The following is a 288,358-nucleotide window of genomic DNA, read 5'->3' on the forward strand; positions in this document are numbered from 1 at the left end:
TGTAAAACATTAAAAATGGCAAGCTACAAATAGTTTATGAATTCTAATTCCTGCAGGGCAAAGGAGCCTTTTGTAACAAGTTAAATCACAATATACAGAAATACTTTTAAGTGTATTCACCTGGCTTTGAGATTTTCCCCCAGTTTCAAGTTAGAATGCTATAAGGCTTTGGTTTATTTAATTTAGATACTGTATTTGCCACTGGACATTATCTGATCAAAGAATCATTTTTGTGCTTCTCCAACCAGACTTCTCCAACACTGATCCACCAGAGAAAAATGTAACAATTTACAAAGAAATAAAAATCAGCAACTGCCCTCCGACAAAATACCAGAATTATTTAAAAAATCTGAAACTGAGTTTGGAGAATCACTGTGCCCATGGTAAAGATTTACTAACAATCTGAAAATTCACATTCCATGGAGTGTAAGAAGTTATTCATGAATCTTATTTTTAGTAAAATTTTAATAAAAGTGATGCTTTTCACATTCTGAAGAGCTAAAAATACAGAAACTTATTTACATTTTATAACAACAAAAATGTACAAATTACTATACAAAATGCAGTACCATGTCATGAAAAACAAATTTTTTGAAAGTTCTAGGAGTTAGGACATGACTAAGTCTGTATTTTCTGAAGAGAAACCACTTTAAAGACTAAGTATCCGTAACTGAACAGAGATTTTCTTCAGATTAATAAAAAATGCTTTCATGACAATTATGACTGTCATTACTTTTAATTTTGGCTGATATAAATATAACCTCATAAAAAAAGCTGCTGAATTTATAACAAGTCAAACCCAATATATACTCCTTCCCTTGAGGTTTTTGCCACAGAAATTTTCAAAATGAGAAAAGTATAGAAACTTCCTTTTAAGGAAATAAGCCTGGCAAGAAGTTACCCTTTTATAAACCCCTATATTTGTACACAATCAGACAGTGCAGATGTTAACAGTTATTTCAAAATTACACATATGGCAGTTACTGTATGCTATCTGATACACATTTTAGAGTGGAAATAATTCAGCACAAGCTGAACACACAGAATGGCAAATTTCAAGTCACATTTCTAGTTGAAACACACAAGCACATTCTGATACACAAAAGGAAATCTGACACACTTTTATTTTAGAAAAATATGGGACATCATATTGTACAGATGAAAAACGTAACAGATCAGCTCAGTCAGACCCTTAACTACTGCTTAAATCATTGGAAATAGTTACATCTGTGAGTTTGGGTGCCTGAGTTGTAAAAAGATGCTGATTCACCAGTTTTGAGTATGGATGAATAGGATTCTACCAGCACTTCAGATTGGGTGATCACTGCAATACCTGGAGTATAACTTAAATCGTATATTGGGTGTAATTCTGATAAAATGCATTTTATTTGATGTATTGAGACTAATGCAAGCCCCTACATTACACCATGACCTCCAAAAGCTGATAGCTATTTACTGATTTGAAAGCCACCCAAAGGAAGACATCAGTTCACAAAGTATTCTGACATCAATGTATCTACAGTGGCTGTACTTGACTTTCAACATCATTGAAAAATTCTTTGATTTGAACGCTGACAGCTTCTACCACATTCTCCAGGATCATTCAGTTACTCTTAAATGGCAACTATTTCTAATCAAAAGGGAAAAAAACCCCACAACAATCAGTTCAAAGTAATGTAAAGGAAAACTACTGAAGTGCCCAAACTGTTCTAATACTCATTTGAACCCATGACTCTGAAAAGGGGAAGTATCCTGTTCTCAAACATGTATGGTCTGTGCATCTCATGTGAAATCTTTTGTTACTTTCACCCATGAGTGTACTGTATGATTAGTAGAAAATCTTTAGCAGACACAAAAAAAATGAAAGATGAAACTTGCAGCAAGAGAGCATGGCAAACCTGAGAGATCTATTAGTGCATAAATCTGCTTAAAAACTAAAAAGATAGAAAGAGAGAGCTAACAAACTACAATAAAAGTTATGTCTTTAAAGCAGTAAGTTATAACAGGGTGGGAAATGTTTAATTTGCACATATGCCTGCAAAGGGGTCTCTATCTGAAAATAAAAGAGTTAATATTTTTCACAGCATCAAATTTATGGTAAAAAGCCATACATAGTAGTTTTTAATATTATGCTTTTCCCACCCTGGCAGAGAATAAACATGAATTTGGAAGCACAGTAGAAGTGAAAAACAAAGAAGAGGAGAGATAGAAAGCAGCAGAGAAAGACAGAAAAGGTGAATACAGAGCTACAGAAGTGTTTATTGAGCATGCTACAGAGGTAAGCAGAGTACACACAAAATGAAATTAAACAACCATCAAACCTCCCAACTTTGTTAGAAAATTAATTTTTAATTGTGCCACTTCCAAACTATACTGAATTTTACAATTCTAGAGATGTAAAAACTCAACTAATAGAAAATATACATGACCTTTTTTTTTTCTACATAGATAACAGAATCTATGAATCTTGAAACTAAGTACATCAATTTCAAAAAGTATTGGTCATTTAAACAGAATCAAGGTAACAGTTCAGACTGTCAATGAACTGCTTTCAAATTAACTGGATCTGCAGATTCTGAGCCATGTTTATAGTAAAGTCAGATCAATTTTTAAATACAAAATATTTTGAAGAGATTTATTAAAACTGAATATTACAATGCAAGGTAAATTAAGACTAAAGGCACATAAACTTTGGTCCCACCTGGTTGTCAGTTTTAGAAAACTGCCACAAAATTTCCTGCAAGCATTTGCAGCAAACCTTCTTCATCATTGAAAAATACATGCACCATTTCCTGAACTAGCTTGACCAGTCTGTACATGCTCAGAAATCCACAACCATATTCCATATCTTAATTACAAACTAAAGATGGCAATATATATTGAAATGCACGTAAGTCATGTCAACTTCAAAAACATCTACGAAAAATATTCAGCCACAAACAAGACATTACTTAGTGCTGACATTTATATGATACATCCCACAAGAGTGTGTATAAAAGGTTAAGATTCCACAATGCTTTTCACATAGGGCTCAAAGTCACAGAAGTCACTTTTTGTCCTTTAAGAAATTAATATTCTGTACCTTGTTAATTTTAACTAATGCCTACATTCATAACTGAATCTAGACCAGAACAATGAAAAACAAAAGGCCCTTTTTAGAAAGGAATACAACAAAAGTAGTAAAAATCAAATAAAATAATTTTACTCTTTCAGCATAATGCATCTTATCCAATTAAAAAGAAAAATAAGTGACAAGCCAGCAAGTAAAGAAATCTATCAAGCAGGAGAAAACAAAAACTTAACCTTTTTACACACCCCTGCCTAAACATATTTAAATTATCATGTAACAATGTGCCCCAGACAACCAAATTTGCTTTTTACTACTTATGCAATTCCAGCAGTACTAATTTTCCTTTTTAAGGCACGTACGTCAACTAAGTTGAAAAAATGTGGTAATAACTTGAAATCTTTTAAACAAAACAATGGTTTATCTAAACAACGGTTGAATAGTTGAAAAGCAGTTATTATCACTGCCTTTTTTTTTTTTTTTTCTTTTTTTATTATTCTTTTTTAAAACAATCAAGGAATGATAACAGCATGAAAAAAATTAAAAAAAAAACAGAAGACAAACTCTGGTCCCCACTTTCCTGATCAGTCAAAAGGTGACAACACCAAACAATGCAATACACCTTCATTCTCTATCTGCCTTTTTAAATAGTTGACTTAGAGAAAGAAACTCTCAGATGGTGACTTTCTCCCAGATTGTAATTGTGAAGATCAATCAAAGCCTGAATAGCTTCTTCTACTGTTGACATCTGAAGAAGTGCCATCTTGTGATCTCTTCTGAAACAAAATAATGGAATTAGGAACTTGAACACTACAGGGGTTGCTCCTGATGCTTGCTATCTGATATGTACTTTTTCTTAATATGTGCTGCAAAACTCTTTGTTTAGAGCTATGTGCAGAAAAGCTACTTACTGAAAAAATTTAAATGCTTTCACAGTGCCTCCAGTGTTAGCAAACAATGTGCGTAGATCCTCTTCTGCTACTGATGGCCTACAGACAGGAAGAAAATAAGCACAAGCAGGAAATCATTAGTCAGTTCAGTGTGCTGTGACTCACATAATTATTATCAGCTTACTGGCAGTGAACACTTACGGAATATTGGACAGATGAAGTGTTGCAGAAGGAGGGAATATATTTTGAAAGTTTTTTGAACCAGGTTTCTTGAAACGGTGCAAAGGTGAATTACCAAAATCTTTAGTCAGCCCTTGGTCATCAAGTCCCTCTCGAGGTAGTTGAACTGTCTGATGTTTAGAAAGGGTAACCCGAATAATCTTTCCATACATTTTTTGTCCATTAAGATGGCTCATGGCTGAAAAAGACAAGTTTACTCAATTGAGTGCTACTTTGCAACAGCTTGTGGTACATCACACAGGCATGGAAGAAAAACACTCAGCAAATCAAAGGGGCAGTGTGCTAAAGGACCGGAATCAAGAACTAGGTCTGCAGACTCTTTGTCAATATTTAATTTTATTTAGGGATGATCATGTTTGATTCAGCTGTTGAATTCATTTAGGGTATTCATTTAGGTGCAGACCTTCCGGAACACAAGTGAGTGCAAAAAGATTCTGGATGTGGTAGATAACCGGGATAAGAGACAGACTGACAAATATAAGACATTTATTTCACCTGATCTTACACAGCCTAATTTCAAAGTACTTGGACTAATGGGAATATAAACAGAAAACTAATCTTACCCAGCTGTGACTGGTTTCCATCAGCCATCTGTATAAGAGCACTATCTTTCTTATTGTATAAAATCTTCACACGCTGCACATCACCATAAACACCTTTTTAAAGTCAAAAGTAACCCAAAAGAAAAAGTTCATTTTAAAGCCAGACACCTAAGTGAAGTATTTTGACATATCAATGGAACATTCAGACAGCAACAAGATCACTCACTCAAACTCAACACACTCACAAATGAATAAAGGAGATAAAGATTTTGAATAGTGAATTTTGAAAAGAATAATTTCTGATAAACCCTCAAAGCTATGTGAATGATATAAAATTAAAGATCATGCAAAATATATTAGCATGCATTAAAAGAAAATCTGTGTCCATGGAGAGATTTAAACAGCAAAAGAAAAATAGCAAAAGATTTACTATTCAACTTTAAGCCAAAGTGCTAGCTACAAATAAGAATTAAGGTGAAACAAAAAAAACCAAAAAAAAACAACTAAACAAAAACCATAAAAACAAAATCAAATCAATAATAAAAGTATAGTGCTAACAATAACATACCGAAGAGGGTAAACAGACTTTGGGGCGTAACCATCTTTAGAAGGAGAGAAGAGCAAGCAGCGTAAGACAAGAAGAGAGAAGAGTCGAGGAAGAGCGGAGATGAACAGATCATCCATAACGAAGGGTGGTTCCCGCAGAATGGTGAGGTGGTCATGGATCATGGTTTCAAGGCGGTTAATTGGGGCAAGTTGGTCCGAGGAACATTTTGTTCAAGCACAAAAGCATGAACATAGGGAATGAAGACAGGGAACGTAGACAAAGACGAGGAGAAGGGCAAGACAGGGAAGGGCATGGGAATTTGGGTAAAGACAAGGAAAGGGAAGTTGAACACACAGGGAAAAGGATGAAATGGGGGAGGGAATACAGCAATGCAGAAGAAAAAAAAAATAAGGAAGTGGGGAACAAAAAAAAAATAAAATATAGGTCAGTACATAGGAAATGCAGGAATTTGGTCAGAAAATGGTTGGTTTATGTACTGTACGAGAAAAACTGAGTAAAATGTAGTCACCCAAGACAAATATGGGTAAAGTACATTCATATCAAGAGTAAACTACATAATTTCATCTCAACATGAAAATAAATTAAAAAAAGCATGCAATAGAAATTTTAAAATTTAAACTTTAACTGCGTAAGCATGGCTGGTTATGAAATGCAGGCAAAATATCTTTCAAAATGGCACTCTGGTCTAAAACATTTTAACATGCAGGACTGTGGATAACAAAATAGTACTAGATGATAAAAAAAAAGCTTAATGATTTACAGTGACAGAGGCCAGTTAAAAATGGAACAGCTAGACTGATACAAACTTCCCACATTTCATACCAGCTTTCACAGCCATCAAAATAAATGTAAAGGACAGTAAAAATGAAGAACTAAATTAATCCCTTTAGATTTCAGAGTTAGCAAGAAAGATACAGTTAAGGTGAAAATGCTTTGCCACCACTTTTTTTTTAAGACAAATGAGTAACTGCAAAGAAAAAAAATTACTAAGAGAGACTGGAAGAGTGCCTCGTCAAGATCTTTGGGAGAACCTTCAAAGAAAAATGTGTTAGAGTAGTTCACATAAATTAAGACTCAAAAATGTGAGATACAAGCATGAAATGAAACAGCAAACAATTAGAAACAAAACAGAAATTCTAGCTTACATGATTACAGTTACAAATGAAAGAGTAATTGGTATTCAAACATGTAGTAGTTACCAAATTTTTCTTAGAAAAAATAGGTAGCTGACTGTCAAAGGATATTTTAAGTTGTTAGCTACCTAGGAAAAAAAATGTATTTAACAATGGCTTTAAAATAAGTTTTGGGGATTATTAAAAAACAGCAAAAATACTTTGAGCTTAAAATCCAAATATAAGAGGCCAAATGCAAAGAAATTATAAAATACTAACAAATGAAGTGTGACTAAAGAGGGGGGGGGAATAAAAGTAAAATTGTTTCACTTACCTCTTCATTTAAATTGCTAACCAGGAGGACTGTATTGCCACCAGCTGAAACTCCAGGCATTCCCACACGGCCAGCAGCAGCAGCTGCAGCTGCAGCAGCAGCATTTGGAATAGCCAAAGGACTCAGAGCTCCTGGAACAGCTGCAACAGGAAGCCCTAATTTTAAAATAAAGCATATTTTACGAAACACACACAAGTCGTTTAAAAAAAAAAGTTCCTATATCAGTATTAGTGCTGCATACACCACTCTACACAGCAGACAATCCCACTGTAAAGTCATCCAAAGGGTTGTGAAATGGGTTAGTATATTAAAGTAAAAGAAATGTAGAATTTTTTTTTCAGATCAAGTCTGCAAAGTTATGAGGTGTAAAGAGTATTTTCTATTCAAATAACCATTATTGTGCAGCAGAACTGTTTCCACTGCACTCCAAAATGCTTAAAGTGTCTAGCTTATCAAGATGGTCTAAAGTAAATGTTGATTAAATCAGTAAGAATAAACACTAATTGTGCTCTCTGCATAATTACATCCTTATTTCCCATCATCATTTCAGATACATTCCTCATTTCAACTTGGTGCTTGACTAAATACCCAACAGTGCAGTAGGTCACGTGAAGAGGTTTACGCATCTCTCACACCTTAGCATGAGGTGGGAAGGCAACCCTCTAAATTCAAGATTCAACATGCTCTGTGGCTTTAGCAATCCAGTTCTCTGAAGAAACATGTTACCCTCAGCTAAAGCTTCAGCTGTGCTTTCATGTTTTCTTCTTGAAGGAAACTCAGACCCCGCAGTGAAACGTTGGTTTTGTCTGCTCAGGTCACTGGGGTATGAGTTGAGTGTGCTACTCCCAGGATTCATGAAAGGTTCTTGTGATACATATGCACCATCCATAGTTTATATAGGAACAGCTTTATTTTTTTTTTTTATTTGATCAACACTGTATTTGCACGTCATGCAGGGTTCAGTAAAAGAGCACTGATACATCAAAATACTTTTCAAGGACAGTACAGCATGACAGATCCCCACCTGAATGAAATACAACTTATTTTATACTAGGTCAATAGCAATCGCTTAAGTTTTAGAAAATGTCAAGCTACTAGGTCTTACTAGAGCATATCCAGTCCTCTAGCATCGCTAGACATCTCTCCCTAACCTTAGAAGCTTTAAGCCAGTCCAGCATTCTTTGGAATAAAGGAATCTAAAGAAGACTAATGAAGTTTTTATAGTTCTTTCCATAGGTAGGCAGAGCACAGCCAAGTAACTCATACTTTAAAAGGCATCAGACTTCATAGCATCAGACTCTCCCAGGGCCATTCTTTGGTCCCACTGAAGAAGTTAAAAAAACAATGATTAATTAACACCATTCCTATAAAAGTCTTTTCAATTATTATACTTCAAAATTGTCAGCAAGAGTCTCAAAAAGGGGCATTAGCAGAAAGTGCTAACAAAGAATGCCAGCAATGACAGCAAGGGATAAAGCTGTGCAAGCCCTAAGCAGAACAATGCATTTCCAGCTGTAACATTAAACAAATATCTAAATTGTGAGTAACATGTATCAGTGTTTGCTATTTTAAGTAGTTTTTATATAAAATATTATGATTGTTGTGCTTCAGAAAAATACAGCTGTTGCTTATCCAGAGTTTTTTTTTCCTGTGACATCTGTAGCTTTTTTGGGGTCAGAAGAGGAGGGAGATTATATCTACTGTTTCATATGTGAGGTAAAAAACAAGGAAAAAAAATTGCCTCTAATAATTCATTTGAAACCAGCTCATTTCACACACTAGTAATTTTCTCCTTCTTTCAAAAAACATTAACACTCATTGAATACTGCCCAGTTTATAGTCTCAAAGATTTCCAAAACCTTATTTTATCACAGGTGAGGATGTAATAGATGAATGACTGACAATGCATGCAGGCTAGGTCATCTATTTGATTGATATGTTTTTAACTGATTACTTAGCACACACAGGTCTTATTTTTTTGAAAGGTCAGACAATTACAAAGCCACAGCAAGTATCTGTGGAACAGAACTCCTGGTCTACAGTCTCCACTGCACTTTGATTCGCCATTCTGATTAAAGCAATTAAAAGTTTTCTAACAAACAAAAATAAGAGCTTCTATTATAAGTAAGTTACCATGTAATACACTGTTTAGGACTTGTATGAAACTATTTAGAAATGTTAGCTACTTTGTCAACATGATCAACTAGCATTAGAAGTCTTTGTCACTAGCTTTATTCTAGCTTTCAACAACTACAGATAACAAGTTCTTGTTTTTTTCAGGATATTAATAAAAACATACAAATATTACATACCTTCTTTCTAGGCTTTTGAGGCCTTTCCCTCAATGAGGTTATAATACAACATGTCACATTATTTATTTCTTCCCATCTTATTCTTTTGTGTGACTTCCAAAATACAAATTGCTAATGCCATTTTCTTAGTAGGCAAATTGAAGCAATACTAAAAATATATTATGAACTTCTGTGAAAACCACAGGCACTAGTAATCATCTTAATGCAGGTAAGCAAAACTGACCGAGAACCGGGTTTTTGAACCCGTTATGAACCTTTTTCGTGGCTCTGTGTCAAGTAATCACCATCTACTTGTACTGACTAGTTCCCATGCTGCTTCCTACGGTTTTGGGGAAGTCAGCAGTTTAATGTCTCTGCTTAACAGCTTACAAAGCTACAAGAGGTAAATCATAAAGTTACTTCAACTGAAGTGGAGCGTTAACTTCATCCAAAAGGAAATTGAGATATGTCTGGTTTAGAATTAGTACAGATTTAACCACTAAGACTGACAAGAGTTACATCCTGTCACTAAAACTTACACCACAAAATTGTGTTGAACCTAAATCTCACTTTTGACATATGGATTACAGTATACTCTTAGAAAGCCAACAACAAAAACTGCACGCAAGTTTTGTACAAGTTTGCAGCATACAGAAGTGTAACTTAAGTAAAAGGAAGAAGGGAGTCCTTACTGCATTTTCTGTCAGCAATCTCATGATATACACATAAAAGATCGGCTATAGCAAGAATATTTACAAGAATGCCATAGGTCCATCTCATGGTTTTCTTTCTGAGCATGCAAAAGAACTGGAAGAACAGCATACTAAACTCAAAAGGAAGTTCCACTCTTTCATGGGGAAATATGCCCTCTGAGAATCACATGTGAATAAGGCACAGCAGACACTCAGCATATGCTGAAGACATCTTTATCAACATTACAGAAAGAAATTCAGTATCAATCAGAAGGAAATAAACATTAAGACTGAAAAAATTAGGAAGTTGTTGTTATCATTCTGCCATATTTAACACATCAGTTTGCCAACCTCCATGACTCTCTGAACTTTTAAGTCTTCCCACACTCCTCCTTTTGAGTATCTGAATAAATGCAGCTATAAATTGTATGCATAAGCATCCACTCTGGTTTTTGGTATTTTTCTATCCTTTGTCATCTCATTTACATCATTTATATTTTGTGTGTTTTTACACAGTCAGCAGCCCAGAATGAGAATCCTATTCTTCCATATTCTAATAACCACCATTCCCATTCTGACAATTATCCTAATGACTAAGGTCCCAACAGTACCATGGGGTCTTTTTGTAAAAATTTTCAGATGTAGAACTCAAATTCTGTAAAAATCAAAAAAATCAACTAGAAAAAAATGAACAATAACAGCAAAAAAAAATAAATCCCTGTACTAACTCTCCCCATTTGACAGAGGATGAAGAGTTAACAATATACCAAGCTCACCCCACTGACCATGAGCAGAGTTAGAAAATGTACCCAGCTCCCTTAAGTCTCTTTTGAAACAATGATTGTTTTTACACAAGAAAAAACCAACATGATATAAAATCTTCACTGCTCATCAAAATAAACAGGACTGACTTCACCAATGCTCTGAAAATGTTTCACAGTAGCAATGAAAGTCACTCGGGTTGTGTACCTTATATTTTTCTACTGCTTGGGAAAAAAGTGCACATATGGAGGTCCACCCAAGGAGTATAAATTAAAATATTTAACTAGTCATTGTGACCGTCATATTCATAAGTTTTTTTAGAAATTATTTTTAATATACACGAAATAATGAGTGATTAAAATCAAAATGCTAGAAAGCTGTAGTTTTGCAGACAAAAACCAAAATTATCTAAATGACTTTCAGGTCTAAAGCAGTAGATCATAAAGTCCACTAAAGTCACTTGGATAACTGCAGAAAGTAAACATAGTTAAATATATCCACAGTAATGCAATGATCCAAGCATCCACAGAGTATGATTTCACCATGCCAAGCAAATTAAACCTATTAATTTGATGCATACTGTAAATATTATATACAAGGAAATACACTAGTAAGCCTAAGACTAGAAATCAACTTCTCAGGATTCAGGAAAATGTCAGAACTAGTGTTACTGAAGCAACCGCATTTGGCACTGTTTCATAACTCGTGAATCTTTACTCTCTCCTCTCCTAAGTGCCTAATATTGTGGGTCTCGTTAATAAGCAGCTTTACTTTGCTTTTGTCTACTTACTACTCATACTGCAGCCCCAATGTCTACTTTCTAGTCATTACAGGCTGACAAAAGAATTACTAATTGCCTCAAGGGTGTTCCTACAGCACTCATCTCTGTGGTGTCAAACTTCTACATGAACACTCATCCACCCTCCCAATCGAAGCATGAAATGAGAGATTTCAATTTTTAAATTATGGGGAGTTAAAGGAGAAAAAAAGAAAATATACTTTAGCTATTTTTTTTCTGAGATTTTAGATTCTTACAGTATTTTTTACTTCTCAAAACATTTGCTGTAGCTGCACATGATAATGGAAATATAAAGTCAAGCTCTCTGGAATTTGGGGGAATTGGCTTTGTGTGTACTTTACAACTAGATATGAAATGTATCCTTCAAGTAACCTGATTTCAGAAAAGGGGCAAATACAGTGCAACATTCAGTAGCCCTAGCTACAATATTTACCTCTTCCTGGACTCACATCATTCACTAAGTGCCTTCTATCTTTTGCAACAGTGAGCAGAGGCCTCTCTTTCCTACATGAACTCAAACTTATTTCAGCTTGGCCCAGACTGTAAAAGGAACTATGAAATCTATGTTGTTCTTGTGTTTTCTTCAGAATAAAAATTGGAAATCATGAAAGAAAAAAACGTAAGAAAGACTAAGTGGGAAGAACAATGTTCACAACATAATAAATCAGCTTTTATAAAAGTAATGATTCTGAGTGCTATTACATTTTGAAGAGTGAAAGGTGTTCTCACCAAAAAACAATTTGACAGGAGTAGGAGTATGCATTGATTATTTTGGTAATAGTCAGAAGATAGATATATCTGTACCTTTCTCAGGCATTTAATCAACTTCTGATGAACTCAAAGGCTGACAGGATATATAGAACTCATATAACATAGCGCTAGAAGTACAACTACAGATTTTTTTTCTTTTATTCACAGAAATTTCAGGTAGCATCACAGGGTTTGGGTATTTTAAGCAAAGAGCTTAAATCTTTCCTCTTTGAAGGAAACCAGCAAAATGTTAGTTTTGTAATCTGATATTATAAGTAACTATTAGCATAAAGAAATCCTGCAAATCATGTTAAGTCTCTCCTACAAACTAGGCGGGAAAGTGGGCAAGGTGGCCACAGACAGGAACACATGAAAGAGGGAAGGACAGATTCTGGGATACAAGTTGAACTAACTTGACTTATTATAATACTTTGTGCATTTGTCATTTTGTCATGCAAGTTTTCATTCTTTTTTTGCACTTCTAAAGACAATATAATTATGTCACTACAATTCAGACCACAATATAGAATGAACTCTTAATGGGCCTTTGGACTCTATTATAATTGAAGTTGTTAGAAGGATTAATGAATATTTTCATGAAGTGCCTTTGCAATACAGAAGAATATCAACATCATACCTAGAAGAGAGGTCTCCTTAGCAAATGCTGCCGCAATAGCTGGGTCCAGCGTTGGCTGTCCATCGCCAGAAGGAAGGTCAGGACGAGTGTAGTCCCTGCTCTTATCGTTGTTGTACTTGACATTCAAATTCACCAATTTGGAAAAATCAATTCTTAGGGTACAGCAAGCATTATAGATATTTTGACCATCTAAGGCCTGAAAAAAAAAATAAATCACAATTTTTTTAGAAGACACAATACCAGTTGGTTGCACAAGGTTGGGGTTTTTGGTCATTTTATTTTTTACAAGGTCAGTGTATAGATCTGTCTTACTGTCTAGCTTAAAACCAATTAAAATGCATTAATCTCTCAACACAATTTCAGGAAGCTCAATGTTCCCTTCTTACCTAAAACTGTTTTTATGCACCAAAGTGGCAAGGGACATTTTAACACTGTCAAACTTAAATTTTGTCTGTTGAATATAGCTAATTAACCTGCATTCCACAGCACAGCTTAAATTCTTAAATTCAGACATACTGCCAAATAGATTTCTCAAAGAAAAAAAAAAAAATATCAAGAGTCTTACATGGAAAATCGACTGATTGACTGAGGAAAAAAGAAAAATCTAGACTTAACTACTATGTTAGACAGCCATCTGTTAAGGCATAAAATATACATTATTCCTGCATGTTTTCCTTCTCCACTTAAAGGTAATTAGTGCCAAAACTGAGAGAAAACCAACTCTAAGTGCTAACCTGATGTTACCAATACTCTTTTTTAGAAATCCCATTTTCACAATTAATTGGTACTTCTGAAAGAATGCCTACTAACATGACACGTAGTACTCCACGGAAACACTTTTTAAAAAATCTAACATATACATAACACACACACACACATATATATATTGACTGACAGGCAAGTCAATTCCTGGATTTGAGTCCGCTTACATTTTGGACATATCTTCCTTTCACTGGAAGCACTACCAGTTAAATATGAGAGACTTAAGAATACTGAAACTTTTGTAACAAAGTCAACTTCTTAGGGAATGCTAGGAAGTGATGATGCAGCTCATCTTAAAAATCAGCAGTCAATCAAATCATTATGTTAAATATAAAGGTCCTGGATATAGATACAGATATATGCTAGAAAAAGCAAATAATGTTTGGACTCAATGTTGGACTGAAATGTACCACCTCTGGACCTGAGCTAGCTCTTGCAGTTAGCTGGGTTAGCTGCAGTGAATTTGCCGACACATTCAGGTTTCCGGCATGGCTTACTATTCTGAGCTAAGCACTGCACAAACCTCGTGTGCCTGCTATTTTCATACAGTGATGCATCTGGAATCTGAACATCTTGCAGAAACCCCTCTGCTAGGCCTGGGCCAGCAAGGCTGTCCCCACAAAACATATTATCATACCTGACATCTCCAGGGCTCGCTTAAAAGAACTACCATTAGCAGTCAATATAAAAGAATTTTTAAATCAATATAATTATTTTGCCATAGCTTGTAAGTGCTAAAAACATATAGGACAAAAAACCTATAGAAACTATAAAATCTAAGCATTGCATCAACAAACAGCAATTAAAGAGAAACTCCTAAGCTTGAAATTCAGCTTATAAAATGCTTTATACAATACTGCAGAAGCAAAATTTACTGTCCTTATTCATAGAACACAAGCTTAATTAATTAATTCTGTATTGCTGGGGTGGTGGTGGGCACCACCATTACAGCATACACCATTTGGTAGCTCTGTTATACACGGTGACAAAGCAGAATCCAAGACTTCTGTTGGTACTTGGGAAAAGAATATCACTTGAACACACCTAAAAAAGTTTTTATAATGAGAATCTGCCATCACTTCTAGAAAACTTCCTACCTTCTAAAATCCATTAAAATATGGATTAGAGGAAGGTCCAAACTATCTGACCAGAGTTTACTTACTGTCAAATACAATGCCACTGCCCAGCAAGGGCACACCCATTCCCATAATGAAGAAAACAGATGTGAACAAGACAGGCTGTATTTTTAGCTTTGTCACAATCACAGGACCCATCAAGATTCATACTTTACCTCTATGTGGAATCTGCAGAAATACTGACTTGTGGCTGGCAGAAAGTAGCTAAGTTAACGGAAGTATTTTAGACTTAAAATGTAGCAAACCAAGATATATCTGTATTTGTAGTTTCTGGAATAGTTAATGTTTAAAGGGAGCTATATAAGTAACTAAGATTTCTACTGAAACAGCAAAAACTCCTTTCTGCCAAACAGAAATACATATAAAAGGTACTGCACAAGAGAAATCCCTTGTAGCTGGGACACAGATGGCCTGAAAGAACATCCCAAACCAGAAAGGAAGGAGATGCACTCTTAGTAAATGTAGTTAATCTGTTACTGTAGTCAAACTTTAGGGAAGCATTCAAGCACCAGAACCAAAAAAAACCCTCACCCCAACCATCTCTAACAATGCAAGTAAGATTGTCACCAACCAGCATTTTTTTTCAATATTAATTGTTCAGATCTGAAGTCACAAATGTGAATGTGTGTCCTCTGCTCTTACTTGTATAGCAAAGGAATGTGCAACAAACCCTCAAACACTGTTCCTCTCAGACATCCTGAAATAAAAGACACCAGCCATTCACTGCTAGTTAATGTACATACAAGCATCATCTCCAAGAACTGTAGTAACTGCTAAGAAACTTCTCTTTTGAGTATTTATTTCACATGTGATACCATACCACATCACACATAGGCCAAATCAAGGAGATCAAGAATCATGAGACCTTCTATAAATGTACCATTCTTCATCTTGTCTATGTCAGAAAACACAAAAACCTAACCCAAAGGTTTTTAGAAGGACATAAGAGCTAAAGGCATAAAAAACCTCCAAACCCAAGGTAACAACACTAACAAAACATACTTCAGCTCAAGTAAGTACCTCAAAGATCATATGGTAAGTACCTCTTGGGAGAGATATGTCCCAAATGTATCCTACAGATAGGCATCTGAATGAATGTAATTTCTTTTGAGACAAGTGTCTTAGATACAAGAAGTTTCTGTGGCTAAAAGGTGTATGTAAATACATTCTGTTCTCAAAGATTAACATATTTTATGTGCAAAGGAACTGTTGCTGCACTTCCTGGACTTTCTGATACAACACAATCCAGCACTCTCCTGTTTACCTGAGCAATACTTACCATTTCTGAGCGTAAGTTGTGCTCCTTAGAACTAAATATGTTCCAAAAAGCCTAATACAGTAATAGCAGATAATAGCCCTGCAGCTCCTATCTGGAGATGACTGCAATGACTCCCTGAAGTTCCTATTACATATTTTAGGGCAATGCAGATTAGTAGAGATCTTTTGCAGACTGCTACCAGCACAGAGCTACCCTGGAGTTACGAGGAAAACAACTGGAAAGATGACATGTACAGTCAAACCCCACTGGAATCCTTGAACCACCTGCAGGCCAAGGAAGGATCAGTTGGCCAACTGTTAACATAATCTCTAGTTATATTTTTAACCCATGCTGGGTCAAGATGACCGGCATGCTCTACGCATGAGCCTCAGTTAATTGTCTATAGATGAGTCATTAATAATTTTAATATCCAATATTTGAAAAGAATACTTCCAGTACATTCCTACAAAGGCAACGCTCTGAATTGGCCATCTCCTCAGGCAGAAACACCAGCACTCTAATCTCTCCATGGTATACCAAACCACTGGTGTTCCAATATTTAAGTCTGCTGCTTATGCTAAGAGTACTCACCATTTACGATGAAAATGGGCTATTTTTAATGCTTAGAAGATCTCCATATGCATACAGGTATCTCCAGACAAAACCTTTATTAGTAGAAGCACAGCACTTCAATGTGCTCTACTCTTGCCCAGCCTCAGTTGTGGTCTCCACCCCTGGCTAGACTGCTGCACTATACAGAACCTGAAGTTCCCAATCTTCACCCAAAGAACCTGTAATGATCCAACCTGAGGGTGATGATGAAGAAAGTATTGGTGGAGCCACTATCTACTTTTACAGGAAATTAATTTCTTACAAAACAAGTGGAGTAAAAATGAGGTTTTTCACTAGTTGCTCATTCAAATTGCAAGAGATCCCACAGGAATAGCGGCTTCATACTGCGCATTCTTGTCAGTGTCACTGTTTTCTCAGAACTTTGAAATGCATAGCATCTCTCCTTGGTACTTACATCACTTGAATTTTTCAAATTGCTCTTTAACTTCCTTAATAAGTCTTCAATTTCTATTAAGGCCACATTCTGATTTCCTGTGAAGAGGGCGGCCAGAAAATTAAATTTCCCTATTATCTTCTACAGTAACTCGGATGGAAAACAAATTGAAAACTTTTACTCTTTTACCATGTGTTTGATCTTGACTCCAATGCAATTTAATTGTAGCCACCATATCATCCTGCTTCTACTTCCAAATATATTTAAACTGAAGGGTTTTTTTCCTATCACCTGACTGCTTCTTTAAGTGTTTTTGTTCTGGTGACACTTCACGTTTTATCACAGTGGCTTAACCATAAGAACTGTATTTTACTCTAGTTCACGAGGGTAGTGGGGGAATCAAACCTTCCTTCCAATTTAGCATCCGTCAGTAACTGCAGCTGGTACCACTCTTAACATTTTCTGTATTTACACACAGATTGGTTAAAATACGAAACTATAAACGTAAGACCATTTAAATTTGACAATCAGGCCTTAACAACACTCTGACAATGACTGTACATACAAGAGACGCTTGTTCAATGAAGTTTAGTCATTCACACACAAGATACTACATGTGAACAGGTACCCTAATCAAAACATGCGAAACTAGAGAAACAAACATATGCTGGGATTTTTTTTAATACCAATAGAATCCTAAAAGTTTGTCTGAAGTTAGTAACAGCAAGAGATTCTTAGACTCCTTTCACACTTCTACATACCTCATCCTTTCATTTTTAACTTTTTTATAATAAATTCCTGGAATTATACTGATAACTTTCATATCACTACAGTCCATTTTGCAGACGTCATTTTTCCATTAAATTGCCTGATAATACACATGATTCAAAAAACTAGGTCAAAAGATTTAACACTTGATGTCATACTTTGCATCAGAAAAGCACTTCAAAAGCAGCAGTAACATCTACTACTGAAAAATGTCTTTCCAAAGACAAGTCAAACCTGAACTACAACCTTTTGTAACAAACACTTATAGCATCCAACTATTTATCAAATATTTCAAATATAAATCAAAATATCTACAATTGATTTCTACAGAACTTGTAGGTTAAGACCTAGTTTCTGTACCACTGTTTTAAACTTGCAGGGTCCATACCATCCATACAAATTCTTAGATAGTACAGTGATATATCTGCATCTCTCTCTAGTCTGAAGCATAATCCAATATTTGATATTGTTTCAACTCTGGAAAGGACATCCCTAATTTAAATTGTGTTCCATATCTACATATATTTCCAAACTGCTTTCCAGGAGTAGATTATCTTAAAGTGGACCACCATAAATCAAGCTCCAAATAGTCTCTTTTCTCTTGTTTTTCTCAATAGCATAAAAGCTTACACTCTGCTTTTTGAAAACATGCTTAATTTTTTGTGATTCCCTGTCTTGACCATCTTGCAGTTCTTTACTCAATGCCCAGTATTTCGTTCGGTGATAGGGACAAAAATGATCACCCTCCACCATTTAAAAAAGTCTTTATTTCAACATAGTCCTCATTCCTTACAACAGAAAGTTAAGCCCATTTTTATCTTTCCTCTACTAAGAGGAAAATTTTCCAACTTAGCCTGAGGTGTGAGCTTTTCACTTTTGTGAAGTTCTCAGCTAGTCTGTCATCTACAGGCAATAAGCACTTGCTATGCTGCCAAGCAACACTTAACCAGCACATCAATTTTAATCAGCCTTCCTCAGACTCAAGACTGCATGTGAAGGTTTGAAAATATAAACTTATTCCATTAATCTCTTGAAAATTATAATAATAATAGAAATCTCACCTTCCCCTTTGGTTCAACTTTTCTACTGCCACAAATGTGAACATATCCCATTCAATTAATTCAAACCATCTGGTCTAGATGACATGCTGCTGATCTTTGCCGTAATTTATCCACAGGCTCTCTCCTGCTATAATGAATAAAACCAGCTACCTGCTCTTGCCTCTCCTACCCAGGATAGGAGAGTTTCCTATAAAACAAAAGCAAGATCCTGCTCACCCATCACTGCTGCAAAGCTTCTGTTCACGAGTAAATTGCACTCTCTCTTCTGGGCATTTATGATTACAAATAAGTTAATATTTTTTTTAAGGATACTATACCTAAATACTTTCATAAATCTGTAACTAATCCACAAATCACATCTTTGTATGAATGCTTAAAAGTACCTGCCAGCAACAATCCAATGGGGTTACTAAATTTACTGCTTACAGTGAATTAATTATGCATCACCTTGACATCCTACATTCTCACTTCTGGTTGACATTTTCACTATTGAAGTCTCACATATTATTTCATCTCTGTGCATTCTTACTAAAAATATTTGTTTGTACAAATGTCTAAAATAGCTTAGACACAGCATCCATAAATGTACTATCATTGAACACTGGTTTCACATGGTATAAAAACATACTATATAGTAACTTCCACTTATTTTTTTTGATCTCAAAAAATTCACACGTGGTGGAGGAGTATGACGCATTATTATGGCAGTACTCTGTCAGATCAACATTTTACAAATGTTGAGAGTACAGGAAGATCTCTAGCATTAAAAAAGAACTATACTTACTTGTTTTGCTTGCTGTGCATTTACTGGATCACCAAACTGAAGTAAAGCTTGAAACTGGTTATTCTTTGTGAATGTGATAATCTTCAATACAGCACCAAATTTAGAGAATATCTGTCAAAAACATGGTACAGTTTTACACAGCTGTTTCTCCCAATCATAGCACAAGCTAAAGTGAAATTTCACTTACTTGATGAAGAACATCCAGGGTTACTGGATAGTACATGTTGTCAATAATTATTCTGAGTACTGGACTCTGAGCTGGAGTCACTGCACTCTCACTAACAGTGGTCCCACTGATGGGAGCGTTTGATGCCTGCACAGCCGTCACTGCCTGAAGAACAGCTTGGGCCCTCTTAAAAAAAATATGACAGAAGAGAGATTTTCTTAACATTTCAAGATAATAGCTTGAAATTAATTAGAAATATTAATAAACTCCAAAAGCACAAAACAGTCCACTTATTTAAAACTCAGAGCTACAAACATAACACAACATTAAGTGCAATGCAGTCTGACTCTGTGGAAGAGCCAACAAAAATGAAAATATCAATGCTTATGTCACATTAATGAGGGGCTTCGATATCAATCTTTCTAGTAGAAAGCTTATTGTTCTACTAGTAAGGATAAAGAAAGTGAGGATTTTGTAGGTTTTAAGATTCTTTCCTTTACAGGAAAGAAAACTAAAACCCACAAATCACCACCAAGGAAAAGCCCCAATCCTACAGAAAGCAGAGGTACTAATCCTACATTCAAAAGGTTGTATCTCAGCTAACATTTCACTGCTACTTTAATTACGTAGAAGGCTCTAATCGGAAGGGAAAATTTTAAATACCTCCCAACTTCTCAGTTTTAACACAATGAAATAATACACAAGACTAACAGATGCCAAAAACTAGTATCCAGAGAGGTAAACAAACTGGTGTCTCTTATCCACCCTCTGTTCTAAAAAGAAAAACAAAATCCTCTGCATATATGGGGATTTTTTTTGTTGTTTTTAAACACAAGCAAGGGGGTGGGGGTGGGGGGGAGGGGGGGGGACAGGAAAGACCTGGTGAACATCAGTTGGGAAAACAAAATTTACCACCACATTTAACATTAATTACTGTAATTGTGTAAAATGTCTTTTGATTATACTTCTTTTGCCTAATGTATGAAACACACAACTTTCAAAGATGGCTAGATACTTGGCTGAGTTGCATAATCATTTCCTACTCTTTCTATAAGCACATATCAATTAAACATCAGTCCTTACAGTGACTGGAAAAGTTTAAACTGTATAACCCAATGAACTACAACTTGTGAAGTCAATTTTAATGTATGACCCTTGTCTGCACTATCTGTACTTACACATCATACTTTGTTCCATTAAAATTAATGTGAATACATGAAGGAATACAGGATTAAACAAAGGTAAATATTAAAATTCTCAACAGTATTTTGTCAAACAAGTTCAAAATAACATCTAGCATCATATTTAAATAGCCAATTTGAAGATATTTAAGTAGTTTGTAACACTTTTTTCTTATTTTTGAAAAACTGAAACTAACTTCAAAAGATCAGATACACCACCCAAAGTACACTTATTTCTAAATGTTGCAGTATCTGTGCAGAAAGACTAAAGCCATGCATTTATGACAGGCTAATGATTAAAAAGAAGCACAGTTAGAAGTCATTCTAGTCTCAATTCTCCTGTGTCTTGATAATGCAGTTGTAAGAGATACTTGTTGTGTATCAGAGTTTAAATGCTCACCTCCATGTTCTGATGTCTCAAAGGAAAAGAATTTTCATAGAATTATAAAACTGAAATGAAAATTAAAAATAGTCCCTTTCCAAACTGTTTATTCAGAACCAGCTCATTCTGAGCATATAAGCAAAAATAATCTTTGAAGCTACTATCACTGAGCAGCTCACAGTGACACAGCTTAACAGAACCTTTCCAGCCAAGGCCTGGGTGCTTAAAGTAGCCCTTTGTTAAGTAATTTTTTTCCTGTGTTCTTTTTAACTAAGATACTTGCACATTTCTCTTATTTTTTTATTCTATCTTTCCAGTTATACATACTAACATTCCAACATCTTCACATCTTCCTGCCTGAATATCCAGAAGACAATTTCAAATCAATTTGGGTCGATGAGAAAATATTTTAATCTGATTTGAACGCTAAGTATTGAGTATCCAAAAAAATGCTACACTACAAGCAATACCTTGCACTATCTTTATTTTTTCTTACAGAAAAAATAATGTCCAACCATCTTTATTTTATAGAATGCTTCATGAAATAGTAGCTCCAGAATGCTTACTAACAACCATTTCTATTATTTAATTCTAATTAAAACTTAAATTAAGTCCTGGAAGACTTGGAATATAGGCCTAGGAATATAGGCTAAGACTTGGAATATAGGGGTAGTAATATGCACAGTAGCATAAAAGCTGCTGAAAAGTCAGCACATCCTATAGGTTGAAAAGGTGGGCATATGAAGCACCAGATGAATATCAGCAGAGAAACCAGAGGACAACATAAAACAACATTTCTTAAGGAAGTATGTCCATCCACTATAAGTGAAGACAGAATTCATCCCCTACTCTATCAAAGGTAAATTAAGGAGTTTATTTTTCTTTGTAACTGATATTTGGGGGGGGGGGGGTGGGGTGGGGAATCTCTATTACAAAAAAAAAAATTAAACATTCTAAGGAACAAGACCATTTAGAAAGACCAACAGGAAATTCAACACTATACTTGATCTAAACCAAAATGTGTTTCAATAGATTACCCTGAAATTGCTTTCAAAGGCAACAGCTATAACTTCATTATTTACATGTCCTAATAGAAGACACAATTAATAGTAACTAATTTGGCACTGATGCTGGTTTTGAATCATCAAAAATGCAACTTAAGAAATTAATCTTAAAATAACCATCAGACTTCTGGTAGGTTTGAGTCTCTTATCTCTATAGTTTTATAAACTGATCACGTTACTTTTGCTAATTCTCCTATTCTACTAAAAACAGACACATGGTTCTGTATTTATTGTGGAATAAATCTTGCTTGGAGAGGCAAGAGCAAAACAGAGAGCAAAATGATGTTTTGTTATTACATACATTTGTCTCTAGAGTGATCATTATGGTATTCTCCAGAAAAAGCAGATCACAAGCTGAGGTTACCAGTGATACTAGAGTGATCATCCAAAGCGCTGACACTTAGGCACTGGCATCAGCCATTACCTCTAGGGGAATTCAAACTGCCACTGGTATCTCCAGTGTCAGAACAAGAAAGTTAATTCTACCCTCCTACAGTCTGTAAACTAAGACAAAAACCTTAAAGTTCTTTAGAACTTTTAAATAACTATTAAAAACACACTTCAGAACCTTTGCCTTTTGACGTTAAGGAAACATTAAGAAAATTTATTGTAAAGGAAAGATGACACAGAAAGCAAATCCCTTTCAGTGTCACAAAATGGAACAATCACAGGTAAGACTACAGGAGTATTAGAATGTGGACAAAACCAAATGATTCAAACATATGGCAAATGAGCAAAGAACACATGCCATGCCTCTTCTACTACCTGCATTTGTAATACCACTGAAAGTAAATATACCTGGTTAAGTGTGTTATCAGTCTTTAGCTCTTTATGATTGGAATACTGGATATAAATGGGTTGGTTACGAAGATGAGGTGTCACAGCAGAGTAGTAATTAACCATAGTGATAGCTGCTTCTTCTGTGGCAAGTTCCAAAAATGCCTGTAATTATAAGAGGTCATTTTCAGTATTTACAAAGCAGATAAACTTCATATTAGCCAAACATAAAAAACCCAAGGATTTGAGAACACATTTTAACAAATATCAGTCTTCAGAAAATTTCATTTTACACAACCTTATTTACTAAGCTACTGCAAAAATTCATCTGTGAAGATGCAGGAAAAAATATACATCTTCCAGCTAACTTTTTGCTTTACGTAGCTGCTAACCCTCTCCCATTTCCCCCAAAAATCTACTAAAAGATTGCCTAAATTCATTAAAAAAATAAAGGAACATAACCTCTTTTTTTCTTTAATACTTACTGTTTTATGACTTACATCAATAGCATTTTAACAATATATTTTGAAATCAGACAAAGTATATTAAAAAATGGAAAGCAACTAATTACCTGGTTTTTCCCTTTCAGCATCAGGATGTTGGTTACTTTACCAAAAGGTAAACCTAAAGCAATAACTTCTGTTTCTGTCACTTCCCCAGGCAATTTCCTGATATGAAGAACACGAGAAGGAGCCCCATCCATTTTATCATCACCTTTGAATTTCTTGTTGTCATTACCATTGGCTGAAAGACATATTCAGACTCTATTTGAAAAGTTTACTGATATTAATAATGCTTTATTAAAAAATGCTTTTAATTATAAACATGAAATTAATTTCAAATGATCCTCCTCATTTGGTTTACGTGAAATTCAAGGGTTCAGAACAAATTCTCCAGAGACAAACGCTAGTTTCATGAAAAGCAGTGTTCAAGACTTAGTCCTCTGACAAAGACCACAGAAAATCCTTTACACCTCACTTTCAATGAAGCATCTCATATAAAAACATGGAATAACATATTAATGATGTCTAGCAAGGGCTCACGTAAGAACTCCAATATACATTAAAGTAAAAACAGTTAGTGGCTACCAAGAATTTTTTTGAAAGAGATAAAATGGTGGTGAACCATTAATAGATCCTGAATTTTTTTTAAGAACTGCTTGCACCAAGTAACTGGACACAAAAAAAATATAGAAGTAACAAAGCAAGACAGGAAGCATCATTAACATTGGGGAAGATCAGAGCAGAGAAAGGGGATGACCCAGGGGACTGACATCACAAAAAGCTGATGAAACCAACAAAGGAAAGTAGGAAAATGTCCAGTATGAATGATGAGCTCACTCATAGAAAAGGAAAAACCAACTAATAAACACAATGTAGCCAACACAGACGGGGTTGGGGGAAGATCCAGATAAACTTCCCTAATAGAACTGGTGAAGCATTAGCATCACTGTACAAAACACCAGGAAGACTATTTAGAATATTCTCCAGAATTCTTGTAAAGAATTACAGCAAAATTCCAGCTTGAGTTCCTTTTGCTTGATATGCAGCTAGCCAGTTGGATGGAAGAAATCTTGCTTTTGAAAGAAGGCCAGAAAAAAATTATTTAATTTGGTTAAAAATATTTCAGTAGAGTAAACATCAGGGTCAAGAGCTAAAGAACAACACTGTGATAAGACATGATATTAATGAATTAATCAGTGCTGGAAATCAGCATGCATTTAGATATTAGTGAAATAAGTGATAAGACTTTCCTTTCTTCTACCAAATAAGCAAGATATATAGATTTATCTAAATACAAAATTTGAAATCTCCTAATAATTAAAATCAGGATGACTTAGAGGCACGTCATGCAGTAACTCTATACCCACACCCCGTACCACCCCTATCAACCCTCCTCCAAAAAAATTTCCACAACTAAGTTTTTAAAAAGTTCTTGCATTGAAGAACACTAAGTGTTTTCCACCTTACTGCAGCAAACAAAACAACAAAAAACTAACAACATTCAAGACTGGTCAAAATTCAGCTAGCATTGTCTCCAACTGACAATGCTAGAATCCATGCAACAGTAGATATTTTATTTTGGTCTGCTGCAGAGAAAGAAAATTTTGGTGGAACACAGAAGAGTAAAATTTGAAAAATACACACTGAATTAGCATCTGAAGTCTATACAAGACTCTAACCTGTACCATTTCAGAAAACATGGTGAGATTGAGCTTCCAGGTAGCCAGATTTCACCTGTTCAAAATGATACATTATAACACTATTTCAAAGCTTGTGAAAAAGTATTTTTACTTTTCCCCTGAAGCTCATCGCACAATAGTCTTCCCTAGTTCTCAATTTATATCTCTACAAAAATAATAATAAAAAAATAAACCAAAATCAGAAGAAACAAGATGAAGTGTGATAGGCTGGACAATGCATTACAAACAAAAAGCTATAACCAAACTTGCAAAGGACAAAAGAATTACAGTGATACTGAAACTACATGTCCAATACAATGAATAATTTCAATTCATTACAAGTTTCAAAAAAAATGAAACATTACCCATCAAAAAGGAGAATGTGAAAAAGTTTTCAAACTAAATGTTTTTCTGAAATTAAGAAACCTCTTGCTATTTTACATCACCAGAAAAATATTCAACATGATTGCTCAAATCAGTACTGACAGAGCTGTTCTGTATTTTGTGTGGTTTTCAATAGACAATTTTGACATATTAACCTTTCCACAGCATAATGTCCAAGAATTTACTTTTTGTTACACTAAAGCTCTTATTTAAAATAGTCTTTAGGTAATCCCAACTTTTCTAGTAAAAGTATCACTGGCCTGTATATGTGTGTGTGTGTATACATATATATATTTTTTAAATCTTCCTTTAATAATTAACACAACAATTTAGTAATTACTGTATAACCCAGTTGATTTTGCATATATTAGCACTGCTACCTAATACTGGCATTTTACAGTTTTTCAACTTCTGTTCCAGTAAGTTAAAAGAACAAGCTTTAAAAAAGTATTTTGCTATACTAAATACATGTATCTTTTCCTATACAGCAATTAAGAGCTTTAACTTAATTCACATATACATACAGTTTTGTTTTTTACACTGTCTTAAACCTCAACTACACTGTACTTTCAACTTTACTTTCTGTAAAAAAATCTACATAGACAAGTGACTGTGTAAAAACATTTATGTAAAAAATCACATAAATATATTACAGTAATATATACAAAAAATAAAGAATTAGGCACGAAAGAACATATGGCAATCAGAAAAGAGGAGGTGGGAGGGAAAGGATGGGGGGACTGGCAACAAGCATTCTCAATGCTCTGGAATTGTCTAAAAGAATTTTTTAGCAGTAAGGCAAGTAACCACAACAAAAGCTGTTTATTAGTTATTGGCAAAAGCATCTCTTGTACAAGGAGAGCTGAACTGGTACCATTCATTAAAAAAAATGAAGCTCACCTTCTTAAAGTAAAATTTCCGCCAAAAGATTTAAAAATGGGTTTTGGAAGACAGAAGAAACGAACACATTAGCTGCTGAATGCCAAGAGTCTGTACTTCTTCTACTTTTGGTTATCCATTCAGCATCGCCTAACAGTAATTTCCTGTTCCAGTACATCATACACCAAATATGCATGCACATACACAAGTGAACTTTGAGACATTTGAGGAACAAATTAAATTTAGCTTTTAGGAGAGTTATTGAGAGATTCCAGCACTGAACGAAACCTCTCTAACTGCAGTCTCTTATTTGTCATTATATATGGTACTCCTCAGCTGAAGACGCATCATTAAATTGCATTTGGGAATAGAAAACCACATTTACAACATAGGAACACAACTTGTCCAGAGCCACTGAAAGGCGAATTTAACTACTGTTAGAACAATCTCATTCTCTAACAAATTTTATTAGCAGAATCAGTGTCCATACCGGTTAAAACCTAAGTCAAGGGAAGCAAAGTACTAGAGGAATAACAACGTCTTTTGGTAGAAATAGAGTCTATGCCTAAGCAGCAACAACCTGAAAGATCCTTCCCTATACAGCACTTAAAATTTTTGAGTTTTGTTTTTTTTTTTTTTTTTCAGAAAACTGGGGGGGGGCGGGGAGACCAAGGGATGATGGAGGAGATCTCACAAGCTGACTATTAACTACTGCTGAAACTCCTGTTAAACTTGAGACTTACTGGCAAGTAACTGTTTCATGAGGGAGCTGACCTTCACTGGATTTGAAAATCCTGATGCAATTCAAACATTTTGCTGCTAATGCTTTAACAAATGGATATATGCACTGAAAATAGCAGGCTACAATATTTACGTTGGGGGAAAAAGTTCTAAAAATCGCTGGGAGAATGACTAAAACACAGTGTTAGTTCATTTGCAAATCAAGTTATAGCTGCAAATATGTAGTTTAAAAAAATATATAAACCCCCAAAAATTAGAAACCTAGCCCTGAATCATAGAAACATTTAAGTTGGAGAAGAACTTTAAGACTGAGTCCAACCATTAACCCTGCACTGCCAAGTTCCACTGAACACAGGAATGGTTATATTCAATTCAGACTACCATAAAAACTCATGTTCTATAGCAACCCATAGAACTGATCTAAGTCCTCTGCATCTCTCCACCACGGAGATGAAAAATTCAGTTTCCATGTGACATCAGACAACTATTTCTAAATGAGATCTCATCTTTATTAATGCTATTCAAAGCATTATTCTCACATCCAAATAGGATACTACAATTTAAATATAATTGATACATAAGCCACTTCCCTGCTGCACAGAGTTCCTTCAATTCAGCATAAATCAACTTGTTGAAATTGAGTGCTTACAGGTTGACCAACCCTTTAAATGGCCATAATCTGAACAACTCAAGTCCTGGCATTTTCTGTTAGAAACTCCTATTTTATTAAACAAAGAAATAGGAAAAAAATATACCAAAAAAAGCAACAAAATTAACTGCTGTTTACACAAGGTATATTGTAAGTCCAAGCCATTCAATCATTCAAGCTATGAATATTCAATGCAACCAAGCAGTTTTTGCAGAAAAAAAATGTTCAAGTTCAGCATAACTCCTAGCATAGAATGAACAGCTTACTTCCTGATAAAAAATGGTTTTGAAAACATATTTTAATAAAATTTCAACCTAAAGGAGCTTTTTTCTGCACATTTTTTTGAGAAATAAATAAATATGACCAAAGAGTTCTGAGACCTTTATTTCAGATGCATAATTTTTCTGTACAATAAACTTTTTTCATAAGCACACAATCGCCTAATACAGAAATGTAACTATGTGGGTACAGACAAAAAAACTTGGATACAATATAAAACTGCTTTCACCCATTAGTTCCTAAAAAGAAGAGGGAAAAAAAATGTAAAAATGACAACAGGATACTAGCTATATATCCCTGCATATCTGCACTAGTGAAATAATATACAAATAAACATCCTTTCTGCAGAAATCACTGTTTCACAACTGCCATTACATACCAACAACCAACTTAAAAAAAAAAAAAAAAAAAAGCAACTTTCAGTTTGTGCATACTGAAGACAAGAAGCCCAACAGTATTCAGCGCTGTTCAATGCAGAAAGCACTTCCACCATTTTACCTTGGCTAAACATATGTAATTTAATGTTACCAGCTAGTAGAACATGTATCCAGACAGGAAATTAGTGACTAAGGGAAAGGCAATGCAACTGAAGATACCTAGTTTACAGTTGTGGATTATGACCAGACAGAAATATTAAAATGTTGCACTGGCTACTGAACACTACCAGCTGCCTCAACCAACCACCAACAAACTGCAGACAATCACAAATTGTATAACAGAGACCACTGTGGTTTCATTTCTGGAAAGTTCTAACCTTAGAGAAAGTTTCCCTGTATGTACCCTACCCTGATAAAAGATGGAATGCAGGAAGAGAGATGTTGTCTGATCCAGTGACCTCTCCCAGGCTTCCAAATGCAAATGAACAGGACATTTGCTTTAGTATGTAAAGCTTCAAAAGTTCAACTTTAAGATAAAATCTGGAATTCAAAATGTTTGAAGGAACAAGAAAAGGACATACTACACTCAAAAATACAATAAAAACATACATAGAATATGAAGTTGTCTGAAGCCCACATTTGTTAACCTTGAAGGTTAGGCTACGTGGTCAGTGTTAATTACATTTTTGTTAATAAGGTTTTTTTCTGTTTATCCAGACATGGGCCAGGTGCACATGAAAATCCTGACCAACCAATATTAAAACTATCATACAATACAAAGACTATTGCTTAAGAGGAATTTGACCTTAAATACGTAAAACACAGTGAAGCAAAGAAAACTTAACTACGGCTTTTAACAGGTTCATCTGCACATAGGCTGCACCTGTTTAAAAATGCACTGAGCACTGAGTTTTCTAATCAACTGTGATAACACATTTACAGTATGGTATAGTGGCTCTTCAGTGTTGCATCCAAAAACCAATGTACTTCAATTTAGTCCTTAAAAATCTGTAAAAATACCACAGGCTAGAGTGAAATCCAACTGATTTCAGAACAATGAGTTACCACAGCATAGCAATGCAAAATTTACCTATATAATAACAGCCACATAATTCTCCCATCCCAAGATTTTTTTTATTTTTGTAAGTTTCTAAATCTGCCTACCTGTAGAAGTATGTAAAGTATACAGTATTATTAAATTACTATACTTTCCAATCACATGTAACATACTTGTTAAAAATCTTCCCAATTATTATTAATTGTAATCAATTTGCAAACTTCAGAAGTAAATTACCTATGGTTAGGCATCATTAATTTTAACTAATAATCAATTTTACTTAATGCACTAGCAAAAATGGCACATCTACGGCACATACATGTTTATTGCCCAAGTTAAATATAGCACTTGAAATATTACTAGCTTGCATGCCAGTGCTAATTACTCTGTTAATACAATGAATAACCTACCAAAGTCACTCCTAACATTTCCTGCTAATTAAGTAAAAACAAGATCAAGAGTATCATTCAAAGCTCCAGGAGTTTGGTGAGCTCAGCTGCAAAATGATTTTGGAATGCTTCTACTGATCTACTTTAAACATACAAATATGAATAATGAAATTGACAGCAGTTGTAGCGAGAAAACCTTCCAATTCTTCTTGTCTTTGACAAGCCAATTTTCATAAAACTTTCATCAACATCTTTCACTTTTTATCTACATCCCTTAAAAATTTTACTTTTTTGTGTGTGGATTTCAGCAATGGAGTTCATGGCACAAGCAACTCCACACAGGTAACTCGTCCTATAACTTCCATTAAGCAATCCTCCACCTTGAACAGCAAAAGCCTCGCACAAAGTTCAGAGTAAGAGTAACCCCTTTACAGAGGAAATACTTGTACCAGTTTTTAAAGATAAGGGAGTTTTTTCTTGCATTTAAAATCTGCAGAATAAACAATTGCAGCTATGTATTCACTGAACATAGAGCACTGAAAGGTAAAAAAAATATTTATGTATCATCATTTGCAATCTGCCTTTCTAATGTCTTCAAAAACATTAGCAATGTCAGAATCAGCAATATTTATTTAAAGATCCTGGTTTGAGCTCTGGTTTCTCAGAATCTTGTTACCAAATCATATTTCAGCCTATCTGAAGAGCCTTTCTAGTCATTGTGCACCAACACAAAAAAAAAAAAATTAGCTCACAGACCTTTACGAGAAGATGCTCTCCAAAGAAATCGGAATCAAGCAAGATGATGGCAGAAAATAAGAACAGACTTGGACAATATTTTCAAAAAAGCTAAAGGAAAGCTACTAGTAGTTTAAGCAGTAGTAAAAGGCCTGTGGTCCTGACAACACAACTTCAATATACTCATGTCAGCTGGTGTTAAAAACATCAGAAACTTACACATGTAACATAAAAAAACAACTTAAAAAAGCTTAGATACTTGCTGATCATGTACTTTATAAGCTGTTTTCCCTTGCTACAAGTTCTAAACCAGTGGAGGGGATCCCTCCCTTAATGCTTATAGAATAATGTTCTGCCATACTGTCCAACCTAGCTCAGGAACAAAAGTAAATCTTGTATATTTAAATACAAATGCTTAACTGAAATGAAATTCCTCAACAATGACAGTAATCAATTTTTTCCAAAACATGGTTTAGAATTAAGAGGTAAAAATCTTAATCCAAGTCTAGGTTTCTGTTAAGACTGCCCTTTTACAAAAGACACAGAAAGTACCTAAAACAATAACTACACCTGTAGTGACTGTTAAGGTAACATGCCATCACCTACAGAGTCTGGAGGATTGATACAAATGACAAAACTGTTTAGAAAACCATCCAAGGATCAGACCTAGTATTTTGAGCCATGAACAACATGGCAGCCTTTTTTAGAGAATTACTAGCGGTTAAAATTATCAGTAAGAATGCAAATCAAACATTTGTTCACCAACTTCACAAGTTTCTTTCATAAAAAAATAGGAAAAGATTCATCTGCAAAACTCCCTATAGGGCAGAGAAACCATTCCTCTTTCATGCATTTCACTAGGAGAGAAGATTAGAGCAAGAGTATTCATAAAAGCATTAAAGTACTACAGTATTCTCACTGAATGGCAGCTGAACACAAAAAAACCAGAAACCACTAATGGAACAGTTTTCATGATAAAAAGGTAGGATGTTCATTTTTAAAAAATCATCTTCAGTCTCACCCATAGTGACACAGCCCTTAGTTCCACCAAAACCCCTCCCCTTCCAAGAAAAGGTAGTTTTTTTGACCACTTACACATTTTGGTTTAGGTTAGTATTTCAATAGGAGAGAAAGAAATGAGGCTGTGATTGAGAAGATTTTGTTCAAAGTTTCGGCCTGCTAAGGCACTGCTATTGACAAATGTTTTTTTGACTGTGTACACTTTCACCAATAAAAGGCTCAGAGGACTGATTACAAAAACCATCTCATTCTTCTGTTCTCCTAGCTATCTACTTAGAAAAATATCACAGAAGCAGAAACTGGAAATATCACAGTCAAAAGCAGAATAGGTTTCTATATTGTCCAGAAAACAATGGCCAAGTCTCATAATATCATGACACTTCCCAACTCTAAGAATGAAAGGGCAAGAACAAGTATTAGTTCCAGAGAGGCAGATATTTACAACACGTGTCATTTAAAAGGGACTTAATAAATGATCACAGGTTCCCTGAAGCCCTAGAAAATTTGGGATAGACTCATCCCTACTATATCCTGGCTATAGCAAAATAAAAAAAAAATAAAAATAAAAATAATTAATTTACTAAAGTTTTAAATTCTTCTGGAGAGAAAAAGTAATAGCAGAACTGCAGCAAAAGAAGAACATCAGACAGAAAGAAAACTTGACCTCATCTGGTTTCAGGAGATGGTTACAGAAAAATTAACACACAGGTTTCCATTTCACATGTAACTACTTCTGAGTTTACAATCAAAACTTTTGAACCGTGCAAGTCTGGAAAAAATAATCCCGGGTCCACAGTAAAAAAGACAGCTATGGGAGGATATATTCAGAAGCTGAACAGTGGATTTATCCTACTCTACAGCGGTTTCTGTGCTACTTAAACAAGGCAGGTGGAATGAAATTTGAATACAATACCAAGAAAATGTTTAAAAAATAGAATACCCAAACAAACTAGCCCCCTTTTCACTGACTGCTATAGAGAATGACTTGAATTACAGATGCAGATTGTTTTTGGGATGTTTTTGTTTGCTTGGGATTATCTTTCCACCAACCTTCTTTACATTTTACAGAATTTATGTGAAACTTTTAATAACAGGCATCTGATACTACAGGAATCAAACCACTGCTCTGACTACTGCTGCTAATGAGATCATTTCTTGAGCAGTCATTTATGGTTATGGATGTCAAAAAAACCAAGCAGAAAACCCCCACCCACACTAAAAATCCTCCCACACACAACAAAAAAACTCCCAAGAGTAAAACCCAAACCCTAATCAGCTTTAAGAGGGTGGAAATAAAAACAAAATGGAAAGCAACAATTCTGTTAAATTCATCAAGCTTCCATCCCATACATAAACCTAATGGGATCAAAACACACTTTTCCATTTTCAGAATTTTTCAGGAAGGATTTCTATGTAAGCACTGCTTAGACAAGGTTCTATACTTTATCTTCTGCAACCTCAAAATTATAATTCTTATTTCATTTTTTTTTCTTTACCTCTTTTTGATAAATTAACTTGCATTTAATTTCCTGGAACTAGAAGTTTATCTAATAATATATATGGAAAATTTGGTAACATTTAGGACTTGGTCCTGTCTTAATGTCCACTGCCCACACCCAAACCCTCATGCACACAACTCCTTTCCATAGCAGTTTCTTGTTTAAGTAAACTGATGAAGCGCTAATTAATATCCAGGATCAAAGAGGACATCAAGAAAATGAAAACAAGAGGGACCTCTTTCAGAACCAGAAGGAAGTAAGAAAAACAGGGAATAGAGACCAATGTTCTGGGGGACCAAAATGGCTCTGAATGCACTACACTGCATTTCTGACTTACTCCAAAGTATGACCACCCCTTCACTTTTGTTTACAGAACTGCCAGTGGAACTGGTTATCTTCTGCTGCCACACTCCTCCACTCAAGACTGCACTTGTATACAACTGTGCAATCACATGACTGATCAGTAATTTGCTCCAAGGAAAAACTATTTTGTTAGAATACTTTAATGCTGCATTAAGTTATTCTGCAAGTGAATGAGCACTCCAACAGAAGAGAGTGTAGTAGAAACATGGATTTGGAGGTTTTTCTTCTTGTGCTAAAGATGTAGGATAAGAAAGCACAGAGCTACCCATTCTGGCAAGAGCTGTCACCACAGCATCCTAATTGTAACATGAAATTGCATCCTGAATCCCAATCTCTTACTAATAAATTACAATGGAAAGAGTCTGCTATTAATATCAGTGATTACACTGCTGACCCCATGAATACAGAAAATCAGGCACAGTAGAACAGTGAACCAGGCAACTGACTGGAAAGTGCAGCAACCCTCTGATGCCATCAATCAACTCCTTCACAACTCTAAGGCAAAAGAGAAAAGAAAAAACCCACAAAAAATTAATGGTATGGTAGGAAAAGAAAAAAGAGAAAAAGCAACACCTCTGAAATGAGCCTTCCAAGGGAACTCAATGCACATTCAACATACAGAAGCATCAGCTGCAACAGAATGCATTTTAGTGTGTGCCAATTAATGAAAAACCTTTCTATCTAGCATCACCAGACTGATTCAAGAATAGACACAGCCACTTTGCACTGATATTCTGAGATTCTACCAGGGTGATCTCAAACTGAAGGAGCAAAGTGAAGCTTCCTGCTTTAGCAGTGAATCAGAACTCTCTTTTCTTTAATCCATACTGTATTATGAAACTGGCACCGTGGTCTTCCCTGTAATGCCCAGACTCACAGATGTCCATGTGTAAAGAAGTTGAAGTCACACAGGAATTGGGCTGTTTACCTTTGCCTGGCAGTTGAGATTCCTTACTTTAAAGGTAGCTGTACAAGACAACTGTAATTTTGCATCCCATCACCCACCAACAATTTAGTGTGCAGACATCTGAAAGTTGCCTGTCGTTTTGTGGGATTATTCTCCTCAGACACCCAAGATTTGTAGGAAATACAAAGTCACTATATTCTAATACAAGCCAACAGTTTATCCCTCTATAGCACAACGGATTCTTGTTTCGGTGTTCTCCCCTTGTAAACAGGAAATGAGTCCAAGTATAAATTATAGATTTCTCCTTTGAAAGGGCATCACTTACCAGTAACTACCATGCTGCTCATGTTAGAGTTCGGGCTACTGAGTACACTGCCTGAAAGAAGTTCGTCAGATCCTCTCTAAAAAGAAAGAGACAGTAAGAGATTTTTTTTCCTCTATTTTGTGATTTTTAAAGATGATACTTCCTCTTTTCAGATAAGTGCAACAATTTGAAATCTAAGTAAAGCGGAATATTTACATGGCAATTTGAAATGAGAGCAGCTTAAGCACAGTTGTTTAACCCACCACTGAAATGAAGCCATCTCTGGAAACAACGAGAACTGCTGAACAATAATTTTGTCCAGCATTTCAAATTAAAATATAATTAAGTATATTTATTCTACTTCAATAACATTTAAATTAATTTAAGTTTTAATATTTTAATATTTTAATACACATATATATTAAACTATTATATCTAGCTGAAACTACAAGGGAAATCTAAGCAAATAGAAATATGAGTTTAGCTCAATTTTAACACCCCTATTTAAAAAAAAAATATTTAATGTTCACAGGAAATGAAATCAGTTTTAATTTTGGGGACATCCATTTGTTCAGCAAAACACAATTTAGGGCAGGGAATTACGTCTTCATTGTAGTTCTTAAAACATAACAAATAACAATTAATGAATGACTTAAAAGTGGGCTGCAAAAATCAGAGGAGGGCTTATATTGAAACCATACAAGGTAACCCTTTCCACAGATTGTTTGTAAGATGGGCATTTGACACAGCTGAAGAGGCGCTTCTTCTCACACCTTGTTTTTTGTTTTTTTTTCTTTTATGCCCCAACCCTCTTCACCCTCAAGACTTCTTCTCTACAAAATCTTTATATGCTCTTTCAATAAACAAAATATTTAAACTGTCCTTTGAATACTATCTTCAATTTCTTATAGGTTCTTTCCCACTTCAAAAGTATTTCTGCAGCACCCTTAAGAGTAATCCAGGTCACTGCTAAAATGGTAATGAGGAAAAAAAACCAGCTTCTACTCATCCTAATTAAAATAAATAGGTTTAATTCTGTTGTGGACACTACAAGAGAATCAAGAATAGTTATAAATATGTTTTACAGGGCACTTCATAATAAATTCATCTGAGACTATCATCTTCACAGACAGCACAGTTGAAAGACTTAAAAAAATCAAACCTTTACCTTTTTCTCATACTGTACTCTGTGTCCACACAGAGGATAGTATGTTAAAATTTATATATGTGTACGCACAAATAGAGCCATTAAAGTTAACTTGGTTTTCAACATCAGTTCCGAAGAATCTCTGTACAGTTTATTGAATGCTCTAAGCTTGTAAGGGTACACAGCAAGCAACAAAGCTGTGTCTATCAAATCAGCAAGAGTTCCCTTAAGATTGCATCACGCCTAATACCAAGATCAGGTAGAACCATGAGAAGGACCATGTCTTATCCTTTTCAATGTAAGGAAGCATTTCTAATCAGATATAACTAAGAAAAATTTAGCTAGATAGAACTGAGAAACAGCATAGCTAAGGTATAGAAAGTCTCTGTTATTCTAACCACATTGCTTTCTACTACTGATGTCATACAGAGGTACTCGGTATAACTTGAAACATAAACATTCTTTCTCTTACATGTTCTATTTTTTCTAACATAATATTGACAAGTGTAGAATACTGCAAAGTCAAAGATTACTAGCAGCATTAGGTTACTCAGTGGTAAGTGCAGTTTTCCCTGCTTGCAGTACCCATCTAGCTTTGCTTGGGAGCCCTGTCTGCAGCCTGGCCAGCTCAATTGAATAGGCAGAAGTAGCTGCAGACACTGACTGTTCACAGTTCAGCTGATTAAGATCATTCAGCAGCATTTTTCCCCCCTTAATATGATTGGCATCAATTTGCAATGGTACAGCAACTACTTCAAAAATATCTGAAGCAACCACAGTATCAAATGAATGCTTTTCCCAAAACCTGTAGGAGCTTTACAATTCTGAAATATCTCAAATTTGAGTTGCCTTCAGCTTCAGGAAGTTACTTACAACAGCAACTGCTGAATGAAAGAGTGCAAGAATGATTATATAAACTTCTGGTTCCTAGTAAATCAGGCTTTCATAAAAGCTGTTAATTTCTTAATCCGCAGCAGAAAAATCCCAAAGAAGACCAAATTACTCAACAGAGTGGATATTCAGTTCTTGTATTTGTGTTTCATAAACAGTTCTCTCTTCATTTACGAACATATCATTTTACATTTCATGAATATCTTCACAGTCGATCACAAGATTTTGTCATTGCACTTGAAAGTTCTAACATTTTTGCTTCAGAAGAACAATTAAATGTGAATTTCTTGCACTGGCCTGTATCATGAGGTCTACATTTGCCTTAGCTGCATAAATCAGTGTTCAGAAGTCTGATTCACAGATGTACAGGTTCATACAAGGAATGTTCTTCCAATTTCCCCACCAAATCCCAAATGTATAGCAAACCTCTACTAACTCACTCCCATACATATTTCCCAAGCTTCTGGTCAAAGACAAAGATCTCTCTTACTGTGTGAGTAATGATCTTAGTAGATATACATGGTTATTTTTTCTAGTTAGTTCATAGTCAGCCTAGACCCTTCTGTACTTCAATTCCACATATAACTTTAAAACCAGCTCTGCAGCAACAGACATGATGGACTTGAACACAGAGTGGTTAAATTACAAAACCAAAAGCAGTACCTGCCTGGTTATTGAGATTTACTTCAAAAGGGTTATCTGAAGATCTTGGTTGTCTAGTAAAACAATTTCATGTAAGCATCTCAAGTAAGCCAGTATGTGCTCTTAGACTGACATTACTGTGTAACACAATCCCTCCCGAATTACACAGACATAAACATTTATTTTACTTACATTTATTCAGCAGAAATAAGGCTTTATTCAATTTGTGGTTTGGGGTGCTTGGTTTTGGTCTTATGTGCATTTTCTTTTAGAGGGCGCTAAGCCAAAAAGGACTAACACTATGCTCCACAAGCAAAGCTTTTCATGACTCTGCTATGTCACACATGAATTTCAAAATCATAACCAATTTTCCAAGCATCTTGAATATTTAATTAGTCTCAAGCACAGAAGTACCGCTAGTCGAAAGATACAAACCTTTAAACCAAATTAGCTAATTGTATCAAGTGTTTCAGAGCTAAGGAAACCAAACTCAGATCTTTGAAAAGCACAGAGAACCAGACTCAAGGAAGATCCAAGAGCAACGTTCACTTAACTCTCCTCCCTGTCTGTGCAAACTGCTATCTTCTAAAGAATCAAAGCAAGTTTGAGATTGTATAACAATACTGAAGATCAGAAATACAGAGATGGCAAAACTGTTTACATCTAAGTCAAAATAACAAACAAATAAAAAACCACAACTACTATATTTCACCATAAAAAGTTACTGTTACAGCAACATGGTAGAGACTAATTGAATATCCATTTTAGCAGGAGGCAGAGATATTATTAAGAACAAAGTAAGTACAAACTGCTATTTTACTATTAATAGGTCATCTTCTGACATCTAGTCCTCAACAGCACAAGTTTTCAATGCCATATTTGTATTCCTACCGATGTCAAGGAGATTAAGCAACATTAATCTTCCACAGAAATTAACCACTCAGATCAGAGCAATCTAGACCATTTCTTTATGAAACCAGCGTGTACCAAAATACAAGTATATAAAACAAACAAGGGAATTGCCAAGCTAACATAGTGCAATGAATGAACCCTGAATTTGTCAGAGTCAATACCGCCCTTTCACTGAAGCCCATGTTATCACCCCCATGACCCCATGAGAGCATTTCCATGCATGGTCAGAAAACATCATGTTTAATGCATGGCTTCAATCAATGGATTTATGTAAAACTCACATGTAGGGCCTGACATTTTTGTCCAAAACAAAGACAAAAAATTATACCAAGTCAAACTTTTAGTGAATATTTAAGTGAAAATTCAAATTATATATACAAAAATTATTTTATATACTGTAAAGACAACATTTTGATATTTTAGCTAATTTCCTAAAGTGAATACTTAGTTCATCTACTGCTACTTGTAAAATTTACAAAATCAATTAAACAAAGAAAAAGAAGAAGCCCCCAGCTCAGCAAATTCATGTCCTAGGTCCTTGCTTTAAGTTAAAGCTAACTCAAAATCCCTCACCATACAAGCTGGATTTACATAGCAGAATTTTAGATTTTTCCCTCCATAAAAGACTGCTATAAAGCTTCATGCTATCACAGGTTATATTATGCAGCTATGTAATTTCAGGAAATCAAAAATGTACTATTTAGAAGTCTTTGTCTACTATTTTCCTCACATTCCAGATCAGGCTTTAAATACTTCACACATTCCCCAGATTTTATTACATCCAAGGGTTAGTCTTTTATGCATCAAAATACTTTTTGACAACTGTTTACATCAAAGACACATCAGCTTTTTTCCCCAATAATTCAGGGCTATGGAGATTCTGATCAGAAGTTATGGCTAAACCTAACCTAACAGTGTATTACAGAGAGCTCTTTAGAAGCATGTGTAGAAGCACTACAGTACTCCTAGAAACAGTAAACAGGTGACTCCTAGAAACAGTTAACTTGTTGAAAAGTCAACAGTATCATCTAAAAAAAAACCCTCAAACTCCCACTACAAAACAAAGATGACACTCAAAGATATTGAAAAATACATTTTTTACTAATACTCTAATTTGTGGTATTAATATTTGTTGATATTACAAACCTCTCCCAAAAACAGGATGCTCCTGCCCTTCCCATTTCCCTCTCCCCGCCAAATGAAAGATGAGTAAGAGAACTTCAGCTGCACTGCACATTTACCAGTCATTCTCAGCCTAGAGGCACGAGTTTCCCAAGGGGCATGACAAGCCAGGAGACGGATCTCATGATTTATGGAAATCCAACAGCATTGTAAAACACTATTTCTAACATCTGGGAACAATTTAAAAGAGCCAGAAACCTGATGGTATGGGAGGGGAATAACCACATGAGTTTGAACACATCTAACAATTACACATTGTAAATACACTGCTTCAATATCTGAAGTAACTTTGGGGACTGGATGTTTGAAACAGAACAACACATTTTTAAACCCCAAACATAGTATTTATAAAACTTTGTTTAGTTTACATGTGATTGATTAGAATTCAAAGGATGCCTCATTTTTAACATGATAAATTTTTATATGAAACACTGCATAAATATACCCTCACATAATCTTTTGTGAAGAAAAAAACCTTGATTTTTCTTATGCTCTGATTACACACACAACTGTCAAAACACATAATCCAAACTACCCTAAGGAATTTGTTACATCTCTCATATCTACAGGATCACAGAAGGCCCATTCAGGACAGGACAAGCCAAGTCTATATATTCTATTCAAAAGAAACTTTATGCAGGTTCATAAGTATTTTACAAAGCATACAGTTTAACTATAAGCTTGCTATTACTTCACCAGAACCTTATATGCATGGAGTTCACCCACTTGAATTATTTTAAAGAATACACCATTTAACTATATTGGCATGAAATCAGTTAAGGTTGTGAACTCCATGGGTGCTTAGTAACTCACTTATACCATCACTTGCTTTTCATTCAGTATTAACTGTGTACAATATGACCACCTTTACATACTTACTCTCTATGTTATTTTTTACCTTCAATTATTTTCATATTCTCCTCAGCCAAGCATATATTGTTTCTGTAGCCTAAAAACTATATCATTTTAACACTCTCAATTTTTCAATAAGAAAGGAGCTAGGAGAAAATTAATAAAACATTAATAAAAACACAAACTTTGTAGAAATGGAGAGAGAGCAATCAAGGGAATTTAAAAAGTCTAAGATTGACAGGAGACAAAATTCAACATCCTTGAAAAATCTCCAGGTTTCCAAAACACAGTGTCTAAAAGAAACAAATTTCTCAAAGCACCAGAAGATCAAGATGGACTATTAAACCAAAAAGCCAAAGGGTAAAGAATTAAATCTCAACTTACAGCATGTCACACAGCCTCATTCGGAAACTTCCAAACTTTCAATTGCAATGAAAGACCGCAGGCAAGAATCTCTCCTAATATAAGTCAATGCTTCAAACATCCAAGAGAAGTACACCAACAAAAAATATTCCAGCATTTCAGACTTTCAATTCCACTTTTAGCAGGAAAGAAAGTACTACTCTCAAATCGCTGTACATGACTGGTAGCAAATCAGAATAGGTTAGAACAACTCACTAGAGCTGCCATCTGGATGCATCCTTTGCCTTTGAGACAGATAACCACTGTAGCTGGATGTACAGATATGGTCCTTCAGTAGCAGTTTCAACACCTTAAAATGCGATCCACATGGAAGGTATTTTCTACTCAATTGTCTCCTACCTTTCACTAATAAATTAAAAGCGTTAATGCTATTTTATCTAGAATTCAATACTTGTGTTATGCATTCACAGAAAAACTGATTTTACGAAAAGCTAAACACGGCTACGTGCACTCGCAGCTGTAAAAAAATACCCAAACCCCTAAATCTAACATCACAGTCCCATTAACAGCTTGTGAAACCACAACCTCATTTGGACCAACTACCATCAAAAGCAAGAATCCTACCTTCTCCCTGACCCCAGCAACCTGTTTCTACTCTGTCCTCCTTATTCCGTATTGTTACAAGCACTTATGCAACCACACGCTTTGGTACAAATCTGAGTAAAAAGATGTAGCTCACTGTTGCGTCAGCTTAGCTTTATCCTGTTTAAGTTCCCTTGAAAGGTTTGTGAATTGGCAACCTCAATATCTGTTGCACAAGTACTACAGTGACAGAAAAATGGAATGCAGCTTGATTTGCTTGTGAAAACATGGCCAGAAGCTCTAGGAAATGCGAAGGGTATTTTCATACTGGTATTAATACATGTTTTCATAGATGGTGCAGGTGATTGCATTTCGCTTTGTATAAACCCCTCAACTAAGATGCAAACCTAAGTGTTCTGCTACAAATGAAAACTATGTGATTTCAAATTAGTGAAAGATATCAAAACCTACCAAACAGGTATACGAAAGCTTCCTTATACTGCTGCATACTTACTACAGAGAACAAATTAAGTTTCAACATGCTTCCTTTCTTTCCATTTTCAGCTTTCCTTGCTTTTTCACATATATTACAGTGATAGAATGAGCATTACAAAAAACCCCAAAAGTACAAAGAAAAAATAACTGCAGTCAGGTGTTCTGAGAAAAAATATGAAAGGCATTTCAAACAGGGTCAATTTATAGAAGCTACTGTTATCAGGTATCTTTACCGTTAAAGACATCTTTCGTAAGATTTTTTTTTTTATAACTATGGACATGTTTCCCTTACCACTGCTGGAAAGACAAATCCAGATGCCACTTCTAAACTTTTGCATATTGTCAGACTTCAGCCTTACTTCACTGCTGTAATGCTCCACACATCTTTTTTGTTGCTTAGTGCTGTTAGCACAACTAAGTATTATTGAATACAAAGGTTGCTTAAAAATATTACAGCTAATACAAGATTAAAACACCTCTAATTCACAAACAACCCATTTTTCTCATATCACTGTCTTTGTCTAATCTACTAGCAATTGTATTAGACATACAAGGTTAGCCCAAAACTAATTCTAACATTTTAAATACAACAGACCATCACACAGCATTTGTCTGTATGAAAAAATAAATTTTTTATCCTACTATTCCCTTCTTTTTAAGTAGCCAAAATTACAACAGTGAAGGCAAAAAAAAAATGAGTGTAAAAACCAGAAAGGAACAGGCTTGTGGAATAAGTTCAGACTAAATTTTAGACATGGGAAAATTTATCTTCTGACAACTTGCTAGACTCTTTCAATTCTATTTTCATTATACAGTGTTCAGTTGAAAAAAAAAAGTCACATCACATCTACAGTATCTACTTGTTTCCATCATGAAAAAAATCTCAGTCATTACTAGCAAAAAAGGTTCAGAGTATAATTTTGTAAGAGAAGACTACACCTCAGATCATGAGTTAAAAAACCAAAGGGGACAATGCTTCAGGAGTACTTACAGATTGCTACTTTGTGCTCTCCCCCCTTTCTCCACCAGCTCCTGTCTCTGTCAGTTTTTAGATATTGTCCTCCTCCCATACTACTATATTCCTCCATGTTAAGTTTCAGCAACCAGGAAAAAGGGGAACTAGGCAATACTTTCCTGTTTGGGAAACTTAGAAAGTACTAGGACAGTGTTTGTTAGCATCTTCTACCCATCCCAAACATAAACAACTAAATACACACCACCAATTCCCTTTTCTCTTAGGTGCACTGCAAAGGCTGAAGCTGACTTTGGGGGGCAGAAGGTCATCCCCACATCTTTCAACATTACAAAACTGTTTACAGGAATGAGTTTTCCCTCCTAGCTATAACTGGGGCAGTCCATGCTTGGCAGCTGAAGTTTGGTTTTTGGCCAGTATCCAAAGCACCATCAAAAAGGTCAAAAAAATTCCCAAATGCTGTGTACCAAAGAAATGACTGGTTCCTTCTCCTGTCAGATAGAACACCTGAGCCATTGTGAAACACAATGCACATACACAAAATGAGTCACTCAATTGTTCAAGCCCCATTTACTGCACAGCTACCCATACCATCTAGGAGAAAGATTATCCATTAGACTGAAGTGGCACATACTGAATTCAACACAATAGAACAGATCATCCTCAACATGCATCCGAAGTTCACCTGAGTTACTCCCTACACCTACCTGTGTGACATATATTCCTTACACCATGTTTTATATCCCTCCAAAGATCCTTTTCATTACTCCAGAGGAAAGACACATTATATACTTCATACATCCAACAGCTGAAAAAGGCTCTCACACCAAGTGCCAGATTAGTTGTCAAGATTAAAGCATTATAATGTAAAGAGAACACAAGAGAGCAATTCAAAGTACAGTTATTAGATGCTGATACTCAAAACTATATAACCACAGAGTAACTAAGGACCTGATGTAGTAAGAACAGAGCAACTCCAATGTACTTTTCTAAAAAGAAAAAGAGAACATTTAATATAATGTGATAATTTTTTGAAATTACTACACACCAAGAAATCTATAAAATATACAGACTTTCTCCAAGGAACTGTTTTGTTTTTTTTTAATTGATGAACTATGTAAATATTACCATTACTGGAATCTTTAACTCTCCTTTATTCAAGTATACTTTATACAACCTGCTTATATACAATGCAAGTTCACAAATCAGCAGAGAGCCAAAGCTAATTCCTTTTTGCATTATTTTGCAATATGTAATGCAAGGGGTGAACTGTGTGCAGTGACATTTCCCTGCCTCCATGAGTTCTACATAAGCAAAACAAGACATTACAGACCAAATCAAGTATGAGTTATTTAATTTGTACTTAAAAGATGACTGGGTTGTGACATGTTCTAATGCTTTCAGAAATTAAAGCATACTGCTCTTCTGACAGATTTGAGCTAGGAAGCGTATTCCCACTGCATATTTTGAGTTGTACAAATCCCCAGATTTACTCTTTGTAAACCAAGTTTTCAAGTTGTAGTCATAATTTTTTCCACCTCCATTTTAAGTTTTATGTTTTGTATTGGCTTCTGGTGTTAATTTCTGGTGACTCAATATGTAAATCAAATGATGACTGAACATCAGATGAACAAAAATGTTTTAAATTAAATCAAGTATATAATACAAATAAATGGTAATAGTTTCAAATGTATCCCTCATTTGTAGAGAACTCCAATTATAAAACTTAATAAAAATTAATTAATTTAATTAAAAAACTTAATAAAGCATTATAAGGAAGGATTCCTTTTACTTTACACTTTCCTTGACCACATGCAGTCCCCACAGCTAAAAAGCCCTCCTTTAATTGAAAAACACCCAAACTGCAGTAATTCACTTATTCTTTTTATGAATGGGTTTAAAAATATAGTATGTCCACTTTTCTGTTTAAGAGAACAACCAGTAAGAAAACAGTTAATAAAACCTTTAAATTTGTATTGACATGACTGATGATGATAAAATGAAGCAAATTTTCCAAACAGAAGAGTCATACGTCACCATCCATTCCTCCAAGTTTAATTGAATATATCACAGACAAGTTTTGCAGGTGATCAGCACATACACTCCAAGTGAAAAATCTCAGAAAGCATCAAGTAAAAAATATCCTGGATAAGGTGACTTCTCACAGGTAAATCCCTGCCCGTATCCACTATCCAGTCACAACAAAAGCAGTGTTGGAAGAGTATTAAAACTGCTAATGCAAATCCTTGGATTCAAAACTTACTCCTTACACATTCCCACGGCACCCCATGAAAAGGAAAACTTCCAATGGAAGGCCACATGACTGATCCCAGTTGTTTATATACACTGGATAGGCAAAGCATTCCTCAACTTGAAAACATCAGTCCATCAAGAGCAATGAACAGTCATCATAAGGACAAATGTTTCACATGCCTTTCCACAAAACATGAGTGAAGCTGGCATTACATCTCTATGCACTGTATACCTCAGTTAGGCAGAAATCCCATTTTCCACTCTTACCAGTATATTGAGATAAGAAGCTCCAGAATACAATCCAGTTTATTCCTCCCATATTTAACAACTTTCTTCAGGACATCATCATCCTTATCTATTTGCACTACTTCCATGCACAGACTCTTTTCTTTTAAAAACCAGACAGCAAATCCATGTTTACAAGCAAGAAGCACAACTTTTTGATACTTCTGAGCCTTTCCTTGTATTTTTTAATCACGGCCTCAAATACACCTGTCTTGTCTTCTTTCTTATATTTATAATATAGCTTCTACAATCAACACAAGAAAGCAGTTACATCATCTGACACATCTTTATCTCATGGTCTGGCTAGCATCTTAAAATTTGGTTCCAAAACTGCACTACCCACTAAGGACATATTTTTAACACTCAAATTCTCATAGACTGAAGTTGCTTACAGTAAAGAGCGAAATGGATTCTGAATCCATTTACTTCTGAAGTGAGAAAAGTCAGAATTTAAGATCCAGGTAAAACATGGTCTACCTGAAACTATTTCTTCACTAGAAAGAAGAAAAATTACTAAGGGTAATTTATGACTTTATATTTTTTGTCCTGAAGCTGTGCACATGGAGCACAGTTTGCTGCTGAAAGACTTGGAACATCATCAGGCATCCCTCCAAACTACTAAATACATTGCTAAGTTTTAATGAGTTAACACTTTGTCCTCCCAGGCAACAGATAAATAATCATGTCAGTTTGTATTTCTATTGTAATTTGCTCCCACAAAAGTACCTTAATAACTACACTTAACTCACGATTCAGAGAATGATTTTAAGCTTGTCTCCAATACTGCATGAACATATGGAGCTGGATGGGTCCAGAATCTATGTAACTGACTTCTCACAGCTCTCCCTAGAAGCAAGCTTACCCAGAAACATTATACAGGTACATCTGACAGAACAGCTGCTGTATCTACATGCTGGCTGTATTATATAAGAACTAGTCCAAATCCAGCAGGACCAATACTGAATCTGAGCAACTGGGCCTCACTAGACACAGTTGGGCTTAGCAGTTAACACTGATCAGCTTCAGGTGAAAAAGCAGGTACATAGCACAAGCTACAAAGTCCCTGAACAAATGTGAAGAGTTAACTGTACACACTAGAAAATTTCTGGTTTTACCACGGAAATACAATTGCTAACACACATTCATTAAAGTTCTCTTGTCCCATATTCCTTTGCATTAATATTATTTCCCACTCTGCTACTATAGAGTGCCGATCTAATTCCTGTGACAGATTTGAATAAAAAAAGCAAAATAAATAGTAAATTAACATCTATTTGGAAGCCCTTCCTTGTTATAAAAATATGATAAATTCTTAACTGAACTTGAGAAATAAAAAGTACAGCAAAGCAAACACCCACTTCTGTGTCTACATAACAAATTTTAGCTCCCATATTTTGGCCTATTACAGATAATCACTTATTTTCTAACTTCAGTGGGAACAGCTTTGAAAAAAGGAGGTGGAGGGACAGAAGAATGTATGACTTTTACAGGCCCCATGCAACAATGCAGGAGTGTTGTTTCGAAAAAAGTATGATAAATCAAGTTTTAAGGTAAGAAGCTAACACCACTACATTAATCCAGAACCACTGTTTACAGTTCAGTGTAGAAAAGTCTTTTGTGTAAAGGCTCCAATTTACCTCTAGGGATTTTTGTTTAATAAAGCATATACAGCTGACTAGGCATGAGCTCACAATGACCAGTTAAAATCTTCCAACATGCAACTACTGATGCACAAAGTACTTAATTTTTTATCTGCATTTTACCCCCTTATTTGTTAAGTGTACATCCTACCTTCACACCAACTGCAACATCAGTGACAATGCTGTAAAAAAAGAAAAAAAAAGTAAGAACATAAGTCAACCAATTTATCCTCATAAACCCAGATTTTCAATGTATTGCAATGTCAGAATAATGAGAAAGTTAGCAGGAAACAACTTCTCCGAGCAAGAAACTTTGTTCAAAGAACATAGAGGTTTGTTATACAAAATAAACTCTAAAAAGCCACTGAGCTCCCATAGCTTATAGGCCTTTCCAAAGAGTACAAAGTTTCAAGTAAATGTCACTACAATGCAGCACTACCAGGCAATTTATTTATGAAACTCATGTTTCTGGACTGAGATTATAGGATAGAAAGAGAGTAATTTAAAGGAAAGTAAAAAATTTCTCACACACCTCTATTAACTAAACAGCCAGTTCAGCAAAATAGCTGAACCTTTGACCTACTCTTTGAACAGCAGAAAGCAATTTTTTTTTTTTTTTTAATTAGCTTGGGAAAAATCCTCAATGCATTGGCAGCTACACCTATATGAAATTTAATGAGGTACACCTATGAAAAATGCTGCAACAGGTATGTCAAGGTGCATCTTTTCCTTAGAGGTTGTGACATCATCACTTAAGTCTATACCACAATCCTAAAAGAAACCTTAGTCCACACACACACACACACACACACAAAAGAATATGGGAGAGCATTCCACAGTGTAGTACTCATTAGTGACAGTAGTTCTCAGACAGGATTTGTAACTCCTACCATTATAATCACAACCATAAAAAGCCTTTGGAACTCTCACAGTTGAAAGGTTCTATGCTTAAAGCATACCAAAGAGACGGCTTCTCTGTTTGAAACAGAGTAAACAATCTAACAGGAGATGTGGAAGCTGAAAATTGTTGTATTTACACTGGCTACAGCCAGCAGCCCCATTTTACAGGACCAACAAAAAGCAGGCCTGGCGTGTAGTGCCTGCCCATCCTAGCCCTTACTGTCCCATACGGCCGACTCCTTCCAATGTTCCCTTCTTTGGTTTTTACAGCCAGTCCACTGCATATACAAAGGAATCTTTCCACCTGGGGAGGGGGGGTAAGCCGAAGGGCTTATTAGGCAGTTTCTGAAAACAAAAGAGCTCGACATCTGGCTCCTGCTGGCATCGCTCCTCCCCTCCAGCCAGCTCCAAAACAAACCCGAGCCCTGCAGCGCGCCCCTCCTCAGCCCCTGGCCAGGCGAGAGATGCCAAAGGCGGGGGAGATGGAGGGAGCGACAGGCTCTGGGGGACAAGGATGGGAGTAGATCGCGCTCCTTCTTTACATCGAGACGCGGCGTCTCCGGCACTACACCTAAACAGGGGGCGGCCCAAGGCCCTCAGCAATTTAAACAGGAGACCCTACAGAGGGGCCCGCGTTACGGAGAGACTGAGCCCCCTCCTGCCCCGCTCCCAGCCTATGTGGGGCCTCAGGCTTCAGCTGTCCCGGGGCGGGAAGCTCATCGCTCCCCACACCCTCGGAGACGCCCGCCGACAGTCAGCGAGCGCCCGGCGCCGGGACAGGTCCCACCACCGACCGGCAGCACAAGGCACGGCAGTGCGCTCGCTCCCAGCGCCCCGGTGCCCACTCACCCGTCCATCGCCGAGCAGGACAGAGCGCGGGCAGCGGGACAGGAGCCGCGCACGGGGAGGCTGAGAGAAAATGGCGGCCTGGCCTGCACGGAAACCGCCGAGCGTTGCCGAGTGCCGGGCTCCGCTCCGCGTCCCCCTCCGCTACCGCGCAGGCGCGGGCCGAACGCGCATGCGCCGTGAGTCCCGGTGAAGCTGTTGCCCTCAACTGCCCGGCCCGAGCCGGCCCCTGAGGCGGTGCGAGGCTGCCCCGCCCGGGGCGGGAGCGGCGGCGACATCCCCACCCCCGGTCCCGCCACCTTCCTGACCCGGCGCCGCTCCGGGAGCACGCTGGGGGCGGCTACGGGACAGGCCCGAGGCAGCTGGGGGCGGCGGGGCATCCTGAGCCCGTGGGCATTTCCTGTTGCCCCGCCCGGGCCGCGGCTGAGCCGCCAGACCCCACCTGTTGAAGGGAGAGAGTTTCCGCGCTTGGTCCCGGCGCCGGCAGCCCGGCCCTTCCCTGGGGAGATGTTCAAAGGGACCCGGGCACCCCTGCGCCCCCCGCCCGCCCCGGGGATCCAGCCCCACACGGAGCCCTGTCCCATCGCTCGCTGCCCTCGGCTACGCATCGCTTCCCAGAAAATAGCCTGTTGACTGTATAAATGATCGCTAACGCTACATAAAAATAATAAAGAGGAACGTACAAAGGAACTACTGCAGTGAATTGGGTTGTTGCTTCACAGAAATCAGTGTCCCCGTGGTTCTCTGTAAACTGTTAGTCAGGGTACAAAGTACGTGGCTATTACGAAATATATATTATCTCATTATTTTTTGCCTGATCTCAGTATTTCATCACAAATCTTCAAATGCTGGATAGAAAATTTTCTAAAGACTCAGCTGTGCACGAGAAAACCCTGGATTGCATTCAAACAAAATAAATAAAGCCAATGATTTTATTCCTATTAAAGAAAATTTGATATTGCGACCCAAAAGATCCCAATTTCAGAAGATCCCAAACCCAGAAGAATGTTTAAAAGTATTCAAAACGTCTTCTGTAATTTCTGAATTTTGATCTAGTAAAAATATGGTTAGAGCAGGTAGACAATTACTTGATTGCACTTGAATTTTTTTCAGGTTAGTGTAAATTCCTTGGAGTCCATCATCAAAACTATTGCAATGAAGCCTGATAAAGAATCTAGGAACCAAAAAACTATACATACATCCATAACTAGAAAAATTTCAGTATGCTTTAATACTTCACTATCCTTGTCCTCTGACACCCCAAATAGCTCAGTAACTGGATTAACAATTGGGATTGTGTAGAAATTCTCGTTCTACTCTGCAACTTTTTGTTGTTCTGTTCTGGAAAAGTCACTTTGATTCTCTGAAGCAGTTTACTGATAATGCTTCTCCTAAATGCCATTATCACTTGGATACCTGCAACTACTTCTGTTTGCAGAAATTGTCTTCAGTACCCATCACTGACCACTAGACTTAGTTACTTATTATCCACTGTCTTAGAAAATCCTCCTTACATATTTGATTTGCTTAGATTGTATATAAAGCTCATCATACCAAATGCTATGTTTTAAGGGTTTTGCCTTCTACATTGTTATGTTTTGTTTGTTTGTTTTTTAAGCCTGTGGTTGTGGCACTCTTTACTGATTACACATAATAAAGTACTATGATCATGACTGAAAGTAAATTTGAAGACATCAGAGACATAGAAGTGCATACAACAATCTCCATAATTCCAGGGCATATTTATATTTTTTCTTTCTCTCTCTCTGTATAATCCCTGTATATTCTTGCATACTTAGTAGGCTTTGCACCACTGGAGGTTGGGTTAATAGCTGCTTTCTCTCATTTTCCATTGCCTTCAGTCCTGTTTGTTGCTACATTGTACTAGGAATATTTTTGTCTTTTTTTCCCCCCTTATAAATCTAAATACATCTTATGCATTTTTGTATTGGTAAAAATACTAATCCTTCCACTTCTTAGCAATCAGTGGAAAATCTGTTTTCCATCTCATTTCTCCAACTGCCTAATTTGCTTACCTTCTTTGCCTTTATAGTAATGCCATCTTCAAACCTATTTTTGTCTTCTGCAATATTTATTTTTTCTCCTTCTTTCATGACACCTACCAAAATCTATCTAAGTAAGTGAGCTAATACTCATTCAGTTTATCCTCTGAGTTAGAAGCTCATTCATATAAAGGAGGCTGAGGAGTACCTGTTGAGTATAGCAGAAAAGACACTAGAACTGAGTCTGCAAATCTGGTTGAAATAATGATGTGACATTTTACAGCAAAACTCTGGTCTCGCACAATTCATCAGTAAAAGTGATAATCAATCAAGATTTTACCTAGAGCATTTAATATTAGAAGGGATAAAAAAGGTATGAGCTTTCAGTGCATTTCTAATAAAATTCCATGGTAGCTTCTTGATCAGTTGTTCATACAGTGTGGTATTCCACTTTCCTGTTCATGTAGTTTTGCCTTTTTATACTATTAGGTCATGTTTAGTACACTTCTGAATGCCTTGCAAAATGTCTGTCATATCTGGAATACTGTGATAGCATCATCTGTTTATCTGGTCATCTGTTTTCTTTGTTGCTGGAATGTGGTTTTGCTTTGTCTTATGTTTTAGAAAGTCAGAAAAAAAATTGTTGCCAAAAAACAGTCTTGTCCTTGGGAACTGTCAACTTCCTGCTGAAATCCTGCATCAGATTTTTCAGAAGGCAGCTGAAATGTCCAGTAAGAGACAGCCATTAAGCAAAATACCTTGAGCAAAGCCCTCTATATTCAGCTGTTGCATTACAAAGCACACAGGCTAACATCCTCTATCCATTTTATTCTATTTAAAATTTAAGTGCAGATACTATTGTCAGCTGTTCAAAAGTTCCATACTCTTAAAATCACAGTAATCTTACTGCTGCAACAATATTTTGTTTTCCTAAACAATTTCTTTTGATCATTGATACAATTAGATGTTTTGCTTTGATTAGTTGTTTTATTTCAAGAACAGCTAATAAATAACCATCTATGTAGTTCGGTGGCAGTATGAGTAGTTAACAACGTTTGCTTCATGGACAATTGTAGGAATTAGAAAGCACACAAAGATATTTTCTGCTGTACATTGTCCCAGACCGAGTCTCTGGAGCTGCTGGAGCTAACACAGCGTCCGCACTCTCAGAGAACAGCTTGTCCAAGAATTTGCCTGAGCACTTTTTGACATCCACAGCATTGTAGAGCAACAGGTCTTGTGATTTAGGAAATCACTGTCTGAAAAATATTTTCTTTTGGTTGTGTCAAGCTCACTGCCTGATAATTTTCTTTGATGTCCACTAGTACAGGGTTGGTTTTTTTTTAAATAGATGGATTATTTTTCCTGTGTACCTATACTTGCTGTTCTTGAACGTATATACCTCCATCATACTGTCTTCACTTCTCTTTCAGGAGTTCCAGCAAATTTCATGTTTCCTCTATTAGAAGTCATTCCCTGCTTTCAATGATTTGTTTTGGTTTTTTTATACCTTTCATAATCCTATTCTAGAAGACCATAAAGGTTCTCATTATTCAAGTTATACACTCAATGGCTTTATATCGGTTCATAATAAATGCTTTCTGGCTTTATATTATATTTCTTTCATCTAATACCAATCTCATTTGCATGTTTGAATCCTACTGAGCCTTGAGCTGGTGTTTTCACAGAGCCCCCCACAACTCAAGCACTCTTTGCTTGAGAAAGCCATTTATTTAGATTCCAGTATTTTGCATGTATATTTTGGCTTGTTTTCTCTCTCACATATTACTTCCATTATTCAGCACAGAATTTAACTTTCCATTTTATCATTCAGTCACACAGTATCATGAGAGCTTTCCACAATTCTTCACGGTCAGCTTTTGTTTTTATTACCATGAATAATTCAGCATCATCAGCAAACTTGGTCGCTTCGATAATCACTCTTTTTTCCAGATCATTTAAGAATATGCTGAACAACACAGGTCCCTGTGGTACACTACCAATGACCTCCCTGTAGTGTAACAAAATAGAGCATTTTTTTGTCCTTCATTTAATATATTTTATTAATATAGAATTAATCACTAATAATTAGCAATCTATTAATATATCAAAGAATGTACATGTTAATCTTGTGTCAGCTTAGTTTCTCTCAAGAGCTTCGGGCAGAGAATTTCAACAAATTTGTTTTTTTAAGGAAACCTTATCATATTGTTTCAATGAGACTATGCTAAAATTCAGTGACTCTTCAAAGAATATGATGCTTCTTGATGTTAAAGGCACTTATACAATAACAACTCTTCGTTTGTCCTTATCTCCAAACAGCCCCATCCTTCAGTTTCCCCAAATTGTTAATGGTAGTGTCATTGAATGGTGTGGCTTAGAACAACAGATCCTCAGGATATTGTGGGAAAGGTTGATCATTTGGTTTACCAGTCTTTGTTATATTAAACTGCATTATTCTATCTTAAGCCAGTCCTTATCATCTTCATAAATTCCCCAGTGCCTTTGAGCGAAGTCCCAACATTTATTAGTAGCTATTCATCTTTTTGTGTTCCTGTAAACAATGTCCTTAATCAACATTTCTTCCCAGCAGTCTATGTTGATTTACTTTGTTTTCTTAAACTAAGTTTTAAAGCTATTGTGTAGTTTTTACAAGCACAGTGCCCTGAATAAATGTTTCTTTCTCAAGTTCAGGTCAGAACTTGTCTTGCTGGTCTGAATCCCACAGGCTGCTCTCCAGCACTTTATTTCTAGCATCCTTGCTAGAAAGACAGCTTTTCCTGGGTAGGCTGGCAGTGTGCTCTCTACCATTTCAAACACTGAAACATGTGGCATAGCTCATCCTGTACTTAACATATATATGGGTCCAAAGTCTGCTCACGACAACCAGATTATCTGTCTGCCCATTCTCCCTCTCTTGCTTCTAGTATATCCACCTGGAAATTTATTTTCCACAGCAAATTCAAATCTTTTCTATCACTGTGATTAAAAACTCGTACAATTACTTGCTTCAGGACTAGAGATGAGTTTTACCTTTTATTACAAACAATACATGCCAGTAGTGATTGCAAATGTCTTTCATTCCATAGGCCTTCCTTGGTTTTGTCTTGGAGAGGTGATGGAGTAAAGATCATGTTATGGGTCATGTACAGCCATGGCTGCAGCTGTTTTCTGTCAGGGAAAAGAAGTGAAATGAATATTTTTTTTATTATTATTTTTTATTTTTTTAATGCAAAAGTGTCTGTTGATGTTGTAAAACAATGGCTAGAACTTCCCTCTTCTTGATCTAAAACAATGTAACAATTTTTCTATTGTCACAAGCAGCCGCCTAAGTGCTGGCCTGGCCCTGTACAAAACACAGGTGAATTATTCCAACACCAAAACTGTGACTGTTCTCCAAGTACACTAGTAAAGTAATTTAGTCAATGGGCAGTGAAACTTAGCTTTTCCCTGAGTGTAATGTGGCTGCCCAGTTCTGATGAGGACTGCTCCCTTCATGGTGGTGCTTTTACCAGCCTAGATCTTTACATTGCAGGCAGCCGGACTGTCCCACCTTCCAGGCAGTCACAACGCCCAGGAACAAATCTCTAAGCACAGTACTTTCAAAAATCAATATTTAATGTTTATTTTCATGAGTGGGTTACATAAAAAAACCCATAATCAAAAAAACCCTGGCTTTGGCTCTTAGCGAGTCCTTCATTACTACAAGAGCTTTTGCCAGTCAGTATTCAGGTAACAAAGGTTCTCCATCGGAGGATCAGACAAGCAATAAATTTAGAGACTTCAAGATGATTTTTACTTTTGTTCTGAAGTGAAGCTGCTTAAATTTTGGCTATTGATACACATATAAAGGTATGACTAGCTTAATAGAGCTGAAGTATTTAGTCTAGTGATGCCCTGGCGATCTGTTGCTTTGTGCAAAGGGGAGCCCAGCCTGTCCCAGCATGTGGTGACTGGTGTCTGAGCAGTGGGTTAAACATTAACCCATCCCATAAGCCTGCCTTGGTGGGGGGGACTTTCCTCTGTTCCTCTGCCAAATCAAGCAGATCCACTGCTGCAGGTGATCTAAACTCTTCTGTTGACTTTGAAGAGATCTAGACAGACCCAGAGTAATTTTTGTCAGAGGAAACCCCCAAGGCCTTAGCCCTTCTGCCTCCAGCTGCTCATTTGCAGCCCAGGACCTTTTCCTGCTCTATGCCCTGCAGACAGAAGCACAGGCCAGAGGTTTCAGCCACATCTTGAGTAATTGTCCCCAAACTAGGCTTAGATGCAAACTTAAGGGTGTATTAAGTTTGACTTGCCCTCTATCTAACTCACAGACCAACATCAGACAGAAGGCTTTATGTAATATACATAATGAGCCCAGTCTTCTACAAGCTCTGAGGTTGCTTAGTTTTGCAGATATGATAATTAAGATTTCTAAAATGGTGACCAAAAAAGTAATTGAGAACACATTTTTTTAAAAAAAATCAACACCAGCAAGGAAAATATTCCAACTCTCCAATAATATGGTAGTAAATTAAAGCAATACCTTCTCAAACAAAGGATTAACACTCAGAGCAATTTCAAAGAATATTCTTTGCACAGCTGGACTGAAATGGGACTTTTGCTATTGATTTTGAGAATACCAGAACTTGAACTCTGAACTCAGATAATTTAAAAGGAGTAAAAAATGTCTCACAGTAATTTTTAAAAGACCATATAAGTGACAGATGAGCTCACCTTTCCACTTTACCCTTTGATGTTAGAAAATGGAATTATTTTTGTACATTTTTTACAAAACTGTGCTCTCATAACATCCTATCCTAAGTTCTTCCACATGCTTTTGCACCTTATGTTGGAACAGCATTATGTTCCTGGGCTTTTTTGATAGGGATTATTTTATGGACTCCTACAAGACTGTATAAATTATCAAAAAGAATATCGCAGAGGAAAAATATTTTCAAGTGGATGCTGTCCATGGTGGCAAAAGATATTTAAAATGGAAACCTTTTAAGTGATACAGAAAACGTCTTCAAAGAGGACACCCCAGAAATGTGACTGTTTTTTAAGAAATGAAAATCTTCAAAGCAGACACCTCTTTCTGTGAGGAAATCCTCAAAGGGGCATTCCTCCAGAGTGAGAATCTTTGAAAAATGAAATCTCTTAAATGATCTGAAAACTTTGAAAGCAGTAAAACATTCCTAAAACTGAAAGCAGTATTTCCTTGCGAGAGTATGGGGTGTTCCCGAAGAGAGAAATAACTGCACCATTGTTAACTATAGAGGTGATCAATGCCTCTTCTCTTACAAGAGGAATAAGTATTATTTAAAATCCTTATCAAATTCACAAAGTTATTAAAATACATTATTACAATATTGTAATAAATATATAATATTGGTGGCAGGCAGTTGCTGGCTAAAAAATAAATTCTTCATTTTTGAAGATGTAAGAACGTCCATGGAGTGAAGCCTGTTGGAAATATTTCTGTGAATGATATTCCCATGGAATTCCCTTTTTTTTCTTAAAAGACAAGAAGTAGCAGCTTTGCAGTATATTTTTCCAGTTAAGAATTGTAAGATTTTTGGAATCTGGACTATTTCTACCGGGTGGCAAATCCATATTCAGATTTTTTCCAACTTGCACATTCCATGGAGTGCTTGCTGGTCAAAAGCTTTACAGGGAAGTGCTATAGATGCAGAGTTGTGACAAGCAAAGTAAGTAGCCTCTATGTAGCTTAGAAAGGAAAGAACGAAAAGACAATTTGTTCATTTTGACACACTGAAACGTCACGGCCTTGGAGATGACTGCTGTTGAAGCGTTTCCCTGAGCAGTCAGGGAGGGGGATCTATAGTGCCATTTAAAGAGGCTGACTGCTGGGGCGCTAGACAAGCTGTCGGACTGTGAGCGAGCTGCAGCTGACCCAAAGCCAACAGCAAGACAGAATTATTTGCCGGGCAAGGCACTGGAGTTTAAAGCATCCTGGGGTGACGCAGTCTTTTTTTAATTAAGAAATTCAGAAATTAGCAGATAAAATGCATATTTTCTTGCCTGAGTGGCCACTTTGTCTCTTACCCCCGAAACTCACGGAAGCAATGTTCTAGTCATCTTCTAGTCCTGGTTGAATGAATCTACAATAGTAACACCACCTTCATACTGTTCCTACACTCAAAAACACTCAACAACATAGTGTCTCCTCCACTCTCCCTTATTATATTTTCATGCTGTCCTCACACACTCCTCACTTCAGGATTTGGGTACCATAAGCACCCCTAGGAAAATGTAGCTAAGGGGATGCATTGTGACACTGTTTTTTAATTGCTTTACTGTACGTACTTTTCCCACTGGTCTGTTTGTCTAGCAGCAAATTTAACTGAGATCACTTAAGCATCTTTCTGTATTAAATGTTATAGATAACATTACTCTCTCAGATCTACTCAGCTGAAATAGTTTTTAGCATATCAATTTCACAGACCTGTGATTTCTGTGGTGTGCAGTACTGGGAGGTTCAATATGTGACACAGGAGGCAAATTTGACCCAACTGACACAGCCTGTACAACAAAGTTCTTCAATAATAGCTTATAGCTGGGACATGGGTTTGCATTTTAGAAAAAAATAAAAAGATGATCACAAAAAGTAGGAGTTACTTTCATGCTAAAAGATAGATGTGAATAGTGGTTTTGCTTATAGCAGAAAAGAAATCCAGGTTGCAAGGACAAATTACCATGTTCAGTTGCTATTACAGTCTTTTCACTCACTGAACACAGCAGTCAATGCAGCTGGCAATGCTCAGGGAATTTAAGTAAAAGATACAAATACCTTGTGAGACCACGATCTGCCCAAATAGCTGGACATAAAAACCTTTCTGTAGCACTGCCTCTCAAAACTGAAAGTCCTGAGCCAGGCTGCAGGCATCCCCTGCCAGCCACAAAGCGGAGCAGATGCAGGGCCCAGCCCCACGGACACTGAAGCAGAGCAGCCCACACTGGGGCCACTCAGGGTTCTGCCTTCTGCCACCCCTGCAGCCAGCACACAGCCCCCAGAGCCGCCTTAGGCTGGCACCTGAATTGCACTGGTCAGCTTTTCTGCAGCTAAAACTCTCTCAGCAGTGTAGCCAGAGCCTCACATCAATCCTTGAGAAAGTACCAAAGCCCCTTCCCAGGCTCTGCTTGAGCTGGGACTGGTACATGTACTCCCATGCTCCAAATGAGATTTTTGGAGAGATGCATACCCCTGCAGCTCTGATGTGGCACATAAGTGCCTGAATAATCAGAAACTGAGACATCACTATCAATAGTAGAATTAGTGACTTCTGTCATGCCTTAGGCTGCAAGGTTAAAAAAGTACCAGAAAGCAATCCATAAATTAATGTTTTGCAGGTTTCTTTTTCTGTTCCTCATGCTCCACAGGAACTTCACGAAATGTTAGCTGTAATTTAAAGTTGACCTGCTGCAGCAAACAAAAACCTGACTCTGGTGGAGTAGGGGCAATGGATCAAGGCACCTCAGTAATCTTCTTTGTCAACCTAACTCTTGTCTTTTTAATTTGGAAAGAATAGAATGTTTCTGAGGTTCCAAATATTTTTGTCCAGATTAAATGATGTTTTCCATTTAAAAATTGTAAGTTGCTCTATCAACCATGTGAAGCAGATACAGTTTTCTTTCATATGTAGGATAAACAGTTACAGAAATATTAAGTGGTAAAAGGCACATCAACACACTGTAAATTTGAAAATGGGTGCTGAGTAGAAGAGCAACAGATATGAGATGGAAGTCAGAAATAATTCTGTTCCATTCATTATGTATCCAGGGTGGATATTATTAAAAAAAAAAAAAAAATCAGTTTGCCATCCCCAAAACTAATTTACTTTATAATTTCAAGAGTAATCTTCTGTGTAGTCTACTGTCCTTTAGGAGTGCTGATGTAGCTGGAGAACAAGAGCAGCTTGTCACACTGCATTACAAACTGTCTGCTTGCAAATTTCAGAGAATTTCTGGCCACTTGTGACATAATATCTCATTAACCTTTTGCAATAACTGAACCCAACAAAGATATCTGCATTTTCAGAATAAACAGCAGCTATCTTCTCAACTTCCACCATGAATAGCAGCAACTTTTAACAAATACCATCAGCAGTATGAGATGCAGTCCAGTGATACGCTGATTCCTCATGGCTTGGACTATAGCAATCATCTTTGTGTCAAATTTACATGTCTATATTTCTTTACTCATTTCTTAGTTCAACTATCAGTCCAAAATTGTACTTGCTGTCTATTGTAGTGACTTAGCAATGTAAAATATTCTTTTAGAAAGGCGAAATTGATAGCTTACAACCGCTGTAGGTACAGAGTATGGAAAGTAGAAGTCATCATACTGTGATAAGTAATCAAAATACTGCTGCAGTGGTGGTGGTGCAAGTTTTCTAGGGGATTGGAGTCAGGGTAGTCATATCCCTTCTGTTTTCTGCACAAGGGCAGGCAGAGTTAAGCCTTGGCCTCAGGGCACAGGAACTCACAGACAGGAGTGAGAAGGGATCAAGGCCACTGACACATACAAGTGCTAGTCAGGATGAACAGGGTATTTGGAGGCACAAAAGATCTCCCAGCTCCAACCCAACCTGAGGCAATGCAGCTCACTCGATTAAAGACATGCCTTGCTGAACAAAACATGTCTCTGCACAACACATGGTTCTAAAAGCTGTAGAGACTCTGCTTACCTATTTCTACACTCCTTTCTTCAGCTCTGTCTTATTATTTTAGTTCAGGCAGGAATTGCCCTGCACTGATTTTCACCCCTAGTTGCATTCAAAATGTTGCTGAGATAATCTCAGACTTCAAGCTCAGGGACCACCAGGCCTAAACCCTAAAAACTCTGGATTTTGATTGTCTAACACTGCTAAAGGCAAGTTCTTAATAGGAGGGAGGCAGCAGTCACTCCTGCTCAGTTAAAGGAAAAATTTTAGTACACAACAGTCCTTATTCAGACACCACATATTTTTATTACCAGTAAACAGTGAAACACCAGGCTGTCATTATAGCATCCAAGATATGTCTACTCCTCAGCTTGTTTCTACTTGCATCATGTTTCCCCAGTGCCCTGTCGAAACCATACTCAGCTGGACAGTGCATTGAGATTGTGCAGGTTAAAACTAACAAATAGGCAAAGCCAACAAATACTTCAGGACTGATTTTCACAGCCTCTGTTTTCTTTTTGTTCCATTTTTCTCTTTAAGGACACAAGCAAACAAGCAGGTTTGACTGAAGCACTATTTTGGAGAGGTTTGCAACAAGATGTGAAGTTTTATTAACACATAACCTTTCATCCAAAGATCACAAATACCATACCAGCATAAATTAAGTTTAACTTGTCCTCTGTAAGACATATAATAATAATAATAATTATTATTATTTTATATTCTTATTGTTGGACAAACTGATTCTTGCAAGTCATGAGAACAGCAGTGAAGTTGCTGAGGAAGAAAAAGAGCTTTAGGGTTGAGTCCAAAAATGCCAACATAACCACAATGTTACCTTCCAAACCATAATACACACAGTGGAAGTCTTTGGTTACTGGACAGTCAAGCACTTGAATTTCTTGCCTGCAACAATAAAATGCCCCGTTCAAAAAATGAATTATGGGACTTAAAAATATTGTATTTTGAATTGCCAAGTATTCAAGAAAACTCTGATCAGCTACAGGCTCCTTCCCTTGTGGTGATTTTACACTTTATGTGATCAGTTTTCAGTAAATAATAAAATGATCTCAATGGTCATGGTCAGAAAGATAACTTTTAAACCATTTCAGTCCTGGAGGTACAGCCAGTCTGATGTATTAAGCTGTCTAAGGTGTGTGAGCCGGCTTACTAAACTGATCTCAAACATCAACTTAGCCATCAAGACAAGTACCAAGATTTTTAACTGATTTAGAGACTATCAGAGTATCTCTAAAACAGAGGACATGAAATGAAACACCCCAAATCTATCACCATCCTAAAGTGATCCAAAAATCAATTTATCACGCATGGTGCTTATCAAGGGTCAGCAATAAGCCACGAGCATTAATCTCCATTATAGGTTTGTATAAAGTACGACACATGTATAGGTTCAGTGCAGATTTGGACACTGTCTTACCACAAATGTAAATCACTTCTCAGTGCCCAATGAGTTTCAAGTTGCCTCATTAAGTACAGGGGATTTTGGTACCAAGTCTGCCAAAGGGAAGTAGACATCTCCAAAATAGTAGGGGCTTTTGATCACCCAGAACAACTTTGAAATTGCCTCCTAAATTAGCTAAGAATCAATGACATGTGAGGCAGAGAGAGATGTGAGTTTGAGTGACCCACTGAGCAATCCACCAGAGAGGGAAGAGGCCAGAAAAGGAAGCTGGCTGGCGGGTGTCAGCTGGTGGCTCTGCAGCCCCAGGTCTGAGGGAAGGCATTGCCTTACAGCATGGATTCATTAGCCACCCACAGCCTGTCAGCTGCATACAGAGAGGAAGGATAAGCAATTAAATTTGATTTTCAGGCAACTGTACTTCTCTTTCTGTATTTGCCATCATAACTTGTTCTATTTTGGATTTTATAAATAAATGCTTCACTTGAACAGGGTTTCCATTAAGGGCAAGATTTCAAGGTTAGTGGATAAATTCACACCATTCCATGTCTGTAGCTGTAATGATCCATAAATCCAGTTTACTGGAACCCTTTTGGAATGCCTGCTCTCCATTTCTCTAGGTATTGAAAGCATTAAGCATCTGGTATTGTATTAGCTGCACAATTTAGGCAATGGTGATGCAAGAAGTTCCCTGTGATGACCTGAATGAGCTATGTAGACAGCAGAACATGCAGAAAGGAGAGAGTGCCAGAAAAAAACTACATTCTCATCTAGTCTCTACATTTGCAATTGTCAATTAATAAAAGCAGGCAGATTTTAATTGAGCTGGAAGTGATATAGAAGTTTCAGCAAAGCAGCACTGACTCCACAGATCTGGCTGCAGAATGTAAGCTGTTTTTAATTCTGGATTTATAGGACTTTTATTAAACATCACAAGAGTAAATGTAGCCTGAAGATGGGGAGAGCTGCTCCTACGTCCAGGTTTTTACCTAATGTAAATGTAATTAATCTATGAGGAATTCTAACACAACTTCTAACTGAAAAACATTAAACACTGTATTAATTCATCCTTGATTAAAATTTTAATGAAAACGAGAAAACTGCACTCTTGAAAAGACCAAGAAGAAAAGCAGCAATGAAGCCTCTCTACGAATCTGTTACATTTATGCAATGGAATTTCTGATCTGAAGAGAGGAAGAGCTGAGGAACAGAAACTTTCCGCAGTATTTCTTTCACAACCGGGTAGAGCTGCCAGAAGAAATTCCTGGCGGGTGTCATGCTGACCACAGTGGTGCAGGCAGCTTTTAGTTACATACTTGCTCCCTGAGTCACAGGGCCTGCCTGCCCTGCCTCAGCCCACATCCATATAAAGGAAGAAGCAGTACTTAAACACATCATCAGTAGCAGCATGACATTCAGAGGGTCAGTCCCTTGCTTGTTGTGCATCACATTCCTCCCAGACCACAACAGGTCTTACTTTTCATCTGAGCAACCTTCATTTATTGTAATATAAATAGAAAAAAATAGCTTGTATATTTGAATTTATAAGTGTGCATGGATGAGGACATAGGCAAAAAGCTAAATATTTTGCTTTTTTAATTCCTAGTTTTAAATCCATCAGTGCTGTAGCCAGGATATTAGAAGTCAAGGTCTAGAACATGATTTTTATCTGAGGAAGAAATTTCAAAGTCAAACAGGGCAGTTAGTGACCTGCAAAAAATTAAAATATTTCCAAATAAGCGTGGGTCAGGGCTGCATATCAGCCATCTTTGCACAGAGGCAGGAGCTGACCCTGCAGTGGCAGTGCTGTGTGCAGCCAGGCTCACTCATGGGCTCCTCGGCACAGGACAGAACCGGCCGGGCTGGAGAGCGCAGTGACCCGGCAAGCGACAGCACAGCCAGGACTGGAGCCCTGTGGTGGCACGGCTCTGAGGACAGGGTGTCTGGCTAGGAGTAAACAAGCATTCATTAGTGTTTTCCCCAAACAGAGGAGAACCTCCCTGCAGCTGCTGTGAGAGGCAGCCCGGGCCTGGGAGGCGCTGCCTTCCCTGCTGCTGCTGTTCCTGCTCTGGCACCCAGGGTTTGCACACCGAGCCATCTTCTTTTAGGATTATTTCAGCCTTCTGCCAAGAGAGATTCCCATATTTCTCAACAGGCTTGAACAAGGCATATTACAAGTTTTGAAAATGCAGGAACTGTGATTTACTGGTAGCATGTGCCAGGCTATGGTGCATTTCTTTAAGCATTGTTTATCCCAGCTTCCATGATACCAGAAAATAAACAATTAATATTTTCCTGTTAACCAACTTAAAGGATGTTAAAATTTTAATGGCTGTTGGGATGAGCACTTCATTACCAAACCTACAGCCATTTCACTGAGTACATAGCTTTGTTTGAAGCTTGCTGGAGCTGTGCTGCAGTGCTTGCATTGAGAGATGAAGCTTGCAGACAACTGCTCCGTCCTTTAAGTAGCAGTAACTTTCTCATCTGCCTGAAGCAATTCTTTGGGATGTCACACATCAAAACACAGATTTTGTTCGTTCATCCTAATAGATAGCAAAGAGTTCAGAGTTTTTAGGTTCAGAAGCTGATGTAGTCTTGTTTTGACCTTTCTCAACATGCTGAATGCCCTCCAGTGTTCTGCACTGGAGTGTGGCAAGCACAGCAGAATCCCCATCAATCTCATGAAGGGAGGCAGAACAGCTGAGCTACACCACAGTCTGAGAGCATTGGCCCTATATAAAAATGTGATGTTGCAGCCCATTTGCTGCAATGGTAGGTGCCTCAATAGCTGCACTTAACCTTGCTGAGTATTCAGCAGCGGCTCTGTGTTTCTCAGCACTATCAATTCACTGACACCATTTAATATCTTTTAATTAAGAGTGAGTGGCAATAACCATATACCTTAACCAAACATTATCAATAAAAAAAATTATTTTATTTTCTTTTTTGTTTGGAATGAGATTGCCATTATCATTCCTATGGCACAAAGTATCCCTTCTAGCTATTTTATTCTCTGGGTAGGATGTAGATCTTGCCAGAGTGACTGACACATAATGTTACACTTCCAAGCCTGCATAGCCAGTAGCTCCTCGGTTCCCCAGGGTATGAAACTTCAGCTAATGCCAGGTGCTAAATCTGTGTAATGGAGCACTACACTGCTTTGTTTTTATTTATAATGCCGCTGTTCTCCAAGCACTTGACAGAGGTACATATCATTAACATCATTTGGTGGCTCAAGGAGTTGAAACAGGATAAACTATTGTGACTGGCCCAGCAAAGGGTGTTGGAGAAATGGAGATTTTCTCATACCATCTCAAGCTTCTTGAAGCCAAAGTCAAAATCAAGACAAAACATGTTATATTTCCAACTCACTGGGAGATTTTTCAGTGACCTGCCACTTTGAGATATGACAAACCTCAGACAGGAGAACAAAATGTAAGCAGGCAAATGAAGAGTATATGAAGTGAAGCAAAACGTAGGCAACAAAGAGAATGCTACCATAGACTTTTAAATTACTTGGGAGACTTCTAAGAAAGATACTTATGTATCTGTTTTATCTGCTTTAGGCAACTTCTGACAAATTAAGTATGATGAGGATTGTTTCATTCATCTACTTATCCAAGTGTATCCAAGTGTTACCTGAACACTGGAGCACTCGCTATGCCCTCATCCACCAGGTAAAGAGAAATTTTCACCATTATGGGGAAGATAATTTGGTCATATGACAAGACATACTCAAAGTCCTAGTTACGTGACCAGGCATGAGATCATCATGCAGTAACACATGGCTTTTTTTGCCAGCAGCAAAGAGAGCAGCAGCTCACAAGGAAGATTTTAGTTGCTCTGGAGAACTCTGAGGTAGCTTTTCCCTGAGCAGGGAAACCCCTGCTTTTTAAAAGTTAGGAGCATAAGTTTCCTATAAAACCAGTAGATGGTAATGAAAGGACAATCTAACTTGCACATGTAATGTCAGACACTTCAGTATTAACTACAGAATGCAAAACTCTGACTTACTGCTCGCTGTGTAATCCCCTATCTCATTCTGATTTACAAAGAAGGTAAATCAAACTTAAGATTTACAAGGTGCATGGTGCCCTGGCCATCCACACAAAAAAGTGGGGGTTCACTTCTAGTTTTGCTTTCAAGGAATCTCAGCTACAAGCAGAGGAATGAAAATGTGACTCTCCAAGATTCCACTGGCCAGAGAGCAGATCTCAGCTGGGCTTCAACAGATCAGGCTGTGGTGCCACTGGGCTGCTTTCATTTGTGCCTTGCAGCAAAGAGCACAGGGCCTGAGAACCAGCCCAGAATGAGCAGCTGGATGACTCTGGCAGGGCTCAGGTATCCTAGCCACAGAAAATCCTGCTAAACAGTCAACAAAACACAATTTGCTGTTAGTTACTACTGCAGAGCTGTATATTGTTGCATGAAGAGAAGCTAAACTTTATGATAAAGTTAATGATGTACAGTGCGTAAGTTAGTTATGTCAACACCTGAAGCACTTCTACACAACTTAATATTCAAACTCATTAAAAATCTTATTATATAAACCACTTACAGGCTTTATAAACACATTTTAATATCATTAGGAAAAGATCTTGATAAAAAATAATTTGAATGCAAAATGCACATGTAGACTAAGTGGCTTATAGTAAAACTAGCTAAATGAAATTTGCTGTCAGCAAACCTCGTGACAACGAGTAACTCCTGAGTTAGAAACAGACTGTTCTTTTGTGTACTGAGACCTTTTTCTAAGAGAAAGAGTGGGCCAGAGAATTCAAGCAATGTAGATCATAGTACAAGCATTGGCCATAATCCCCACTCTGAGGACCAAAACACTCTGGATCAGACTGTACAATTGGTTATAATAAGTGATGGAACTCACATCTCTATACATTTCTCTCTCAAGCTATAACAACTATTTAATATTGAAAATGAGAAATTATACTGGCTCTTAAGACAAGGCTCTACTGTAGTTCTGGTGGAAATGAAGTTTTGATATACACATTTTTAATGTTTAGATACTACATAATTGAGTTGTTTTTATTTTAATTGATTATAACACTGTGACATCATATGGTGATATACCAGTGAAATTACTCATTAAAAGAATGACCTGAAAGTGAACATGATTCAACTACCTAACTGATTTTTAAATGAGGCAATAGACTTACAGTGACTGGTGTATGATTTATTGTTAGTATAGAAGCCAGTGAAGGTTTACCTCACCTGTATTCTTCACTGACATTATTTGGAGTTGCTATTCAGAGCATGTACATTTTAGAAGCCTATAATATTTGAATCTTATATGACATTTTTATGCTTGTGTTTTAAATCATGTGCTCAAAGAGGTTCAAGTAGGTAGAATTTTAAATCTTTATAAATAACAAAATTTGTTGTTTTCAGTAACACTTAAAACATTAATCTGCAGATCCCTGTTTTAGCAAATTTGTAGTGTTTTCTATGTACAAAATAAATGCAAAAGGTCAGCTTATTATTCCCCAAAACTACTGTGAAGTCATCAGAGAATTAATTTTGTTATTCTGCTGAAGCTGCATGCAATCACCAAGGTTCATATGGGTGAAGTATTATTAAGTTCTGCTCACTGACACATACCGCAATACACAAAATAAGAGCTAAGAAGTGCAGACCACTGAAATTACTCCTACTTGCAATCAGATTGGTTTTTAAAGCAAGCCTTTCAGATACTTTGGCAGCAGCCCTGTAGGTGCAGCTAATCATCCATTGCTGCTCCCATTTTTTTCCTAGTCCCCCTGTCCAGAGGTGCCCCTGGAGTGGAGCAGCACAGACCCACTCAGCCCATGGGCAGCCCTGAGCACTGGGCTCCGCTCCGGGGCTCCACGCTGGGCTGGGAACACCTGCGGGGCCTCAGACAGGGAAGGTGAACCTGCTCCATCTGCATGGCAGCCAGACCTGGTGGGAAAGGATGGGAAGGGATGGGGAGCCAGAGCTTCAGGCCCCAGGGAAGGGCAGGCTGGGAGATACATGGTTAGTGACACATTGCTGATTATGAAAATACCGTCCCAGACAGCAAAACCCGCAGAGCTGCCCAGGGCAGTGCGATGTGTGCCTTCCCCTTGGTAAACCCTGGGCAAAGCCAGACTGGGCTGGACCGGCTGCCTTGATTTTAAAGAAACTTTGAAAAGCCAGTATTGTATTCCATACAGCTGTGCTATTTCATCCTCCTCTAGTGCATTGGCTCATGACCCTTTCATTTATCACAGCAATAGGTCTCACATTTACAAGTATGGAGGACTTAAAAAGAAACAGGGTTTTTTTTTGTTCTTTTCAATATCTGTTCCATTGATGCTGCCCTTGTGGGCTTTCTGCTGCTGTACCTCACTCCCAATGCAAATGTCATCATCAGGTAAAAATAAACTTTAAGACTACCTAGCAAAGTAGTTTTGTTTGCCTTTAGCAATTTAATATAGCTTCAACATAAAAGTTTGCCCACATGTGGATGAAAAAGCTTCAGTGCATCTGTGTGCACTCTGGAGCTGACTTTTCTCTCCTCTGGGCCTATGGGCTGAACTGATTTAAAGGTGCCAGCTCATCTTTTAAGTACATAGCCACAAAGTTCAGCTGAGGCTTTGTGGTTAAATCTTAGCTCAAAAGCCAGAAATCTGAAGTGGCAGCACTGAGCCTACAACCAAAGTGCCTTTAGCAATTCCTTTGTATGGAGACTGTTGACACAGAGTCCTAGAAAAGATGACAGAGAAAATGTAGTTATAATGTAATTATGACTGTGCTCCCATGCTTTTTGTAGATGTCTGATATTTAAGTAAAATAACAAATATTCATTTATTGACAGGACTTACTGATATAAGCCAAAGGCAGATTGAAGTGTTGAGGGTTTTTCAAGCCACAGTTGTTAGGTTATCTCAGGAAAACAACAGCAGGTTCTGAGACACAGTGCGGAACTTTTCCACTGTATCTGCTGTTCCATCAAATAGCCTGTCGTGACCCCAGTTCTTACTGTGATGTGCCAACAAAACTGGTTTTATATCACTTCTGAGGATTCCATAGCAGGATGTTACTCACTGCTAATGTATTTTGGTTCATATAAATGCAGAAAGAGTCTGTGGCAGGTCACAGTGTATCATCCTGTTATTTTTAGTCCAAGTACATAATTTACCTTATTCATTGATACAGGAGCTCCACGACTGATTCAGAGCTGTGATAGAGGCTTAAATGAAGCTAGAAAAAAAGCTTCAGCTTTTCAATCTGTACAAAGTAGGAATAAAAAAACTCAGATTCAATTTAGGGGGTGTGAGTTGGACTGGAGATACTTCACCTGCTTCTAATAATGCCATGACTGCTATGCAACCAAATTTGTTAGGTCAGGATTTCCTGGTTTAATGGTGAGCATAAATAAAGAAGAACAGTGCCCTGATGATGAAAATTGCATGCTTTTGTTAAAATATTTGAGCTACAATGATCTAACATAGTGTCTTGAGATACTTTAAAGATACTGTTTTCATGTAACTTGGCAGGATCTCTCAAATCAGTGAGATGAGAAAGAGCTGGCAAATGATCAGAAAACCTTTTGCCTGTTAAAATTCAAAGCTTCCATTTCTCAGTCTTCTGAAAACAAAGGGTGGGCAGATGGGTTCTGTTTGCTCCTCCTTTAATTCTATCAGTTAAATAGCTAACCAGCAGACTTACAGTTACCACATCTTGACATGACAGTTAATCTTTACTTCTTTCATGACAGTCGTATATTAAATATTTGGGATCAGGTTTTATTTACTGCTCTCACTTTCTGTAATCCAATAAAACGAGTCTTCCCAGCTGCCCTCAAAGCAAAGTAAATCTTCTTTTCTAAACCATTCGCAAACAAATCCTCAGTGCTCCTTGTCAGATCTAAGCTAGGAGATATTTTGTATGACCACAAGCAGATCACTATCAACAGAAGAATCAGATGCTGCATCCCAAAATACTTAAAAGTGTATTTCCATGGACTGGGATACATGAACACAATATATTTTGAAGCAGAGAAATCGTAGCATAAAGTCCTACCATCCAGTCCTACCATCCAGTCCGTGTAGTGTATTCCATGTATGTGGATGAAATTATGTGCTAGGAAGCTATAATATGTAATTAATAATTACCATATTTGTCTCCTCCTCAATCATGTTCTTTTCCATGAAATCAGACTTATTTCCTGATCAAGGTACTGTTCTGATTGAAAAAAATAAAGTGTAAACAGTATTGTATTGTAAACAGCAAAGTCTTGGTAAAGTATTGTAAAGTGAAAGTCTTGGTTTGCCTATGTGTAAAGCTCTGAGTTAAAAAAGATCTCAGATCATGCTTCATAAACTTTAATTGAGCTGCCTATATCATGCCTATGACATAGGAAAAGATTACTTCCTGTGTTTTATAGCTAAATGATAGCAAGACGAATACAAATGCAAATCTTGCCCTCAAGCAAATGGTCACAGTCTCCTCACTGCCTCACCAACACAATACTACTGCGCAAGCAGCGCTCTGGATTTATTGTATACGTAAGAAACAAAAGGAAGATGCTCTAGCTTTCACTGCTAAAAACCCAGGATCTTCTCCAAGGTACCCATAGGAAACAAACAGGAGTCTGCTAAAGCGGGAGGCAGAGTTCTGCAGCTGTCCTCCCCTGCACTGTACTTGTTCTCATTGCTGTTTTTGAGGCATCTCCTGGTGAGACCTGAAGCCCTGCTGCACAGCCCCTGTCACTGCAAGTGTGCAGGAGACACTGAAACACAGCTACTGCAAGTGGAGACCTCATTTACACAAAAGAAGTAGGTAGCACAGTTAGCTGCTGGCAGAGGGGAACCTCTCAAATGCACATGGAAGTAGAAACCCACTGTCTGTAGTGTAGCTGGGTTCTGGTCTTAGCTGGGTTCTTTCAGTGGTCACCCTTCTCACTGATGCCCCTGACACTGCTATCAAACAAGCCCTATCTTCACCTTATGAATACTCTTGCTGTTGCCAGGAGCACAGCACAAGGCTGATATGAAACAGGATGCCCAAATCATCACTTATTATTCAAATTCCATTACCACAAAAGCCAAGATGAGCAAAGTACAAACAAAGGAATGATTTTACTCTGCAGGATGGCATTAAGTGGTCATAAGAAACAAGTAACAGCCTCACTGAGACAACAGCATTGTTCTCTTTAAGCCAAAGAATAAGTTTCAAACAGGTATAATCAGGAGTAACAAGACAAATGTGACAAACAGCAGGGCACAAAGCATTTTACTGGGGAAGAGAAGGGCATGATTTGATTAGTGGTAATTTTCAAGACAAATGACTGTCAGTGCATTTAGCTGCCTCTCATAAGAAAGCATTTAAAAATATTTTTACTACATCAACATTAGTTTTGTTTCCTAGTAAATGTTCTATTTTGTGTTCTGTTTCCAAACAAGCAGGGCAACATCCCTGATTCTCCAGCAAATCCTAGTTTCCTCTTGGTTAAGCTACAAAGAAACAAAAGGTTCCAATCCCACTAGGAGGAATCACTTGCCTTTGCTGTTCAGCTCACCACAAAGCCAACAAGTTCAGGCACTTGTTCCAGACAGGGAAATAACTAATGCAACTGCATTATTTTGAGCCTTTTTGCAGATGTTCCTCAAGCTCTGGTGTTCAACCCTGCCAAGCCACCAACTGGATTTCTAGGATTCTTGTTCAGCTGTTTATTCTGCCATTTTTGGACATGAATACATCTTCACCAGGAATATTTCTTTGAATGGCCAGAGGAATTTTTAAACTCCAGATAAATAACCTGGAATTTCAGCTTGTCCTGTATTCTCCAAAGTTCTCCAAGGTCACATACTGTCAGGTTGGAGCAGTATCTCTGACTGAATCTGTCTGAAAAAGGAGGAGGCAGGGCACTGAACCTGTCCGAAAAAGTAGATTAGGTGTTGTGTCCAAGTCAGTCCCGTTCATTATGGCAGAAGGATTTCTGACCTGGGGAAACAAGCATTTCTTGTTGCTGCTGAGCTCATTTTCTCGGCATGTGCATGATAAGCAGGAAAGCAGATGAACACTTAAGAAACAAAGATACTTTTTTAATGCAAATGTTTCCAGTAACTCAGAATAAGGATAGGGAAATATGGAAAATATAGGCTATATAAGCTGAATTGTTCTTACACAAAGAAACATTTAGTGAGACTTTCCATAAGGCAGCTGCAGCCCTGTGAAGTCAGCAGAATTGTAAAATGACAACATTCAGTGTTTATTGTTTATAATTAGTGACTTATCTCTCCACTTCGACTTCAGTGGCCATATTACTATGTAGGAGACCAGCTCAATTATCCTCATTTGTGGATATTTTGAAAACTATCTTCTCCTAGACATTATAATTCAAAATTGCTTTATGTATGTCTATGTATATTTAAAGGTGGCAATATTAAGAGTAGGATATATAAAATTTAACAATAACAGCCATTTCCTAAAGGTGTACCTAAACTTTTCCTGGAACAAAAGTTTCTTGTGGTTTATATTTTTAAAGAATATATTACATAGCTTCTCAGTGACGTAAAATGCAGAACTGAGCATGAAACCTTCTGATGGGCTCCAGTAGAAAGCCAAGTTAGACTGGGAAATAAAGGCTACACATGATGAAACATCTGGACCTCTTTGGCAGCAAGAAGGAGCTCAGAGAGTGCTCATGGTTATGGGAAAAACAGGCATGTTAGAGTGTGACACCTTGTCAAGCTGAGATGGCTCAGCCCCAGAGCCAGGGGCACAATGTGAGACACCTCTGCAGGTCCCATCCCAAGCTGGGAAGCCCAGCTGTGAGAAAGGTCTGACACTGCTGCCAGGAGAATACTCAGAAAAACAGCTTTGTTTTATACAAAGCTTTGCTTATGAGTCTTTAATATTTTTCACTTCAGAATGCTTTAAACCCTAAAATTTAAAAATTCCCTATGAAATGAAACAGCTGAGAAAAAATGCTTTGCAACATGAGCAAGGTGTTTATCTCAATAAAAACAAGCTTTATAACCTCTTGTCATAGGAAACCATACCACACTGAGGAAAAAACCTTCATAGCTAAAAAGATAATTAATTTCTCCTCTGAACTATCAAAACTGGTTGGGGATGGGAGGTTTGGTTCTTCTCACTTTTTTTTAATCCATCCAGCAGGTCAGGTACTGACCATTAGGAAATCCTTTCTGGTGTGCTGACAAGTGGGGCTGGGGCTGGAAGGATTTGCTGGCTGGATGCCCCTGCCTGGGTGGTGGGACTTGCTCCCATGCACCGTGCAGACCTCCCCAGCTGACACTGAACATCATGGAACAGTTCTGCTCCTTTTTGCCTGGGCTTAGTTAGGAAACATCTGAGATGGTGTGTGATGAAAGGCCATGATCTTGTGATAGATAGATCATTATTGCAGAGACTAATTACCCTTTGCTGATTCCTGAACAATGAGATTAGCATCAATGAGGCTGGGGAAATCTATCTGAATGGAAAGGGACACAAAAGACAAACAATGGAAATGAAATCCCTTGGTTAAACAGAGCAATGAGCCACTCCTTCCCAGGCAGAGTGAAGCCAGAGTGCTTCCCCTGCCTCTCTGCTGCAGGAAGAGGTGGGGAGGAAAGAGTGACAAACTACAGCCCCTGTGGCAGGGGGTACTGTAGAGGCAGGACCCATCACAGCTGCCCAGACTGGGCTGAGCTGCATGTGCTGTACCCTGGCCACAGACGTGACTTGGGAACAGCCGGGCAGCTCCGTCTGGGACAGACCTTCCCTGGAAGGAATAACCACGCTGGAATAACCGGCCTGGCGCCTGGGCACCAGCACCTTGCTGACAGCAGTGTCCCTTGGGCTCCTGCAGCTACAAGAATTTGAGCATATATGCTTAAAGATGATTATGTGCCTACAAATTCAGGTCTGAAGGCAGAAAAGTGGGGTGACATTTATAGAAGCGCTCAGCAGTGATAAACTTCGCTTGTATTGAGGTCAATGGGATTTCTTTCTACGTGTCTTAAGTGGGAGCTGAATTAGGTCAGTGCCGAAGTGCTTTTGTAAATCAGACCTGTGTGGTAAGCAGAGAGGTGCAATGTTTTCCTTGACTTTAACGGCAGCTTTGGGACATCTCCTCCAATGCAGTGCAGGATGAAGTCCCCCTTCAGGACAAAGGCGCTATTATGTCTGAACCCCCAAGGTAACTGTGTATTTGTGTTCAAAAAAACCCTTTTCTATGAAGTGTCCTTAATAGCTTACAAAATTATGTATTTGAAATTTTGGGAAATTATAGAATGTATCTATTTCAATCTCCCATTTAGAAATTCCCTGCCTAATTAGGAAAAGAGTACACTAAGACCAAGAATAAAAAGCCATCTTTCAAGAGAGCAGTCCATTTGCAGTGGAGAACTATCAACCAGTAAAAAGTCAAGAAGGCTTGGAATAGAAGAGTTTTCAAATCCTTACCTCAAGCAAGAGTGTCCCAGTAAAGCTACATCAGAGTAAAGGATAGAAAACAAGAAAAATCATCAGAAAAAAAATGATTTATGGAAAGATTAGACACACAAGTGTGTGTTGAATATGCATGCACAATTGCATGCTTAATTTGCACACCCAATTATTGCCATTGTGCATAAAATTGAATAATTACCCATGAAAATAAATGATTATGGTTATTTACTTCCATAATTACTTGATTTGCACATACAATCATGGTAATTAGGCACACAAATTAGTCATCACACAATTGCATGCCTAACCTTATTAAGAATCAGAATCAATGCATTTATTTTAAATTGCCTTTGTCCAATTTGTATTATTTTTTTCTCGTAGCTGGGTTTGGAACGGATGTATGTACCAGGGCCAAGCTTCCCAGTGTGCCTCTGTCCTGATGCCACCCTTCAGGCATCAGCAGAGCCCTCAGAATGCTCCCATGGCACAATGCTCCCTTCGTGAACAAATCATACAGGAAATGCTATAAAAAGGGAAAAAACATCAAACCTTGACAAGAAATTTGGAATAAAACACTTTTCAGGTTGTTACTTTCAATTCAGGAATGCAGTCACTAAAAAAAAAAAAAAATCTCAGACATTTCTGAGGAAGAAATGGGTCGTGTTATAAAGTAATCAAAACTTTATTGATTTTTTTGGCATTAAAACTTTAAAAAATATAAGTACTATAATTAGTTAGCATAATGTTTCTGAAAATCTAGGAAAACTATTACATTCATTTTATAGGCAAAGCCAGTTAAGCGTAGAGATGTTGAATGCTCAAGCCTGCATCAGTTCTTTGCTGTACTCACAGAAATAAAATCCAATTTCAGCTTCCAGATTTGTGATTTCACTTATTAGTCTGAATGTCTGCCCCTTGTAGATGTCCTGTCTCCAGGTGCAGTAGGTGAGGATACCTTTATTAACTTTCCTATAAATCACATTTTGCTAGGAAACATAATAAAAGCCTGGGGAATTAGTCAATAAAATAGTGCTGCTTCTCTATCACTTAATAAATGCCTGGGTCCTGTGGTTGGAACTTGGTATGCTCTCTAATTAAAAAGAACAAATATGAGAAAAATACTGGCAACTTGAAATATTGAGCTGTTTCATGTTTGTTATTGGAGCCTTCTTGAGTACAATTTTCTAATAATTGGACCAGATGGACAAGGAAAAAAATTAGCATGACAGTTTAAACTGAGTCTATTACTATATAGAAAGGATCATGCCTGACAGATCTGTGAATCTCCCTTCATAAATCAGTAAAAGCCCTACTGTGTCTGCATAGAATCTATATTTTTTCTCTACCACTTTTGAGTTAATGCCAAGGTAGTTAATGCAAGAAGAAATATAGGGGTTAAAACATTTTGTCCTTAATGTATCTTCCTTTTTTTTCCTTTTTGGTTGTTAATTATGTGTCTTAATTTAGTTCTTGCTTAATGCACTTTAGAATGAATTGTATTTCATGTAATTGCTTTATTATTACTTGACATTAGACCTTATGTTAAGCAATCAAAATGGTATGGTAGAAAGAGAAGGAGGGGAAATGATCAAGATACAGTGAAGATGAGTTTACATCTTTATAGCAATCACACAGTCTCCAGCTGCCAGAAATGTTACAGGATTAGCATTATACTTTATCTAGGGAAGGGAAGGGAAGGGAAGGGAAGGGAAGGGAAGGGAAGGGAAGGGAAGGGAAGGGAAGGGAAGGGAAGGGAAGGGAAGGGAAGGGAAGGGAAGGGAAGGGAAGGGAAGGGAAGGGAAGGGAAGGGAAGGGAAGGGAAGGGAAGGGAAGGGAAGGGAAGGGAAGGGAAGGGAAGGGAAGGGAAGGGAAGGGAAGGGAAGGGAAGGGAGAAGGAAGGAATGGCTGTGGGTCAACAGGCTCACAGGGAGATGCAAAAGCCCTGTGCTGCTGCATGTGACTGTCTGAAGCACCCTCAGAAGTCAGTAGCAAAAATGCCTTAATAAAACAGGTTAATGCCATTAGACAAGAGCTCTCTTCAAATCCCTTGAAATATTAGGTGTCAAAACATGCCAGAAAAATATAGTGCCTTTGCAACACAGGCCCATTAGTATTTTATAGGTAGTAAGAGCCTTAAGACTCCCCTATCTTAAATCCTAGGGAAAGCCATTTAATAGAAATAACTCAGGACTTCCAAAGTAAATGTTAACACCTCTTGCTAGTTTAATTCTTTCACAAGGCTATTTTTATATATCACAAGTAAATGATGGTTTAGAGTGTCATTGCAACCAGCCTGAAGTTAAGTCATGAAGAGAAACCCAACCCCAAGAGGTGTTTTAACTTTAAACCATTCATTCTGCAGCTCATGGTCCTGCTGAAGCCTGACAGCATACTAATTTGATGTGCTGATCAAGTGCTAGTCCCATGCAGAAAAAAAGTATTTATTTACATGCATAAGACTACTTAAAAAAAAAAAAATCTGTATATTTCATGCTGCTAAGGGGGTATTTGTTTAGTTGATGTAATATTTTCCATAATGATTTCTGATTGCCAAAATGCATAGTACAAATGGTAATCAGTGCCCCTTTCAAAGCAAATGCTGCTGCTGAGTACCTCCTATGAGTTTAATCACAGTGTGCAATTCACACCGTAATGTGTTATAATTGCCCCCTAGAAAGTTGGTCCTGTTTCATTTTAATATCACTGGACTAACTGCTGAAACTCAACATGAGTTCCTCAAATGCTGCATTCTTCATTGAGAATTTTACATACATAATTAATCTCAAATAAGGGTACCATAAAAAAGGTGAGGATTTTTAAAGAAATGCCCTTGGGTTTTAATAGCTGTAAAATTAGAGGTGGTAGTTTGAAAAGTTCACCCTGTTGGACACTGTACTCTGAGATCCAGTCTGATTGCCATTTCCTTCAGATAATTTTACCTGTTCTTTTGACAGGTAAAAAATACATACTGATGTAGAGTTTATCCTTGTTTTCATGCAGAAGACATGATGCTGCACAGCATTTTGAGCCTAAGAATCTAAAAGAGCAACTGGAGATGGAGCATGCAAGTCACCTGCTGTCAAGTATGTGCAATCCACCTCTGATTGCTATAGCAATAGCCTTATTTGCATGGTCATGCAGCAAATGAAATAATTCATTTTTACTACCTTTTTGGCTATTTTTACATATTTGTGAGCAAGTCTTTGGACTTTCCTAGGTAACTTTTGTGCTATTTAGGATATCTGAGCATTTCCTTAATGGTTTAAGTTGGTCAAAGTGCAAATCAACTACCTTCTCTGCCTGCCCAGCACCTGAGACACATTTGGGGCAGCCAGGGGAGCCCCACTTTGTCCCAGCCCAAAGGGAGCTCCTGGCAGGAGCTTCCATGGCCTCCAGGGCCTGTCCTGGGGAGGACTGATGTGGTTTGATGAGAGCCAGGTGTAGGACAGGTCAGAGCCATCATAACCTTCCTGCTGTTTTCAACTGGTGTTGTGCTTTCTTTCACTGGGTGAGTCAAAGCTATAACCTGAGGCGGAGGAAATGACAGTGTCCCCATGAAGGTGGGTCACTGGAGCACAACATGCCCCCTGTGTGAGAGGCTTTGTGCTGAAACCCAGCGAGCAGAGCCTCGGCAGCCTCCAGCAGCTGAGCTCAGGCAGCCAGAGGCAGCACAAGGCACAGGTCAGCCCTGCTGGAAACGCCTCCTGTCCCGCTGACACCAGGCCTGCTGCAAGTGATACAACCACTTTAATTACTCCAATTGCATCAAGCAGAGCTGCTGCTGAAATCATCCACGGCCTGGGACTGAAACATCATTTAATAACACCGACAAAGTGTTCCCTTACTTTATGTGTGACCCTGACCTCCCAAAGGGAATTACCAGCACCACGGACACGCTGCCGAGCCAGGAGCTCCCACCACCTCATTAACTGCAGCTCCTGTTGCTGCTCCCCTAATGAGAGCTTGCTCAGGAGCCTGCCAGCCCCAGCTCACCACTGCCAGGAATCCAACATCAGGCATGAACAGAGTGCTTCCAGCCTCTCTCGGCTTCTGGAACCAGAATTTGGTCCTTTTTTATTGAACACAATGCACAACGGTAACCTAGCATGTGCAGAGAGAACAGGCACAAAACCCCAAAAAACTTTTTAGTAACTAATGTTAACAGTGTGTGGCTGCTGACTTGTTTGTCCACAATGCTTAGTGGTGGTTAGAAAGGATAGCACATGAGAAGATCAAGTGTTATTTTTTGTTTGCCTGCTCCATCACTTCCCAAACCCTACAACCTACACCATCAGGCATTTCTCTGAGCCTTCATTGTTCAGTTACTAAGAGGCAAAGTGACCAGATGGTGGTGACTGACGGTACCCAAAAGCAGTCTGACCCCAAAGCCAGCCTACGAGGTGTGAGTGAGTCCCTGCTACTTGTTCTGCCCCTTGTGCTATTTTCCTTCCATCAGCTTATGTCTCTTCTCATTTCCTTCTGTCCTTTATAGCCACATCTCCTGGTCTCCTCATCCTGCAACACAGAGGAACCAAAAAGGGCAATCAGAAGCAAAAATCTCAACAGTCCAACACTAATACATTTTTCCTGGGTTAGAAACTAGTGCTAAAATTGCATGCAGCATCTGGCCGTTTTTCTTTCTCTCCCTGCACCAGATTTACCCAGGAGACAACATATTCTTTTTAATATTTTCTGTTTCCTCCCTATCTTCTTTCTGGACTTCTGTTGTGTAACACAAAAAAAACCCCCAACCCTCTGCTCCAAACCGTTTCATTCAGTTAATGCCAACTTAAAAAGAACTTGCTAATGTCAAATCCAACTGAAAACACTCCATGCAGCACAATGAATATGAAACAAGGTAACAATCTATTTTAAAAGTTAAAAATTAATCTTATATGTAAAATACTGTGTACTTTTTCTAACCTTTAACATGAGATGGAAATAATAGCATTTATCAAAAAGGAAATGTGGCACTGCTAAAGGTCACAACTGCCCTTGACAGTACCATGTTGTAGCATTAATTGCTAGCAGGTTTTTTTCCTGGCTGAACCCCAGCCCTTCATTGTGCCAGCACACCACATCCCATCCTGGTGTAAAAGCAGAATTTTGACTTTTCCTCTTTGGTGAAAGCCACGTTGGTGTTTCTGGTGTGCTCAGGGTAGAGGGGCTGTGAGGGACAGAGCAGCACACCAAACACATGCAAGGAAAAGGCATGAAGACAATGTTTACATGAGCACTGTGACTTTTTATTATCATTGAACTCTCTAATAATCTGGAACCACTCACAAACATACCAATTTTCTGTATTTAAAAAATTATTGATACATAACTGTACAAATTTAAGACCCAAGGACTATTTCAAATGTGAACTTTATAATAGATTTTTCCAAAGCTATTGTTACCATTGTCAGGGAGCATTCATGTTTTCAGAAGTAATTAAGAAGTAATTAAGGCAGAAATTCTTGAGTATACCTTGCCAAGGTTTTCTGAAGCTTATTCCCTGAGCTGCGTTGTTTGAAAGGGGGCAAAAAAAAAAAAAAAAGAAACAAAAAAACAGCAGTGTGAATTGTAATTACTCAAAAGCAGTGCAGAATAAAGCTTCAGTAAATGCCTTCACAGTTGAACTCAACTGTTTAACAAATGAAAACTCTAATTGACAATTCTGTACCAAAGTGTAAATTTGTCAGGGAAGGATACGCAACAAGTTTTTTGGGCTTTGTTTCTTTTTCTCCTTGTACATCATAGTGAGTGCTGTTGTGATTTGGATCTATTACTTCTGAATATTGCATGAAGCTGACAAGCACTTGTCATTTAAAGACCACATGGAGGCATTTAGTTTTCCATTTAGACATAATAACACATTATGCAAATAAGCTTGCCAAGGAAAGCTGGAGGCTTACATGAAATAAACTGTCAAACACCAGTTGCTAATAAATGAACATTTCTTTATAGATTGTCTTAATTTGGGCAACTGGAAAATAAGCGTGACTGCATGGATAAACTATCTTTCAATATGAAATTCTGTTGATCTTGCAGAGCAGAAATATTCCCAGAAAATTGATGTTCCTTGCCTTGATTCAGTTAAGCAAACACAAAGAACTTTAAGCAACCCTGTTAAATATTTACACTATATTGCACAAAACAATGGAGGTTTTGAAATTGGCTCCCCACGTTGCAGATGCTGAGGGGAGCTTGGCCATGCCTGGGGCGAGAGCAGAGTGTGTCCATTCAGGCTCACCCCATGGCTACTGGGCACTTCCCTGGCTGCTGGCACTGCCTGGCACATCCTGCTGGCAGATCCTGCTGGCACATCCTGCTGGCACATCCTGCTGGCACATCCTCCTGCTCACCCCAAAGGGAGCCCTCGCAGCCCCCAGCACTGACCAGGGCATTTCAAGGGGCACGGCTTCCCCGCTTTCTCGGTGCCATATGCTGGACTCACAAATGATTGCAAGGAGATCTCAGGCTAACTTGGTCCTGGGCCAGCTAAGTAGAGTGTTTAAAATAAACCAAACCCCAGGCAGCTGGGAGAAGTGAGGGTCCCAGGCTAGCACAGGCAGCTAACTGTGTAAGTGGGCAGCCCAGAGATGCTCACATGCATGGGCAGCACAGCTAAACACAGGCCTCCCAAAACAGTTCTCAGCAACAAACAGACCACCATGACAGCAAGCCAAAATAATACCAAAAAAATAGAGGTTACCAAGGTCAAATAAGGGGTTTTGTTCAAGTGAACTGTTTCTTAAAATGGAACAGTAAAAAACAACCCAACCAATCAATGCATCACCAAACAAACCAAAATACATCAGTGTTCTACTTGTGCAAATTAAAAGTTTGATGGAGGATCTTGATTTACCAAATCACTCCATGTAAAAATACCCTAATTGCTCTATATATTTTTTATTACTTTGAAGGGAAACTCAAGCCAATGTGTAATTCCAATGGTTAACTTACTGTCATTCCTCGTTTCTATTTTTTATTAACAAGAGTAACATACAGTTGTTTCTAAATTGGCAACTTTTCATCCTTAAGGAAACTACACCCTAAAGTAATATTCTGTCAGAAATCTGCTCTTAATTGGACTAATCAAGTAGTATTTCCACATTAGGAGGGAAGGATTATAGTTTCATTTACTGAGAAGTTCATATGACAGTTGCAGACATTTATATTTGAGTAGCTGGTTTGGGATCTGTCCAAATCTTTCTCTTTTTGCTTCTTTTTAATTAATATTTCAGGCATACAGGATAGCTTCTTCTTTTTGGAAACTGAATTGAAGGATTTGATTTGCACTGGGCATTTTGCCATTGGGGGAAAAAATAAAAAATAAATCAAAAACCTAAGAAAGAAGTCATGAAGTTGTGCTTTGTAACTAATGCAAAGTTTTTCTGCATAAGGGAAACTTAACTGATGAAGCCACACTGTTCCTCTGCCACATAGCTTGGCTGAAGAGACAGCTGACTTGCCCGTTATTTTAAGACAAAATTCATAAGTTGATGCTTTGTGTGGTCTGAGCAATCGTCCCTAAAATGACCAAAAGAACCTATATTCAGAGTCATTTGAAATGGAACATTTACATGTAATTTAAGAGCCTTTGCAAAACTTCTGCCTGTTCAAAACCTGATGGCTCAAAACCTCCCTGTCTGCCAGGAGCCTGTGCAAACCTTGCTCTACCTTCACTCTCCACAGATCTGTAAGATTTAAATTTAGTTTTTAATAAAGCCTGTCTACTGCTTGTGAATGGAAAAAGTGCAAAGCAGCATCCTGGTTTTAGTCAGAATTCATCCCTGTGGTGTGAGAATGAGGAGGTATCTGGTGGAATATGAATAATTCACAAGAGGTGAGAGAAAGCTCTTCCTTACACAGGGAGCAGCAAGCCTGTGGGAGGTGCTGCCACAGGAACCCAGAGGAGGACCATGCCAGCAGATGCAAGAAGTGTTCAAACACATTCATGGACAACAAGGTCCCTAAACAGCTGTGTCAGAACCCAGACAGAAGGTTGTAGCTCACAGAGCGTGTAGATAATCAGAAATTAACCAAGCTGCCAATTGGAGTGAGGAGCATTCCAGCCTCCTCCTCTGAGCCCCAAGATTTGCTGTGTCAGGGTGTTGCTTCCACACCCATTGGCAGGGCCTGGAGCCCCAACACACAGCAGGGGCAGCACTGCCTGTCCAAGCACAAAGCAGAAGGTGTTGACATCAAAGCAACTTGTGAGAGAAGCGAACAGCGCTGTTGGGGCTAGGAGTGAAAACAAAACCTAAACCCAAAGTAAACCACTTCTCTAGCATGTATTCCCCTGCTCATTTGATCCATGTGACAGCTGATTTCAGACTAGCACCAGTGGCTCCAAGAGCCCTAATCCTCTGTATTGTGTAAATACTGCAGCATTGCCACAGGCTTAGAGGCAGAGCAGCACAACGTTATCAACACTGATCAGCTGGCAGGAACACGATCCCAATAGCGGGACTGTTTTGGTACAGTCTTAGCACTACTGAACAAAACTGCTTTTGAATTTGGGAATTAGCTGATGCAATGTGGTAAAAAGACAGAACTACTGACTCTCCTACTGGGATCAGACAAGGGCATCAGGGTAGAATATTATTAGGTTATTATTTCCTTGCTCTCTTCTTGACACAGTCAATCTTTCTTGCAGGGTTTACATTAATAAATAATTACCTATGGCAAGGGACTGAGATGCACAAAAAGGCCTTACAAGTGCTCCCATACAGCAGGCAGCCTTTTCAAAAACAAAGATGGAATTGAAAAGTTTCACTAATCCAAGCCTTGTCATCTACAATGCTGTTGAAATAACCCCCTAAAGCACTGTTAAAAGGCACAAGAGCAACGCATCAAGCAAGATTTGGTCGACTGGTAGATGATACTGTCTCGACTACAAGGGCATCCCTTTGTAGCAAAGATTAAAGGAAGAGTGCCTTTTCCTGTATGCTGTTGACTTAAACAACTACCATTTAGCAGTTTGACTTTCTTTTTGTGCTCGGGAATGTATTATTAATGTGCAGTCCTTTAAAGAATGTGCTAAATTCCTCCTGCGTTTAGCACTTACAAAACATACAGAGGGGGAAACAAACCCGCCCGTGGTTTTCACAGTCTAAACAATAACAAAGTGCCTCCAGGATTCATTTTAATGAGAAACGCCAGTGTCGCACTGTGGAAATCTGGAGACGGACCACGCACACCAGCAGATTAATTATCATTTAGGAGGCAGGAACTGTGTGGATTTTGTAGCACGGCTTGTAGAAAATAAAAATTCTGTTAATCACTGCGAGATTTGTATTTCCTCAAAGGTACCATTAACCTATAAATATATGTGCCACATACATTCAGAAGGAATAGGAAATGAAGGAGCCCTTCCTCTCTCCCCTTCACAACACTACAAGCTAGGAAATTTTCTTCCCTTACAGATAGCAGTGGCTTTTTGATTTCTGTTTTGGATCGGTTTTGTTTGTCTGGGAGGTTTGGTTTTGTTTTGTTTTTTTAGGTTAAGTACAAGTTTTTGTGAGCTTAACAGAGACTTCAGCAAGCAAACAGCATGACACCCACTAGTCCTCCACACATCTGCAGGACGGATTTATCACCACTGGCATTCCATGTAAATGATGGCTTCAATCCCTGATGGAGCAGTCATTGACTTTCATAAAGGTTTTATGGATCACCGAGTCCAGGGGCGTCTCCTGATACCTTTTCTGGACTCGTGGATAACATTTGCAAGTCAAAGCCCTCATGCAGAAATTCTCTGCTGGAGAAGGCACTTCCCTGACTCCAGCAAACCCAGTTGGCAGCTGACACTCAATGGCTTCAGCCTTCAAAACAGGAGGCGATAAGAAATGGGAATTTTAACAATGCAGTGACTTGAGTCATAACCTCACTGAGCATATTTGATAACTCCAGTCTAATTTCTGGTTGTAATTCAGAGGAGGAGCGCATTGTTTTACAAGATAAATGTATTAATCCCTATTCTTCTGTGGTGGGTATCTAGGAGATTAACTACATTGCTGAATGTGTGAATTTGTCTGTGACCAAAACCTGACATGAATACAAACTATATGAATGATTTCTAAGACTCTTTTGTTAAGGCATAATCTCCAGACAGATGTCCATGATAGCTGAGCTGTCAGTCCCACGCTGTATCATTTATCTGGAATTTGTATCCCAAATAAAACTGACTTTACTATAACCTGATTAATTTCTAACTTCCAAATATTTTAGCCAGTTTTATGTTCTAGCCTTCCCTGATTCACAGCATTTGGAAGGCTCAAGCTCACATTCAGGCCTTTTGAAAACTACACGCATGATGAAATAGGTTTGGTTCGGTCCTGTGAAGGAGATAGTTTATTTAAAGTAATACTTTTATAGCTTCCTTCAGAAAAACAGCTCTTGTGGAATGGAAACATTTTCCATGTACCAGTCGCAAAAGTGCAGGAATGTACTTTTACTATTTCAAATCCTGACAATGCCACTGAAATCTTAATCTTGACCTCCAGTGGTGACTGTCTCACTCTTGCATGATCCAGTTGCATGCAGATTCAGAGTGCCCAGCTGCTCACTTCTGGCTGAGCAGGACTTTGGCAGGGGTACGTGGGCAGGAGCTGCTGGCACAGAGAAACCTCTCTACCTTGTTGTCATTGCTTTGTGACCCAGATATTAATGATAATTAATTAATATTAACACCAATAAGAGTAGGGCTGGTTGTGTTGCATACATATCAGCTGCAGTGTCTACACTGAGCAAGTGTTCTCAATATTCCAGTATTACATACAAGGTGACAGTGTCTTTTTTTCCTGGGACTAGAAATACGTGATGCTACTGGAGAGTCATTAATTCTTCCTCAAATTATATTTTGCAACTTCTGCATTTTTCATGTATGAGGGCTGATTCTGGTTCCCCTGAACAGATTAGTTACTTATAAATGTTCAGGTAATCCATGCAAATAGATTGTGGTAAGGTTGTTTATTATATTTTTTTCCTCCCGCAATGGGTACAGAATGTGATTTCTCATCTCTGAACAAGTTTTACAAGCAAGTGGAAAAAGTGTATAACAATAAGTAATGCATATTTAAATTAAATTTTTGAATCCATGTTAAAATTTGTGAACCTTTTAGAATAAATAAGCATCCCCCTGACTACTTTCAGAGAATGAACTCTCTCTGCATTTATAATTCAAAGTGCCCTAACCGTCTCCCAGAGTGGGGTACAGAAAACATTGCATATAGATAACATCTTCAGAGAAGCTGAATATTATTCTCTTCTGAAAAATGAGGGGAACAAAGCCTGCATCCCAAGGTGTCCCTTCCAGGTGGCTGTAGTTGCAGTGATGCAGAGGTGAAGGTAGAGCAGGGCTGCTGTGGGCAGTCACACCGAGTGCCCGCGCACTCCAAGATGCAGCAGCTGCATCTCTCTGCCCAGCCCTGTGCTGGGACAGTGGCAGCCTGGCTCCCCATCTCCAGCTGTCCAGGCAGAGGAGGCAGGTGTCTCATCACGTCTGAGGCCCGTGGCTCACAGGCCCTTGGCTCCCTGAAGAATTTTCCCTCACTTGTTTATGCCTACAGCCAACTCCGTGGAGAGGAGTGCCCTGAACAGGCAGCAGCACTTATCCATCCCCTTCTTGTACCTGTGTGTGCACAGAGAGCTGCAGCTGCAGGAGCCCAGGATAAGGCTCACCCACACAGGAACGTCCTCCTCACACCCAGGAACTGGTGCTCATGCCAAGGTACAGAGCCAGCATGGAAATCTGTATAACCCAAAGCCTTTTGTGACACGGGGGGCCCTGCTGCAATCCCTGCTCTTGAGCAGTGATTTGAACTGCAGCTTCTGTGCCCTGACTGCACTGGGACCAGGCTATTAGAAGAAAGCTCCCTCCTCTTTCAGCTACTTGACTTTGTAGAACTTCAAATTACTGTAATAAAGCCACAGACATACTTCCCATTCTAGGGAAGTGACCTAAATACTGAACATCCCAGCCTGTCTCCATCTCGGAGTAATTTACCAAAGGCACAGCTACAGCGGTGGAGAACACACCAAGTATGTCAGACTGGCAGCCAGGTTGTCCTCTCCAGACAGGAGTGGCAGGGCTTCATGTCCCTTCTCCTGAGCACCTGCAATGTTTCATGCATGTGCACAAGGTGCCAAGATGTCTTTTGGAAGAACCAGCAGGACTGAGGACCCTGAGCTGCTTTCCATATCCACAGCAGAGTAACTACCTTCACCACAGAGCATTTCAGCCAGAAATATTAAAAGCTGCTCTGTTAGAATGAGGAGAACTTAAACAATTGCTATTATTAATTTTAAAATAATTAAGTGAAAATCTGTAAGGCTATCATTTTCTCAGCAGGACCACAAAATCTTTCAGTTCTCTGAAATGTTTTACTATGCCCATATGTTTGGCTACAGCTGAGTCTGACTATAAAAGTATGACATCTTTTAATTACATCTTAATGAAAGCTGTAACTAATCCAATAGCTCATTTCTTAGTATCTTGTGGGAGAAAGAAAAGCTCAAGAACAATCTCAGAGTTCTTGGTTTTGGAGTCTATAGAAAGACACACGACAATGGTTATGCCAAGTTCCCAGTAACAGCTCACAGCATTAGAGTTTGCTGGCCAACGACCACAAAGAACATCGACATTTAAACAGGTCTGTGTTTTAGTGTGTCTCAGTACTGCTTTTCTCCATTTGTCAGTCTTCTCAAACACTGAAGGAAGTGGTGAGATGTACAAGGGGCACACAGTCCAGGAGCATGTCTGGCTTGAAAGACTGTCCAGTGATTTCACTGAGCTTTGAATCAGATCTTTAGTGAGCCGTCTCCTGTTGAGCTCTTTCACAATGCCTTCTTCAGCACAGGAGCAGGATCATTTCAGCTACTACACACATTGAAAAAATTGGATTTGAGCCTTCAATAGACATAATTTCCCCCATCTCTGAAAACTGACATCTCTTTTATGTCTGTCATCAATGGACTGACTTTTATATCTTGCCTGCCTGCCCTATAGACAAATACAGCCATAATATTCATAATTGCTGCACATTTTTCTAGAACAAGTGAACTGTATCTTGTGGATTCAGGGTGAGACTTGGAGAGCTCAAGGACAGTCTGGAATTGAATACATCAAGTAGTGGGCTCGGAAAAAAAAAAAAAGCAGAAAAAGCATGCAATTTCAACTGCTAGTGAAGAAATGTGCTTCAGAAAGGAAATCGAGCCTTTGGTGGGCATAGTTTGGCCCCTAGTGGATAGCAATTCTCATTGTCACATTGAATTGGTAGCCTTTGCTTAAGCAAAAGCCGGGACAGAATAACCCTGGAAACTAAATCACCTCCCAGCTTTGGAGATGAAACTTGCTTCAAGCCAGACTTGGGATGAATTTGCAGTCTAGTGACAGGACTGAAAACTAAACGTTTGCCTCCTCAGCAGGACTGCCATTACATTTAAAATTCACATCCAGAAAATGAATTGTTCTCTTTAGTTTCAAAATATTCATCTGAATGGAAAGGTCAGCGAACATTTTTCTCTTCCCTTGCTAATTGAGAGGTAAGTCATATGCTTAATTTGCCAAGAAACTAGGACCTTGTACTTCTCATGTTGAGCAGAAGGCTCCAACAAATACACTTGATGGACCCATGTCCATGGCATCTCTGGATAGCTGCCATCATTCACCTCCATGAAAATGATGCAGTTTGCTCGCGATTATAGACTCCTATTGATTTCCAATTTTCACCAGACATGCTCAAATCCCTTGTGATCTAAGCATTTGTAGATCCCTATCAGTCTTGCAGTGCAGAAACAAAAGTGGCAACATAATTGGCACAGTGGAGCAAAAAGACTCTCCCATTCTGCTTTCAATTTAGGCCCTTACTGCAATTTCTTGACAGTAGATTTCTTCTTAGTGCTAATGGCTTCATATATAAGATTCTCAAGGACAAGATTAAACTTTAAAAAGAAGTACATGTATTTGGGCTTTTTGAACTTAATAACCACACTCCTAATAGGAATGCTATCTCCAGAGTTGACTGTGCTACATAATGTTGGCTTTGTTTGGTTTTGTTTTTCGCTAACAATATCAGCTAATGCTTTGTGTGTTCCTGTGCTGCTCAGTCACGATATCTAGTGAACATTTGATCAAAGCAGTTCATGGCAGTAAAGCATGCTTGTAACAATTGCATATTTGTAGTATTTAAATCTGGCATACACAGCCTCAAGTTGTTGCAAAAGGGATACTTGCACAGCCTATAGTAAACCCAAGGTGATGCATGTACAATCTCCCCCTGTAAGGTGAAAAGGGAAGGTGCATCAGCACTATTTCTGTTTAGAACTGCTCTTTCAGCACAGAATTTATTCCGGCCCTCCTCTGTAATACCTGTGCTTCAATCTGAAAATTCTAACTGCTAACACAGAATAGAAAGCTTAAAAGGTGCTGAAATACAGAACAAAGCATTTACAAAGGGAAATCAAAGCAAGTACCTTTCTATTTGCAGGCAGAAAGTGGCATAGCATTTCTTGTTGATGATGTAGGCTCCCCTGCATGCAGGGGATAGGTGGGTGGAACAGCACCGGGTGTGCCTGCAGGAAGCAAAGCTGTACTATTTTAACATCTGCAGAGCAACACCATTTCTGATGTGACAGAGCTCCATCAGGAAGTGAGACTGATTTTATCAAGGCACAAGACAAATAAATACTCATTCAGCTGAGAGGACTTGAGGTTTAGTGTCCCAGAAAAGCCTCTGAGGCACAATCCCTACAGCAGGAATGTCCAAACTGGGGGTGTCATACCTTGCTGTTTAACCAGGGAGCATCAGAACCTGATCACAACCTAAAGCAACTGTGTTTGATCAAATCATGTTTTCTTATAAAGCAAACCCATCCAAGCAGACATGCGGGAGATAATTCTTATCTGTTAGAGATGAAGGGAACACAGGTACCCCTGGAGCTTGCATGGCTTTCCAACAGATATTTCCCTTAGTGGACAGGAAGACATTTAAAACAAGCATCCAATGTGGATTCCTGGAGACAGATGATTATAAACTCCTCAGAACTGCATTTAAGTGTTTGGAAATACTTACCACCTGTTGTGGGCGCTGCTAGAACTGAAACAAACTTAAAGTGTATAAATCTATCTGTGGCAATGAGAATCCTTAAGTATAATGATCTTAAGATGAAGGAAAAACAAGTCTTATAAGTTGAAATAATATCCTATCCTAGACATGGGAATACAGGGAGAAAAGGAGTTTTACACATACAAATCTTTCTACAGACAAAAAATTCTTCAAAGCTTGCTTTCTTTTTGAAACAATATATCTCCTCATGAACCTCATGTAGCTTAAATGTGACTGAACACGTGAAAAAAAAGCTAGTCCAAAAAGAGTTGCAAGGTTCTTACTATATTGAACAAGAAGAAAATAGTAGGTAAGCTCATTCAAAATTACCAGGATGCTGAGAAAGAGTTGCAAGAGGAATATGTTCCTCGATTCTTTTATATTTAAATAAAGTTTAATTGAAAAATTACAGGTACAGAAACCTCATTACAGTCACCTTAAAAAGGCATATTTTTAATGACAACCTGATTTACTGCCTTTTTTCTTTTTTAAGCACTAACATCAGTAATATAAGGATTGAGGAGGTCTTGATGGCTTCCTAAGCAAGAGCCCTGTGCAGCCCACTGAAATCTACAGCAGGAATTTTCTCCCAGTGAAGTCCACCAAGAGCAAAACAAGACTTAAAGGAAAAGGATTTACTAAGAATAAAGAAGAAAGGGCTAATGTTTGAGTCTCTCTCTCTCTTTTTTTTTCTTAAAAAAAAAAAAGAATTACTCAGAAATAATTCCAGCCAAAAATACTGAGACTAGAAGTAATGACATCCTGAGATAATACCTGGCACCCTGGGTCCTTGAATGGCAGAGAAGTTCAGATTCAGGACTGATAGCAGTAGCTGGTATGTTTAGCAAAGAGAGTAAGAAGCACAGCATGAAAACCTGAGGAAGATGTATGTTTTCTCAATAAAAAGGAGCAAGTCCTTCACTCAAAGCAAGAGAAAAAAGAAGACACAGAACCATAGAAAACACATGCAGAAATATAAGCTCACAAAGACTACAGTGTGCCATCAATTGGGAGACTAAAGGGAGCAGTTACAGGCTGCTCATCCTGGCTCAGTTATGTTGAAATGGTTGAACTGATGTAAAAGCCACTCCAGTTTCAAACAACTGATGAATTAGCAATTTTGTAAAGACCTCATTTGAATGATTAGCTGGAAACCCTCTAAAAAGTAGTCTCTTGAAGGCTGTATGTAGAACATCATCCAAGTCAAAAAACACTCAAAGGCTCAGGGATCAAAGGTAATTTGATCAAAATATTAAATGGTCAGGTGAAGGCACAATGAAACTTGCTTATTACAAAGAGAAGCTACAAAAGATTACAGAAAGCAGCTAACTTAACCATGGTAAGATTTTAAGAAAATAAATGCTTAGGGACTACACCAAAGAACAAGTCTTTGACCTATCCTAAAAAACAAACCAGTTTCACAGGCCCTCAGTCTTCACAGAGAAGAGCACCCAGAATACATCACCTGCTGACTTCATTGTCAGGGTCTCATCACACAGAAAACCTCAAAAGCTCAGCAACACCTCTTAGTGATGGATCAAAGATCATTAGGCAAACTAAATCATAGAAATAAAACCTTGATAAAAATCAAGCAATCCTGGATTTTGTATTTAAGTGAAGTGAGCCCTTTTAGCTCCTCCCTGCTACAGGCAAGAGAGAGGAAGGCACTTCCAGCAGAGGAGTAACAGCAACCCTTGATTTCATCAAGTAACCACTGCCTTAGCAAATGCAGGTAGTAGACACAAATGTTATTTTAAAACTAACTCTGTGATCACAACACAGCAAAATCAGTAAAGTGCTTGTGTTAAGTGAGGACAATGCCCTACCTAGGAGATGGACTCAGGTTCAAAACTCTTAAAAAGAAAAAAAAGAGACTGAATAACCTACCACGATGCGAGTCATGCCAAATTAGCGACAGCCGTGACACAGCAGTGGAGCCAGCAGCTCACATATCAAATTGAGATGAAAAATCACTGTGATGAATCAGATGGTGGGTAAAGGCTCAGCATGGAGATAGAGCAGGACCTGGGCAATGGCACTGCCTGACATTCAGAGAGGAAAAGCCACAGGAGTTCAGATGAAGCAAAAGGCTAGACACAGGTAGCAGCAGATTTGCTTTGTCTGCCATTATTCATCTCTCTGAAAAATAAAGAATGATAGTTTCACCTTAAGAAATCCTAGCTACCAGAATAGTCTGTTAGGGCACAACTGTGCCTTAATACTGTAACTTATGTTTTGGGTCAACTTCGTTTGAAGCCAAACCTGGAATGAGAATGGAGGATGCTGCAGGATTTGCAGCAAGTATCATAAGCTACAACACAGGCTGAGATCTCTCTGTTTTTACCTGTCTGCATTTCCCTGCACACATTTCTCCATTTTGTTCTCAGACAGGATTCTAATCTGGAAACTTGTGTGTTCAGGTTCCTGCAGCTGGTCATTTTCTCTCATAAGTATAGCTAAGCAGTATTGAATATTTATTTCGAGAAGCATGACACGATCAACCCCTTTGGTCAAGAGCTCATCCAACCTCATGCTAAGTGTCTGTAATTGCATAACTGTGTCAATTATCCCACAAGGAGCACTTTGAGCCCTGCTGCAGAAAGGCCAACGCTGCTCTTGTCTCACCACAACCTCGCCTCACCCACGCCTTCGTTAGCAGGGGCAAAAGGGGACAAGAGGAAGGGCTGCTTCCCCCTGCCTGGGAGCAATGAGCAAGGCAGGGGTTCACAGGCTCTTCCCAACAGACCCACTGAGCCCAACAAACCCACTGGGCTTCCATTTGAACACACCCTAGCCCTTCATCATAAAGACTGCCCTGTCTTGTAATTTTCTAGAAGATGAAACCCTTTTTAAAATATACTCAATTTTCTTCAACGCTCAGCATACACAGACTGAGCTATTCTTGTTGCATTAATGCTTGTGCAAAGGGAAAGAGATGCAGCGCTTGTTTGAGACTGGCGATAGGCAAAGTGCAACAGAATTCCAGGTTATAATTCTAGGCATAACAGTATAGGACACTGTCAACCTGAAATCTGATTTAAGAAAAAATCCAATTTAAAGCATTTCTAGGTGTTGTGCCTGACTGACTTCAAATGAACTCTAAAAAATCATTTTACAGTCATATTTTCCTCTTCTAAAGATGTTTTCCTGCTCTACTGAGTTAGTACACACACAGGGAAAAAAACCTGCTTAGTTATAAGGATGCTGTTGTCACTGCACAAAGCACATACATTTTAAGAAGCAGAAGCTAAACACCTTCTAATCTCTTTCAATTACATTTGTATCAGAAATCATCTACAATGTATTTCAGATGGAAGCCAATTTAACATTGTTTACCCAACCTCTTACATATATTAATGTGTATATTAACATATATATAAGGTGTGTATATACATATAAATACACACACACACTGAACTTGCATGGAAAAACCACACTGTGAGGTGTGTGCTGTATGCTCTTGCTGATATAACCTAAACTTCTGCTCAATAACAGCAAAGCTCACAGCATTTCATCCTCATTAAAAAAAAAAAAAAATAAAAAAAAATCAGGTAATCTTTCATATCCTTAAATCGTCTTACTTGAGGTTTAACTTTCAAAACTCAGTAAAATAAATAATGTGCTATAGGAATCAATTCCTACATTTGCTCTCAATTTTGCTTGCCTGTGACAGTCTTCTATTAAAAAGTCTCAGTAGAAGCATTTTAATAAAGCAAAGTTATATGAATTTGGATTGAGATCTTTATGAAGTATAAAAATGATCTCTATGAGAATTTTATCATTCTAAAGATAGTGGAAGTAAAATTATGGAAATACCTGAAATGCAGTAGATCAGTTATTTCCCACCCCCCTCTACCTTACTAACTAGTATAGGTAGTCAAGACCTTCTCTTTACAAAAGGTTTTGCCATAAATGTTTCAATTTGGTATTTCAAATCTCTCTTATGCAGAGATGACTCCCCTGAAATTAACTCCTTTCTGTTCACTGCTGCCGTGACAACTCCGGTAATTGCTTTCATGGGGTAAGCAATACTGAGAAAGCAGGAATATTCCTTTGTGAAATTTAGCAATTACACGTAACTAACCGGGCACCTTGTGGCACGCGGTCAGCAGGGGACGGGCAGTGCCAGGAGCCCTTGGGCAGCACCCTGCGCATGGAGGGGCTGGCAGGCAGCCTGCCCACCGAGGAAAACATCTTCCCCTTGGCCCAAGTCGAGCAAGGAGCTCGGCACAGAGCTGCTGCAGGGATCATGGGGCTCTCCAGCTCAGCACACCTGGCTGTGGAGGTCCAGCTGGTGTCTTGGCTGCCCCAGCCCCGTCCCACCTGCAGAACAAACCTCGTGTATCACAACGAGCAAATGCCCTGACAGCGATGCGAGAGGAGACAATGGCCTTGGTAGCACATGCAACAGGTGACCTGGTATACCCTCCAGATATAAAAAGAATGGATTTACAGCAATGTATTAAAAACACCTTTTGAAAATTAGAACTGTTTTAATGCCTCCAAAAAGGAAAAAAATAAAAGGTAATGCTGCCTCCAATGTCTCTCCAAATACAGCAATGCTTGGATCATCTTAAAATTAAATATACCTTGATATTTGAACTGCTCAGGCTTCAGAGCCTCAGCCTCTGGCATTTCATAATACTTAGATAATAAACGAACAATCTTCTTTTATAAAAAAAAAGAAGGGGGGGATGGGGGTGGGAAGGAGAATGCAGAGGAAATAGTAGCTGTGAAATGGAATCCACAGTTTCAGACACCAGGTCTCATTAATCTTGCTGATGAATAGGACCTTTATAAAAGGAGACCCTGCAGCCGAGAGAATTGAAAGGAAATAGTATGGAAAGTGAAGCAGCAGTTTCTTGTACAAGTTCTTATACGTTTTAAATTAAGTGGCTTTTGTGGAGGCTTGAGTCAGAAAAACAAATCCAAGTAATTCCTTCTTTATAAGAGAAATGCATGTGGATGACACTGATGCTCCTTTTGCTGCAAGCCTTTTCTGGCAAAGAGATTAGATCAAGAATACAGCCAAAAAAGGAATGGAAATGCACTGTTTGGCGATTAGTTTATGACATTCTACCCTATATATAGTGCCTATTTGGCAAACCCTCCTGCAGTTCTGTGTTTTTCATTGCAAGTGGCTTATATCAGTACTGACATCTTGCAGATGTTAGTAGCTTTGATTTTTTTCCCCCATGTTGCAAATGAGTTGGCATGGAAACAACTCTTTTCTGGCAACATGACATATGATTCAAGGCAAAATGCATTTAACACAGATGAATAGTTCAGGAATATGCCTATAACAAAAAGTCATCTTGAAAGCTGCTTTGCATTTGTTGGTGTTTATGACAACTGTTTCAAGACATTCTCAAAAAAAAAAAAAATCAACTGTTTAAGACTAGGTACCAATGATTAATTTCTCACTGCTTGATGCTACATACTCTACTTCATCCTAGATATATTTGTTTTAATAACAAGAAGAGAACATTAAGAAAAGAAAAACAATTTGAGAGGTTATTTTCTTACTCTCTTAAATGACCTTTGTTGTGTTGATTTTTACATTTAGAGACAGTTGTGTAAGCCCCAAATTAACTCTGGACCTGCCAGAGCATTGAGAGTGTGCTGCTGCTTCCAGGGACTCATCATTTCTTGGAGGACCAGTAATGGTGGGAGCACAGCAGTGACTCAGCTTCACTGGCCCCAGGCGTTTCCCATGCCCACCCCCATGCCCACAGTGCCACATGCCCACAGTGACACTGGTAGTCAGGCCAGTCCAGCCAGGGGCAGGAGTGGGGAGAGGGCAGCTTCTGGAGGCTGCTCATGGCAGCATCAGCTTGGCCCCACCAGGTTCCTCCCCTGCCACTGCCCACACTGCAACTGAAGCGTCAGGAAGAAGCCGCAAGTTCCCTCCAGACCTGTCCCTAACAGCTCCAAACTGATCTTGAGCCTTGGTAAAGGTCTGATTATCCTTTTGATCTTCTAAAAGTATCTTTGGAGAAGAGGTGGGAGAAGCTGTCCTTCCAAGAGCAGAACCTGTGCTTCAGGTGGCCAGAGCCCAGGAAGGAAAGGCCAGGGGAGAAAGCATGCCACCACCTCCTCCCTCCAGCAGACATGCAGGCATCACTTTCTTCACTGAACAGAAAACCACACTTTGCAAGTCTCCAGCACAGTCACGAGCCTCCACAGATACCTGCACAAGGGAGCTAAATGCTGTGTGACACACACAGGGTAACCACGGGGTGCCATCAACTGCACCGAAATGCAGTTCTCAGGCAAAAAGTTATAGTCAGCAAACTATAAAAACAACTATGAAGGGTGGTACACCTCTCAATCAACACATGTAGTACATATACATCAGACAGATTTTATTTGGGGGGGGAAAAAAGGGCAGTCTTTAAATTGTAAGCAAGAGAGTTTGAAAGCAGGAGACAAAGAAGCAGAGCCTGCAGCAGGATAGAAGAGATGTTGCACAGGAAGCAAGGCACCAGAATCCTCATGGTTTGCAGTCAATGTTGGACACACAAACAGACCTTCTAGTGTTTGTCCAAACCTAATCTGAGCTCCAAACTGTTCGAAATATTAATATTACTGGAGGACTCTGACAAGAACTCACCTCTGTGATTTAGAGGAGTCTGAATTCAATAAAATTAGCATTTAAATGAACCCAATTAAGAAATGCTTTAAAACTGAGTATGCAAGAAGGGAGCATGGGCAACTTGTCTGTTATAAAGCTCTGAAGGGATACTCCAGTATGAAAAGCAAAACCCTTTTGGGTCACTATAATCAGGGCAGAAAACACCAGGTTCTGTGGGTGGAATGCACTACCTGATAGCATAGATAGGTACTTTTTACTTAATTTTCACAAAAAAAACCAAGCAAACAAACAAAAAAAATAAATCTTGCCTCGTTTTAAAAAATTAAGATTAATTGGCAAAGGTGATGTATAAGAAGATGGTGACTGCTGCTACACAATATTCATCTGACTTGCTATTTCTGAGCATTCAGATTAGTTTGCAAAAAGTACACAATAAACATAAATGTCTGCCATGTAACAAATGTTTGTTGAAGCATCGTTTATGTACTTGGCCTCCATAGTGTGGAACAGCCAAATCATGAGAATAAGAAATCTGAATAGACTCCATTTATTTTACTGGCATTTGAATGCAACTTTTCGTCTAATAAATGCATCTGTTTTGGATGATAAATTGTCCATTAGAGGAAATTCAGGTGGGTTTATTTTGTGTTCCGTGTTTTGAATAAGCTGCCATTAACATGGCGTTACATTTACTATTTTATCATTGTTTCTGCCTTCAGCTGAGCAGTACCGAAATAAAATGACAGAGTGAGCTTATGATCACAAGTATTTTAATTTATTAAATAAATAGCCTAATTGCTTGCCTGAGATCTATTTTTCTTCTTTCTCTTGACCCTATTGAGAGTTAATCAGTTTCTTGGTGCTAATTAGATGTCAGCATTAGTAGCCTGCTAATACATAAGAGATAATGACACCATCGTGCAAGACACGGTGTCCAACACATGACCCTGTTTCCTTAAATTATGCCCGAAGGATTCATCTGGAAGTCTAAAGGCTATGTGGTTTTACAGCAGCAGTTCCTTCTTCTGCTGGTGGATAGTGGTACAAGTTTGACAGGCAAGTGGAGAATTAGACAGGAGATATATCTTACCAAGCAGGGTGAGGTTTTAACAGGAATGCTACTGACTGTTCTTGTCCCACCTTGTAATTTTAGTGTGCAGTATTTGCTCAGTGTGAAAACAATCATATAAAGAAGGCTTAAATAACAATTCTGTATTTCACTTCTATAGACTAACAAACTGCTGGCAGGTAATTAAGACATACATCTTCCCTTTACAACTCTGTAATCCAACCTGTGCACTCCAGTACGCTGAGGGAGTAGCAGAGAGCATTTTGTGCAAACATATCTTCATCTGCAGCTCCAGGAGATGCCAGCACAGCAAAGTGAGGTTTCACAGGGGCTTTTGCATCAGCCTGTCTGTGCCCAGCAGATGCAAAAGATGAATGGCTGGGGAAAGGAGGTTCTTCACATTCAGATGATAGCTTAAACTTGTGACAAAGTTTATCACAGCACTGCTGAGCTGGAAGATAACTCCTCATTTACATACAATCATCCAGCTCTTGGAGCAGGGGCTGGTGCATCTTCAGTTTCACAGGCTGCTCCCCTCAGATTGCTGCTCCCCTCAGCTCAGGATGACCCACATCCTCTCCCAGGTGGGTAGAAATAACTCGGAGCTGCAGCAAGGCCACATGCTTAAGACATGCACTCAGCCTCAGTGCAGAAGTGCAACAGAAATGTCTTTCAGGAGTGCCTGGGACAAAAACCTTCCAGAGACCAGCAAGGAAACAGTGCCTGCAAGGGCTGAGTGAGGGAGCACAGGGAGGCCACCTCAGCAATGGCCTGGCATGGCTGCTCAGGTGATGGATGGCAGGAGAGCCATGGCTGAGCCTCCCCCCACACATGGGGAGCGTGAGCAGGGCAGAGGCTCAGCCATTGGAACAGAGGGCCAGCTCACAGGCTAGCTCCAGGAGAAAGGAAAGGAAAGGAAAGGAAAGGAAAGGAAAGGAAAGGAAAGGAAAGGAAAGGAAAGGAAAGGAAAGGAAAGGAAAGGAAAGGAAAGGAAAGGAAAGGAAAGGAAAGGAAAGGAAAGGAAAGGAAAGGAAAGGAAAGGAAAGGAAAGGAAAGGAAAGGAAAGGAAAGGAAAGGAAAGGAAAGGAAAGGAAAGGAAAGGAAAGGAAAGGAAAGGAAAGGAAAGGAAAGGAAAGGAAAGGAAAGGAAAGGAAAGGAAAGGAAAGGAAAGGAAAGGAAAGGAAAGGAAAGGAAAGGAAAGGAAAGGAAAGGAAAGGAAAGGAAAGGAAAGGAAAGGAAAGGAAAGGAAAGGAAAGGAAAGGAAAGGAAAGGAAAGGAAAGGAAAGGAAAGGAAAGGAAAGGAAAGGAAAGGAAAGGAAAGGAAAGGAAAGGAAAGGAAAGGAAAGGAAAGGAAAGGAAAGGAAAGGAAAGGAAAGGAAAGGAAAGGAAAGGAAAGGAAAGGAAAGGAAAGGAAAGGAAAGGAAAGGAAAGGAAAGGAAAGGAAAGGAAAGGAAAGGAAAGGAAAGGAAAGGAAAGGAAAGGAAAGGAAAGGAAAGGAAAGGAAAGGAAAGGAAAGGAAAGGAAAGGAAAGAGAAAAGACTCAACCACTCTGTTTTATAAGAGAACATAATCCAGGTTGCAGTCAATGCCAAAGGCCCAGAACAAGGCCTGCAGCATAACCAGGCTTTCTGGAAAAGTTCGTGTCAGAAGAAACAACCTCACAGAATTTTGGACAGCTGGTTTTTTCAGGTCTTCACCTCCACAAAGCCATGTTTGGAACTTGAATCCTAGTCCAAGGCAGCAAAGCCCTGCCAGGAAAAGCCTGCTATCCTCTGAAATATTTTTCATCATTCAACAACCACATACATTATTTAAACAGGCTCCTCTGTCTCTGAAAGTAGACTGAGGGTGAGCAGTAACTTTTCTAGTAAAACATCTACAAATCGTACTATCTGCTTGGTCAGGGTTCCACTGCCCATCCAGCTGGGGCATTCAGCATCATGTGGGAAAGCAACTGATCTTAATCCAGTCTGTTGGTGTCGGAGGAAAAAATTACCTCCTCCACCACTTTATCCTTTCAGACAGGGACTAGGACCTCAAACCTTTCTGATATAAATTCAATGAATAAGCCAGCAATAACATCTGCCAGTACAGAACTGTTAATCAGAACTGAAGTTTAGAAATAAAGTTTCTGGATCAACATGAGTTCTTGAAGTGTTAAGCACTTACACAGAAGTTACCTGCCACCTGGCAGATACATGATGGCAAAAACCTTGCTGTGAAGAGTTGACCTTAAATGTAAATACTTGTAGGGCAGGAAGCAGAGTAGGGGAGAGGCAATGAAATTGCAATCTTTTCATGATGGCTTGCTCTCAAAACACCGTGACCAGCTCTGCACCTGTAAGTCACTAAATGCATTTTCTGTTTGATATTTTTAAGTGCTGTTGTGCCTGGGAGGTGTTAATGGCTCATCCATTAGTTGTGACCCAGACTTCACAACTTCACCCTGGCTTCATTAGAGCAATTGTGGGGGTTAATGCACTCTACTTTTATCTGGCAGTTAAACCTCTGCGGTTCATTTGTATCAAAGCTGCCATACAAAGGAAAGGTCTTCTTTGAAGGCCCATGGACCTACAGAGGAGTCTTTGAACTAGGGACAATTCCCGAGGGGAAGGCTGGAGTAGGAAGGGAAGGCTGGAGTAGGAAGGGAAGCCTCGTTTGGCTTGCAGACAGCAACAGAAACTCCAGAAAGTCACAGCACCTGGCAGCGATCACGGCTGGGAGGAGAGAAATGGTGCCTTACCAGCCTTCTGCAAGAGGCCTTCTGAAAAGTTTTATTTGTCTATGTTTCACTAACAAATAACTGAAATGCTGTCTAACTGAGTAGTGAAATGTTGTCCCCCTGCCTCCTGCCTTGGAGGAGAAAGTACCGTGTCAGCCTCAGTGCAGGGGGCTGGAAGGACTGTGGAGCGGCAGCTCCAGGCACCGTGCAGCTCTCAACGCTCAGAGCTGATGGCATGGGGACACGGGACTGGCCAACACATCCACCAGCAGACTGCTAACTTTGGGAGAGACTCCCTGCACCTGATTGCTCAGGTGAAAATGCTTTACAAATCACAGCATGATCCTTGGGGAGCAGAATCCTGAGCTTATCCACCTTGTGAGGCCCAAATTGGGAGGGAAAGAAAATCAATTACATGTCCTGGCTCACTCGTGGACATCCAGGGGGTTTTTGTGCCTACACAAAAAAAACAAAACACTGCAACAAACCTTCTGCACAACTGGAGAGAAAAATAGTGTTGTTGATTACAGGCATTAAGCATGACTAATGTAGCAGTTACCACTTAAAACGTACCCAGATCCTACCACCCAGCTCCACAGCTATTCTCATGGGGCACCACAACAACAGAAGAGAGCGGGAAGCAGCAATCCAGCCCTTCAGAATGCATCTGGATCCCCAGCACCTCCTGGGTGTAGACAGATATGGGCACAAATCCCAGACCCAAACAAAGCAAAATTGGAGAAGAGAAAAATAAGGAAGAAAGTGTGTTTTTTTCAAACTCTGAACATATGAAAACATGTACCCTCAAACTGGATTTGCTGTAGCTCCTGGAGAAACACATGTGAAATTCATCATGTGAGGGAAAGCACCTTTATGGAGAAAAATTGAATTGTTGAACACACTGTCCCCAAATAGGCAACACTGAGAGTTCTTGCATTTAAAGAAAACAGAGTTATGATACCCCAGAGTCCAACAGCAAGTTCAGCAATTAAAGAAATTGAAGCACAAAGGAACGAAAAGGGAAGGATGAGGAATGAAAGGCAGAAAGTGCAGGTGACCCTGCTCTGCCTTGGAGCATTTCCCTGCTGGCAGCAGGGGTAAGGCTGGCTCCTGAGCAGCACCCAGGGGCATCACTAGCCAAGCCCCACTGCAGAGGTGGGCTGTGTCCTTGGGAGGCAGAGAGGAGGGGCACCCGTGGGGGTGGCTCACTGGAGGAGCAAACAGAGCAAGACATCCCCTGTCACAGGACCAGAGCCACATCTCCACCCAGGGACAAGCACATGGCCACAGCACTGCGGGCTGTCGGGGGGTGGGTGTCACATTTCAGCCCTGGATCTCTTCTCACTTCATTCTTACCATGTGTACAACTGTCAAGAGACCTGGATATAACCACATCAAGCTTTACTACTAAAGTATACAAGGGACTGATTTACACATTGCAGCAGTGTAAATATTTGTACAACTTACAGAACAATCTAAAGACTTTAATTCCACTTGTAAGAATAAAGCTGGGTGGACAAGAATTAGATTGTGGCTTAAAGCTGAACATCCCTCCAGAGAGAGAGACAATAAAAAAATCCACACACTCTGTCATCTAGCAGATGACATTGAACAATATCAACAGTTTTGGGGGTTTAGTGAAAGGCTACTCCCCAAAGGACCTTCATTCATGGTAACTCAAGGTTCTTTGCTTAGGGGAGATTTCCTTGAGACTGGGAGTTCTGGTCCTACTCCAAACAGCTTCCTGGGTACTTTTGTCAGGCACATACTGCTCCACTACACCTGGCAAGGGACTCTCTGTAGCAAAATGAGGGATGGGGTATGAAACATAAACCTGTTCATACTTAGGGACAAAGTCTGTAACTGCACATGGAAACTTGCTGTTTGATATTGCTAGCAAGATGCCCAAAATGCAGCATTACCCCTGAGTGCATCACAGTATTCAGGACCATGTGCAGCTCTGCTATGAATTATTCTCTGTAAATATCTACTATATTTAACCAAAAGGAGAACCTGAAATAAAAAGAGAACCAGGCAATATTTTCCAAAAGCCATAGGAAAAATGGAACCACAAATTATTAAAAAAAAATTTAAAAAATAACCTAGAGTCAAATAATAATGCATCACTAATTAGCAAGCTCTTGTGCTTATTTACCAAATAGGTGATAAGTTAACCAATATATGCCTGACCTTTTAAAGTCATACTTCTAGCCAGGGAAGTCATGGCTATTAACTGCTACCAGGGTGCCATGGGATTCGTGTTCAGAGGCTTCTTTTTCACTTTGTTGTTGTAGCCTCTCATCTTTTACTGACATTACACACCACTCATCACGATCAGTGTCAGAAGCTATAACAGCATCTGTTGCAATGGCAGCTTCTGCAGGATGAAGAGTCTCCCCCTTTACCTTAAAGAATGTCAATCATTCCTCATTCTCAGCATTCAGACTTGCTCATCAGTTAGTAACAACACTTTCAGCTACATCAAACATGATTTTTGAATAAGCACTGGACTGAGATCATTGGAAATGATTGACAGCTTATAAATCATACTTTTCAGAAACCAGTAAGGAAGGGAAAAAACCCTATCCTTTCCTATTTTTAATGTTTCACTGTCATTTGAAACATCTTCTACCTGAAGGGGCATAGGACAAAAAGCTTGATTTGTGACATGTGAAGGCCTTACGGGAAGCTTTCTGTAGGATACTTTGCCCTGTCTCCTTTCTGCTAGTAGCCCTATTGGAGAGGAAGGGGAAGTTAATTAAGAAAAATTAAGATCATTTAACTATCAGACTGGGTGCCTAAGTAGCCAGTTAAGTTTTCCCTCTGGAACAGCTGATATTCATTATTCTTAGCATAACTACCCCCTTACAATCTTTCTGTGGAGTGTTCCCTACAGTATGAGGCCAAGAGGTGCCTGAGCAACCACAGAACCCTGCCCTGGCCTGCCCTTCCTTGGCTGCTGAGGAGTGACAAGCAGGGACCCAAGGGTTAGAAGCTGCATGCATAAAATGTTATTTCTAAAACCAAACCAAGTGGAACAGATCAATATGGACAAGAACAGAACAAAGAGAACAAGAATCTATAGAAGAGAAAAATGGTGGCAAACCATTTCCAGGGAGGTATAACTTTCCTCTGTGGGAAGGTGCCTATTACTCCACACAAGAAGCAGGTGCTTTGCTCCATCTTGCAGGTTTGCCTGCTGCTCCCATGCCGTCATGTTACCCTAGATATGGGCAATGTTTGGGGCTGCTGTCCCCCCAGTCCTCGGGAACATAAGCACAGCTCAGCTCCTGCCCGGGGCCAAGGCCCAGCTGTGGTGCTGGGGCTTTCTCTTAGGAGAGACTGTGAACATATCAATCACAGCTCAAAAAAAAAAGAAAAAATTCAAGTAATCGAGTAAGGAGGAAGACAAACTATCTGCATTTCTCTGCCTCTTGCGTCTGAACTTTTCACTCAAAAGCTTAGCATTGCTTTTCCAGGTTTTCCTTCAGCTTTATTGGATGTCAAGAACTGTTGACTCACAAGCAAGCCTGAAGAAAGACACACTTTCCTAAAGTTGTGTTACATTTAGAGGCTTCATACACCCTCTTTTGCTCCAATATGGATTAGTCAGACACTTCCTCAGCAGCTGCCTTTTCCTTCCATTAATTAGCAGCTCATCATGCCATCCTGAAGCATATGCTGACACCACCTCGCACCCTGGCAAGGAGGGTCTTGCTCACGGCTCAGCGCCAGCCCAGCGAGGGGAGGAACAGTTCCAAGGAGCCTGCAGGAGCTGGAGCTTTCAGGACAAGGCTTCTTGCTTGGTGTCATTCATTCCCTTTGGTGATCAGGACCCAAGTAGCCAGTTCAGGCCAAGAAGTGCCCAGCCCAACATCCACAATCCCAGTGCCGGCAGGCTTCGATGTCACTTCAAGTACAGGAGCTGCACTTTAGAAATTGCCTCTGCCAGACCTTAGCAGTAAGGCAACAAAGCAGATAAGAGAACATTTTTGCATGTTCTTAAGAGAAATGTACTTTACCATGATGTTTCCTGTAATAGCCAATTTTTGAAAGCTTCCTGTGCTATGCTCAATGCTTCTTTTCCCTTTTTTAGTATTGAGCTTGTCAAGAACTCTTAGGAGCTATCTTTCTTAAATAAAAAAACCTGCTTTTTTTTCTTTTATTTGTAACAAAGTATAGGCCTCTTTCAAAATAGAGAGGACTAGAAATCTCCAGAAACAATTTCTTACATCATCTCCCTCAAGCAAGGCTTCTCTGTGATTCCTTTGCAAACCAGAGGACCATGGCTTACCAGTGCAGAATTGTCTTCACTGGAGGTCAGACCCTCTCCAGCTTCTCCTGCATTCCATATGCTTCAAAACACAGAGCAGAGATTTACCCCAGGTTTTCAGACAGGCTTAGATGGCAATGATTTGGAATGTTTTTGATGGGAAAGAAGTGGATGTTTCTCACAGAGATACTTCTCTATTTCAGCAGAAGCTTTTGAGAATAAAAACCAACGATCCTTTTTTTTTTTCTGCAGTAAGACTGTTTTACCTTTCATTTGCTAAGTACACATAGCTAACTACAGTACTTGCACAGCTAAAAAATATAAATATCAGCCCTTAACACAAAGTACTTCCTTACTCCCTGGGCAGGTACAGCTGCTCCTTCTCAACTCTCTCAGCTCAGAAGCAGCTGCCTGAATTAAAAATCATGTCTTCAAAAAAGTAACCAAACACTTTCCTTGACCTTTTTCACCAGAAGAGAGTTTATCTCCTCCCCAAATAACAGCATGGGGGGAAGAGGAGGAAGAGGAGAAAAGGGAGAAGAAGGGGTGGGGCAGTAGTTCATTATCTCACATGCTCCAGCTATGCATAATCTTTTGCTCTTCCTACATAGATGGTTTCTGGAAACTTTCTCCTCCCCCTTCCACCTTCCTTTTAACAGAGGTCCTAAAATATCTTATTAAGAGTCTGATCACATCTATTGTGATCACATCTATTGTACCCTTTCCAGCAAGGGTAAACTTTATTTCTCTTCCCCTGCTTCCAAAAGCCCTTGGGAGGTCTAAGGTCTGAAGAGAGATGAAGAGAGGGATAGAAGGAAAGCCTTATTTAAAGTTCTCCTCTTCTGCTTTACAAAAGTCAGAGTTGACACAATAGGAAGAACTTTAATCCATAAAATGGATGAAAAAAGCTCCATGTCAAAGCCAACAGATACCATGCAACCTACTGCTCCTTCTTGTCACTTCAGGAAAAAATCAAGTGCAGAAAAGGCCCAAGTATCCCCAGACTGAAGTTGAAGTCAATGCAAGGCTAGATTTTGCTGATAGGTGGATTTGGTGGGTGTTTTCTGTTTTCAAAGCAAAAGGTCTGCATTTTAAAATGCTTCTGCTTTTCAGTGACAACTCAATACGCTGTAAAGGGCTCTGAATGTCAGATGTGGGGTGGGCTGAAATCTGTGAAATTAATTAAAGTGGATGGAAATTCCAAATTATTCCTTTTCAGTTATGGGTTGAAAGGAGAATTTGGACACTAGGACTTGTCTTCAGGGCTATGACCCAAATTCAGAGTGTCTGGACCTTTGCATTAGTTACCTATTGATCTTTACTGAGCTCTCAAAACTACAAATGCAAACACTCAGTTTCTCCCATAGAAGTTGCCAAGGAGCAAACTAACCCTCAGCAGCCTTTCCACAAAATTCACCCAGTCCCACCACTGTGGCTTGTCATGGTTTGTTTGCCTGCATAATGCAGAGTGTTTCCAGCTGAGCCTACAACTGCATGTGCAAAAGTGATGAACATCCCTGTTTCTTCAAGTTTAGCACTGTAATTTTGAAAATCACTGCATATAGAAGTGCTGCTTATAGAGTCTTAATGGCAAGATTGGGGCTGATACAGACAAGGCTGGCAGAGAGCAACTGATGTTATCAGTACCTGTGATTTGTTGAATCTCCTAACTAAGCAATTTTGAGAGATGTGAAAAGTGGTGTTGCTTGAAACAAGTGGTATAGAAAATGATGAAAATACTCAAATGTGAGATAATCTTAAAATAAAAATGGAAAGCAAACTCAAAACCAGTGTAGAATGACAATATATTTTATGAACAAAGAAAAGCATGAGGTAGTCAGTTCTGGGTTGTCTTTTTGTTTGTTTGTTTGTTTTGGTTGGTTTGTTTGTTTGGATTTCTTTAACTTTCTGCATACCAATACATCAATTTACACTTCCAATTCAGAATTCTGGGATAACATTTTCACAAATGGAATTTACTTCATGAAGGTTTTCCTTTGTCTATTTTCTATTTATGTATTACCAATATTGTAAAATATAAAGTAAGTATTTTAGGATAGATTAAACTGCCACCAGAAAAACATATTCAAAGCAAAAAATAAAATTGGCAAAATTAGTCATTTTCAGTGAAACAGCTTTCCAGGTCAAAGATTACTTGCTGAAGAAACACTAGCTGAAGATGCAGCATTATAAATGGTTTTCTCTCAGCCACTTTTACCAGTGGTCAAATAATTCATTTCTTAGTAAGAAATATGATGGTCTATTAACAGAAAGAAAGATTAGGTGCACATTAATCAAACATTTCAGAGATGTATAAACATGCATATAGCATCTAGGAATGTCCCATTACCCTATTTCAGAAGATACATGTAATCAATATTTCAAATATATCTAGTTAGTTTCATATCATTGACTTTTAAGTATTCTCCCCCTCCCCCCTTTATAAAATAGGCAGAGCTTTCAAAGGCAGCATTCAGTAATTCAGTAATTTTCTGAAGTACTGCTTGACCAAAATAACTATTTAAGCTGGGCTTTCTGTGCTACTCAAGCAAACCAGTCTGAAGACAAACTCAAACTGATCTCCCATAAACAGGCAAAACCAAAAAGATTAACTAACTACTGTTATCAGACTTCTTTTGGCAGAGCATTGACTTGAAATAGCAATAATTGCTCACCTTTATCTGGCAGAGGGGAGCTTCTAAAACATCAACTTTTCCCCCTGCCCCCATTCTAACCATTAAAAAACCAGTAAAATATTTTGGTGGAAACCACTCTATTAGAGGCAAAATTTGTTGTTTGTATTGTGGCATTTGCAAGCATCAGTCTTTTCAATACTGGTTGCATCAAGTAAATATGTTTTGATTTGATAGCTGCTTGTTTCTAAAAAGAGGTCTAGGGAAAGGGAGAGTCCTTTGGCCCATGGCAACATTTACCTGCTACTCTGCTGACAGCCCCTCTTATCATTCCATGCTTCTTGCAGGAGGACTGATTTAAAATAGAAGACTTCCTCATCTCTGGACATCAATTAATACAATCCCGGTAGTCTCTGAGCTCCAGGATGCACTACAGTCTTTCAATAAAAAACATAACCTGAAACTTAATTTTTTTGTTGTTTTTGTATGGTGTTTTTTGTTTGTTTTTTGTTTGTTTTTTGAAAACTCACAAGAAAGGATGCATCTTTTAAGAAAGGCAGTGGAAGGATGAGGTAGGGAAAAACCCTTCCAAACTGATACCCTCAAACCATATCTGATAGCTAGCAGCTGCAAATTTAAAGTTATTCTCCCAGTATGGAACTGTCTCACCAGAGTAACAGGCTGTTACTTAGTTACTTATTAGTAAATATGGAATCAGAGTTTTCAGAGACATGAAAAAAGTGAAGAAATCCAAATGCTATTTCATGTTGTACTCTAAAAGTCTGGAGTATGCAGCATTCCTTTCATTAGTTCTGTACATTCCCTCAGGCTTATACAACTTGCACTTCACAACACCTTTAATATGGTGGCTCTGTGTGGAGGAGCACATTTCCGAGTTCAGTCTGGAAAATGTTTCTAGGCATTTGTATTGGGCTTATTCATAGAAGGATATCTGTGAGATTTGACTTTGCTCCATGCAGCCGAAGAAAGGACACAGCGATGAGTCACCTAATTGCCTTGAAGCAAATGTAGATCCCTCCTGACAGCACTTAGATGCTTAAGCTCAGAGTTTACCAATGGGCAGCTTGTGTTTACACAAAAATAGAAAAACAGAGAAGCAGCTACTTTAGAGGTGGTGAAAATGTTGTAGGTCTCATTGAGAAAGCGACATGAGCTCTGGGACCTTCCTGTACTTTCTGGGAATGACAGGACCCTTTGCTGGTGTGGGCTCCCTAAAACAGGCAGGAGAATCTGCCACAGGGCTGGCAGGTTTTGAAAGATGCCAGAGAAAAGTGGGGAGTGTTTTTTTTCCTGTGTATTTTCAGGGTCTTAGAGCACTATGCAATGTGTGAAGGCAACTGCACAGGGAGCCCACAACCATGGATTGTCAGAGAAAAGGAGACTTTCTGGAAGCCTTCCTGAAGAAACAGACAGAGCTTCTATTAGGACTGATGTATGTGTAGATGCTCCTGTGACAGCCTTTGGATCTAGATGAAGGACAGCTTGGAGAAATCAGGCAATCCAATTACATCTCTTAGATGCCCTCAGTAACAAAATTACCTGAATGAGGGACAGGGCATCACTCTAGTGTGAAAACCATGCAGAAGTTCTAGAAGACTATAAAAAGTAGTCTAGAGCTGCCACGATCCATTACAGCAGAGCTGGAGAGAGTTTCATTCTTGGACTTTGAGTCAAGGAACACACATCAGGAAGCAAGGGTTCAGCCAAGAATGTTGTTTTGATAAGCACTATAAAAGCTAAATCAAAAGAATGAAACATGAACATAATGTTTGCACTTGAACAACATCATCCCCTTGCATTGAACCAGCTCCTTTTGCAGTGTTTACTCAGTACCCAGTGAGCCCATCTGCACTTCCCTCTTTAGGCCCTTCCAGGGGAGCACGGAGCTGTCGGCACAGCTTCCCTCACAGCACAGCAGCCACGGCTGCAGGGCCACCACGGCCGGCCGGCCACGGGCCCACGCTGCACAGGGCTGTGTCACCGAGCTCCAGCTGCCACCTTACACTCAGCGTGGGACTTGTGAGGCTGCTGCCAACAGCCAGCACACCCAGAGAGGCACCCACATGCCCTGCTTAGAGAAACAGCCTGGGCATCTCTTCCTCTGCAGAGCCACGAGTTTTCTGAGAAGAAACAAAGGTGAATTGCAGAATCAAGGGTTCTATCTGCACTCTGCTTTCCAAAAGCCAGATTCCCTCCTTCCTTGCACATTGAGCAGTCGTGTGTGCCCACAAAGCAAAGTGTTGTATGTGGACACTTATGCCACTATGTAAAATTCAGCTGGGTGACATGTACAGTCAGTATATGTAGTGCGGCTGTTGGGCTGGTGTTCCAAAGAACGCCTTTCTGACTTGTGGGAAACAGGCAACCTTTTGGGATTAAAGGAGATTTTTGGCCCTTGCAGGTGCAGTCAGTTAATGGATGCTGTATTTTGCCCGTGCATGATCGTTACTGCTCATATTAGCTCTGAAAGGGCCAATAAACAAGGAAGAATAATCTGAGACTTTCCAGTTGCTAAGGCAATGAATTAATCAGCATGTATGTGTTCAGCAGATTCACATGATCCTGCCAAGGCCTGCAGCTTTAGGTCTCCTGCTATATTTTTGCCAGCATGAGAGAAGGGAGCAGAGGAATTGGCAGGGAATGAAGTGTCAATGGTTAGGACTGTAATAAAAATTTTGGAAGGAGAAAGCAGCACCTACCACTACACATTCATGTATTATGTTATGTTATAACATGCCAACAAAATGAGGCTCTTTGCCACCATTCTATGCAACAGCTTCATTTAGCATAATTATTGGGTATAAAATCCCCTTGTCCAGTAAGAGCTGATTTCTCCTCCCAGAGTTGTGAATCCAAGCTGAACCATATTCAGTACATTTGATCATATTTACAGACCCTGAACCAACTCTTCAGCTGACAAGACATTGCTTCACTTAAATCATTAAATTTCTGTCTGTCTCAGGAGCTGAGTTCTTTAAAAGCTTCTTGGAGTAAGATGCAAACCAACCAAGCAGCACCAACACCATTTCCAAACCCAAGAGCGTCAATGCATGCTCTGAGGGCTGAGGACAGCACAGCATAGTTGATATGCTTAGGTGAACCTAAGGTTTGTAAATGCTTTTGATGCTGATCAGGCAGTCCAACACAGTGGCTATAAATTAAGCACTATGATCCCATCTGACACATGCAATTAACCAGGGAGAAAAAAAAAATAAAATAAAGAAAAACAAACCAAGTTGGCTTTTTTCAGTTAGGAAGATCAAATGAAGGGGTTTGGGTTCAGGATGAATTCCCATTTACTCACCTAAATACCAGAGATGAGGCCTTTCTTACAGTCCTTTACCATAAGTCAGGAGTTAGCCAATAAATCCTACCCCTGTCACTTTCCTCTAGGCCATAGTCATGGGAATATTTAGTTGACAACACTTGCACAGTTCCCTCCCTGAGCTGCTGTGCTGCTTCTTTTTCTCTTTTATAGACAGAAGCATCGCTGTGCATATGTACCTAGAAGATAATTTCTGAATAATTTTACACATGCAGTTATTGCAGCTGGTGATCCATGACTCCTTTCCAGTTTAGAGCCCCTTCGGTTTCCTAAGGAAATTTTACCTGCTCTGTTATCTCAAATGAAGCGTAGCCTTTAGCTAGGGCCAATACAACCCCCCACATGCAGTGAGGTTTAGCCAAAGCTGAAACAAAAAGGTGCCTGTAATAAGGGAATCCAAGCCTGACCTTCAGGGTCACTCTGGGGTGAGACAGATCCATTTGAGCTACCACTGTAAGCAGGCAGCTGGTTATTGCCACATCTGGAGCTCTGAGCCCAGTCCTTATCCCAGATCTTCCAGTCTGGCTTTGTGTGGATGTAAATCTTCTTATCAGTGAAGTGAAGATAATGCTACTTCAGCACACTACACACTGTAGGAGAGTTAAATGGATAAAGTTTATAAAATGTTTTATATGTCAGATGGAGCATATATAAGACCTAAACATTCTTACTGAAAGCTTCAATAGCTGAATATCAGAAAACTAATAGGGAGAAAGGCATTAGAGACCTGGTTGAGAGACTAGGCCTGATCTTTGGCACTAGTGCTTGTGGAAAATCAATTTAATCTCAGAGGAAAGCAGCCTTGGAAGAAGGTGTAGGTAGAGGAGGCGTTACCTCAGCACCCCTCACTACACACTTGAGACTGACCCTGCTCATCCCTGAATCAACCACAGGAGAAGACCACATGTTGTGGGAATCTAATCAAAACCCACTTGCAGTTAATTATGCAGTCATGGATAGCATGCAGGCTTGGGCTGCGCTCACAGGCACTGTTGGGGCAACAGAATGGCATTGGGGACACCAGAGTTGTGCAGCCAGCCCCGTGTGCCTCCATCCACAAGGGTGAGGAGATGCTGCTGCTGCCCTCACTGTTACTGGGCTCCAGGAACATGTGGATGGGCATGAGGGTGCTTCCATAAAGCATTCAGTGCTAATGAGTTCAGTGCCAGTGGTTGCTGTGAGCTGGCAGCAGAGCAGCAGTGGGGCTGTGCTGGCACACAGCTGATCCTGCAGCTCTCTCTGCAGGCTCCGTGGGCACTGGCTGCGCATGGGCACCATGGCTGGGTGTTCATGGGCACCATGGCTGGGTGTTCATGGGCACCACGGCGGGGTGTTCATGGGCACCACAGTTGGGTGTTCATGGCCACCACGGCTGGGTGTTCATGGGCACCACGGCTGGGTGTTCATGGGCACCACGGCTGGGTGTTCATGGGCACCACAGCTGGGTGTTCATGGGCACCACAGCTGGGTGTTCATGGGCACCATGGCTGGGTGTTCATGGGCATCACAGCTGGGTGTTCATGGGCACCATGGCTGGGTGTTCATGGGCACCACAGCTGGGTGTTCATGGGCACCATGGCTGGGTGTTCATGGGCACCACGGCTGGGTGTTCATGGGCACCACAGTTGGGTGTTCATGGGCACCATGGCTGGGTGCTCATGGGCACCATGGCTGGGTGTTCATGGGCACCACAGCTGGGCGTTCATGGGCACCATGGCTGGGTGCTCATGGGCACCATGGCTGGGTGTTCATGGGCACCACAGTTGGGTGTTCATGGGCAACACAGCTGGGTGTTCATGGGCACCATGGCTGAGGCACACAGCCACCCCAGCAGGGAGCACAGTCGGGGTTGGATTGTCCTTGCTGTGGCCAGGGTGGCTGCAGCCCCCATGGCTGGGCACGAGGCCCCAGGGAGCCCAGCCGCAGCCAAGGGCATGGCCTGGGAGCTCCAGACAGAAGGGCTCGAGCCTGTCCCCACATCCCAAGCACACCCATGCACAGAGCTGCTCCTCGAGCCCTGGGCCACCCCTCCCAGGGCACAGAGCTGCACAGGAGCCCTCCTGTCCTGCGGGCAACCCGTGGGGGTTTCAGAGTCTCCTTCGAGCCCCGGGGGATGCAGCCATGCAGTGGAGACGTAACTGCTCCAAACATTCCTTTGATTTGAGGCTAATTTTGCTTTTCCTAATAATTTCTTGATAATAATATAATTAGATGAGTCCTTAAGGCCATTTCATGTACTAGATTTATTGGGAATATTACCTGCATATTTAGAGTTAAGAGGGACAAATATTTTATTTCCTTTTTTTATTGTCCCATTATTTATAGAGTTCTCTTTGAATCTTGTAAATACATTTTTTCATTTCCCTTCAGAGTTTGTCTTTCTCTTTGGCAAACATTGATTTTTTTTTTCATGTTTTTTCCAGTGAACCTTGAAATTAAAATGTCTTTTTTTGTTTAATTTCTTTTTTTGTACACTGGACTCATTGTCAGCACAGCAAGAGCAAGGTGTTTTGTTAGATTACTGCTGCTTCAAAGCTGCTGAAAGGAAGAGTTGACCACATTTTATTATTTGTGTGTAGTTCCTTCATAGGTTACCATTATCCTCTTTCACACACAAAGCCAATCCCAAGTTCTCAGCATTTGAAGGGAGCATTTAAATTTTTTTAGTATTTCAGAATCAAATTTGAAGGAAGCATTTTAATTTTTTTGTATTTCATAATCAACTTTTATTAATCAACTTTATGCAAGTTTCAAGAATTGTAGAATTATTTGTCCTCTTAGTGGACAAATCATATGCACAGAAACAGCTATATACAAAAATAGCAAGGTTTACGGGCAGAGAGAGTATCTTTTATTAGAGCAGCTGATACAGTTGGGGAAAAAAAAAAGGAAAAGCTCTCAGTCACACAAGCCCTCTGAAAGCATTTCTGCTTTTTTTGTCTGTATCAACTGTTCTAAATAAAAAATACTACTTCTCTCTGCAAACCTTTTATCTCTCCTACCCTTTTACCATTGCAGCTACAGCCACACTATTTCTAGCAAAAAAAAAAAAAAATTGTATTTATATAGCAAAGAAACCATATCACCATTTTTTCAAGTGTTTTTCATCAAAACTACTGACTGTTCCCTTTCCTACAATAGAGATTTTATTTTTAATGTAGAATATTTTTAGAAAATAATAATTTTTATGATAATTACTTAGTCATTGTAATTTTATCTGCTATAGCAGAAGAATTCTCTATTACAGAGTCTTGACTAAGAATTCTTTTTTTCATTTACTAAGTAGCCAGGGCACCATAGGTTATGAAATTAAAAGCTTAAATTATAGTAGGGTAAAGTGGTTGGACCTAGGAACACAGATACATTTGTATCCTTGGTCAGCCTGAATGCCATCAGAAAGTTAGGAAATTCTTCAAAATATTCAGCTACAATGAAATCCTCCATAAATTAAAAAGATTTTCTTTAGCTTTGTGACCTAGGGTTATACATTATGCTAAACAAGTATAACAGTCTATGTTCAAAGGCTAAAGAGCAGGTAATAAGTGTAGCGAGAGTCCTGTTTAAAAAAAAAAAGTATTTAAAAGTGGATTGTTCTAGGCTATAATAAACTATGAATTGTAAAAGGTTAATTGACAAAATGATACTCATCTAACACCATCTCAGCAATAGCAATCATTGCTGAATTCATAATTCAGAGGTCTTGCTATACTGACAATCACATTTCCTCAAAAAGACTCCAGTTATTTCCTCAGTCTGTTTAACCTGTGGTAGTTAATTATAGATTTACAAGCGGTACACGGGCAGACACAGGTACCTGTGACCACTGTGCTGCCGGCAGGAAAGACAAACGCCAGTCTGCAGCCCGGGGCAGCCCAGGTACCCGCGTGGAGATTCTGCCAGGAGCTGACCTTTGCCTCGCTCGCCGTCCGATCCCGAGCGCTGGCGTGGGCGATGGTAATTACCCTCACTGCACATCTGGCATTCAAGGAAGGACAGCCTTGCCTCAAGGTTGCTGCGCTTAGGTTCAAATCCCATTTTTGCAGAGCCTCTGACCTGCAAATCTGATCTGTTTTCCTCCAAAGTGTATTTCTTATTCAATGAGATACAATATGTTAGCAGTGAACAAAATACTAAGATTTTACAAATAGCAACAAGCATTCAGCCAAACTCTTTCGATGGGTGCATTGTCAGAGTGGCAGAGATACCCTCCTCATAACAGAAAAGATTCCTTTTTAACTTATTTTTTTTCCTCTAAGATATGCCAAATGAGAACTATTTTGTTTGTTTACCTGATTTTGTAAAAAGCAGCAGTTCCTCAGTGGAAGGACAAATGTAGTCACTGCAATTGCTGTTTTGCACAAAGGACTTCCTAGGCAGTGGCTGCATCAGTGGCTTTTGTGATCAGAGTGAAGTGCCACACAATCACTTCTATCCATGCCTGCCACAAGCTGTAACCAAGAAAATGGCACAGGCTTGCTAAGAAGTGGCTATTCTAATGTCTCCTTAATTACGACTCATTACTTCTTTTTTAACAGTACAAACTTGTCAGCTATAACAAAAGATGTTTAAGAAACAACCCTTGTCAAAATAAATGAATTAGGAGCATTCATCCTTTTTCAGAGTGTGAAGAAGTTCGTAAGGTGATAATGAATTCCACAATGCATTAGCCACACTTCTTAAAATGTGTGTACCACTTACTCCAGAACTTGTAAAAGTTTTGTCCTCCTCACTGAATCTCCAGTTATGGGCACAAATTAGCAAGATTTGATTGCAATTGGACTTTGAGAAATTCAGCTATTATTCTGCCATGTGCAAGATGTTTTCTGTGTGCAGAAGCCTGTTAAAGTAGCATGAAATCCACATGAAATCCAAAGGAATGTTACCAGTGCCTTTGCCCTTACTTGGCAGAGCCTTGTGCTGCAGAAGGTGTAGAGCATCTTCTGCCTGCCAGGATCCTGCTAGGACATGGGCTGTCCCCCTGCACTGGCAGGGGAATCCTGTCTCAGGAGCTGGGCTTAAACCTGATCCCAGGTCAGTGTAAGCCTTCCCTAGGAGATCACCAAAAGCAGGGCAAGGCCATGATTTGGGCTGTGCTTCCAGTGACAATTTTGAGTCTGCTTTCCCAAGCCATTGCTTTCTTTACATGTATGGACCCTCTTCCACAGTGCCAAGAAATTCTGTCCAGGCATGATGGAATGTGGGCCCAGCAGTGTCACTTAGCCCACCCACATCCACACCGATCTGCAGATGCAGCTCCCTCCTGGCTTTAGTCCATTTATGACCTGAGCACTGGCACAATCTTGCCACTCCTCTACGAGTCTAACCTTCCAGCTTATGGACCGTTTTCAGGAGCATCTCAACATCTGCCTAAGACCCATGCCATATCCATGACTTTGTCCCCTCACTGTTACATTCATGACTTTTCACAAGTTTATGGTTCTCTCTATCACTGTACTGATCTTGGTGCTCTTTTCAAATACTAGAGCTGCTGTAGAGAGTTACTGTTCTGAGAAATTTCTGTGTGCAGTAAATGAGCACCCAGAACTTCCTCAATGTAATGAAATCTTTCCAGCAGTGACATGGCATAGCTCATTTAACATTTCATCAGATGAGCACTCATAATACTTGCCACAAAAAAATAGATTATTCTGATGATTTCTACTTATCTAAACCAAATGCTCTGAAGAGCTGCTCAGATTCTTGAAACCTCCTAAGATTGTGGCTTTTGTTTTCCAAAAGCCAAAGGCAGCATCTGCAGACTCACCATTTTTACCCCTTGGAGCACAGTGACACTACTGTCATGTTTGCCTGCCTGGGGTGGCAGAGCTCACTCTCACCATCCTTCTGGGTGCTGGGAAGAGAGGCAGTCTACTACCTCATCACTACACCATCTCCCTCCTGCTGCACCTTGGATAGAGGCACTAATATCACACTGGATCCAGGCTTCTCCAGCTCCTGGGGACCTCAGCTCACAGTCCCAGCCTAAAAGCTCAGGTTGAGGCCTGCCTTGGTGGCTGAATGCACACTTGTTTGAGAAGAGCTCTGGAAAACAAGACAAGTTTGCTGTCTTCACCATGATAAACTCAAATGAATTTTTAAGGAGCTGGGCTGTTTTCAATCCAGCTCACACACAGCTACAGATATCTTCAACCCATGTACTTTCTGATTCTGATAGAAATTCTCCCTCCTGCTATCTAGAAACAGACACAGGCACAAGGAGGTCAATACTACTGAGGGTCTGGCTTTAGATTTTTGGTATCAGAAACATGAATGAACAGGGAAACAAGGACTATAGGAGATGTATGGTAGAGATTTATCAGAGGTATGGAAGAAAAGACGTTGGGCAGATATCCAGGGGAATAGTCTGGGATGTTGGTCCTTGCCCTGGTCTCTCAGTGATCCCTGGCAAGATGAAGGAGCAAAGCACACACATGAAGAGTTTTTTCCTAGAGCAATACAACTCAGTTATCACTGGAGTGTGTCTGCATCCCAGGAAAATGTACAGAGATTCAGGCTACCCAAAAAGAAGGGAAATCTGTAGATCTGATGGCTCTTTGAAAGCCTTACTGGGCTATTCCTGATGCCCTACTGCAATGTACTATGCAGATGTGTCTCACTCACCTGCAGTGGGACCAAAACTTGCAGCAGCAAGGAGAAGTCTGCAGTCCTCAGTTATGGGGGACGATAGGAAGCAGAGAGCTGTGGAATACTGAAATAGCAAAAGGCATTTGGGAGCCGCTAACTTATACGGCAACCATTGCTATCCCCCACAGCAGCCAAATGCAAGCAAGTGCAAAAACAGAATCTCACCAGTCTTATTCATTCACAGGGAGCAGAAACAAAATCTAAGCTTGAAATTCTTGATTAAAATAGGGTTTTAGAGTGGCAAGTAGACATGAAGACTTGTGCCCAGAAAACAGTAGGCTGTTTGAATACCAGTCTCTGTGGGAGATCCAATATGCCTGAAAGAGCTGTTCATGAATGTCAAAAATAATGCCAGCACTGAAACAGTCCACTCTGCAATAATGTTTTCTATTAGAGATTTCACTCCAACAGCCAGAATTTTAATAAGCATATGGCAATTTTTAGTTAATAATGGAAAAGGCATTTCCTAAAATTGGGATACGCCATACCTGTTGACTGGCAAACAGCTCACAGGCAGCAGTTTACCTCATGGGCAGAGGAAATTGCATCTCTCCAGAATGGGAGCTTCGTTTTCTGTAGCCTGGCAGGTGCCACCAGCAAGGACAGGTGGGACATCAGCCAGGAACATACCCTCCATAGTGCTCAGACCAAGCCCCCGTGGCAGTGACTGCAAACCACCTGTGGGCGCCATCCCTGGTGATTGTTTGTGCCCCAAGACCAGGATTGGCCTTCTGTGTGTGCAGGAGCACAGATTTTTCCTTCCTGGGCACAGGGAGTCATCATCTCACTCACTTTTCCAGCAAAATATGGTGATCTTCACTAGGAACAGTTATTTCCAGCTCTCCACAACGTTTGATGGTAATTGTAGGAGTAAATGTTTGGAGGTTAAGGTGTCTTTTCTAAATGTCCAATATTTATAGCTATGGAAAAATTCATGAATTGTCAAATGATTCGTGGTTATAACTGCAGAAGAGCTTCCACATGAAAAATTAGGACATACTGACCCATATAAACAAATTCAGTAAGCCACAACAATCTGCTTGAATCTATTTAAAATACTACTTTGGAAACACTGCAAAAAAATACTGACTGTTTAGTTAACTTAGGGTCCATTTCCTATCTATCTATATATCTATATATCTGTAAAAAATACTCTGGTAATAAGCACATTTTTATTTGCTAGTGTAGAGATGGAATGTGTTGCTACTGTGGTTCATCCACAAAAAAAAATCCATTGCTTTTAGTATGAATTAAATGAATACTGAAGTGTCTCTACTGCTCTCAGAGGAAAATTCTCTTCTACCTCCTTTACAAATAAATGTGAGGTCTGGTATTCAACTTATCAGAAAAATACAGCACAGAAAAAACCCCAAAAAACAAGCAGCTCTCTAACGTGTTATTTGTACACTTTATATACTGACTACAGGAAGAACTGGAATTATTTTTACTAGCAACATATGTGTAATTTAATATCACCGATGAAAAGCAGGAGCTGAACTGGCCAGGATAAACTTCAAGCACTTGTAATTTTTCCAGTTTTGAACACAAAAATGTGAGTTAAGCAGAACTCTCTTCATCTCTGCAGTGATTACAGCAGTATTTTCTGGAGGAAAGGATAGAAAACAAAAACTGTGCATGAAGAAAAAAATGAACAGAGAGATAACAAACACTCCCCCACTACCCTACCATCAAACTTCTCTTGAATGGATCCATTGCTCAAGCCAGTCATGAAGCAAGCAGCCATGTGCGTAACACATCTGCCAAGGGTTACAGGATACAGTTCAGATTTCTTTGCCTACTCTTGCTCTGCATAATGCTGTTCCTGCGATTTTACTCCCCATCAGCTCCTTCTCTGCTCTGAACAAGGTCATAATGCACTGACCTTGTATCCTGCAAAACCAAAAGCATCCCCTAGCTTGCTGCTGTATTTTTTTCCTTGAAATCTCCAGACTAGGTGAAAGTACTGAGAGCGTGTGACTCCTGATGACCTTTAAAGAAACTTCGCCCACATCGCTGCCTCTTGCACTGAAACCAGAGTCGTTCTTCCCACCTGATTGATGTTTCCCATGGCAGACACAGCAGATGCATCCCAGACTGCTGAAGAAAGGATAGGTCTGACGAGCACAATAAACTTTCAAGACATGGCATACATGGGCTCAGAAGGGCTCATCTCTCTGAGCCTGGCAGGCAGGGTACAGCATGCCAGCATACTCACATACTTTTTGGAAAGCAAAGGAAACAGTAATTCAGCCTTGATTTCACTGCATCTCCTATTCTGAATTCACATCTCAGTGAGAAGGAAACTAATGGATTTGTGAAGGGGTCCCCTGCTAAAATTTCTCCTATCGGTCATGCAGCAGCACGGTTTGGTTGAGGGTCATCAGTGCTGCATGGAATCAGACACAAATGCAGGATGCCAGAGAGAGAGGAAAGACCTGCAGCATAGGCCAAGAGATGCTAGAGAGCAGCAAGAAAAGAACGAGGTGATGGTAATTTAGACCATAAATCAGTGACTAACTCAGAGCACAGTTCACCTGCTTCCTGTGCCAGCACAGCCACTCCCTCTTTTCCCAGGCACAAGGATGGGCAAGGCTGTCTGTTTCAGCTGCTCCTCATGGGGTCTTAAAGGCTGAGTTAATTCTCACTAGTTCATCATACAGCCCTCTACTTTTCTAGAGTCATGGGATCTGGTTTGCCAGCAATACATCTGCATAAAACAAAGTTCAGCACTGCTTGTGGTAATAACTACCTTGCAATCACACCATAGCACCAAATGCTGGGCAAGTGAAAGGATAATTCCATAAAAGCCTGCAAGTTAAACATATATTTTCTCATTAGCATTTAACTATTAATCTCAGATCTTAACAAGAAGAAGCCAATGCAGGTGGACCAGAGTGGCATTAGTGCAGTGGCCCTGTGCTGGGCAGGGTCTTGTTGCTCAGGTATCTCAGTACGTCACAGAGAGCTCCCTGAGACAGCCCATTTGGAAAGGTGAGCTGTGCACCCCTGCTCCTGGAACACTTCTTAGACACCACCTTTGCCATGTTAACTGAGAAATGTGGCTACTCAATCTGATGCTCTGTGTGACATAAGCACACTGGGTCAAGTGATAAGCCAGATATTTCAGTCACAGCCCATCTCCATTAAAAAAAAAAAATCCTGTTCATGACTTTACATTCATAAATACTCTCACAATGTCAAGGGATGGGGGGTTTTCATCAATTCATTAGATCTGCTCCCATGAATTATTTATATTCAGTGCTAAAAATGGTTCCGAAACATTACAAGAATTCAATATCAGTTTTCACAGTGGGATTTCATCATTTTAGCACTGTAGCATAATAGCCTAATGCAATACTAATACTAATACGATATGGTGCTAATAGGGTACAATGAGAGTTCTCTCTAATATGCAAACATTTCCATGTTGCATTATTATTTCTTTTAAGTTAATATGATATGGTGATAATATGATGAAATGAATTAGTTTCATATCATTGTTTGCATGAGTTGCGCATATTAAAAGAATATTTTCCCCCCTCCCTTTGAATTCACTTGGAATGAGCTTGAAAATTTACCCTGTAGTTATTCTTATGCTAATGAGGCTGTTTAGTAGGAAACACTCCCGCTGTTGCTTAGCCAGCTGAAGAAAGAATAGGCGCATGCCACCTCTTGCTGGAATAAGAATTTTCCTGGCCTGTTTTGAAAGCCTCTGTCCTAAATATGTTTGCTTTAACATTTCCCACTAGCTCATAGATTCATTGCATATTGATGCTAAATTCTCTGATCAATATTTATCAGGAGCACTTCCACATAAGCGGACACGGCTCCCAGCGCAGCTGCCATGAGGGGAAAGGCACGGGGAGTCACACACCAGCACCTGGGGAGGTGACCACAGAGACAGAGCCATCATGGTTGGTGTGGCCCAGGTCTGGCAAGTGCTGGAAACAGAGAGATGGCAAGGCCATGCCCAGGCTCCAGGGTCCATCACAGTACTCTCCTCCAGGTCTTGTCATGTTTTGCCAAAGCTTGTGCTGTGTATTCATTGATGCAAAAAAGCCAAGCTGGTGTAAGGGTTTTTCCCTCTGCCCCACAAAGCAGAATATCTACCAGCCTTGGAGAGAAATCTTGTCTGCCCTTCCCAGAAATGAGCTCTGTTCCCTGGCACATCACACTGATGGAAGGGCCCCTTCATTTCCCAGCTCTGGTAGCAGACCCATGGAAAGCACCCTACAGATGCTTTGGCATTCTGTGTTGGACACAACCTGCAGGGCTTGAAGCCTTGTTCTGATTGTTTGCCTTTTGTGCTACAACACTTAAATGTGCAAACTGGAATGGCTGTAATGGGACTTTATTTGGCCCTTTTCAGAGGGACTCACTGGGATAACAGTGCTTGTTAATAAATAAGTACTGAAATTTTGAGGACTTCTCTTTGGGGGTGTTGTGGGGCTCCAGTACAGGATGATAGAGAAGGACATTCCTAAGTAATTCAGCTAACATGAGCCTCTGGTTATTTTCTTCCTGACTCTCCTATGGAGACAGAGGACATCCCACAAGGTGGCTGAGAACAACATCCTGATCTGCCCATACCCCAGCTTTAACTTCATGTAGATCCAGTAACTGCCTTCAAATCCCAGTGCATCCAGCTTGACGGAATCCGAATGTAGACTCTATGACCATTAATTCACACAAAGTTATGCAAGAAAATTTTACACGCGAGGTTAACAGCACATGTACGACACAGAAAACTTCCCCAAATGTTACAGGGGTTTAAAATGTCATAAATAAAAGATTCCAAAGTTTTTTTAATTATTAGATTTCCAAAGCTGTTTTACATAATTCCCTGTATAATCCAATCTTAAACTCAGAAGACACTCATGCAGATGACATTTCCTCTCTGTTTTGAATAGGGATTATTTTTTAAGAGGATACAGAACCTGGAAGTATTTCAATAGGTCTGATATTTAAAGCATATTTAATGGCATTTATGTTTTAATCTTCTTACCTACTAAACTTTAAAGAGAGCTGCAAGGAATTCAACAGTGAAAAAAATAATTAGACATTAGTTAAAATGCATAGGCAATGGGTCAGCTGATTCATGAACAGGACGTGAACAGGACATAAACAGGAATGGCTGTCAGGGCAACACTGCCTACCATGCTTTCCACCCTCCAACAGTCACACTGCTCACATCCTCTTAACATCCTGAAAGTGTCCAACTGCTCACAGACTTCGGCTACACTGCTGGCAACAGGATGATCTGAAAGCAATGACCCAAATTCACCAGGTTCCTTATAGATGAGCAGATCAGAGGAATCTTTGCCAGCAAGAGAGGACAGGGGCAAATGAATAATTCTCGTAAGTCATTTTGCGTTTTCCAGCCAACACAGCACCATCTGAGACCTCTCGTGGGAAGACTACTCACCTTAAGCAAATCTCACAGAAAATTATACAAAGAAAACCTTTGTTGATTTTCTGAACTTTAGAGTTTTAGAAACAAAGTCTTATTTTGATCATACACATTCAGCTCTGCTGCCTTAAGGCTGTTACAAGTTGAGTGGCAATGAGTTACACCTTGTGCTGATGCTTGTCTCCCTAAAATTCACACATACTCATTTGCTGTTTCAGACCTGGAAGAGCCTGCAGACAACTGCCTGCTTGTTTTTCTTCTCACACTCTGCCTAACCCCAGGAGCAAGGAGCTACTTCATTAGGAGTAAAGGTATTAATTAGCAGTGAACCTGTTTAACCCACATGCTCTTTCATGCGGCTTCATAACGAATTCCAAACAACCCTGAGTTGTAACATGACTACTATTTTCTCATATTAGAGCAGATATTCATTCTCTTGAAATCAGAGGCAGAGGTCTAGCAAACACCTCTTTCCAAGGGGCCCATAGATTGGAGTCTGCTGAAGTTTCCTCACGGCAGAATGGGTGTATTCACACATGAGAGTGACTAGGTATGGCACTCCTGCAGCATTCTTTCAGCTTTCTGACACTGTGCCCTAAGCCAGCTTCAAAAGGTGAAAGGAGTAAAGGAGTAGTGATAAACTGTGAATAAACACTGTTTACTTTGTTTCCAGTTTCTCATAAAGAATCACTTACATGAGTGAGTCTTGTTAAATTCAGAAGTTTCTAGAGCCACCGCCCAACACGTGTTCCCTCCATGCAGAGTGTTGTGCCTGCCGGTGGCTGGGTGCACAGTGCCGGTGGCAGTGCTGATGGCAGTGCAGTGCCGGTGGCAGTGCTGGTGGCAGTGAGTGGCATGGCTGGTTAGGAGGCCCAGGAAGATCTTTGTTGAGTTGCAGCTTTTTAATCCCTGTAGTATCAGCCATGGCTGATTAGTTACTTATTTCACTGAGCAGGACCCAGCATGGTCGTAGTGGGCACCAGCTTTAATCTCTCTAGTTAAGGATCAGAACTCACGTGTGGTTGTCTGAGGAGTCACCTCAGGCCAACAATCATAAAACACACATTAGAAAAGACACATTTCAAAGATTTGGATGCATAGTTATTTCTACATTAAAAGAACCAATTTTGCAAAACCTCCCTGTGTGGCCCAGACAAATTGATGTGATTACTTTCAGCTATCAGTGGGAACAAATAGGTCTTATGCAACTTAAGCACAATAAGCCTGGCCATTATTCTATTCTGAAAAATCAAAGATTTCTTGGTGTTACCATTACTATTGCTCTGCTACTTGTGAAAAACAATTCCAACTATCAGGAAATAATTATGAACAAAGTCCAGTTAATTATACAAGACATCTAAGCTGCCCTAATTAAGGATTGGTTCAATACTGTTCACTTGGTAATTTTTTTTTTAATTGTGAATAGATTTAGTAGAAGCCTGGCTGATAAACAAATAATGAGATTGGTGGTCCAGAAGGAATTTGATTAATAAAATTATTCACAAATTATTTATTTCCTCTGGTTTATATTGTTCTTTCTTCTACCTTAGAACAGGAATAGAAGGAGAGGGATTGCACTTACTGGTTTCAATGCCTATGCTCCTTCCTGTCAGAAACACCCTACAATCCTGAGCCTGAGGATTAAAGCTTTATTCATGCAACCATGATAAAACAGGGTAAGAATTCAAAGCCACGTTAAGTCCGTGATGGAGTCACATTCAGGGAGATTCCTGGATCCATAGAAGCCTTATGGACTTTGCTGCAAGTACTCACCTTGCATAAATACAATGTCTATGGAATTTGTGCTCAACCATGAGAAAATGATCAGGGCTGGTAAAAACCAAAATCAACAAGCAATAGATCTGGTTCCACAGTTGATATTTGCCCACCATTTCTTCGGGAGAATTTACATAACTCCTGTTGACCTCCAAGTGTAGTGTCCCAAATCCAGAAATAGGCCACAAACAGGTGAAATCGAGCCCAGCTGCTGCAGCTGCAGAGATCAGACCCTGAAGGTGCCCAGAGCAAGGAGTGGGCTCATGGGCCAGTCAGGCAGGCAGGGCTGGAGGGGGCATGGGAAGGGCACTGGGGGAAGGAGAAAGAGCTTCTGGGTTGAATGTCTGTGGCTGAGTTCCAGCAAATCCTCGTGTATAACCACCACACCAACGATGGATGACTGCATTTTAACAGGAAAACAACTTTACATATGTTTTAAACTACAGTCTGCTAGCCTCGTATTTTAATATGAAACTGAAGCAATTTACTTCCTTTTTAATGGATTACAGAAGGAGCTCAAGCATAATGCCTCTACCCTTGTATGATCAATACTTTTAACACATTCATAAATTATTAATATTCTGCTCACAAAATTAACTACCTCTAAGATGCACAATTGCTCAATACTCAAAAGAAAAAACATTTAAGGAAGTAAAATGTTTCTTTGCATTTTTAGAGGTCTCTAGTAGCTTACTATATAGCAGGAAAGCTACACTGTTTATTATTCAATGTGGTATATTAATTCTAATTTATTTTACTAGTTTTTCTTCCTTCTGTGGCACCACAAAGGGACTGGGCATACGACTGTTTAATCAGTCAAAAGCCCATACCATGAAGACTGTCTCATTGCATTCTTCCTAGAAATGAATCTGTTTTCTAGATGGGAAGGCTTTGGGTAAGAGGAAGGGGCTGAGCTGATTTAGGAGTTGGCATGAGTCAATACTATTCAGGATTAGCCCATGCAACATTAAATAATATCCCAATGCTATCATCACAGTGCTCCTGCTGACATCTCTTCACCAATGCTGTTGATAAGTATCCTAAAGAGGACATGCATCTTCCTGTTAATTAATACCATGTGCTCTATTCACTTAGCTGCATTTCATTAGCTGAATTATAAAATTAGAAAATAATCTTCCAAAATGTGTCTCATTTTTAAAATTCATGTCTCACTTTCTCAATGAAGAGCAAATACAGAGATCTCAAGTCTCTGCCTAGGGATCACAAAATTTTCTTTTTCCAAGTGCTACTCTTTGTTTTCTAGTAAGTCTGACTTAGAATATCTTAGCTAAAAATGGACAATTAGTATCAAACTCTAAAGGCTAAAAATGTCTTTAAACGTTCCAACTAAGGGAGAGCAAATGTGCTCCCATAGAGGGATCAGTGGCTCAGAGCATTGCTTTGTGTCTCGGGGGCTTAAGGAATACTGCAGGCAGTGGAAGGATTACAGGGCTCTCCATCTTGTAGCTCTCTGGGAGCTATACTCATACCCCATTATCCTCAACATCATGAAATTGAATTAGTTTGATAAATGTATTTTAATCTAAAGAAGATGTGAATTATTTGATCAAATATATTCAAGGCAAAGTTTTTATAACAATGCTTAATAAACATGAAATAGCATAGATCATTGTTGGTAAAAAAAACCCCAGAAAACTCCAATTGGTGTTTTACACAGCTGTTCCCAGCCTGAGCAGACTCCTGGCTGATACCAGTGTCTGAGATGTGTTCATAAGCTGTTTGCACTGCATGAGCAGCAACTTCATTTCCATCTTCATCAAGATGTTAACACCTCTGCTGCAGTTACCCTCATTGTAAAGTTTAAAGGAAATTCCTTAGGTATGATGTACAAACTTTCAGCTCTGGAAATAATCCCTCCCATCAAGGCCTATGGCCATGGGAGAGGTACCATTGCTGTGAAGAGAGCTTTCAGTCCATAGGTGTTCCAGCCCAATGCACTGCCTTTAAGGGGGGTGGGTGGGTTTTGTTTGGGTCTTGTTTTCTTTTGGTGGTGAATTTTTCAACCAGAAGTACCAAAAAGCTCTGAAACTATGAGACCACAGAAACACTTATGAGACCACAAAAGAACTTCCAGATTTTTCCATTACCAACTATAAACCAGCCTTAAGGAGATTCCTTGTTTACCTTTCATGGATCCTTTGAGCTTACCCTTATTTGCTTAGCTTGTGACAATGCTGGGGAATCTTTGAGCAACATCATTTCAAAGGTTCTCTGGCTCTTTACAATCATTTCTGTAAAAAGTATGAATGTATATCTGAAAACAAACGCTGGATTTCAGCAACCTCTTGTGTAGCACAGTAAAATAGCAGGAAGAATAACGTAATTAACCAGACTGACTTCTCCAACTCAAATATGTTACAACCTTCATCACTACAAATTTCAATAGATATTGTGATGTTACAGTGTTTAAACCATATGCATTTCTTTATTCAAAGTCTAGAGGCAGAATAAATAGCTGCCAACACAGCCAGAAAGTCCCGGCAGACTTACAAGCAAGAAATTCTTATCACTAGTGTGAATGCTAAGGAAGTAGCTGTCTTTATACAATTAAAGTTCAAGGTTGCATCTATAATAGGCTTTTCAGCTGTATTTGGAAGTAATTTAAACTGTTACTCACCCATAACCTTGTTAGAGATTCATGGTGTTGAGTATGTAAAGCTGAAGAGACTGAAAGGGTTATAATACATTTACTAAAGGAAGAGAGGCTTGTAGCTAGAGAGAATATTGTGCAGGGAAGCTACAGGGGTTTGGAAAAGCTGCTTTTTGTGAGAGTACATTTCTCTTACAGCATCTGAATTATTCTTAGGAGACAATTTTTTGGAGAGGTATTCATCGTCATTTACCAGTTTTGTAAAGGTATTTCTCTGCCATCCAGACAAGAAATTAAGTAATTTAGATGTGGTTAGTATTGGAATGGGTCTTTCTGTTTTGATCCAACTCTGGTAAGGATATGGGAAAAGATTTTCCTTCAGTAACTCCCATAGGTCTTAAAAAAAAAAGAGAAAAAAAAAAAAAAAAAAAAAAAAGCTGTGATTACCATCTGGTGTTCTCCATAACAGCCTCTGGGGCCAGAAATGCAACAAATTCTTCCAAGCATCTTCAGGAGTTCCTGTGGAACAGTGATATGATTGGAGTTGTTTTCACTTTGATTACTGGATGTTTCTCACACTGTTCATCCAATACAAAGTGATGTGGGAGCTCTATGCATCAAGATCCCACTCCATTTCAGAAATTACAGAAAAGGAGGTAGAAAACAGAAAAATCAGAAAGAAAAAGGGAAATGCCAGCAGGCTAGCCTAGTCATTTAGAGTGACACAAAGGAAACAAGAAAAGAGAAAGAGGGCATTGAATGGGTAATATTAAGTAATGGTATGATGTCCAAATATTTGCAATGCTGGCTCCCATGCACATGGGCAAGTCATGCTTCCCATTACAGAATAATGGCAGGGCACAACCCCATGATTCAGCTGCACTTCATTCTGGCTCTTTTCACCACTGAAATACTTCTGTGGCTATTCTGCAAATTCTACTGTCCAAGTTTTCACACTTCCAGGAGGGGCTGAAATGGCATCCCTTGAAATTTACAAAATGTCATTTATAAAGTACACCTCACCCTATGCTGCTCTTTTCATTTAGAGAGTCTGAAAAGGGATGGAGTTATTTAAATTCTTAAAGGGATATTCACACAACATTTTCAAGAAAGTCAAGAATTTCAAAAATCCTGCTACACCCATGTAGGCTTTTCACTGTACCCATCATATGGCTTTTAAGCACTTCCAAAGATCTTGAGTACTTTGTGACTGAGCACAAGGCTCAGTAAGCTTCCTGTATACTTATCTTTTGAAAATAGGAGGTCAAACCTTTTGAGAGTTGATTCTTGGTAAAGAAGCTTCTGTCGCACAAATCATAGACCTGACATAGCCTGTCAGATGCAGGTTCACCAAATAGCCCTTGGGGCTGTGTTCACACTAGTGATATACAATGTTATGAGCACAACTTGGTATTTGATTGCAGCCCTTATTGGCCTGTGAATTTCACCACAAATAGTTGTTTCCATTGTTGGTTTTGTTTTTTTTTTAATAGATATGTATGAGGCTACAGGTTCCTGAATTCATAAATTGTAAACTATATTAAATACACTGAAAATTGACTGATGATGACTGCTACTCTTCTAGGCTAATTTCTCTTCTAAACCATGATATGAAAATTCTGGCTAATGGGCTCGTGACAAGACTAAACAGGGGTAATAGCAGACTTAATCAAGAAAACAAATGGGATTCATTAAAAGCTGGCACTCAGCGGATAATCTTTGGAGAGTTCTAACCTCAATCTACGTGTCCCATCAAAAATGAAGGAAAAAAATCATCAGCTGACTTTATCTTGGGCTGTTGAGCCAATTCAGTGGAAATTCATAATGGAAAAATATTAGACATGTTTCTCTTTTTATTCTCTATCACAGAACTCACAGTAAAACATTAACTAGAATTTTCTTCATGCAGTTGAGAAGACAAATTAGATATAGTTTTCACAACTACCTCTAACAGGTAATTTAAGATAACGTTGCAGTACTATAACCATTTCTTGGCAAATACTAAGATTTTATATATTACATTATATATATATATAAAATACACCTACATATCTTCCATATATATGTATGATATACAAAGCCTATATAGCCTTTATATTTATATGTTACTACAAAACATCCACACACCTACCCTGCATTGTACACTTTTATAAGCTAAAAGGCTAGAGATGGAAGCCAAATGCTACTCCTAGTTTCAGAAATATTCTCTCTACAATAAACAAAGTCAGTTCCCTAAGTATAACCATCTTCAAAATTCAGTTTTAATTCTGCAGTTCAGCCACCCATAAAAAGGGAGAAAACTTTAAAATTGATTATTACTCCCCTCCAATAGCTTCTATCTTGTTAAAATATGCACAAAATTACCAGATAAACAGCTAACTCTCCTAAGTAAATATCTAAATATTTCTTTAGCCAATATGATATTATCAAAAAAGAAGTAGTAAAATTACTCTTGAATTGCAAGAAATACATGTCCAGCTATGATCTACTTTGAATTTAAGAGCAAGAAAAAAATAAATATGTTTCCGATTTACTTTTTATTCACTTCTCTTAGAAGTGCAAATGCATGGAAACTACTGTCTGACATCTATGTAACCTACCTGAGCTCTCTAGGGGCCAAATGAAAACCTTACTGATGCATCAAAGACTTTTGATGGTTGGGGATTGTTTGTAATTGGTATATGTATTCAATCTGTTTTGTAATTCCCCCACTTTGCAAACACAGTTTATTTGCTCTCATTTGGTTCACTAACACTAAGTTCTGCAAAAGCTTATTTACTCTCAGTACCACCTCCTAATTACTTTAGGGAAGTCATATTGTTTTGTCATTAAGCTATTCTAGCTCTGTTTTGTGCAGGACATATTTTCTGTTAAAGTGTCCAAATTCTTTTCAGGTGGCTGCAGCCTTGCAGCATGTGGCCTTACACTGTGTCTAAACTTGCTAAGGCAATTTGAGCATTATCAGTCTGCTAATTAATGTCCTATAATAATTCTGACCTTTAAAAATTGTCTTCTAGCACTGCTGTTTCACAGGCCTGCTGTGTATATACTTTTCCCTTTTTTTCTTGTGAAATTTTTCCACCGACATCATCTGCTCCCAGAGACATCCCAGCTCACTTAAGCATTGCTGACAGAACTTGGAAATAGTCCTGGCTAAAATTTTGAGGTTTGGTTTGAGGGTTGTTTTTTTTTCCTCCGTTTGCTTTGAAGGCTTGATTATCTCAGCTATTCTTGCAGCAAACACTCAGAAAGAGGAGCTTTTGTATTGTGAGACCATGCTGCAAGCTGGCTCCTTGGTGAGCCACATGCACACACAAGCCCTTCCCCAAGTCAGGGGATCCAGATCAAGGGCAAAAAAGGGAATGAACACCTGAAAGCTGTGGGTGAGCAACAGAGAATCCATGCTTGAGTTCATTTTGTGCACAAGAACTGCTACTAATACCCCCAACTTTCAGGGATGGCCTTGATGCACAGATTCAGGAGACATTTATGGGACACAGAGAGTGCTCCAGCTCTAATAGACAACTCTTCTGCTTCTGCAACCATACATGCAACCCTTCTGTGGATTCTGCTATTGACTGTCTAGCCTTCCCTGATGAATATTAACAATATGGGGGTGGCTGCAAAAGATTCATTACTTAAGAACATAATGAGAAACTTTCTTTGCAGTAGAGTCATTTGGAGGGATACAGATGTGCATGCCACAGGTCATGCTCCTGTAATTACAAAGATATCTGATAACACAACCAGCCTTATTAGAAACCTTTTAATATTTTTGGGATTAATCCAGGAAAGGGAAACAGTGTGCCAAGTCAGAAACCACAGCAACAGTGCTCACTGTGATCCCAGCAGAGGAAAGGCTGTGCTTACACTTCACTTTCCCTTCTCAACAATCATGCTGAAGAAGAGGGTCCAGAATAATAAGCTGCCTTTCTTGGTAGGTTTGTAGGCAGCCTGGGGAAACACATGGACTAGAAGAGTGAAGGGACTTACTGAGGCTGGGAAGAGCTCGTGTCTTGGAGCTGAGGGGTGGCAGCAGACATCAATGCCACTGTGTCAGGGCTGTGCCCTGCGGCACACCCAGAAAGGACCCTGGCCTGTCCCAGCAGGGTAGCAGCAGTGCTGCCCACTGACCAGGAATCTGCCAGCAGCCATCAGGTCCCTTTTGTGCCCATTAAACAACATTTCTCTCTATAATCACCAGCTGTGTTCAGGTCTTTCCAAACAACAGAACAGCTGGAGCCAATGCTTTCACATAGTGCAAAAAAAGAAGCAGGGGAGACTGGCATAAGGGACAAGGATATATCTGCAGGGGAAAATGAATGTTTAAGAAAAAAATATACAAAAACTATATCATCCCAGTTGATGAAGTTTTGTATGCATTTATGTTGTCAAGCTCATGAACTTGAAAAGAGATGCAAACTTTGTTACAGATATAATAGCAGAGGTGTTTTTTTAAAACCTCCAAAACCACAGTGAGGATTTTCTCAAAGTCCTGCAAAGCCATTCTTTATGAACCCAACATCAGGAGTTTCCTGTTACACAGTTACAAAAGCAGTGAGGATTTTTAAGGGTTCTGCTTGTCACACCACCAGGACTCAGTGAATTGTCTGAGACATGTTTTGCAGCTGTCAGATATCTGTATCTCTATGACACAGCACAAAACAGAGAAGAGCTGTCCATAAGAGAGATCTACAACTGTATTCACCTGAGAACAGAGAGGGCATGTGAACAGAAAGAGAAATATTCCAAAACATGTCACTGGAAAAGACAGCAAAGGATATTGACCCTTTCTGTAGTCTCACTAAGGATGTCAGCATGTTATCAAAGCTTAAGGAACAGAAACAGTCCTGACGTACTCCCAAGATATTTCTATGCTTTTGTTACCCATCATGAACACACTTATCTAAAACCACAATGAATGGGAACATGCATACATGTGTCACACATCAAACTTTACCTGAACAGGTTTCCTGGGGGGTTGTAAAGACTTTCTTGAAAATTCTTTGGTACAGGTGGCAAGGTGCTTCTATCTGGACAGTCAATAAACCTCATTATCAAGATACTGGGTAAGCAAAAAAAAAAACTCATCACAGAAACATCAAAATATGAAAGATGGTACTGACTCAGAGACACTGCATTGGCAAAACTACCTTGGGCTGATTCCAGGGGATACACAAGAGGTATTTTACCCAGTTCCATCTATACACAGCGCAGCATACTCAAGAGGAGGAACAGAGAGCACTGACTGTAACACTTGCCCACTGAATGGAATCAGACCTCTGATAATCAGACACTTGTTCTGTTCATTGGCTACAGGAGAAAAAGTAAACAAATATGTGAAACCCAAATAACAGAAAAGGTAAAACCAATATGAGAAACACCAGGAACAGAGAAGACAAAAATGTTGAAGTTCTGACCTTGACCAGTGTGTCTCTCACCATGGGCTGTATGTTCTAATGAATGGAAAGTGACTCTGCAGTCACAAGTCCCAGACCTTCATCAGACACTCAGATTCTCTGGTTTCCAGGATATTGCTGTTTTAATCAGTTTGCACTGCAAAGCTGCATGGCCAGTTGTGAGCCGTTGCTAGCACTCACAACAAGGTGCCAGAATGATCAACCATGTGAAGGAACTCTACAGTTGCACAAAGCCTCTGAGTAGGAATGACAAAGAGCACACTCAGCTTTCAGCTCCTTATCTAAGGTGCAAGAGGGACACGGGTCAAAAAGAGCACTGCACAGTACAGAATGTGTCCAGCTTTGGACTGCTGGCTTCATGGAAGTAAGATGAAGGTTTTCTATATCCCAGCCAAAAGCAGCACACAAGGCCAAGACTGCAGCTAGGTTTGATCATAATTGCTGCTGCTGGTTCTCCATCCTACAAACAGACCACAGATTATTAATGACACAGATGGTTAATGACAAACACCTAGACTATTCTGGAGAATGGATGCTGATCTCAGAAGCACAAAGACTTTCTTCCTTGCTGCTTTGGAGAAATGTGGGGTATAACATAAAACTGATCCTGCAAAGACTCTTCTGTGAGCAGCTTTGATATCCTGCATAGAGGTCTACCACGTACATTAATAGGTGCATTCACAAATACTAGCAGTTATCAAACACTAAAAACCCCAAAACATCTAAATGTAGCAAGAAGGAAAAAAAAGAAAAAAAAACCACTATTTGAATCTGAATCTTTCAGTTGGTCTGCAGTGCCTTGGTTTTGGATCACAAAGACACTAAGACACCACTAAGACAGAAGTCAGTGCAGTAAATACATTGGGGTTTGTTGGGGTCACAAAGTGAAGGTTCAGCCACATTTTTTCCAGACCAAGGGAATTCAGCAGAGTGCTGAAACCATAAGAAAAGGGGACTGAAGCCAACAGGTTGTTATCCTGAAGCCAGGGGTAATCTCCCCGTGTTCCTGTGCCCCTGTGGCAGCAGGGTCCCTGGCTGCTGCTCCCCTCCAGACAGGAGGTGCCTCTTGGCCTCTTTGCTCAGTTGTCCTACGGGTAACAGTGGCAGGTGTTCTCCAGCAAAGCTTTAGTAAATTATTAATTTCCTCTGGCTTCAGTTTTCTACCTTCGGACACCTTGATAGCTTAAATAAGTACATCCCAAAGCTCTCTGGAGAGAGGAGAGAGGCTGGAGGGAAGCAGGCTTCTGCCTGTCTGACAGCTTTGCAAACGTTTCCCTGGTTTTCCTGCCTGTAGTAAGGGTGGGGGATGAAGAAGGAGAAAGAGATGAAGTTGTCCTTTGACATTTTACATCCACGCCTTACTGAGATAACCTTTACGGATAATTTTTCCCAGCAGGTGTTAGATATTTCTTGTGAGCATTTAACAGTGAAACATCATTAAGTAATGACTGGCAATAGAAATTTGTTACAAATTTTTTTGGAGGGGTGGAACCAAGACAAATTAACCTTAGGATTTTAAATATGAAGACAAGTTCTCTTTGTACTAATCCTATTACTGTGGATGTCCTTACTAGCATACTTGAAAGCAGATTCACTTTGGCTGAACTTATTGTAATGCATTCAAGATGCCCTTTCTCCAACTTTTAAAGAGAAGCAACTGCAAGCAATTACAACTAAAAATATTTTAAGGGTATTGAAACCATTCCTTCCTATTTCAAATATGTTTTTCCAGCAAGATTAAATGATTTTTTTTATTTTTTAAAAAATTCCAATAAAATAATAGAGCTAATTTCATAAATTCTAGCATCATGAAGAACAAATATAACCTCTTTATTTTAACTGTTTACTTGTTGATCTCAGAACATTTCCGACTCAAAAAGTGGGGGGGGGGGGGGGGGGGGGGGAGGTGTTGTTTTGGAGCTTTTGTCAAAAAACAGTTGTCGCTAAAGAGTCAAATTTGCACACATGTGGAGCGGCTGAAGAGCAGGGTGGTGGCCCAGGCCCGCCCTCCTTGCGGCAGCCTGCGAGCAGAGCAGCTCTCACAGCGTTACCAGCGGTTTGCGAGGGAAACCCGTGCTCTAACAGCGGCAGATTTTCATTTTCTGGAGGGAAAGGCCCACCCTTGCTCCCCACCGGCCCTACCTGCTCACCCTTCCCTACCCAGCTTTTTTCCCTTTCTCTCCTCTCTGGGCTGCGCTGGTGCCTTCTCGCGGCGCCCGTCCCATGCGTGTGTCGCCCCCGGGCAGGCCGTGTGGGGCCCGCTCCCGCTGCCCTCAGAGCCGGGGCGGCGCTGCCAAGCGGGGCGGCCTCACGGCCCGGCTCTCACCGCGGCCCGCCCGCTCTGGTGCCACGGAAGTCTGTCAGCGCCCTGTGGAGTTCCTGAGTTGCTGCTGTACAGTATTTTGTTTTATAATGGCTCCATTTCACACTCCAATGCAGCTGACTTACCCTACTGTATTTCACTCTTCTTAATTAGATTTTGCTCGTTATTCCTGAGCCCCTCCACAGCCAAAGCAGCGCAGAGCCATGGCTGCTCTCTGTGCTAAAGCAGCCCCAGGGGCTGCACCCACACACACTGGAAGAGAGAAATGTATGTTTTGTGCCAACGTGAAGGTGGACAGCCAAGGAGCCCGGTCAGGCAGCAGCCAGGGGCGCCGGCAGAGGCAAGAGCCTGCTCAGGTGGCGCACCCGTGTGTCCCTTGGTGTCCGTGCTCGCCCCACACACCACGGAGCCCATTCCTGCCCTGCTCCGGGCACACCTCCTCCCATCTTCCCCCTTCCTGCTCTCCCCTCACTCTGAATATAGGGGAGTGTTTTCTAGAGGAGTGAATTATCTGATAGTTATCTCTCACTCCAAAGGCTCTCGGTGCAATATACAGCTCCTGACGCCCCTGGACTTGTAGGAATTTATAGCAGTAGATTGACAGGAAGTTTTTTTCTGCAGGTTGTTTATATTATTGTAAGCTGCTTAGGAGGAAAGCTTTAACAGAACGCTAGATAAAAAGAAAATGGGTTTTAAAACCTCCAGTCACTCTTCTTTCTTAACTTGTTCTTGAACAAATAAATGTGAGCCCTGGGAAGATACCTGAAGGCACTTTCACAAGAAAAAAGCGTGGAACACAGCAGAATGCGATGGGCAAAACATTGTCTGCTCAGCGTTTGGCAACAAAAAACCCCACTGAAAACCTGGGGGAAGAGCAGGACCTGGGCAGTGAGGTCAGACTATGAATGAAGGCACTCGGGTATGTGAATAAATAAATGGTCCTTGCTTTTTCTACCAGTAGGATCCCATATCCTGCAGTATCAGGTATCTTAATAGCTATTGATTTTTTTCTATATTCTGCCCACAGCTAGAGCAAAATTTCATTCAAATGAAAAACTCATGAACATGCTGGCAGTTATCCTGGGTGAAGGAAAGACAAAGGATTGGGAAACAGAACATTAAACAGAATATTTATTTTAGCATTACACAGAGGTCCCATTCAGCAAAGAAGGACCTTCAGCAATCCCAATGAAAATTATTTCAGACTAAGGACAGAAATAGAAAGTTTCCTCTCATCTGCAGCAATACTGAAGTGACACCTTTTGGGAGACAATTGCATGTCTTTCAGTCACTTAATACATCCTTATCTGCCCCAAGGGCTTGCCCTGTTGAGAGAGCAGCACAAAAAGTAATATAAAATCTCCCAGGTGGTGCCATGTGGGCAGCCTTCCCCCATCATCCCGAGCAGAGAGAGGAGCTCAGAGCCAGGGGAAAAGTCTCTCTGACTGTCAGTCCATGAAGTCCAATGGAAACATGGGGAGTGCTGTCAGGACAAAACCAGGATCATTGCTTGGGATTCATGGCAATCCAAGGGAGCTGAAACCTTCACATAAAGAGAAATGAGAATCAAGTAGTGACTCAGCCTGTCCCATTGGATGATGCCGAAAAATAAAGCAGTCTGAAAAAACAGTCTCAATCCTATGGTTCTCAAGTGCTGAACACAGGGGAAAAGCAATTTTCTCTGTCAGCACTGCTGGTTAATAGGGGCAGACCAAACAGGTTTACTTTTAAGTGCCTGTCTTCAGTCTGGAGGACAAAGGTTTTCTCCAGGCAGGGAGAAGATATCAGTTGGTCTAAGTGAAGTCTCAGCAGGAAGTTTCCCTGCAAAATACAGAATTTAAATCATTTATTTGCATTTCTTGTATTTGAACAGGATACTAAGAGAGAGAAAGAAAGAGAAACCTGCTAAGAGCAGTCAGCTTCCTTGGAATGGGAACTACAGACACAACAGTGAAAGGGCAGCTCAGTTCCTGTGCAAAACACGGTATAAAGCCTAGCAATTCTCAATGGTAAAAATAACTCAGAGCAAATTCACAACTCAGAGCAAACTGAGCAGCAACAATTCACAGTTTACTCAGTAAAAAAGTACATTTCTGTAGTATATTCTCTAATATTTTAGCATATTCGTTACTGTGTAGCAGGAGCACAAAATGTACGATGGAGATGGAGATGCAGGGAGTCAAAGAGGGACTTGGACTTGGACTTGGAAGGGAAAGCTATTGCAAACTCAAGAGAAAACAAAGCTTTTTGTCCTGTTATGCTACCTTGCTCAACTGGAGAATTAGAGGTTTAGTATCTGTGGTATTAAAGCATGTTTTTAGGTAGAGGCAGAAGTGGGCTAAGGAACCACAAGAAAAGGGAATGGATCCTGTGTTGCTGGAGCTCAAGTCTGTAGAATGCAGCCCACAAATACAGAATTGGAGGTTGGGATTATAGTTCCATGATGATGAAGTTAGCAGGGATAGTTGAACAGAGGGGTAAACTGCAAAGGTTTTGATCTCTGTGGAAGAGGTTAAGTAACTCTCAAAGAGTCATTGATCCCTATCATACTTTCACCCATCCACTTCAGCTCCACCTATCAGTCTGGCTGTCAGTGCATGGGAAAGAGTTCCCTCCCTTCAAAGCGACAACACAGAAAGTGAATCTGCTTCTGGGCAGGTGGGAGGTGAATTGTTTGTGTCCTGGGATGAGTATCTTCTCAGGCACCCTGCTGCCTCTAGGATCAAACAGGAGCCATCAGGGGAGTCAGTGGCTTCTTTCCCTGGCTTTGCCCTTTGTGCTGTGTGCAAGAACAAACTTCTGACACCTATATGGGTACAGATGGCTCCATGCTTTCTTCAGCAGTAGCCCTAAAGAAGTACCTGAAAATAGACTGACCTTTTGATTATACACAGGCAACTTGCCTGCTCTTTTAGCTGATGCTGTTGAGTTTTCCCAAGCAATCTCTATACATAAAATAGGAGCCATTTTAAAAGAAAATGGGTTCATCAGGTCAGTGGTAGTGTAATTCTGGAAAGGGTATGAAAGTGAGGAAGTAATGATAATGCATGAATTGAAGGACTGATATAATTTGCCATAGCTGCACTGAGGTAAGGAATTGTAAATAAAACTTCCTGTCTGTCTGGAACATAATGAGTTCCCTACCTTTTAACAGTGACTGCAAAATAAATTAAAAGAAAACACATACTGCCTTCCTTCACTTGCAGATAGTATCTATTTATTAAGGTAAAAGGAACAGTGACAGAGAATACTGCTTCTGCACAACAATACTTGCATTAACTCCAAAGTCCTGGCCACTGCTTAGATGAAGAAAGTAGGGGGAATGATACTGGTATGGGAATAAAGTGATCTGAAATTTCCACTGACAGTAAGATAGGGAGAGTAATGGGCAGTGGAGGCTTGTCCCTAACCTTCATGTAGCTTTTCTTGTGCTGGAAGGAACAGTGATTCCTCCCAGCGATTTTAGGGAAGGAGAGGATGTTTGAAGGCAATGACTTTCTCTGTGAGAGAAGTATTATTAGTGGTGGTTAACTGCAGCCACTGCTTTTATAACTTTTTAGTGCTTCAGTACAGACACTGTCCTTACTGCTCTGAAATTTCAGACTGGACTTGCAAGTGCAGGAAGCCCAAGAACAGAAAGGGAACAGTAGTGCAAAAAGAGTGATGTGAGTAGAACTCCCAATAAAATGTCCATAGCCAGAATGGACTATGGTGGAGCTGAACAAGCTCACTAAAGGGCACACAACAGCTGAGTTTCTGAAATGCACAATCAATAGACAATACTTCTTATAGAACTGTGTGAAGATATCCTTTTACCTAGCTGGTGATTCAGATGTCCCACCAAGTTGCTGTGAATAGAGATATGGCTAAAAGCAAGCAAACAAGGAGAGAAAAAAATGGAGGAGGAAAGAAAAGACTGATTTTTACCTACACACAACAGGACTCTGTATAGTTACTTCTCATTCCCTTAAACCTCACCACAGGCAGGGACCCTATGTCAACCGACTGATCGAGGCCTCTGTGAACTATACATTTCCATTTCTTATCTGGAGAACAAAATGGAAACTATGGTAACAGAGACAGACCTGATGAAGTCCATCAAAGCCTGAGAAGGAAACTCAGTCTACCTCTGCCTAGAGCCTGTGACCTCTCTGCTAAGGCTCCCAACCAGAGGGGCGCTCCTCGTGACAGTATGATGGTGATATAAATAACTCTTACATAGACATAACCCACTGCACAATTGCGACTGATTTTCACCCGTGCTGTGCTTGGTCTCCTGGTTGGAAGCCATGTGCATCCCTCATTTCAGGGTATACCTCTTAAAAGGATATATCACTTAAGCTGTTATCCAGAAACTGAATAATCAAAAACATTGGAATTTGGATTGGTAATTTTAGCTGAACCTGCTACATTTGTCTTAATCTATATTTATATAAAACACATCTGGAAATTGTGCCACGGTTGTAATTTGTAGCTTCATGTAAAATATATATAAAATACAAAGAACATTTCTGAATATACTGCTTTTATAGACAAACATAATTTCAAATTTTGCAGGTTTTCCGTCTTCTGAAGAAACAGATAGAAATTTAAAATATAGAATAGGAAACTTTTCTCCTAGGAAGTATAACAGTTTTTTATAATGCACTCAAAGGCAATTTACTGTGACACGTCTTAAAAAGTGAAGCTCATTTTTACAGTGTATGGGGAGTTTTTGCAGCATGGTAGAATTCCTGTATGCCTGTCAGCACAAAGAATAGTGTGTGAAGTACCATGTGGATTTAAAATGACCAAAAGCAGAGGCTAGTTTATAATTATCATTGCTATAGAACACAAAGTCTTTTTGGGGAGGCCTGGAGCAGGGTGTTTTGAGCCCCAGAAGAGAAAATAGGTCATTTATGTCAATGAGAAAAGGATGCATCTTGGCTCACTTTGCTTTCCCCCAGCTAGTAACAAACTGCATCCTGAGCTTAAAAGCAGAAAACCTGGTGAGGTCAGCTGTATTTGTGCCATTTTTCTTTCCAGGCTGATTTTTAACTCAGCCTTCAAGTGCTACAAGGAGATTCTTATTGTTACAAAAAAAAAAAAAATTAAAAAAAAAAAATAAAATAAAATAAATACAGTTTGCCCTTCTTCCTAGAGGCACAGACTGGGCTGTTGCCCACACTGCCTGTGGATTCATCTGGATCCTGGCTCCTGGGGAAATCATGAGGAGCAAGCCTGGGACAAAGCCTGTGCCCCCAAGGTTGCAAAAGGCTGCTTCATGAACAGTTTGCCCAGTAACAGGGGCTGTAAGACAGAGCCAAGCTGTAAGCACTCATGTTTACACATTTGGGTTTTTTTTTAAACGAAAAGGAGAGTTGGTAGTATTGGACAGACTGAATAGCAGCAATTGGCACACCCTGTTGTTGTTAATCCATTAGGTGGATGTAAAAGGGAACCCAGGTGAAGATACAGAAGCTACTATACTGTTGCCACTAGATTTGGGAACCTCTAGTGCTCTTACACTCCCCTTTGCACTGTCAAGGTACCTGGCCTTGCAGCCACTCAGCCTGTGTTCAGCACTTTGCTTAAGGTGCATCACATAAATACCTTCTGGCTCATGGTGATTTAGGAGCATTTGCACTGGAAAAATAGGAAAGAAAGTAGTGCTTGAATTGTCTACATAAACATGCTTAAAAACATACTCCCTTTTTGGTATCAGTTTGGCATATGTGATGAAGACTGAGAGATACAACTTTCAGCACAAAACTAGCATCATCTCTTGGAATATATACATAAGTGACAGACTCTGAAATGGAAGAAAAAAGGGAACATCAAAATTATTTAAGAGAAGCAAACAAAATCATAAATAGTGGTTTTGTCATGCATTTGCTGTATAGCCACAGCTCTGAAATTTTAAGTGCTAGTGTTGGAGAAAGAAAGCATTTGGCCAGGTGCAATCTGAATTCTAGTTCCAAATTATTCCAGAATCTGTCAAACAACTAATACACTAATAGATGTCTTTATCACAGCAGGAGCACAATCAGCTTTTGGCCAGATTTTTTCTTAGAAACTGTCACAGAATTAGTTTTATTCTAGAGTTACCAGTATCCTGTGAATTCTGGACCTCAGAGGATTTCTGAAACCATCATGCAAAATGAACATATGGATTAATTGCAGAAAGAATAGATACTATCACTTACCTCTGAAAAATAATCAATATTGCAGAAAAGGCTTGTAAGCAGAATTAAAAGGAGAGGTAATTTTCTTTAATCAGTGTTGAGCTATTATGCATTACCAATTTTCATTAGTACTTTTTGTCTGCCTGGAACAGACATATAAGAGGAGAAAGGGATGTATATAAAACTAGCTCAGAAAGTTCTATCACTTTTTATATGCTGTTCCTTGCCTGCCATTTAAAATTTTTTGTGTGTGTATACTTTTCAGCTTTCACACATTTTAAAATGATACAGTAGTATATCAATTATAATTGAGTGGCAATAAAAAATATTATTTCTCTCTTTGCTAGATGTATGGTGTGCGTGAGCCAAAGCAAAGATTTGTAGGCTGTGGAGAGATAATTTAAAAGTGTAATGGCTGCTAGTGCTTGCTTATGTTACTAACTTTGTTTTCTTTTCCCTTTTTTATATTTGTCATATAATTTTTACTGTGTCTTTTTCTCCTCTGAAAGCATTTCAAAAGACATTATAATCTACCACCTTGTCTTTTAGAAGGTCATTAGTCACACAAATTGTCATTTAAGCTGAACTTTAAATTTGATGAATTTTCTGTTTCAGCCTGTAAGAAATGAGACTGAAACTGGAAACAATCTTTATCCCAGACCAAGGCAAATTATGAGGGACACTGCAATGCCTGCCCAGCTGAAAGGATGTTCATGCACATGGGTTGAGGGAGAAGTGTGCATCTCAGCCAGGCCATTGCTACACCCTCCACATCTAACCTTTGAAAGGCTCCAGTGCCTCATAAAAGCCTATTTAAAACAACAACAGAACATTTTGAAAAATGAAGATTAAGACCTGGAGTGTAAAAGGACAATCTAAGCCTGCAAGAGTAGTGCAGGGACCTTCCACAGTGCACTGTTGCCTCGATATGCCACTCAACATAGTTAATGATACTTGGATTTTAGAAAACTGAACGGTACACCTGCAACTTTCAACCATTATGATATTTTGTAAGAAGGACCTTTCCTACTTTTCTAAAGTAACTGCTACAGGCACAGACCTAAAATGCAGAGAAGTCAGGATGCATTATTTCCAGATGTATTATTAACACCTTAAGTGCAATCCCAACCTTACCAACAAAAGTTTCAACTGACAGATTTAGGGGTTGAACAGTCCTTTCACTTTTCCCTTTCTCCTCATCTGACATCACACTGGCCAGCCCATACAGAGCAGCAGAGAGGGAAGGGGCAGCATCAGGCACATACTGCTGGTGGTTGCCACTTGCTGCCCACACTCCCCAGGGCACTCCTCACGATCACAGCCACATTCTGCACACAGGTTTGGTGCTGCAACATTATTCTCCATCTACAGAGCTCTGCTGCATGCAGTCTGATCTTCATTCATACTTTGTTACTGCAGTTTTCCATATTTGAAGGCTCACTCTAGGACAGAGCCATTTTTTGTGGCTGGAATCCTCCATTTCACTCAGATTTGTTTCACATTGTATACAAATCATTATAAAAAATGTTTGGTGGAAAAGTAATTTATAAACAATAAATAGAACTATTTAGTGTCTGTTTTTATCAGTGCAGACCAACACAGCTCTTAATTGCAAGACTGAACTGGTCCCAAAGCAAAGGCCAGCTGTGTCTAATCATCCAGGGGATGGACCAGAACACACCGAATAAAGGAAATGGAAAGTAACGCCAAAATGTTTTAAGATGTAAAATGACACAACGTTCAATGAACACTTGCCAACATCATCTCTAATTACTGCAGTGATTAAGTAGTAAAGAATTTGGTCCCAAAGGGTTTGCAGTTCTGAAGGAAATACAGTGCCATGTGTTACAGAATTTTTTCTTGCAAATCATTATGGAAATCCTGCTTCCTCTGGTTCTCCTAACAAACTCCTTCTTTGCAAAACCATGCTTTATTTGGGAAGTGCAGAGGGAGTGTAACTTGCCTGCTTCTGAAGATTTATGTCTTTATTGCCATGTATTCAACTTGCCTTTTTTAAAAAATCCTTTTATGTCTCTAAAGAAAGAAGCATAGAAAGCATTATGTATTTGCATACTGTAAGGGTTCCTCTCATCCTTGCTGAAGAACAAACAGGGAATAGGGGAGGGCTAGATAAAAGCATCAAGACCTTAACGCAGCATGGCAATGGCCTAACAAACAGCCAGAGAAACTGCAATTAATGCAAGTCCAGTTTAAAATCATAGTCCCAGGGGACACCTTAGAAGACCTTGTTTAGAATATTTTCTTCTTTTTCATAATTCTATTAACCATGAGATCAAAATTTTTCCAGCTTAAAAAAACCAGGAAGCACAACAAAAAAAAACTCAGGTTGAATAACAAAAGCATTTGAATTTATTTTAATTTACGGGTTTAAACTTTCTGTAACTCTGGATCAAATTGTCTATTGTACAAGCAAAATATGTCTCTCACCATAGCATTCTCATGTTTATTGTGTTTTATTCTCTCAGCAGGTGTCCCTAGATGTATGCTGTGTTGTCGTCTTTTCATTCAGCAAAGGAAATGGAAAAAAATCCTTATCCTCTTGAAGATCTAGAATAGAAGACAAAGGACAGCACGGGAATAACCATGGACCTCCTTCTCTGTTTTGTCCTGATTTTTTTTTCATCAGATCCCTGTCTCTGCTGTTTTCCTACCCTTTGCTATACAAAGCTTCCAAACATGCCATGGCATGTTCCACAAAGAAATATTTAGCTCTCACAAGGCACTTTTATCAGCACACCAAAGCAACACAATTATCCCCACTTCACTGGTGCAAACACCAAGACTCAGACATGGTCTGGAATATGTGTGGAATTTGCACAGCAGGGAGATAATGCTGTGTGTTCCCAGGCCATGAGCGCCATAGATATCCATCGGAAATGGGGCCCTTCTGCCCGCCGTGCGCAGAGAGGTCAAGGGAGAGGAGAAGGAAAGAGAGGCACTAGAGTATAACACCTTGGGGCTTAAGCTTTCTGTTGTCCTGAGGAACATACAGAACCAGTCAAATTCTATACAAACAAATAAAAGCAAGATCAAGTGATTTCAGACATAGCTTTTAGAGAAAAATCTAACACATGGTTAAATGTGAGTGTGAAATGACAACGTGGGCAGCCCCCGGCTGTCAGCTGTGCCCCAATAGCCTGGCTGTGCCTGCTGCTGGGATGTGGTCAAATGTATGAGCAGAATGAAAAACAAAACCAGCTACAGTAGTAAATTAAAATGCTTTCTCTTGCTTCTTAGTAGAGAGGAGGTTTAGCTGGAAAGGCAACAGATGCTCTGAATTTCAGTGTTTAAAATGAGACATTGAGACTCTTCCTTTTTAGCCAAGTTGTTACGAGTATGGGAGAAGATGCTCTTTTTTTTCCTCAGCATTGAATAAGATGTTAAACTTCTTTTCTAAGCTCATTTCATGAATCATTCATGATCAAGTACAAATCCTCACAAACTCACAAGCTTCCTGGTCGAGAGCACTGAACCAGCAAGAAGACTGTTTAGGGAGATTTAATGGGGAATGCCAAAACAGTTAAAAATACGACTGGAAGGATCATAAGCAGTAGGTGAATTCATTGGACCAGAACACTTATCTGTTGCTTCAGTCCCATTTGTACTATCAGCAGTGCTGATAATAAAAGTGTTGCAGATTTTGCAAAGAACTTCAGATTCTCAAATTCTAATTTTATTTTTTTTTCAATGTGTCTGTAGTTGTTATTTCTGTGAAGGGCATCATGCCATCCTGCAGCACTTGTGACTCACTGAAATTCTTTTTTTGAGACTTAGCAGTATGAAGTTCTAAGTAAGTCATGCAGAGAAAAATGCTCATTTTCAATAAAATAAATCAAATTGTGTTTACAGTGACCAAAAAACTTCCAATAAATATTTCCCCCACAAAATCTGCCAAGACAACCAAATTTAGAGGGAAATAGATTAGCTGACTGGCAAATGTATTGAACTGAGACCACACGTTTGGGAAGCACTGAAAGGAAAAGTTTGCATGCAGTTTTTCCTGTCCCCTTTCACTCATTCAGAAGGTGCACGTTTCTCTGGCATCTGCTCCCATTACTCATAATCTTGCTGAGGGAGGACACAAACGGAAGAGGGATGGGTCTGGGTCAGACATGCTATGGGAGGAGGAAGGTTAAAAGGACTGTAAAAGGAGCAAAGAAAGTGTACCCTGCATGTGGAATGGCCAGGTGAGGGTTAGGTTACAACCATGCTGCATCAACAGCACAGCCAACACAAAGAGGACAGTCAGCCTTCAAAGCCCCATGGCAAGGAGAGCTGCCTCTCCTTGCATCAAATTTCCCAGCACTGCCTCCCCACTTTCCAAACAGGTCTAGTTGTTTTTCCATTTCCACTGGTGGAGGTTGGATGTCACCCAGCAGCAAACATAGTAGTGACCCTCAGCTGATGATTTGGGAAATGAACACACATGTTCAGAGGCTCCTAATTCCTCAGGGCTGGAAACCTCTAGTACCCAAATTCTTCTACATCTATCTAACATTTGGTTGTACTATCTCCAAACCAGACCTGTGCTTTCTGGCAGCACCAGGGCGAGCTCCCAGAGGCACCAGTCTGCAATTACCTGTCAGAAATATGATACAAGAGATTAGGAATGGCAGGCTCCACCTCTGTCACTCACCAAAAAAGGAGACTGGACAAAGCCATTCAGTCATGATTTTTCAAGTCCTGTAACACCTGCCTGATGTTATCAAAACACAGGAACTACTGTAATCAGAGACCTCACCTACAACATTTTCATACAAACTGAGCACACCCAAAATGCAATGAGAAACTAATTAGACTCTTCTACAGCTTGATAGTTCATATTTTTATTTGAAGCTTAGGTGTAGTGGAAAGATGTGTTAAAAATGATGATAGGCTAAACTTCATTTTTTTTAAAGAAAACAACTGTGCTCTAAAAAAGGCATACAATTATTCATTTATGTTAAGTGTCAGCTGTTTCTGTTTTCTATTAAAACAGCTCTGGATTTCTTTTTTTGCTGCATTAAAAGAAGATCAAGAGGTTTTAATATTTTAGGCTTGTGCTGTTGTAAAAACAATCACATGTTCCTAAACTCTTCTAAATTGCATTTGAACAGAAATGTACATAAACTTTCACCTTTTTGAAAGAGTAAAATCTATGTATGGTCTTGAAAAGGGCACTAAATGGCTCGTGCATTTAGAACTGGATGGCAAACTCTTTTACTGCAGTGTCTGAGATGTCGCTGCTGGCCTTTGCTATGGTGTCAAGCATCAGCCTTAGTGGCATTGCAATTTCCCTTCTGGAAACAAGTTGGTATTTGTGGACCATATTACACTGAATGAAATTTGCAGTCTCTGATGCCTGCTAGTGGGACATTTGTTACATGCTCTGTTTTGAATGTAGTAATACATATTTCAGTGTGGCTCTGCTTCTTCAAAAGATTAAAAACCTTTTAGTCCTTTGAGACTTGTGTCAGCATCCGATTTCATGTGCACGGTAATTTTTAAATATTAATATGGGGCAAGGTCATGCTCTCTTTAACCCCCAAAACAGAGTTAGTAAATCATGATCTGGCAGTAAAAAAATATACAGAGCACATCAGTATTTGTTCAGGGCAAAATCTAAATTTAAATTAAACTAAATTGGCTACTGGTATATTTATAATCACATATACGTTACATCTTATTTGTGGGCAGGGAGGAAAATCTGGATATTCTATGAAGCTGTAGTTGAAATATATTTATTAAACCAATATTAATAAAATCTCTTCCATTGACAACAGAGAAAGAATGTCTGAAATTCCAGTTAGATAAATCTAAAGTGGGAATTCTGAAGCTCTTGAGGCAAATCTGCTGCTGTCAGATCCTCTGTTGACTGCAGCAGAATGAGTCAGTTTACACCAGATGAGCAGAAGCCTTTTGGGCTCTCATCTAAGCTGAACCACTGATTTATGGCATGACACTGGTAGTCTCTTTGACCTCTTTATATGCCATCCATCCTGCTAAGGAGCAGGGGAGGGGGGAGTGCTGGACCTTCCTGGAAACCAGATGATAGACCCAAATAGACTTTCCCTAGGCAAAATAAAACATTTCAGAGTTAGATTTCTTGAGAGAGGCTGATGGGTTGGCCTTGTAATTCCCGATACATTACCATTACATGTTTTCCGGAGCTCAGCTCCCTGTGCAGCTGAGGTTCATGCCACACATAACTAACCACATTTGTTTTGCTGCCAGGGGACCTCCCTTGCTACGGAGATGGGGAATGGCTTTAGCCTACAAAAGAGAGCCAGTTGAACTTTGCAAGGAGTCAGTATTGTGAGCCCATGACCTTTCATATGAAGTACTTAGAGGGCAACAGAGAGGTAGCAGAGTCTGGGGAGAGAGTCTTCACCTAAGCATTGGAAATGAAGGGAGACAAATCATTTAAATTTAAAAATACAGCAAATGCTGTATTTAACAAATACTTGTTAAATAGACAGCGAATGTGTGATTCTCATTTAGAGCAGAGAACAGAGTAGTTCAGGTTCAGCATTAGTGATTTGAACTACCAAACAGGCAAGATTTTCCTTACAGAACCATCTGAGACAAAAGGTGATCATAAATAATCAGCTAAAGTAGCTGCATTTTGCTCTTTGCTTTGCTTCCTAAAGTTGCCAAATATTTTAAATTATGTGTATAACTTTTGTGATGCAGATTGTTATGTCCACCGGGAGATGTGCTCAGGCTTTCAAATTCATTTCCTCCAGCCCTTTTACTTTGGTCTGAGCCCAAAAGTGTTTTATGGGCCTCACTGGTAGAGGTAATGGGAGTCTGTAGATCAGGTCATGCAGGCTGCATTACACCAGACACAAGTCAGACACGCAGAAGTGTGCAGAACAGACTTGGAGTCTCCAAGACGCAGCAGAAGTACTTGAGTCTCTAACGCTACGGAGTGATTTAAGCACTGTTTAAATCAGCCTGTGTCACCACTTGGGGCAGGTTCCTCAGCTCAGCAAAGCTGAGCTTCAGCAGGGAAGATCCTCCCAGAACATTAACTTGATTTTTGGCTGTGGCCCCCAGTCTGGGTCCATTAATTCTCAGGAGTCTGTGAATCCACTCTGAAGGCTCTGCAGAAGTAATGAGGTATTTTCAGTAGGTTTATGTTTGCTATGTAGATATCCACACCTCTACCAAAATCCACAGATTACAAAGTTTGATTCAAGACTTTGCTCCCATATATAACAATTTGATACTAACACTTTGCAGTCCCTTTTTCACAGATAGATTTTATCTACAGGTTCAGAACACTTTTCCAATGCTCACTAAGCAACCCTCTCCTGCTAAAAGCTCACTGGAGTTATTCTGTAATATTTAAAATTGTGTGAAAATTCAATCCTGCCTGATTATCCTGAGGCATTACTCATGTAAATCAGACTCTAAACAGAAAAAGATCTTAGTCTGAGGAGGATGCAGGAGCAAAAATACAAGACAATGGGCAATGAGAACACCAAAAATGAAGCAGATTATTTGACAAAATAAAAGACTGGAGGAGAGGGAAGAAAGACAGGACAGAAAAGAAGAAAATCTAGAAATTAGCCTGTAAGATGAGAAAGTCACATCAATTCTCTCTACACCATCTCTTTTAGCTTGGAAGGCAGCAAGGACAAGGGCTCCAAACATTGCCCAGGTGTGGTGGCAGTGGCTGTGAGGTGGCATCTGGCAGCCAACCCAGCCAGCCCTGCAGGAGCTCTGCAGCCGTGTGAGTCCTGAGGCAGGGACCAGACCCACTGCAAAATGCCAGCCACGTGACCAGAATAAAAAGCCCCAACAAGAAAGCACAAACAAAAAAAGTGACTGAATTTAAAGCAGGTAAGTGCCCTGCTTGGAAAAGGCCCATAACTGCCCCAGGAATCCCAAATATATCCTTCAACACAAACTATGCAGCCCCAAGGAAGCACAGAGCAGTCAGAGATGGAGGAAACCTGGAAGAGCCTGGTTTTCCAAGACAGCAGAATAGTGGTTTCAGAGCGCTCATTTTAGCCAAACAAGGGAGCTGCATCTGCTCTGGCAAATAATTTGATTGTACAGCTCCTTCTAGAGAGTGAACAGAATGTCAGCAGCACAAGGAGTCACCATTCCCAAGGGCATCTTTCTGATGGCTGCTTCAATACCCTGGTGTTTTTAGACACACACACACACACACACAAAATGATCCCTGAGACATCAGAGAGGGCAATGGCCATGGCAGAAGAGAAAATGCAGACAGCCAGTCTGGGGGTGGGATCATCTGAAAAAGTGCTCAGAAACAAAACCTATTTCAGAAGGATTTTGGCTTGTCAGGAGCAGAATTAATGACAAAGAAACAGCAATTAGCATGATTTTAAATATTCCTCTAAAATACGCTATAAATCGTTTTGCCCTTGGGAGAGCCAGAACAAAAGATGAGCATAAAACTGCAGGCAAACTGCAAGTCTCCATCTCACTGCAGGCAGATGGAGTTATTCAGTATATCTTCTACAGTCTTCTCTTGGCTATAAGGAAAAGAGGGGGGAAAATGCTGCCAAAACTTTCAGTCAATATTTACCTCTTGGGTTAATAAATTGTGATCCTGACCTCAATAAAAGTCAATATCTTCTGATTATTATACTCAGGCACCTTTTTATTTGTACTCACTCACTGTATAATGAGTCACCCTTTTCCACTGGCAACTTCACTTTCATTTTGAATGTCTGAATTGAACAATCATTTATACTCCAAAGGCATAAGACAAAATTACTATAAACTAGAGCAGTGAAATGTGGACATAGGTTGCTATTTCCAGTGAATGAGCAAGCTTGGGCAGGGGGCGGGCAGAAGGGATCAAGGATTAAGTACAAAAAATAGCTGGTTTAAATCCTCTTTTAAATACCTCTGAGTGAAAAGGAGCAGAGAGAGGAAAGCCCTGAACTGTGATATTAAATACAATTAGGCTGCAAGCATGGCAGGAAAGAAAAGGCAACAATCTGGCCTGAATAGTAAACTTATTTTAAGGGAACATTAGCAGGTTTTCTCCCTGAAATAAGCAAAAGCAACACTAGAAAATAAATGCCAAGGGCAACATGTATGAATTCACACGCTTTGCAAGCTAAGCCACAAAGACAGATCTGAACGAAAGTCACCACACACTTGCTGCTTCATTAGAGGTGGACTAGGCCAGAGCTGGAGGGAGAAAACTCAGGGTTTTTATTCTCATAATTATGTAATGTTTTATATAATACCACAGGTGTGCACTGTGCTTTCCTGAAAGAAATCAAAGCACAGCCTCCCCCAGCAAGATCAAGAATCAGCTAGAATCATATTTTTGCTCTTCAACTTCTCATTGTTTGAACATCCCCCACTGACTATAATAAAAATGTTCTTTGGGCTTACAAGGCTTGTGATACTGGAAAGATTTTCACCCACATAACCCACTAATTCCATTTCTTTTTAAAAAAGTAAGTAACTTTACCAGTTTAAGTTTGTCTGGCTCAACATTATTCTACTATTAATCCCACTCTGGCAAACAGTGGTGAGAGCAGCTTAAATCTCTAGCTTAAACACAGTAATTTTTGAATAGTGGAAAATCAGAAAGAGCAAATTATGTTCAAATCAATCATGATCTGTCTTTGTGAACACTAATAAGCCCCATATAAATCACCCTAGCATATTTCTTCTAAAAAACACATTATAGATAGGCATGGCACTATTCTGACACCATATTACTTTGCATTGTAAATAAAAAATAGTTCAGTATGACGAAAGAAAGCAACTTATGGGAAAATTAGTGCAGAAGCACGATTTTCAAACTGGAACAGAAGCTGTCATTTTCAGAGGGGACTTTCACCCCAGTGTTTATTGGTTGGATATGTATTTTTGTATTATCTGACAATACTGTGCTTAAATTGTATATATTCAAAAAGGTGTATCCCATTCAGAAGCAGCAGAGTTAACCGGCATAAGCTTCAGGAAAAGGATGCCATAGTAAGTAGATTTTCCCTTCTACTTCACAAATCCATCTTCCAATTCACTTGCTATAAGCACATTTTAAAGAGAGACCAGCAGACAAAGTTGTTTAGACAGCTCATACACCAATAAGCAGGTGATTTTCTAAAATAAAATTACGTAAAAACAGAATTTTAAAGTATCTCCCCACAACAAGAAGCTACAAGCCAGAGCCTGACCATGCTGATACTCAATATATTACACATTCATTTTATGTTCACAGATCTACTCTTACTGAATTCAGATGTTTGTCACCATTAACTTACTTGAGATCCTTTATTTCCATCTAATGAGCTTTATCAGCAATTGTCACCATTACCACACTGGCGCCAACAAGCAGACATGCTAATTCATGTGCCATTAAACAGCATGCATATCCATAGGGGAAGGCTGGAAACTGTCTTGGGAATGGAAATGAATGAAGTTTCAGTAGGTTTGAATAAATCTGTGGGCACTTTGTAGCTATAGAAGATTTTCATCTATAGCCTTTATAATAGCTTGGAAATGGCAACTAATTTAAATGCGTCAGCATCTAGAGACAGAAACTGCAATAAGGTGTGCAAAGTACAACCAGATGCTGTGGTTTCTCAAAGAATGCTTCCAGGGACATGCATGCTTTTGAAAAGAAACTATTCCTTCATTTACTGTAGCAGACAAAGTTGAAGTACATTATCTTGTAGTGAATGAAAAGCCTCAGACAAAGCATAAAAATCCATAGATTTGGTTGATGATGATTGGAGCCCAAGGTATTCTGAGCCAAACCTCTTCATAGCAACCTTCTCTAGCTAAACTCAGAGTAATTTATCCAATTGTGGTAAATAAGCAAAAATGTCCCAGTCTGCTTGTCCATACTGGGTAAGAGTGCAAGCTGAGCTTCTCATTCATGTTTGGGAGGAAGGCCACTGCTCTGTCTGCCAGAATCAGCATCCCCAGCCTGATGCACTACTGATGCGCCGTCAGTACAACGATCACTCCGTACTATAGAGAAAAATGTAGCTATGACATAGTTAGAGATTACGAAAGGTTTTTCCTGTGTTTTCACTCTTTGCTACTTAAAGGACACTTTTCTACTTAAAGTGGTCATTTGTCATTGATGCAATGGTCAGCCTTGTGGAAACCTAAGGCCTCAGGTCACATAGTTTTAGTTAGAGAAAAAGTGTTTATCTGCATGCACGTTTTAAATGGGGCAAAACTGGGGATGAGATAATTATCCTTCCCCTCCTACACATTTCCAGAACAGAAGCTGCATAAACAGAGAGAGGAAATAGCATTCAATTCAAAATAAGTCTGAGGTTTTTTGCAGGTCATTTGGAAACACTGCTCTTGTGGGAGGTACACTTCTCGAGGTCTGTTTCACCATACTGAGGTCTGACAGAAGAGCAGATAATTTCCATGATGATATTTCCATGAGGTTATACAGAGACAGCAGGAGAACTTCTCCAAGGAGGGGAAAGGTCCTGGCCATCAGCCACAGTGCAGTAATTCCCTGCTCGGAATGCCACTGCGAGTGATGCCATCAGGATGGGAGCACAGAGGGGAACTGAATCAAGAGTCAGCAGCAGAGCTGGGGCCCAGGGCTGGGATGGGGTGGTTATCCCTCTCTGCCCTCTGCAGAAGGGAGCTTCCCTCCCGCTCCAAAGAGCGTGGTGCTGCCGGTGCTGCCGTGCCGGGCACGGCGTGGGCACCGGGCACAGCCAGGGCTCCACTGCGAGCCTGGGGCAGCGCCCTCGCCACTGACACCAGGACACCAAATGGCTCCAAGACAAGGGTGCCAACCTGGGGTTTGTTTTAAAATTCACAGCAAGACAGTGCAAAGAGCAGAGAAGATGTTTGATGCATTTATTGTAGCCTGTGCTGCTAAAGAGATTCAGTGAGTCTCCTAAATTAGTGCAAGTTCCTGGATCCTAGAGAAACGTAAGAGGGTCTTGTGAACTAAGGAAGGAGGCAGATGGTTTCTGTAATGGAAAGCAACAAATTATTTTTGTTAGAGGATTTTTGAGCTACTGAAGAATAATTTCTGGCAGATAATTTGACTGGCAGTCAAGATACTAACAGATATAAATGTTATAAAATTGCAATTCAACAGCTATTTCTTCAGTCATTCACTATAGGGTGTATGTGATTTTATTAATAAGTTTAATGTCTTCATATGGCTGGATTTCTGTTTTCTTCTCTGCTCTGTCTCCTCTTCGCTTTTGCAAGCAAGAACTTAAAATATAATGTACTGACCAGAGCATAATAGAATGGAATGAAATATAAAAATCATAAGAAAGCATACTTGTTTACAACACAAGGCATGGATTAATATTAGCAAGTGTTTGAAAACACTGAAAGAACATTTTCAGCCCTCACCTTTATGATCAAGTAAATCGTAGCTTTATGCAGAAAATAATATTCAATAAGGGATACAATCTAAATCTTGAATTATATAAAAATCACAACACGTATTTTCTGTGCTCCTCTAAAACTCAATAAATAGTTCAATAGATCATCTTTATTCCTTTCACCCTTCTGGGGAAAAAATGATTCTTAGGCAAAGAGCTTGCAGGCCAAATTTCAATCTGAAAATAACCTTTATAGCCAAGTTATAAAACAATGAGAATAACAGTTTATGATGTGAAAGTTGATGCAGGCTTTACTGCTTTGGCATGGTTGGTGAAGCTGTATTAAAAATAAATAACATTAAACAAAACCAAAAAACCCCAAACAAAAAAACAAACGAAAAACCCCCCACAACCTCCCCCCAGGCATTCTCCTCCTTTGACTAAATAAAAGAACTGTATGCTATCATGGCCATATAAATCTAAAGTCTTAAACCACTTCACCCTTATTATCTCTTCCAAAAGAAAAACGTTTATAATAATACATATATTGACTTTAGCTTTTTGTTCAATAACAAGATTTACTGCCCCACTCTTCAGTCAATTGTAACCTCTTTGGGTCAACAAATCTCGATACTGATCTCAATAGAAGTCAATACCTACTTATTACTTACCCCGCATTTAGACGCCTATCACAAATTCATATGGGCATCCCCTTGGCAAGCAGAAATTAATACTTTCTGTTTCATTTTTATACAAAATAGACTTATGTGCTTTTCCCACAGTAATTTTTAAAGCCAGGAGATGATGGTGTGTTTTTGGAAAACAATATTATACATTAATTTCTGGAGCTAAAAAGCTAAAGCTGTTTAGTTTCTCTGATGTTTCTATAAAAATTCACAGACCAACCTTCTTGCAGTTCCTATTTTTTCCCCACATGAAATGTAAAACATCAATCTGATATTTTCCTTACCAAGGAAAAAAAGGCAAATAATAGAAAAATTGAAAATCTAGTTGCAAGTAATAATACACAAACTAATGTCTCAGAAGTTCAACAGAGAAACACATACTAATCACTTCCTTGGCTGCATTTGTGTAATGCTAACATAAAAAATGGGCCTGAAAATCATTATCACACTTGCATTTGTATATGAATTCAGTCTGTACTTTCAGAGTCAACCTTTGTATCATCTATTTGGTACCTAAAGTGTCAAACAATTGCTATGAAAGGATAACTGAATGAGATTTTCTGTCTTATATATGAACAGATCAAATGGGTATCTATTTACTATGGAATCCAAGGGCTTGTATGAGAATCTTATCACAGAGCTGGACAATGAGAAAGGCATTTTCATATATTGTCTCATTTGACTCAGTCTTGAAAATTTGATTTACTTACATCAAGCATGTAAATAGAAAGGAATTTATTTCAGAATAGAAACTGAGAAAATACTGGTACAGAAGTCTTGAACACATGGGAAGGAAATGTCAGAAGTTATGTTCAAAAATGCTTTTAGAAGCATCTGAAGCACCTGCAAGAAACATCACTGTACTGGTCCCTTCCATCTGTACATGCAGTACAATAGTGGTTGTGTCAAACACAGCAAACAACAGATGGAGCAATGACCCTAACCCTGAATACCAGGATTTTGTTCTCTTGTCTTGAAATCTTCATTTCAGAACATCACAAATGGAAATGAGAGTATTTGTACTTCAATCAGTGGAAGGATGGCAAGGATGGAAGGATAGAAGTAAAATAGTAACTAGGAGAGGTGTGTGTTGAAGATGTAAATATAAAATAAATTTCTAAGTTTTCCTTTTTAGCTGAGACAGTGCAATTCACAGGCACTATGAAAGGCTGGCTTAATATTGCACATTCCCATCACTGTCCTATAACATTTGCATTATTTGAGGTGACATGATGCTGTGCAATCTGCTATAACTGCTTTCTTGTGTTTGCCCATTAAATCTCAGAGTCTGAAAAACTTCCATAAATTGAAAACTTAGGTGTGGTTTATGCACAGGAGATTCCATTCTCAATTTATTGACACCAGGTTTGCAAACACCACAGGGATAAAAGTAATGGGATGCATGAGAATCATGCTCAGACTTACCCAAGAACTGTATTTGACTAACAAGGTGAGCCAGTTCAAAATTAAATAGTTTTTCAGGCTAAACAAAATCAATATTATTTATAGGATATGATATTTGGCCTAAAGAAAACATTTCTAGCTTTTAAAAAATAGATAAAGCTATATTGATTTACAAAACATAAGGCATTAAGCTGCTCAGATACGTGGAACTGTCATGTAAAAGATCTAGGTCAAGAAACACCAATAAAACGCTCATTCATCTCATTAGCTGAGGAGCACAGTGAAAGGTTAAGCAAGGTTAAAGTGGTCTGTGTAGCATCTGATGTTCCTGCAGGATGACAAGTTGTTCTCCACAGCCAGGTTTAATGCCCAGTGAAGGCTGTGCAGCCTCTGGGCCGAGGGGTGCAGCAGGGAGCTCTGGGAGCTGCCCCATCACACCCAACCATGGCTCTGCTGAGCCCACTCGAGCAGCAGTGCCACCAGTTACACCCCACAGCTGGACAATTACATCTGTACATGTCTCCATCCAAACCACTCGTGGAGATGCACCAGGAGAGAAGGTAAGCCCACCTTCCTCACCCCATTCTCTCTGCTGTGCATCTCCATGAGGAGGAGGAGCAGTGCAAGCGTGCTGCTGAAGATCAGCCATAGTGGGATGAAGCCAGGAGTTATAAACAAAAATGTATGTGACCCAGGGCTGCTGCATGGAGCCTCTTCATATGTAGCAAGAAATAGAGCAAAGATCCATCTAGCAGGGGGAAAATGCTAAAAGTAAACTACAGTAGCTTCCACAGAATGGAAGAATCCAGGATTTGGGTTCTGTTCTAGCAAATGCAAGGATTATATTTATTGAACCTGACTGTAATACATTTCATTCACAGGAACTGATATTAGCAAAACCATCTTGAAATTAATTAGAGCATTTTTATATGATACTGTCTAAAGTGGGTAGAGTTTGGGTAGACATTAATACAAAGAATGAAGGATGTAATACCATAATATGAAGGATGGCAATAATTAACACAGATGAAGTGCTGGTGGAAACACAGCCCTTCAAATATCAAGTTCCAGAGTAAGAGAATATGAAGGGAAGAGAAAGAAAAGTGAGGACTGTGTAAACAAATATATAATAAATATAATATTCACTAGTAGTAATTGTGTAGCACCAGCTAGATAGGAAGAGGCAAAGGGCAACAGGAAGATTGGCCTAAAACCAGAGATATTCTGCCCTGACTGGCAAATACTTTGAAAGATCCTCAGAGGGAAGAAATCTCCATGGAGATTCATGAAAGCTGCTCACTATTATTATTTTGCAGACATATTTCTACCCCTGCACAAGCCCTGAGGCCCATTCACATTTCTTGAATGTCCTAGAAGACAAAATTTAACTTTAAAAATGGGAAGAGCTGAATGTAAGTGGTGGTTTACAATTTCCTGAAGAAGGAAGTGGGCTGTATGCAGAGAGGCCTCACAGCACTGCAACCACACCATGTTGTTCCCATCCCCATGAACTCATCTTTTCCAAGAATCTCCTGACATCTTCAAAGTATCGCTTACGTCCCAATCCATCGTGTTTCAGGTTTTGATTTCAACATATCTTCTCACTGGATTATTGTCCTTCTAAAGGATTCTGGATGAATGCTTTTATAGCCCAGAGAGGAAAAGACAGGTGAAGGGAAGGCAAGTACTGAATTTCTTGGGTTTACTCCATGCTAATATATGTACCTAGTTTTCTGAAACAGAGTTCAGTTGGTCAGGACCATTGGCAAAACCTGAGTTCTCTCATTTACCAACTTCTATAGCTGCAGAATTTATAGAACTGATTACAGCCAGCATTTGGGTTGGTGATATTTTAATTGAAAGTGTTCAGTCACACTGAAGGTTTTACTATTAGCCTTTCAGATGACAAGAGATGATGAGGTTGATGGAGCTACCAATGCAGCCAATTTTTAAGTGGGGTTTTGACTGTGAGGTATGGGAACTTCTAAAGTTCCTGCATGTATTGCACTGGCAGAAAGTAAAAAGTGCTATTGTGTTATGTATTCTGTTCAAGTTTCTCACTTGAAAATAGTTATGATTGTCATCCTTGGCCAGGTTTAAATTGACATTTTTATCACAACATTCCTGGCATAGTACTGCAAGTTTCTTGCTTGTGAGTAGTTATCAGCTGGCAAAAATTTAAAAGACGGTTGGCTGATTAAAATTATATGCCAAGAGCTATACAAAACAACAAACAACAAAAGCAGCCAAAGACAGCAAGGATTCTTTAAAAAAAAATTTAGAAAACCTTTACAGAGAAAGGAAAATTATACATGCAAAAGTCATAAATTGCACCTCTTCATTTAATATTTGATAATCAAAAAGCTAATAATTAAAAATGGGAGGGTTAGGTCGGTCAAGTTTTACAGCTGAGCGCACTCCCTGAGCATGCCCAAATCAACGCTTATGAGATTAATTTATAAGCTCTTCAAATTCTGAATCTCCAAGGTTTATGCTGTCTGTGCATTGTTTGCATAATGCAGTTTCGTACTACTAAAGCACTATAAAGGGATTATTTTCATATTCAGCATATTAAAGATACAGCACAATTCATAGATACCGTATTGTGCTTATGCCTGAGATAGCAGGTATAGTGTCTCACCTTCTGATTATCTACAGAGCAAAAGTAGAAACATAGATGTTTTTGGAGAGAGTGTATCCTTAGTGAAATTAATTCCCCAATGGTTTTATTAAAATCTGCAAATTGCATTATTTTCCCATCATATTTGAAATATTGCACTTCCTTAATGCTTGCTCTAACCCATGGCATGCCATCTTCCCTGGGGTGTCTAGACATGGTGTCTTAGATTTATGTGTATGATCTCAGTGTGTTACAACATCACTCCTGACTAATGCATTATTACAATACTTACATATATTCCCAAGTGTCACTGTTTTGATTAAAAAATCACCAATCTGCATATGCACACCATCTGTGCTTCAGAGAAGCAAAATATGCAGGATAACATTTGCCTTACTCAAAAGGAAATTCAGATACTACTAAAAACCAAACAGGAACCTTTTTTTATGTTTTGTTTTGTAAAATAACAAAGAAAATGAATACTGTTTCTGTAAAACAACAGCCCATCCTCTGACACTAAAACATAAGCCTTTTCTTCTCTACACAGCAAGGAGATTTACCTTTAGTAACAACATGCAAACAATTTACCATTTTAGAGATAGCAAATAACATGGGAAGGAAATGTACTGGTGCAATGAATTTTAAAGATCTCAGCTCAGAACAGGGGAGTTTTCAGCAGAAGGGAATGTAGTCAGCAGCGAGTCCTTTCTTAGCTGAAAGCTGCAAGAGTGGTTGTAAAAGATGAATGAGGCCCTTGCTTACTGGGGTGAAATGCTTTTAAAGGACAAGAATCTGCTTATCTTTGATTGATTGCTCAGTCTGATACTTTCCTTTATAAAGTTTATTGACTACAAGCCCATAAATCAAAGAAAAACAAATCACAGGTTCAATTTGGGGGGCATTGACATCCTGCCATCTTGCAGCAATAGCTTAGAAGTCACGGGGCAGGGAGAACGGATATGGGGGACTCATGGAGACAAAAGTATCTACTGCGGATAAACTACCATTTAAAAATTTGTAAACAATTATTCATTTGTGCCTTATCACATTTTTAAGTCAAAGGAAAAATGCAGGTAACAAAGCTATCCAGGTTATTATTCTGAAGTCCTTAAAGGCAGAATTTACAATTAACAGACATAATTCTCACTGTGCTGCTGCGTGTCTCTCTGGTTCTGTGAGATTACAGTCACATACCCACACAGCCCTCACCCACTGTAAGAATGTCACATTTACAATTTAAACTATCAAAGCAGGAATCAGATTTCTTTCAGGGGTGTTTGAAGGCTTGGGAAACTCAAAATCTGTGTACTGCAACACCCCACACAGTTGCACGTAAAAAAGGAACTAGCCATAGATCTTCCTCATATGGGGCATACAGTATAATATGACAGCATGATAATACAGATTAATTTGTGCCATTGACCTTGACACAATATTCTATTGTGTATTCTTTTAGAGTCAGCACTCGGGTCACTAGAACATCTGGTGTTTAACAAAAAAAATCCCATTCTGAAGTGCTAAATGTGTTGAAACAAATGGTACTGTTCTACCATTATACAGTGCAACCTCTCCGCTAGGGGTCTAATTTCAAGGCTACCCTGACTGAACTACATTATTATTAGGGGCTTTGCAATTCACATCTTGCCACAGTACACAAAATACCTAATTATCAAAAGTAGCCTTTTAAAAGCTGGGTTGTGTTCCATGTAACTGGGACTGACTGTCACTGTCTTTGCATTTTATCTTTGGAGACATCTGGAAGGGCTAAGCCTGCACAGTGCTGAACATCCTGGCCTCGACCCAGCAGAACACTTCAGCATGCACATGTATGTGTATACACAGCCCCTGTACTCCAGCAAGACATGCTTTTAGGTTATGCATGTGCTAGAGTACCTTGCTGAAGGTATGGACTGGGTTCACCACATGGTTTGGAAGTTGCACAATGCTCCGTATTGTGTCTACTCCATCTTACACCCCATTATGTTCAGCTTGTGCTTGAATCTATCCTAGTGCTCATCTCTGGGAAAAGCTGATGCAGCCTTTTAAAAGGAAGATCTGAGAGAGATGATTGGTAGCAAAGAGTGGCAGCTTTGTTTTACAGGAGTATTTTCATGGTGTTTAACGTGAAAAAAAGAGCAAAGGGTGATGACTCTGCCCAGCCTCACCATCCCTCTGACACCACTGCCATCCCCGTGCCTCTCTACCACTGCTCTGCTAGCTCTGCTTCCTGCAGAGATTCTCCACATAAGCAAACATAAAGGTTATTTTTGTAGGATCCTTGGGAATCCCACAAAGCTTCCATGGGAAGGATTAAGTGTTTGCAGGGGTCTGATGACCTCTACCTGACCTGAAACAGATTGCGATGTCAATTAGCATTTCAGCTTTCCCTGTTAGTAAGGATACACACAACCCAAGCTGGGCTCTTCCAACTGTGCTGTGTTTGTGCTGTGAGTCACGGTGGGCTGATTCTCCCCCGCTCCACAAATCTGCAAATTTGTGTCCCAGCAAAACAAGTATAAAATGGTACTACTCTGCTTTTTCACCTAATTTTCCCTCGCTCTGCAAGCATGGGCAGAAAGGAAACATACTAGTAGGAAAGTACTATGCATTTGACAATACCAACATTATTTTAATAAGGTGAAAAGAGTCCTCACTATCAAAAGCATGGAGAATTGCTATAGGCATTTATGAACTAAAACATGTGAGTCTCAAAGCCTGACAAAGAGCCAATACCTTCAGCTGTGGAGAAGAAGGAAGTCAGCAAAGGCGAGCACGCAGGCGTATTTATAAAGAGCAAGGGATGCACATGCTGAGCCAAGCAAAGACGGGGCAACATGAAGAGGCTCAAGGTCATTCAGCACAGGAAAGTGGCAGCCCAGAAAATGCCTTTGACTCACAGCAGGGCTGGAGGAGGAGAAGGTATCTGTTGTGCTGTGGCTTGAGCCAAGCTGAAGTAATTTCCAGTTGTTTCAAATGAGATTTCTGCCATGAGGTCTCAGCTTATCTCCATGTCAAGTTTATGTACAGTTACTGAAAAAATAAAAAAGGTAAAAAAAACCCAAATGTGACACCACTCAGTGAAAGACAGCATTAAGCAATCAGTTGCCAAAGACCTAATCTCATTAACTTCTAAGATTTCAGCCATCAGTGTGTAGCTGGCAGCTATGGGAGAGCTGAGTACAATGAAACATATTTTAAACATTATTTTTTTCAGGCCATCTTCCTGATCTTTTATACTTGTTTGTTCTGTAGTTTCTTAGAAGTTACAACTGCTGAAGGAAGTAGAGAAAATCCAGAAAAAAAAAAAAAATAACCTGCTCTCCTATGCAGCTTCACGCCGCTGGGTCAGTGATTAACAAAGACAAGGTCCTGCTGCAGGGAAGCTAAATGGAGTTCATTATGGACATGAAAGTTAGCAGGGCCAAAAAGGTGAGACCATAGGAAAGAGGATGAAATAAGAGCCTAACAAGTGTGGATTTTACTTCCTCGGTGCAATAAGGACAGCTTTTAACCACCAACTACTCTAAAAGAAAATCTATCTAGACAATGGTTTCTTTAAGATAGGTGTTCTCCTACAATACTACAATAATATTGTTCTGCATATACTCAAGAAAATTAAAACTAAAATGTATTGCTTAAAAAATTTCATGTTGTTCTGCAATGAGAAATCTTTCATTTGCAGATTGAAAATCTGGGTTTGTCCTTTTTCCTGGAAAATTTAGGAAAATGGAAGTATTTAGGTGGAATGGAATGATGACATTAAACCTGGATAGGGACATCTACCTGAAACCCTCACAAATCTTTGAGTTTGTCAGCCATGCTCATTGCTTGCGTGCTTTGGAATTGTCAGTGCTTCCTGGCAGCAGCAAACTGTCTGGAGAAGGAAACTACAGACAGGCTGCTCCTGTGACACTGACAGAGCTTGGAACTACACACTGGGATATGAGTGGATTTTCTTGGCCCTGAAGACTGCAAGCAATAGCCTGTGTCTCATTCACAGGCAATTTCTCACCACACACTGCAGTGCTGGATACCTGGGCAACACTAAAAGGATCAGTTCTCACAGGGTGTCATATTTTGTCCCCAGAACTGGCAGTGAGTAATCTCTCTTTCAGTATTTCTGCTTTAGGACCTTTCCACTTTGATTTTACACTGGCACTAACCCCATCGTCATTAGAGAACCCAAATTTTCTGCTACACCTGCCAATGTCCTGTATGACCACAGAGTCCAGACAGCTTTACCACAACCCTCCCACAGAGATGCTTGAGTAGGTGGCAGTCAAGTGGTGACATGAGGCACTGGCTGCTGTACAAGTTGCTTACAAGTGGGACTCACCTACAGACTGCATATGTGATGGTAAGGCAAGAAAATCAAGTACATCTCAAAATAAGTTATCTGATTAATCTCAAAAAAATCAGGCCAAAAGGAGTTATGAAAAGTAACAAATGAAAATTTCTATGAACCTGCAGTTCTCAATAGGTCAAAGGCTCTTGAAGAGTGTAGGCAAATACCTTGAACAGAACATGTATCCAGTAACTTCACAGTGTAACTAAAAGTTTCAGGGAAACCAGAGTTTCAGAGAAACGTGATTGGAGATTCTTGGTTCCAGGATTGTCTGACACCTAGAAAACTGCAAAGAAAAAGAAAAGTAGATAAACAGCTCATGAATAGTAATATATTGCTTAGTCCCTCCAAGTAACCATGTCAAGGATCTCTGCAGAAATTAGCTCTGCCAATAATTTCACCTGTATAGCAACAACTTCTTTATTTCTTTTGTTCTTAATGTTTTAGTGTGATATAAATTACTCTTTTGAATTATTAATCATAATCCCACTTTTGCAGGGAGTGTAATTCAGACCTTTTATGAGATGTTTAGGAGATGATCTGCTGTCTAAGCAGCCCTTAGAATAGGCAGGAAAAATCAGATGTAAGAGTAAATTAATGTGGCATTAACTTGCTTCCAACAGCTTGTTAATGGAAACAAATTCAATAAGCATCACATCCAAGAAGGGAAAAACTGTCCCCATTTGTACTGTTGTGAAAAGCAAATCTCAAAATAAAGCAAGAGGATGGACACAAAGAGCTACTTATCATGAGCCTCCCTAAACAACTGCAGTCTCAGCAGAGAAGACAGGGATGAAATAATGCACATCTGAGTAAATTAGGCAAGAACAAAGAGGTGCCAATGGGGAAAAAATGTAAACTTTTAGTAATCATTAAGAATTTTGATTAAACTTCCTAGGACTTCAGAGCCACGCTGGGGCTGGTACACTAGTGCTCTGTGACTTAAAATTCTTAAGTATTTGGGTGAATATCTGTTTTGTAATAGCCAAAAAAACCCCAACTAAATCCAAATAATACTGAAATAATGACAAAATAACTACCATATTGGCTCATGGTGATAATAATTTTAAGAATATTGCTAAACCATGTAAGTTCTTGAAAATATCATACTTTTAACTTTGCTCCCCACTGTTACATGCTCTGTCAGACTTGAAGAGAAAATGAAGAACCTTATTTTGCTCAGATAATAACAGTTATAAAAATAGATTAACTGTCAGTATCATGAATTAATATCACACTAGAACAGAGGCTCAAATAATAGGTTTAGGCCATAAGCGAAGGAGCAAGAACACAAAGCTTATGCTTTGACCTGGGAAAGGATACCTACATCACTACTGCAGAAAAATGCTTACCTAAAATGAAATTTGTATTTAATAATTCTGTGTGCTTTAAAAACCTGTGTTTTGTTTTGTTCTATGTGGAGACAGTTTTTGATATTAAACCATTACGCACTAGCTACAAAAGCGGAGGCTCAAGATAAAAACCTAAAAATCTACAGCTTTTAGTTCGTGCTTTCAAGTTTTTTTTTCTTTCCCCTCCATTTTTTTTCTTTTTTTTTTTTAAGAACCTCTGAAAGTCTAAATGGTAACATGTTTCAAGTAGCTGCTCCTTCCCTGGAGTTGAACAAAATTGAAAAGATCAAAGTTAGTGCAATCTTGTTCAAAGGTGAAGAGGTGAAATCTTATGTGTGCTGGAGGATCAGAGCAAAGAGAAATGTACAATGCTTAGTGTGCGACACCTGAAGCCCACTTTCATCAAGGTACCTCATTTTCATCTGAATTCAGAATGTATCTCATTTAATGGTAAAATAAGGAACAGCATAGGATTATCTTGGTTACAAAGAAGAGAAGCCCTTGCTCAATGCTAAAAAGTAAACATCACTAATAGGTGAAAATGGTCATTTTTTTTTTTAGAATTATGAAGTCAATTTTATATTCCTTCTTTAAGTAACATTTATAGAATTGAGAGAGACTAAGCCATTACACCCGCGATGTTTCGAGAATCGTAACACTGTTGATAATTTCTGTTGAGTTTCTTGAAAAAATACTGTTTTGAAGAGGACTGCAGAGAGGGACATCTAAAAAGGGTATGTTTTTTTCCATGAATCTTCATGTGACTGATGTGCCCTGACATAATGTATCACAATGAAATACAGCTGCCAAAAAAGAACTTCAAATTAAGCCCTTTTCTAGAGAAAGAAAGAAAAAAAAAAGTGATAAGAAAATAGGTACCTTTTCAGCAAAAGCTTTTAAAGCTTTAAAAGCACAGCAAGTAAAAAAGTTCTCTCAATTTTGTCTAAGTAACTAGAAGCTAAATGGGGGGGAAAGGGTATGGAAAATAACACTCCAGCCTCTGTGAGAATTGGAGACATACTGAACACAAGACACAGTTACACAGGAAGAAAAGATTATTTTAATATCCTTGTCCTACCTTGTCATTTTCAAACACATGGAAGATCCACTTACAATTTATTGGGAAATGTGTTACATTATGCTAATAATGGTAGTCTAAGAATATTTTAGCATAAACATGGACTTAGACATGGCAAAGTGGCCACATTCAGAAGCTGAACTGAGTCACATTTCAATTGTTTCTTTTTAACTATGTACAGTTTCTTTTGTGTTTTTTCTATAATTCCTAAATTCCTAAAAGCAATTTTCTGCCCAAAAGCAATGAGCATTATGTATATATTGTCTATTACAGGTCAAACCTTGACCTGAAAATCAGGTCTTCTCAGGAGTCCTATGAAAGTCTCATATGCAGCCATGATAGGAGCCATCCCACAGAGCCAAAAGCCCCTTTGTCAAGGATTCACCCAGCACATTCACACCTAAATTCCCACTTCTGTTCCCTTAGAACCTCAACCCTCACAGAAAATCTGCTAAAAAAAATGCTGTCTTCCAGTGGTAGCCACAGGAAATGAAGTGCTGAAAGCAGAGTATGTTGCAGAAGGTGAGGCTTGCAGACTGGGCATGAACTGAGGTTCAGGGATAGGAAAGGAGACAAAGGTGACAAGGCACACAAAGGGAATTTAAGAAAACCCATGCAGGCTACCTCCAGCATTATATATGTGCATGATTAGACTGGATGCAGCTGAACCTGTCACCAAACTACTGCCTTATACTAGGTGGGAACTCATGTCATCCAAACTTCAATACCTGCCAGATTAGAACATTTCTAATGGTTCTCCTCTTGGCTGCATAAACTCCGCCTCCATCTATCACAAAATATAATCTAAAACACACATAAGCAGGGCCCTTTTTGGGGTTGACACAACATACTGGTTCACATGTGTTAGCACGGGGCTGAGAGTAGAGAAATTAAGCTTTCATCATTTCTTTTCTCTGTTTCAGGCTATCATTTCTTCTTTCATGTTTGGGTTGCAGGAAGAATTGGTCTATTGTCCTCCATCCATTGTCAGACTCCTGCAATTAATCTAAGGAGATAACTGAAAGTGCTGCAGGTAGACTAAATCTCTTGATGTCAGGGAACCTCTACATGTTTATATTGACATAAAATACATATCACATTCAGCATGCAGTGGCTGACTTGCAAACAGGTGTATCTATGCTTGAATTTGCTCTTGTATTTTGGTAGCATGTAGACAGCTCTATTTGCTGCTTTGAAACAGTTGAGCTGGGATTTCAGATTTCTGAAGTGCTCCACAGAACTGACTTCAGGTATTTCTTTAACCAAGAATTTCTGCGGTGTTCAGAGGCTTCCAGCAAATGTCCAAAGCTCCCCTACACCTACACACCAGTCGTGAACATTGTGTTGCCAGCACAAAGATGGGTGTTAGTCACTGAAGACCATGCTGTCAGTGCTGTGTTCTGAGGCACAGCCTCTGCTTCCTATACCACTGTGCCACTCATCTGCACAGCGGAAAACATGTGGCCACTCGCTACTCTGGTACTCACAACAGTCTCACAAGGAGGGGTAATAGATCAGGTGCATCAGACTGTTATTGTTCCTGTCTGTATTTGTATTTGTTATGGACTATAAACCCTGATGATCCCATGAAAGGTTGTGACCATGAATCCCAATTGGCTGAGCAGTGCTATTTCATGGAGGGACAAGTCCGGCAGTAATGAATTCAGTCAACATAATGATTTCGGTTTCACTGCACTGCTCTGCTTCCTGGGAATCTGCAGAAGATGAGTGACTGTGTCACAATCATAAATTCACACACACACAATGCTGAAACTTCTTATAGAGCTTTAAGTCCCTGTGAAATGTCAGACTAATAAATATGATGATCGTATTTGCTATTTGGCAAAAGTATTAATTAACCTGGAAAAGTTAATAAAAATATATTCCCCAAAATTATGCAGCAGAAAAAATATTTTTTCTTATTCATGGTTATATGAATGCAAAATGCCATGAGTTCTTCATCTTTAATACCTAAGGGATTTTTAAGCATATTGCTTCCATAAAACTTGGTTCATCAGTACAGTACACAGCCCAGATATGCATATTTAATTACTCTGAAAGTAATTTACTTGTACAGATGGTGGTATTAGAAGGTCTTACTTCCATTTAAATTACTTCTATTTGAAAAATAATGTTATTTTGCTATGAATCTTGAGTGAAGAATTCACTCTTATTACAGATGAATAATACTTGACAGTTGTAATTAATCTGTGACTAATCTAATACTGCCCAGATAAACATTTTCTCTCCAGTTTTACAAATCAAAGCATCCTCTTTCCAGAAGGCTGATCTAGTTAATACTAGATCCAAACCTGCAGGCTGGGGAGGGATCCCAGTCTGCTCTTGGGGCACATGAATAAAAAGCCATAGAAAAGTTTTTTGAACATCCCTGAGACTTTCCAAGGCAGAGGTGCTACAAAATTGTTTGCATCTTTCTGTAAGATTAAGCAGGGATTAAAGCAAAAGGCTACACTTCAGGAAAACACCTATTAGGCATAAGGTTTCAGAAAAATGGTGACTCAATATGCATGTGTGGACTTAGGAAGAAGCTTTAATGGGCAAGGGACCAAAATATTCTGGGCAGTGAGCCCTCCCAGCAGTGCAGGTAGCCGGGCTGTGGGGGCTGCCCACCCCTTGCCATTACCGTCCCCCCCTGCAGCACCCCAATAACAGCAATTGCCAGGAGCAGGCACGTAGCAGAGGCAGGGAAAGCTAGCAGCATTCTGCATTACCTCTTACATGCTTCCTGGGAAAACATGTCTGCTTCTTCAAGTGAGATTGTTTTCTTGTACAGCGCTGTAAAAGGTCTTCATGTGTTTGTCAGGCTTCCTTCAGTGAACCCCCATGTTTATTTAAGCAGTGGCTCTCTCAAAGGGGGCTGATGTGGTTGCTATGGTAAGCATTCATGTTTTATTGAAGACTAAATGGCCAGAACCCATATAAAGGGCTCCCAAGTGGCCCTAAAATGTGCTCTGCCTTCCCTTTCTGCCACCTCTCTTCAGGACAAAACAATTTTTTGACAGCTGATCTGATTTTGCAGGTTTATCCAGAATTGGCATATTTGTCCCTTCTATCTATGTAACTTTAACATTGTGCTCTGGATTTAATGCAGCAAACCCTGTGGACCTGCTTCAGAAAGCTGGAAAGCTCCTGAAATTCCCAGAAAGTTTTGGGGGAACTGGAGATAATGGGTGAGCTGAGCCACAGTTAGACTGAGAGAACCATGTGTTTTTGTCAGTCTAAAATTAGGAGGGAGGATGAAAGGAAGGAAGAACAAGAAATGTCAGAGTCTTGACCAGTGATGCTGTACAACCCAAGCTGGACTACACAGCCTGGAGTGCAGAGGTTTCTCCCAGGCAGAGCAACCAGGGTGCCAGAGGACAGAAAAGGAACAGGACACATCACTCCATGAATAAATCTGCTCCTGCTATAGCAAAGGGGTTCTGTGTCTGACATTTAACTTGCAGACTGCTTTTCTTTTTAATCATCCTAATTAGGAAAAAGTTTTACCTCCTTTGACTTTCATATATTTACACAGAATTTCCAATAGCTTATTTTTCCCGGGAAATCTAAGCACATTCGCTGTCACTGAGTTTAAAAAGCATCAAGGTCGCATCTTTTCAATTTTGAATTTCTGTTTTTTCAAACTGTCTGTGGCTGCTGCATCTCCAAGCAGATACCCAGCGCTCACATTATCCTCCCTACTGCTTCAGACTCCAGCTGCCAGGGCTGCACCAAGCTGTGCTCACAGACTTGCACCCTTGCATTCCTGTGCAAGAAACGTTTGGAGCAGAGAAATGCTCCCGGGCTTCTCATCCCCAACTCTTCAACAATGCTTTGCTCCAAGGGATTTCTCACCAAGTGTTCTCTCTTCAAGGGAATGGGATCCCTACTTATCCTCACCTCTTCCTAGTCAGAGTGACCCCACAGACTCCCCAATGTGACTGCCATCCCACTCCTCTGGCCACACTGGCTGTAACCCTTCAAAGACCCATGTGCAGAAGCCAGAGGCTCAGCAGCGCATCCAGGTGTGCCTGGCTAGCAGGTGGTGCTGAACAGGCTGGGGAGGGCAAGGATAGCCTGTGTCTGTAGCTGGAGGGGACACAGGTTGCAAGTAATAGTCCTGTAGAAATACAGGAATAAGAGAGGTGAGTCAGGAATTTGGAGATGATGGGGAGTAAATAGATGCAAACTGTAGGATGGCTGTGGGTGAGCTGATCTCAATTACAGTATTTCTCAGTTTAAGTATGCCATTTTAAAGCATGGAATTTCAAGGCTCCAGTTTGTATTTTATGACACAGAGCCAAAAGCCCAAAACAGAAGAAGCATCTTAACAGTTCTGTTCCTTATTTTCATACAAATTCACACACTTGGAGTCATACGCGTATAAAGTCAGCCTTAAACACAAGATCCATGGTAAGTTTTTCAACAAAATAATCCTTTAGACACTGATAAATCAAGCAACAATGACACTGGGATATCATAGCATCACTAAAAATGTCACCACAGTTAACAAGCCTGCTTGCTTCAACAAAAAATATTGGTGAATAATCATCCGTCAGTTAGCAACGCTAAAAAAAAACATGCCTGGTGTTCCTTGCCTAAAAATGATGGGAGTGGAAACATTGTTTTCTTGCCAGGTTATTTTCATTTCAGGAAGAGAAATAACCAGGGGAAACAAGGAGAGAAGAATAAATAACAAGAAGCAGTATGAGGGGAAGAAATCCTTCATAATTATGCTGTTGCCTCTGCCTTTCTCACTATCAGATTCCTCTCCTGTACCATACTGTGCCAAGCCACTCACACGCCGGGCATCCTCCAGATGAATCAACACAGTGGCACACGCCTTTGAGCATACATCAGAGGCACAGAGGAGGTGTTTGATACTGTATTTATGAACAAATAGGAGACAAGAGCTTGGTAGGGTTTTGGTTTTTTTTTTTTTTTTGGAGGAGGAGTAAAGAAAATAAGATTGTATGCCAGCCTGGGAGGAAAAACATCTCATTATCTTTTTAGAATTCATATTAACCACAGACTCTGTTCTGCTTCATCCTCTAAGTGGTAAATTAAAACAGCACACATGCAATCTGTAGATTTGCTCCTTTACCCATCACTGGGAAAATATAATATGAAGGACTGTCTGCACTAATGCAGGCTCCTGCTGGATCATCCTTGTGCTGCTGCTGCACACCGGGGCAGAGGGGCTGAATGGGGCACTGTGTACTGCCCGCAGCACACGGCGAGCCCCGGCTGACACCAGGCAGCACAACCAAGCACCATCAGCCCAGACAAGCACAGACCTGCTCCCTAATATGGGAAAAACTCCATTTTGGGCAATCTCACCATAGTAATTTCTTATTTTACTTTGCAAAGCAAAACCAACTGATTGTGTCCACAAGCCACCGGGTATGACTACAAACTGTAACCTTCCAGTTGCCTGGCAACTTCCCTGAAAACAACCCACAAAGACTTTACTTTTGTTCAAAAGCATTGGTGATGAAATACAGAACGTTTTTCCAAACTATGTTGATGAAACCTTAACAGCTCTTAAGATAATTTTTCTCACCAATAAACGTCCACTCGAGGTGACAGAAAAAGGACTTCTAGAGCCCAGTACCACAGACTGACAAAGAGAAAGGCTCAAGGTCTAGGCCCAAGAACAGAATTCATCTACTGCATGTTCAGCCTCTTCTCACAAAAGTTATCAGCACAAATGCCTTCTACAATTGTGAAAAGAGGATATCAGGCCAAAAACTTGATTGTGACCCTTACCTTTTAGGAAGCAGAAGTAATCCCCATTCATAGGCAGGGCCTTGCACACAGGTTGCTTCTGTCTGCAAAGTCTCCCCTTTAAACACTTTTTTTCTTATTTTATTTTTCCTTCTCTAAAACAGAAAAACCAGATATGGCAACCATTAATCAAGCAAATAGTAAACTTAATATCAGTGAAGGGAGAAGACAGAAGCTGAGGAGAGGCAGACAAGACACTCCAGCACATCTTCAGTGGAATAAATGAGACTTTTCTGCAACTGAACTCTAGCTCACACAAGATTCTCACAAAGAACAAAACTTGTCATATTTCAATTATTCCACTGGTAAAAGAGTTTGATCAACAGGTCATCAGGCACATAAAATATTAATATTTGCACATATGTTGTCATGTGTTTCAGTGACAGAAGTTTTTATGCTAAGACGGGTGTGTGGGAGAGCTCCAGAGGTGGAATGAACACCTCCAGCTTACCCTTTGTGGCTCTTGTTTCCCAGCCTACACCCTTGCAGCAACTGAGAGCTTGAAACAGAACCAGAGACTCCCACTCTGAGTGTAAAGAGTGAAATGCAAACACTTTCCTAGGCCAGACTCTGAAGAACATGACTAATAGACACTTTCCTTACACAAAAACCTTTCCCAGTGCCCCAAATACATATTTCCCAAGTAAAGGCTGACATTAGACTTCAGGGGTTGGCTGTGTGTTTAAGGAGATTTAAGGCCTGGGTGGACTTAAACATGGACCATGAAAAAAAATTGACTTCCCACATCAGATCACCAGCTGAGTGGGACACGTCCTTTAGAAAAACACAAAGTTTTGATAGGAATTCCACCTGTCTCAAAAGGAGTCCTTTCCAGTGCCTAACTACCTTCACTCTCAAAAATGTGTGATGTACTCAAGTTGTAGTTTTCCTGAATTTGATCTCAGTTGTTTGGGGGGTTTATATGCATTTTTGCTTCATCCTCAGCTATGTTACAAGTCTTCAAGTAGTGGGCATCTTCACTATATCTAGGTATTTATGCATCCAGTTCCTTGCTGTTAGTTTATCATACTTATCATGCTTTTTACTGTGGATTCAAGTATGCTCTATCTAGCCTCATCAGAGGAAAAAAAGGCACTTTTGGGGGCAGGGGGCAGAGGCAACAGAGTGGGGCTGGTGCATGGGCTTAGTCAAAAAACTCTAACACGTCAGTGAAATGAAAATGAATCCTTAGATAAAAGATGTTTTCCCCCTTGAGTTTCTCGAATGAGTAAAAATGCGTACAGCAAGAGCAGGATGCAGATTTCAGGAGGAGTAAATGGCTGTGTGGTTCAGGGAATGGATGTGTGTGGGTATGTGTGCAGGGGGAGCACCTGGGGCTGGATTTGCCTTGTCTGTGTATACATGGACTTTTTGGATGTCATAGTACTATGGGAAAAATGCACAAGCCCTAAACAAACTCTGAAAGCTTAAAATGCAGTAAATTATGGGGTTTGTAAAAACAGAAAATAATCGGTAATGGTAACTAAGACTGATTTTATATTTGAATTGAGTGCTCTACCCCAAAACAAGTTTTCACTAAAAGAAATCACCTTATGTTTACTAGATTATTTATTGCACCTTTATCTATATTACAGATGCCCGTATAAAAAATGAGCTATTATTTTTAGGTCTTATAAATGTATAAATTAAATCATGAATCGCACATGGGTCTGTATGCAGCATGTCTCTGTGACACTCACCATTTTTCTTGTACAAAATGTCTGTAAAATGCCTAGCCTGAGACTGCTTTTGCTGGCTAAAAAATAATCAGTTGCAGAAAGCTCAAACTTCTGTCAGCTGTATGAAATGAGAAGGCAGAAGGCTATGCCCCTCTAGTATTTTGATTACATGGATCAGGGAAACAAATTTCAAGAATTAACGGTGCAAATTTTTAAATATGCCAGAGCATGGTAATTCTAAGCACTGTTACAAGTTACAGCAAGGGAAAGGTGTTGCTTTCAGATTTGGAAATGCCTACTACAGTCTAACCTCTTTGTCAACATGTTTGCAGTTTTGCAACATCCATTTCTAAGTGAATTACCTTATGAAGGAAACCAAAAGGCAGAAAACTAAAGAAATAGGGGTCAAATTCCTTCTGTGAGATCTACCTTGTAAAATTATCCAGAATGTAATAATACCATGTTATTGACTTAAGCACAGTTCCCTGTGACATGCTGCAGCTGACCTGTAATTTTTATCCTACATGTTGCCAGCACTATTAAAATGACACTTGTGAATGTAAATTAAGCTCACAAAGGGGACAGATTGTATGATTCTGGTTTCTCTCAGATGCCTGTAGGCTATCACAGGTTCCATATGTGAAGTAATTATGTTCACTGAAGGAAAGAATAAATGCTGTCAAATTGTGTACTGAGAGAGAAAGCAGCTATTATATTGCAGTAGTCACTGGAGCATTGCCTTAGAAAGTGAAAAGATGTATAAGAAAATAATAAAAAAGAAAAACTGGAGCAGAGCTATATTAAATATAACCTTTAAATGAGTATCTGCTTTTGAATACATATTACACAAAGCTAATATTTCACAAATAAAAGCATTTTACCTTTTTAATCACATTTTCTTTCTCACATCTAGAGGGCACAGGGCAGAATGTTTATTGGAGGGGTAAAGGACGGGTGGATCATCTTTCAGCTTTCTGTGTTTCCTCAGGAAGAAAAGCCCTCCAAGACCCAGAGACGGTAACCCCACCTCCTTCCCCACCACAAACCTCCTGCTATGGGAGCTGTGCAGTGGCCAGCCTTGCTCCCCAGCAGGCAGACGTGTCCCACCTCCACCTTTCCCACCCTGTCCATCTCTTATGGCCAGCTCCAAACCTCCCCCTGCCACAGGCCCCGAGCGAGCGAGGGCACTAAGTGTAGGAGCACTTCTGCAGACACCCAGCTCTGCAGCACCAAACCTGCACAGCCTGCAGCAGCCTTGGAGAAAACGAGGCAGATTCTACCATGGAAGCCAACAAAGCTGCAAAAAGGAAAGGCAACACTTCTGTCACCCCCACAGCTGCAGTGTGGTCCTGCTCTCCTGCGCCTGGGGAATGTCAGCCTGCATTTAGACTAGTGAGGTCATCAGTGAACCAGCACAAGAGGGGAGTGGATACTAAGCTGGGAAAATAGCCTTTTAAAGCTTTTCACTTAGAGGGAACCAAGGACACCAGAAGCAGGGAGAACTAAGTGCTTGTGTGGGTTTGGATTTTCATACAGAAATGAAACAAGGAAAGAAAGGAAGTTAGGATGCTCTGAAAACAAAACACGAACAGAAAGGCACATTTTCTTACAAGGGTGTAACTGTGAATGTAGAGGTTATGAAGGGGCCCAGAACACTGGAGAACAGAAGGCCGAATGCTCCCCTATGTTTTTACTGTTTACTAGAATAGCATCACAAAATTTGGCACTCTGGAGCTTCCCATGGCTATGGAAAGGGGATATTTCTGCAGTGTCCCACTAGTGCTAGTTCTGGATCTCTGCAGCCTCAAGCATAATGGGTTGCAAAAAGTAACCAAGGGCAAATAACTCCCCAGCACAGCTGCCCTCCCCGTGCCCAGCCCGTGCTGTTGCTACCTGCATGCCTGTGGCTAGCCTGGCTGCCCTAACAGCAGCACGTGCTGGGGCCAGAACTGGCTGCTGTGCAGTGCTGGGAGGAGCAGAGCTGGAGATGGCACAGCACAGGTATTAGCAACTCGAGCACTGAACAACCTGTGTGGCCCAGACAGTGGCCTGTCTGTGGCTGAGCTTTGTCTGTGCTCACCTGATCCTCAAAAGCTGGCATGTCCAGGAGATCAAACCTTTCAGACTACTCTCTGATGTGAAGGCAGTTCCTGGGGAAGCAAGGCACCCACTGGAGCAGAGGAGATGCCCAGAAACTCTCAAGTCCTCCTCCCTCTCCAAAAGCCACGATCAGCTCCTGGACAACATTGTAAGAAAGCAGTCACTCTAGGTCTACGGGTCCTTTTCCAAGCAGGTGATTTCCCTGATGCCACCATCAGGTAATTTGGGTAACTAACTTGTATCCAAGGACCTGTCCTGATTCTGGACAAACATTTTACAGGCACAGTGGTGATCTGCCTTGATCAACAGCTGTCCCTGGAATCCCTGGTCATGGTTGCACTATCATTCAAATCCTCATGTTCATGTGAGCAGTAGCAAGACATTAGGTAACACATGGGTTTGCCTCATCAAAGCCACAGCTTTCAGCAAACCATTCTGTTTGTACAACATCACATTTCTGCTTCTGGGAAATTAGAAACTGTGGCACTTTTTTTTTGAGGTTTCTTAGGGTAAAAAATCTGACACTCAGCTTTTGCAGTCTCTCCATGGAAGCCATTTCACAAACTGCATATTGGATTCAGTAGGGTTGTTCAGCACAGAGAAATACTCTGAACTGAACATTGTGCAATTGTCCTTTGTGGTTTCTGGGCACACATCTCCATTTCTGAAGGGGAGGGCCACCAGGCCGCCCCACACACTGCCACCATCAGACACAGCACAGTGCACATGTCTTTACCTAAACTCTCTCTATATGTTAAGGTATGAGGCTTGCATCTAAATGGCCCATCAGGAACAGGGCCTGGCACATCCTGTCCCTGCTCATCCTCTGCATGCCCAGGAACAGGGTAACAGCCTGCCCCAACCCTGCTCTATGTCCACCTTGACTGAAAGGGCTTCCAAATCACTTGGGTTTCTCTGCATCCAGTACTGTGAAAAAAGAAAACACGATCCCATCTCCTTATTTTGGTCATTGCTTTTCCACTTCTGTTTCATTTTCTGGCCAGCTGCCTCACTCATGCCAACACCCTCCTCTGCAGCACCAAACCCTGGCAGCAACTTCCCCTCGGGATCCTCAGCAAAACCAGCTAACTTTCTCTTTGTTCAAGGCCATCTCGGCAACAAAAGGGCTGCGAGCACAGCCCAGAGAAGCGTCCAGATGCAGACATAAGCACAGAGCAAACTCTTCCATCCCATGCACCAGACTTGCCTCGCAGCTCACTGCTGTGAGTAGTGACTAAGAGACAGAGGAGACCCACCCAAGCAGAGCACAGCCTGAGCACTGGCAGAGGGCTGTGGGGAGAAGCCCCCAGCCATTCCCCCAGGACAGTCACCTCATGGCATGGAGGGGCACAGAGCCCTGTGCCCACCCCGTGCTGCCAGCCTGCAGCACAGCCCCCAAGCCCCCAGCCCTTGGAGACACACACCCTGTGACAGAATCCCCCCAGGAGAGTTTTCTGGGGAGGGGGTGCTCGTGCATAAGTGAACCATCTCATTGTGCAGCCTATTAATAGCAGCTGGTCACGGCTGGGTGGGCAGTGCGATGGGCAGACAGACAGCCTGCCTGCTTCCAATTAAACGCAGTAGCAGTCACACAACACACTACTGCAACTTCTTCCTGAATAAAAACCCCTTTGAAATCAACTACCATTTCCTAAGCAGCTGAAAACTATTAAACAACTGTTTGCAGGGTAGCTCATGTCGTACGTGGGAGGCTGAAATGTAATGTAGAAATGAGAGGGTTTTTTCTGGTTGGCAGCACTGACAGCAACTATAATGTATGACTCTTTTGGATGCAGCGTGGCAGAAGCAGGGTGAGGATCATCCAGTGCTATTCACTAGAGAAATTTTTACATATAAAGAGAAGGCAGAATCAAGGATCTCAAGGATCGTGGCAGGAAGGAGGGGTGGGGAGGGGAAAAAAGGAAAGATGTGGTTTGCTTTTGCAGTTTTAATAAGGATTTGTGGGGTAATGTTGTGTAAAGGTAATGCAGCTGGATCTTTAATAATAATAACTAGAGCCAACTCTCCATGTTAACTGACCTTTAAATATTATTGTCCCTTTCAGTTTACCAAAAAGACATTTACTTCATGAAAGATGTTATTCAACTCTATATAAAGATCCAATAGGCTAAAATATGCTAAACTGACATTTAGAATTATCTCATAACACTTTTTTATGATAACTCGTATTCTTCCCATGTGACTTGAATGTGAGGTTTTGGTTGCTTTTTTTTCCCCCAAGTATTTTAAAACCATTTCAAATAATAGGCAGATGTTGCCTGGACATTCAGGCTATCTGTAATGATATTAGGACCTTTCTCAATAGCTGAATACTTACTTCCTTATTATGCTCAAGGCAGGTTGAAATCACATGCCCTGCTCAAGATTTAAACCTGCATCATACAGGCAAAGGAAGCATTCAGACTGACATTTTACATACCTGTGTTCTCTATAATAATGAAAACATCTATGGTATGTTGCCCTGATAATTTGTGAAATCAAGACAACTGGGAGCACCAGAAAATAACCCACACTTTATTGGAGAGAAAGGCAGTGGGACTCAAGTAAAGGCAGATGTATTGATTCTGCCTATGTTGCAACAAGCAGGCCACTGCTCAGGGCAACACTGTGCCTTGGTGTGCTGGAGCCCTGGCTGCTGCCCCAGCCTTGTGTTCTGGCACCCCACTTACTGCCCCAGATCCCCAGCAGACACAGCAGCTCAGCACTCCTCCCCTTCCAGCTCTTTGCAGAGCCATGCTCCCAATTTTCCTACGCTGGTGAGACATTTCTGGCCTCCAGGTCCTCCCTCCCCTGCCACATACTCCAAGCCCATCTCCAAATGTATTTGGAACCATAAACCGTGCTTGAGAAAAAAAGAAACAAACATTTATCCTTCCTTCTTGCGCCTGTCACCCATAAGAGGAAGTTCTGACACCCTTAAACCAAACAGAACAGACAACCCAGCAACAACAAAGACATAAGCCATCCTTGATTTTTTTAAATTCTGCATTTTCTTACCCTGCATTTTCTACTCCAGGGACCTTCCTCCTCTGGCAATGACCTGTTATAACTCAGCTACCTCAGGATCTGGTGGTAGATGGGTCCTTTTTCCTGGACATCCTTCAGTGCCAAGAGGAGAGAAAATCAGCAGATTGCCATTGTGCCAAGAATGTGGATAAATAAGACATGGTAAAGTAACACATGATAGGAAACACCATCCAGCAATCCACTTTGGCATTCATGGTTATGGTATTTCATAATGCAAGAGGAAGCACTGGTCATTAATGGGACAAAAGACTGCTAAATGATTAAAGGAACACATACACAATCAATAAAGAACTAAAATGGAAACTACAAAGAAAACCAATGTCTTATGAGAATTTTAGTATTCTGTGATTTCACCAAAAGAAGCAAAGATAGAAGGCACAAATTATAAGAGGAAAAAGACTAATTTTATAAATAAAATCTGTAATATTTTCTAAAAACACATTCTAGATACGTGGATACGATGTTCATAGGATGAGTTTTGGTGACCTCTTCCTTCATTCACAATATTTTTAACATTGGCAATTAAAGGAGACAAACTTAATTTTTTTACTTTGATACTGTGGTTCATTTCAATTGAGCTAGCAGCAAAGTACATGCAAAATCTAAATAGAAGACTTCAATAAAATGCTTGAGATAATCATAGCATATCTAGCTCATGTAGGGCTCCACTGTGGAAACACACATTATTTATCAGTTTCGCATCTTCCAATGAATTAAAAAAGAGTCTTATCTCTTTTCTTATTTCAATATTTGTTTAGCGAGTCCTCGTATATTCTAGGTCAGATATTATGCACTAAAAAACAACAACTAATTATCTTAAAATCCAGAGTGATAAGAAAACTGCACAGTAAATATGCCATAACCAGGCAACAGCAGAAGGTAAGTTTGTATTTAATTTGCTGTTTGTTACAAGTTGGTAAATGTTTTCTGGCAGGTGTCCTTCAAATTCCAAAAATAATACATCCATTTTATAGCATTATCTCAATTTCTATTATATTTGTTTATATCTTTGTGGTGAAACCATATTGTTATTAAGGTTATCATTATAATAGAAAATTGTATTAGCTTTTAAAAGCCTGTTCTATTTTATGTGTATATAAATAGGAACATTATGATCACGCATGATTCCCATTTGTCCTTGGTATACTCTTGACATTGCTGTAAATGGAAGCAGAGCACAAAGCCCTTACCAGGGCTTAAAATATTGCCCCTTTGATTGGCTGCACAGAAATCGGTTTTGCTTTTGTGATGCAAAATCTGACCCTGATGGTTATATACTCCAAAGGTACAAACGCTATGTTCTCTTTACCTTTGACCACCAAGGTGGGTCTCTGTGCATCTCTATTTGTGCAGTGTGGCAGCAGCAAAGCACCCAACATGTGCCAGAGGACTGATTTTTGAGGATTTTGAAGTGTCCAAGAGCAGTGAGATGACCAGTCCCAGGTGCACAGTGGGGAAAAGCAAGGTGTGCTGTCACCTCCAGCAGGTTCCTGAAGGGATGTGTGACACCAAAGGCTCTCCAAGTGTGCAAGCTGTGCTGTGATTTAGGGAGGTGAAATGCAGAAACCCACTGGTGGGCATTGATGTCTCTCCAGCAACAGGAGTAGCCTAGATTTCCACCCTTAAAGCCAGCCCAGCCTAGATTTCTACCTGTGCTCAAGAGCAGCAGGCCAGGCTGAAGATGGGGGCACGGACCAAGCCGGGGCTGGGCAAGGGAGGCCGGACGTGGTGGAGTAGGGGGCACCACTGTGGGAGTATCTGCACACCCAAAAGAGCCTGGGATGCCCTATATCCTGTCAGCAGAGTACCCTGGCTACATGTGTGCAACACTGTGATGCTCTGACTACTCCTGAAACAGCCTGCAAGTGCAGAGGTAAGGCACTCAGGCAGAATAAAAAATCTTTAAAAATCATAAGCAAGGCATTTTGTTAATGGAAGTATTTAACACTACGACTCCTGAGAAATCAGACAAGTTCAGATGATTTCCTGTCACCTGATGACCAGCTAACAGCTGTGAGTATTGAGAGCAATTATTTTATTTTTTTTCCCAGATAAGATGCAATTTAATTTCAGTGTCTTGAAATGTTTTACAGAGTGCAGTTGTATCTCCTCCTTGCTGACACAACACCCAGTAGTTCAGGGAACACTAGGGCATGTGATTACAGGGCAGATCCCAGTCAGATACACCATATAATTAGGGCTGATGTATGGTGTGCTATGCTCTGAGAAAACCCAGAAGAGTCTGGTCTAAAAAGTTCTCTGAATTGGGGTAATTACAATATTAATCACAATCCATTGAACTAAAGTGGAATTAAATACAAATTTTCTGTTTATATAGTAAATGCTGAATAACAATAAGTTAGCAACATCATTTTGGTCTGGTTTAACTGCCTAACATCTGGAGAAGATTATTACAGAGTCATCAGCTATTTGGCCAGTGCCCAATATGAAAGCAGGTTTACCCTTCTTTCTCTAAACATCAGCACAGACATCACAACATCAGCACCAGAACACACACATTTCTCCTTTCTCAAAGCATACTCTTAAATAATTTCAAATATGTAGAATTTACATGGGGTAAGCCACTTGTTTCTGTTTAGAAAGCAAGCAAAACTGGATCAAAATAAGAGAGCAATTTTAAATATCTAATTTAAGCAAAGATCATGCTGCTTATGAGAGCCTGTGATAAAGGCAGTTGTTCCAGCTATTTAAACAATATGATTACATGGCATTTCACAGGATGGAAAAGACAGATTACCAGAAAGTTGAAAACTGTGTGCCCTTGTTCCTATATAAATATGTACACATAACCTATCACTTGTTACTACCAAATTTATATAAAGTATAATTTGGTCTTTATTACAGTTGCTGAGCCTGAAAAGAACCTCTTTACTTATGAAGAATCCTTTTTTTTTCCTATAGTAATGAAAAAACACAGTTGTCAGCATAATATCCTGACATTCAGGATGCCAGCCTGTCTATACCAGAGTCAGATGTGAAAATAAATAGATATTAAACTGTCAGTCAATGAAATTACAAAGTCAAGAGCAGCTCTAGCTGCGATTTTGTGCGTTCTGTTTGATGGACACAGGTGTTTAAGTGTTATGAAATCCAGCAGAGCCTCAGAGTGAATAATGCACCTTCCAGCAGTTCTGCCCTAGCCAAAAGAGCTGCAGTGAGCTCCCCTCCCAGCCTGAAGCCCCTGAGCAGTCACAGTGCCCTAAGAAAGGGCACAGAAATGCCTGCCAGGTTTATCAGAGATAAAGCCCAAGAAGTCTTACGGTCGGTGTTGCAGCATACATTGAGGAATTGAAGCTACACTCTTCTCAAACTGTGAAGGTTAGTCCCACTGGCTTTGCATACAAATCTAAGGCAGATGCCCAAAATCCACATCATTTATTTATTATTCATAAGGCACTTAAAGTCAATCATCTGTCACTAATAAACATTAACACTATTAAAAATTAATGATCATCCTACAGCATGCTGAGACAGATTCTTCTTTCTGTTTGATGAGTATTGGAGCAAAGTACATCGCTTTCATTTACTGACTCTGAAAGTGTTTATGCTTTGTATAAGGCTGCTACTTCAGCTGCTCCTCTGAACACCAGTGACCCCCTTCTCTTGGAATGCCAAGAAATTATCAGTCTCATGAGAGAAGCTTGAAAGGATAGTTTTAGCTACAAATATGTATTTGCAGAGAAGAAAATAAATCCTGGGCTCAAGGTTATCACACACAGCACAAGCCTTTGTTATGACAGGGCTTTTTGTCTCCCTTTCCACTTTCTGCTAAACAGTAAGGTCTCTGTGATGGGGGGCACGTGTTCCCCACTGCACAGGGAGGGGGGACCTGTGGTAAGTTACTGCACTCAGGTAACATACCACAAGTGGACAATGAGGCTGGAAATAACAGCTCTGACAAGACTACCTGAGAGTCTCACAAGCTGGAACAAGAAAAGGCTTCCTGAAGAGCAACAAAAAAAGGTAACTTCACCAAAGGTCCACACAGTGTCGCAGGGCACTTTCTTCTCTTAGTGGGTGGGAGGCAAAGCCCACTGCTAGAGATGAAGAAACAGCTTGCACCTTAACCCTCAAAAGGACATTCCCTCTAAAAGTAAAAATGATGCTAAACCCTTCATCTTTTGTGTTCACATTTTCAAATATAAATCTTGGGGAATCCCTTTATGCATTGCTGTCTTCTCAGGCAGAACTCATAACTCAGTACTGTTTCCTTAAACGTGCTCATCATGTTTTGCCCTACTTCTTATTTTAGCAATTATTTATTTGTGGAAGTGTTGTAACTATATTAAAGGTAATCACTTGATACACAGTTGATTCTGCTAACATGCAGTTAAATAAATCTAACCAAACCTGCATTGAAGACCAGTCGGGAAGTAGAAGAGGGACAATACAATTGTGTGCATCAAATCAAAGCTTCTGTGAGTTGTATAAAACCTAAAAAAACAAGCTAAGCTTTAGGTCTCGGTGCTAGTGATATAATGAGAAAACTTGACAAGATAGAAGATATATTAATCTTCCTCTTGCAATTTACAGTCTAATATTTCAGTGCCAAACAATTTTTCATAGAAAAACAGTGACTGTTAAGAAATAGAAAGAGCTTTGTAGAATTAAGTGACTGCAGTCATGCTGCTTTTATTACTTACTGATGTTTCACATGAAATAACTAATGAGGATTTGCAAAGAACAGCTACCAGAAATGTAGAAATGTACTGACCAATTGGAAAAACGTGATGCCACAGGACTATACTCCCTCTGCTGAGGACTGAGAAGGGTTTGTGTTCCAAACATTTTATATTCCTGCCAGCTACTGCCATTACAAGTGACACTTGGGGCCAATAGAAAAATGCAGCCATTCAAAAGTAATTCTGCCTTTCAGGATGCAGGAAGTCAAGAAAAAATGAGAACTCCCTGCAATGTCCCCCAAGAAGACCCAAGGAAGAGTATTTTCAGGTACTGCAGGGCATCAGGGGCCAGTTAGTAATTCTCACACCATTTTTACATTTGCACGTCTCCCATCTTTTGCGGAGTCACACAATGCTGGGCAGCTCCGTGGGAACTGAGACCTGCTCCTGCAATCACACACACCAATAGGCCCCATAGAACCTCTGATTAACAGTTTTGAACAGAATTAGGATACACAGCCTTCTAAATCTCAGACTTAAGACTGTTCGGAACAATACTTTCTAGTCACACCACCTTGTCCTGCTCTCCACTGACTTTCATAATTTGTCGAATTTTTATCTGAGAACTCATACACTGACAAGTTACTCTTACAAAGACAGCTGGAATTACAGTCAGGAAAAAGATACATTAAAGCATCATTATTTAAACATAAAAATGCAATGAAACTGTTAACCTTTCCCTAAGGTGAAGGTGTTTATTGCTAAGTTTTTGCAGCACAATTACATTCAAACAGACAAATGCTGGCTTAAAATAGAACTTTTCTTTTTTTAATCTACCTAGGAGAAATGGAAGAAATGTCTTGAAAGTAAGCTGCCTCATATCAAATACTTGACTAAAAGCTTTATTATTAAAAATACTAGAATTTTAAGGATAACTTCGAGGTAAAAACCAGTACCCTATCTTCCCTTTTTAAATATAAACCACAGAATCATATATTGGCTTGTGTTGGAAAGCATCTTAAAGTTCATTTAGTTCCAATGCCCCTGCAGTGGGCAGAGAACCTTGCACTAGACTGGGTTGCTCAAGGTCCTGTTCAACATGGCTTTGAACACTTCTGTGCATGGGGCATCCACAGCTTCCCTGGGAAACCTGTTCTAGTGTCTCACCAACCTCTCAGTAAAGAATTTCCTCCTGAGACCTGATCTAAACCTACCTTCTTTCAGTTTAAAGCAATTACACCTTGTCTTATCGTGCCCTTGTAAAATGCCTTGCACTGACTTTCTGCAGTGTGTAAGCTGTAATTTATATTCACTTCCAATACAAAATATGATGGATTTTTACGTTTCGCTGCACGAGCCACATTTCCATAGATTTGTTGCGGTTGTCACAAGACAGACCCAAACATATACACAGGGTGGTTAATGCCCAAAATATACATATACACAGGGTGGTTAATGCCCAAAATATACATATACACAGGGTGGTTCATGCCCCAAATATACATATACATAGGGTGGTTCATGCCCCAAATATACATATACACAGGGTGGTTCATGCCCCAGATATATACACAGGGTGGTTCATGCCCCAAACAGATACACAGGGTGGTTCATGCCCCAAACAGATACACAGGGTGGTTCATGCCCCAGACAGATACACAGGGTGGTTCTTGCCCCCACCTGCTGCCCTGGAGCAGCTCTCCAGCCCACAGGGGACAGCTGCTTCACCAGAAGCTGAACTTCCTTTCAGATGGGGCACTGCTGGCACTTGGTTTTGGAATACCATCAGCAAAGGTGCTGGATGAGGAGATGTGTCCCTGGGACTCAGTCTGACAGGCTGCCCACAGGCACAGCCCCTTCATTTCCAGCCTGCCCTCACTGTAGGGCATCAGACCCCCAGGCTGGGTCTCTCAGCTGTTCTGCCTGTTCTCCTCCCCTCTGTCTTTAGTCAGGTCCCTCAGGTGTCACCTTCCTCCCACCTGCAAAGACACAGACCTCTTTGCTTCCCTGGACAAAGTGGTGCTGCCCCAGGGCCCATCTGGAGCCCAGCAGAGGCCACCCAGATTATAGATAGCCAGGGACCTCGTGTGGGCCTCTGGCATAAGGGGCACAGCGAGGAACCCAGATCATTACAGCAGGAGGGAATGCAGCCCATACTGGGCCACAAGAAACAGAGACACTTCAGCACCAGTATTTATAAACACAACTGAGGGCTGCTGTCTCTCTCATATGATTGCTGGACCACAAACTATGGGCCATCTGCCTGCAGCCTATTATCACAATCTGTGAACAATTAGAGACAGGATATTTCATTTTAGAAAATTGTAAAGTAAACAAAAGGGCACATAAAAAAAGCCAGAAAACAATCAAAAAGCAAGCAACAAAATGGCAGTCAGCCACTGCACAGAGCCCCACTTGCCAGCCCTCGAACCCCCCAGCTCCTGGACCACCATCACATCAGCTGCCCCAGAGGAAAGATGACTTCTGCTGCTGCTGAGGCCACGGTGGGTGCCAGCAGCAGCACTCCTCCTGCAGACACCTGGCACTGCTCTCTGAGACCTGAGAGCACCATAACCATGTCTGTGAGACCAGCTCAGCACATGCAGGAGGCATGAGAGCAGCCATAGCCCACATGGCTCTATCTCCAAGGGACATGTCCTTTCCCCAGCTGGCAGGTGAGCTTGTACCAGAACCGCCAGACTTTTTGCACTCTCCTCATCTTTGCTTTCCTTACGTGGCCCTTGGATCTGAGCCTCTCTACCTACAGCCCACCCTTTGACTGAGGACAGATGGGATGCAGACCAAACAGGCTCTGTACCTTGGTGCTCCTGGGATGACCCCATTGGTCAGGCAACAGCTGATTCTGGGAGAAACCTGCCTGGAGATGCCATGTGCTGTCCATTCACTGATGGTCAGGGCCCACCTGAGCGGAATCCTAAGTACCTAGTGGCCCAAGGAGAACAGGAAGCAACTGACTGCTGCTCAGTGCTGACTACTGCAAGGGTGAGATGAGAAGCTGCCAGCTCTGCCAAGGGATAACCCCAGTTCAGCTGATGCTGTGCTCCTGGCTGGGGCTGGGGCTGCACCTCTACAGACCTGGCACCACTGTATTCCTGATTTCTGCAGGGATCTATGTCATGCTGCAGGTGGGAGTCTCCCATGATGCCCCAACAGAGACTGCTAGATGGGATGGGGTAGCTGCACAGACGCTGGGGAGGCAGCATGGGATGGCACTGCCAGGCTGAGCCAGCACAATCCAGTAGAGAAGGCTTAAAGAGCAACAAAACACACACACATGCAAAAACTCTGCATCAGTCTTTGGTGTAGTCTGAGTAATTAGTGGTTTTTTATAAGAGGAAAATGATAAAGAAAGTAAAAATCCAACTGCTTTAAAACAACAGATACTCCCAATTCATTTCTAATTTATGCATTCTTGTCATATGAAAGCCACTTGCTTAAGCTGCTTTTCTATCTATTTGCAGTCTATTCAGACACACAATGCTCAGTGGGGGTCTGTCTCCATGATTCATTGGCTCAGATTTCCTATAGAGTTTACATGATGTCTACTAAGCCCCATACAGTTTTGTATCCATTATAACCAGGGACAAGCAAGCAGGGCTCAGGAGGCTGAGCATCCATCTAAGAATAGCTTCCTGTCTTCCAGCTCTCTTCACAACAAATGAACAATGGTTACATTTTACGGGCTAGCATTGCATGGTGAGGGGAAATTAGAGGAACTTGTCTGAGTTAAATAAGGGAAGAAGCATTTAGAGTGAAGCTCCTTAAATGAGCAGGTCAATAACTAGTTTACTGAGACCAAAGCACATAGCTAATGAGAGAATAAAGAATTATTCTTGTCAAGAGAGAAAAAGATGCTGCCCTGGTTTTGTGCTAAATAATTACATTCATTAGGTTTAGGACAGCCTTGCAAGTGGTCTTCTGCAGTAGTAAATTCATTAGCAAAGCTAATAGGCAAACTACTATTGGGGCAAATCTAAACGATTGCAGTAGGATGGATGGCAAAGATGGGGAAAGGTAGTATAAGAGCTAAGAGCCAAAGTTAGCTTTAAGTATAATTGAATTTATCTTCTCATCAACTTTAAGGCCTCCTTCTGGGCTTGAAACAAGGAGAGAAAAAAACGTTGAAATGAAAGGATATTCACTTGATTCGATTTGTTGCTAGCTTTTCCAGCTTACCAAGCTATCTAAACTGACCTCTTGACACATGACCACAATTATAAATCCAACAAAAATTAAAACATCAACTAAATAGGCTCAGTATTTCCAGGTGACAAAAGATCTCAAATGTGTCAGGAAGCCATCTCCCCAGCAGAAACACTAGAAAAATAACCAGGTTTTGAATTTAACAAGAAGTTCCATGAAACAGCTGGGCAGCAGGAAGGTTGGGTCTTCTCCTTTAATTATGCCCTGACTAGATTGTAATCACAAGAGCTTCATAGACACAAATGCAGCACATTGAGGTGATGCTGGAAAATATCACAACTCAGCTGAGGCAGTCTGTGGAGCACAGCTGTACCACTGCCCTGGTCACAGCAGTGTCTGGTACCACCCACCATCTCCAGGCAGGGCTCTGCAGCCCCAGCCCTGCCTGGCTGCTGTCACTCACACACTGAGGCACAGAGGAATCTTCCTGGCACTGTGCTCAGTACAGGACAGAGCTTTGGCTGAAAAGGTAGAAGGGATTTTTATTTATTTTTTTATTTTTTAATGTTAAAACAGTTTTTACTGTATTAAAAGTGAGATTCCAAAGGGAGTTTTTTTTTCTAAAAATAGCTTTACCACTAAGAAATGAAAATGTGTTGTGAATGAAAAAAATAACTACTAAAAAAACTGGGAAAGAAATCATGAAATATTTAAGCTTTTTATCTTGGATGTAGAATATAAATAACTTTGTCTAAATTTTGTAAAAAACTTATTAAACTGCCTGATTCAGGTTTATCTGGGCTGGATTCAGTTTTGCCACCGAACCAAAAAGCTGTTATACATCATACCTGTGTCTAGCTGTTTTAAATGGACACTCAGGGTATTAGTTAAGGACAACCCAAAAGTAGCATTTCAGTAATTTGATTTTGGAAAGACAGAAAAAAAGTAATTGCAATGAAGCCCATAGCTGAAAGAAAAGAGAAGAAAAAAAAAATCTTCTTTGCCAAGTGGAAATTGGAATAAATGTTCTTGGCTACTGCTGCATCCTGAAAAGCCAGAATGTGCCTGAGGCTTCCCAGCAAACCTAGTTTAGAAGCCTCCTCAGCTGATATCTCATTTCTTCTAAGTAGTTGCCTTATCCAGTCAAGTTAAAAATTCAGGATCCAACTCTCTGTGAGAAATTGGGAAGATAGATACATTGTACATGTGAAGAAGGACATCCAGAGAATTGTCTTTGCCTAAAGTAAACACTGGGGAAACACCACCTTTGTCATTTCAGGGGGAGGCTGATCTCACAGAGCATCCATCCCAGCAGCAGGTCTGGTCTGCACATGGGCTGTGACACAAAGGGCTGCGGGAGATCACAGAGCCACAACACCTCTGTGCATCACCAGAGGAAAATCTGTGATCTTCATCCTGCTCCCACCACCTTCTCTCATGCATCTACAGCCTTTAAAAGGGGCAAAAAAATTCTGAGCTATCTAGATAGCAGCAAATCTTCCTTAAGGAATTTTTAATTAATATTTTCCACAGGGAAGATGGAAACAAGAAGGTAATTGTTATGAATGTGGGAAAGGCATCAAAGAGGTGTTTAACTGAGGACAGACCTAAGCACAGCCTGGGGAAAAGTTGACACATTGTTCTCTTAAAGGTAAAGACTAGACCTGGTTTTCTCACTAGGTTTTTGACAATTACTAAGTCATAAAAACACATTATGCACTCTTTACATGTAGAGACTCAAAACATTCAGTTTTGGTCAGAAAAGTGACTATGAAAATGTCATCTTGTTTCTTCACTCACCTGTTCCCTTAAGTCCCTGCTCTCTTGTCAAAATATATCCATTTTACTCACTAATGTTAATGGGAGCCCCATATGCCAAGCAGAGAAGATTGGCCTCTTAAGCTTTACCTATTTGCCTGCTAATAAAACACACTTTTTATCCCAAATAAGCAAGGGAAAGCCAACACAGGTGCACCACAGTAATATGCATTATGCTTTGCCTCATGCTGTGCTACCACCGGTGAAGCTTTATTCTCATTCCAGAACATGTACATTTGGTGAAGGTTAGTGATGAAGTACAGTACAGGTCATAAACAACTGAGCTTCATTTTCCACAACTAGACGGAGCAGCAGGCACTTAGGAAAAAAATTATGCTAGCTTGTAAATGGAACAGTTTAATATGGAAGTAACTGATGGCAAATAAACACAAAATGCCAAGGCATCTTCTCTGTCACTTAGCTATGCTTACATTTCTTTAGAAATCAAATCTAGTAAACTAGAATTTATTCGATCTTACCAAAGAAATCACTTTAGAATGTGAAATATACTGCTAAGAAGGGAAACTGTGCTTTTTCCTGGCAAAAACCAATCCTACAGGCAGTGCATCCACATGGTCTGAATAGTGCACTCATGGCCAAGATTTTCCAGCCATGTGCTGGAAACACTCTGAATTCTCATCATTTGACGTAGTAATCTGTGTGGTAACACCTTCTCAAAACAGCAGAGCTTAAATGAAATTAATGGCAATACATCTCCTTGTCTTGTTTCGTCACTTACTCCCAAGTGCAGAGGTTATTTCTCCAAATGTGTGATGCTTTCCACAGGCTGTTGACCAACCACCTCTGTTTTAAATGATACAAACGTTCTTGTTACCTACTGCAGCTAGTGGTGCTTGAACCCGCTCTACTAGAAACTAAGGCTTCATTTTTTGAGTTCCTGCAGCAAAAAAAATATTCATTTCTTATGGACTCCCACTGACAGGTCAATGCAATCTCAGTGCTGCATCAGCAGCAGACTCAAGTCTTTTATGAGTAGATGTGAGGCTTAGCCATAGAAATCTCTGTGGAGTTCTGGGAAGCACAGAGTCCAAACAAAATCGTGTTGAAACTGGAGAAACAATTGAAAAGACACATTTTTACTTTAAGTGTGATTTCTGGGTAGAAGAACAGCAGTGAAGCAGCATCCCAGGGAGACTACATCATCTCCACTCTTGAAGGTTCACCAGAGCAGACCAGACAAAACTCTGAGTAACTTGGTCTGGCCTCATGGGTGACCCTGCCTTCAGGAGGAGGTCAGACCTAGGTCTCCTGCAGTGAAAGACCTTCCAACCAAGGAAGGACTGTCTGGAGTGAAAATCTGGGTTTCTTCTTGGGGTGGGGGGGGTGACTCCCCCCCTGACTTACCTCACTGTCCTAAGTGCCATTGTAAAATGAGTATGAGGCCTTGGAATCTGAGAACCAGCAAAATGAGGACCGGGTTAATGTGTACATGGATGAAGGTTCTTCCAAGATGGAGGTGTCACCTAGGGCTGGGCAGCCTACCCCCTGCACCAAAACTTCCTCCATGAAGAGAAAAAGAAAGGCAGGAGCCATTGGTGACTCTCTTTTGAGGGGAATGGAGGGCCCAATACACCGAGCAGACCCATCCCACAGGGACCTGCATTGCCTCCCTGGGGCCTGTGCAAGAGACATCACCCAGAAACTTCCCAGCCTGGTACCACCCATGGATTATTACCCTCTGCTGGCTTTCCAGGTAGGCAGTGACAAGGTCCCAACAAGAAGCTGGTTCATTTCTGTCCCGCCATTGGCAGGGAACAATGGAGCAAGAGAGACATGGAGCCCCTGGAGCAGGTCTGGTAGAGCTTGACGAAGAGCAGGGACTGGAGCACATCACAAAGAAAGACTGAGGGAGCTGGGGCTGTTCATCTGAGAAGAGACAACTGAGAGGGAATCATATCAATGACTATCAGTCTCTGCAGAGAGGTGTCAGAGGATGGACCAGGCTCTGCTCAGGGGTCCTGAGCAACAGGACAAGAGGCAATGGGCAAGAACTGATACACAGGAAGCTCCACCTAAATATGAAGAACTTCTTTACTGTGACCAAGCACTGAAACAGATTGCCTTCCAGTCTCCCCCCACTGGAGGAATTCCAGAACTATCTGGACTAAATCATGTGCAGTGTGCTCTACAGTGACCCTGTCTGAGCAGGGAGATTGGACCAGACAACCCCCTGCAGTCCTTTCCAGCCTTACCCATTCTGTGATTCTGTGTTTCGTGAGGTCTCACTCAAAATCATACCACCATCTACAGCCAGCCACAAGTCAAAACAGATTCTCTCTGCCCCTTGTCTGAGCACATGGCATTTTGGTACACTCACAGGCCTCTTGCTAATCCCTCCCTTAAACTCTGTTCTCACCCATCAGACAAAACCCCACACACTCCTTTGTTACTTTCCACAGTTCTCCTAGGAGCCTGTAGGGTACAAACCTACAAGCCTTAGTCTCACTGGTCTTTCTCAGTGGTTTGTCAGAACAGAGACTGCTCTGCAGGGAACAGCAACAAACACCTCTGATGCTCAGATTAGCATACTGCATTCACTGCTATTTATATCCTCTGACTTGATACCTATGGCTCAGTGAACTTGTCCAAAATATGTCCCTGGTTTATGAGTGTGAATTTAGTTTTTATGTTTACTGACTGCTAATGAGGCATCTTCCTGCATTAAACCTGCATAAAACTAGGTACCTACTGTAAAATATTCCTTCCTACTGCCTACTGTCAATTACAAAGGGAATTACGATGTGGAAACCATTGATAAAGGCCAAGAGGAGATGCTCACTATTCTCTTGATGTTTCAGACTGAATTTAGTTGCAGCCAGAGGTCAAAACATGGCCCAGTACAAGAAAGAAATCCTTCTTGGTCAAATCAGTAAGGACCCTTGAAATCAGGATGGAGCTGGATTTAGCAGATCTGAGCAAAGTGCCATGTAGCACCAGTGCCCAGACATGCCATGGCATTGCCTCTACTCATCATCCCCTATGCACTGTTCCCAGTTTCTGAGTGTGCCTTGTGAAAGGAGAACAAGCATAGAAACCCTTGCTGGTTTACAGTGCCTCCAGCTTAAGCCTTGCCACGTAGCAAAATAAGCCAAACAGCTCCCCATACATACCTCAGCTGAGTTAATTCTTCTGCTTTGGAAGTGGAGGAGACAGCACTTGCACATTTTCCCATGTGCAGAGCCAGTCTGTGGGCTTGGAGGAGATACAGGGCCTAGGGAAGGAGCTCTCATTCCTTCTTACTCTGCCATGAGAGTGAAAAGACCAAACTGCAGTTCACTTTTCCACTACTGCAGGTCTGTGGAAAGGGCAAAATAGCAAATGAGTTTTGACATAACAACCTTAAATTGGTGATGGAAACGCTGGCTAGCACATCCATAGCTGAATGTAGTTATTTTTTTCAATGTGACAAATTATACTACAATTGTATATGATCTATATTCCTGGCCTTTAAATCAAAGGTAATCTATGGCTTTTAAGATTTCAGTTTATCCTTAAACAATATACGTGTCTGTCCACAGCAGACACAGCTGTATCAGAGGGGAGAACATTCAAAATTTGAGGAAGAATGGCTCCATCTAAATGCCTACCTGTAACTGAGAAATTAGCTTTCTTCCCTAGAGAAAAAACAGGTTGAGGTTAATTAGGTGATTGTTTAACAATACACGCAAAGTTTCTATTGTGAAACATTATTTTATAGCAAAATATATGCACATCCCTACCTTGGCAGAACCTGATAAAAAATGAAGGAGAGTATAGTACATACCGTCAAATGGATGACAACTTCATATAACTTCTTCTGAGAGAAAGCAGCCTGTTGTTTACTGCATTTATCGACAATCTGTGAAAGTAGACCAGGAATCAGTCTAATTACCAGAGTGCCAGTTGTGCTTGTTAACACCAGCTTTGTGACCAAATGTTATTCCACAGTTGTCACATCACAAGAAGGTTTCATTACTAACATAATAGTGAACAAGATCACATGCCTGGCTATTGATTGATCTGCCACACAAAGGAAGGACGTTTGTTGTCTCTATTATAACCAGTTACATCTTTGTCTGCCTGTGTATTATGCACAGGAATGTATCACAAGCAGTTGCTGCAGTGTTTCTTAGTTTCTGCCTGTTACTCCATTAACAGCCCACTAGGATTTGCAGACTTTACCAACAGTGAAGAAATAACCTTGTCATAATTTCTCTTTCACAAACTTCAAAAAATTGTTTCCATCAACCTTTCTGCAGTCCTATAAGGACTGAGGCTTACTCAACATTTGCATTATAAATATATAATTTCTGCCGAATCAAAAGCTATTTTAATTCTTTCCAGACACAATTGGGTAACACAGCAGGAACAGTAGAAATATTCATCATTACTGCAGTTGAATGGCCCTGAAAGAACTGTATCTTAGACCAGAGAAATGCTCTGCTAACAAGCACTCCAGACAAAATGAACTAAGACTGACCCTCAGAGCATCAAGATATTACTTGCCTGACCAGTCATAAATGCAAACAGCAGCTTTCAGGCCTGTTGCTGATATGAAAAGTGAACAGTCTTGTTTATTTTTCTATGAACTCAATAAATATTACAATACAAAAGTGGATTTGTTTATCATTGTGAGCCTACAGAAAAACAAGCATGCCTCATCATCTTATCTGATGATGAATGATTTATCAGGCAGAACATGAATCTGCTTCTGAGTCTATTTTCCTGTTTATGCTTGTTGAACAGATACAATTTAATGAAGAATATAAAGTACTTAAAATCTGTCTACCATTAATAGTTTAATTAAACTGACATGTACTTCAAAAACAGAGAGACAGAAAACATTAATTTTGGTTATAAAGGGCATGGCATTATTAAAGTGCAATTAAAAGCAACATTCACTTACAATTAATAGCTAAAACAATTTAATTATTTAACATTTAATTGTCAGTTCTGGCTAACTTAGCCACCTCAAGATAGGTGTGTTCTCTGGGCCTCATGTGAAGTATGTTACATGGCAGAGACCCAAGCAGGAGTTGCTCCTGAGCAGTATCTCAGTGTAAATGCCCTGACAGCCCTCACGGTGCCATTGGTGGCACCTCCCGTGCCCTCGAGGCGCCGGTTCCCAAAGGATCCTTCATGAACCCCTTCCACTGGGGCAGCTAACAGCCTCTGCTGAGGCTGCTGCAAAGTCCAGCTGCTGAGCTGGCTCCTGCCTTTGTGATCACCTTCACTGGTAAAAGCACTCATCCAGGTGTGGATGCTCACTCTGAAACAGAGAGCAGGTGAAACTGCAGGCCACATAGCTTTCTCAGTCTTGCCTGAGGAAGTGGCCTGAGAATTCATGGGGAGGATTTAAAATAATCCTCAGAGACAGAAAACAGCCTTGCAGGTGCTGTTTGTCTGTTCCTTGTTTTCTTTGCAGGAGAAGGTCGAGAGGTGGTGAGCCCACTGACCAATGATGGTGATGTGTTAGTTTACTAACCAATAAGAGTTTCTTTTCTGTACTTTCACATATCGGTCTATAAAAAAGATCTGAAGCAATAAACTAAGAAAAATTCTCCTGATTGACTCCTAGAGACTCTGTGTCGTTCTTCTCGCTGTTCTTAATAGAGCAACATCCAGGCCCCTTGGACATACTGAAGAACCTGTGCTCTTCCTAAACTTCGTATCTCAGCTCTCTCCTTCTGTCCCACTTGACTGAAATCGATCAACTGGCTCAGCAATTATTTGATGGAAGGCACTGAAAGAGAGGAGCAAAGAAAAGAAGTTCACACACACAGGTCTCATTTTGCTTGGAAACAGGACAAAAAACCCTCTCCTGACAATTTCAAAGTTAAAATCCAAAGATGCAAAGCGAGAGTCTGACAAAGACCTCTTTTAAGATGACTTTTCAGAAGCATAAATCCTTTTTGAACAAAGTAGCAATGGAAATGTCCCTGAAATTCAACCTACATTTTTTTTTAAAGAACATAGCAAAAAACAAGTTTAGAAATTTCATCTGAATTTTAGTTTCAGAAGAAAATACAGACTTAAAACACAGGATTAGTCTGAAAACGTGAATTCTGTTCAACAAGAAATTTCAGTTCTTCCAGAGATATGTTGAGAAGTCAGATTTTTGAAGCTTTGCACCAAAAGTGAGACAGACCTGTCCCTGCAGGCTCCCCACTGCAGAGACATCTGTCTGTGAAGGGAGTGACTGTGCCTGGGTTACACTGCTAGCCAAGCACAGGACACCAGGCAGCCAGCATTTCTGGGATCCAGCTGGGAGAAAGTTTGCTTTCTAGGATTTTCTTTTGAAATACAATTTAATGAAACAATTCCCAAGAAGCATTGTACTCATTGCAGTTGAAGAAAAGCTGCTAGTTTTCTTCATGTGGGCAGCATGTCCTGGAAAGTTCCGGGGCTCTCAGCAGAACTTCACAGGTCTGAAAAGTTTACTGCTACAAGGAAATTGCAGGATTAATATCCTACCAAGCCCACCTATTCCTGAACATAGCCTGGAGTAGATGTTATTTCAGGACTATTTCACTAGTTCCTATAACTTTGATTTACTCATTTCTGTATAAATTGAGGTGTGTGGAGTGGCTGCAACTGCTCCCATAAACCCAAAAGAAGACCCAGTCCTCTGTTACCTCCTCATATGGAAAGGAGGGGAAAACACAGTAACACAGTTAAAATGTTCACAAAAGGTTTTCTTTGTGCCTTTTTTCCAGTCCAGAGAGTGCCATCACCTTTGTCCCACCACCTGATGGTTGCTGACTCCCTGCTGAAGTCCAGGTAAAGAAGAAATGCTTCTGCCCAGGCTGCAGGTGGCTGAGCCAAGAGACGTGTGCTCTGGCTGTGTCTGCCTTGCAGGGACAGCTTCCACATCTGGGGCTGACACCAGGGCTCCAAACCTCTGCACTGTGCTGCGAGGAGGGCACCTGGGCTTCCCCTGGCACATGAAGGAACCTCGTTTTCCTCAAGCTGGTTGAGGAAAATCTGGTTTAATTCATGATTCCATAGAGAGCATTTTATCGACAAAAATCTTTTTTCACTGCACCTGTAAGCAATGTATAAAAATTAGAATAAAATTAATCAGTACAAAATTATATATTCCTACACTTCAGTTCCTCCATGGAAAAAGAATACTTTTCTTAATTTTAATCTCTGTTAAATTTAACACTTAAATTTCTCTGTGGAGAAATTTAAGAGAATGGTGAAATGGCAAAGAGTGGGATTTAGTAGGATCATTAAAAAATGAAACATAAACAGTGTCTCTCTTTACCTTTTTTCCTCTAAAGAGCATTATAATAATATATTTATTTTCAATGCAGTCATTAAGACAGCCAGCTTCTCTTAAAAACACCTGCGCTGACACATCTTAAGGTTTGAATTCAGTTATCCTCAAAGTTATCCTCAAAAGAGTAAATAGAATCATAAATGGTCAGAGTTAAAGCACTTCAGCTGAACAGAAGACATTATTATGGGAATGGGTGTCCATTTGAAGGTTTTGTGAGGAATTTAGCAACTGAAGCATTGTGGAGTTTTTTCTGGGGTACCTCACTGCAAAGTGATGAGCTCTTTCCCATGAGCAAAGCACAGAAGGGTGGCTGCTAAGCAGTTTAAGGCTTTTAAGGGCTTTAGCTCTGCCAAACCACATTAAAACTTTGTTCACACTCTTTTCAATATCTGTAACTAAGATTTAATTGCAGTGTAATACAGACCACCAGATTATTCAGAATAGAGGATAAAGTAAATGAAGAGATGTGGACAGCCTGTACACCACTGCATATAAGGCACTGAAACCCCTTGTGCCTGCACCAATCTTCTGTGCTTGCATGGGGATTTCTACCAGACTGGTACAGCCACACCAGCAATCAGATGTTTGCATATATAGACCAAAACAGCAGGCAATTACTGAGCTGCATTTTATTCATGGTTTATTCACTGTTATGTGACTGATGCAGCCTGGAAAGACAAACATCTTATGAACTAGTGTATTAATTGACCATGAGTTTCAATGTTTTCTTTGAAGACAGAATGTTGTCTATCATTTCATATTTTTAAAGTCTATATATCAAACCTTACCCTATTAAGAATATTTTTTTCATATTTTCATGCAATTTTTTGTAATTTTTTGATGTGCAAAATACACATTCAAATACTGTAATCTTTAATTCAAGGTTTTGCAGGTAAAATTTGTCTAAAGCATTTCTGACATGTAACTATTAAGAAAAAACCTGCCAAAGTGTGTGGCTGTCTACGTGGCTTTCCAAATGAAATCAAGGCATTAGACACAGACTTTATTATTATTGTGCTTAAATTAAGCTTGAAATGCCATGCAACTGAAATAAAAATCAGAAGCAGAACAGGGTATTGTTTGGTTTCTGAATACTAAATGAAATCAAAAGGTAATAGTACTTACAGATTTTTCACATACAAACAGATTTATAAAACTGATAAAAAACATTTGCTCACTGAACTTCAGGAATCTGGGTGAATTCTGTGAACAATCAAATGAGTTAACTCAGGAAGCTTCTCTGTTTCAGTGCTACAGATACAGAATTTATATTTAAAGGAGTACTTTTTAAAAAACCAGTAACTTTACCATTAATGTAACTTAAGATAATGAGACAAAATATAGTATTAAAAAGAAACCAAGTTCAGTGTTCACAGATAAAAAAAATGGGAAATCAGCAATTTTCATTGTGTTGCTAATAAATTTTACTTTCACATTTGCATACATAAGAATTTATTCACAAATCCTGAAGGCAGAAATAATTCACCAATTTTTTCTTTATATATTTCTATTTCATGATTTTATGAAAATGTTTCTATTAATTTGAAGTTCTCAAGGAGCTACTTTCAGTTGTTTTTCAACATTTCTGATTACTTTTAGTAACCTGCTGTCTCAGTAAGAGCAGAAAGTTTATTGACACTGAATTTTCTTGTGATAGCTTTTCAAAACTTAGTATTTAAATGAGTTTATATATTAAGAAAAGAAGCAAAAATGCACTAAAAATTTTTGGGGCCCTAAGGCCTTCTCAAGATGTATGATGTCTCTTCCCTATTTTGGAGTCACAAGAATGCTAAATAAGGAGAGAAAAAAAATTCTTTATTTCAGAAGAAAAAATAAAAAAACAAACCAGAACTAAACATCACCCTTAAAACACCAGATCATGTCAAAACTGTGGGAAGAGGTTTCAGCTACTCTCAGCTGTGGCTTCATGTTCATGTTCTGCTTGCCAATATTTTGGGTAGTATTCTGAAGTTGCACTTTGGTCCTTTAAGGACCTCCTATCCCCAAACCCTATCAGGTTTGATTCAGCATTGGAAGTGCCAGGATAGCAGCTGCTCTTAGAGAAATCTGGATGAAATTTCTCAAGAGCAGCTTTTCCTGCAGTATTTTAAACCAATCTGAATTGAGAAAAGCAGGGACAAAATAAAAAAAGATAAACACAGAAATCAGACAGAGTAAAACCTGGAAGGGGAATGTGGAAAGCAGAATGGGAGCTAGGAAATACACATTTGTGGAAGGACTAAGGAACCAAATGTGGAAACTGAGAGAAACATTTGGAAAAAATCTGAGGAGCAGAAGGCTGACAGAGGAGGCAAAATCTGTGAGGGGAAAAAATGAAGGGTAATAAACAAGCACAGAAAGGAACCAAAAAATGCCATTGAAAGAGGCTAGAGGAAGGACAAAGGGCAGAGAGACAATAACCAACCGCATGAAACAAAAATAGCAGGGCAGAGAGGTGGTGAGGAAGGTAAATTAGAAATAGAGATCCAAAAGGAAGGCAAAAAATTTACAGAGTGGAAGCTCAACCTCTAAAGCTTCATTAAGTTTACAGGAAATTAGTTTTGAGCAAAGTCCAAGCAGCACAAGGATGGAAGCATATTCATTTCTTTTCCTTCTCAATCTGCCTTCAGGTTAACAGAGCCTCTGTTTATAGAAAACCCAAAAAATAAACATCCAACCTTTTGGAACTGGTAAGGGGGACATGGTATAGCTACTGCCTTCTCCCTGTGAACAATGCAATCTGCTCCTTTCGTGCCCTGCTTTCAGAACAGGAGGAACAAACAGGCAAAACATAATTTACAGTCTTGGTTTATCTGTATCCACAGCCCGTCTGCTGATTCAAACACAGCAGAATGTGTATGTGTGCATTCAGAGAGATGGCTGTCATTAGACCAACAAAGTTAACCAATGTATAAAAGGCAGGATCACATCAGTAATAAAGTTTACACTTCATTATGGATGTCAAAATCCTTGCTGATTTTTTTTTCCCTTACAAGTATCTAGCTTATTAAATTTCACAAGCAAAACCATCTCCAAGCAAGCATTCAGGAATCAGTTACTTGGAAGCCTTCAGGATTAAAATCTAAACCCAGATATTTCCTTAATAAATTTACACAATTAGAACAACTGGACATATTAACATACATCTCTGTTTTCATGGCTGTAAAATGATTGGATTCTTGTCTCATCAAATTTACATTGTAGAATCTGAATATAGTATGATTAGACATTATTTTAACAACTACATTACAATACAATTTAAAATAAAATGGCCCTTTATATCGCACTAATATCAGTGTTTTAAATAACAAAGGGGACTTTTTTTTTAAATAAAGGAAAGGATTAGCATTTAGTTTCAATCAGTATAAGCAATGCTGTACCAGTTGGTGTCTCAAAGATTCAGAATTTTATTAATATTCCAGAGATGCATTTGTGTTGCCTCTGGGTACACTGAAAAGCCACTTAAACTGCACTTAAAGCAGCACTACAGGATCAAATTGATGTGCATCAACCATTTACAATAAAACTTGATTATTATAAAGGCATACATATTTGCATAATTACATGTTTGATTTTTTGATAATGCAGCATACACTACAAAATGTTGCTTCATGTAGAAAGACATCGTCAAAAAGCACCATCTGCTGTAGTGTTTAATGCACTGCAATGTTTGAGAAATTCTGAAGGTAGATTGGAGCAAATCAAAGGAGAAAGCAAAGGAGTTTAGCTAGAACAAGGGGCTTGGAGATGGAGGAGGGGACACAGCACAGTACAGTGTGGACCTTTTGCTAGGCTGTCATCTGTTTCTCTCTGGCTATTTTTAAATAAAATTTTCAGGGGACAAAGGTAAAAGACAACAGAGCAGCACATCCTACAGTCCACAGAACACAGGATTCATAACTTGAGAGCATTTGGCATAAACACATTTTTGATGCTTTCACTCAAAAAAAAATCACTAATATATGCAATGAAGGAATTATAATGGAAAATAAAGCAAACTTAACAAGAATGAAAGTTTTAAAGGAATCTTTATTAAGCATCACAATAGCTCAAATGACATAGAACTTGGAAGTAAGAATATCTCCATTTTTTCTCAATTCAAAAGAAGAAGCAACCCGATCTTCAGGAATATCTGACCATGTCTGAGCAACCCCAATGGGTTCAGGAAGTCTGATGCTAACATTGCAGAAGAAAATGTGCATCTCTGACTGCAAGAAAAAGCAAGCACTTCTAGACTGAGCACTGTTATCCCAGAGTTCTTGTATCCTAAAAATATGCATCATTTTGATTAGCTCTACATGTCTATCATTTTAATACCTGAGGCTTTTTTTCAAAGTGGATTTTGAGACAAGACATTAATCAAATGTAGTTGTAACTGTTTGTAATATTCTGCCATCCTGAGGAGTCTAATGCATGCATCCAGAACACACACACACACACACACACACACACACACACACACAGAGAGAGAAAAGGGTCATCTGTGGCTTTTTCCAAGTCTGTTGCTACCTCTGAGCTATGCTGTGAGCATTTTTGGACATTGTGCTGAGTAGTAAAGCGCAGCACAGAGCCAAGACACGGAGGATCTGGCAGGGAAGTCAATAGGCATGTACTAGCCTGTTGCTTCCCAGTAGGAGCTCATTCCTTCACAAATTGGCCTTTGGTAAGCAGTGTGATTCATTGCTCAGGGACTGGATTACAAGCTGGAAACCAGCTGACAGAACTTGGGCAACTCATTTCACTTCTCCATGCTATCCATTTTCCTTCCTCCTGTTTTTCACATCACATTAGTTGAAAATTATAAAACTCTTCAGGGCAAGAAGGACTTTTTCATAATACAAGTTTCCAGCATGGTGGATATTAAACAAGCTTTTATCTCTGTGGGCACCTCAAGGTATACCAGGATGCAAACAACAGTTGGATTATATGCTGTGTGTGGGATAAATACCAAGTCAATTAAAAAGCATCTTTAACGACTCAATCTGACTATAAAGTCCAGGAGTCAAGAACAGCATCTGGCTCCAAGATGTATTCTACAGACCATGACACCAAAGAACTTCAGAAACAGATGAAATTTTGTCCAGACACCTGAAGGAAAAATGTGGTTGTGTATGTGTGAATGCAACTATCTCAAAACCTTCTGTGCCCAAGCTACAACAGCTTGCATGTAGATTCATTGAAACCAAAGGGATGGCCACAGAACAGGGAGCCCTAAAGCTGCATTGCTGGCCTGTTAGGCTATGCTACATCTGGATGATAATAAATTTACATTTCCACCAAGAAAACAGCCACTGTTGTGTAGTTATGAGACAGATTTTGTTTCACATTATGAGGCAGAATGTGCTTGAGTCCCCTGTTATGCATCAGATAATTAAACATCCAGGTTTCTTACCCTGACTTATCAGGTACAATTATAGCTTGGCATCAGAGATGCCGAACACCCACACCGTCATTGACTTAGATCAGCACTGTGAAATCCAGTGCTTCTGAAAAATCAAATCTTTTGCATGTCTTACAGAAGAGTATGAAATCTTTTCTTAAAATAACAAACATATTGTTGGGTGTACACAGTTCATGAAAACTCAGAAACATTTCTCTGTTGACATTTTCCCCATTCCAGTCATTTACTGGTTGAAGTGGACCGCACTATGATGCAGTGCCATTCCCTCTGCCTGCACTTGAAGCAGAAATTGAATGGTTTCTTGCTCATCAGGTACCCATACTGAAAAGATAATATTGTATTTATAGCATAGTATTGAAAATAGCCCCGAATTACAAAGCCTCAAAGACATCTGTATTTCTTTCCTGCAGAAGTCTCTTTGTGCATTTGGTCATAGCACTCAAAAAGGAAACAAAACCAGCCAGGCAGACACAAATCTTTAGAAACAATGAGTTTCCCTTTTGTGCCTTAATATTCTGCTCTTGGTGAGCTTCTCTAGCAAAAAGTCTGCACTAATCGTTGCTGGAATCAGCACAGCAGCGGCTGCTAAGCAAAGTCTTTTTCTCCACCCTCTCTGCATAAGCAGACAGGGTTTTCATTACATATATCATTTTCAACTTGCTGCAGTGATTCCACAAAGACAGGAGGATTTAGAAAGCTAATGAATGGGGGTGGGGAGTAGGCTAGAGTTGGAGCATCAGTGCTAATGTTTAAGGCTAGATACTATGAGTGGCTTCACGCACAAGGCACTACCACTGATTTTATTTTCATTGCATGGCACTGACAGACTTTGACAGAAAAATCATCCATCTCTAGTTAATTAATCAAAGTTGGGGAGTGGGATTTTTTTGTTTGAACATTTATTGCTACAGGATTTAGGGCAAGGCTCATTGGACATTGCCTTGCCCTGGTTGTTATTGCAGTGCAATGACAGCAAAATTATTTATCGTTTTCTTGCTAATTAAGAACAGAAGTGAAGAATAGGTTTGGTCAGAATATACTGGAGTATCCAGGGACCATTTACTACATCGTAACGAGATGCAAGAGATGCTGTAACTCAGTATATCTACAAGTCTCTTGCTGCTTTATTATTAGGAATAAACTTCATCTTGTAACTTAACTGACACAAAGTTAGCAGTTTATAAATAAGATTAAGGCGAATGAGAAAAACAACATTCCCCTCTGTCTCCTGAGGTAAAAAGATACACCCCTTTCCAATCTGCCTTCCAGCACAGAACACTCTGTTTCATCAGTATCAGTACCCTTGCTACTGTTGAGCAGCTTGGTCTGTCTAACTCACCCTTTGCAGACATGTCATCAATATTGCCCACCACTTGGGAGAACAGATTATACTGATTACAAAATACTGGTTCTATAAATCGGATCATTTTAATGATAAAATGGGATATTTTAGGCTTTCTTGTCCCAAAAGAACCAAGAACAATTGCAGATTGATTGTAAACCAATTAAGGACCTTAGAGCTGTAAGTTGTGAATATAATTTCTTTCTCCTAGGGGAAGAAAACAAACAAACCAAAAAACAAATTTTCTACTTCTTACCTCTCTGCATAATAACTTATAATGTAAAGCTGCTAATTCAGATCTGAGTGCTGACTTACAGGTTCAGCTCTCTCAAGCCATAGTTATCACCAGATCCTACTCAGCTGCCTCTTTCAGTGACCAACATTCATGTCAGGCAGAGAGGGAGGAAAGTGAACATCATAGAACACAGGCACATGGCCAAGTTCAAGAAGCTTTGCTCTTTAGGGGATGTGTTCTCTGCAACACTTCACAGAAATTAAATAAACACTAGTTGTAGTCAGTGGCCCCACTTCAACACCAATTCCCTCCTTAAATGCAGCATGTTGGACACTTGAGGAGCCTTGGGGTATGGTACAGCCTTTGAGGAGGTGTCCTCCACACTGACCACAGAAATCTACTCCCATCATGGCAGGTCACCACCATCCTTAGAGCTGAATGGAAACTACAAGGATTAGTTAATACCCTTTATTTTACATTTAAGGCTATTCCCTGCAACTATATCCTGCTGCCAGTGCTCAGTTAATAGGCTCCTGTAGTGAATAACATCATGTGCTCTGTCAATTATTAATAATGAGACAAGCGTTTTCACATCAGAATGCCAACATGTAATGTGATGAGCCTGTATTGTAAGAGTGTATCAAAGCTCAGTCTCATAACATCACTAGTTTACTAAGTGAACTTTGAACAGGATTTATTCCCCAGCCTGTTCAGGCCTAATTTTCATGAATTTTGAAAATAGGAAATGTCTTTTCCTTGGCAACATTTTTAGATTATGGTTTGTATTTTAGGTGCTTGATTTACTGCTACATTGCATTTATTCTAAAACATCATTGATCCCCTGTCTCATACATCAGATTTAGTTACTTTTTTATTGTATAATTTCTAGGTGACAGTGGCTATCCAGGACAGAAACAGCTGATGGATCTAATTCAATTTTGCCCTTATACCAGCAGAAGTTCACTCACTAGTTCACTTACTCAGAGTTCATTGATCACTCAAAGGTCTTCTGGGATTGTGAAATCTCATTCTCAGTGTCTTTCCCAATTGTCAAAGCACAGACTCAATACCACATTTGACATCCTTGCAGCTTGCCTAGTTCTGCATAACACAGCAGCCAACCATGGGGTTATAGTCAATGATGGGACTCTCATAAAGGGTGACAAGGCTAAGTCTTAGTGACTTCAGACATGCCAAAAAGGTAGATCTTTCTGAAAGGTGGGTTTGCTGATGATAAGCAAGGGGCAGCTCAGTGACAGCCATATCTTTAACAAGGAATTGGAAGAACTGGGAAAGGATGATTAGAGACAGAAAAATTGAATAGTAGAGGAAATGCAGAGGGAGTTTTACACAGAGATCCTGAGGTCTAAAAGCAAAGAAATTGCGCTACTTAGTGTAGGAAGATGATTGAATTCCTCTATCTGTGGCTTACTGTTCCCAGCTAAAACACAAGATAGTGTCCTGTGCACACCCCATTCAGTTCAGTAGCAAGACAGCAAGCCTCATGGACAATTGTCAGAACAATAGTCCCTTTTAAAGTGGTTCTAAAGATCTTCTGGTCTCTATGTGCACACAGAGGGAGGATGAGGTTAATGAAACTTCAACAACTGTTTACATTCAGTAAGGTTACTTCATCCTGAGTTTTTGGAGCAAATAAGGTGGAAAAGAAAGACACTGGGAAAGTGGATGACATTTAAAATAAGCAGTATTAAAGTCCTCCATTATGAGAATAAAGACAACTATTTTGTCAACAGCAAACACATTTATCTTCATCTGGTAGAAACAACTGATAGTTCCTGTTACCTGAGGGAATTCTAAACCCTGAGCTAATCCGTGCACCTACTGCATAATTTTGCAAACATTCATCAATATTTAGGTTACCAGTTTTGGAACAAATGCATTACCAAACATGAATTTCTTTCACAGTAACAAACACTATAATCAGTACAGACACTCTTTAATCACAAATTGTTTTCTGAACACATTTGCCAGTCTCATTTCTAACTGTTTGAGCACCTGAGCTTTCATTTCTTCTCTCTGGAAAGTATTCACTATCCTAAATGCAGCCAGCTATGCTGGGTAACTTTGCTCTGATAGGCATTGTTCATTTTCTCCTTTTTTCACTCATCCTTTGGAGGACATGAAAATATTTTTCTCCCTGTGTGCTTAAAACCCTTCCACAATAATCAGCTGCTCCATCTTCTTGTCATAATCTTGTTTATATTCAAATAGGCACCAGTGTTGCTGTGCCCCATCAAGAGACTTGGTCAATAGTTCCAAAAGCACAAAAGTCACAGGGGAAAATGATGGGGAATTACATTCCCAGTAAAATGGTATTTAAAGTCCCTTGCTTGGCTTGCAGACTATGATACTTTCATTTAGAACTACTGGTTTATTTCAAATGGAATTTTATTCAAACAGAATGAAAGCATAGCTTCTGAGGCAAGAGCTGAAGCCTTGGAACAGAGGGGGAGTGATCCCACACTTAACATCACCACTCAGAGCTGTGATCACTCTCTATTTTGCTACAAACACACTGTGCAGCCTTAGTCAAGTTGCTTAGGGGTTTTTTGTGGCTTAATCCCCAATCTTTGAGATAACTATGACTTAAACTCCCTATCTCATAGGCACACAGTGAGGATGAATGCATTACAAAAAAGAATTAATATATCACAATATAGTGATAGGAGTTCAATACCTTGCATACAGAGTAATTTATCTTTTTGTCTCCTGGATCAAGTACAGTTTCTAGGTGTGTGCAATGATAAAAGCCTAATCTATTAATATACAAAGAAACTAAACAATCTTCCAATCCCTACATTCTTGCATATGAAACCATGAACAGAAACACAAACTTGTACATATAGAGGGGAAATGCTGGGGTAGAAAAGAACAGAATTTTTTCTTTAATTACAATGGGCTCAAGACCAGGATAGGAACTGCAAGCTAGACATAAATAAAGAAATCTGTTTCTTCCAACAGCATAAAACAAGAAACACAACAAAAACAAACAACTGTACAACAAATTCATATATAAAGTAGATATATAAGTATTTAGACACATGTGAAAAAAGACACTATATAATGCTATCTTATGTAAGGAATACACTGTAATTTACTAGTGTATGAATTATTTACAGTTCCCAGGGTAAAACCTCTGTATTTCTTGCTCCAAACTACTCTGCCTATAAAATAGCTTTATTAGAGTTTAGCAATGTTAAGGAAACAAGTAAAGATAATCTCTTCAACTCCCATTAAAAAACAGATCACACATTTTACAGTGATTATAGTGTAATATACTATAAAATATGAGTTTTCACCAAATATTCAAAATTATAGATTTATTCAAATTCCCAGAGAAAAATCAAACTTGTGAATTGTGCAGATTATATAGCCAATAAAATATTTATTGTTGCACAATGTATATTGTTAACTGTGTTGACTACTTTTCACCAAGGTGCCAGAGAAATGAAAAATTAACTAGTGCAGCATATAAAATAGGGGAGGGTTGAGTCCTAGAGCTAGTTCATGAGCATACCAAACAGATTGTATTCAGAGCTGTAATATAGAAATTCTTCAGTGAAGGAGACACCAGAGCTGAATACCTGACAGCAGAACAAAACAGAGAACAGCATTAAAGCCTTGTCGTTGAGGTGCTGCATGCAAATGCAGGAAGAGCTGAATTAGTAATGTTGAAGGTCTAGCTAACATAGACAGTGGCTGTGTCAATGAATGTTTTTATGACATCTTACTAGTTTTAAGGGCTAAGAAGTTCATACATGCAGCCTGATGGAATTCTGGAAGTACAGTGGTTTAAAAATCTCTTTGGGTTTACAAAAACAAGGAAATATTTGAAGATCCTTCTCTGCAACTTCATAAACTGATCTTTGAAAATCACACATGTGGTGTGAGGTGCATATTCTTGTTTTCAGCATTAACCATAATCACTACCAGTGAACCTCCTATTGTCTACCATTTATTCTTTTACAAAATTTATATGAGTATTCATTTAAACTTCAGCTACATGGCACAAAATGTTGATCATGCTATGAAAGGAAAAATTGAATGAAACCTCAAAATTTTAAAATGTACTCTAGATATTTTGAATCTTAATGCTGTGTTTTCAAATGTACATTTTTGTCCTCTTGATTTTGAGATGACTTACAGAACTTCCTAATGAACAAGAGGACAAGAGGTAGGCTGACAGCACCAGACAGAGTAGGACTCAGGCTGCTGCTCCAGCCCTGCTGCACAGGAGGGCATTTCTGATCTAACCTGGCCATTCACAAATTACAGTGGGTAAAGAACCAAATACACCAATACTCTGGAGTGAGGACTTTCATCCTCGCCTTTGGTCTCTCTGTTTCAGCTTTTCCTCTTCCAGCCTTTAGCACAGACCACACCAAGTGTGGAAGTGCAATTGCACACTCCAAGTGAGCATGTGACAGCCTGACAAAGTGCTGAAAAAACAGCATTTGAGCTCAGCCCTATTCTGTAGCCATGGCCCAGCCGCACCCACGCTCCTGCCTCTTCCACAGAGAAGATTCCTCAAGCTGGGGGTAGGGTCACCCTCTCCTTTGTATGAGAAAGCCCAGGCTTCTGGAACAGCAGAAATATGTTCTGCCTTATTCTTCATAGCCCTCTTCATCCTCAAAGCACCACGGTGTTGACAACTGGCCAGGAAAAGCAGCTGCCTCTTCGGGTTCAGAATTTACAGACAACTGTCTTTCTCCTCCTCACCCTAACTGGTCATACTGCTTGATACTGAATGGCATTAAAGGCAATATATTTGACAATGAAAAACTTTGCTGAATACTTCAGAATTAGCTATCCTAAAGAAACTGGTCCCTAGGCTACACTAGTTCATGTTAAAAGAAAAATTACATGATGACATTTCAGAAAGCCCTTGGAGACGTGCTGGCCATCTCAGGCCAGGCACACAGCAGCCACAGGTCCTGCTTTTTGAAGAGGACAAAACAGATGGAACTAATTGAAAAATGCAGGTTAGATGTTCTCTTAGGATCCTACAGCTTCTGTATTTTTAATTGCTTGTTCTGTCAGCACTTGACACCTGCACATTTTTTAAATCTTTTTGATTTACACTGAAGCAACTGGATTACGCCATCAGACAGCATGAACTCAGTGTGAAACACTGCTATTGTCTGCATGTTCCTGGTGTGAGAGGCAGGGGAGAGGAGCATGAGTATGCTTCAGGGAGAAAAACTCCATTCCAACATCTTAGACAGACTACACCATGTACCTACACAACAGCAGGGCCAGATCCAAAAATCTGGGTGCCTAAAACTAGGTTCCTAAATCAATGCTTGAGATGCCTAAAAAACAATCTCTTGCAAAATTTAAACTATGAAGAAGCTCTTTTGAGAGCAGTCAAAACTTCAGTGTTTCTGAATCCACTTTGGTACCTAAGTCCAGGTTTCCATGTTAAGAAATCCTGGACTAGAACCCGACCCACCTTGATATTTAAGTGCACTACAGAGCAGAAAAGGTTGAACAGGTCTGGACACGTGCACAAATGGGCAGAGCAGTCATTCCACCCCACTGACTTACTGCTGTGGAAGGAACCTCACTGCTGAGGATAAAGACAGGCAAGGCACAGAAAATTTGCAGCTTTTTACACACGCTAAGCAAAAGGATTAAAAACATCATATAGAACAAAGACTTACAATAGATCAGCCACACAACTCTGTGGAAGGGACAAAGGTTTCATAAAAGAATAAATGAAAAAAAAAAAAAAGATTTCCTGAGACTATAGGCATCCCTAGAGACTTTTAAGTGTTAGTCAGACTAAAGGCTGCCAGATGCTTCCAGAGTCCTGACTGCTCACTGGGGAGCTCAGGCCTTTCCAATGGGGCGAGGTAGGTCAGCTGGAGACTAAAGGGTACAGAACTCCCCAGAGAAAGACTTTTTTGTTATGTTGGGTTTTAAGTGTGTTTCCTTCACAGGACATGGTCTGAGGCTCCATTATGTTTTCTATTTAGTGGTTTTATTACGAGGAAAATCGTGACACTTTTTCTTTCTTTTGACTACTTCCCTCGCTTGAAGGGTTTTGAAAAAACCTGATGTCTAGCTAACAGTGGCCAGCTCATGTTAACAAACAACACTCTGCAAATTCTGTCTTTAACAAACTAACTCAGGCCATCCAGCCAGAAGAGCTTTCATTCCCATCCTCCATAAATCCTTTCTTTTGCCCCACTCATTTCCCGAAGTAAAGGAAACCAACAGCTAAATTACTCTTCTTTTTCACCTTTCCTCTAAATTCTTTATAGCTTGGATTTTTCAATCTGAAAATTAAACCTTATTCCCCATTTCCATACAAAAGTAGAGTAAGGTGGAGCCGTTGTACAATAGATCTACACAATAGACAATGTACAATAAATGCCTTTATTGTGCCTTCCTTACCCCTAGCACAGTCCTTTCCCAGCCCCAAGAAGTTCTAAGCATGCATTACTTGCTCATCCCCATAACACTCCTGAAGCCTTGGGAGCTGAGCAGCTTGCAATAAAAAGTGCTTTGGGCACATTACATAATTTTACTTGTCTATGTTTTTCAGTCTTTCATAAACTGATAACAGACAAAAGTTCCCGAAGTAATAAATTACCAAAACAACATTCAAAGTGAAATTCTCATACTTAGAGCTGCTTGTTTGAAGCAACAGCAAAGGCTGTGTGGGCAGTGCATGGACTCAAGAATTGGATGTGATTTGCAACCAGAAAACCAGTTCACTTTTTGACCATCTATTCTCCAGGGAGCACCAGCAGGAGATGACAGAGATCTGCAAAAAAGAGAAGTTCATTACTTTAAAGACTGAGCAAAAAAAAATTAAGACCACGTAATGAAATACGAAGTCAGAGGGCAGGGCTGCCTTTCATTAGGAAAAGGCTCACTACAGCAAAACCACTCATTTTCTTAATGGGAATGCAGCCATGAAGCACACCTGTGACTCCCAGGGAGATTCAGACCTCCATGCTGGAGGCATTGCTACCAGAAACAACAATTTATTCCCTATGACTTACCCATTCAGAAGTAAAAACCTACTTTCTTCATTGCGCCATTTTTTCTTTAAAGTGATATAAACCTTCACAGATCAGTGAGAAATTCAGTTAAAATATTATATAAGGTGTTCATCTTTGAAAAAGCAAGTGTCCAGCCTCATGGAAGCCCTGAGTGAGAAACAATGAAACACATACGTGTCAGACTTGCACACAGCTCTCCTTCTACTTTCAGTTACTATCAAATATTTCAGAATTGCTTGTTCTAAACCAATTCTTTTTAATTTTATTAAACAATGACATTACAATAGCCTGAATAATTCTAACCCTTTTAAGTCCATCTGATGAGAGGGCAATATATAATATACACTGAAGAACCCCAAGTGCTGGCTTTACAAGCTGTTGTTTTTTAGTTAATCCGAGGACCTCAGTTCAGGGTACCATAGTCTTCATTAATTTACTTCAGTTCTGTTCCATATGAAGACAACATAACTCTTAGGACAGATTTTTCACAGTGAATTGCAACGTGATTGCTATATTTAGTCTTGTTGAGACAAAAGTTTTCATAATGAGATGTGTTAACATACATATTTGCTCATTTTTTTCTAGAAAGGGATGTTGATACATGTGTACATATACACATATATACACACACACACATATACATATCTATACATGTGTAAATTTATATACTTCTATATTAAAAAAAATATTAAAGGCCATTAAGGGCAATGATTCATTTACACCTCAAGAGTCTAACAAACATTCCACCAGGGTGTCCCATCCATGCCCAGGACAGGGCACAAAATAAAAACAAGAGATGATCAATTTAACAAAACTGAAGTATGACTTAACAGGAGGTTGATGACTCTCATTTGTTTTCGGAAAGATATGTTGCTTCCCTTTTCATAGTTCTGACTCAAAAGAGGTGACTCAAGGTATCTAGTTAAACATAGAAGAGAAAAAAAATTGCACACAGTTGTCAGATTCAGCTAAGGTTTAGATACAAAATACTGAACCTGATACAACTAGATGATAATACCCTAACAGGGTAAATTACTACAACGAGTTATTTTCCTGCAATTTAGAGAAGCTTTGTTGCTTCTTGCTAAATTTTCCACGGAACATACATCTGAATATATACAAATGCATATGCTGACACCATCTGAAGTGAGCAGTTCCAACCCCTTTCCCTACAGCCTCCTCCACACCAGATGACACGAGTCCCCTCTCACTGGGATGTATCCTCGTGCCTTCCCTTTTCTCAGGGCACCTGTCACTTCCCAGCCACACTGTGGAAGTGGAGGCTCAGCACGTGGGTCCAAGGACAGCTTTCCCCGTTTGGGGTGGGTACTGCCAGCCATGCCGCCGTGCCAGGCTACACCATCCGGGGCTGGCAGCTCTCATGAGGGTTTGGGTTTCCTGCCACTCTACAGGAAAATGCAGGAAAGTTTCAGATTGGATGACTTGATGTTTTCAGCTGCTTGTTAATATCAAATAAAAATTTAGTGCATGGGAATAAATAAACACGTATGAGCTCAGTGCAGATCCTGATCACACAGTACACACTCTGACACCAAACGGAAAGGAACCAGCATTTACCTGTGGTTCTAAGACCAAGAACTAGCACAGCTGAATGTAACTGCTCTGAGACACAAGACAGATGGGATAGAAAGATGTGAAGTGCTACAAATAAAATCTAAAACTGAACTTTTAAATATTCATTCTGAACTATAAAGAGAGCTGTGGCTTTTGTGTGCTACAGATGGCTTGGAAATGCAGTGCAAACAAAGGACCAATTTCTGAATACTCATAGCTGCTCCACTATAATAGCTGGAGGCCCAAAACTCCAGGGGTTTGAGATGATTCAACTAGATCCTCTTACCTGCCAAATTTCATCAAAGCAACATTGCTTTTACCATCTTATAAGGGATGAAAGAAATATGAATAGTGTGGGGTTTTTTAATGAAACATGGACTGCTTAAGCTTGAACAAAAAATTACAATATGAATGGAATGTGCAAGGTAAAGGGAAAACCATCTTTTTATTATACATACTTAAAGCATCTTATAAGATGAAATCTGTACTTTTTATAGATTGAAAGATTGAATAGAAATATTTCCTAGATTTAGATAAATGAAGGAAACAAAACCAAAAATAAGCATAATATAAATCTCTGCCAGTCATAATCAATGAGAAACTGCTGTCTGATTGCCAAGTATGGCCTTATGTTTAAACCTAGGAAAGACACATGTGTTTCTTTGTAAGGTAGTGGGGCACGACCTCATCAATCAGAGATTATTCTCTGCATAATAGTTTATGGAAAGAAACCACTAACGCCAGCTCCTCATCTGCCTTCCAGAGAGGCCAGCTGATATGAATACAACTGGAAGGGGGCTAAGCCCAAGTGGCACTGCTGCTACAACCATACACTGCTGCATGTACATAGCAGAAAATTAGCACTTTCTGAAGCTATTTGCTACTAGCAAAGATTATAAAGTCTTTGGCTCTAGAGAGGGAATATCTTCACACCTTTTGCATATATTCCAGCTTTTATAAGAAGGGAACTGGACAACAAAATCCAAAGGAAAGATGGAGTGTCTGTGAAAGAGCAGAGAGCACCCAAGAGGGAGAGAGGACTGAACTGCCAACAGTCCTCCAAACATAGAAGCCACAGAAACAAATGTGCAGCACTGAATCACAGCTAGAAGCCAGGGTTATGGGTAATTATGAGGTACCACTGCCAGCTGAAGGGAGAGAAAGTGCAGGAATAAGAGGAAAAGGCACGAAGGTCTTGACAGAAAATGTAACCATCCTGTCATGACAGTGAGAGCCAAGAGACCATTGCAGTCTGATACCAAGTGATGGGTGAAAGATGATGAGTGGGTTATGCTATCTGTGAAATCAAGGGAATTAGCCAGGAGGCATGGGCAGAGGGAGGCAGGCTGGACAGCAAGAGCTGCTGGGGAAGGGATAGTTGAACTACTGCTGCATTTGCCAAGGTTAGAGAAAAGGGTTCTGTGAAAAATTGAGCTAAGATGATGGGAGTTGTGTTACAAGTTTTAACTGCTTCTAGAAAAGACAGGAAAAGTGGCAACTTATGGCAGGGAACTAGCCTGCTGGTTTGGGGAACAGCCCAGGTAACTTGTGTGAACTGAAGAGAAAGCTTGAGACCTTGCTGCAGAGACACAGGATCCTTTATTGCTGGCAGGAAGAGAGGAAGGAGGACTTAGCAAAGCTGGAAGAAGCAGGCCAGAGGACCAGGGCCTCCCTTTCAGCCACGTGTCTGGTGCTGGATCTGCATTCATCAGAGTGCAAGTCTGACAGCGTGGCTCAGCTTCTGCTCACAGCCAAGACAAAAAAGTGGCAGATGAACTGAGGGGAGAGGGCAGGATCCTCTGGCATAAAATACAGCTTTTCCAATGACCTTGCTGTCCTTTTGAGAGTAACTGCTTTCCAGGACAGAGTGTCCCAACAGGACACTTAAATGCCTTCAGCACAGTACAGTACTCAGAGATAAAACTGAACAACTTTTCATGAAATCTGCCTCCAATAAAAACATCTTTATTGCCCTGGGCTAATTTGTAAGTTAGTGAGGGATTATAGCTCAGCTTCTATAGCCATTTTATGTAATAGGAAAAAAAATCCATAGGGACCTCAATCTGTTAGTCCTCTAAAATATAAAAAGAAGTGTTAAGCTGCACTTCATCATGGTAATAGGCTATCAGCTATTTTCCTAAACCTTCACACTCATTGCTGTCATTCTAGGCAAAGCCAATCAACCTGACTTAATCATCTTCTTGTGACTTGCTGCACTGTGCCCCTTCCTTTTGAACATACATAAATCCTAATTATTTTTTAATCCTTTACTAAAACACTGGCAAAATGACTGCTCCCCTTTCAGCATACAGATGTGGAAGTTTACAGGCACAGAAGCTGCAGTACTCCAGGGCCTGTTCCCTGGGGGCTGCATGTCGCTGGCACGGCTTGGCAAAGGGCACCACTGCCTCTCCAGGAGCAGCCCTCTCCTGCTCTTCTTCTAGAGGGACAGCAAGCACTATAGTGGAGTATATTTGCATGTTGTAAGGCCACTGGTTTGAAAATAACATAAACCAAACCCTGAGGTGAGTTTGCTTGTCTACAAATGTATGCATTTGAATGCTTCCCCAAACTGCCAGCTGTCTTCCAGAAAATCGTTTCCTCATGGACACTCTGATCTGCACCTTCCATCAAATGCCTTCTTCTGGGCTGTCTCTGCCCTTCTCATCTGATGGAAATGGGGTTCCTTTGTGTCTCATTTCCCTTTAGTGTACACTCACCTGCAGCCTAAAATGCACATATGCAGGCTTGCCTGTGCTGTGCATTGCTAAGAGGAAATACACCAAAATCAGAAGACTCGCTTTAAAATTATAAGTTGATTTAAGTGATCACAAATACAGTTCACACTGCAGTTTCGGCTCTGTTCACCTCTGCTGCAGAAAGGGGAAGTCTAGCTCTTCATAAAACACCAAGTGTTCAGTGAGACCCAGAGTGAAGGAGGAGTTATTTTAGAGTTGGTCTATTGCCTTCCATAAAGTCTATAATATAACAATCCATGCACACATATCACGAGAGGCAGCAGGGCTGTCACCACCAGTTTGCTGCCTAATGCCTCATGTTTGTAGTAGGAAAGGTGTGTCCCCTGCCAGCTCCTGCAGAGTGGCAGGCTGGGACCAGGGATCCCACAGGGACAGGTGCTGTCCCATGTCTGTGTGTCTTCAGCAGGAGACAGAGGTGGAACGTGCACTGTGTGCTGCTCTGGCTTCAAAACACTGCTCTTAGCATCTGTTGATAAAGTGAGAACTGCCATGCAGTGCACAAGCAGCAGATACACACACAGTGGGTGGGTTCATACCACATTCACAAACCTACCTGTGTTCCTGAGGCGAGCGGGTCACGATCCAGCTCCTAGAGCTGTCCTAATGTGGTTGACTGAGCAGGACCTGTGCTTATAAAGAGCTCTTGGACTCTCTCAAAGTCCTATCATTATATAAAGTTTAAACTCTTTAAGGCATTATCATTCCTTTACACTCCCAACCACAAAATGAGACCACCGGCATCTCACTGTTCCCCCAGCTATACTACATACAAAGTTTCCACTCCTGTCACAAAGATAAACAAACCAGAGGAAACTCACGCTGCCTACTTTAATGTCCCAATTCCCCAGCCTATGAAAGACTATCTACATTGCAGTACATTTCTGTCCAAGCCTAATCAGTTAACTCTCCCCCAGGAATCACTTGTTATTGGGGGAAGAAGCACTGAAAAATCAAATCTCTTGCTGCAGTTGTTTATAGAACAGATCACCAATTCTGGGACATCAATGGGATAAACATGGCCCAAACTGTTTCCTGTATAATCATAGTAAACTTACAAGGATGCTCTTATAAAATGTACTTTAATTGGAGCAGCTTACTTTTTAATTTGCAATTTTAAATGTGAGCATGCTATAACTTGTAGATGAACATTTCTATAAAGATAATTACATATGGCAAGACAGAAAAACTTTTTAAAACATTTTCTCTTGAATGTGTGCCTGAATTCATTTACAACTGTTGCTGCTTTAAACATTTCAGGCAGAATAAGTGGATGGCACTAAACAGCTTAGCTGCAATTATTATGGAATGTCTGAGGTATAATTTCCCCTGCGGTTTTGTTAGGCGTGCAAAATTCATAATTCTGATTTGTGGCAGGTACTTATTACCCATCGCAGGTGGAGATATGCAAATATTATTCTAGTAGGGTTGAACAGTCTTTATTTCCGTATTCAGCTATTAACGAGATTTGTGAGTCTGGTACTCTGGGGCCATTTAATTAATTAGATGGTACAGATAAAATATAAATTGTTTTGTAGGCTACACAATTCCAGTTCTAGAAGATGTAAAACATGGCTAAATGAACTTAGTATGGACTGATTTATTGTTTCATGTATGGCAGAGGGTAAAGGAAAATTCTGCCTGTTACTTTTGCCTATATAATCCTGTACAACATCCTTGCACTGTCAAGAACTGTGAGAAAGGGATGCTATTTATTTGTCATTATTATTAAGAATGTCTATCAGTTATCCTCTTTATAAAAAATTGCTGGCATGCATCAAGCAAGCTAAAAAATAGGCATGTTCTTTTATGGAAGCCAATATGTGCATGTTTCAGAATAAGCACGTATTTCTAAGACATTTAGATTTGGTAGGATAATACTGTCTCAAGGTCTGACACTTCTATTTTAAATAAATCATTTCCATGGGATAGATAAGCTAAACTTGCTAGGGGGGAATGCAGAGGGAAGCTACAGCAGTGTGTTAGCATCTAGAATTTCAAAGAATTCTATTAACTGGTTCATTCACATATTTCTTTTCCTAAATTATGATCTCTATACTCCTCCAGAAGATTTCTGGAAATTTTTGAATAGAGGAATTGTAGTTAAAAAAAACACAATGTGCTTTTATTCCCCAAAGTGATAGCTATAATGGCCACAATAAAAGAAACAGCATTTACCAGGAGTTACAGCAAAGTACATGGCAAGACATTCCCTCCCTTCCCTCATATGGAGGAAATAAAATGCACGAGGCATGAGACCGGAAATGTTTAGCAAACTGTCGGCATTTAAAGGCAGGCATTGACCATTATATTAGTTTTAAATTGCGGAAAATACTACACTACACAATTACAGTACCATAAACGTTGAATGAAAACCAGTTAGTTTTACTAAAGTAGGAGTATAAACAGCAGTCACTCTTATTGGTTTATTGAACATATTTTGGGGCCCATTCCAGCTGTCTTTATTAGCTCTAATGCAAATGATTTTGCACTGCTATTTTGCCAAGCTCTGGTAGCTGTACTGCTGCAAACAGAGCCTGCTGCTTTGTGTCTGCTGGAGACTTACTGACAAATATGATAAAGGATACATAAAATGAATCACAATACACAACTGGCACCATACAGGAAAAGGAGAACTAGCAGGGGAAAATATACTGTAAGGGTAGGAGCTGGTGTGGTTTTGTGCATGTAAATCAAAAGCATATACAAGTTTAAAATTAGGTACATACCAGGACTTTCTCTGGTCACTTCCCCACAGGGTGTGCAGAGCTGGTCATGGCCCTGCAGCTGCATCCCCTGGGACCTGTCAACCTGCCTGGAAGGCTGGCAGTAGATTCAGGGCTGACAGACCCCACACCAAGGGCTGGGGCCAGGCCAGAACAGGAAGAGTCTCATGGACTTCGGAGCAGGTTGGACCAGGATAAACGTCTCAGAGGAAGGAGAGCTTCTGGCGTGGGAGGAGGTCTGCAAAGATATAAGGACTGCATTTTACCCAAAGAAAGACCTTCTGACTTTGGAGATATTCTGCACAGGAGAGGTGCAAACTCCTTTGAATAGAGCTGGTGAAAAACCTGGGAATATGGCTGCAGAAATAAATGAATGTAAGGTAAAGTAAAGCAAATTAAAAGGAGTAGGCATTGATTGGGGTCTGAGGAAAAGGGCCAGTCTTATTTTGTTGGTGTATAAAATTAATCATGTCACATATTTACTGTGGCTCAATTTTCAGTAAGAAACAACAATTGAGTATGTGCTGAGAAATTCCCTGAAGCAGAGGAGGCTGCAAAACCAGGATAATGTGTGGGGGAAACAAGCTGTGGGCAACCAAGTCTGGGATTTCCAGCACAGGAGAGCAGTGGGTGTTTTCATTACAGCACCTGCACAGGTAACTTCACACTGAATTGTCAGCTGTGATCTGCACACTGAGAAACTCGGGGAATCCGAGTGCTGGTGCAATGGCAGTGCAAGAGGTGTGTCTTCATGGTGCACGTGTGGGAACACCTAGGAACATCACAGTATTCAATTCCTAAACAAACCCTGCCAGAAAGCACCAGAAACTGAGTGAACAGCTTGTGTGGACAAACAGAGCAGAAGTACTGTGACCAGAACTAGAGAAAATCTGCAGGAGGAAAACATATTTTAGTTAAATACAGAACAATATAAATGACACTGATAGATGTGGAAATGTTCTAGTAGAAAAACAATAAATACTTATGGTGCTCAGACACAACGAGGCCAAGTTACCTGCAGGTTTTAGATAAAATGCAGCAGAGAATCAAACTCATTTCAATCTCAGCTCTCATAGCAGTTGCAGAACACGGACTGCATCTCCTCCACATAACAGCAAACTGCTTAGGAAAAAAATTAAGTCTAGATATCCACAGAATAAATACACCAGAATAATATTCTGCATTTCAATACCTTAAAGTAGATAAACAATACCCCACGGGCAGAATCTTTAAAAGACCATTCCTGCAGAAGATGAAATCTAGAAAACAGTTTTAATTAAATCTTTCCAAGGACTTCATAAAAACCGAGGCACAGCAGCAGTGCTATATGCAGTACCTTCACAGCAGCTCTGAGATCTGAGTCCAAAATGATGGAGGAGTTCTAGTATTTCCTTTCTTTTTCCCCTAGGTATGCACACAGAAACACATCATTAGTTCGAAATCAATGCACAAATGAGAGATGTGATCAGAGAATTACATCTGTTCACAGTAGCACAGAGAGCAGTGCCATGAGCCAAGCGCAGTTCCTGAGCTGTTGAGGGGACCAGTGTTGCATCAGGCATTTGATCCCTCCCAACTCAGAGGGAGCCATTGCCTGCTGATTTGTGACTATCACCAGCATTTTTTCAGAATAATGCAAGTAAGCAATGTTTTAGGTGGCACTATAATATCTACCAGGCACTGTATTTGCAGAGGGGTAATGGAGCAAAATGCCTGTGTGAAGAACCTCTGCTCCAAAAACACTGCTGGGCATGCATCACTCCCCTCCTACAGCAAGTGTTCCTCAGCACCAGAAGCCCACCAGATAAACCCAAACCTACCTGCAGAGAACCACATGGCCAGCTGGGAGGAGTCACAGGCACTTGGGACCATGTTCCCATGCTGGGCAGCAAGGCAGGAGCAGAAGGAGGCTGAGACCCACTGAGTGCCTGGGGGTCAGAGACACACAGCACCTCAGCCACTAGGCTGCCACTGCACCGAGGTGCACAGGACCAGTGCCACTGGCTTTGAGTTCAGCTGAAAACTCCCCCCACCAAGAACATTAGCATAGAATTTCTGCCCCCCCTGTCATATACACGAAACACTGGCAATCACAAAAGTCTGGGTAAGGGCTGACTGACCATTTTGGGAGCACTGGAAATCAGCCTAAAGCTCTGTGCCATATGTATAGATGATGAGCTAAACCAAAAGCAGAGGACGTACTTGAGAAGAAAACAACAACAAAACATTACCTTGGAGAAAAAATCTGATAAGCAGCCTAAACCAAAACAGTGCCCAGCCCCATCAAACCACCAGTCTGTTGACAATTCCCTGCCTCCTGTTATAACAGCTATGTTTATTCACATAGAGTGCTTTTTAAGCTGTACATTCAGCCAGCACAGCTCAGTGTAGCTCCCCTGCCACCACAGTACAGCAAGGCTGCAAACATGACTTCAGCAAGGTAAGATCAATTTACAGACACTAAGAAAGCATTCAAAAATTAATGCAACTAATCTCCTGGTTTCACTTGACAGGAGGTAAATTATTGATCTTTGCAATATGAAAGCACCAAAAAGAACAAACTCAGAACTGCACACTTTCATGTGCACCCTTGCCTCCTCTTGTCAAACTTAAAACAGTCATATCCAAAGGGCTGCAGGGAGATTTGAGAAACACATGTTCGCCCTGTACAATTTAATCATGGCGTGAGCAAAAGGCAGATGCTCCAAGAAGCCTGTGGTTGTGTAAACAAGCAAGTACATCACCTGAACCCATGGCACAAGCCCATGCTCACAGAAATACATGCAGTTTAGGCTTTTGGGGTCTTTTCTTATTATTTAGTATGCAATTCAGGATGTACAGCTCTACAGCCAAAGCCTGGTACAGGCATTGATACATCACCCATGCTTCTTACTCAAAGGACAAGCCTGTTTTATTAACCAAATTTCCTTTTTTCCCCATTTCCCCCCCTCTCCTGGCAACTCCCTACACTGCAACATAAAGCAGAGCTCCTACAAAGGCACTGCAGAGGCTGACACTTCTGGAGTGAAAGACTCCTGCACAGCAGCCACTCCCCTCACTCCTGCCTGCTTTCTTCCACGTAACCATCACAAAAACGTGGCATGGGAATTTCCATCCCCAATAGGCAATGTATAAGAGAGGAACACAAAATAAACCAACTAACAGTCCCTAATATTTTCCCTTACTTCTTCAGTGTCTTCATTGTGGGAAAAGGAGCAATTTCTCCATGACAGGTCATTGTTCCTTGACCCTAAACACACAACATTACATCAGGCTACAGAAAGTCATGTGATGAAGGTTAATATCTGCTGATATTAACTAAAATAATTATTTTGTTACTCTTAGATACCTCTTCCATTCTGTATACCATGTGCAATGATTTATTATATGGATGAAACAGATGGAATGGTCTGAGCACAGGAAAGGTTTCCACTGAAGACTTTGAAAGTACATCTTTCTTTTTTCATTTTGTTTATTTTTTAAGCCTGAAAATTCTACATTGCACTTAGTCTGTCTAACACAGCTCTGTGGCTTTCCAGTGTATTTCAGTAGGAGCCTTGCAGCTTCCACCAGGTACATCACACTCTTCATAAAGCCTGTAACAGGAGGAGTATTCCCAAAGTTTGTATCAAACTACAGGTGTGTTTAGTATGGCATATTCAATTGCATCTCCCAAAAATTACCCTGCTCTTTGCTGGAAAGCTTTTGGCCTTAGCCTGTAAGGGCAAACATTATCCTGGATATTCTGGCTTTGAGCAGAGTTTGAGCACAGGATGATGCAGAACCCCAGTGTATTGCTATGACATGGTCTTTTTTCAAAATGCATTTAAGACTGAATTTTGCATTCTACCAGAACATGGCACATCAAAGAGCACAGACACAATTTAATGGGCAAACCATACCATTGAGAACTGGCTTAATATTTATCCTAAGCATTTTCTGTATTTTCCCTCACTCTTGATCCATCACAGATGATGAACACCTCTGTCTTTTCCATTGTTTTATCTCAGAGGTGCCATTGATTAGGAATACATCTTTTAGATCTTTTCAGTTCTACAGATATGGTATAATTTCCATCAAGTTATTTTTTCTGCTGTTTTCTGCAATACTGCTTTCTCCTCCTGCCTTTTCACCTTTCTTTCAAAGACTAGAAATGAGTGAGATGAAAGTTAATGGTCCTCTACTTATCCTAATATTTCTGCTAGCTTTTAACTTGAATATTGGTGGTAGTTCACATCTAACCACTACATCATTATTGCCTATTTTGCTTTCAACATGCTCACGTTAATCTGCAAAGATGGTTCTAAAATGAGTTCTGCTCTAAACTTCTTTATAATGTCATGTTAGTGAAATATCACTTTTTTAAAAATCCTCTTTGTTTTAGGAGAATTTATAGCAATGTTTTTCATTGTTATTCTGTCAGCTCATCCTTTAGCAAAAGTTTTGCTGTAGCCCCACTGAAAAGACTAATATTAATTTACTTTATTTTTTTTATTTATACTGTATTTATGTATTTCCAGAAGGAATACTATAGACCACCAATTTTTTATTCTTGTTTGGCAGCATACCAAATTCTTCCCCTTTAAATTTATACAAAGTTATCTTTCTTCTTTAATCTTGATTGTGTTACTTGATCATATGCCCTTTTCTTGGTATAATCACAATCCTTCCCACCTCAGTCCTCCTTTACCCTCTGTTTCTTGCTCCTCTACCAGCATTCACTCCTGTGAACTAGAGAGATGGAAGCAGATGAAAGATAGACTTCTGTTTTCTTCTTTTTCTCTTATTATTTTTATCAGAAGCTTATCATTTTCTCCAAAAATTGAGGTGTCACAGAGTACTGTCAAAGGCTATGAGTAGTTTATCATATTTCCCCATCAATATATTACAATTCACTTGCATGATGTCTACTTTTAGCACTTCTTAAATATTATTTTCTATGCCCTCAACAACATCCTGCAATGAAAGCAGCGTCTTCAGCAGACAGGTTATCTCAGCACCCAGTGGTTTGCACTCTCTGTGACACTGTGTACCAGTGATGTTCTGTGTTGCACATCCTGTCCCAACCTGGATGTGCCGCACTGAGCCTCACTGTACTGCACAAAATCATGGAGAAGGGCAATTCCTTTTGGGAACCCCCACTTTCTTTCCCTACAGTCAGTGAGTGCAGCACCTCGAGGGTGCAGCATTTTGGCCATTGGGCACTCTGCCACAGAAGCAGCAGGAAGAGTCTCTTGTAGCAGATCATTCAAATCGCTGCATTCCCACCACCGGTGCTGCAGCTTCAGTGCACTGCACTCTGCTGCAAGCACGGGTGGGAAAATGCACCTCAGCCATATGCCCAGTAGGGATTTGCTGACTGCTATTTGCAGCAGAAATCTGTAATTTGCTTCAGCACTCAACCACAAATTAGCACAGACTCATCATAGGCAAACTCTTGTTTACCCAGAGGCGTTACATCCTTTCTGAAAGGGAAATGGTTCCACATATGCCATTGTCCTTCTGCCTCCCGAGTACCCTTTAGACTACAGCTCATTTTAGCCAAGTGTCTTTCTATTGGCAAGAACTGCTAAGGAAAGAATTAACAATAAGATCATATGATCATTCCCAATGATTTAGAGTTGGTATTAAATCCTTAGTAGCATTAGAATCACTGTAACTTCTGCAGTACACATATACATGCAGGTTACCACAAGATATTTCTGAATAATACCTCTATCTAATAAAAGTTTGACATACATTTTCTGTTAGCCTTAGTATGGTAATTTTAAAAATTACTGTAAAAGTTTAGAACTTGTGTTCTAGGAATTATATGAAAACACAAGTAACCAAATTGCATCTGGAGAATAATTTAGCACTGAAAGATTTCATAACTGTTTTCTAGTATCCATAAGAGATAGCAAAATAAAAGATTGCCAAGGGGAAGGTTCTCCTCATGCTTCCATTAGTTCCAGAGAACTACTGTTCCAACTCTGAGTTACAGAGAACTCTGAAAAATTACTTTTGGTGTCACTGCAAGGAGTTTGGCATTAGAGGCTTTTTATATAGAAATGCAGGTTTTGCTCACTACACCGCTTATGAGAAGTAGAAAATTAAATACTGCATAGGTGCAATTAGGCAAAACAGTTTCCTTTAGTGCCTTCTGCATGGTAAAAAAGAAAACCTCACTTTTTGCTAATCAAATACTAAAGGTAAATCTGTTGTGGTAGGCTCAGGGCTTCCACAGGGAAGAACAGACCTGCTGTGGCAGCTGCATGTGGGGAGATGCTGCATCCTGGCAGGGGCTGGAAGCATCAACTGCAGAGCTCCCTCTGATGGGAACCCCAATGGGATGTCTTTAAAACCTTCAAAAAAAAGGCAAGCAGGTAATACATGTAGCTTTGCTTACACTCATTTCAAGGGTTTGCACCACCAGTTTGCAGCACACAGGTTTTACTACACACAAAGACTACTTTATGTTTAATGGTAAGAGTATCCATATGAAAGCAGGTCAACCAGCAGTTGGAGCACAGCTTGATGACTTACAGAAGGTTTTATGACACCTTTTTAATTTGATTTTTTATTTCTAAAGAAGAACTTTCTGGTGTGACAAGTACAAGCCAACTATTAACTATTAAACAAAAGGGAGAATATTTTGGTTAACAGTCTTTTACTCTCTTTTTGAATGTCAGCACATGTCCCCCTGGCAGATTCCATAAATTCAAGAGCTACCAGATGGCTGTGTAACAGCAATGCCCAAAATACACTCTAGAAATGAAAGAATCACAACAGAAGACAATGAGTGGGCTGCTAAGGGACACGAACAACATCTACTCTCAGTCATCACTTCCATTAGGTGGACAGAGCAATTTAAAACAGCACCAGGAATGGTACATCTTCCACCTAGAAGAGAGTGGAGCATAGCCTGCCCTAGTGTGATGCAACACTACACATAGAAGCACACTGCAGATACTGCTTGAAATGTATCCTTTAGAAGAATAGATTTTAAAATCAAGGTAGTGGAAGTGAATAGAAAATGACAAGAATAATTTTCTTGCAGCATTTTACCTCTGGGAATAATTTATCCCCACACACAATGCTCATCTGAGTTTTGAAACTTCAACACTGGATTTTTCTTTTTTTTTTTTTAACTAGGCATTTTACATATCCCCTTTTCCAAATCTATACTCAGTTTCTTTTCTGATTATGGGGTTTGGGGATTTCTTTTTTTTTTTTTTTTTTTTTCTATATTCAGTAACTTTCCCACTTAAAAGCAGTGATACAAGAAGTGTACTCAGTTACAGGTATGCACTTCAGTCATCAGGGATATGTAGATAAAAAATTATTCACAGTTTCGATTTCCTCCCATCTAGTTAGTAGCTGCTGTACAAAATCTTGCCTGACAATGATATTTTTATGAAAACTTAACTCCCATCGACAAGACGTCATTGATTTAGGAAGTGTGGTCTAAGTGAATATTTATATTCTGAATTTCTGAGAAAAGAAAATGTTACCCAGGAAAAACGTATATGCTCGCATGAAGCATTCTCTGCAAGAGGGCAGCAGAACACGACTTCAGTCAGACACCGCAGCTTTTCCATAAAAGAATTTCGGAGGTGCGAACAGCAGGGCACTGAGTGCTGAAAGAGGCAGGGATTTGGGACTGGTGGCTGTGAATAGGACACTGCTACAGGCTGAAGCCTTCACGGTGCAGAAACACATGTTTACAAGAAGATCTCAGGCTTGCAAACAGCAGGGCTTTAAGCAAGCAAAGAGTTCATGTTCCTGAGAAGGGAATGCAGCACAAAATGTCCTGCTTCTTCACAGAGTCACCCCGCTTGCAGCTGTCTAAAATTAGAGACACAGCCATTGTTCCAATGGATAATCAGGGCTAAGAGCTTTTTCAGGGCATCTCTTGACAGCATGAGGGTTGGTACCATTCAGCATGTCAGTTTAGCTGCACTGAAAATCTAAAAAGGCCAAATTACAGTTTTATTTTTTTTCAGTGTTGTGTTACAAAGATACTAACAATATCAAGAGGATTAATTTGATGATGAGATTAAAAACACGTTGATGCCTTTTAATGAGATCAATTGTGTTCTTTAAAAAAAATGGAACTCTATCAGAAGGGAGTCAGGGGAATATTTAAGAATAGGTTTAATGTGAGTGCAAAATGTGGCGCCCATGAAAGATTTCTTGGAATGCTTTTTTAATTCCCTTTAATCTCCACACAGTAGAGTCTGGAAGTCCATTAAGGAAAAAACTACAGTATTCCAGTTTTGAAATTAAAAAGCACCACAGTAATTAATGTTCCTTCATCAGTGTCTGAGAGACAACTTACAGTAGTCTCACATTTCTGAGGAACTGATGCTGAGAGAGCATCAGAAATGAGTGCACAGGGGTAGAGCCCCTGATAATGGCAGATACTTGCCCAGCACTGCTACACAGAAAAGTCTCACTTTGCTTGAATTCACCAGAAATGGTTCTGCTTCCACTTTGCTATCCAAGACCCTGTATCCAGAAAGAAAAATGGATGATCACAGAAGACACCACAGCAAAGTGGTTGCAAACTAAAGGAACTGAATGGTGCAACCTGGGTTCAACAAATAACAAAGAGTGAAAATAGTAGTTGCTAAGCTTTCCTCATAATCCACAAAGTAATCACCAAGTATTACAAATTATTCAACAGCTTTCTAATTTTATTTACATAAGGTCTTCCTACAAAAATCCATGCCTTTACAGTACAAATTTGAATATGACATGAGCAAAGCATTCTAATAATGTATCAACTAGCCAAAAGAATTACTTTAATGAGTAACTGCAAACCAAAGCCATTCTTGTGCTCTGTAGCAGTATTTTTTTTTTCTCAGCACAACATGAGGTCTGCTGTCCATGTTCTCATGAACACAGTGGTCCAAAGCTTCACAAATATTGATTCAAAGTTCAAGTAAGCACATCCTGTTCTGTATGATTTCAGATGATTATAACATTCAGAGCTTATTTTCCTCAGAGTTCTCTGAGTGCCTCTTACACATCAAGGAACCTCAGAGGACTCCATAATTGAGGTAACAGACTTTCTACTACCCCTATCCCTCTGCAAATATATGAGTATGACTTTTTACTGCTATGACAAGGGTAATTTTTGCACACTGGCTTCTAAACTTGCAATTCGACTGTGAACTGGCATTTTGATAAGGAATCTACGCCATGCTTAACTGCACACCCCACTCACCGACACATGTCCACATGTCCACATGTCCTGTAGGCAGCAGAGCCTGGTGCACCAACACATTCCAGACAAACTGTCTGAATGTACTGACTCAGCTGCACTGCAATCTTACTAGCAATCACCATCTCTAAAAGTCTGACTGCTGATAACAAATGCCACGGGAGATACTGCAGCACTTTCTACCTCAAACAACAGGAATAAGCTCAAGGAAGCTGCCTGGTCAAACAGAAATGCAGTTGGCAGCAAATGCAGTTCTCTGACCAGCAGCACCAGAGCCAGTGCAGCTCCTCAGCCCTGCAGTGCAGCCAGTGGCACCCTCCCATCCGCACAGCGCTGCCTACCAGCTCTCACAGCAGCACGCCAGTGCTCCAGGAGCCATCGTGCCAAGAGCACCGTCTGTCACGGTCCTTCCTTTCTACACCATCACAAAATGCCTTGCACATCTGAGGAACAGACAATGACCCCTTCAGGTCCCTGAGTGAGGAGAAGATGTTATTCTGTGGCCCCAGCTCTCTGTTTTACAGCTGGCTTCAAATTACTGTTTTTTAGGTAATCTCCTTAATTTCTACCAAACACACCCCATGCCATTTTTTATAGCCTATGCTCCTTTCCCCAGTCCTATACCATTCCCTATCCTGGCTACAACTGTACCAGTCTGGTATTTTGCATCACTTTAATGCTGTATTTCTTTCTTGCTCTCTTGGACACTACCTTCTTACTGCTTAGGACTGCTCCAGCCTGATGAAAGCAAACAGGATTATTCAAGATAATTAACATTTCTATAGGGCACTGACAATTGCACACAGATTTGAAACTCAGAATACAAAAGAGCAACATCAATTACAATGCTAGGAAGATTCTCATTCATTATCGTGTTTACTTGCAAACACAAAATTAGTGATGCCTGGATTAAGATTAGAAACAACATAAACTACTATCAGTCAAAAAAAAAATCCTTTCAAGCGTATTTTACACAGAACACATGCAGTAAAATATGAAAAATTATGGTATCAAAGACAGTCTAATGGAGGGAATCTTTTTCTCTAAGAGTAGAAATATAGAGAGGGAGAAAAAAGAAAAAGGCTTATGATAATTTATTTAGATTTCTTGCTAGTAATATACATTTTAAAAGAAGATGCATAACAAGCTGTGAATCAAGGTACAGTAGTTAAATTAAACAGCAAATTTCAGCTTTATAATTTTGAATATTAAAAAAAAGAAGTCAAAATGGATCATAAAGACTGTTTTTCTTGTTTAATAAAACTGTTTTTGAATTATAAAATTGCACTTAATTGTTAGAAGTCAGTTAAAAGATAATTTTGCCATACTCCAGAGGCCATGATATGAAAGACATCAAAGCTGTACTTCAGCCCTACAAAGGACAGCACTTTTCTTGGTCAAAAACCTGAAGATGATTACAAGTAAGAAAAAACCCCTAGCAAAAATTAGCAGCATTTAGTAAGTCAGAACCAACAAACAGGAACCAAGTAAATTCTTTAAACAGAATTCAATTATCTCTGGAGTCACAACCACCTCACTCAAAGTCCCAGAAAACACCCATTCTCTCGCTCTGAAACAGCTCTCATGACCCAGACAAATTCTTGGCTGCTGCAGACTCCTGTCCTGCCTGTCCTGGCTTCACCTACAACCAAGACTGAAAACAAATACATCCATTTTTATCTTTCATACAGAACAATCTGAACCATCCAAGTCTTTCTTCTCTTACAAAGTCGATCTAAGGTACAAGATACAGCTCTTTTGAGGACTGAGACCATGATGTCCTTGGGTTTCCAAGACTGAGGAGAAGAAAGAAGCCAAATCAAAACCAACAAGCCATTATTTTTTTATCAGGCTTGTTTGCTTTTGTCCCTGAAGATGGAAACCTGCTTTCCTCCTGCTCTAAGCCTATGCAAAACCAAAACCACCAGGTCTCCAGCCTTTGCTTGGGGTCATTGACTTGGCTGTATTCATGATGTAAGTAATAATTCCTACTTTACTATATTACATGGAACATCACAAAAGTGTGACAGACACAGTGAAGTCAATAAATACAAGGAAAGCTATAAAGGGTCTCTGCACATAAAATAGCCTAGGTTTATCAGGCTAATAAGGACTTCCCCAGAGCCTCCAGAGAGTGGTTGCACAAGGGTCCCCCAAATGCTGGTGACAAGGCTGCAAAAGACTTTGAGAGGTACTGTTTTCACAGTATGATCTTAAAGTACTTTCTCTCCTCATTTTAGGACAGCTATGGAAGAGTTACAAAAGCTATTCACCAGACTCATTTTGAAGAGAAAATGAAATAACCTAATATTTTGATTCCAGACTCAGATTTAGACTGTAATAATATTTAAGTGAATACTAACAGAAACGAACTGAGTTCTTTCTCACCTCTTCTTGTTTACAGTCTCATAAACTGGGATGCCACTCTACCAGTGTCACACAGGATGTCATTTTTTTCTCTTGGCAAGCAAACACGTGAAAGAAAAGGCATTGCGTTTATGATAGCAACAGAACTTGCTAACATAGTTTTTACCAGGTTCCAAAGGGATGGCTTCAGGTTTCTGATGTACAGTGCAATGTCTTTTAGATCCATGTGTATTTTTCCATCCTGCTGAGCACAGTTTAAAATGCAGAAGCAGCATAATTCAATATTAGACTATTTCACAGTCCACATGAGTTCAAAACAGAAGAAATAACATTAAAAGCAGTGAAATCAATCAAATGAATTAGCTGAAAATAAAATTAGAGCATAAAACAACAGTAAGCCCAGGAATAGACAGGCTGTCTCCTCTTTTACTCTTGGGACAGATTTATTTTAGTATGGCTTCAGTCACTCACCCTGACATTTCCTTGGACTCCCCAGAGCCCCTTGCAAGGCTGGGTCAGGATTGAGCACTGAAGTTAGAAGATGCTTCTTAGCATTTACTTAGTAGTTAACAAGGGAAAACAGCCCCCTTCTTTAAGCACAGGGTATCTTCATTTTGTGCAAATTTTCTTAATCTTTCATTTAATATATAACTAATTTTCAAGTACTTTTGCATCTTTTTTTAATTTCAAGACCTCATTCCATCAGGACTATTATGTATTAGCTCTCATCCATGAGTCTTCCAGACTTTAGTGCTTCTCCTCTCCAGCATGCTGCTAGTACCAGACAGCTGCTTGGCTCCTGCTCCTAATTCAGTTCCCTTGACTTGAAATAATTTCTCTCTTTCTCCTCAGATATTATCTGCAATGATTGATGGTCAGTAGCTGCTCTGCTCCTACAGCAACTGGCAGCAGGCAGGGGGAGATAGGGCTGCCGCAAAGCCCCCAGCCTGAGGTTTCACCTGAAACCCAACACCAGGAGCAGTGGAAGCCAGAGCTTGAAGACAAGCAGCAAGCAAGGGATGTCTGCTGGCAGATCTCCATTTAAAAGCAAAAGCAAATTCACAGTGTGAATTTGGAGAGCTCCTTTTGGGGGATAAGGAAAGTGTGGGGGTTTCTCCCCCTTCACCAGGGCGCACACCCTTGGCTGGGGGGTGAAGTGTGAATCAGGAATACATATCATATTTGCAAAATATGATAGCAAAATATAGAGTATGTGACAAAGGGAAAGAAAAATTAAAAAAGGAGTTATACTTAAAGGCAGCCCTAAAGGGAGCAAACTTCTGGTTTTTGTGGGAGGAATGAAAGGTTATTGCTCCTACATGACAAGAATAGCATTTTTTACATTCCCCTTTTCAATACCAGTAGCTAAATTCTCACAGGATTCAATGTTTACGCTCACAAAAATCAATTTTTCCCTTTTATTAAAAAATTATGTACAGTAAATTGCCGCTACAACACAATCTACATTGTTTAACATACCCTGCTTTGATTTACTGTTCCATTCATAATCTGCTGATGATTAAGCTTCTCAAAAACAATCCACTAGCCTTTCTAAGTGATATCAAGTTGTTTGTTTTTAATCTGCTGAAAATCATCCCATAGACAGATGCATTATTGAAGAATTACATTTTAATTTATTTTCACACAGTGCCTGTGATGGGCATTTGGATTAACAGAGTACAATAATGCTTCTTTATGCCTGTATCTATTCAAATCAGAAATTACCTGCATACACTGTCTCTGATGGTGGTCAAAAACTGTACAAAGAACTGAGAATAGTGCTTCTTAATATCACACAGCCCTGCTGCTCATCAATGAGTCTTTTTCTGTTCTAATGCTTTTGTCATGTATATGAAAGTCATTATGTAGTTTAGAAAACAGGAGATGAAGTGAAAGAGGAAGATCAGGGACCTGGGATGCATTAATATTCTACCAGCGTCAAAGATATTTCCCTCGAGGGGCTCCTACAGGCCACACTGTTATTACAGTGCCTATCCATTATCTTGTGCTGTACTTGGTATTAAGACAATAATGGAGAGAATAGGATTATGTGCAGATGATAGGAAATGCGAAAGCAATTCAGCAAGATAGGAAATGAATGGAGACATGATTCTTTCCTCGAAGCTGGGAATGGTTTAGCATAGAGTAAGGGAGAAGATAAATGAAGCAAAATGAAATCTTTACAGGTTAGCTGGGGTAAAATGAGTGTTTACATAGAACCCGATGAGTTTAACCTTTTTGATACAGAATATCGCAGCATCTTTCTTTAATGCAGCAGTGTATATCCCTTCAGAGGCCTGGTTTGATCTGAAAACTCACTCAACACACATGGGGAAATGACTGGTATTAATTTAATAGAGCAGTCTTATGTAATGGAGTACCATTTAATTCACTCCAATAAAGGAAATATTCTGAGCCCCCCTCCAGATTTTTGTATTTAAACTAAAAGCTTGAAAAATTCTGCCCACTAAACAGACAGAAAATAAAGAAATATTTTTAGAAAGCAATAAAGAAGGATCTAGCATAACCAAGTGAAATGCTGATCCCACATTGAAATGCTCACATTCTGCTTTACTATTGCACACCATTCCATTTCACAAGAAAGAGTCCATGGCTATTAGCAAGTCACAAAGGCTAATAATTTTAGGAGGCCAGCATTGCATTATGATAGTGATAAACAAAGACAAGACCAGATTGTGTCATTTACAGACATTTCTGTGGCTTATGTCTGTCATATTTTTTTTAATTAGGATAAATCACACACACACAATTTGCAGTAACAGCACAATGCCAAAAGAGATCATTTTTGCTCCCTAAAGTACAACTATAATTTTATTCCTTTTAGCAGCACTTGAAGGCTTTCCTTCTGTTAGGATAAAACCCAACAACGTAGATCAGCAGTGCGTCCATCTGAACACAGGCAGCCATCAGAGGGCTGAGGCAGCTGTGCCCCTGCCCTGCAGCCACACTCTGCCCTTGCAGGGCATGGCGAGCCCCGCTGTGGCGGCTGTCCTGTGGCACTCCTGTCCTGTGGCAGGCTTGTCCTGTGGCACTCCTGTCCTGTGGCAGGCTTGTCCTGTGGCACTCCTGTCCTGTGGCACTCCTGTTCTGTGGCAGGCTTGTCCTGTGGCACTCCTGTCCTGTGGCAGGCCTGTCCTGTGGCACTCCTGTCCTGTGGCAGGCTTGTCCTGTGGCACTCCTGTCCTGTGGCACTCCTGTTCTGTGGCAGGCCTGTCCTGTGTCCCGTGTCATGCCTGTCCTGTGTCCTGTGACAGACCTGTCCTGTGTCCTGTGGCAGGGCTGTCCTGTGTCCTGTGTCAGGCCTGTCCTGTGTCCTGTGTCAGGCCTGTCCTGTGTCCTGTGGCAGGGCTGTCCTGTGTCCTGTGACAGACCTGTCCTGTGTCCTGTGTCAGACCTGTCCTGTGTCCTGTGGCAGGCCTGTCCTGTGTCAGACCTGTCCTGTGTCCTGTGTCAGACCTGTCCTATATCCTGTGGCAGACCTGTCCTGTGTCCTGTGTTAGACCTGTCCCGTGTCCTGTGACAGACCTGTCCTGTGTCCTGTGTCAGACCTGTCCTATATCCTGTGTCAGGGCTGTCCTGTGTCCTGTGTCAGGGCTGCCCTGTGTCCTGTGGCTGAAATGCCACCTTGCACACGCCAAGCCCAAGCGAGGGTCCCCGCTAACACTTCCAAGTGAGGAAATGTGTCCATGCTCTCAGCAGAGCTCCCCACACAGACCGGCCATGCTGGAATTGCTCTGCCACAGCAGGCCTGGCCCTGCAGCAGGCCCGGGCCACGCCAGCGCGGCTCCATGCTGCTCTCTACTGCTGCCTCCCACTCACCGCCTCACCACGCTCTCGCTCGCTTCTCCCTTTGTCTCAGGGCCTGATGTTTGCCCATCAGGACTTAAACAGACTTTCTTTGGCTGGTGCTGCTAACCAAACTCTGTGATGTATCGATTGCAGTTCTGTTCCAGCTCCATACCCGATGGCCCTCCTGGCTCTGTGGCTGTCCCTATCAGTGACCGCCATCTGCCAGCCACCAGCTCTCACACCACTCTGATCCCGCAGCAAGGCTTCCCTTGGCTCCTCCGCCCTCCTGGGACCTCTGTCGTGGTAAGATTTTTCCTCACTGGAGAGCCTCACTGTGTTTCACATTGTCAGGCCAGACCCCAGGCAGACAAAAAGAAGTCTTTATGCCCCAGAAGCGCATGCCTGTGTGTGGCAGTGCCTGCACTACATTGGCCACTACCTGGGCAGTGGCAGAACACTTGTGTATAATAAAACCCTGATTTCTGAGCTTTTAGACACATCCTGGACTACTTCCTAACTTACTGTGCAAGGAGGCAAAGCGATCAACAAAGCAATGAGGGAACCAGGACCTCATTACAGCGTCTGGGTGGGCAGGGACAGGGTGGCAGGGTTCAGGGGAGAGCAAGCTGCCTCAGAGCAGACATGGAAACTCCAGCATCCCACTAAAACCAGAGCACACCGGATGCAAAGCCCTGCATCCCAGCCTGGCTGTGCCTCCCTGCTCCTGCCAGCTGCACCCAGACCCAGCACTGCTCAGCCCTCAAAGCCCCAGCAGTGCAGGGCAGGGAGCAGCTGTGCAGAGCCTGGAAGGAGAAAGAAATCTGGAAAATGATAACTTTTAATATTGACCCACAGATGACTGGTAGCCCAGAGGAACCCCACAAACACCAAATAGCTCAGGGCTCCATAGCAACAGGCCAAGAAAGCAAAACTTCCCAGCTCCAAGCAAAGAAATAATCTTGTACCAATGATATTTATTTTACATTTTTGTCTATTTCCCTGGTATCAAGAGGTGTGAAGTTCAGCCCCTCCATACCTGTGTTTCACACACAGTGAGTATGTGTTTCACAGTTCAGTGGGACCAGCATGAGCTGAAAGCCAAGCATCCGCATAGCAGCTAGGAGTCAGGATCAGGTTTCCCCTGTGCCTTAAATCATATTCTCATCAGTTTTGAATGACAAGAAGAATTTCTGTGAAAAGTGTGAATCAGCAAATTTGGGGAATTAGGAACATACTTGTTAATTTTACACAACATCCACAAATATGGGGAGATGTGAAAAAGCATGAGCTGAGCTAGGTGTCAGGATTGCCCCTTGCACAGGCAGGTAGGGACTGTGCTGCTCACCACCTTGCATCAGACACCACTACACACTCCAATGATACTGCTAGGAAATCCACAAAGAAAACTGTCTAATGAAGAGTAACAATCAAAACAATGTCATGCAGCTGGCCAGTTACTTAAGGACTGTTTTACTGCTTCTTAACATAATGAACACTTATTTATATAAATGTTTAATTATGTTATGAATTAAATAAGTATCAATCTAGACTATCCCATAACAACATATTACAGCAACAAGAAATCAATTTGTTATCTTGTCACTTTTTAATCTTATGCAATGTTGCTAGCTTTTATGGTAGCAGAAAGAGTTAACAAGAATAGCGAATTTAATTAATCTGCTCTACTTACTTTGTACACCGCCATTTCTTTCTCAGTTGAGTGCAGGCTGACTACACATTTGCACTAGAAATTACAAGTGAGTGAAGCAAATACTTTCATGAGTCATAAACTTTACCAATCTCTTATATCAATATTTCTTGTCAGAAGTTAAAGGCAACCAATTGATAAAGTCACTTTCAAAAAAATATGGATGGATTAAGCACATTCCAAACTACCATTTACAGTACAATAAAGTCTGACTGCTTTGAATGACCCAGAAGGTTGCCCTAGCATGGGCTGAGACCTGTTTCAGCAGTTTGCTGCATCATATTTTATTGTCTGGTTTAAGAAACAACTTAGAGATTTTTCACCTGGCAAGGCTGACTAGCTAGAATAGCCTAGAAATAGTAAGGGGAAACCCACTCCTCCATGTATTTCCACCCAAACAGCTGTTCAAAGGACTCCCCAGTCAACTTCCCACAAGCAAATCATGTCCATGAACAGAGATGCAGCAGGTGGTCTGTCTCCTGCACTACAGACAAATGCAAAAACATGTATATAAAGGCAAAGCCACAATTCTCATAGCTGGTGACCTTGGGGACAGCCATGGACATGGCCCTGCTCTATTCCTCTCTGCTCCTGTCTCCCTGCAGGTGACACATCAGGGTAAGGGCTGGACACCAGCACTGCACAGATTGTCCCCATCCATCCCTGTATGCCTTTTGGCCTCTCTGGACCATGGCTGGCACTGTCACAGTGGGACTCCTGTCCCAGCGGGAGTTGGGGTCCCCATATCTGAACAGGACTCTTATGTCCCTCACAGCCTCCCACTAAAATATGGCCAAAGCATTCAAGTACTTCCCTGATGGGACTCTGGATATTCTGGATCACTCAGACTAGCATCAGGTGGAAAATCTTGGGAATTCTTCTGTTCATTCTTAAGACCAATGCATGTTCAAATTCAGTGGAATTGGGGTCGAGGAAGTAGTTTAATGTTTAAAACTATAATTCAATGGCTACAGTTTTTTGCTATAAGGAGACTCCAGGCTTGAAGAGGTTGTTTTCCTGCTTGCTGCCCCCAAGGAACACAAATGCAGGCTAGACAGTCAAGGTTTATGGAGAGAAGTAATATCTTTTATGAGACCAACTATTAGAGTTGGGGGGAAATACACAAGCAAAGCAGCCATTCTTTAGGTCTGAAACTGAGGTTTCAAACTGCAGCAAAAGCATGTTGGAAAGCTATGCTCTGGGTTGAAGTTATTATATGATCAATTAGACATTATGAGAGGAAAGGACAATTAGCACCTCTGGAGCAGTAAATGGCCACAGAACAGGAGCCATGCCAGAGTCACTCCCTCCCATGGGACAGCAATGAGAGAAACAGAGATAGTTGGACATGAGTGAAAAGTGAAAAGCTAACAGGGAGGAAATGAAAATTACAAAATTACATGGTCCCTGCTTTTTAGTATTTCATAGAATGGGGAATGTTCATTTGCAGCTTTTCTCTGCAGTTTGTTTTGTAAATAAGCTTTGAAAATTAGAATGTTATAAAAGATGGTTTTTCTGAAAAACAATGTTCAGCTTGTGATAATGATATTTCTATCATATCTTCTTGAATGCCTGAAGGAATTCATTTTGGTGTATGGGGCTCATTGAATCTCACTTACACCATTTCCACAGATTTACCTGGTGCACTGAATAAAGCCTACCACAGTGCTGGTACCTATGTGGGTGTGTCCATGCCATGGAAAAATAAGCTGGACTACAGAAAGACTAAACAGTACCACTAGACAGATATTATGCATATCACAAAAATATCAAAATAATTAATAGAAAGCCTTTTTTGTCTTCTTCTTGACTTAGCGTTCATGTATTGACTCAATTAAAAATAATTTACCTATGACCTGCAGATTAGCTTTTCTCCTTTGCATAATACATTCAAAATTATTGTGGATACCATAATAGAGAAGTCCAAAATAGCTTTTAACTTTTGTAATCCTGTTAATGGGATATGGCTGTCTCATTTTATTTTCCTATATTACAAAGCAGAAATACATTTATACACTCCTTGCTATTTTCTAACATAAGGCACCCAGAATACCTTTGTGAAAGTAGAATAATCACTAAAACATTAACTATTACATTACTACTATTACTGCACCCATCTTGGCTACCAGTTTTCTGCATCTCTCACTCTGGAGGAAGAAAAAAATGCTTGGAAACTCACAGAGCAGTCAAGGAAATTATTATATTGGATTACAGAAACTTTACCAAGTCTAACCTAAGGTTAGAATTCAACCTTGTTTTATTTGATCCAGTAGCCATTAAATGCCACCTTTCTGCTGACCTTAGTGACTTCCAGCTCAGACCTGCCACCTCCTTAAGGCAATTCCAGCATTTCCATGCATGCAGCTGCAATGGGCAGAACTGTCCATAACGAATGACTGCTCCCTGCACCAGCTGTTTTAGCTAGCAGATACATTCAAAAGAGAATTACAGGCTCCATTTTATTAAAACAGCTAGCAAGGACAACAAAGGTATAACACAGAGACAGGGTATGGTTTAACAGAAATACTGACAGTTCCACATGCTTTAATTTCTTCTCAAACTGCAAGGAGCTGTTGGCTGCAATGCTCAGTGAGAGCCATCTCCTTTCACAGCAAGCACCCAGGATACTGATGGCTCTCAGACCTGCCCAGAGTTACTCATGGCATCAATACCTCTGTTCACCATTCTCTTAATCACTTAAGGCTCAATCATCTTTGCCCACCAAGAAGTTGAAAGGGAATGGTGTTGGAGATCTAAAATCAGGCTGTACTTTGGTTCACATAACTTACCCTTCTCAAAAGACAACATTTTCCTTGGCAGGTGATAAGCAGCACCTCCCACGTTTAGATGCTGCTTATTAAACCACAGTGAAATTCAGATAATCAGAAACATTTTTAAAAACAGCACATTACTCATTTCAAACCTTTATCCAGACAAAATTATATTTAAGACATTTTTAAAATCTGCCATTTTCCATGTTTCCAAAATTATTATTCTGTTCTAATAGGAAGAAAATAAAAAAACAAAACAAAAAAATGGGACAAATCATAAGGAACACAAAAGCAGGGCAAGCATTCAGCATCAGTGGTAGTATTTGGATTGTTTGACTAAGTGAATACCGCAAAGATGTTCAATCTCCCTAGCAAAGACAGTCCCTCAGATGATAATGATATGGCATTTTTATTACATTCTAAAAACAAAACTAGATTTCTAAAACCAATTCAATGCCTGTATACCTCTGGTGGGTGCTCTTTTTAACTTTTGCAATGTATTATATTACCCACATTTGGTAGGCAGTGAATTATTATACTTAATTATTTATTTTTATACTTAAGCACACATTGCTGGAGTTTCTGTAAAAGGAGATTTGCTTATATTTAGAATTGATATAAGGAAGGCATAATTACCAGGATGGAGGCATACCTATCCCACAGGAAATATTGCACATCTATCAAATCCTTCCATTACTCTGCTGGCTGTAGCTTCTGCCCACAGACAGGTGTAAGGGGACTGACCCACCTGCCCTCCCATTCTACAATATTTATAATATTGTGCAACAATAACAGTGGCCATAAAGAATATACAAAAAAGCAATTCCTTTTTTACTCTTTGCTTGCAGTCACAACTGTCTAGCTACTCTGTTCTTGTTCAGCAGGGCTATTGGAAAGGATGCAAGCAGGGCAGGGTTGCCAAAGCTGCTGAGCTGAGGGACCCCAGTTGACCCTTGCTCATAACACTGCAATTTATTTGGGACCTGGGGTGCATGGTTGCAAGTTTTGCCCTCTGCTGCCCACAGCCCTTGAGCACTTCTAATTACAGTTTGTCAGCTGCTCTCCCCCTTCTACACACCCCTAATCACACTTCTCCCTCATCATCCTGGGAGCTCTGCAGGGGTTAACTTTGAAAAATTTTACAGTAAAGGCAGCTTTTATTGTAGTGGCAATTACAGAAAGAGAAAAAGCAATTTAGTCTTTTATGTGGTTCACAGTTTCACTAATGCCATAGACTTTTAACTGCCTTGAGTTGTTATGCATTAACTCACAAAAGCATGGTACACAAACACTGCTAAAATAAAAAATAACATAAGACACCTCAAACTTGAACTGCTCAAACATAGGCTTAATTCCTCAAATACCAATAATGCTTTTATATTACAGCTTTGTTAGTGCCCTCAGCTTCAAGCCAAAGTCGCTATAAAGTAAACTACTCAAACAAGGCTGCAGAAGAAAAGGGTTTTTAAAACTGCAAAGAATTCCTTACTCGTGGTGTAGTGTTCCTAGTGCTTTCTGCGTCTTCTGTCATGTGATGACAACAGGAACTTAGATAAAAGGCAACATGGCCAGTTGAATCAGTTGAGCTGGAACAAGGACTCACTGTTGTGGGATATCCCTGTTCACTTCTGGGGTGAAATCTGTTCAGAAGACTTTCATAGTCTTTAGTTCTGATTACACCATTCAGCATTGCATGTCTCTAGCTCTGTCTTGTCCAGTTGACCCTTGCCAATGCCTCTGGCATAAAAAAAATGTCATTCTCTCAAAGAAAACTGCTTCAAGGATTAGAAAAAGGTCTAGTTAGTGTTTTCTCCTCCCTTCCCATCAGGTATAGGATTGAATCTCTCAACACAAGATGAGAAGTGTTTCCAGCACTCTGCTGATTTTACAACCTTGTGAGGCAAAGTTCCTCCAAAGTATTTTATCCTTTTATCTTTGGCCTGCAAAACAGCACAGAGGACAAATAGAGATAAGAGTAATCACCTGAATTATTCTGTTGAGCCCCAGCTTCAAATTCCAGAATTTGTGATTTTGTCTGAGGAGTCACTGACATTGCAGTGCCCAGCGTGCAAGCAGATACCAAGCACACTGAGACTGTTCGATTATTTCTGGGTAGCACAGTCACAAATAAAGAACTACCTTTGTTATCCTTTGAGATATGAACTCCTTAACAAAGCGGTTCTCACTTGTCACTTAACATGGATACACTAAAACCCATATCAGATTAAGGACATGAGTACATGACTATGCTTTAAATAAGCTAGCACCAGATATCTATGTCTGTGGCTTTTCTAAAAAAGATCATCCAGGGAAGTTAAGATAAACCAACTAAACCCATGATGATAATGCATGTAAGTCAAAATGCATTAAATCCCTCAGTGGATATTCTCACTGAGAGGCAAAGTAGTCTGACTTTACTGTAAAGAGGATTAAGCTACCATGAACTACACCATTTTCCTTTTGAACTAGATCTTCCACAGAGGAGTTGAAAGCACTGTAGCCTTGGTGCACTTACTTCACATACATCCTTAATTTATCTGAATTTTCCTACAAATGGAACAAGCCTTGATTAACCAAAAGGCTCCTTTACTGAATTTCTGCTGACGTTGAACCACATTACCAGTTTGCTTGGTTTACAAATGTCCTATATAAAACAGCAAAGGTTGTTTTACAAACAGCAGAACCAGAGGCACCCTTTCATATTGCACAGGAAAATGCCAGCAGTGGGTGTGGAACCTGGGACACCTGACAGGATCACCGGCTGCAGTGCTTATCCTAAACTGTTGCTAATCTTGGAAAGCAAACAAAAAACCAAAATTTGAATTCAGTATTACAGCCCATCTGGAAATGTCTTCTTAAGCATGAAAAGACACAAATAAGGCATTCTCACAGGACAAATTTGGGATGGAAAGCATTTTTGTCCTCCTCCCTGAGCTGGGTTAGCACAGCACTGGAGAACCCACATCACTGACCTGAGGTATCCTGATTTCAGCTGGGAGTTGATTTTCTTCCAAGCACGTACAGTGCAGTGTTTTCGATTTAGGATGAGAATACTGTTGGTGACACACTGATGTTTTAGCTGTTGCTGAGTAGTGCTTACTCTAAATGAAGGCTTTTTCATTTTCCCATGCTCTGCCAGCAAACAGGTGCACAAGAGGCTGGGAGGGAGCAGAGCGGCACAGCTGACCTGAGCTGGCCAGAGGGATATTCCACACCACAGAATGTCATGCTCAGTAAATAAACTGGGGGGAGCTGGCCAAGAGCTGCTGATCACTGCTTGGGGATGAGCTGGCATCAGTCAGACAGTGGTCAACAGTTCTATTGTGCATCACCTGCGTTTCTTTAGACCCCTCTCTTTTCGTTATTATTACAAATTTTTTTTTCCCTTTATTTCGATTATTAAGCTCTTTGTATCTCAACCCATGATGATTATCTTTTTCCTGATTCTCCTCCCCATCCCACTAGGTAGTAAGTGGTACTTACCTGCTGTCTGCAGTTAAGTCATGACAAGAAGATGCATTTTTAGAGGTTAAATCAGATGCACTCTGAAATTTATCCATCCCACGCTCACAGATGAAATGCTAACTAATGACCAAGGAAGAGCAAACACTTCCTCAGTCTGATTCTGACTCTGATGTTAGTTTTAGTATCTGAATGATAAATCTTACACTTGACTAAAATGAAATTGATACAATTCATATTTCTGAGTATTGGCAGGTAATTGAGATGTGGCAAATAAAAATCCAAAGAAAATAAAGCAAAAATACTTTAAACAAAGATTACTCTTGATTTCTAAAAGGTAGTTTGGCTTCAAATGTGCCAGCAAATAGAGAGCTCTAACTACAATATGAAAGAAAAAAAAGCTACTAATTCTCCAAATCTTGTCTGTATCCAGTTTTCTCCACAGCACATACAGACATACACTTGCAACAGAGATTTGTGCTAAACTATCTATTGTTATTCCCTATGGATCTGAGATATTAACGTTGTCAGAGTTTAAAAGAAATCTAACACACAGAGATGTTGAGCTTCATTTTTTATTATGTCTTTGTTAATTCTTGACCTTTCCCAAAAAGAATGAGAAGGAATCTGCCCACCCAAAGAGGCAGTAGCTGCCAGAAGCACTGCTGGTCTCACACCTGCAATCAACATGCCAGCTACAGCAACACCTCTGCACACCTGGTGCAGAAAGCAGGAGCTCTCTGCTGCCAGTGGTCCTGCAGGAGAGCTCTAGAAGCTGCTTTTGCTTTGACTCCAAGCAGGTTAGAATTTCTCTGCTGTGCAGCTCCAAGTAACCAGCATCAAGACTAGGCTTATGTACACTAAGCTGTTGTACCACTTAGATGAAAACCTGGGATTGTTTCTCTGTGGTGATCTACATCAGATTAAATAAGAGTCAGATCTAAGAAGAGAGTCTAGCAGTAAAAAATAAAAAAATAAACAAGAAGCGAAAGACTACCTACTGTTCATGAAACAGAGAATATGTCTATCTCACATGTGCTAGTAAAATGTTTTAAATTTATTCAATCATTCTCTATAAGAAAGAGATTTTTCTTACAGATCTGTTTCACCAATGCACAAGCCACCCCAGAAAGAGCACCCCTACAAGTCCCATAAATACAAGACCCTTCATACTAGATTACAACACAGATTTTTACTTGCTTTTTATACCAAAAGTGCTAGAATTACAGCAGGAACTACAATGTGTTAAATCATTATTATTATTATTAGCAATTGGAAGATTTATTTAATCTGTAGCTGAAAAATTCCTCGTGCAAGGAGTTCGGAGAGCACAGTGTCATCCTTACACTCCCAGCTCTGTTACCCTGTGCTTCCACATGAGGTGGCTCAAACCTCCTCCATGCCCATAGAGCCTGTCCATGGCAGGGACAGGACATGGAGGGACACTGCAAGATCTCTGCCCGTGAGAGGTGGCTCCTGTCCCTGCTGCTAGGAACACTGCGAGCCACAAGGGTCCCCATCCCCTTGACCCACCACGGTCACTGCGTGCTGGGATATGTTATCAACAGGGACAAGCTTCAACCTTCATCCTCAGGTGGCAAATTGTACACATCAGGTCGTCTGGCACAGTCTGAATCTTCTGCCAAGAAAAACTTGGGGGCACGTGTGGCTGCAAGGGACCAGTCATTCAATGCATATTTCTCCTGCAAAACTTTCTTCAGTGTCTGCACTGCTCTATGATTATCTGAACGCTGTTCAATCTACCTCTAACCTGAGTTACGTAAGTATATTTGCATGTAGATTGTAAGCATTATACTAAATGAGATGGGACTGCCTATGTAATCATGCCGTGACTTTCCCTTAGGGAAACCTGGTAAAATTATGTTCTATTACATTTGTAAAATACTACCCATTAAAAGCAGGAATAAAACTTTTATGTTCATGTGAAACAAAGCACAAAAGATTCTCCACCCTTTAACTTGTATCAATTTTGATACGAAAGAAGCATTTTCCAGGCAAGAAGGGAATCTGAATTTGACTTCACTATTATGTGCTTTTGGCTTTGACTGTTTGAAAGTTAAGCCTCTTAACAAAATTCTGTATTTTTTTCTTATTTTAACATTATGAAACAAGAGAACAAAACCAGTTCATCTGCCTGGAAGAGGACAGACAACAACTTTGGAAGAAATTTTCTTGGGGACTTCTTATTTGTTATTGTCTATGCCCCAGAAGAGAACAACTCTTTGTACTGTACTATTCAGGGTCTTATCCTTTTGCTGCTGGTCAATTCATTGTTTTAATTCGTTGATGCTCTGGCAAACTTTCAAGTATGTCATGGGAGAATTTTAAAAATGAAGCATTCATTTAAAAGTCGCACAGTGGTGATATATATACAGAGCTTCAATTTAAACCATTATTGCATACCATCCTTTTCCTTTTGTAATGATCTATTAAATGCTTTCAAGTATGGAGAAGGAATAGCAACCTGTAGATCTGAATGGAGCCCAGATGACCTATAAAATACATCCTGCCTCACTGCCTGACTACTTCCAGCTCTCATCTCTAATGGTTACTATTGTTATTCTACCATTCAGACAACCACACACATCAATTATACATTCTTCTGGGTCACAAACCTATTTTCACAGGCAACATTTTTGTCTTAATGCATGACTCTTCTTCTTCAACCAGTGACCAGAGTTGAAGGTCTCAATATTAAAACAATATTACTTTTTCTATGTCGATAATTGGAAAAGCAGCTTCATGGAAATCAGAAGGTGCAGCTTTTTGAACTATTTATAAGAGTATGTTTAGACCATATATTGTCTCTTTATTACAGCAAATGTATTAGGCAGTACTTTGTGCTTTAGGTGAACATTTTTTCTTTTGTTCTATTGGTGCCTGGCAGCACAGCTATAATTAAATGTCCCCTGCCTTCTCTATTTTATGACACTTAAAATTCAGTCATCTTAATTGGACTTTTCCTAAGCATATAAATGGCTGGCTCAAGAAACAAAACTTTTCTCAGTGAAGCAAACCCAAAACCTTTCACTATGCATTATCTCAGTGACTTTTTTAGAGTCTTTGGCTTATGTTTGCCTTTTTTAAGTGATTATGATGACAATAGCTTCAGATAACTATCTGAAATAAGTCTAAGACAGGTCTCCAAATTAATTTCTTTTGCATGTACTATTCACACAAACAAACCACTCATTATTTCCAAAGGGGAAAAGTAATTTCAGTTTCTTGGTTGACAAAATGAATAGAGGAAGGTAACACACCACTTCCAAATATTTCTTACACATCAAGTATATTCTTAAAACTCAAAGTGAGAATTCAGGGGAAGAGTCCTGAAGCCTCTTCAGCAAGATGTGAAGGCCAGGCATCAGCTCTGTCCAGCCACAGGAGCCAGCAGCACCCCATCAGCAGCAGGGCCTTGCCAGCAGTCCTGGGGCTGGAGGAACACACCCAACTCACCACCACTCACTGGAGTGCAGAGCATCTGCCTGCCTCAAGGAGGTTGCTTCTAGCCATGGGATGCCAACACCAGAGATGCCATCAGATCAACCCAACATATTCAAGACCAAACCAGTGGAACAACCTCTGCAGCTAAACTGTTGAATTTCCATCATTTCAAGCTCTAGTCCCAACAGCCTTCTCAGCACAGAGGCAGTTTTGCTGGCTACAAGATTAGGCTCCTCTCCTGTAGGCACAGTGGGCACCACAACAAAATCATGGTATGTTTAAGCCACACAAACTGACCTACTGAGAATGGATATTTGAGATAGTCAGAGAATCTTGTACTTGGATGAGTAACTCCACAACCAAGGAAAGCATCCATTCACTGGCAGACACAAGCACCCAACAAACCGGAACAAATATGCAGATGACTACAGAGAAACAAAAATTGCTTCATTTGTGTATAGACATACACACATAAATGTTCATGTTCATATAAATGCACATTCAAGTACACACACACCAGCAGGCACAAAACTAAACAGAAACCTGCTAGCTTTTTGCCTACTGTAGGCTTTTTGCCTACTGTTTCCTCCAGCCATGAACCACTTTCTCAGGATAGTGTTACAGTCAGAGGCTTGTGGACAATCATGCCAGTCTGATCCTGAAGCATTCTCCTCATATGCTCAGTCTCTGCTGAGCTGAGAGGAGAGCAGGTTAATTGCCCTAAAAAAAGCAGCTCTTCCCTTTGGAGACCTATGACCAGGTCATAGCATCATTAGGAAAATCCTTTAAAAAGTAGTTTTATGTTCTTTTCATATTTTTCTGGGGCATAAGTCAGGGCAGGGGAATAATTTCTAAAGCTGGCTTAAAAAACCTTGTCCTTTTCAAGCCTACTCAGAGGCATGAGATGAGTTTTCTTAACTCACTTGTCTTCTTGTCCTGGTTTCTCCTTCCCCTGGATCAGCCAAAGAAGTCACATCTCTCTAAGAACATCAGCCTATAGAGTTTGCAAGGGTTTTTACTCCACATTCAAACATGTACCATTTTCAAGACAAGCCAGTGTTCAGCATTCAGGATCTGCATTTTCCATGCTGCAAAATTCAAGAAAGGGTCTTCAGGTGCTAGGGAACATGAAAGGATGGTAATGCAGCCCATTTCAGTCACTTTGTAACCATACCACGAGGACCATATTAATTCCTAGTCTCTCACCCATGTCACCCACTCTGTGCCTTAACTCATCCCACATGGAGATAATTTTTAAAGAAAACCCTTGGTTTATCCTCATGAGAAGAGCTGAAGCTGAAGGGATGGCCAAAGCCCTGCATTCCTGTATTTCACATGGTCACAGGTTCAGGCCTTTAAAGCAGCTGGTGGGAACCATTTAGCTGAATCCTGTTCAGATCTAGGAAAACTGACAGATAAATATTATTTAACACAGAGGTTTCTGGTTGGCTGGTTGATTTGTTTGTTTGTGGAGGCAAGGGGGTGTGCTAGGTTTAACCTTATTATAACTAAGCCTATATAAATGCAAATACTGTTTTCATAGATATAATTTCATAAAGCAAAACTACCCACAATCTTTAGCAGTGAAATTCAAGTGGCAACTGTGACAAGTAAAGAAAAATGAATGCAGTTAACTTCAGCCATTCCTGCTCATCTGAAAGCTTGTGTCAGTTCCTAAATAAGCTTTTCATTTTCCCTATTCAGTCTGCTGATCTTTGTTGATTTACAGCATGAATGAGCATAGCACATTGCAACTTGTAGAGTATATTTTTCCTAAATAATAAAACATTTATTGCAGACCCATCAAGCCTGCTAGTAGCTTTGAATTATTATTGCAATGAAGTGCCATGTTAACAACTCATTTACATTGTTGCAGAAGACTCTGGTTTAACACTATATGTACTTTAATCCCATTCAGGAGTGAGGGTTCCCTAAAATATAGCTAGAGCTGATAAATTACAGTTTGAAGGTATTTTTCTAATCAACTGTTTTTCCAGATGAAGCTGCCTTCATCAAGTCCATCCCACCCCTCATTTTCCCTGCTGAGCAGCAGCAGCTGAGCAAGCCACTTCCACATGGTGTTCTCGGCAAGCTCCAGCCTCAGGCTCTTCCTCTGTCAAAACAAGAAAGAATATTTAGTGGAGAGCTACAAAGATCTTATTGCTTTGGGAAGAAAATAATTTGTTGGGAAGAGAGCGAGGTCTGTATTTTGGTGGCTCTCGAAAGGGTCTGACCTACAGCTTCATCACTGGCCTGGGATGGGTACCAGCCTCTAGCTGAGGAGGCACAGGAGCACAGGCTGCCTGAACGCACTCGGCAGGAGCTCCCCAGGGCAGGGCAGTGCCCAACACTGCCACTCACCCCAGCTGCACTGGCCCAGAGAGAAGGGACACACCGAAGGAAGATGCTTCTGCTGGAGCACTCACATGTTTTGGATGATACAATAACAATAATTATGATAATGATGATTGTAATAAAAAATAAATTATTTATTAAATAATAATAAATTATTAACAAATGAGGAAAAAATCACCCAGAAGTACATAATTCTCCATGTGCCAATCAGAAATTATCTTGTTAGTCAGAGCTTAGAACCAGTGTAACACTTCTTTCCACCAGGATTCCCTTGGCATAGACAATACACTGCAAAACCCACCTTTATATGAACAGCCTGCAATTTTGCAGCAAATGCCCCAAGGCCACAGTGAGGCCAGAATCAACACAGCAGAGGGAAGGACATGCTGTCCAGCACGCAGGGACATGCTGTGATTGCCTCTGGAGATGGTGGCACGGTGTTAAAGAAGGCACAAGACACACCATCTCCACGATGAGCCCTAGCCCTGTCCCTGCAGCACCCTGCTGCCCTTCCACAGTCAGCTGTGTACCAGTGCTGCTGACACAGCTGCAGCACTGTGCCCAGACTAGGACAGTGTGCTCAGACCAGGCTTAGCCACCCTAAATCTGATGAGTATGGACTCCTAGGAATGTGCTGTATGATATCCTATGTCACAGGATATCCAAATTATGACCATTTTTGCATTGTAGCATTGTTGTTTTGACAGATACCCATAATCAAACAATTTACTGCTCCTGGTATCTTGTGGGCCTGTGATTTATTTATAAGACCCCAAAGATAATTTTTCAACAGTATTGTTTCTAGTTCCTAACACTTCGTCCTGCTACTTATGAGAAATATATCCTTTCCTGAATATAATTTAATTTGTGTCCAATAAATACAAATTCTTCTTGCACAATCTTCCATTTCTATTTAATAACCTGGGAGAGACATCACTAATTTCTTTAACTATCTTGGGTACAGTCAGAGTACCCAAAATTTCACCAAATTCTGACCAAGTCATGTCTAACAAATACTTTTTACCACATCATCAGGCAGCCAGTCCATTCCTGAGGTCATTAATAAATAATTTTATTTCCTTAGTCCTTTTTTTAAAGTTTTACTGTCATTTTCAAAGTCCCTGGAACTGCTTATACTAGAGGGCAGAATTTTACTTCTCATCTATTAGTTTTGTTCGCAGAAACATTGGGTTTAGTTGGGTTTTTTCTTTCCCTAGTACTCCAGGTCGAATATTGACTTTATTCACTTGAAAAAGCCTCCAACTTCAGTTCCATTTCAATCTCCTTCCAGGGACTGACTCTAAACCAGCAACATGCACCATTTCCCGTGAAACTAAACAAGCCAGAGCCTCTCTCCTACCACCAGATGCCTCATCTAATCCAGCACCAGAAGCCAGATGTCCCAGGCAAAGGCAACACTTCCAGCACACACCTACCTGCTCTCCCTCACAGGCATCGGTGAAAGAGAGGCCACCAGAAAGAAGCCATGTGGCAAAAACTGCTAAATATGTCCCATTAGTTAGAGAAACATTCCTGCATGCAAAATCACGTTGCTCTTATTCAGCTAAAATTGCATGGCTGAAAAATACAGCCATAAAACCCACATCCTACCACCTAAAGGTATTAAATAATGGTAACCTAACTCAATTTCAATACCCCTTTCACATGAATATGCTTATTCTGCTTTATTTCCAATAAATTACCTAGTTAAAAAAATTATTTGAACTGTAAGGCACAAATAAGTGAGCATTATTGTTTGCTGGTTGACTAGATAAGGAGTTAAACATCTAGAGGTGAAGTGGAGGACAATTAATGTACTACCCTGCTTAATTACCATACAATGCCCACTTCTCAGGGAATTAGAGCTATTATGATCTACTCCTACGAATAAATGAGAATTTTAGCTCTCAGAGGGTAATGCAATAGTTTTGGAAATAACCTTTTTATGAGATTGTGGCTTTATCAGTTATGTTTCAGAGTTGGTATAAACACTGTGTATCATAGGAGAACAACTTCGGACAGGCTTGTAATTTTAATTTGTGCACTCATATTCTTTTAGTTTGCTTTTCCTATGCTCTTATTCTAGAAACAAAAGGAAAAATTAATTTGCTTTCTTAGATCTTTTCACAAAACATTATCAGAACAGTCATATGCAAATAAAAATACAAATTGTGACTTAAACAATAAAAATTATGTATAAATTGGTTTCCAATACAACTGAACACGCAGCAAAAGCAGTCCTGATGATGCTCAGTCATATCCATACATTGGAGGGTAACTCAATCACAGCTTCAAAGACAAAGAAAGAGGAAAGGATACTTTTTTCAGAATTTTACATGATGTTGTAAGACATCTGTTTTTATTCAATTTTATATAAAAATATTCTTTATGGGACATTCAGACATTCAAAATTCTTTGAATCTTTATCAACAGAACTGCTGAGTTACTCCAGCGCTGCCCAGTTTCAGTTTCATATTCACCTTTCCAGCAGACAGAACAAACCTAAGCATACACAAGTTTTAAAGCAGCTTGACCACAAAAGAAAGCTTTAGGAGACCCAAATAGTGGACCATATGTGATATCAAATGGGCAAGCCATTAGCATCAGCTGTGAACATATTGTACCAACTGGGAATGAAAATAAAACATTCAACTACCAACTGTTATAATCTGTAAATAGTCCCCAATAGAACCCAATTCCTCTGGGTTCCAAAAATATATGAATAGGGTGACTCATTGGGGCCCCATTGTCCTGTTCATAAGTAATGCAGCAGATTTGCTCCTAGAAAAAAAACAAGAAAAAAAAACCCAGAAACTGTGGTTAGTGAGATCTGATATTAGCAACAGGCTTTGTATATTAAAAGACTCTTGGGCTTTTTGAAACTGTATCTAAAGATTTCATATTCGGGATAACAAAATAAAGAATTCTTTTGAAACAACTTTTCTCTTTACAATGTGAAACATGAAAAAAAAATATCCCCATTGCAAATTGTGTTGAGAAACTGGCAGAATACTAGAAAATTTACAGAGGGCACCAAACTACTGAGAATTCGTTGTACAGCTGGCAAGTGCACTCCTACCTACTAGTTGCTTCACATTTAATAATGCATGTTATGAACAGATGGATAGAATGTCAATAAGGCTCTCTGTATCATCAGTGGTAATGAAATAGTGGACTTTGAATGCTTAATAGCACAGAAAACAAAAAGCCTAGAGGAAATTTGTCAATGTCGTGCATGCAATACTTCAGCAGTGCTTTAACACTGTTAGTGTGAGGCCATATGTTTCTTCTAACAGGATCTACTGTAGCTGGGTGCCAAAAAAAGTTTGACACTTTTTTTTTTAACTCCTACAACATGTTAAGAGCAAATACCCTGTGAATCAGTCAAGCAGAGTAGTCAGCAGAAGTGCAATATCATTACTCTTTTCTACTCCTTTCCTCAATGAAAAGAAGTTAAAGGAAACTTACTAGTAAACATTATTCTTTATACCTGTTTCAGAAATACATTCGAAAGTAATCTTTTTACAATTAAATATAAAGGCACTAATATGTTTTAGGCAGTAGATCTTGTTGTCAAGAGCTGTAAAAGATGTGAATTTAGAAAATATTGCAAATATAAGTAAAGAAGAAAATATACATAGCAGCACCTAGAAATCAGACACATAAAAAGGAATAAAACACACAATTCTCTTTGTCAAATAATCTTAGGCAAAACTCAGCTAAAATATCCAGTAAAAATATATTCCAGCCTTGGAATAGTCAAAATAAGGAGGATAGCAGCAAGTGGCCATTCTAAAGTGCAGGTCTGGGAATAAGTGTGAATGAGCACACCAGGCACAGGCTTTCTCTGTAAAATGGATGGACAAACTGCAGCCTGGCAGGTAGTAGCACCTACAAAGACTACCAGGACACCTGGAGTGGTGTTTCCACCCTGCACACTTTTCAGGGAAACTGCCCTCAATATTTCAGGAAGCGTTAGACAGCTGTGGCAGGTAAGCCTCTGTGAAACAACAAGATCTCAAGTTCCATAGTATAGCTGGAATCCTAAGCATGTGAAGTCAGCAGAAATCAATACAAGTTTAACTATTGATTCTGGGAGAACAATTAGACAATGTTCTAACAGTCTGAAAACTCCTCAGGAAAGGCTCAAGTACTTTGAGCAGAAAAGCAATACTTTCTGCCTTGTGACTCACTGGTAAGTGACCAAACTCCCTATCCATGCCCTTCCCCACATTGTCTCCTCAAAGCCTTCCAGGGCTGCTCCAGTGCTATCCAGTCATGCTACCCTGAGGTGCACACCATGCTTGTCAGACAGGACACCCAAAAGTGCCCCTTTTGATTTCCAAGCCACCACACAAGGCCACTTTAGGATGGGATCTCTACCAACACTGAACTCAGCTGTGAAAACATTCTGTGTGTCCAAAAGTATTTAGAGAAGTCTGATAGACAAACAGCATTTCCTTAGAAAACCAGGCTACAAATGACAGTTGAAAGCTGTGGAAACTATTTCAATTTCTTCCCCTTTCCTGCAAGACAGAACACTCATAACTAATAATAATAAAAAAGTTGCATTAAAAAGAAAGCAAATTTTTCCAGCTGCCTGCAGTTCTTGGTCTATGTAGCACCAATACCCACCAGCATGCAGCAGGAGACTGCAGCTGCTTCCTTGCACAGGGGAAGGATGTGCAGAGAAGCAGAGCCTGTCTCTCAGTGCCAGGAATGCACTGGCTTGCCTATTCTCTGAGCTGGCACAGGCTGGACCCCTTCCTGCAACCCTGAACTATGCAAACACAGGACTGGCCATACCAGTAAGCCCCCTGAAAACTTGCTACAGCTCTCTGCATTTCTCTGCATGAACATATCCCAATTTCTCCTGAATAAGAAGCTAAAATTCAACCCAATTCCAAATCAAACCTCAAACTTAAGGAGAGGATCAACCACCTTTCTCTTGCCTTCTGTTTCCTGGGAAATATTCTGAGTTCTGACCTCAAGAGCTGCATCTAACAGGAATGAAATGGATTTTTTTGCAAGTTGCAGAAGTGCAAAGACTAAGCAGAATGCAGTCGTTCTGTGAAGCAGAGCAGCAAGAGATGAGAAATTAAGAACCAAGTACCAGTTGGGGATCCTCACTCACAGTGACCATAAGAGCTGTGCATTGAGAATTAGAAAGACAGCAAAGGAAGTTATCTCAAATCACTGATGAAATTAGGCTGCTTATGAGATTTCTCAAAGCTGAAATCTCTTGTGTTCTTTGGACCCTGAGAAAGAGAACACAAAAAAAATGCTGTGGTGAGCATCTGACTGTCAGATGTTTGATGGTAAATGTAGTTATCAGTCTAGCAGATCTTAGGTGGGTTTTTCAAAACCAAAGATATTGGTAGACTGAAGGAAGTTTCTTAAGGGAAAAGAAAAAAATCTAGAAATATTTAACATGTGTAAAAGCTATCAAGGAAAAAAGGCATGACTAGAAATAATGGAACAAAAAAGCTTAAGTGCAACAGAGTATCAGGAAAGCCTTCCTGACAGCGAGATGTATTTGCCTGTGAAATAGTCTCCCAAGAAGAGACATGGAAGCTTTCACTTGGGATTTTAAAAACTAAAGTAGACATAATACTAAAAAAATGTTCTCAATGAAATAATTCTACACTGGCAAAAAAAGCAGGCAGAATGATCTATTATGTCTTTTCTAAGTTTCTTCAGTCTTTGATGCTTTATGAACGTGTTTTGAACAGCCAAAGGTTATCAGAAAGGACCTTCTTCAATTAATATGATGAACAAGATTACAAAGGTGATCACTGTGAGAGCCTATTATAAAGCATCTCTCTAAATACCAAAAAGGAGATGCTTTTAGAACAGTGGAAATTTTACCCAAGACCTGACAAATACAACCTCAATCCACCACTTTCAAATACATGCTCAGTTTTAAATATGACCTTATTTCCCATTGATTTAAAGAAACACAAACCCCTATCTAAAATGAACTTAAAAGAAACAGGCTACCCAAGAGTCTTTGGAAAGTTGCATTCTCTCTATGCAGACCTGGGAAATGCTATGAGTAACTAGATTTAAGCAAATACTATTTATTACACACGTATATTAACACTTTTCAAGTCTCCACTGACATGTTCTGCATCTCCATCTGAAACTGTTCTGTCTTCTCATACATTGGCGTACCATTACCAATATCAGTATTTAGCACATACTGTGTTTCATTCACTTCTCCAAGATCACTGATGAACAATTAAACAGAGTCATGGAAATAATGAATTGCTGAGTTAGTGGCTGAGAATAAAAAGAAAGAAAAAAGTGTCCAGTAAATATAACCTACAATATTTTTTTCAACTTTGTCTTGCCAATAAGTTATTAAACACTCAGCTACAATGTAGTTGTAAACTATTTCCTCTAGGAACATTACTGAGGGTAAATCAAGGTTGACTTAAAAAGAACTCTCCATTTATGTGTTTTAAATAACAACACGCTATTTGTATATATTAAAAAAATCCCATCCTCTATGGGACATGCAATATACACCTAAAGAATAAAAAGATTTGATATCTTGTCATCCAAAAAGTCGCATTTGCAAATATTAAGTGACTCTACAGCACAGGTGCCCCTCACTCTCTCAGTTGTATTTTAAGTCCTTCACCCACTTGTACCACGATTTCATCCCAAAATAACACCCCAGTTTGATAGAAACACAATCACAGGAGTTCCTTGTAAGGACAGAAAGTGGGGAAGAGAAGAATTAGCTCATAGTCCTCTCTCCTACCCATCTCACTGCTCCTTGGGCAGCCAAGTATCCCAGCACCCCACAGGGACCACTGCTCCCCTTCCTCACTCCACCTGGACCTTCCCCACCTTTTCTCCCCACACCCTTTTATTTTTCCCTCTTATTATAAGACTTTTCACAAGCATTACTATTATTATTATTATTGTCTGAGTTTTACAGCTGGCACATCATCCCCTGCTGCACTAAATCAACACTTGTGAAAGCAGCAGCCTTCGAGTGACTGAGTAGAGCTGCTGCTTGCAGAAGTGTCAATTTGGTGCAGCAGGGGATGGGGTCGCAGCTGCCAGAGAAGAGAGGCCCTATTTTATGCCTCAAAATGATAAAAATGTCAGAGGGGAGGGAAATCTGTACAAAATATAAAAGGGGTATAGAACAAAGGAAATAAAGAAGAGGAAGAGGGGAAAAGGGTTCAAAAGAAGGAAGAAAGAGGAAAATGATACCGCACAATGGAACAAAATCACCACTGAATAAGATACAGGATTTTTGTAAGTAGGCGCTTTCAAGTTAAAAACAAGTCCTATGCATATCATAAAATATGAACCTTATGATAGTGCCATTCTGCTTTGGGGGAGGGGATGTCTGGTTCATTAAACCGAAATTATTGTCTTAACTACATCTGTGATAGGTTAGAATATGCTTCTAAGCACAAATGCAGGGTATAAAAAGATTATTTCACAGAGGGCTCGATTTTAAGTAGAAATTCAAAGTAGAAGACTGAGAATCCTTCATTCAGAAATCTGAATCACCAAAAGTGAACAGAAATTCCATGTTCTGGAGTAAATTTGTGCATCTCTAAATCTACCATTGTTTAGAGGCTCCCATTTGAAAGAAGGTACTTATTAGTTCGTATGTTAAAAGGAAAATAAGCCAAAAGAAAGTGTAGATCCAAATGAAGTCACAAAAACTCATGTTTGCTTTACACACTTATAAATAAGCAAATCTAATGCATATTTCAAATACCATTGTCAATAATGTTTTCCTTTCAAGGATTACCTTTGTTTCTTCTAATCTTTCCATGGGAGCTGCCGCTTTACTCTTTATTAATTTTCCAGTGTGTACTTGAAGAAAGCAAGTAGCAAATGCCCATACACAGCTTTGTAGAAGCTCCAAAATTTGGCTCTGTAGGTCACCTTATACATACACCCAAGCAACCTCATTTTCTCTCTCTGTTCCTTTTCTTTGACCATGTCTCCTATCCAGATATTAGATGAAAATAATAACAAAATTCAATGAACAAGCAGACAGAACTAAAAATCTGAAAAGAAGCCAAATGAAGAGACTTTCCTATGAAAGGAAAACATAGATTAAATATTCCTTACCAAGGCAATTGAGCTCTGCAATACTGTAAAAGAGACAAGGCAAGTGCACCTTGTGAATTTTACACAAAATTTCAACAATTTATTTTTAAAATATTTATGTAAAGTTCATCAATTCATCCAGTCCAATATTTAACAAAAGTTTGACAAAAGAAGGCCTTGGTTTATAAATCTCATAGTCTAAGATTGAAATGAAGATTTTATGAACCTGCAGGGCTCCCCCTTCCTTGCATTTCAGGTAAGGTGTGTCTCCAATGTCCTGCTGCCAGGGTGCACACCTAACCACAGCGTGCCTTTCTCAGTCTTCTGAACTCCTCATCCCTAAATGGTCACAAAACAATGAATTTGTGCCCAGTCAGAACCAGGGGAGCTCAGCCAGTAGGTGACACCCAGCATAACCATCTCCCACCAGCTCTTCTCCCAGGATCCTGCAGAACTGGCCAGAGAGCATCCAGCAAGGTACACCTGGGTATACCAGCACATACACAGCCAGTTCCTGTGCCCCCAGAAGTTAAAGACAGCTATTTGTCTTTATAATATATTTTATATTGGCCATGTGCAGCTCAATGCCTGGTACCCCTCCCAGTAATTACAGTACTTGTGGCTGCAGTGGTTCCTCTGGGTGTTCCAGCAGTTTTTCAATCAGCCATTAAACAGCTGAAGTTCTTCAGATTTGTTTGTGAGGATTTTAAGACACCTTTGCATTACAAACAATAGATGTAACAGGGCCCAAGTGCACTGTGAGTTCATGTGTTTGGGCTCACGTGAGAGTGGGGTGGAGGTTTCTCAAGCTCTCCCACCAGAGCAGCTGTGTTGTCTGAGCACACTTGGATGTAATAACCCAAAGTGGCACTCCCTCCCTCAAGACTACTCCGTGTTAGGGCTTGTTTTCTTTCTACTTGCACTTTGTGGCCTGATTCAACACACAACCTACTGTACACTCTCTCCTCCTGTTCTGACCTTATCTGGTCCCTATGCTATTCATAAGGTGAACTTTCAACATTCTCCATCAAAAGGAAGATGGATGTAGATTCTGCCTCAAGGAAAAATCCAGCATGGACACATGTAAAGAATGAAGAATGTCATTTCTGTAACTGGTCTTGGAATATAACATTGGTCATTTTTCAAAGACTTTTTGGAAGGAGCATATTTGCAGGACAGATTTCAAATGTGGTCTCAAAACTTAAACACTTTGTCACAAGAATTCATTACTCCCCTCACGTCCACTTCATTTTGCAAAGTAAATTGTACAGCCCCTCAGCTCCTATCACTATCCTGGTGCCCATCTGGCAGTCATCACTCTTTATTGATACTCACATTTGACTCCATGCTTCATGTTCATAAGTCTTGAAAAGATAGAACCATTCCTTTCTTCACAATTTGCCAAATTTAAACACAAATATTAAAAAAGGCCACAAACCCCTCCAACTTCATTGATATTGAAGTCAATATTCAAGAATGACTACTAGCTAAGGTATGTGGCATTGTTTTTCTCTAGTGGTTAGACTAACAATACAAATTGCAGACTAATTCTTTTATGAAAAACTCCTTTGTTCAGTTGATAGAACCATTAGGTTTTTAAAAAGCCATGTTTGGGCTCTACCAAGATTAACATTGTGTCATCTCATTATATTATATATCAACGTATTGATCTACCAGTCTAATTGTATAGCATTCTTCAGGCTTGTTCCAACCTTCCACAAAAAGGCCTCTCAGATCAAGCACAGTTGTTGTTAGTTATAGTTCAGCCTATATAAAACATATGATATGCAAAAACAAGAGCAAAAGATGCACATTAGGCAGTTCATCAATTAAAATACTTCTCTAAACCTACTCCTTGCAGCAATACCAGTGTAATTGAAAATTTCTTCTGGAACAAATTTAAAGGCAGAACAGTGACATTAAGCAAATTAATGATTATCAAACAGATCTGTGCCCTTTTCATTTACCTTCTTCAGCTGGTGGGTATTCATTCAGCTCATTGTGTACATCAAATTACAAGAATGCCTCAGACCACCTTCAGAAAGTGTTTGCACAGTATGAACACTGGAACTACCGAAGACAGAGAGCTATTCTCCTCCTGCCAAATTCCTCTTTCTTTTACAAGATCTACAGTGTTTCCATGAAAAGTCATGCAGTGAGAACTCCTCAGTTATTCCTTATCATTAAATGTGATTCCAAGTTATTAAAAAAATAAAAATAAAAAAAGAGGAGGAGGAAGGGAGAAAGCAACCTTTTACTTTGACCTTTACATAAATCACCTATTCAGTGTAAACACACATGGAGTGTAAAGCCCAAATTCTTTAAAATGGGCCTAATTTTCTACTGTCACTAATTCTTTCTCCATGTTTTCCTTCCCTTGGACTAGAAGCAAAATACACATTCAGCTTGCTGCCCATTCAGCAGCAAGAGTCAGCTCAACTATTCCTGGTCCCCTAGGTTTTAAGTTTTGTTCTAGAGCTGCTCTTGTGCTGTGTCACTCTGAATTAACAGATAAGCAACTTGTCATAGTGCTGAATGATGAACCATGATTAAACAAGGACTCAAACATTTCAATAATCCCTGCTTTGGATGGGGTGCAACAACTGCTGCTCTCTCAAAAGGTCTTGTGCTGGTAATTGTGTTTGGTCCCTGATTTACACTGGTGACAAACATCAGTTTCACTTACCATGAGAAAAGACAGCTGTCAGTCATGGTGTTTATGGTACACTGATGCCATACTGATAGGAATAGTGTAATCCAATCCAAACAGAGCAGAAAAAGCCCCACATTTTGGCTTGGGACAAAATCAGTGTGTCCTGCTGGCAGAATAGATCAAGACAAGAGAATACAGCTGAGCTAATAATATGCTGTGTAACAGTAGTTCCTGCAGTCGCTAATGCTGCCATGGCAGAACTTCTGGCCTGTTTTCTACAAGTCTTTATTCACACCAGCTTACACCTCAAAAAGAAAACCAGTAACAAGCAGCCAAAAATTTCCTCCTACAGGAAAACTTTCCTCTATTACGAAAACTAAACAAATACAATCCAAAAATATTTATGAATCTGAATGTTTGTAACATTGGTTCAATTCCAATCATTTTTGAAGTAACTGTTTTTTTAAAAATCAGAATTTATAGCCTTAAACACTGAAATGAGCAGGCACTGTTAAAAAATAATTATATTTTACACAATTATCCATTTCTATCTATTTCACAATAGCCTAAAATTGCATCCATATATCCAAGAGTACTGTACTCACTTTTACAGGATTACCACAGTACATCTCCACGCTTGGGATTTAATTTCTAAGGGCTGACATGGTCGCTGTGCAACTTGGGGTGGCAGTATGTGTTTGGAGGACACCTGAGAGACAGGAATGCTGGGCAGAGGATGTCAGCAAAGCACCACCTAAAGCTGTGCCCATCCCACAGCCCCTTCCTGCCCTGCCCTCCACCAGCCATACTGCTGCTCCCAGACCCATCAACACAGCTGCTCTCCAGAGCAGAACAGGATCTGACCTGCCTTCCAACCAAAACCAGAGAGGTTTTACCAGCTCCTGCTCTCAGCCCAAATCCATGGCAGGACACAGCCAGCTGCAATGGCCTCAGATGCTGTTTGGTCCTATAAACACCACTAAGTTATTTCTAAGACGCTCTCAAGCACGAGGGGACAAAACATTACCATCAATTAATTCTTAGCATAACGACAATTGTGGAAGCGGAGCAAATATTTATTTTGTAAGACGTGTGTTGCCATGGAAACAGCTGCAGACGCCGAGGGCTGTGCCAAGGCTCAGGTGCTGCGTGCCCCCAGTGCCCTGCAGCGCCAGGCTCCAGCCGGGCAGCACTCGGCACCCGGGACAGCAGCACCCAACAGGAGGCTGGCACATGCTGCCACAGCCTGCCAGGGACGGGGAAAGCAGCACTAATTCCCAAAAAGCTACTGCAATTTACGCTCCAGCAGCTCTGACCTACTTTGTAAGTAGCAAGTTATCTCATTAATTTGCTCAAAATAGCAGATCATTCTGTGTGAAGGGATGAAAAACAAAATCCATCATTTCCGCTGCAGGAGAAGCACCGAAAAGAGACAACTCCATGCTTGTCACTGCAGCTGTAGTTTCTTCTCTGAGGTAACAAACAGATGAGCGATCCATCTCTAGCTGCACATGTGTGAGACAGCAGCTGAAGCCAGCCACCCACTGCAAGCTGCACATGGGAGAGGCCGGTCCCCATGGCCCAAGGCATCCCACATTACAGCTGCCAAGGCTGAGCTGAGCAGTCCTTGTCCCACGCATGGCCCCACAGCATTCTCCCTCAGTGAGGGGCTCTGCAGCAATATCTGGTGACTTCTAAAAGGGCAGTTTACCCATGTTTTGGTTATTAGTCAGTCTATAAGTGGGTTTCTCTCAAAGCTTATTTGTCCTTGTAAAGGGCATATGCACAGACTTGGTAAAAAGCAAACAAGAAAATTAAATTAATACTAACCCTAGGACTTCTTAATTTTTTTCATTGCTCTTAGCACATTATTCCTTGATCTTTTCTGCATGATTAGAAATTGTTTTGCCTCCATAAGTGCAATTAATTTTGTTTTCAGGTTTATATTATCACTGTATGCATATATTAAACACAGTGCATACATACATGACCATGTGCAACTAGTATTCAGATGGAGGCATGAAAGAATTCCTTTTAAAAAAAAACCCACAATATTTCAGTCCAATTATAACAGAAAAAATCTTCAAACATTGGAGTACAATGTAGCTACCCTAGAGAACAGATATTTGGTTTTCTGACCAGCAGTAACAGTCTGTAATTGAACAGCTGCAGAAAAGAGAGGAAACAAACATCCAACAAATTAGTTTTCAAGACTATGTTCACAGAAAATTTCTACTGTATTGTGCTTTCGATCACAACATGATAAACAGAGTTCCTCCCTTCCTTCTCTGATCTTCTACAAAACAAATTAGAGTGGTCTGTAGAAGTTTAACCCATTATATTGCATAATCCCTCACTCACAGAAGCAAATTAAGCACAGAGTAGCTCAAGAACTGAATCTTTTCATGACTGTAAGGAGAGTCAGTTCCCAAGTAGAAATTCACTTATTAAACAGATACAACCATTTTTCAATTTTTTTACTAGATTTTGCTGAAAAATAGTAACTTTTTCATGTAGTTTTTGGTTGGTTTGGATTTTTTTTACGTGCCTCTGCCATTATTAGCATTGCAAATAAGATATCAATCAAAAGGACAAGGCAAAATTTTAATCATACTTATTTTAACAGTGGAAACCCTAGATTTTCAGAGAGAATGGAGGAATGCATAATAAAATATGAATTTAAGTCATATATGTGTATCTGCATCTATTTATATTGATATAATCTACTGCTGAAGTCATAAATGTTTAAATCCATCCACTGCTTTTGTTCATTTCCCATTTTCAGGAAAAAAAGAAAAAGAAAGTTCTTTACTACAGTACAAAGAAAAATGTTCTAATACCAAAAGATCCAATTAAAATAATAGGGCCATTTGTTTCAGTAGGATTTCACACATACAAGAGAAATGCTAACCCTTGGGAGAGTGTTTCTCAGCTCATTTAACAATATATGTTTCCTCTGATATGAAAACTTTAGCTTTTGCATTATAACATCATTGCTAACAAGGCACACGTATATATCTCATAAGTAGATGGAAACACAAATGTGGGAGGAATTATAATAGTTCTTTATCCATACTGCATTCCTCTCAGGATAGACTTGCATCTGTTGTTTACTCACCTGGGTAGCTTTTTCCTCTCCACACATTTAAAATACACACTCAAGAAAGGCTCTGTACTCTGAAAGACAAGAAGAGAAGTGATAAACTAAGATACACCAGTCAGGGAAAAAAAACATGAAGGGAAAGAAAAGAAGAATTTGTATTCCAGTTCCAGGGCCACCAAAACATTTCAAAGCTGGAATACAGTGTTTTCCACCAGCCAAAAGAAAGCTGGATTGCTCCCAGGGCACACTGGGACACCCTGTGCAGGGAGGCTGGGCAGGGCTGCACAGGTGCCAGAAGCTCCTGGTTCTGTCAGCAGCCAGGGACAGCAGCAAACCTGAGGTCTGCAACTCAGGAGGGGCAGTTCTTATCCAGGCAGTCTTGATGGCAACAAAATAGAAAAGCTAAAATTATTAGGTCATTAGAAGTTTACTTCCCATTTTTGTGTACCTGGAAAAAAACCTCTGATTGGAGATGAACTTTTTTTTTTTTTAACTGGTTTTACGAGTCAGTTAAAGACAGTCAGGACTAGCATTTGATGTCAGTGAACAATTTCTAACACCTGGATATTTTAACATTGCAATAAATCCACATTCTAAATTTTCCTGTTTATACCAGCATCTAATTTTCTCCATTTGTATGTGAAAGTTCAAACTTGACCAGTCAAGCCATTAACAAGGGAATATTTCTTTTTGTAGATTACTTTCCACTGACTATGAGCACACAAATATTTCTACCTAACCGTGAGGACAAATGTAAAACTAAGATCTGAAACATCAAATCCCTAAAAGAATTTAGGCAATAATCTCAAATTACAGATACAGTTCTACAGTCAAAATGTCAAAATTATGTCCAACCAATTCAGGATAGAAACATGAATGATGTGATTAGGAATTTCATAAAGCCTACATAAGGGACAGATCTCTAGGAAAAAGCTGGTCTCTGAATACTTTTTTTCTGCAATACTGTACTTGTAAGTCTAGAACTAAAACTTGCACATGCCTTGTATATTTGATTGACTCCATAAGGTTTTCATCTAAATTCAAAATATAACTGTGTTTAGATATATTTGAACATTTTATTGCATTTAGTTATGAGAGATGAATTTTTCCTGAGAGAACCTAGGGCACACAACATTGCCAGATCATTCCAAACAAGTTAATTCTGAAATGGGCTTGAATCAATAACACAAAACAGGCGGTAAAGCCAATTTTTACGGTAGTCATGGTTGCATAAAATAATATCAAGACAGTCAGATTGTAAGCTCCCTGCATCACAAATACAATTTGCAACCAACTCTAAACACAAAGAGGAAATAGATAGGAGGAAGATATAGATAAAAACAAATGATAGATAGATTGAACAAAAGGAACTGGAGGTAAAGAAAGAATGCAGAATAGTTGCCGTTCACCATAGCATGAAAAAAGCCAAACAAGTGCAGCATGTAAGTAATTCAAGGTAAATAGAATGCTTTTCTTTCATTTAGGCTTTAAAATTGTTATGAAAAGCCTATTTTTTCACTCTATCTGTAAGACATAGGCAGACAGGGGATGAATGTATAAATATGTCGCTGCAATACATGGCTTTTAATGAAAATGGATTTTTAATGATCCCAAAAGCTACATTTCTTTCTGACTTGCTCCATTTCCAGACAATCAGCATGAAGTATGCACAGCAAATGCACTGGTTTTGCATGTCCTTCACTAAATCCCAGGACAACCAAGCGTCCAAGCGCTGTAAAAACCAGAGCTGCCATTATGCAGAGCAGATACAGAGAAGCGACACATCCTTCACTGCTTTTATTGAACTTCCAGAGCTCTGTGACACTGCTGTTCCTTCTCCCACAGCAGACCCCAGTGTGGGTTACCTTGCACTCCATATGCATAAATAAAGGATGATGCATGGCAATGTGCCTTGCTGTTGTTCTCTGCCTCAAGGACACTTGTTAAAAGTGTGCCATTCCTCCCACTCCCCCAAGCAGGCACATTGTGTTGAAGTGCTCCATGTAAAACTCTGAGCACACAAATACCAGAGGATTTAGCTCACAAACGAAGAAAAGTCACAAGGGGGAAAGAGGCTGATGCAATCCGTAGCCCTCTTGCTGTCTGAAAACAATGAATTCTTCTTTCCGATGTCAAAGTTCCCGTTTCAGTCATAATAAACAAAAAACCGCAGTGAATAATGTGCAGAAATGTACCAGCTAGTATAATAACATTTTTTTCCTGTTTTTTCATGTAGGCAATAATATTTTTTTTAGATTTCAGCATCATCAGAGAATAAAGGAACATTTTCCTTACTTTATCATCATCCATGAAGTTTTATCTACAAATATTTCCTGTAATGTAGGTCCATAGATTAGGAAACTGTAATATAGTTGTCATAAAACCAAGATATCATTTACAATGGGCTTGTAGTCCTGTATTCACATCATGTTCAATGCTTCAAGGTAAGCTTTGTGCAAACTACGTTCCTTGGACAAAAACAACTCCATGTTTATTTCCTGTGTTATAAGTTTTGCTTCTTTGAAATATTAGAAGACAGAAGGAATCCAAAAATAGAATAGTGATGAAAAAGATAATAACTGAAAGGTGCCACATTATCAGTTAACAAATGCTCCTATCAGTTAATGAGACAGAGGGCACAGCCTTTTGAAGGGCTCCACAGAATCAAAGAATCAAGTATCTACATTGCCTAAAAAAAAACCAACAAACAAAGGAGGCCCCCCAAAAATCCCATTTGTTGGGCACTTTCAAATTCATAGTTTTTTCCATTTTGTCTGCTCTCCTGACTCAGACTGCCTCCCAATTAATATATACCAAATGTCTCTCCCTTCTTCATTTAAATCAGTTCAAATACGGCACCTGTTTCATGAGACTTATGTGTGTTTCTGACAGCTGATATCTGAGAAAAAACAAAAAGAATTTAAAAATCCTAACTAACTACATTGAAGTGTAATCAAGAAAGAGGGTACTAAGATTAGCTCTTCCAGTACAAGACATCAGCAAGGCCCATGGGTGCACCCCAGGGACACAGGTGGATATCTGTGTGGTGCACAGCCTGGGAAGGATCCCACATGTCTCATGCCATCAAATGCAGCTGAAATTCAGCAACAGCACACAACAGTTACTGAGTGCCCTGGAGACACTATATTCGCCTCATTCCTCTAGAAAATAAGGCAAAGAAACCTTGCAAGAGTATCACAAAACAAAACAACAAAATCAAGCTACAATATTCAAAGGCAGAGTTCATTTTAAACAATAAAATATGGGAAGAGCTTCGAAAACAAGAAGTCGCCACAGTGAACAACAGCCAGAGGATCCGATCAAAGCCAAGGCACAGACAGCTAAAGTCATTTGCCAATGTACAGATTCACTCCAAACTTCACTTAAAGTTATCAGTGCTTCTGCAGGGTACAGAGGAGGAACCAGATTTGCCCTAAAAGGCTTTACAGGACTCTTTTACATACACTTTTGCTAATACACAACAAAGTACTTTATACAGCACTTCTGTTGCTTCATTTTAGCAATTTTCCCACATTATCTAGATGAGAGACAATCGCACAATGGCAGGTAAATCTTGTTAGAAAATATCTTAAATAAGAGGGAAGATCTTGCCTCTAAAACACACAGAAAAGATCACGAGTCTGTATTGCATATGCTGAGGTACTCTGCCTGGGATTCTTTAGGTATAATTTGGTAAGGAGGAGACTTGCAGCTTTTTGAAGCAGTTTCCTTCAGTGCTGCCAAATTTCAAATTACTTTTCTTTTCCTGGCAGCTATTAAGGAACTGGTTACTGGAGCAGATTATCAACCATAGGACTGTCCTCTATGGCAGCCAGCACAGCCCCAGGCCCACAGGAGTTTGGTGGGTGTGTCCAGCTGCTGGTCCAAATCCAGGGACTGTGACATGACCCTGAATGTTAGAGGTTCATGCACATTTCTGCATTATTTCAAAGATCCCTCCATTCCAGAGTACCCTTAACAGGGTCTAGGTCACTTCTACATCACAGTTCATTCAAATTAATTTCTTACATATTTCTGTCAAGCTAATGGACAAAATTCAAAGAATATACAACCTTAAGACATTTTAATGTCTTATTTTCAACTGCCTTATCTAAATTGTATCATTTTTAAAGCAATGCCTAATAATCATTGAGTCATACTTGTTAATTCTGTATTAAAATGCACCCTCTTTCTCATGAATAGAGTGTTTTAAACTATGCTTACACATTTTTTAATTCCTATTCACTAATAAACAAAACCATAGTTCACATAAACTTAAGCACAGGGTTCCTTCCAGATGCAGACAGTTCACACATTCTATATGTTTTATTTCAGAGAATGCAGGTTAAACAACATTTAATCAGTCTAAGATTAAAGCTTACTTCCACTGACTTGAACTTTCAAATGTGAAAGACCCAACAGATCTCAGTGGTGACTAGCTCAGTCTTTTTGCAGTCTCAGATGTGCTGCTGACATCCACATGCCCAAATGTAAAAGAATGCCAGTAATTTCAAATGAAATCAGTTTTATTAGTTAGATGTCACTACCAGTGTTAATGCAGCTCTAGATGCCTGATCTCATTTTGAAAAATCTTGCTATCTCCATTTCATTTTCAAAATGCTTCTTATTTCCCTGCTGCTGAGAAAACCTCTCTGTGTCTATAAACTCTCTTATTAAATGCTTTCAAAGCTAAGCAAGGTAGCAAAAAGAAAGTACTGCCTCCTCGCTTTCATCTATACTTGTCTTTGAAATGATGGGAATATATTGGCTGTACATTTGAGTATTTTTGAAAAAGAATATTTAGACAATAACATGAACTAAAGCTTTTCACAATCTTTAAAACACTGGTCTCAAAAATACCTGTAAAAACAGTCCAATTTACGTCCTGGAAAGATGCTGCAGTACAGCCTGCCTGAAAAGCACTTTTGGGGAAATACAGATGAGCTTCTGGAATTCCAGCTGCAGCAAAGCAAAAAACTTCATAACCATAATCCAAAGAATCCTTACTAGTTCTTACAGGTTTTTTTAATACTTCATTAAGAGGTTGACACAGTAGTAGTTAGATCCATAAATAAGATATTTTTATTACAATCTAACAAAATCAAGACTGTAACCATGATTCATTTTTTAATAACCTTAGTTCTCCATGATTTCTGATCCTAATGGAGCAATCATGCATCACTGTTGTGTTCCAACAGAACTATTAGGCTCTGTGCTGTGTTAGTGTAATTGCAGTCTAATGGTTTACACTATCATAATGGCACTAAATATTTTACTAAACGAAGTACAATAGCTAAAAAGTGATTTAAATTGTTCCAGCTTTAAGATCGTACATCAAAGCAAGAACTATTCCTTTCTCTCTGAATTGAGTAACAAAGATGTCAAAATTAGTTTCGTGTTTCTCATAATAAAGTGGTTAAAACGCAAGATAAGAAGCAGAGTTTAAAAATTATTGCAGAAAGTGATTTAGTAAAAAATGAAAAGTATTAAAATATTTTGAGGCATTTTGATGCTCTGCTTCAGCAGTCTGGCATGGTTTAAACTGTCAGATTAACAAAGGATACAGAAATACTCTACCCAGTACTCTAATTCGGATTTGGACTTTTGAATCAGAATTTCTGATTATCTACTTTAACAAAACTTTTAATAAAAATCCCGCTCTGTGCAAGTGTAGCACACCACAAGGAGCTATCCAGGCATTAGATAACATAATTCTCGTGCACTTGTGATCAGTGAGAGCAGCCCAGCAGGAGCCAGAGCCCGGCGTGACCAGGCTGTGCCTGCCCAGGAGCAGGGTGACCCCGGTGGGACACGGAGCCTTCACCTGCTCAGAACATCCAGACCCACAAAATAACTCCATGAACTAAGTCAGACCGAGGGACAGGTGAGGAATGGGTAAATCCTGCCATGAACACACCCCACTGCACCCTGCAATGCCTGCTGCCTTACTCCCTTGGGCAAAGCCAAAAATATCCGTAACTCTAAAAGGGGCGATAAAGTTAGTACTAAAAGTGCTCAAAGATTGGCTCCAGAACTCCTGAAATTGATTTCTAAAAATATACTTTATCTAAAGTTAATTTAAACTTAATTCTATTCATTATTTTTTATTTTTAAAAACCCTTTATTTTTACTTCTAGATGTAGTATCAATTTAGAGTGTTTTTCAAACACTGTTTTCTTGGGAAACAAATCTTCTCTTTTTCCCAAAAATCAGGACTTTTTTTCAAAAAAGGTTTTTTGAATTTGGACTGGAACAACAGGGTATTTTTTCCAAAATGTTGTTTACTACTAGTATTTTCTACAACACTCATCTGCTTAAAAAAAAAGGAAAAAAGAGCAAAAACATGTTTGTACTGTCTAGAGAACATTTTGTGCAGCTCATAACTCCTTGATTTAGAGACTGCCAGGATCTAGGATCACTTTGTACCTATTAATAAATTAATTATTTTAAAACAGAATAAAATAAAACTTGTCTTTTACCTGGCACAAGAATTGTTTTTTAAAAAAAAAAACATTAAATGTAGTGAATTCAGTAATTTGGTAGTAAATAATCTTTGAGTTTGCATAAAGGTACTAATAACAAGAACTAATATTGCCCATTCTGTAAGTGAGAAGCTGTAACTTTCTGACACTGATGATACATTCTCTTTCTAGCCATGCTCTGCTCAGGTGTAGACCTCTTCAGCAAACACTCCTAAAGGACTCAACATTTGCACTATGTTAAAAAAAAACAAAGAAAAAAAGCCCAGCATTTGTTAAGGAAAACCAAACTTCTCCAGTAAAATGATCAATTTTGCCAAAAAAACATTAAAAATTAACTTTGGACTTTTATTTCTCATTTAAATCAGGAATTAACAAAAAAAAAAACCACAGTAACCAAAAAAAAAGAAAAAAAACAGATTAGAAAATCTGTTTTCTAAAGATCTCTAGGATTTATTTGATACAGTATACACACCTAACCTATTAGTCTTAGCTAATTAACTAACACAATATTCTTCTTACATGGAGAGGTTTAGTTTTAATTTGCAGTTTAATTGTCCTACTTAAAGTAAGCCTGTCACCTGTGTCACTTTGTGGCTCATAACTGTAATCCTCATTTAATTATTTACTTCAAGGGAACATTTTAATTATGGACATTACTATGTGTGTAGAGTAACTTACACTCGAGGGTGGTGAAAATTTATACAGTAGAGTGCTCACCTGAATTTGGACTGGCCACAGCTCCATGTGCAGTGGCTCAGCTGCAGAGCCTGCTTCGACTGCTGAGAGATGCTCCTCACTTCTCTGGCCTAGGATCACATCTGGGGTGCCTGAAAACAGGCAGGAGCACCAGGGCACAAATGCCTTGGATTATGACTGCAAGGCTCCCAGCTGAAATATAAATGAGACAATAATAACTTCTCACATCTTCATTTGACCCTGCAAATAACCTTTGGCCACAGGAGCAGGCATACAGCGTTGGCTCTGGGGTGAGGTCACCCCACTGTGCCCCATTTCTGTGGTGATCAGTAATGGAGGGACCAGAAGAGAGACACAGAGCATGAGCCTTCCACTGATTTCCTTCTTGAAATTTGCAACCTGTGATTTATGAGGTTCCTGAGATAGGGGCTGCCTATCAGCTTTTTTTTAAATACCCATCAGTTGACTAATATTCTATGAAATTACCTAATATCTTCACAAACTAGCTATATTTTTAGCTTTCAAAGTATCACATTGCAGCAGGCTCCATCATTTAAAAATTTTTAAAAAAGAAAAAAACAACAAAGAAAATAAAAAAAACCTTACTTTGTGTTTGCTTCAGATTTGCCAGATTTGTGGGTTTGTTCGCTATTGCATGGTCATCTTTCCAATAATTTTAACTTTTAGAGCAGACATTTCTTCATCACACAAGTGGCACTGTGCAACTTCCCTGCTCTGGACCAAGCAATATCTTTCATTGCCTGAAGTCTCAATAGGCAACTTTAAAAAACTGAAAATACTTTCATATTTAACATATTTGGCACAATAGGATCCATTTCTCTGCAGGTACACCCAACCAGAAGGGACGGTAAGGGATGCCACGTGCCCAGGCTTGCCAGCAGATGACTAGACTCTCTGCCTGGGGCAGATGGGGACAAGGGATAGCCCAGCCTCCCATTCTACATACAAAAAATATGTGCCAGAGTGAAAGAAAAGAAGCCCAGGTTCCAAAAAAGTCCTTTTTTTACCATTAAAACGCTTCCAGCATTCGTGGTCTCCCTGATTTACTGTTCAGTACTCCTGGCTCGCACATCTTGCTCAAAGCCCAGGCAGCCCCAAGGGCAGTCAGGGGTGTTCCCAGCTGGGATCCTCCCTGCTTGGGAAGCTACTTCTGCAAACTCCCTCCTACCCAGGAGGGACCAAAGCACAGCCTCCCTAGCAGGAGGCAAGATGAGTGCTGGTGGGATTTCTGAGGGACACAGCTCTCGGGGCAGTGCTGAAGGGGGACATGGGGCACATGGGAACCGCAGGCCGCCTGCCTCTGAGGTAAGTGCCTCTCACAGCAGCCACTCCATTATTAACGACCTCCATATCTCCACGAGACGCTTATCTTTTTCAATAAACAGAAACAGTTACTGAAGGTTTTGTTTGGTGCTTTTTTTTTTTTTTTTTTTTTAATATTGGGATGAATCCAAAGACTGCTTTCTTTAGTATCTACCTTTCTTCAGTGATGAATGTTTTTTCATGAGCAGTGTCATTACATACAATTTTTATCATACAGATTGTTCTATTTTATTCAGTAACCTAGAAAAAATTTCCTCTTTCCCTTTCTAAAGAACTAACCTTCAACCTACAAATTGTCTGCTGCCTCTTACAGTATCCTCAGCACAGCCACAGCCACTAACAACGGAGAGTGTTCAGCACGTTCCAGTACTGGGTATATCACATTTCCCATCTGAAATTGCTTACCTCATCAGGCACTAAGGGCCCAGTTTGGAAGTCATTAAAAATAATGAAAATGCTGGCACTTCTCCCAGCAATAATGACATTGGATTCTATGTTGCTTTTATACTTTAAGACATTTGTATATATCCACAAATCATTTAACTCTTATCTTTGTACTAGCTTTAATGAAACTAATGGCTGCTGAAACCATGTGGGTTTTATTCTACTTTTTATTTAAATAAGCTTCTGCCCACTCCATCATAAAACAACACAAGCACTTACACAGCATATTGCATCACGAAAGCCCCAAAGTGTTTACCAGGATCACTGTATCCATCACTAAAATGCAAGCACTTCTCAGTCAATAAACACTTCAGCTGACAATAAAGTCACAAGAGAGTTTTCAGAAGGAAAGCTGAAGAGCAACAAATCCAATTTTTCCAAAACAGATTTAGAACCAAGGTCTTGCATTTTCATTTCCATCTGTATCTATTGTAGCCCTTCCTTCCTAACACCATGCAAAAAAATCTAACTCCATATTAACCCACTGAGAAACAACATCACCCCTGCAGGGTCCGTATCTTTCAAGCTTTGACAAGATAATGAGCCCTCAGGAATGTGCTCCAGGCCAGCACAAAATGCACCCTCGGAGTTTCAACTGATTGTTGGAAAATGCATATTAATGCATATTAAAACCTTAAAAGATTCACCCTTAATACTCAAGGTCTAGCTTAGGGCTAATGTAAAAATTCTCACTTTTCCCGATAAGGAAAAGTAAGATTTACATTGTTTGAAATAAATAAGAACAATATAAATATGGAAAAAAAACCAGCTTCTTTAGATGTGTGTTTATTTGCTCTAGGCATATATTTGAACTGTGCATCAAAAAGAGACCTGTCATGAAGACAAACACAGAAGTTACAGATCCAGCACTTCTGCATAGGAAGTGTGATATTTCAGACTCATAGAAATTAATGAGAGTATATAAAATAACTCATATATTTTGACATCATCAGCTCACAGAGAAAGTATCTTGGAGATACAAAGGACCTGAACTCGAGTCACCCTGGAAGTCCTTCCCCGGTGTGAAAAATCCAGAGATCCTGGACTACTGCTGAAAGATATATCTTGTCAAAGTCAGTTGAGTTTAGTTTGACTAAACTTACTGATGTTCCTAGGTGGGAGCATAAGGAGAAGGCAGGTACAAGTCAAACAAGTAATAATTCTAACCAATAACAAAACTATAAGTACCAGACCTAATAAAAAAGTTCCCCAAATGCTTCATAAGCTGAACTTTAAAGGTGCTTTGATGTTATTATCAGTATATATGAAAATCTGAAGAAGAACATTACCACTGCATAGAAGCTAAGCTAAAGGCCTCTCTTGTAAGGTTATTAAAAAAATATTTTTAAGGCTGTTAAATGTTTAATACCTTTCCAAAGTATTTTCTTTGCATTTATTTTTAAGTGCTGGATAAGGTCTGAATTTAGAACATATATTGCTTAATGTACCCTTTAGTTGGTGTAGCACCTTTAATCTCAAAATATTTTAAGCTATGTTATAAATACCTTACCAAGCCACAAAAAAAAAACCAGCCAGCCATCCTTAGCAGTAGCTAGAATATCATGAGTTTCATTTCTTTTATCTGTTAGATCAAGGAATGAAATTACAGCAAACTAGCTTTATGATTATCAATCTAGTTTGAAATTACCCACCACATATCATCCACAGAACTACCAGTAAATGCTACACAATTCAAGGATCAGGTGCAAATGCACAGGCATCATGAGTGATCCCACCATTTTAAGACATGAGAATATCCTTATGCAGTACAAACAAATGAATAAGAATGTAAAAATTGATTTGAACATAATACTGAACAGCAAAGACAAATAACATTTAATTGGCAATTTAATTTCATTAAAATAGATATATGTTTTTAGAATATTTGGGGAAATTTTATATTCTATTTTCTCCTGCAGTAAACATCAAAATGAAGGTAGTAGTTTTCAGATACCAAAAGCCTGCCTGTGGCTCATTATCCAATTAATTGATATGAGTAAATTAGCTACATCAAGCTAAATGACAGCTAGTTGCTCCACAAAAGCGAGTGGTAGATCACAATAAGGGGCTTTCAGAAAATTAGATCAGTGCAGAGGTCCTTCCTTTTAAACTTTAGAAACACATTAAAAGATGTTTCTATCTTCACTTTCAGAAAAATAAGCATTACAAAAAGGGAGGACAAGTAATTCATATTCAGAATCTCACTGAGAAGATTACAGGTGTTACAGTGGCAGTGGAGAGTTTCATTGCAAAACCATGAGAGAATTTTTCATCCAGATCCTCTTCCATGAAATGGATCCGATCTCTCGCACCTATTATGTCACACAAGTCTCTCCTATCTTCCTCAAGGAAAAAGAAGACAGCTTGGTAGCTCTGTTCTTCCATCCCCTCTTCCCACGGCTCCTTCTGCACCCATTTGAAAATATCCTGCTATGCAAGGTGCTTCTTTTTACACCGAGACAGGAATGACACTCAGGACAGCTCAATGAATCTTGTTCATCTCTTATGAATTTACATGGGATAACTGCTTTTTAAGGCCTTATAAGAGCCCTGCTTTGGCTTTGTGCAAATGTAGAATAGTACAGGGGATGGCACAGGACTTAAAATACACAGCTGAACAACTAGGGAGGACAGAATCTGGATTCATTACATTGGGAGTTAAAGATTTGGTGCCAGGTAATGCAGAAAAAAAAATATTAACAACCCCCTTTCTGTTTGGGTGTAAGCCTCAATGCTAACTAAACTGCAGGGTTAAAATCTGCTCTTAGGAACAGTAATCAGATAAAAGCTCTAACTAAACTCCTAAGCGTGAGCTCTGCTGCAATGGGGAATGCACACTCTCAGGCTGCACAGAAGTTCCCATTATGTGAAAAAGAAAAAAGCACAGCTTTTCTTACCACTGAGATGCTTCTCGCACTTTTTCATTTCAGTGGTGGTTTGTTTTCCACCCTCCTCCCTCCTGTCACCTCAGACAACAGCAGCTCAAGTGGACAATACAAGCAGATGGGACATTTATTCATCTCACTCCTCCCTCATTTTTTGTTTTTGCTGCTGTAGTTTTATATGCATCAAAATGAGAGTTTTTGCCCAAGACACTGCCTGTGTGAAACAGCCCGTGTCACTCAGAGATTCTGAGTACCAGGTATTCACTGATGGCTTTCAAGTAGATCCTGAAGTGGCAGCCAAGAATTTACAGCTGAGGGAGCTGAGCTTGTTTAGTCTGGAGAAAAGGAGGCTGAGGGAGACCTTATCACTCTTTAAAACTCCCTAAAAAAGGCTGCAGTAAGGTAGGGGCCAGTTCTGGGTAAGAAGCAACAGTGTGAGAGAAAATGCCTCAGTTTGCACCAGGCAAGGTTTAGATTGGATATTAGGAAAAATTTCTTCCCTGAAAGGTTTGCCAAGCACTGGAACAGGCTGCCCAAGGAAGTGGTTGTGTCACCATCCCTGGAGGATTAAAAGATGTGTAAATATATCACCCAGGGACATGGTTTAGTGGTGGCCTTGGCAGTGCTGGGTTAATGGCCAGACCTTAAAGGACTTCTCCATCCTAATGATTCTGTGATTCTGTCTTCCCAAAATATTGCACATCAGCAGAAAAAAATCAAGCCTCTGCTTTTCACATCCAAATGTTAGCTAAGAAAGTGTTTAACCCTGGAGACATTTTCAGAAAATTAGTTCAGAGCCTTAGCACAGTTTAATCTGAAGAAGTTTTAAACTCTGATTGTTCAATTAAACACAATATATTCTTGCAGTTGCCATTTATCACACTGCTACCATTTCAAGTAACCTGGCCAACAAAACTGTCTGGTACCTAGGAGTGAAGAAACGAGAAGGATAATGTTCTGTAGGAAAGTAGGTCTATCCAACATTTCACAGTGCTAAAAATACCCTCAGGACTTGTTCTGATACCTTGTAATTATGCACACATATCATGATTTATGGTCCATGTCTCCCAGCTCAAAGTAGTATGCACTCTGTTTCATATCTTGCCCTATTTATGTGTAAAATACTCCAGTCTGTAATGCCATAAAAGAGAGGACAGGCTCATTGCACATGTTACTATCGATTTGATATGAGCATAGGCATAATCTAATGATCCTTTACAACTAAGGATAAATATGCACAATTTAGCCTTAAACATATTCACTGTAAGATTGTTTCAATTGCTGCCTTTGAGAAATATGTCTGTGATGTTGAAGATCTCTGCTGTCCAGCCTCCTCCTTAAGACTGTAGAGAGTGTGGCAAAGATGACAAAGATGTCCAAACTGGAAAAAGGACAAGAAACATTGTCACTTATGTATCAAGAAACATACCTGCTTCAGATCAAACTTGTGAATTCATGTTCCACAACTTTCCCCTACTTCTCCACATGACCCTGCTCTCTCACTGACCACCTACAGTAATTAATGAAGAGAGAACCCACCTTGTCCAAGTGAGTACTAGCAAAGAGATAGGTGGCTGATAGGAAAATTAGTAAGTATTTTACCTGTAGCAATTCCTGGAAGTATCCTAACTACTAGGTATATGAAGGTCTATTTCAAAAGAAGAAGGGACAACCTGGCTTAGACAAAGAGATCTGATTTTCATTCCTCGCATCTGCTCTGCAACCCTCACACAACTGCTGGCATGTGGCTGAAATCCTCTTTTTGGATACAGAGAGCAAATTTATTTGCTAGTGGGTTGTTCTGTTTTCTTGGGTTTGTGTTGCTTTGGGTTTGTTTTTCTAAATTTTCCATCAGTTTCAAAATAAGACAGCACATGCAGATTTAATGTTGTAATATGTTTCTGCCCACTTTTACATGCTAATCTTTAAAAAAGGAAACGTGGTAAGTGCAATGCTGTCATGCAGGAGCTGCAATCTGCATGTGCTAACAAGGGATACAAAGACCATAGCAGGGAGGAGGGTCTTTGAATAACTGCAGCTGGGGTCACTGAAAATCTGACTACTTTTTTTTTCCTACCATGTCTTAAATTTGGTTTACTGTTGGATGCACATTTATTCCCACCTTTAGCACAAAGGAAGAAGGGTTTGCAGTCTTCTTAAAATAATTTTGAAAGAGGACTCTGTCAACATAAGATCCAGTTTATCCATGAAATAAGTCCATGTTTTTGCTGACTACATTTTCAAAAACAATTTAACTTGTGGGCTGAATTCAAGCCTTATTTCAGTTCAGTACACAGCTTCAATTTTGTGCTTGTCAGTTCTGACAACCCTGTACTCACTTCCTACTTGTATGGATACAACTAAAAATGTACTAATGTACCAATAATAAACTTGCATTATTAACAATCACTGCAACATAATTAGCAATTCCCAGAAATGGCTACAACCCAAATCTGAAGGTACATAATATTATTTTTCTTCATTTATTTTTGTATTCAACTACATCTACTACACATCATTTATGCTCCTCTTAGTGGTAGTTCCACCAAGCTTACTTAAAATAGAATACTATTTTTGCCCTGTTCAGATTTAAGTAAGTTTTTCATGTTCATTCTGGAATTGGTGAGTGAATTAAGGTGTGGTTCAAAAGAATATTTTCCCCCACGTGTGCAGAAACAGCAAAATTTATGGAAGAGGAGCAGCCTAGAGAAAGGTTGAAGAAGTTCTCATGCTTTTTCAGCAAGTTCACATAGATAGCTACGGAGTCAATTCTGTGAATAACCTAAACAAATAAAACCAAGGGACACTTGTGTTTAATAGCTTCTTTCAGGAACAATATAATCTGCATACATCTCACTTTCTACACTAAATATTTTTTTTTAATCAGAGAAGGTTTGCTTTTCATGACCTCTTTTATGAATCTTTTATGAACAGTTCCACTATCCATGTTTATGAGCTTTTTACTTCTCTTTTTTCTTTCTTTCTTTTTTTTTTTTTTTAAGAATATCTTCATTCCTTTCAAAATAAGATCATTTTTTCTTGTCACCCCACTAACTTTGTTTGTGTTTCCTATTTAAAAAGGCTTATATGTTTAAAAAAGGAAGGGCTCTGGTGCACGATCATGCATCAGATGTAGCCTAGAAATAGTTTTATCCATCCAAATTCAATTAGGTGCTGTGACAGTAAGGAGCAAAACTAGACTTCTTAAGACAGAATCCAACATTTTAATGGCAATCAATACCTCCCTCCCTCTATGTGTGAGCTCTCTGATTATTATTAATCTTGATACATGGGAAGCTGAACACTGGACAGGTTGAAGAACTAGATTGTGTCTCTGCTGCCGATATGCTGAACTGAATGAACTGAGTGCAGGAAAACAGGAGTGGAACTTTTAAATTTTCATTATCTCAGAGAGACTAGGCCATGAAAATAAAGTTCTTATCAACACACTGTAATCAAATTGATAATCCAGGTGTAGAATAACTTATTTTTTAAATAAATTAATAAAAAAAAATAGAGGACAGAAAGAGACAGACTATTCAAAAAAGCAGACAAGAGAATTTAATTTTTTGGTTTTGATGCAATTTTCTTATAAGATTCTCATCAGAAGAGGAGAAATGAACCAAGAAATCCTTGAACTATTTACTTACATGGAATGAAGGAGATATCACAAACAATTGTACATATAGCTGATTTTAAAACTTTCTTTGGTGCATCTGAAAACCCACCTACAAATAAGAAAGGTAGAAGCAAACTTAAGCAGTGTGAAGCTATAGTGTCTTAACAGCCTAAAAATAACCAATGAAAGCTTCTACAGCAAATAAAATACACAAAATAAGCTATCACCATGTTAAAAACTAATATTTTTACAGTGATGTTCTATTGATTAAAGTCAAAATAACAAGAGCCCTGATTTAGAAAATAGAGACTGTAATGGCATTGCTACTTTCTAGCCATCTGGATCCACAGAGATATTTAAGACTGCTGAGAACTAGGGCCTCACACAGAAACCAGAAGGAAAAAAGAGAGAAAGATGGACATAAGAGAGTCATTTAGCCTCAACAGCCAAAAATTGTCAGGAGTCTACCATATTTAGCTTATAAGATAGAGCATGTATTTAGCATCTGAAAAGTCTGGATTTTGTAATAAGCACCAGACTCAATCTTAATGTGCAGAGGATACAGCCTCTTTGTAAGGCATTCAATAACACCATACTTGATCATATAAGAAGAGCCATTTAGACTTCACATATTGAGCTCATCTACAAAATATCAGCGTATAGAAAAAGCAAAAGAACGCATTACAAAAGGATATCCAGTCCTCCCGATAAGACTTAAAAGCAATATATAATATACCCTGGATTAATACCATATTAATAGCTGTGGCAAACTCATACCCTTCCCATTTCAATTGCCTGAGCCAAATAGGGAATGCATCTGACTATCTTTTCAGTAATTCTACTTTTTAAGTGCTATATTGAATCAGGTCAAGCAGAACCCAAGATACTTTATTTCAAGGCCATTTCAACGGTTGGAGCAGCAATTTAAATAGAAAGCGAGAGCGGTACTGTCTCTGTATTTTAAACTATTTTAATAGTTTAAATAAATGAAAGTTATTGAAACTGGTTTCCAGAAACGAACTTGAATCATGCACAAATGTGCTGTTTCAATACAGAATAAGATCAGCAGTGCAGAAATGAATTACATTAAAAAGCAAAAATATGCTAAATCAGACAAAGATTTGAAACTCCAATACATCACAGGTGATTCTCCAGTAGCATATGTTTCCACCCAGAATACACCTATTGCACACAGAAAGTAGAAAATGAAAAGAAATGCTAATCCACGCAACAATGCAGCTTCACAGAAGCAGGGAAGTGACACAAGGGCTTCAGCTGGGTCCTTAAAAGCAGGCACTGGGGCAAAGTGAGATATAGCAGGATGCAAAGGAAATAGGTGAGCAACTCAAAGATCAGTTCCCGCCTTCTTCTCTACCCTGCTGGAAACAGATGCCTTTAGCATTGCTAGAATACATGAAGGAAAATATATTTGAGAAACTAAGGCATTAGAGGTTACATGGTGTGCTTCAAAGCATGATTTTTCTAAGATCATTCTCTCATTCTCTTTTCTATTTCTTTTTTAGACGCAGACCCAAGAAGGAGAGACCTTGCTGACTGGAGCAGTTTCTCTGCTGAGATGTGCTATTGGCATAGAGCTGGCAAAATGATACTAAATTAGAATAGAAAGCTTAGAAGTTACCTTCATTTAAATACAAAATCATACATGTAGTCCACTCATAGTGGAAGAGCAAATAAATAAAAAATAAAAATGTATGTAACAGCAACTTCTTCCTTAGCTGCAGTGAGTCATGTTCATGCAGTCATTGCCTAGTACTCCCAGGCTGGACTAGTTCATCATTTCATGGGAGGAGCAGAAAGAGCTGGTAAGCCAAGTTTCCTTGTGCCAGGCTCCCCCAGAAGTGCTCAGAAGAGCCTGAGGAGCTGCAGAGTCCCCAGGCAGTGCCCACTGCCCAGCACCACACAGCAGAGCCACACTGCCCAGAGCTGCTCCAACGCTTCCCTGGAGAGCCTACAGCAAACCTTGGCCACAGATACACCACAGATTTCACCACCCATATTTTATGTTCCAAAACAGAACTTTAAGCCCCACAACCTGCATTAACTAACCCTGGGAATGCTAAGGTTTTCGTCACAAAGGCTTAGGAGGTCCCAAAATTTCCTCATCCAGCAGGCATGCCCAGAAACATCTCAGTTCCAGCAGCTCTGGGAAATTCTCATCTTTGAGGCCTGAGTTTTTCCCCCTAATATTTTGCCTGAGGATATCAGTCCCACAGGCAGACAGTACTTTTACATAGAGAGGCTCCATGCAAAAACACATCAGCAAAGACCTTCCTCAAAATCAATTGTCATCATCTCTGTGACTAATCCTGCACTCTTCCAAACAACCCTTCTCAGCTAGCATGTACAGGAATCAGTTACCTATTCCAGGAAAGTGCAATGAACTTAAAAGGTGGGGCAAGAACCCAACGACCAAATATTGCAATTACTCACATCCTGACTGTGAAGTCCCTTTACAAACCCACACCTACCTTCACTTTCAGCACATTGTGTGTCTGGAGTGAAGGAAAGGGGAACAATTATACTATCTCAAATCATCATTATTGTTTCAATGATTGCATTAGCATTCTCAAAGCATAAACCGCCCACAAAACATTTGAGGCAGACATCAAATGATGGATTTTCCCAACAGAGAAAGCAATTCCTCTAAGCAATAAAACAGTCTTTGAGAAATCCTGCAGTCATAAATCTAGTATTTCTCATTACAAAATTTACATCAGCCACGAAGTGATTACTTCTAAAATTACAAACCCATGTGGACAGAAATATTAGTGGGTTACCAATTGCCATTCTCATGAGTCATGAGAAAAGCAGTTCAAGTCATACTAGTCTTGTAAAAAACAAAATATCAAAAGAACTAATTGTTTTATTATAGACAGAAAGTTTAGGGCATCCACATAACAAGCATCTAGACAACAAAATACAAAGGCCAGCAGTAAGTTCCCATCAAAACTTTCAAAGGTTGCACAGGACTATCCAAGCAATAAAGGTTTGTCACAACTTTTTAACATATCTCCATGAAAGCAGTACCTAGAACCTTCAAACCTCCTGAGCATTTCCCACATGGGAGCATGTAATGTGCAGAAAGGAAAGAGAGGGAAGAGAGAGAGGGGGAGCATCCAAGGCCTTCCATTCTTGCAGAACTTGGGCAGTGACTTCAGTTCCCTGGGGCAGGGCAGCACTGAACGCCCCTGGCTCCCGCCTGTGTCCGGCGCTGGAGGCACACGGGGTGGGCAGCACTGGGGCAGGTCCCACTCTGAAGCAGTGGAGAGGGGCAAGGGAGTAAGTGGGACCATGCAGGAACAAGCTTTGCCTTGCTTGCTTGATGCATATATCCCAGGACTTGTCAGGGAGCTGACATGTACCTCAGTTTGAGGATAACTATCCCACAAAAGTACTCTGACTCCTCTTTTTCTTTTTGCAGACTTCTCTTCCCTGGGTGCTGCAACCTAGCAGCAACCTAAAGGGCTCTAAGGACACCTGGGATTAAATCAAACACATTTTATTAAAAAAAGCATGTCCTCCAATACCATGCTTAGGAAGAGATGAATGTTAATTTTCCTCAAGGAATGTGTAAGATACTGCACAAGCACCTTAAACACAGGATTGATCACACGGTGAATAAAATAAAAAAAAAAATAAAATCTGTTTCACTCATCTGGACTCACGCTTCACATACATTAAGAAACTTTTCTAGTTTAACTGCAGAGAAAGCAGAAGAGAGATGCTTTCAAGCAGATACACTCAACTGTAAAATACATTTCCACACAGCTAGTTAAAGATAGGATGTGATATTGACTTTGACTGCTCACAAAAATGGAGGTAAAGGGGGAAAAAAGGAAAAGACAAAACAGGGGAAAAGGGGAAAAGGGAACCACAGCTAAAAGCAAAGAACTGTAACTATGCATTCCTTCCACTTAACAAGGCCACTGCTCCAGTGACAGGCGGCAGACTAACCTTGACCAAGTCCCATGGCAGACAGAACTTTGCTGTGGAGCACTGGTGCCATCCCCTGCTGTTAAGCTCAGCTATTTAGCTGGTAAGAGGCAACCCAGGAAGGAGCAGAGAGGCCAGGTCACTTCCTGAGCCTGCAAGCCTGATCACAGGCTATGGTGCTGCTTGCCTTACACAGCATGGTGCAAAATTTACTACAAGCAAGGTAACAATAGCAGAAAAGCCTGTAAATATATGCTTGCAAAAGAAATTAAGTTTTATTACAAATAAAAATAAACTAAAAGAATAATTCACATAATTTATTATCTTGTCCTTGCCATGTCCCATGCACTTCATTTTAACTATTCCTGAAGTGGCCTGATCACATACTCTGTGTTTATGAGAAAATAATTTCTAAGCTACTTTTATTCCTTATCATCAAATGAAAAAAATATTCAAAATGCTCATGCTTTCTACCCTAATAATATATTTGAAATTTATAGGGTTGTAAGATGATATCTCAGTGTGGCATTAGCTTTTGGATCTTTGATCAAATGATAGATAGTAGGTGATAATTGCTTACTAGTTCAAAATACTGGCCTAGTAAAAAACTCATTTCAGTGTTCCCGTAATGCATTTTACCACTAAAGGGTAAATATATATTTCTTGTCTATTTTCTATTTCACTAGATATTCATATAGGGAATTGTTCTTTTAGGTGGTCCTACATCCAGCAACTACCCATTGTGTCATTTGTTCACGATTCATTACAAAAATGCCTTTTTTGGTAAGAAAACTCAAAACACTGTTACCTAGAGATGGATAAAAATTAATAGGTATATTATGCATAATTCAGCTTCAGATCTGATATTTAAAAACCATCATCAGTCAGATTTACTCTAATATGGGGCTGAGGTCAACTGACCAGGACAGAGGGGCAAATATTCTCCTCCTTCCTGTTGGGGAAGATGCTCCACTCCTTATGTGATCTGCAGCTTGCAGAACAGATAATCCAGATACTGTTAAACTCCATATAAATTTTTTCCTTTTATTGCCTTACTACTCTTGGATAATTATTGAACACATTTCATTACAACCCCAAGCCAGAAAATTTCTACTTTTGACAGAACAAATGTATCTTCTGCAGCAGCCAAGCTACTTTCCCTGCACTATTAATCCAACAGGACATGACATCACCCATGATCAAGATCAGTCATCTCCACATGAAAATGCTTTCTGTCTCTTTTAAAAAGATGCTTAAATATGAAAAATTATTTTTTATATAAAAGTTAAAACACTTCATCCTGAAACTGCCAAAATGAAAACTTCCAATTTCCTGGATTGTTTATTAAAAAAAACTTATATTGTTTATTAAAAACTCAAAATAGTTTCACTATTTTTCAAAGCCAGGGAAAGAGCTGAGAAACAAAACTGTTCAGTAGATTAAACTGTAGTTCTCATACATTCCCACTCCTTCTCCACTCCAATTAAAAATAAATATATATATATCCTTGCAATTTTGGGAAAGCACTAGTAAACATGTGGTGAAAACACTCTTTCATTCCAAATCTTTCAGAATTCCTTTTGAGCATTTTCATTACAGATTTTAATGAAGAATTGAGATTGATAATAAACTATTACAATTAATTAGAGCAATTAGTCAGGATAGGGGAATTCAAAGAAACAAATTTTTCCAGAGAACAAAGATCCATTTTCACACAATCAATTCCCCAACTAAGAAACTGAACTAACATCAACAGCATCTGGCCCACTGCACAACTGGTCACTCTTCAGATTGCAGTCATGAGACCAACTTGTGAAATTAATCTCTTACACCAAATCAAACAACATACTTCAGCTGAGGGACTTCCTGCCACATTGCCAGAGCATGAATCCAGTTTCTACAGCATAGGAACTTTCCTTTTCACTATGGAAACTCACCCTCCAAGTGTCTTCCTGCAGTGTCCTGTCCTCGTACTCCAGGGCATAGTTTACACATGGCATCCCATGTTACACACCTCCTCCAAATTCTGTGAATGATGCAAATCTGATTTATAAGCCACCTTTTTAGGAGGTACATGACAGAGATGAACAAACAGATGCTGTTGCTTTGGTTTCAAAGATGAAGCACAATTTACAGGTTACTTTCACATGGGCTTTTTTTTGGAGATCTGTGCTCAAGCTTGTGAAACAAAAACTTCCTAAACAGTCTAGAAATCGAATGAGTAGGGATGAGAATGTCCTTACTGGAAATACTCCTTTCTTTACAACTCCTAAAAACTTAGAAACAACAAAACACTGCAACAGAAATTTAAAAACTAAGTAACGGTGCTAGATACAAAACCAGATTAAATGAAAAAATAACTATGAAGTGATATGCATGGAACAGGAGATGTAAGAAGAGGGAAAGGATTTTCCATGTATATACATGTGGTCTGGGCTGATTGCCACCAATCAGAATAGAGACTTTGGGGTTATATTGAAAAACTGAATTGTCAAATACTGAATTGCCAAAATTTCAGGACTATTCCAAAATTTCCATAGCGGTCAAAAAAAGCCATATCAGAAATTATTAGGAAAAGAGCAGAGAACTGAAAAGATAATATCTTGGCATATCTGCATAAAAATGTAGTATTTGATGCTTGAATTCTTTTGTGTATTTCCACTTTGCCATGTACTTAAGATAGAAGTTGTAAGATGAAAGGTAAAAGGTGTGAAACAAATTCTGTCTGCAATATGATGAGATAGATCACAATGCCTCAGCCAGGGCAAGGACAGCAGAGGTGATGACAGACATGTATTCAATGGCAGGTGACAGAGGGACAGGGAGATCACTGCTCACCATCTCTTCCAGCACAAGAACAAGGCTCAAAAAGAGAAACTGGTAATATCGAGAGATGCCACAACATCCACTGAGTAACTAAACTGAGGGAACTGTCTGCTAGAGGAATTAGTGCTAGGGAATTAATTTGGGGAAGTCTGGAGAAAATTTATCAAAAGCTGTTACACTTAAAGATGTCCTTCTGGCTAAGGAAGTCTTGAACAAGGTTTAAGCCCCTCCCACAGTCTTTGTTGGGGAATCTTGTAACATGTACCGGGGAAGTAATCCTACACTCTTGACTTTCTTTGCTGTTTCTTAGGTATCATCTATTCAAGACAGAGATAGACAAGGCCAGACATACCATTTTTTTGGCTGCAACAGTATCTGGGCTTTTTTAAGCAACACTTCTATGTAATTAGAAGAATTAATTTCAAAAGTGTTCACTCAAGATGCGGTCAGGCTGACTTTGGGAAGTTCAACCTGCTTTGGAAAGGGAAGGCAAAGGACATCAGGAAAAAGAAAATACTGGCAATCAGGAATGGAGATGGCAGTCTGGTAAAGCCCTGCTATCCTCACCGCTCCCAGGCTCCAGAGAAGGAGGCCTCAGATGGTCACAGCACGGTGCCACACCGCAGCTCTTGGCTCCTGTGGCTGCACAGGACTGCTGGGTATGAGCTGCTCCTTACAGGTGCTCTTTCAGAAAAGTTTTATTGTGTTAGTTTAGATAGCAACATTCACCAACAGAAAGGTATAAGTAGTCCAGATATGAAATGGACAGTTTGAGAAGCAACAGAGTATGAAATATCTATGGAAATATTTGGAAGCATATTGTTTTTCGTTTATCTCAGATAATGTTTTCATTTGCTTTTTGAGTGTCTTGCACACTGAAAATGAGGTACAGATATAAATTTTATTTGTCTGACAGTGAAAGTTTGAAAGCATTTTGGATCATGAGGGCACTTAAACCCAATTTGATTTCCTTAAAAATAATTTAACTGTACTATCTAGAGAGTGTGACAAAATAGACATATTAGTTGAAAAAAATTTCATTCTTTCATTCATTCCAGATAAGACTACTGTTAAAAAATTTTCCCAGTGAGAAATGTTAAAAACTGGCATGGGATTCTTGGTTGGATTTTATTGCTAGTGAAATATACGTTGTTGTGTCATGTCATAAACAGAAAACTGAAGCACCCTTTTTAAATCCTCAGCCTGCTGACACTTCCAACAAGTACTTCCGTATTGGTTTTGGTCTTATCTGTTTCTAACAGACAGTCTCATGCCTTGGAAATCTGACCTGAAAGAAAAATTCAGCCCCAAGTATCTGCTGTCAATTGTGCAGAAAATAGGAGATGACAGCAAAGTCACTCCTGCATGCCAAATTAGATCTCTTTCCAACATCTTCTAATGTCATTATTAGCACTCAAATACACTGTGTCAAAATGTGTCTGTATAGGGAGATGGACCAGGCAACATCAAATTTATCTCTTAGTCAATATGACAAGCTGGTTTTGATTCAGACTTCTGAACAGAGAGACTCCTAGGAAAAAATATCTGCTCCATCATGAAGGTTTGTTTATGAATATGGATATTATAATGGATGGAAACAGTTAGGAAAAAACTGTATTATGCAGTTTCATTGGATTTCTGGAATCAATAGTGTAATAGGAGTTAAAATCATCAGTGTGAGCCTTAGGGTCTATGCTCCAAATAGTCAATGGTGCAATGCAAGGAGTTATAACTAGATCATCTTCAAGAAGACTACTGTCTGCTTCAGAGATAGCCTTAACAGAAAATACTCATTCTAAAGCAGCTACATAAATGTGAATTTAAGTGTACCAGATGGCTTTAGAACAATATTCAACGGACTGAAAAGGGAACCACATCTGCAAAGATTAAATTCCAGGAATTTGTTCACAGTTTTATTTCTGACTAAACATACCCAAATGAAAGTGAATACCCAGACACAAAAGGCACTTAACTACTGACAAAAAACAAATCCTGGAAGATCAAAGTCTTCCCCTGTAGCACTGAGAAGAAAAAAGAGTGTATCATCTAAATACAATGCCACTGCTTAACGTATAGCAAAAACAGCAGACCTTACAGCTCCATACCCTTCATCTGTACAGAAAAGTTCAGAAGGTTAATAGAAGAAATTAAATAAACCACAATGAAAAAGATTTGGAGTCTCATAGACTATTAACTAACCTAAAGAGAAGAAAAGACTACTTAATTCCACTAAATAAATGGATATTGATAAACTTCACCTATTCTAATTAGCAAGATTCTTCCTGTTATTTCATCTTCATATGACTTCTTAACACCCATTTCATTCCACCCAAGGCCAGACAATTATTATTTTGTAGTGACACGAAGTCCTGTACCTTCTCATTAAAATTGGATGACTCAAAAAAATGTTTAGGAATGTTTAAATACCTTGTGTTTGTTTCTTAGTGAGCATGGGAAGTGGCTGTAAGCCATTTACACTTACATCCACAACAGAGGTTATCATACTCTGGCTTCTGATCTGGGCTCACAGATCCATAACTAGCACATGGTGTGTACTGAAAATGCTTAGAAAAAATCTACTATAATAATCAAAGTAGTACAAACCCTTCCACTCCTTAATAAGATTTAACCCTGTATAACAAGAGCAAGTTTGTTCAAATCTTAGCATTTTAATTTCTTAACTTCTTAAAACACAGGAGGTTAACTATGATCAATGCATATTTTAATGAAAGGTATCTCATTATCTTTCCAGACATGAATTTTTATTTTTTTTCTATGTTAATTGCAAGTACTTTTGAAGTGAATTTCAGAATACAACTTTAACACAGATTTTAATCATTCCATTACCATAAAATGTATAGACATAATTTCTCATAACACAAAATGGTATTCCTTAACAGAGAGGCATGGTATCATTTCTTTTTCTGTGTATACACTCTATATATGATACACCAGCTTTTGCCAGCTACAGCAATATATCTTATCTGCTCAGCTCATTGCCAAATTAAGACTGAGAAAAAGACCTACACAGATTTTTACTCATAACCTTCCTCCCTTTCTATTTCTTTTCCCAATAGCTTGCATGTAAACAACAGTTTATCTGTACGTTGCATCCAAGGCTTAAAGTTTGGACTTTTTTCTATAAAAAGAGTAAACCCCTTGTTGGTTTATATGAAGGGATAGAGAGGCACAGTCCATTTCCCCAGCTCTGCCACCTCCACCCTAAAGTAAAAAAAATTGGTATTATTTTTAATCTTGTCATAGAAGAATTAATCCAACCAAGCCTGCCTCCACATCAGCAGACTAGAAAAGTTAATATCAAGCATATTTTGGGGAAGGGAGAGAGGCAAAAGGCATAAGGACAAACATTGGCTATGGCTACTGCCACTCAATTAAGCCACTCAATTAAGGCTGCAAAGTCTTCAGGATAATCAATTAACTCTAAATTTCAAGAACCAGCTAGCATAGTCCTGCTCTATTTCTTCAGCTGCCAACTGATACACCTTACACACGAGTCTGCAGACCAGTGTTCCTCCAACAGATGCACCAAAGAAGATCAAAGATTTTTGAAAATAAACTGTCACGAGATGTGGGTATAAGCAAGGTCCCTGCTGTAGTCTAAGATGAATGCAACAAACAAGGTATTGTTTAAAAGTATTGTTTTTAAAGCAGCTCTTTGCAAAGAGTGAGCAGGGCCCAGGCGCTATTCACAACCACAAGGGCACAGCATCATAGTCCAAAAGGAAGTGATGGTGGAGGCAGCCTTGCATCTAGGAAGGGGAAACACCAGAAATTACTGAGTGGATGTCAGTGTTTCTTGTGCCTCCTGGTAGGGAGAACTTGAGCACCCTCTGACTTAGTTCAGCAGCTGCCTCCCTGTGGTCACAGCAGAGAAGAGCTGAGGTTTCAATTGCTCTACTTTGGTCTCTTGACAGGGCATGGAAGAGATTTTTATACCAGATGAACAAGTATAGGGAAACTGACGGTGGGAAAATGAAACCTGGAAATTCAGTTCTAGCAGGGATGATGCAACAGCAGCACATATCCAACACAAGTCATCATTTGTCAGAGCCTCTACCCCAGATAACCCAATTTCTAAATAGATACAGGAAAAAGCTTTGGCAAGTACTTCTCAAATGCAATAATAAAGAGGCAGCCAAGTTAATCTGTATTCCAAATTTTTTCTTCTATTTTCCCAAAGACAGTCAGAATTTAAAAAAAAATAAATCAAATCTTTAAAGTCCAGACCACTTGATTTTAAGCCTATGAAGCATTTCCTGAGAAAGACAGATAGTTGTCAGGGCCATACAGTTAACCCCGGAAACCAGCTGCATATGTTCTTTATACCTCAAAATGAGTTCCTAAGTTATGAATTAGATTAAACAGTCACCTTCTTTCTGCCTCTGCCAAGTAAATGGCAGTAACAGTAGAAACCAGGGGGGAAAAAAATGTGAAATTGAAGAATCAGGTAACTAAAATTGATGAAAGATGATAACGGTGTTTCATAAAAAATGCAATGTTTAACATCAAAATGCAACCTCCAGCCTCCTCCTGCACATGAAGGAACCAACAGCTTGAGATGGTGATATGGCATAAAGTAAAAGGTGAGAAAAAGGCACATGATGAATCACTAAGTTACCACAGATGAAGTTACAGATACACTATTTACCAAACATGTCTCCACGCAAATCTCTTGACATTTAAGTCTGGCTTACAAATAGCTCCTGTAGCTTTAGTCACAATTACCCTACCAGTAGCTTTACAACCCTGTGCACAAGATGTCAACCTTGGCATGGTCTGTGGACCAGAAAGAATGAACTGAATAAACTTCAACCACCGATATTGGTGCTTTTGCCTGCCTTGAACTCTGTGACAGAGCAAACCAAACACAGGAGGCAGGCACACCACATCATCCATCCCCTTACCTATCGCTACCCAAAGCCACTTTCTGATTGGATCACTTAATAAAATCAGAAAAAAAAAAAAAAAAAAGGAAAGAAAAAGAACAGGAATTATTCAATATCTCTTAAAAAATGATCAAGTCTAGCAAGTAAATAATGCAGTCAAAATAACCCATATGGCTACTAAGTATGTATAATACAGTACTTGATCTTTAAGTCACACAGATCTCTAATTTAATAAACCAATTGTAATGGTACATAACATGTGTGCAAGCTCCCCTCAGCTGTGCAGCAGAAGAAAGTTACTAGTTCAAGGAATAATTATATTTCCCTAAATCATCAGTCTCTCCTGCACAAAGGAGCCGGGCCTACTCATGCCATACTACATGAGCAAACAGATTCACAGAGAAAAAAGAGTGATGCAACTTTCCCTTAGCATTCCTCACACTATAGATGGGCATGAAAATAGTCACCAAATAAAGTTAAACAAATCACTTCTTTCCTTTTTTGTGTGTTTAGATAAAACATCAAAGCAATCAATAACAATTTTCAGACCATTAAGTTTAACTGATGAGAACATCCATTAACAGTGTAATTTCTGAACCTATAGATATTAATTATTTTCTTTCAAAACCTATTACTCATTTTTATGACTTGAAGGCTATTGGGCACCCAGGAAAATGGCCATATTAACACTCAATACTTTCTATTTACTATCTGTTTTACAAAGTATCTTTCAAAGAGCCTCAAAGGTACCAGACAGATCTAACAGCAATGCAGACATCACACACATCCCCCCAGCACTGCCTATCCTGGCTAACAAATGGTTTTGGCCTCTTACTGACAATAATCAAAGTGCATCTTTAGAGGCTTTACATGAAGTTACCTGGAAAGTTGGAGATAATATAAAGGTCCTATAATAATTCAGAATCTATCTAGCCTACTTTTCCATATAATATACTTTCTTGCACAAGCTCTTAAGAGAATTAACGTACTTTTAATGAAAGATAACTTTGAAACATTACAGAGGATACTTTGCTTCCTTTTGGTTAGTTTGGTCTTCAAAAATAAAACTTCGATTTCACTTTAGAAGAGACAAGATTTTGACTTCTATCTCATAGTAGGACGACTCATGCAAGACAAAAAAATTATACAGCCACAGTTATAAAGAAACAAGGCCCATGGGTGTCCTCACATTTCAAAATCTGGCAAGTCAGTCAGACCTAGGGTCTGAAAAAAAACCTAAATTCAATCTATTTATATTTATTTTTCCACAGAAAAGCCATATTCTAAAAGCCAGAGAAGATTACAGACTAACTGTTGATGATTTGCCTAGGAGTTTTACAGATAGTCACATTAATAAAAGAAACAGCATTCTCTATATCAAACTTATAACTAGCAATGTCAATTTTGCTTTAACTATTTGCTCAATCGTGTGGTTTTGGGACCCACATATAATGTTATAAACAAATCACGCCACTGCCTAAGGGAGAAAAGGGCAGAAAATTACTTCAGCAAAAGTGAATGAAAAACTCACTTTCTAGCTACAAACTCATATATTTGCGGTCAATATTTAATAGCATTTGTGTAGCAATATTTCTGCAATTAAGTTTATGCACACTGTGCACCATAGTCCCAATGAATCAACACAAATATCACTTTCATTTGCAACAGTTTTATTTCTGAAAATAACATAAAATTATCTACAATAAAGTTGGCTGGTGTTTGGGATTTTTTTTTTCTTAAAAAGTCATTTAAGGAGGAAACTAGTAAGAAGTATACTTCCCTCAAGTTTTCAGGTCCAGATCCCAAATCTGCATTCTGTTTCTCCATTTGTTAATTAAGATATGCACAGAGGACAAAAAGACAAACTAAATATCTACTTTGATAGACACACTTCCATTTTATGCTCTCTTCCCTTCCCAAACTTCAAAATTTTCAAAGAGAAAAGGCAATAATGGCATTAATTTCCTCAAAGGTCTCCTTGTTCAGGGGTAGGACTTCAGGACAGTGTAAACAGTTGTACATTCAGTTTTTCTACCATCCACTTTCCCTTGCTAACTTAACATTCCCTTCAGCCTCGATGACCATGGTTCTAAGATCATCCAGTCTGACTGCCAATGCAGCACTACCACTGTAAGCACCACACTGTGCCACTCACTGCCAGATCCAGAACTGTATTACCCAGTGCCTTAAACACTTCCAGAGTGGTGGCTCCACCACCTCCTGGGCAGCCTGTCTGCCCTAACAGTGAAAAAAATTTTATCTAATCTGTATCTCCCATCTCAGTTTAAGGCCATTTCCTCTGGTCCTTTCACTGCAGGCAGGCAGACAAGACTGGACCCCACCTCACTCCCACCTCCTTTCATGTGGCTGTGTGGAGCAGTGAGGTACCCTGAGCCTCCTCTCCTCCTTGAGTCTCCTCAAGACTAAACAAGCCCAGCTCCCTCAGCCATTTCCCATCAGACAAGTTTTCTAGACAGCCCACGAGCCTTGTTGCACTTTGCTGGACATGTTCCAGTGTCCCCATGTCCTTTTCAAAGTGAGGGGCCCAGAACTGGACACAGCACTCGAGGCACAGCCTCACCAGTGCCGTGTACAGGGCGGTGATCGCTGCCCTGGTCCTGCTGGCCACATTATTTTTGATCCAGGCAGGACAGGGTGCCATTGGCCTTCCTGGCCATCAACCAGCACCTCCAAGTCACTTTCTATCAAACAGCTCTTAATCTCTGTAATGAACTTTGAAGTGAAAGCAGCTCACTGCATTGTCAATAAGCTAGTGAGAGGCATGCACTGTATCCACACATCCACAACACCCTGACAGCATGGCACCATGTACATGGCACCAGAGTGGCACTGGCTTTTACACAAGAGATTCTAGAATCAGAGATTTGTTTGGGTTGAAAGAGGCTGATAAAGATCATCTAGTCCAACCCTTTTGCAATGAGCAGGGCCAACTCCAATTAGACCAACTTGCTTGGAGCCCTTTCCAACCTGATCTTGAATGTTACCAGGGATGGGGGATTTACCATCACTCTGGACAACTTGTTCCTGTGTTGCACCAAGCCCTGTAAAAAAACATTTCTTATCTCTAGTCTCTATCCTCCACTAGTTTAAAACCATTATCCCATGTCCTATTGCTACAACCTGCTTAAAGGTCTGTGCCCCTCTGTGCCCCCAGTGAGTACAGGAATGTCACTATAAGGTCTCCCCAGAGCCTTCCCTTCCAGGCTGAACAATCCCAACTCTCCCAGCCTGTCTTCTGGACAGGTACTCCAGCTCTGGTCAGCCTCATGGCCTCATCTGTACCTGCTTCAAGAGGTCCATGTCTTTTCTGTGCTGAAGACTCCAAACCTGAATGCAGCACTGCAGGTGGTGTGTCTCCCAGGGCAGAGGGGCAGAATCCCCTCCTCAGCCTGCTGGCCACACTGCTTGTGCTGCAGCCCAGGAGATAGC

At 39.7% G+C, this 288,358-nt stretch overlaps 2 protein-coding genes and 4 long non-coding RNA genes across 12 annotated transcripts; all 6 read right to left on the reverse strand.

Moving 5' to 3' along the window:
• Window positions 1–450: 450 nt before the first annotated feature.
• Window positions 451–133,130, reverse strand: PTBP2 (polypyrimidine tract binding protein 2). 7 transcript variants are annotated; one of them, XM_086841897.1, is made up of 15 exons: window positions 133,013–133,130; window positions 53,794–53,931; window positions 47,163–47,193; window positions 34,816–34,891; window positions 23,601–23,773; window positions 23,051–23,194; window positions 19,647–19,811; window positions 19,460–19,570; window positions 12,685–12,880; window positions 6,754–6,908; window positions 5,308–5,341; window positions 4,761–4,853; window positions 4,159–4,375; window positions 3,979–4,056; window positions 451–3,843 (listed from the first exon to the last, which is right to left on the reverse strand). In XM_086841897.1, the coding sequence occupies exons 2-15, from the start codon at window positions 53,904–53,906 to the stop codon at window positions 3,711–3,713; spliced, it is 1,719 nt and encodes a 572-aa protein (XP_086698023.1). In that variant the 5' UTR covers window positions 53,907–53,931; window positions 133,013–133,130; the 3' UTR covers window positions 451–3,710. The 7 variants fall into 7 exon arrangements, with proteins under 7 accessions (XP_086698023.1, XP_086698022.1, XP_086698021.1 ...); XM_086841896.1 differs by lacking the exons at window positions 53,794–53,931; window positions 133,013–133,130 and adding an exon at window positions 48,761–49,208 and having other exon boundaries at window positions 451–3,840; window positions 6,754–6,893; XM_086841895.1 differs by lacking the exons at window positions 53,794–53,931; window positions 133,013–133,130 and adding an exon at window positions 48,761–49,208 and having other exon boundaries at window positions 6,754–6,893.
• On the reverse strand, window positions 77,561–133,607 carry LOC111932769 (uncharacterized). The gene is made up of 5 exons (XM_086841993.1): window positions 133,478–133,607; window positions 133,031–133,177; window positions 125,898–125,969; window positions 125,009–125,091; window positions 77,561–77,787 (listed from the first exon to the last, which is right to left on the reverse strand). Exons 1-5 carry the CDS (start codon window positions 133,605–133,607, stop codon window positions 77,725–77,727), a joined length of 495 nt encoding a protein of 164 aa, XP_086698119.1. The 3' UTR covers window positions 77,561–77,724.
• A 25,389-nt stretch (window positions 133,608–158,996) lies between these two features.
• LOC147651639 (uncharacterized) lies at window positions 158,997–172,870 on the reverse strand. Its single transcript, XR_015273790.1, has 5 exons — window positions 172,715–172,870; window positions 168,938–169,050; window positions 167,069–167,288; window positions 160,903–161,021; window positions 158,997–159,420 (listed from the first exon to the last, which is right to left on the reverse strand). It is a non-coding gene; the product is annotated as an uncharacterized LOC147651639 (long non-coding RNA).
• A 16,668-nt stretch (window positions 172,871–189,538) lies between these two features.
• LOC111932772 (uncharacterized) lies at window positions 189,539–190,266 on the reverse strand. The gene is made up of 3 exons (XR_002866322.2): window positions 190,192–190,266; window positions 190,016–190,042; window positions 189,539–189,723 (listed from the first exon to the last, which is right to left on the reverse strand). It is a non-coding gene; the product is annotated as an uncharacterized LOC111932772 (long non-coding RNA).
• A 16,794-nt stretch (window positions 190,267–207,060) lies between these two features.
• Window positions 207,061–214,999, reverse strand: LOC147651640 (uncharacterized). Its single transcript, XR_015273787.1, has 3 exons — window positions 214,765–214,999; window positions 207,705–207,851; window positions 207,061–207,463 (listed from the first exon to the last, which is right to left on the reverse strand). It is a non-coding gene; the product is annotated as an uncharacterized LOC147651640 (long non-coding RNA).
• A 39,682-nt stretch (window positions 215,000–254,681) lies between these two features.
• Window positions 254,682–265,121, reverse strand: LOC147651641 (uncharacterized). The gene is made up of 3 exons (XR_015273789.1): window positions 264,951–265,121; window positions 257,767–257,825; window positions 254,682–254,811 (listed from the first exon to the last, which is right to left on the reverse strand). It is a non-coding gene; the product is annotated as an uncharacterized LOC147651641 (long non-coding RNA).
• Window positions 265,122–288,358: the final 23,237 nt, after the last annotated feature.

This window comes from Cyanistes caeruleus, chromosome 9 (assembly GCF_971803275.1).
Source record: "Cyanistes caeruleus chromosome 9, bCyaCae1.hap1.1, whole genome shotgun sequence".
Lineage (NCBI taxonomy): Eukaryota > Metazoa > Chordata > Aves > Passeriformes > Paridae > Cyanistes > Cyanistes caeruleus.

What these genes read in the sequence shown, in the direction of transcription:
- PTBP2 (XM_086841895.1), bottom strand. Translation starts at nt 49,137, where the DNA reads ATGCCCCGCCGCCCCCAGCTGCCTCGGGCCTGTCCCGTAGCCGCCCCC. An exon ending in TAAGGAGACCTCTCTTCTAG is followed by an intron (nt 6,894 to 12,684) that starts GTATGATGTTGA and finishes TTCCTGTTGCAG; the next exon opens with CTGTTCCAGGAGCTCTGAGT. An exon ending in TTAGCAATTTAAATGAAGAG is followed by an intron (nt 5,342 to 6,753) that starts GTAAGTGAAACA and finishes CTCCTTCTAAAG; the next exon opens with ATGGTTACGCCCCAAAGTCT.
- LOC111932769 (XM_086841993.1), bottom strand. Translation starts at nt 133,607, where the DNA reads ATGGGCTCCGTGGTGTGTGGGGCGAGCACGGACACCAAGGGACACACG. An exon ending in CCTTGGCTGTCCACCTTCAC is followed by an intron (nt 133,178 to 133,477) that starts GTTGGCACAAAA and finishes CCGGGCCGTGAG; the next exon opens with GCCGCCCCGCTTGGCAGCGC. An exon ending in CACAAGCTAAGCAAATAAGG is followed by an intron (nt 77,788 to 125,008) that starts GTAAGCTCAAAG and finishes TCTGTGTTGCAG; the next exon opens with GATGAGGAGACCAGGAGATG.